The sequence below is a fragment of the Pararge aegeria genome, chromosome 6, assembly GCF_905163445.1.
Source record: "Pararge aegeria chromosome 6, ilParAegt1.1, whole genome shotgun sequence".
NCBI lineage: Eukaryota > Metazoa > Arthropoda > Insecta > Lepidoptera > Nymphalidae > Pararge > Pararge aegeria.
In genome coordinates, this window is record NC_053185.1 from 7394768 (window position 1) to 7638560 (window position 243793).

At 35.3% G+C, this 243793-nt stretch overlaps 1 protein-coding gene across 1 annotated transcript; it reads left to right on the top strand.

The window, feature by feature from the left end:
- The first annotated feature begins 121708 nt into the window (after window positions 1-121708).
- Window positions 121709-240015, top strand: LOC120624198 (ecdysone receptor-like). Its single transcript, XM_039890591.1, has 4 exons — window positions 121709-122105; window positions 160308-160352; window positions 207260-207529; window positions 239970-240015. Exons 3-4 carry the CDS (start codon window positions 207313-207315, stop codon window positions 239987-239989), a joined length of 237 nt encoding a protein of 78 aa, XP_039746525.1. The 5' UTR covers window positions 121709-122105; window positions 160308-160352; window positions 207260-207312; the 3' UTR covers window positions 239990-240015.
- The last annotated feature ends 3778 nt before the right edge of the window (window positions 240016-243793 follow it).

The following is a 243793-nucleotide window of genomic DNA, read 5'->3' on the forward strand; positions in this document are numbered from 1 at the left end:
GTGGGCCGGTAATGGGTTGATATGATGAATACTTAATAAATATATTTCCAAAATACACACATCGCTAGGCCTAGATTAGCCCCAAAGTAAGCGTAGCTAAGATATACATATATATGTAAGAGCTATGGGTCCTAAGATAACTGATGAATATATATAAATAACTAGCGTTCCCTCGCGACTCGACGCGACGTATAATTTAACCTTAAGAGATAGACATATATACATGTCCCGGACTTTTTTTTAACTTTTAAAGGGGAACGAACGACTGTGTTGTACATGACTTTATCGAAACTTTAACCGATTACGCAGCGCACGCAGCGACGGTCTTAATAGAAAAAAAAATTATGTTTTTGAACATTCGTATTTTGTGCTATGCACCGATTCCTCTTCCTATCGATAAATGGGCGATCAAACACTGAAACAATTTTTTAGTAGTTCCTGAGATTATCGCGTTCAAATAATCAGACAAACAAACTCTTCGGCTTTATATATTAGTATGAGATATATATAAATCGAGAGATCGCTATGTAGCGATAAGGCCGCCAAATTGTATACCTTTTGTTAAATTTTTACTGTTAATTTGTTATGTTTATGTGGTGTACAATAAAAGTGTATTAATTCATTCATTCATTCAAATCGCACCCAGACCCTGAAAAACATAAATATTCATCACACAAATATCTTCCAGTTGTGGTAATCGAACCCACAGCCTTGGACTTACAAAGCTTGTCCACTGCACCATTCGGCCATCCTAGCATTTTCATACCTTCCAAGCTATAGTTGAAAACAAGAGTACATAATTCCACACGTTTGCAAATATAAAATGTTGCAGTTCTGCTGACGTCACCGTGCAAGCTGAGGGTGCTTGCTCGATGGAGGGCCCTCGGAGCCCACAAAGCATTCAGGTCAATCAATGAGGGTTTATCTCGAGGCACGTTTTTTTTTTATTCTTCATCTCCTATCGTGCAGCGGTTTTTAGTATTCTTTCAATTAATATTCTCGCCTGTTTGCATTTTCAATGAAGAATTTGAAAGTGGATTTATGAAGGCTCTGTTTTTTTTTTCTATAGAGAGACAGAAGAGAGACAGAGAAGGTATTGTACTGAATTTCATCATTGTGGACAAATTTTACCTATTTGTGTCCGATTTGCATAAACTTTCCTAATACCTAATGTCGATAATACGTTTTCGAATAGGACCCATTAAAATTTATCTAACTATAAAAAATGCGCTAAAATAACAAAAAATATAAAAATCTGGCTACTTACTTTTTTTACTATATACATATGTGTGTGTTTAGTGTGTGTATTTGTATGGAAACATACTTAAATACTATTTAAGCCTAAATAAATAAATATAAATTGAAAAATAAAAAATCGACTGTAGAAGTGACCTTCTCTATAGTCGTAACTTTTGTCAGTTGTACGTATTCTAATTATTCTAGGTATCATCTATGAACCTTTTTAGGTATAAATCCCGACCCGGGACTCGAACCCAGGACCCCGTTACCGTAGTTGAACATGGTGACCACTAGATCAACGAGGCAGTGTGATAAAATAATGGATGCATATTCCTTCGTTATTTTATTTCTATTCTGACAGCCACTTGGCGCAGTGGGCAGCGACCCTGCTTTCTGCGTCCAAGGCCGTGGGTTCGATTCCCACAACTGGAGGTGTTTGTGTGATGAACATGAATATTTTTCAGTGTCTGGGTGTTTATCTGTATATTACACGTAATTATGTGTATTATATTCATAGAAATATTCATCAGCTATCTTAGTACTCATGACACAAGCTACGCTTTGGGACTAGATGGCGATGTGTGTATTGTCGTATTGTTTTTTTTTTTTGTATTTAAGACCCTTTAAACATACAGTATACCTATCAGTCGTCCGTCGGTCTGGACGCGTCTTAGCATGCAATGGATTACTAAAATACCTACTTGTTTAGGTACTTGTCGGCATAAATAATACAGTCAGTGCATCTGCATCCTATCATTAGTTAAACTTAAGATTATTATTTCAAGGTGATTCGCAAAGTTAATTATTATTTTAGGTGCAGGCAAAAACTTTGCATTACAAGTCATAAATATTGGCTTTTTTAGAGTACATACCTACTTATGAAACTACGGTCGCCAATCATACTGTTTCACTAGGATATGCCCGCTAGTTTCGGATGAAGACAGGGTTTATAGCTCATTCTCTCCCTTTATCTCATGGAAAATGGTCAGTAAAATGGTTGAAATAAAAATGGCGCACAACTTAACTCTACATCTTAGGTCTCAAGAGTTTCTTGGGATGAAAAGAGCTAAAGTAAAAAGGGATACAAATTCTTAATCAATCATCATCATCTCTTTCTCTCTTCTTCTTTATTTATTTATTCATAAGAAACAACTTAATTGTAACAACATTCAGAAAAAAAAATACAATAATCAATTATAGGTGTACAGCATTATCATTATTATCGCCGGTCAAATTAAAAAAAATGAGAACTAAAATAAGTATTAAATTGAAAACTATTAAAAATGATTATCTAGATATTAATTATACTATTATAGTAGATTGATAAGTAATATTATTAATATTTCATTCACATACAATTTTCTTTCTAAAACTTTCTAAGGTGGCGTGAAATATATCAATGTCAGGATTGGTCAGGTTGTTGTAACTATCTTTATTGCCTCCTTGTGGGGAAAGGCCTCCTGTCTCACAGGAGAGAGAGAATAAGAACTTAATCCTACCACGCAGCTCCAATAATATAGTGGTAATAAGTAGGACTGCCTAAACGAGCTTTCTGTAACACAGGAGTGTACACTGTCATTTCCCTAACTCCGAAATGGTTCTGTGAATTTCAGAAAAATTAAGCACTTAACAATTGATCGAACCTTTTCCCCTCTGCAGAGCATGCAAGGAGACGGAAGAAACACCGATACACGTAATGCTCCAATGCAATGGAGTAGCAGAACAACGCGCAGCACACCTTGGCTCCTCAGCAACACTCCATGAAGCACTCGGCGACCTGGGCGGCCTGCTAAGCTTCTGGAGTGAGCTCGGCTGGCTGGAGTGATCCAGCGGGGAACCGCATCAGTGGCCATACGTACAACGGACGGTCCCAGACCAACCAAGCAGAAAAAGCCCAGGAACAGAAGAAGAAGAAGAAGAATTGATCGAACCTAGTACCTATCGATTTCTAACACAAATCACGGTTTTGTTCCAGTCTGAAGGGAATCCAATTCCAGTCTGTTGCCAAATTGCAGTGGCGGTACTACCATACAAGCCGAAAAGCCGGGCTTGCGTTACAATAAATATCTCTTTTGAATTTTTCTCGACTATTCCGAAATTAAATTAACAGAATAATTAACACTTGATAGCAATGAGGATGTAAACAATGTATATACTCTTTGTAAGCACTACGTGACTCTGGCAGGTAGACTCTGTGGTAGCAACCGGCCTAAAGCGTTTGCTCAAATTCAAAACCCTAGGAACGCCACTGCCAAATTGGTGTAATTGCAGGCGCATGGGACTTAAAACCTATGCCTCAGCATGATGGACACAGAGCGGCAATTGGTGGGACGAGTTCCATGCATGCCCTGCTAAGAGTTGCTCTGTTTATAAGCGACGATTTTCCAACTAGGCTATAGTTTTCCACCTACCTGTGCCATTTGCTTAGTCAATTATTATGACGTAACAGTCCTTTAACCTGTAAAAGCACTTTCCAAAAATTATGGCGTTTTCAAAATGATAACATGGCAACCCTAGGTGAAACGAAGGTGACGTGATTAAAGAAACACGAAGGATTAACAACCTGTTGAGTGCGTCATGAAGTTTTATTTTCATTGCCCAAAAAAAACCTTATTGGTATTATCAAAAACGTATAAGGAGCTGCAATTTTGAGACAGTTACTTAATCTGTCTTCGAGACTTTAAGTTATGTACCTATTTAGGTATTTTGATTATGTATCAACAAATAAAGGACAATAAGCAAGTTTTTGTGTTTCTTTTTTTTATATAAATAACGAGGTTTACGCACGTTTGATTCTCTCATCTCAACTGAGGTTAAGTGATGATTGGCAGGTAAAATCATTCTGAAACGTCCGTTTTCTATATTCATTCTATCCGTAATCCGTGGATAAGTTGCTAAGCAAAGTTGTTATTTGTTACAAATTGTATGGATATTTTTTGCCAATAACAACGTTGCTAAGTAATAAATGCAACTATTACGGATGGATTGAATATTGAAAATGGACGTAAATGACGTTGATAGGTTTTGATACCTATTGCTGGTACCAATCCGGTTGCACACATATCTCTAATTTGGGCTTAATTGAAAATATGTACCATCCTTCCTTTTTTCAACCTTTTATGTTTCTTTTCTGCATATTTGTTACGCGATTACTCCGCCAATTACTCTACACCGATTTTGATGATTCTTTCTTTGTTTGGTAGGTATGAGAGGGAGTCCTTTTTTAATTTGGTAAAGATCTATTGGAGGGAACATGGTAAAATCGAGGGAACTGTTCAAATTTTTTCGAACACCTATATATTTGATTTAAGTTTTTTAAAATTTAACTTGAGCATTTTCTTTCGAGAAGTACCATTCAGTCACGTCAAACTGAAGAAGACCAAGGATAGCAACCGGAACTATACAATAATAAGTTTTACACTAATTGTGTTTATCATGGTATATAGTAGCTAGGTAAGCAATTTGTGCTCGTTACAATAGAGGAGCTGATGGTGAAGTGCCTGGAAAAAATCTCAATCATTCATCATCATCATCATCAAATCAAACGATTGACTCTTCTTCTCTTCTCGCCTTTGTAAAACAACTGAAAAGCAAGAAGGAATTATATTCTACATCATTGTTAGGTCGGTGCCAAGCACTTCATACATGCCCAAAAAAACACTGCCTTCCCTAAAATTTTTATATAAGTCGTATAGGAGAGGAATTTTCGCAGTTTTATGCAATTTTTCTTCTGCATGGTAAGGAACCTAGTGCACGCCACTGATGCCAAGTACAAGGTAGAAAATTACTACTATTTAAAAGTTGTTGTTTTACAAAGTCGGTTCTTTCTTCTCACCATTTTTTTTTCTTATATTTAGATAGCACTTTTTAATTATTGGTTGATGGGGATCCCTGATGTGTAGACTTCGGACCGGTAATCAAAGCATCCTGAAATTAGTTGCATGTAGGTTTCTGTAAGTCAATGCTGCGCTATTTAAGTGAGATATCAGTCAAGGGCTAACTTGTGGTGAAACAAAAAGTAAATAATCTCATAATACACACGGGTAGGTATACTCAATATGATTTACTCATACAAGAAGCGAGACGCAGCGTTAATCTCAACGCGTTCCGATTGATATGCAGTCTGGGCGCTTAACATAATCCTGTATGCGCCAGCGATCGGTACTTGGCCACTCGATACAACAGCGAAACTGAAATGTGAATGATAATCTAAAATTTTTCTACTTAATATTTTTCTATCGATATTTCATCTGTACAATTAGTAAAGTAGTTTTACAGTTTTATTTTACAAAAACTGCTAAAACGTCGAATTTATTACTCTGTCAAAGATGAAGTTATTTTGATAATGTTAAGATATCAAAAACAGTAGCTTTAGTAATTTTTTCATGCTGACAAACGTTACATCCACGTTAGCGTAAATCCGACGTTTAATTAAATGAGCACAAAGCGTCATCATATGAAAATTCCATATTATATAGACCATTGATACAATATGTAACTTTACTTCCACTGACAAAGACAGATTTACGATGGTTCGAAGTTAAGTTTGTCAAATTTATAACTTACACTAGGATCTGTATACCAAACGCAGTAAGCTTATAAGTAATAGAAACATATTAAATCACAAACATAATCCGTAATATTAAAAGACTATCTAAAACATACACCATTTTTTAATTAACACCAATATGCAGGTAAGTATAATAATGTTAGTTAGCAGGAGTTATGCTAATACATATTTATAAAATGCAATTGATATATCTGAACATTACAATAAATAGGACGGTACAGGAATAACCGTTTGTAGGACTACAAAATCCAAACTGCTGCAGGCTCAATACGAACGGTAGTCTTTTATTAAATAATCCTTAATACAATACCGAGGTTACTTATATTTTTCCAATACAACATTTACAACATTTTTGCATGCGGCCAACTGAATGGAAAAATATACCGCCTTCCCACCATTTTTCCAGCCGTCGTACCACCCGTTATTCGTTTAAGCCCGCGCCGAGCGCGCCGCTAGTCCAATGCCCACCCACGTGCCCACAGATAACGCACAATATCCATGGACGACAACACTAATGATGTCAAAAAGTGCTATACATTTTTTTTTTTCTTTGGCGTGGTGGAAAAGCTTTTTTGCTATCTCCGATCCTTGGGCAGGGTCGAAAAATTAGTGCTATACCTAAGTGACAGCAATGTCACGACTGTCATACCTGCCTACAGCTCCACAATGAATATCCAAGTAGAAATGATTTGTAGTCAAATCAGTAATCACAGTAGGTACAGGTGCGTTCATAATATCCACAATAGATACCTATGCGTCATGCTGTCTGCTATGGCTACTGAATTATGTTAGACGAAACATTAATAGTACTTATAATAAAATAACTAACCGATTTTAGATTTTATTCGGTAATCTTTAATCTCTGAATGATACGAGGTCAATAACTTTCGAAATTTCACTTTTTAATCTCAAATAATAAATATTGTATTATAACCTGTTCTGCTGAGAAGTAATCGAAATGATGATGGTGATAGATGTACACATATTGGTAATTCTATCAATAGCTAATGTGTATGATGGTGACATTGTAAATAAATATTTTTATTATTGTGCTGAATAGATACAATTTTAAACGAATATTTAATATTTATTTATTCTTTAAAATAATTGTTTTATAAATATTACCTAAAATAAACTATTTAAAACTAAATAAAATGTCTTCGAAACCACCGCTGCGAGGCACAGTTCCTAAGATGCTGGTAGCATTGCCCCTTTGGATGGCCAAACTAATTCGTTGGCCAAGGTAACTGCCCGCTCTAGGATCACCGGTAGACTCGATAACCCTTTTCGATAATTCTTTGAAAAGAGCTCTTGCCTCCGGACCCCACGGTCCCAAAGTCTCTACTCCAAAAGGCACAAAAATGAAGCTGCTATCCAGGTTTTCATATTTACGCCTCTTGGCCTGCTCGGCACTGGTAGCAGCCGCACAAATTAGTACTATTAAATTTCAGCCGCCTCATTATAATCGTATAAAATATTTCTATGGAACTTTAACAGTTTAGAGGTTTTTGCAAGGAATATTTTAGGCAGTAGGCAACTTAAATCTAAGAAAAAAGGGGGTTGATACTACACGTAATCGTCCCCCAAACCCAAATACTAGCCGAACACAACCACAATGAACAAACACAAACCTGGGCTTCCACATGCTTGGCGAATACGTCAGTATATTCCGGCCTTTTTGTTAATCTGAAACTGTTACCTACAAATCAGAGACGCAAGTACTTTTAGCTCAAAGAGGTCACGGCATACCCCATAGCAATTAAGTAGCTGAGTGAAAAGTGTTATGTTAAAAAACAAAGTTTCATACAGCTATCGATTGATATTGAGAAAACTCCATGGCTATCTTAAGTCGATAACTGATGTAACATTGCCAATTCAAGAATGCGACACGCGAGTTACGTATACAATAATTATTGCCGAATGTTCCATATATCACGTGGCAGCGATGCGTCCGCATCTTCGCTACTAGGTGTGTTTTTTCTCATTCAAACACAAAAAACCGAGAATAACAAACATTGTGTCACAGACACTGTGTTATACTTTTTGTACCGTATTTCTGTAGTCCCTATGCAGTTGGAATACGATCGTTCTGCCTGATATAGAGTCTATCATTGGGGATTTACCACGCAGTTAGCATTGGAAATTGATGAATTGATATTCCATGTGGACGTGCACACCGTCTTTATATCCGATTGGAGGAATCTAAACACTAGGTGCATGCACTAACACAAAGATGATTCATAATTTTTCTTTGTATGTTTTAATCATAAACTTACGCTACTAAATGCTGCCCTTTTGTTTATGGTGTAGAGTGCTTCTAGATAACGTTGAAAGAATGAATTACGAAGCAGTCGTTCGCTATACTCGATCCAGCAAAATTATCCCAAAAAAAGTCCACGTTATATGTAACGAAAATTTGAAATATTTTATTCTTAAATTTTATTCATAATTAATTCGTCTTTAATTATTAAAAATTTGAGATAATATCAAAAATATACTAAATACAGACATTACGAAACGTTAGACAGTTTTATGATTTATTTTTACAGATTTTTCATCGTAGTAGTGTAGGCAAAACGAAGTTGAAATTTTTTTTTTTTTATTCTACTGCAGGTTAGCACTTGACTGCAACCTCACCTGGTGGTAAGTGATGAACACTAACTGGCTTAGCGGCACGTGGTAGGGTGGTAACTCCTACCAGAAAAAACAACAATATATTAAATTTTGTTTGGCAAATTGACAATTACACGCAGCTGCACATGTTACGATCTTAAGCGGTTGACATAAACATTAGTGTTCATACACACGTTAAGGGGGTCAGCCAATTATGAATTCGTGTAACAAAAGGGGGAAGGGCCAAAGTTGTCAGTTGACTTAAAAACTATGAAATTCTTCTGACGTTATTTGTGAATGGCACTTTTATGCGTACAGACTTTTGCCCTATTCAGTAACCTTTCCAAAGGCTATGTACGAGACAGAATATATTATATATTCGAGATCCAACATGTTAGCCAATGTCAGAAATGTTTCTGGATAGGGATGAACGCTACGTGGTAAAGTACCCTCATAAACCATAGTATGATAATGAATAAGCCGCCTGCGCTTATTACGGTTATTTAACAAATCCCTTGCGATTCATTGGTTTTTCGTAGGTTAAAAAGCTTATGGTACTGTCCTTATTTTTGACTAACTATATGCCTAAACTCAAGTCGATTGGTTGCTTAGTCCAAGCGTGAACGAATGACAAATAAATAAACATATTTTCGCATTTAAAATAAGTATTAATAGGGATTTTCGCCTTCAAGTCAGGCTCAGGCTATTCGGGGCTCCAACATTTTCTCCTTACCAGTGGTACATTAGGTAATTACTTACCCAATAGACCATTTTGTGGCCGCGGTCCTCTTCAAACCAATTTTCATCAAACATAGCTTAGGACAGGGAGCTACGATGCCACAGCCACAAACACGCACACACACACAAATACGCACATACACACACACACACACGCACACACATGCACACAAACACACAATACACACACACACACACACACGTGTCGAGGCATAATAATTACATTTAAATGAACTTCATGACAGAAAAACCCTCAGAACAACATAGAGTTCTTCAATCAAACGTGCCAATCTTAAACTCTAAGGTCATCAGTTATTATTAATTTCCAATGTGTAACTTCAGCGTGGTAATGAATAATAAATAATTATTACAGATAAGGTACACGGCACACATCCTAAGGAACGAGTTAGCTCGTTAGCATCGGCCTACGTCCGAGAGTGGGAGATAAAATGCTAATGAGCAGTTGTAACTTGTAAATAAATGCGATGCTGCGCTTATCGGTGATGCATTTGAATTCAATATAACCTGCATAGAACCTGCTTTCGTTTGTGCTTTCAACTCCCTTCATCATGTGTTAACGTAATCATAACTGACACGTGTTTTCAAGTTAAAAAAATCTTTCTTCAAGTAGGCGCCTATGCCAATGGTTGACACTTTTTATGCGTACATTACATAAAAAATGGGTAGGTACGAGTAATATGGTATTGTGATGTTTGTGATAATTATATTTGTAACTTCAAACTAAAGCAACGAGGATTCAAAACTTGCCCTGCTCTAATAAAAAGCCTATAACCAACTTAACTGGGTGTTCTTTTTGTTAACACTCTTTCAAATTGCCATTTTTTTAAAAAGCAACCTGAGTAATGGAAATAACTAACACCCAAGCTTTTTTATCGTTTACTATAATAGAATAATAATAATATAATATATACACGGGATATTATATATTTTGTATATCCTTATTTGAATATATAAAAGAGAAACCCACTGACTCACCGACTATATACGAAATCTCGGGAAGTAAAAAATCTACAAACTTGAAATTTAAAAACTTTATTCCTATTAGGACGTAGATGTCAGTTAAGAAACGGTTTTGGGAAATTATTCCCCTAAAAGTACAAATGGGGGTTTGAAAGTAATATGCTTTTGAAGTTAGATACATGAGAATCGGTATTTAGGTTATCAGCTTTAAGTAATAATAATATGCATATAAATTTATTAGGAAATCCCCCGTTAATGGTGATAAAATAAGGGTTGACAGTTTTTGCTGTTTTTTAATATTAGATCCACAAACCTGAAATTTAGAAAATTGGTTTCTTTTAGAGGATTCAGTTTCTTAAAAGTCTTTAAAGTCAGTTTAAAGGAGTCATCAGTTCTAAAAATAAAATAGTAATAATATATATAAGATAAGTAAAAGAAAAATGAAATAGAAACTTTCCTGATATCCAAACGTAGACAGTTTGGATATCAGGAAAGTTTCTATTTCATTTTTTTTTTAAGTCTACAAACGTGAAACTCAGGACATCTATGGGTTTCATTTTAAGCATAGACATCGGTTAAGAAACTAATTTATCCAAATCTAATCCGAAAGGGGTAAACTTCTAATCCCAGTGTTTGGTTTGTGTTTTTGAATGAAAGTTACTTATGTTTTTGAAGTAAGAGACATCAATATTCATATGTAGGTTAATATTTGTAAAAAAATGGAGTTTTAAATGCTGTAACAGGCCCTGTTGAAGAAGGAAAAGAGAGGTATGACTTAGGATGGCAAAATTAGGAGACTGCAGCATATGGGATAAACACATTCTTTGAAACTTCCATCCAACGTACCGTACAGCCATCTACCGTATAAACTATTGAACTCTCTCTCTCTATGACAGATTACTGACGTAGAAACAGCAAGACTTGTTTACTTTGCGTACTTTCATAGTGTGATGTCTTACGGGATCTTATTATGGGGCAAAGCTGCTGATATTGAAACTATATTCATATTGCAGAAAAGAGCTGTGCGGTCAATATATAAACTTAAATCACGTGAATCCCTCCGTGAAAACTTTAAAGAAATAAGTATCCTTACGGTAGCCTCACAATATATTTATAACAATATAGTATTTGTAAGACAACATATTAGTCTTTATAAAAAAAAAGTGGATATAAACAGTCGACTTACAAGAAATGGTCATAAATTAGTGACATCTGCATATCGTCTGCGAAAGGTGCAGAAGTCATTTGTGGGACTGAGTATACGCTTTTATAATATGATTCCTAAGGTAATTTTGGACCTACCAATGCATAAGTTTAAAGAATGTGTTAAAACACATTTATTACAGCGAGGTTATTATACAATTGATGAATTTCTTAATAACAAGGTTGCTTGGAAGCATCCGGCTCCGCTTTCATCTCTCACAAGATAGAAAAATGAATTTTGAAATGTAAAATGTAAATTGTTAATGTTGGAAAAGAGCAACTGCTGAGTTTCTTGCCGGCTTCTTCTCGGTAGAATCTGCCTTCGGAACCGGTGGTAGAGTCACTACACACAGACAGACTTGACGTTTCAAAAGTGCTTATATTAGGCCTACTTGAAATAAATGAATTTAGATTTTTTTGAATTTCGAATATGGTCGTTCCTTCATCACTGAAGATCGTGGTCCTGGTAAGATCTCAACTTCGCGTTGGTAAACTGTCTCCATCGACTTCTGTTAGAGGCCATTTTTGCGATTTGATAGAAGCGGTCTGAATTTGATTTTTTAAGCTGGTCTGCCCATCTTGTTGGGGACCGGCCTCTAGGTCTTTTGCCTTCGGTTTTGCCCGTAACTATAATTTTTTCCAGGCTATCATTCCCCCGCCCCGAGAAATGGTAGATCGAGACTCAATAAACTCTTGAACTAATCTGAAGGAAATTGAAAATTGCCGGTAGATTTCTTTCAGGAGAGGGTATAGGTAACGCGGGAGATCATCTCAAGCTCCCGGGTAATCAGGAATTTTACACAAACGGAGTCACCCTAAAAAAACATATTAGTAGTGTGCACACACTACTAATATGTTTTTTTATATGCAGAGGTTTTTATCAGTATTTTTCAAAACTACGCTTAATAAATCAGATGTAGTATAGAGAGTTATAGAGAGTATGAATTTATTTCTGACTAACGTATTAATCATCGAACAGATTTTACGTGCTGGAAATTGGCGTAGGCGGTCCCGCAGATTTATTATCAATTCCAAATAAAATTTCATCGCAGATGAAGTCGCGGGTCACTGCTAGTACAATATACTTTAAAGACCTTCATTATAAATGCCTGTGATAGCCTTTCATTATTGTTTTTTAGTGGATGATGACATTTCAAGGGGAACCGACTGTCAAAATTTCAATTTTCTAGTCCACCGGCTTTTATATATCAGTTAGTCAAGACTTTGAATTTTAAATATAACGATGTTTTAATTATAAAGGTAAAATACATGATAAAAGTTGATTTGTAACTCAAAGACTGTTTGTTTGAACGTTATTACAAAGGCTAAAACACTTATCGAGCAACGCAATGAGGTAACAGGAAAATATATTGGTTCCTACATTTTGAATGACTCACTCTAGAAAAAGTTAGATCTAGAAAGCTCAATTTTATTTTAATTTTACTACAAGAAAGCACTTGGTTGTAATTAATTGCTGGTAAGTGATCATACAGATAGAAGATGAGTGGAAGAGAAACTAAGATGGTAACGGCTAACCTGTTAGGGATATGGCAGTTATTTTAAACCCTATATTGTTCGCGCTAGAGAAAGACAGCGAATTGATGTGTTCGAAATGTGGTGCTGGAGGCGAATGCTACGCATACCGTGGACTGCCGAGCGCACAAATGTATCAATTCTTTCACAACTTAAAATTAAAACAAGTCTTTCTACCATCTGCCTTCAGCGCATACTTAGTTATTTTGGACATATTACACGACGCGGAAACGACATTGAAAAGTTGATAGTGGTTGGAAATGTAGAAGGCAAACGTCCCCGTGGCAGATCTTCAACCCGGTGGACAGATCAACTAAGTGAAACTGGTGCCCGTACCTTCTATAAGGCAATACAAGTGGCCAAAGACAAGACACGATGGAGAGATATCATATATGACAAGATTACTCGCCATAGGAGTGATTGCGATCCTCAGTCATGAGGGACCGACTAAAGAGAGAGACCCCTACTCGGTGTCTACCCAACATCGTACCGGAACGACGGTAGCGGCACGTCTTCGTCGGTGGAACGGTAACTGGCTAAGGATGAAGAAAAGCACGGATAGCATAGACACGTACAAAAGGATGGATAGCATAGAGCCAAATAACTCTAATAGTATTTTTAAGATGCTTGCTATGCTAATTTTTGTCTTAGCATTTTCAATACTTAGTTGCTATTTCATTTCACTTTTTCTCAAAAACCTCTATTATAAACATACATTATCTTCTCTTCTTCAACTAGATGTTGACCACTGCCTGCATATTATTAAGCTCATGTCATTAAGCGTTGTTTTTGTCTGTACGTTTTGACGCCCGTTTAAGAGGAATGTGCTAATAAATCATTTTAATGTTCGTTTGTGCGTTAATGCGTTGGAACTGTGTACCAAATTACCTAAATATGAATACATTTATATAAATTGGATGTGAGTGCTAAAGTCGTCAACGTATTCATTTAAGTACACCACATTCTTATTGATTGTATCAAGCGGCCTTCTGTAGCCTATTTTATACATTTTCTGACAACCTCCGTGGCGCAGTGGGGAATTTATAATTTCAAAATTTTCTCTGGTTTTTCTGGTGGGTGGCTTCGGCGGTTGCTAGTTATAACCCAACCGACAAAACCGTGTCGCCAGGCAATACCGCGTAGAAACCATACGGATAGGTATTTCATACCAACAGGATAGCCTGCTACCATTTTAGACTGCATCATCACTTACCATCCAATACCAATTGAAATTGTATGCAAGGTCTAAATTGTAATGGATGTAAAAAGTTAATGTTTGAGTTATTAGGTTTTCGAGTATGAAATTGGGCTGATATGCGATTTAGTGTTCTGTTACGGTCTTAGACTGCATCATTACTTACCAACCGGTGAGATTGCAGTCAAGGGCTAACCTTTTAGTAGAATAAAAAAATAAAAAAGTATTCGTAACTGGTCCTTTAAAGGATAAATGTCGGGTTGTAAAAATGCGACTTTTGCCCATGTTATCGATACAAGGGGAATTTAACTTCTCTATTATCAAAAGTGCCTTATAAAGATATGTTTGAATAAACACATTTTTGACTTAGACTTCTACGATGCTACTCTAAATTACTAGGGTTAATAGGGTTTCGAGAAAAATTAAAAATGTACAAAAAAGAGGCACACAATACAGCACAATTGCTCGGAAAACACAGACACATACACTTTATTTTGAATAGAAATCGATGTGTTAGTTAAATTATTTTGAATTATTCAAAGTTTTATTTAATAGTTCACCATACCTATAAATTTGAGTTCAGAACAAAGCTATTAAAGCAAGTCTAATTTTCCCAGCAACGATGAATACTTATTTATATTCAATCAATAGATATATATAAATATACATCGTTGCAGATCAACGTATAAGATATTTGTTAGTTAAAGTTTTATTAATGTCCCGCCTCGCAACTCAGCTGGTTTATCTGCCAGATGAACCCTCGGCAAGTTAGGTGTCAAAAAGTTATTGTAAAACAAACCAAAAAGGTGAACGCATCCGCTAAAATACCACAGCGACTAGGAAGCTTTTAGACTCTTCGATGTTGATACGACATAAAACATCGGCTTTATCTTGCTTGACGACCAAGCTTCATCCATAGGTAGGTAGAAGGTACTATTGTTATAAACGCCAGAGTGTGTGTTTGTTGATTGATATGTTTTTTGTTTGGTATGCTACGCTATTCGTAACAACTACTTCTATCTGATATTTTAGAAATTCACGCCACGCATATTCGCTTTGCAATTATAAGTAATCCTAAAAGTTATTAACTACCTTTCTTTGCCATTATTTCAGATCTTTGGTACGCCTTACCTTTCAGATCCAGTTGACCCAAGTAAATAGAGAAAAATGTTCGTGGAAACTCTGGGTCGGGAGGATACTAGTGTGCAAATTGATAAAAAAGGTTTTACATTTGTAGATTTTGAATTAATTAATCGCGGTTGTTTCGAAGACATTTTAGATTTTATTCAGTTTTATTTTGGTACCTTGGTTATTTTAGGTTTATTTTTGTACCTATTAATGGATTGATTTCTAATGGAGATAAAAAAAAAACACTATTTGTGGGTAGTATAATGGGTAGCCATTGCCGGTCCACTACAGGACACGGAAAATGTGAATGTATAATATATTTACGGGTCACGGGTCTCCTCTCAGAATGAGTAGGGTTTAGGCCGTAGATGACTACTCTGGCCAAATGCGGTTTGGAGTCTACCAAACCGCACTTGGCCATTAGCGTAGTCACAGGTATTTGAGAACATTATGGAGATGAGGCGTGCAGGTGTCCTCACTATGCTTTCCTTCAGCGTTAAAGCAAGAAATAACTTGGTCACCCCGAAAGAGAGGCCGAAGTCCTAACCACCGCAGAAAATGATAGTTTTGTTTAAATCCAAAAGTTGAAACCGTTAAGTTTTGGATGTTTTTCCGGGATAAAAAGTAACTACTTTTGTGTATGATGCATGATAATGACACTTTGCATTTACAATACTGGCATGTATGTCGTCTGCTAGTTTATGTCGTTATCGTCTCATCAAAACGCCGTCGAGTGATCGCCAGACGGACAAATTATCTGGAATTTCTCGTCCACAGCACATGTGGAAATGGTTTTTAACTTTTGAGATTTGAATTTGCATATTGTGTTGGTATAAGATCTTGAGCTGTTGTGCTCAAGAATATAAATACGTTCTTGAAACGGACAGATATTATTATTGCGAAATATAATATGAGTTTCCTTAATTTTGTAGGCCCCTTACCTTGATATTAACATTTATGAAAGGATATTGAAATCTCGCGACCCGGTGATCGCGTGAAAACTTTCATTGAAACGAATTAAAAAGCTTTTTTTAATTAGTTTTATAAAAGGTAGCCCTTGAGAGTACTTCCTCGGAAGAGTGTAAAAAAAGTTCTACTACTAAGTACTAAAATAACTGTTTATTTATGTAACTAACTGTGCGTGTGTGCGTACAGTCAAGGGCTACCGTTTATTGAAACTAATTAAAAAAAAGTTTTCACGCGATCACCGAGTACTTAGTACCGTCATGCTTATTACTGACGCCAAGGAGAGCATTGCTGTGTTCCGAAGGGCTGAAGGGCTTGGTTGCTGGTGGAATAACAGGCACATGAGGCTTAACACCAACTACGTCTTAAGAGATGACAGTTTATTAATTATTACTTTAGAAAGGGAAAAAAAAACAACTTAAAACATTAAGTTTTATTTGACGCGCTTTAGGCATTTCGACAACGTTAAAAAACAGACGTTATATTTCAGAAGACCTCAAAATTAATTGACTTATCAGTATTCGGCCGTTCTACATTTTAAAAATATTTAAGCAACTTGATTGATGAAGATACTGCGGCGAAAAATAAGAAGACCCTAATGTCCAAAAAGCTTAAGGCGATAAGTTACTTGAAGTATCTTTTTGTTAATTTACAGGATTACTTGCTGGAGCTCAGTCCCTATTTTGATTGCGATGCTGAGCGTTTTTGAGAAGTCCCTTACAATAGGTATCTTATGCCCGTATTCACTAACGATAAACAAGGCAACGCGTAAGTAAGGAAGATTCCTAGGCATACATTTACCTTTCACCAATCGATGTTTTAGCAAATCATGTTATCTAACTTGTCTATGATTCTTGCCACAAGGTGTGGTTTTTTTGTGTTTGTATTATCATAGTTTTCATTTCTCGTATGCATTTAAGGTTATTAAAAAAAACGGAATTTTTATTTTTTTCATCTGTCAAGTGTCAGTTTATGAGTTCCCTAAACATCGGGAACTTGTTCATCGTCAACTTTAGATGGCGCCTAACGTCGTGAGTAATCATCTAGAGTTGGTAAAACGTTTTTTTTACTCTACACATCACCAAATCATTAGGCAACCGATTTAATAGTATCAAGCTCATTTATTGTGGAAGTTTTTAAGCGATGACGTCCCGCAGGTAATCAAACCACAGAGCACAGATAGTGTAGCAATATATATGGATGTTAGATATTGTAAGAATAGAAAATAATATTTAGTTTAAAAAGTAGCTATACATATACTTACATTTTAATCTTATTATGTAAGATATGAGCTCGGAATATCAAACAAGGAATGAGGAATTTAGGAAAATTAAAGTTACCGGCGAAGCTCAACGAGTTGCGAAGCTAAAGTGAGATTGGACGGGGCATCAAAGTAATATTTAAGTAGTTTTATTTAACGACCGATTTGATAACAAGATAAAAGGGAAACACTGGAGGAGAGATCCCCTTGGTGTACCTTCCTAGAAGAGAATACTTTCCTGAAAAGATGACATGAGGCAAGTGCCAGCCATCCCCAATTGACACAAACAGGGACCCGGGACCTTCCACTTATAATAACACCACAGCGCGCAGTTGCCCCACGGAAGTCGTAAAAAATTTTCATCGTACCAAATCGTTAAAATAGCATAGTTTAAAAATTCTTATGTAAAACTTGTGTTAAAGTTAAAGAGGTAGATAACTTTTGGGCTTAGGCACCTCTTTACCAGCTACTTCCATTTGACAAAAGCGTGCTGTTCGACTTGTTAAAAATCCCAAATTGACTTGCAGTTTGTAGTCCCTGGGGCACTGAAGTGATGTTTATTAGCGACCTTTGTGTGTTCTATCGACTCTTGAGAGTGTTATGAAGAGTAGTTTGCATTAATATCTCCTTCTCTGTTCTCTGACCGCACCTCTCGCAGAAATAAATTCCATCCTCATCATCTGGATGCCTAGTATTCTTCTACCATTCGCATTACTAGATCATTTCTGCCGTACACTTGCAAATGTAGAATCAGTCCCAAGTCGGATGTGTTCCCTCCAAAATACAATCTAGGGTTATTCAAGGGGCGGATAAACAAATAAATGCAACATATAAATGAAAAGCCATGGCAGCGCTTGTTAACGGCAACCTACACAAAGGTAATTTATCCCATACCTGAGCCCGCAGCGAACCTACTACTAGGCTTCAAAAACAGGTATCTTGTCTCTACCATATCTTACTCTCAGAGTAAAAAGAGTGGGTAAGAATGACCTTAACTACTTATTAATATCAAGTAGGTAGCAGCGGATTAGCCTAATATTTTAGGAATTCGGCTTTACTTTTCAAGCTGACATTCTTTCTCCCGAAAGTGAATTCACAGCTTCCGCTTTCCACACCGCCAGTAACTACTGATATTTTATTTCTTAAGCTCTTAAACTCTTCGCCATTAAATGTTCAACTAAATAGCTTTTTGTTGAACAATCTATTCTCATCCGTTAAATCCCTTGCCAACATTTACTATCGTTTTAGCTTCACCTTCGCCTAAAGTAATGCCCAAGTCAATGTAATTCAGGAGATACGCAAGTCCTAGGAGGACGATGTGGAGGTGGGTGGGGACTGGGGAGTGACTGAGGTGGAGTGGAGAGTACAGTGCAATTTCCAAGGTCAGGCGTCTCGAGGCCACTATACGCTGACGTGAATTTTTAGACAGAATGTATCTTTAATAACTAAAAACTGTTATATTAGATCTTTAAGATATCATACAAAAATATTAAGTACATCCTCATCCAAGTAAGGCGGTGTAAGAAGCGGTGTTAGCCCAGTGGATAGGATTTCGGCTTTTGGAGGCCGAGTTTGAATCCCAGAACGCAAACGCCGTGTGACGTTACGTTTTTTTTCGTTATGTGCGTTTTGAGTAATTAAAATATCACTTGCTTCAGCGGCGAAGGAAAATATCGTGAGGAAACCTGCGTGTTCTCCATAATGTTCTCAAAGATGTGTGAAGTCTAACAATCCGCACTGGGCCAGGGTAGGCTAAGGGTTACACCCTTCTATTATCGAAGGATACCCATGCCATGTAGTTGGTCGGTAATAAGTTGATATGATGATGTCGAAGTCCCACCCACTGGGCTATCACCGCTTCTTACATTACTTCTGCATAATAGGTACCTATAATTATAAATAACGTGGATATAAATAAATCAACTGCTCCTAAGCTAAGTAAAAATCTGTGTTTCAGGCGACAGTGCTCTCCGTATAAATATGGCTCGTTTAAACGAAATAAAAATACAATTTAAATAATGAAATAAAAGTTTTTTTTTTACTACAAGTATGCCTTTGACATTATGATGTAGGCAGTCCAAGATGGCAGCGGGCTAACTTGGTACGGTTTTGGCAGATATTAAACACATATTCCTAATTGGTTCTGGTATTGAAGCATTGCAGATATGGGTTCAAGTTTTTTGAAAATTTTAACTGTATATTTATTATTTAAGTATTTCGACAAAACGTTAGTAACAACGATGTTTTCCAGTAAATTATAAAATGCGTATTAAATTTACAGCTCCCTCGTCGCCTCTCATATAAATGACACCGACAAAGGCTCAACGCTACTAGGTTGTATAGAATTACAGGATTTTCGAGTCCATGATGAATATTCATATGCATAGTTACAATATTGTGTTTTAACTCGAACGTGACAAGAATTACAATGCCGTATACATAATTAGTTCTAAATAACTCGAATTGGGCATTGCAATTTTGCGTCCTCAGAATAAACTCTACATCAGGACTTCCCAACGTGGGCGCCGCAGCGCCCTGGGGCAAAGTGCAGAGATGCACCGTTAGGCGCTCCTTCGGTACATCCATAAAAATCAAGAAAATAACTTCGTTAGTAGTCTTTAGACAACGGTGTCACGACTGGATCCACACTTTGAAAAATTGTGTGTTGATCACCAAGCTTAGCAATCCTATTTATAAATAAATATACTACGACAATACACACATCGCCATCCAGTCCTAAAGTAAGCGTAGCGTGTTATGGGTACTAAGATGACTGATGAATAATTTTATAAATAATACTAGCCGTTTCCAGCCCGCTTCGCTGGGCGAATTGAAAAAGGAAATAAATTACATTTTATGTTTCATTTTTATTTATTTTTTTCATATTTTTATTATTCTTTTATTTTTGTATGAACATAAATAGGCCCCGCGGATAGAACTGTAAGCATCGATATTGTTTAGACTTACTCAAATTGCAAATTCCATCGATTTAGCCTGTATCTTTCATCCAGGTGATTTTTCTCACTAATATTCATTGTAACTTTCAATGTGCAATCATTATAACATTTCCGTGCCTTTCTTCCAAAAATTAATAATAATTGACATGAAGAAAAAAATTTGAAATGAGCATTGAAAGTTTAAGTTAAAGTCATTGCAAGTCTCATATGTGAAGTTGAAATCTGTCTAGGTTCTAGTGCGACGAATTTTCTGTTAACTAAAATTTTCTCCGTGACATCAATTTTTTATAGAAAATTAATTGTGCATGTTTTTTATGAATTCTATTGGAATAAGTAACTAATTTTCTTTTCCACATCTCATGTGCTTGGAAAATGCATTCATTTTAAACTGTTACATTTCCGCGATCCCGCAATAAAAGAATTCGTCGGTTATGTAGTCTGCAAAAGTAAAATGAATGTAAAATTCTTAGTCCGTTGATTGGATAGCTACATGTAAAGTTAAGTTTTTGAAACCTCTCCATGACTTTTTCTCCGCTGCCAAAAAGACGATTTTTGTAAGGAAATACACGAATATCCCTACATACACGAAGATCCCCACCAAATTTGGAGTCTGTAGAAGTTACAGGTTAGAAATAAAAATTTTAGATTTTAACACCCACCCCCGCAATTCCTGTCGGAAGTAGACTTTATTGAAATCCATTTTGAGATGTTCTTTATGTGAATAATAAAAGATTCCTACCATATGTAGAATTTTTAGAAGCTATATTTCGAAATTGAAATTTTTTATTGTTAACACCCACCCCCGCGAACCTTATTGGAGGTGATTCATTGTAAAATCCGCTCGAAGATCATTTTTATATTACATATAGAATACTCTCACTAAATTTGGAGTCTATAGGAGCTATCGCTTGGAAATTGAAAATTTTCATTGTTAACGCCCCCGCAATCTTCTTTGGGGTGGGATATCGTAAAATTTGTTCATAAATCATTTTTACATCACTTATAGAAAATTCCTACAAAATTTGGAGCTTGTAGGAGCTTTAGCTGGAAAATTAAAAATATTAATTGTTAATACCCACCCCCGCAACCCCCTGTGGGGTGAGCTATCGTAAAATTCGTTCATAGCCTATTTCTACACCTCTTACAGAAGATTCCTACCAAATTTGAAGTCTATAGGAGCTATAGTTTAAAAACGGGAATTGTTCATTGTTAACGCCCCCGCAATCCCCTTTGGGGAATGAATTTCTTAAAATCTATTCATAGCTGACCTCTACATAGCAAAAGTAATATTCCTACCAAGTTTCACGTTTCTAAGTCTTATGGTTCCCGAGATTTCGTGGTGAGTGACTATATAGATGGGAATTCTTCGATTATCATCGAAATTTTTAACTTTTTATCGGGCTTTTTTAAAATTTTCTTACATACAAAACTTTCTCCTGACAATTCTGAAGATAAAAAAAAGCCCAATTGGTCCAGCCGTTCTCCAATACCGTGAGTAGATTCTTAGCTGAATGTAAAAAACCATAATCCGTTTAATACACTCTGTTGAAATCCATGAAAACAAAAGAATCAAGAGAAAATGCTTATCTTTTGTTTTTATTAGCGGGATAAATGTTCATAAAAGTAAAACAGCAATAAAAAAATGAAGGAATGTTGGAATTCAAAAAATAGATAGCCATAAACCATCTAGGAAAAATTTCGCATCGAATGGTGGTAGTTTCATGTCGATACGATCATTGGTTTAGCCGTGATTGAGCCTCAAACGAAGACCATTTTCATTATATATATATATAGATACATAAATACTTATAAACTGAAAACAAGTACAAGTATGCGCAAACAAGGGTGGAATTCCCTCCTAACCTAAACGAACGGCAGCTCCGAGTTTTTGAATTGAATTTTGAATTTGAACTTCTCATGTGTAAGAGACCTATGCCCTGCAGGGGGCGGGTAATGGATTGATATGATGACGGTGATGATAGCTTGCATCCTGGAGATAGACATTGAATAACTATTTTAAGCCGGGGTAAACAAGCTGTTCCTACCAGATTCTCTAAAAACGTAATCAAACGCGGACGAAGTTGCAGGCATAATATTGTCATAATGTAAAGCAATTTTAGCAGATTACATAATACAATGCCTTTTGCCGTATTAATATTTTTATAAGTACTCTCATCACTAGTGTACAAACGCTAACCTGGCAGCCAGTTCTTCAGCCAATATGTGATAGTCAAATGTCGCCTTTAGAAGTGAGATTCATTCAACTAACACTGATTACTGGACCAAGTGATATTTTAGATGTAGATGTATAAAAGACAAATCAAGCCGATTAGGATTTTTTTTTTAAATTCACACTAATACTGACGCCCGCACCGCGTACGTCGGGTAGGCAAACTCACCTGTTTAGAAACGTTGCAGGCCTCCACTCCCCACCACCGCACACGTCACTGGCGATTAGGAAACTACTAAAAAGTATACACAGAAATTCCTGAACTGAAGTTTTGAACAGAACTTTGGGTCACGTACTGTATACGTACGTCAGTGGTTGACGTTTAAAGCTTCTCTAATCACCGGCGTTGATATCATTTATTACGAAACGAAATTCTAATTATCGTCACGTTCACTAAGCGTAATATTTTAAATTATTATAATATTCAAATTTGAATATTCAATTTGCGAGTCGTTGCTTACACTCGTGTTCTTCTCAAACAAGTTTCGTTAATCCTTTGATGGTATTATTTACACGTAAGGCGTCGACGGAGCTGCCAGCTTCAATATTAATCTTTAAAAGATTAAAGTAATCTGGATACCACATGATGCTCTGTGAATAATAGGATATGAATGAATACAAAGTGAGGTATTGCTCACACTTATGCGCCGAGGTAACTAAATATCAACTTTTTTTATTTGATTCGACTTAAAATTTGACTTTTCCGTTTACTTGTTGAAAACCATTAACTTTTACAAGCAATTGTGCTTTCTTTCGACTCTAGGTATAATCCCGGAAGGTCCTGAAGTATTCACGTCATACGGCGTTTGTTATTCAAGTAAGTGTGTCGCGGATGGCTTTAAACGGGAGACAAATTGAGCTATGATGCCCATGTGCCGATCGATGTGTCGCACATGGACCCAGATATATATTATGGTGATGATATAAGATACTTCTGGGTACAACTGCAAATAGCTCATGGTATGCATGGTTTAAGTCCAGCTGTCCCTTTAGAAGCTGAAAGTACAAATGAAAACTGCTTAAGTACGTCCCATATTCGTACAGTTCCGAGCAAGGACGTGTCCCTCAATTCGAATTTTTGGCCGGAGGGCAAAGTTATAATTTTTAGCCTGATGGCAGTTGATACGACAGCGACGCTATAGCGAAGTAGCGGCGCTATAAGAAGTCTAGCAGTCTCGCAATACTTCTTGAAGTACGCTACTAATATCTTTAATCTGTAATTCTTTTAAAGTATTTTATTTAGGACAGTATTTAATGGCTTTTTTTATATGGGGCTAACCAGTTGCCTAAAACTATTTTCTTAATTCTGTCCCTAAAACAATTAACATTACAATGAAATAAATATTATTTAACAAGAAAGAGCGTTCTATAGGGTGATGTTATTTTTAATTTGAATATGTCTTGTATTGTTTCTCATTTTTAATAATATCTTATGTTTTTTCATTATATAGGCCTAGATGGCTGAAACAAACAATAAAATATATAATACACAAAATATATTATATGTTTTACATAATATATACAAAGACTAATCGGTGTAATATTGCAGATAAATCACAACGTTAATAGGTCGCTTGCAAACTGTAATTTAAGCACTGGCTACTGAATAAGCTACAGCCTGAGTTTCAGTCTGTCACGGACCGTACAAAGCGCCGTGCGTGATTCCGTTCCCTAACCACGCCTCCCCTTTATAATCTGTTATTCATCCACGCATGTATTATCCGATACCGATAGCGGAGTTCAAGGTTGGTCGCGCTGAAAACATATCGTACCCTCTCGTGAGTCGTGCTGGTGTCCCAAGCTGGGGCTTTGCGCTTTTATCAATAAAAGAGCGCTCCTCACGCCGCCTGTCGGCCACCGCCAGTGTCCCAGGGCTCACACTGCGCATGCTCCGCACTCCCAACATAGCTGCATTTATTGTCTGTAACTCTTTCACCCTGCAATCAATTCCCAACAAAATAATCCGATTTTTTTGTTTTATTCGTGATAAACAACTCGTATCAGTAATTCTAGAACGCGGAATGACTTTAGCTTGGCCTGAACTGTACTTTCATCGCCGACCTGAGCGATCTCGCGAGCTTATTCCTGTCATGTTTGTTATTGAAATGCAAAAACTATTTTCGTCCTAAGTGTCGTTTACACTGGAGCTTTGATACGGTAAGTGACTGTGTTATCATGTTGTTTGTATGTCAAGTTATCTGGAGTGTTGTTGGTGGGCGAACGTGAGTTGTTACTTTCACTGAGCGTTGAAGAATGAGGTTACTCTTTAAATAAGCCACGATTTTTACCGCGTCGCTCTGCAATATGATACTCATCATCACATCTGCGCATGCCATGTTTAATATTTAAGCGAAATGCATCCACTGCAAGGCTATATTATTGTAATTAGATACTCATATCATTGATGGGCTTATGAAGAATGCAACTTGGAGAAGGATTAGCCTATAATCCTACTTACCTTATTTAGTACAACTTCGCGTTTATAGTGAACCATTAACGTCATCGTAGTTTTTGATTTTTTATCTAAAATCACAAATTATAATTAAAGATGCCCGAAATTTTGTTGGATACGTTAGTTTTTTATCATTATAATTCCATTCTATGCCAGTTAACTATACATTGCTTACTTGTGGAGTCGGACGCTTATTCTGTTCAAAGCACGGAATCTGTTTTGTAGACTACAGGAATAGCCTGTACACATAAACATACAAACACGCAACGGATACAAAATGTTCTACATTCATTTAATACCACTGAAACAACACTGGGGTTTGATAATTGAAGTGTGTGAGCTTTTAGCACAATTTGTTATTTTAATCCGTTATTAATTTTTCTGTCACTTTAGGCACAAAAACAAAACTAAATATTTTTTAAGTCAGATTACATATTTTTTGTTTCTCTCTACATAATATATTCGTAAGCTAGGGCTTGATATAATTCGATTGGCAAGTTTTGGCAATTTCATAATGCACAAATCCAACTAATAATATTAATGCGAATGTTTGTAAGTATGGATGGATGTTTGTTTTGATGGACTCACGGTGTGAATCTTATATGCAAAAATTACTGAACCGATTTAGCTGAAATTTGGGACGAAGGTTAATTCACTGGATTAATACATAGGCTACTTTGTATCCCGGAAAAAAGTAGGTACGGGATTTATGACAAACCAAAAAAACTAATCGACGAAACCGCGGACAACAGTAAGTAAGATATAGATATACCTATGTGTCTAATGATTTATTGCTACTTAATTTTGATGGCCATTTTGCGCAGTGGGCAGCGACCCTGCTTTCTGAGTCCAAGGCCGTAGGTTCGTTTCCCACAAATGGAAAACGTTTATATTTTAAATATTTTTATACTAAATCCGTATGGGCACGGTACATTATTTCAAATGTATCAAATACCTACAGTAACATGGATTACTATACATGGATGGTGTGTCAAACATTGCTTAATCTTCATAGAAAGGAAAAGATACTATACTTGAAAATATGAAAATAAAAGATTGCATATTTGTGCAATAGCAAATAATAAGTCAGGATTAATTTCTCAACGCTGGACGGATACCTCCTCTTTCATAAGAGACGAAATTTACCCCGATGTGGGATGGCGGGCTGAAGTACGGGATTATTATCACATTAGTGATTATCAACCAAACAAATTCCTGACTGTGGACTAGTGCTAAAAATTATTCACTTCACAATTTTGGATTCGATCCGATAATCGAACCAATCCTTTATCGAACAGACTGACAATACAATGTATTTGTTTACTAACGATTCCCCGGAACTTCGTACGCGTATCACTTACCCAAACACACTTTTGTCTGCTATTCCACAGAATTACTGACACATTGCTTCGCTAGCCTGCCTAAGATACTTAGTGTAAAATAGCATATAACCTTCTTGAACAATTGTGCTATTGAACGCAAAAATATTATTCATACGTATATACTAAATTTTTTCTTTCGTGTCTTATTATGCAAACAATCTATTAAAAACGTTATCAGTGGAAATCGGATATATCAGATCGTTTTGAAAATATTACAAAAAAATAAAAGAATATCTCTTTTCATTTTAATTATTTCAACACGTTTGCTTTTCTTCTATTTTTAAAACATACTTTACAATATAAAGTACCAGTAACGAAAAGAGTTCCGGAGAAAATAAACATACAAATAAACTCTTTTATTTGAACACATTGAGCTTCGCTATATTTTTAGTTTCTGATATAATTGGCATATCAATGTTTTGTATAAATCTTTACGATAATGGGCGTTGTAGAGCGTCATTCTAAGGATTCTAACAAGGCCAAACAGCGACGTGACCCTCAAAATCATCGCATAATCCTTTATTACATAAAGTACATCCAATTACAAAAGTGCGGAGGCCCGCTCAATCGCTTGCATAACCCAATATTTACCATCCTTTGTGCCACAACAGGAATGTCGTTCGTTTCGCGTATTGTGTGTATTATACGTAATTCTTTTGTATCCTGCCCGGTATTAAGGATCGTGAGAATGTAGGTTAAGTTCAGGGTCGCGGTATGCAATGTAATGACTGTTCGCAAAATGAGTTTTATTTTTAGCAAGGGTCCATACGAACCGGATCTGGTGTGAAATGAACCGCAAATAGTTAAATAACATTACGGCTTTCTACAAGCTTTTATTTTAACTTTAACTTTTGTGTTCTGTGTGTTTGGTTCCAACCTTACAAGTTGCAGAGTTGCCTAGAGTTAAGCACTCGTGAAGATAAGAACTTTATACTAATTAAAAAAATATTTGGTGGGTATGAACCGATATTTTGATGGATTTGAGTTCCCTTATGTTAGCAAATCTGCCGTTGTATGTACATTTGGTTAAGAATAAAAATGTATCTTCGTTCAGACTGGTCAAAATTATGCATAATCTGTGTTCGGTCAGATCAAAAGAGAAGGTCATATAAAATGGCGGGAAAATAAGAGGTACAGAGGAGTACAGACAAGAGTGTCACGGGAAGATTGAAGAAGTTACCTCTTTGTAGTGAATTAACAGTGGGATATAAGTTCAGATAGATTGATGTTTGAGTTTATAATGTGTCGTTGTACTTAGATACTTAAACGATTAAACGTTGTAAGATATGAATATGGGGTTTATTTTACTTATAACTCTTTCATTTATCATAATTTGATAAATGAAGTAAGTAAGTACCTAGTTGGAAGCACCTAGAGTGTCCGCTGGCTATTAATTATGCGAGGTAAGTAGCATTAAATGCCAGAGGATATAAATTCAGGAACCACACAAAGGTACTTGTATTAAATAAATAGGGCTTAATTTACATATTCCAAAAATAGACATATATTGACAGCTTTACTTGCGGCTTTGCATTATACATACACGATAATTGGGAATAATTTTCTCAAAATCTAATAAAATTGAAATAATAATAGTAGAAATCTTTTTATTCGAGAAAGTTTGGGCTCTTAATCTCTGAAAGTCTCTGAATATAATGCCATATCTTCGGTTTTTGGAATACTAAACGTATTTTTGTTGTATTGGCTTGATATCAAAAGATATCGCGTTGTAAGACTTGTTTTTAGTTTAGTTCGTTGACAATACACAGATAAATTAGATGAACATTTATGTTATTATTTTTTCTAACTGTATTTAGCTGTTTCCACTGGTTGAGGGGCCACAGCAATAATGTATATTTGTTGTATAGCCTCAATAAAACCAAAAATATGTTTTAATTCTTATTAATAGTCTCTGAAAGCAGCTAATTGAAAAATACAAATACAAATAGAAATTGGTGTCTTATATTCTATCGATAGTATCTTATATGGCTACTTGGAAGCAGGTAGCTCCGCTTTCATCTCTCACATGATACTAAAATTATTAAATTGTAAATTGCGTTGTGACAAAAAATGTAATTCGCCATTTTGTGGTGGTGACCATCTTGGATTTGAAATTTGTCATAGTAATATTCTACTATTCAAGAACCTTAGTTAAATACCCATACTGATGGAGTCGCATTAAAAAATATGTGTTCCGCCATTTTGTGGCGGCGGCCCCACACACACACACACACACACACACACACACACACACACACACACACACACACACACACATGCAACGACACGTCAAACCTATAACACCCTGTCTTTTTTGTGCGGGGTTTAAAAATACAATTTTTAAAACAAAACCCAGTTAACGCTAACAACAACAACAAGCCTTCATTGATTTTGAAGTTGAATATAATTCTATTCCTGACAATAGAATTTTAGTACCTTTGTATTAAATTTGATGTCTAGGTCGACCAAATATAATGACTACCACAAAGTAAGACACAAGTTTCTTAGATGAGATAAATATAGAGTTACTATGCTGATCGGCTTACACACGAGCTATACAAATTAAGTGGGTCTGGGAGACGAAACTTTTGTCGAAAAAGGCGGGTAACAGGCCCTCAAGTAAAAAAGAAAACACACTATAAAGCACGCACGCCTGCATCATCACTTCCTATCACGTGCATTTTTTGTAAAAGAGTTATTTCCTTCGTCTCGAGAAATAATAGTAATGTTGCAAGATATAATATTTGTATAAAACCCCTTAACTTTCAATATATTGTACTTTATTTTACTATTGAACTCCTTTCATTTGATACTCATATTGAGGGCGTTGTGACAAAAAATGTAATTCGCCATTTTGTGGTGGTGACCATCTTGGATTTGAAATTTGTCATAGTAATATTCTACTATTCAAGAACCTTAGTTTAATACCCATACTGATGGAGTCGCATTAAAAAATATGTGGGCGGTAAAAATACAATTTTTAAAACAAAACCCAGTTAACGCTAACAACAAAAAAAGAAGTTGTAAGAAGAACCTATAATTGTTTAAATTGATAATCTGTAAAAAAAAATAATTAGATACAAGAATTAAGAATAAAAATATGACTATCATGTACAGAGACAAATTAAATAATATAATAAATCAATATAGGTACCTACCTATATTTCTTTTTGTTAGTTCGTTACATAGTTCCCTAATTCTAAAAAAAAATTAGGAAAGGTGAAAGTCTGGCCAGCCTGAATGACGAAGCCTGGGCCTTCTTCTTAGAAGGTAATATCTTAAATATTGGTACTAATATGTATATAACATTTCAGTTGTTATCAAATTTTGTATTAACAAAATATATGTACTACTTTATACGCACTTAAAATTTAAGGTGCCTAAGAAAGCGGTTTATAAATTCAGCTGAATCTGCAAGGACTTAGGCATAATAAAACACTGTCGAAAATAATGCTAAGGCCAACTAAAATAACAATTGATTTTATGTGCTGACGCGTAGCTCGGCAAGGATACTTACTTCGATTTTAATCTTTATGTCGTTCTTAAAAACGCCGAACGTAAAAACGTGCATAAAAAAAACTAAATTATATTTTTATTTCTTTCGTATTTATTTTAAATAAGCGTAGACTACATAATAAGGTTAAGCTACTTTAAGCTACGAAAAAAGCGACTCTTAAAGTGATCGAATCCGAAATAAAGGAGTATGCGTAACCAGCATGCCGTAAAAGATTCTTAAGAAGAAGTGGCAATATGCAGGTTAGACGCTGGAATGCTGGATGCTGAAATGTAAGGAAGACGAAGTGTTGGTAATCTGGAACTTTACAAGAAACCAGCAGTGGACTTTCGTTCCATCGATGAGCAAGACCAATAAAATCAAATAGCCCTTAGCGTCTGGAGTATTGCTTACGTCTCTGAGCCGGTGCACCTCAATTCAAATTCCTTCCATTTGAACGTATAAAAAAGCGCCCAGTTCAACTTCTCAGGCAATTCCAAATTGACTTAAACCTTACTTCCTAGCAACTATGAGATGTTAGCTGCCGTTTATGTTCTATCATCTCAATATAGTGACGGTTGTGAAAAGTTGATTGCACTTTTACAGAAATAAGAACATACAGAAACCGTGTACAGCACTAATATTGAAATATCAAAAGCCACTCCACTTTAGTAATATTTATCGAACAGGCGGGTAGTCACTTGATACCATTTAGCAGGGGAAAGTAATAATTTTTCCTCTAAAGTTCTATACGTTAACTATAAAAGGGGACAACGGGAAAAAGTTTGTGATCTAGCCACATTCCGCGGGTGTGAAGTATTCCCTGTTTTTAGACAATACACTGTATGCGATAATGGCTGATGGAGTATTCTGTATATTCTTAATTCCGTGCCACCTACCTTATTATAAAGAATTAACCTTAAATAAAAAAAACCTTAAATAAACCTTATTATAAATAGAAGCCTTATCGATTTGTAGAACAGATCAAAAGGTTCATAAAGTCGTTCTCGTTGTTCCATAAAGAAATTTATTTCGTCCGCTGTAATTATCTTTGAAGCAAATATACGCAGAAGGACAGAAGGGCAAGATATATTTTTTGCGAAAAATCCATAGTGGAAAGCAAGCAGACGGATAATATGAAAATAAGATAGTTTATCGTAATCCGCAATCATCAAAGGAAGGTATAGGTAGTAAACATGAATATTCTAGTAGTCGTAGAGCATTTTGCGAGCTCGTCCAGAGAATTTCCACCACCATGCTGATTTCTGCCGCTAAGCAGCGTTGTTGCAATGCTGTGTTCCAGTCTGAAGGACTTTGTTGCTGGTGTAGTTACAGGCTCGATATCTACGCCCTAGCATCTACAATAGTTGATGAGCACAGTAAAAATACTGGACGTGTTCCTAGTTCCTAGCATGCCCTGCAAGTATCGCTCTGATTATATGTAGGCCATGGTTTTCTACTTAGGTATCAATAGGTAGGTTAATCTGCTTGATCCATCCATAATACCTAATTATAAAACATAAGATTTTGTGAACTGACTCAAGAAACGAATGGGAAATCTTCCTTAGTTACCTATTATTTGCAATCGTCATAAGTTTTTCACAAAGACTCGATCTGTCCAATTATCCTTCGGCATACACAAACATAGCACCTCATTGTTACCTTGTTACCAATTTGTTATTGTTTGCGGCTCAATGAACACGAAATCAAATAAGTAAATAAAGGAGCAAATTATATATTTCGTTAACAATGAGAAAACCTGCACAATGGTCTCCGAATTACCGATAACTTTGATTGAAATTCCCGTTTTCAAAGCTAGAAGTACAGACCGCTAAGGATTCTCTTTGTTGCCCGGATTATATTTTGCTCACCAATACTATTTTTGTTTTACTACAGCTGAGCATTTTACTGCATTTTACCAGCACGGCTAGTAGGGGCAGGAGACAAATATATCCGAGGAAAGGATACAAATTTATCTTCTCGCACAGCTTTATCCAGTCTCAGAGCACAAGTGGAAATAATATCCAAATAATATATGTGTTATAATAAACGGGGGTAGACTTCTCCTCTTCCATATTTCCTCGCTTTAGCAGGTGGACACGTTAATTATGTTCCTTGTCAGGGGATATAATCGGGGGATATAATTTTGTATCCTGCCTGTCCTAGCCCTGCTGGATTATGAAGTCTTAGATGGTAGCGGGCTAATCTATGTTACGGAATTGGCAGTTATCCATCGGTTAAAATACCCCCACGGTTCGGTTGCTAAGCGACATCGTACCGGAACGTTAAATAGGTTTTTCTTTGTTTGTAGGGTATGAGCCACATCCGAAGCCTTCCATTAGACTTTTAATTAGTTTTTGTTTATATCGAATTTGGTTTAACTTGAAATTTACAAAATCCTATATTGGAATCGGTAAGGCCTAAGCGCGTATCAATCGATACAGCAGTGACCTATGTGAATTCGATAGGACCGACTTTGAAAGTCCAAAATAATGCAACCTGTAGTGTAAGTAGAAACAATAAGTTTCTACTTATTGTCTGGTAGATTACGTAAAGGCGTCGGACCGAGCCATCAGCTCTAATACCTGATAATAATCTCTATATATAAAAAAATACTTATCTTTATATAAGAGTTAGGGTTCGTGAATTGAGCTAATTCGACATACCCGACCGACGACAACATTTGACGACAGTGGTGAGCGCTGTGGTTTTGAGGTCCCAGGTTCAATACCGGCAGGGGCGATTTTAGAATTTATAATTTCTAAATTTTTCTCTGATCATGTCTGGTGAAAGGATTCCGCCGTGACTAGTTACCACCATGCCGACAATTACGTGCGCCTTAGTGATTTAGCGTTCCGGTAGGTACGATGTCGCGCAGACATCAATTGGTTGTATCGATCCATTATAACTGCTATTTCCCTAACAGGTTAGCCCGTTACCATCTTAGACTACATCATCACATACCAGCAAATGAGATTGCAGAAACCCAACCCACATTGGAGCAGCAAAATCACTGGCATATTTATTTATATCATTACCACTATCTATCTAAGTTATTTATAGGCACAGAAACCACATAATAATTAAAATTCAGTTTAAGTTTTTTTTTTTTGTAATTTTATAATCTATATTTTAATTTTTAAGTGTGATATATCAATATCATATTTATTAATTTTTTAAAAATATTTTAATAAGTTTTTTTTTGTTCTAATGTAAAACCCAATATAGGTTTATTCATCCTGAACAAGTGAAAATAGCGTGAAGATGACATGAAAAAATTAATAAAATAATATTTCTAAAACAGCAAAGAACATACAATTACATTGAAATTATGTGTCAAATTAAAAAAAAATAAGAAGTTTGCCTATTAAAAGACCTTCGTAACATTTTATCCAACGCAGACTGTACCAAAGGTTTTATTGTGAGGTGCTTCTACCCAGTGTTTATGGGATAGTAAAACAATTATACAGGAGCTTAAACTGCAACATAAACTCGGATAAGACGGAATTACTGCTAGTCTACTGCCTGTAATGGTTCCGTAAATATGCGTTAGATGTCGCTAGTTTTAACACCACGTAGTTCTTACTTTAAAGGCATATTAGCGCCAGTAGTCACCACAACAGATTAGACAAGAGAAAGCCGGACTTGTGCACTGAGGATTCCGTGTCTTAGAAGATAACATTTAATTAATTATTTTTTAAATTTTAGTCAACCGTCGCGAAAACAAAAAAAAATAATAAGTAACTACTTACGCTTTCGTTTGGGAGGATAATTGTTATATCTATCTATTAACTCAGTCAGATTTGATGCCTTTATGCGGCATTATATATTTTTTTACATTATATGATAAACTAGCTTTTGCCTGCGTCTTCGCTCACGTTAAGTTCGACTTTTTATTTGGTAAATTTTAACTACAAAGTTTTAAAAAAAGTCTTGCTGCTAATAGAAAAATATGAACGCAAATTACTTAAAAAATCTGAAACTTTTATATAAATTTACAACCCTATTTGATGCCTTTGGAGTTGGAACTTTTAAAATCTAGAAACACTTATTTCTTTATTTTTAATGAAAAACCAAAACTTGTAACTTGTAAAATAAATTCATAAATGAAAGATTTTATACAAACTTCCATCCCCCTTTAACCCTCTTAGGGTTGGAATTTTCAAAAATCCTTTTTTTTAGCGAATGCCTACGTTGTAATAACTATCTGTGTGCAAAATTACAGCCCGATCCGTCAAGTGGTTAGAGCTGTGCGTTGATAAATCAGCCAGTCAGTCAGTCAGTCACCTTTGTCTTTTATATATATGATAAATAAAAATCTATTTTGTATGCAAATAAATCATTTTCATAGAATAACCTAGGTAATTAGCCTAGTAACTTGTTGGAATAGGTTAACTACGCGAACCACTACTCTATTACTATTTTTTAGAAGATTTTTGTATTTCCTATAGTAGTGTATAGTTGTATTGATTATAGATTGCAATTTTAGACTTCAAGCAGTTTCTGAGAAACAGTCTCCACACAGGACTCGCACCGGAACTTAAATGGCAGAATAAACGGGTAAAAATATAAACGAAATTGCTAGCGTCGCGTTTACTTGTCAACGTAGGTATAACTAAACTTATGAGCCTAATGCCAATCATATCATTATTTAGCTTACCTTGCATAAATGAATTATATTAAAAATAATTAATTTAAAAAATGCATTTTGCCATGAATAATTATTGTAATAACTAACTTTTAATGTAAAAAGGCAAACTTCGTAACGTATTTTGTTGAACTTTTAACAAGGTTATTTTAATTACGTACTTACATCTGTTATTATTCAATAGACACCTGATAATATATATAAGGGCTTTATTAATCTATCGTTTCGAGTTAGAGCCAATAAATTGGCGCGCCAATTAATTTCAGTGACAAATATCGGACAATAAGCTGATACTATCAATCTCTTGTTGGCCCCTAATTGGATCCTGGGAAGGGTTTGAGCGTTAAGGTGAAGGTCCACACAAAATAATTAATTGGTCCCTGATAGGTACTTTTTTGCCAACACGTGTCAATTATTGTTAGTGTAAACGTAATAACAGCGTCTGCGCGCGCGTGTTTATTTCTGTGTGTGTGGGTGTGTGTGTCTGTCTGTGGCATCGTATTTCCCGAACAGATGAACCTATTTAACTACCTATTTAATCTGTGACTGTCGAGTTACATTAATGAACAGGACTGATTAAATTTTATTTGTGTAATGCAATCGATTTGAATAACAACTGCTGCTCGTGCTTCAGCCACGACTTCGAACCAAAAACACACCAACCTTTTTGGAAGAAACCAAATAAATTGACAGTTGACAATGACTAACTGAAAGGCGAATAAGGAAATTTTTGATTTTGTTTTTTTTTTGTTTGAAAGGGGAATTAGTCCGGATTGTCCTTGGCTGATTTCTGATAAAGATCAGTCCTGTTACCTGTATGACAACTTTTGAAGTTATCATACTTATCCAAGATTTCATTTAATCGCGAATTACATTTTTTCACAACTTACTCAAAATGGGTATCTCGACTTTACCAGTAGAATACACTACGACAAATCCTGATTCAAATACTGATCCTAGATTTCCGCCACCAAGAAAAAGAGCATCAAATAAAAGAGCGTTAGTTGTAGAATAATGTACACTTAAATGAAACACATGGGCTTTTTAAATTGTACAGTAAAAGAATATTAAAAAAGAACTTGAATCGCAAATAGTACAATATAACAAATTTGTATTATAACGAGCGAATGCCCGCAACTTCATCTGCATAGTACTCCTGAGACTCTGACTAACGAAAACAGTGACCGTCTCCAATAAAGCATTAAAAACCACTCCACTTTAGTAGTGTTTCTCGAACAAGTGGTTAGTCACTTCATTATTTTTAGCAGATGACTGTAATTACTTTACCTCTAATGTTCTTAACGTTTGACATAAAATGGGGAAAGTAGGAAAAGTTTGTGAGCTAGCAACATTCCACGGGTGTGAAGTGAGATGTGTGCGGGCGTTTTCAGTGTTCTCGGACACAATTCACTGCATGCCATAAATGTTTGTGGGTTTCTGGAGCAAAGCTGGTTAATAGGAAAATACTATTGTGTTTTGTGGATATAACTAGAAAAATAAATATACAAAGTTTAATTATTATTTAAGCCATTTGGTGGAAATATTAAAAAAAAATTATTAATAAGAGTTATTAATTTAATAATTAGGAATATTTTTTTCAATTTTAATAGATATAACTTGAAAAAATACAGACTTTTATGTCCTCCACCTCCGTGGGGCTAGGCACAGGTAGGAGACAAAAATTATATCCCCCGAATATGTCCCCTGACAGGGGATATAATTAACGTGTCTACCTGCTAAAACACGGGAACATGTAATAGGAGAAGTTTACCCCCGTTTATTATTAAACATATATTATTTGGATATCATTTCCACTTGTGCGCCAGTGCTCTGAGAGTTGATAAAGGTGTGGGAGAAGATAGATTTATATCCTTTCCCCAGGGAGATAATTGTCTCCTGCCCAGGCTAGTCGTGCTGGGGTGCTTAAAAATATTTTATTATAATTACACATTTCTACGTTTAGCCGTGCCTCGTCTTATATTGGAAAGAAGGTTTTAGATATCTCTCTCTACACGCCTTCTCACCAGTAATATTGCTTGCTTTTGCTTTGCTTGCATACTGCAAATGAAATAATGGATACTTTATATTTACCGAGATAGATTCCAACGTTAATAGGACCCTAGTTTGCCGCGACTTATGTTAGTTTCGGTGTTTTAAGCATCCCTCGGAAATCGTATTCTATTACGAACTCATCAGAATCACTTCAACCGATTGAAGTCCACTGCTGGACATAGGTCTTTTGTAGGGAGTTCCAAAATCCACGGTCCTGGGCCGCTTGTTTCCAGAGGCTCCCAGCGACTCGTTTGATGTCGTCTGTCCACCTCGTTGGTGGCCGACCAACGCTTCGTTTACCTGTCACCATTCCAGCACCTTGAAACTACAACGTCCATCGTCCAAGCTATGCGCAAGGTCCTATTACGGTCTATAAAGTATAATTTATGTATATCTCGAATGCATTACATTTTGAAACATTCTCTGTATGCAGTTTTTTTTAATCATATTTAGTGAGAGATAGGGAGAACTATCTATATTCTTTATATTTAGCATTTTGTACAGTATGTCACTGTGTACAATGTATATAAGTGTTTCTAGGCTGTCAACATGTGCCATTGACCGTGCCGCTAATGTATTCCTTTCAAATTCAACACAATTGTGAGACAATATAATATAAAGACACAAAAACTGGAAGACAAAAAAGATTCATTTAAGAGAGTTGTCCTCTAATACGCCTTCAAGGTTAGGTTTTGTGTTATTGATACCTAAAATAATGCTAGCGTGCAAACGAACGAAGCATTGAACAGGAGTGATTTCGCTTCGTAATCAAAGCTTTATTATTCCATACTATTAATAAAGATTAAAATAGCTACGGTATTCTTCTACTAAATAGCATTCTCTTCTAAAGAAAAACGCTTGAGCACATTATGATGTAATGAAATTGTACCATTGTAAATCGCAAGCTATGTGATTGACGCGTCTTGCAATGCTACCCTGTGCCTATCAATCTTAGGTGTAGGTGATGAACCTCATATGCCTGTTATTCCACGGGCAAACCACACCCTTCAGACCGGAACACAGCATCGCAGCTTGGCGACAGCAATGCTGGTTTGCGGAAGAAATAAGCTTCTCGGTAGTACTTCTCCGGACAAGCGCTGTCACGAAAAGCTCCTCGCTTAGAACAATGAATAATACCTACCTTCATCGTTCTTAGGCCCTACCCCTTCTTTAGATCTGACAGCACTTTCCAAATGTCAGAGCGTATCCCAAAACTCTGCATAACTATTCCGACATTATGCTACTGTTATTAAAAGGGCCTATTTATTTATTTATACTCTTTATTTGTACACCGCTCAAAAAACGAGACAAAAAAAAAGAACAAACACATGAAGAATGAAGCAGGATACAAAAGGCGGCCTTATCGCTATCGGCCTATCGCTTAAGTAGCGATCTCTGCCAGGCAACCTTAGGATTAGGAAAACTAAAAAGAAAAACGAATAGGTGGGGTACACTATTTAGTACATACATACAAATATCTACACACTAATTCATAAACCAGACTACACAAATACAATAATTCTATTGATAAATATAAAAAATAAATATAGTAATACATATTTTAACATACCATTAATACTTAAATATGAGTTTGAGTGGATAAATAAATAATAATAGTCGTCTTTACTGAGCGAGATAATGAGCCTTAACAGCATTTTTAAATATGCCCAGTAACTTCGACTGTCTTATGTTCAATGGGAGTGCATTCCACTATTCAGTAGCCTGTGAGTGTAATATGAATAAAAACTACCTTAAAATCAAATCCACTCTAAAAAAAGACAAGTCCAACGTAACACAATATGAACGTGCGTCAAGCAAACCAATTACTTGTGAGTACAGGCGTAACTAAGCGAACGTCCTATATTCGTCCTTTTTCAAAAGGTAATTAATAAATACCATATTTGCACTTCGATGTACCTACTGAAAATACGCTCATAAATCAAATGCTTTAATTCAAATTAGTATCCGAGAACAAAGCAGGTTCATTTAGCTGCAAAAAATTGTAGTTCTTTTTTACTACATAATAGGGCTTCCAGAAAATATTCAACAAATTGTGAGCTTAACGTACGCCCGTGCATTTTGATTCCGTCTGCTTTAAATTCCTCTCTCAACGAGCGAGGAAAATGTTGCTTTGACACGTTTTTAAAGACCCAAGACTTGTAATTTAACATTACTTTGCTTGAGCGGTTTCGCTTGCGTTATTCAAATTTCTCAGCGAGAAAAATTCTTCAGTACCTACTTCTATTTTTGTTTGATTCCCTAGCAACATCTGATGTACCTAGGTGAAAGTTTAAAGTAAGTACTTTAATTTTTGACCTTTTTATATAAAGAGGGAGATTGGGTTGTTGATGATGAAGATTACTAGCAAATATATATATATAATAGGTTTTGGTGATAAGTCTTTTCGAGATATCTTTTATTTATTACTAGTTTTTGCCGCGTTTATTACGGTTTTTATAAATTCCGTGGGAACCGTCTGTTTTCCTAGGATAAAAAGTAGATACTTAGTCTATTCTACTCTCCGTCCTTACATCTAAATCTTCGTCAAAAATCGAGTTCATTGGCTGCTTAGTCAGGGCGTGAAGGACAAACAAACAAACGAAAAAAGTAACAAACGCACTTTTGCATATATACAACTAGCGGTTTCTCGCGACATATGCTGTCAAAGGCTTTCTTTGGAACAATTTTGTCGTACATTATTTTATCGGCTAAAAATCCCTGATTTTGTAAGATTATTAATTGGTGCTATGCTCCTTGGTCTTAGCGTGATGATATATAGCCAAAACCTTACTCGATAAAAGGGCTATCCAACAGTGAAGGAATTTTTCTTTTTGGACCAGTAGTTCCTGAGATTATCGCGCTCTAGTAAACAAACAAACTCTTTAGCTTTATCTATACTTATAATAAAACTGTAACTGGAATATTTCTGTACATTTAATATATTTTGAAAATTTTGATTGGGGGATGCTTTGTAATCGATACTGAGCCCTAAACCAATTTTTATTTAATTTTTGTCTGTCTGTCTGTCTGTCTGTCTGTCTGTCTGTCTGTCTGTTTGTCCAGGCATCACATGAAAACTACTTAACGGATTTAAATAAAATTTGATATACTGGTAGCTGGTATTCCGGGTCAACATATAGGATACTTTTTATCCCGATAAACAATAAGTTTCCTCCGGGAAACGGTATGAAAATTTTTATGAATTTTACTTTATAGCTCCGTTAAATTTGAACCGATTTTAAAATTTATTTGTTTATTTGAAAGTTTATACTAACAAGCATGTACTCTGTAATTTTAATGAAGATCTGATAAATATTGTTGGAGATAAATGACATAACTCTTCACAGATACTAGCAAGTCGCAAGGCATATGGCACAACGATTGAATGCATGCGTACCGTCCTATTTCTGTAAATTGGCTAAAATATAACGATGTTTTCTAAAGATGTCATGCCGACTTTTAAGTCAAAAAATAAAGCGGTCCGCCCGGCCGCGAATAACATAGTTTGGAAATAAAACATGACCTGGTAGCGTTGCAATTTGTTTTTAGGTTTTTTAGGATATTGAAACCTCTAATAACCGATTGGGTGCAGACGAAGTTGCGCGGGTCAGCTAGTATATTAATATAAGATTAGTAAGGATTCCATTACAAGTAAGCCCTTGACGGCAATCTCACCTGATGGTAAATGATTATGCAGTCTAAGATGGTAGTGGTCTAACTTGTTAGGAGTCTAACAGTTACATAAAACCTCTAGTCGGTATCTATGTGGCATGGTACACCTGTAATAATGCGGAATAGGTGCTTCAGAATTGGTGTAATTTTTATTCCAAAGATAAAACTGCTACTTACAAAATTCAAATTCAAATTCTAAATTCATTTATTTGAATTAGGCCTTGTATAAGCACTATTGAAACATCAAGTATTTCTGTTTGTAGTAAATCTACCACCGGTTTTGAAGGCAGCTTCTACCGAGAAGAAGTCGGGGTTTCAAAAAGCAGCACTTAGTTTTCCAATATACCTATTTGAAAACATTTTCTAACTTAATTTTTTTTTTTTTGTAAAAATTTAAATAATAACTAAATAATAAATTCAACAACTTCGATTAATAACGACTAAGACACCTTGAGGTTCTCGTTAACATATTTTTTATTTATTAATTAAATTCATACTATTAATGTCTTTAAATGGCGAATATTGTGCCCGTAATTGTATCTACTTAGTTAGTTAATTTAACCAGTTTTAACTTTTACGCGAGACCACGTAACGTGCTTTTTCTTCACAGAAGATCTGCCTGAAGGAAAAAGCTTTAGAGTTAAAGTCTTAAGGAAACATAAATTCGCAGGTTATTTCAGGGGCAATCAATTTTAATCCATATCTTAATTTCATATAAACGTTTCTTCGCGAAAGCCGCTACTGGTTCAAAAAGTCTTGCGAAAAATGGCTGACCTATTTACAAAATGGATTTATTGCCTATATAAAAGTAAGGATTGATTTACCGGCGCCGTTTCTTCGCGTTTTCATTACGGTACAGAAAATATTTTAATGAGGTTACAAGGCCTTTATGCCATCGTAAATATGGCTTAATGTATAGCATCCAGATTCGTTTTAATGTTTTTCGGAGGAAATTTAAACCATATGAAAAGCACAAAACTTTGCCTCTAAACAGCAGAAACGTACGCACGGTTTGTCTTTATTGAACTTTCATTAATCATCAAAATATTTCCTTGCTTCAGTTATTGAGCCTCTTTCAACGCCAATAATTCTCTCCGTCTCCAGTAGGTATTTATCAATTCCGCCGGCCAACATCTTGACTCGGTTCACTGAATATTCTTGATGGTCGAATGACCTACTTAGAATAGAATAAGAAAACATACTTTAATTAATCAAATCGTTAAAAGCGATGTTTTCTTCTGAAATGTATGAACGCTTGCAAATTGGTTTAAAACGCTAAAATCTAGGTCGCAATATTTAAAATTCCACGTATTCGTATAACTCACGAAGAAACAAAATAGCGTTGAACGTGAAGTCGGCCTCATACAAACCGGCGACAAACAAAAAGAAAATGTAACTTGTTTGCTAAGATGTTTTACGAGAGAATTTAAGGTTGTCTCAAAAAATCCAATGGTGCTATTACTTATGCGTTTGAAAACAGAAATAATAATAAGTGGGTTTGAAAATGGTTAACGCTCAAATCCCATTTGAATTTAAGTTTGATTTTACTAACTAATGTTTGTGTAGAGAATGAGAATGAGTTGTGAATTTGCGAAGAATACCATTGTTAGCATTGTTGACAGCCCTAAACTTGTGCAGTAGCGTTCATCAGTCATTGGCCTGGGCTTCCGGCTGTGTTTCATAGTTCAATGCCTCCCAGATTTGCGTCTCGTTGGCCGACCTTCAGAACATTAGGCGCATAGATGCTGTCCTTTAATAAGATCTCGAACCATTTTTTTATTCAATTGAGTTACTTGATTTACATTTCTGATCATGTTAAGGAGTTGAATTCTGGTAAGCATACCAAAGGCGCTTTGTACTAGATAGCTATTGACGTACAAAAGTCGTTACTTTCATACTAGATCCGTGTTCAAGCGTATTGTATGTCAGTTTATATTTCGGATTCTAACTTTTATTTGAGATTGAGTATTTTATTTTTTGCAACACAACCTAAATGCTTGGTTAAACAAAACCAGGCCTTATCACAACTGAACTAATTGTGAAGTTCAATACAATGATCCCTCGAACCACAAAAACAACAAACAACAAAACTCTATTGCTGTCCTGATTTTAACCATTAACACATATTATTATAAGCCATTTTTAACATTTTGTAAGATTTAAACCTAATCTCCTCAACCACTTGTACTTATAAGAGGAGCTCATGTTAAGCATACTTTGATATTTACGCTAATTGATTATGATAGTCTTTTGTTTATATAAACCGAGGCAGCAGAATGTGCTGTCTTCGCAGGGAGTAATCGATTTAGGTCAACATTACCGAAAGCGCAAACGTCAAATAGCTACATGCTGTAACCAACTCTAATAACTACCTAGTGATTAAGTTTTACATGATAACGATTTATTACATAACTGCATTCTTTCGTTTCGCCTGTTTTACATCACTGCATCAATTGTATAGCAATTTGTTATTATTCTAGCACAGTTTATAGAGGTACACTGCTTGGTACGGATTCTAAGTACACAACGTTTATTTTGCTACTTTTGTGGTTTCCTAATTAATGGTTCCCACGTCCTAGTGGGGGTTTTACCGAAATTGGAATACATGACTACTTTTAGGTCTGGAGTAATTCAGGCATCTTGAGACCGAACAAAAGTGCATATTGCCCGTTTTCATTTAACGTCTATCTAACGATCGTCTAGATCGAATGCCTAATGACTTGCGATGTCTGTAGAAAAAAAAAGTTTCACCGATTCTTAGGTGATAACTACTGGTCAAGGGTAGATGACCTTACCTTGACTGGGAAAATCCTTAAACTACTTATTTTTGCATTACCTGGTTCATCGTTAGTGAAAACGGGCTTATATTGCGCATAGTATATAGGTAACAATAATCAAAATTTCTTAGTATTAGATGAGAGTATAGAGATAATATTGCAAAGACTAATAAATAATCGGTAACCTTGTAATTTTAAGATATAATTCATGCACGCTGACATGATGGATCACGCTGTACTGACAAAGACATGCTAATTAAGAGAAAAAAAATGGCATACCGACGAAACAAATTTGCATACTAGTTACGATAGTACCTACTTTAAAAACGCTGAACAATCAATCGCTTTTGCTTAGTGCACCTATAGCAAACCTAATATAGGACTTGCTATTTGACATTCGAGAATGTTACGAGAATGTTGTGTAACTCTTTACAAATCTCTTAATTAATTAACATGCGTAAAAATTGTGTCCTGATTTTGAAAGAACAATTTAAAAAAGCTTGCACTTCTTTTTAACCCCCGTCTCATAAACTGTTATAAATTTGAAGCGTATGTGTGTGTGGCTGTCTGTGGCCTCATAGCGCCTGAATGGATGAACCGATTTTGATTTATTTGTTTTTGTTCGAAAGGTGAATTTTTAGAGAGTTTACTTAGCTATGTTTGATGAAAATTGGTCCAAGATGGCCGCCGTCACGTATTTCATATTTTTTCACTATCTATGTCATTTGATAGCCGTATATAGATATACGGCTATCACATGACAGTGCTAGACTAATATAATACTCAAACACTATGAAAAATTTCAAAGATGGCTGCCACAACATATTGGCGAATTACAATATTTTCACATCTCGCTCAATATGGGTATCAAATTGAAGGGCTTGACTATTAGAATAATAACACGATATTAAATCTCGGTAGGTTTTGGACTTGGGGGAGACTTGTCAATTTATTTTGGTTAGAGATTAGTACCTACATCGGAGTTGGCAACTACAGTGCATGCCTTAAACCGGCTACAAATATACCAGGTGTATTGATGACGTCAAGGACGGCGACTGGCTTCATAAAAGAAAAACTGGTCACTGGTGAGCAAAGTGTCTAGGCAAGGCTACTTGAGTAGAACAGATACTTTACGCCTCTGGGATATTACTAAATTATAAATAAATAAATATACTACAATACACACATCGCCACCTTGCCCCAAAGTAAGCGTAGCTTGTGTTATGGGTACTAAGATGTCTAAAATGATGTGAAATTTTTTATGAATAATATACATAAATATTTATAATATACTTATTAACACCCAGACACGTTCACCCTTGGACTCAGAAAGCAGGGTCGCTGACCACTGCGCCAATCGGCGTAAAGTAAGTGTAGCTTGTGTTATGGATACAAATATGGATTATAATCAATATACATCTATACTTATCCAATACCGATAAACACCCAGACACCGAAAAACATTCGGGTTCATCACACAAACATTTTTTAGTAGTGGTGATCAAACCCACGGCCCTGGACTCAGGAAGCAGGATCACTGCCCACTGCGCCAATCGGCCGTCTCCTCTTGCAACTCTAAAAGCATAATGGCAGGTTTTAGTCTTTATATTACTCGACATAACCGCTTAAATATTATCACAATAAATATTATTCAACACCATTCGAATAAATTAAGTAAATAAAAAAAAAAAAAGTGTTGTATCTGTGGAACACTTTCATTCGTTCATTTATTTCTTTCATAAGACTCGTACATGACCGGTTTTTGATGCAAAATAGGTACCTACATACTGTTTACTTTTAGGAAAACTGTAGTGCAAGCTTTATAACGTTTTAGCTAGCTAATGTGTATCTGTCTTTAACTATGTGTTATAAATATTATAGTAGTGGTTATAATGCAGTTTTATCAAGATAATACAGCTCAGTGCCTGATCTTTTAATGTAATGAATTTGTTGTTCAGCTTTTTAGTTGATATGCATCTATAGATAACAATTGTAATAAGAAAAAGGCAACATTGTATTATAATAAATTATATTAATTTGGATATATCTTCAATAACTTTCAATAAATCAGACCACATTCATTCACGACATATTATATAATAGACAATATTATTGTACAAATTCGATGATACACAGTAGATATGCAGACAGCCGACTCGGTTGTACCCACAGAATTTGGAACATACAGAAACCGTGTAGACGACTTATATCGAAGCATCAAGAAGTACTCCACTTTAGTAGTGTTTCTCAAACAGGCGGTTACTTCGTACCATTTAGCAGTTAACCGTAATGTCTTTACCTCTAATGTTCAAAACGTTTACCATAAAATGGGAAAATGGGATAAAGTGTGTGTTTTCACTGTTTTTGGACACATGCAATGTTCTTAGTTCTGTGGTTGTACCTATACCTATCCTATTCGTTTAGATAATCCCGTTAATAGTAGGTATATGTAAATTAACTTCTTACCTTTTTGCTCCGGTGAATGTTTTTTGCGGATAATAATACCCACTTGTTTCGAAGTGTCTGGCACTCCACTTCAACCTAGACGCTCGAATTACTCAAATGATGATGGATGATGCAGGCGAAAATTGACCTCTCTGCTTTCTGGCCCAATCCCAAGCGATTGGAGACACGGAAAAGTACCTAACAACCCACTCCCCAGCGCCACAGCTTCCGTTGCTACACAGTCCCAAATTTTAAATTTGCGAAGCCATCATCTTATTTACTCAGACGTGAATAAATTATTTTTTTATTGCACCGCTGCACCAGTCGCTGTCGATCATTGGTTTGACATTCAAACAGTCTAGCTAACTCATTGCACCGGCTTTTACGGCACCAAAACTAAACTATACCTTATCTGAACAACATACGTCTCAATTTCTTTTGTGTCGGTTTAAAATATTGCGTCCAGCAACCAACGCTTTCGGTTTATTACATCGCATACTTTACACCAAGGGCAAGGGTACACAGTTTGTTTTTATTTGTTGAGCGATTCTTCGAAACTCGAATCACAAATGTGGGTAATATGAATTCGCGGTCGAATCTATTGTTTCTGAACCATTACTTTTAATATTCGTCATCGTGCCTAAATCACAGAATTTTATAGGATTTGGTACAGAACTAAGATTTGTTTAATAAGTGTAGATGCGTTGCACGCGATATAAACTGGTATTTATTTAAATTTATTTTTAAACCTTTAATTTGTAAAACACTACAGGGAAAATAAAGGACGATTAGAGAGAAAACACAAAGACTGGAGTAGAAAACAAAAGGCGGCCTTATCGCTTAAAAGCGATCTCTGCCAGGCAACCTTAGGATTAGGACAAGAGCGAGAACAAATAGGTGGTGTAAAATTATTATACACCTACATTCAAATAACTACATACGAATACATAAACAAAATATACACAGATAAAATATATATATTTATATATAAAAAATAATTATAAAAATAATAAACTAAATGTTAATGTTAAAACAAGGTAATTACCCTTTATCCATATAGCCACCTAAAGTCCTATGGTGTCGTCACTTTACTTCACCATTTTGGAGATATTATCATATCAACTCATTATCGGCCCACTACAGGGCACGGATCTCCTCGCACAATGAGAAGGGTTTAAGGTTTCGTAGTCCACCACGAGAGAACATTTCGAGATCATTATGGAGAACTCTCAGGCATTCCTCACGATGTTTTCCTTCGCCGGTGAAGCATGTAATATTTTAATTTCTTAGAAAGCACATAACTTAGAAAAGTTAAGAGGTGCATTTTGATTTCGCTATGAATCGAACTTGGCCCCCAAAAGTGAAGTCGAAGTCCTACCCACTGGCTACCACCGCTACACAATTTGGAGATATATACCTTTACATTATGTCCATAGATGATGTACGAATTATTTTTCCTACAACTAAAAAGAGGAAGCCGATAATAGTTGCATTCAGGTTTACATAGACAGTTTATATTGGTTTTTTTTTATTGATCGTTTAAATAACTGAATTAATTAAAAAAATATATACTACGAAAATACACACATCGCCCCCTAGCCCCAAAGTAAGCGTAGCTTGTGTTATGGGTACTAAGATGACCGCTGAATATTTTTATTAACAACTAGCGTACCCAGCCCAGCGGGCTAGTATTGCTATATTTTATTTAAACAATAAATTTTACATCATAAAATTTTTAATTTAAATCTTATAATATATTAAATAATTTATTTCTCTCCGTACTCATTCTCTTCTATTCTCTTCTCGAGCGGGTGAAGATCATTATCTACAACCATGAATTCCCAACAATAGAATATTATCATAGTAAATAAAAGCAGTATTTGACAGTTTGACAGTTCAAAAATAGGAGTGCTCCGATCGTCACCAAACTTTACAGGATTACTCGCCAGATCAATCCGGAGATTCCCTAAAAGTTTCATTGAAATCGGTCCAGTCGTTTCGGAGCCTATAAGGAACATACCCACACACTTTCTCTTTTATATATATAGATATACATAAATAAATAGCAAAATAAATTTGTTTGTATGAATAGCTTATCACACAAACAAATTTTCCAGTAGTGGGAATCGAACCCACGGTCTTGGAATGAGAAAACAGGGTCGCTGAAATCTGCACCAATCGGCCGTCGCGTCGTAGCGTTTTTCATCATTGGGTTGGCCACGTGGCCGATGGAAATGATGTAGTCATATGAAAGTTCAATAAAATATGACATGTTAAAATCGAACATTGGTTAAAAAACCCATGCAAACGATCGATATTAAAAATATCTTTCTTAAAATTTTATTGCACAGCCAGAATGTATTCTTATTGCAATATCATCCCGACGCTTGCGCGCGGTGTATTAATTATGATTTTTATTGCTGATATAATAAATAATTTGTTCTTTTTCTTGTTGCAGGTCTAATCACTTTAGAGGTGAATCGAATAATTTATAGCTCAATCATAACGTAGAACTCGTATAAATAAGGTATAGTAAGAAAACGAAACTGCCATCAGCAATAAAACAAGTGTTCGATTTTTTTGTAAATAGTTCATATTAGTGTTAAAAGTGGAGAACGTGACGGCTGCCAAGAGAAACACCGGGTTTACCCCGGTCAATGAAAGGTGAGTTATTTTATTTATTCATGTAGTCCCTATTAAAATATAGTGGGTATAGTTACTCTCCTTATTCAAAATTCAAACTTAAAATTTCTTTATTCATGTAGGCCTATCTCAGGCTCTTATGAAGCGTCCATACATACGAGTATAATATCGCGCCCTGGTCTACGAAGAGCTCACAACAAACATAGCATTTTTTTTTTTGTGATCACCATCTCACAGTAAATTTATATTAAGCTATGAAGTTAGAGCAATTCACACCCAAGCTTTTTTATCGTTTGAGTAATCATTAAAGTTATAATAGGATTTTTCTGTAAGCTTACGTTTCATATGAACTTTGAACTTATTGAGAGACATCTCAAAGATAAGTAGTTACTACACTACCAATGATATGATATAGTATCGTGACTATTCGATTTTATCATTGCCATGTCAATCGAACACACGGTTTATTAGATTCAGAACTCCGTCAATCAAAATGTTGTTATCACCTTCCTCAGCATATGACCTTCTCTTTCATCTGAGATTAGAACTTAATGCGATCCCAACGTGGCTTCTTCGTTAAGATTTGCTTGGCTCTCCGATTGCCATGCTCTTTGAGGCGAAAGGATTGACAACGTCTATTTCCTTACTGCAGGCTGGTATTCAAGTTTTATGCCAGACTTTGACTCGAAACCAAGACCTCGTAATCCCCATAAAAATACAAGACCAACGAACAATTTGCCTTAGTTATATATTATGTCCTTATTAATTATTCGTTTGTTATTTATGCATTTATCTTTAAAGAAAGATTTTTTTTAATGTGAGTAAAAATGAACGAGTAAATGTAGTAGTAGTAGGTAGATAACACTAATTATTCGCACTACTGTAAGGTAGGTCAAAAAATAACTATTTTTTTATATAAAGTATTAATGTTTCGTTAAGTATATAAACAATACATATTTAGGAACATATACACAGATATATAATTAGTGTATAATTTAACATTACAGTTATTGTTGCTCTTAACAATTTGTTGTGAGAAACTCAAGATACTCGAATCACTATTCCGTAATGTTTTGTGAAAAAAAACAAGAATAGTATTTTAATTAAAGGAAATCCGCGGCGCGAGCTGGTCTGAGGTGTGATTAATTAGCTCCTTGCTCACGTAGGAGCTATCTCTGCTCATTATCTAGTCGGGGCAGGCACGATTTTGTAGATCTGACCGACGGAAAAAAGATATTTGCATATTAGTGGAGCTAGGCTTGTACGGCCGAGATAACTGCGGGAGGCGGGTGAAGCTTAAATTAATTATAAATACAGATTAACGACATTTAAAACTAGAATAAATAGATACCAGTTCTGTTTTATAATTGGATACATTTATTTTATAACCTGGATTTTGCTTGTAATTCACTTGAGGAAATTAAAAAATATTAAAATATTAAGCAGAATTTAAATATAAACTATTACCTAAAAATCTTTCAGTTTACTATATCGTAAGACAAATGTAATCCCTACTTAATATTATAAATGTCAATGTAAGTTTGTTTGTTACGCTTTCACGCAAAAACTACTTAACCGATCCTCATGAAACTTTGTACACATATTCTTGGAAGTGTTAGAAGTAAAATAGGATACTTTATTCCTACATTAAGCTCGGTTCCTTTGAGAGAGGGGATGAGTGTTTGACGATTTTACATGGTGTAAAATCGTCCGACTAATTATAACCGATTTAAATAATAATTTTTGTACTAAAGAGGATTATAATATGTGTTTAATTTTGCCCAAACTGTGGTTGGAGATAGAGGACAAAACTTCTCATCTGACAGTAGCAATCCCCTCATTTAAGGCTTAGCGATACTGAATACTTTAAATTTTTTAGATCTACAACTAAATTTAATGCCATCAAAAAACAAAATCAAACGCAGACGAGGTCGCGGGAAACAGCAAGTTAAAAATATTTTATTCTGATGTTTGAGTTAGTCTGTGATTGCAAAACATTATGCGAGAGTATGTGCTTATAAAAGTAATGGCCATTAACTTATAGGATCGCTTCTATAATTTATTGCTTCTATAAATGTGATGATGAATAGAATCCAAATGATAAGCTTATGTCACAATTAACCAAACGCGAATAATTAACACTAAGTGTTCGTAAACCTACTTCACACTTGTTAAAACTTAATACGCTATTGTATAGCTTATTTTATGAGCTAAAGCTGTTGTTCTTATTTCATACAGCTTTAATTATTTTTGCTATAACTCAGGTGGTAGTAAAAGTTTGTTAGAGTCATATGACCGTGATTGAACTTTAACAATATGTACTTAGCCTTATAATTGTCCTTCACGTGTAGTTTAGCATTATAATATTAGGTAGAAATTACAAACGAACCATTTTTTGTATGCAAATCTTGTTCACGGATGATGATTGAGCAGTTCCTTCTGCAAATATTTCATCATTGCTTGACGTTTTGTTGTTGGCATTGTCCAATATTTTGAACATTGAATCGAGGTTTTTATAATATTGGCATTGTATTTTCATAAAGATGAATGAAATTATTTTGAGTTCTGACCTCGATCTGACACATTTAACGGGTCATGAGGTGCATTTATGTTTCCTATTTGAGTTAAATTTAAATTTTCAACCGATTCGAAAATAGGAAGTTAAATGTAAACTGATTTTTAGTGTTCGGTGCCCAAAGGGTAAAACGGGACCCTATTACAAAGACACTGCTGTCCATTTGTCTGTCTGTCTGTCACTCTGTCACTAGGTTGTATATGTATGTTATATAGGTTGTAATGAACCAAGATAGAAAGACAGTTGAAATTTACACAGATGATGTATTTTGCCGCCATTATAAAAATTACTAAAAAACATATTCAAATAAATATTTAAGGAGAGCCCCATACAGCAGATATTATTTTTTTGCCATTTATATAAATAATAGCAGGGAACCCTTCTTTCGCGTCTTTTCTAGATTATATTTTGTTTATTTCAAATTGGTCTTTTACAATCTATTTAACTTCGGAAGGAGACAAACGACTTCTTTCAAATTTCTTTAATAATAAATAACATGAATAGGAAAATAAAAAATATGAAAATAGTAGACACAAAAAAAAAAATGTTTGGTCGATGTTATTAAACACAATATTTTCTTTTTTAGGGATTTAAATTTCGAACAATAATTTTTATTTCTCAAACTAGCTGTTTTGACCATGGGAACAGTTCATTTTCCCGGGCTAAGAAATATCTTATCTTCTATGTTGTGGAAACGGAAATATGCATAATATATCTAATATTATGTTTTGTTGAGATTGCTTTCCTTGCTTAGCCGTAGTCGTAAGGTCTTCTTAGCGTAGCCGTTGAGCTGAAAATTATTTAGTGTTAAAATAGACACACTTTCGCATTTTAAAATATTATTAGCTGCTTGTTAGCAGCTTAGCGTTCATTTTGAGGTTTTAAAATCTCTCAGGAACTCTTTATTTTCCTGGGATAAAATGTACTTATTAGTAAGAGATGATGCAGTCTAAGATGATAGCATGCTTACCTGTTGTAGGTATCGCAGTTATATTGAACCCTTAAGATATCGTTTCGGAACTCAAAAAGGCTTAGCACCACGTATGGTAATCATCCACAACCGAAGCATCCCACCAGACAAGAGAAAATTCTGAAATTATTAATTGCCCCTGCCGGAAATCAAACCCGGGACCTCCAATTTAAAACAAGCACACCGCTATACCAGGAACGACTTCGAAAATAGATGTCCTATTGCCGATAAAATTCAAGATCGGTTATACGTTTGAGCAACGAAGGTAACAAACAAACAGACACGCATTAAATTTAGTATGGATACTTCGATTTATTTACCGCTCACGTCAATAATATTGCAACAAATATTTGTTGTTGTTGCAATTTTACAGATGACTTGTTCATTAATATACTACAGTAATATAATTTATAACGACGCCTTAGTTTACAAGAACTGCATAAATTAAGGCGCAGCTGACAATAACATCAACCAAGGCCATATCTTAGTATTGAGTATCAATTAGGTGTGCTCAAATTGTACGTGAATGCTTCTCGCATCGTGCACTTGTGCAAAAATATAAATCTTCAGTACCATTTTTAACAGATTTCCTTCAAAAGGGTTATCAATTCGGATTTTTTTTTACGTATGTTTGAGCAGAACTCCGTCATTTATTTTTTAAGATTTGAGGTTAGATCATATTTTTTTGTGCGAAAGGATTTTGTTTCGTAATAGGGCCGAGAGATTTAAATTTCGTATAGTTTCGAACACAGACAGCGGAACTCTAAATAAAAAGACAGCAAAGCAACTGCGAATGCTGGTATCGCAATATGCACTGTTTACGTAATAACAAAAACATAACATCGACTCGTACACTCGAAAAGGTTATGCAGATGGATTCAGTATATCGGAGTAGGTACGCCACGTTTTCTATCAAGTATATTTTTTCGCGACTAGAAGCTAATTATTGAAGCTCAAAGTATTCAAGATTGATTTATAAACAAATTTATTTAGTTTTTGATTGGTAGTTAAGTATAACTTTTATATCAATAGTAGATTTTTTTTATGTTCAAATATTTCTACCTTGTCGAAATCATCGACGCTTACGCGATTTTTGATCTTTTACTTTAAGCAAAAAACGGGAGCTGATTGGGAAATATACTTATTGTTTAAATTAAAAGTTTTATCATATAAGCCAGGCAATGTAAGGTAGAGGATGCCGATTCATTTGCAGAAATAAGTGTAAAAATACATTATTGAAGTTTGCACCGATTTTGTGCCTATTCTCGAAATTTTTCATCTTTAAAAGATAACTCTACAATGAAAATTTAAATTAATTCTAGAGAATTATTTTTTATGGTCGCTTCCTATAGGCCTCAGAAGAAGGCTTAGAGTCACTCAGCGGGCGATGGAGAGAGCTATGCTGGGAGTATCCCTACGTAATCAAATCAGGAATGAGGAGATCCGTAGAAGAAGTAGAGCTACCAAAGTAGCTCACCGAGTCGCGAAGCTAAGTGGCAATAGGCGAGGCACATAGTTCGGAAGAAGATGGACGTCGGGGTCTTAAGGTGCTGGAATGGCGAACCCGCACCGGACATGTGTATCGTGGACCTCCCTACAAAAGGCCTATGTTCAGTGGACGTCACTCGGTATTAGTGATTATGATGATGATGGAACAAACCAAATTAAGCATCATGTCCATTGTGTATCATAGAATAACGCAAAGTAACGCATGCTTCTATAAAATATTTAAAAAATAAACTGTTATTGAATTCACTTCATTCAGAAGTAGACGTGCTCAAGTTCACATCCAATTCCCTGCAAGAATGCACACTGATCGCTCGTGAACATCGAACAATAACACAATATTGTTTACATTCTGCGCGGTCACCGTGCACTTCGCGCTCGACTTGACAGATAAATCTTGATTGGAATCAACAACGGATGATGAATCAATTGGAATGAAATTTTAATTTTACGTTATTTTATTTAACCTGAACATACCTGATACATTAATGCCCATTTTCACTTAACCTGGGCATCGCCTAAATCGATTGCCTGATTTACAAAGCTGAGGAGATGTTGTTTGACAAAGCTCGTCCGGAGCCGCGGCAGAAATAAGCATTGCGGTAGCACTTACTCAGTGGCGTGCATAGAGGTATACGGTACGCATATTATATAAATATTATTTGACGGCCGAGTGGCGCAGTGGGCAGCGACCATGCTTTCCGAGTCCAAGGCCGCGGGTTCGATTCCCACAACTGGAAAAAGTTTGTGTGATAAACATGAATGTTTTTCCGTGTCTGGGTGCTATGTATATTATACTAGCTGTTGCCCGCAACTTCGTCTGCGTTTGATTTTGCTTTTTGATGTGGCATTCAATTTAGTTGTAGTTCTAAAAAAAATTAAAGTATCGCTAAGCCTTAAATGAGGGGTTTGCTGCTGTCCGCTGAGGAGTTCTGTCCTCTATCGCCAACCACATACATCAGATCTACACAAAGTTTGGACAAAATTAAACACATATTACAACCTCAATAGTACAAAAATCATTATTTGAATCGGTTAAAATTCGTCGGAGTTATGGTGTAAAATCGTCAAAAACTTTCATACCCTCTCCCAAAGGAACCGACCTTAATGTCGGGATAAAAAGTATCCTATATTACTTCTAACACTTCCAAGAATATGTGTACAAAGTTTCATGAGGATCGGTTAAGTAGTTTTTGCGTAACATACAAACTTACATTGACATTTATAATATTAGTAGGGATAGGGATGTATTTATGTATATTACTCATAAAAATATTCAACAGTCATCTTAGTACCCATAACACAAGCTACACATACTTTGGGGCTAGATGGCGATGTGTGCATTATCGTAGTATATTTATTTATTATTTATTATATAAAATGTAGAAAATCTCTAGTACGAGTTATAAAAAACTTAAGGATATTCATTGTAAGAGTTATAAAAAGCCTACCCTTGAGTATTTATAACTGGTACTGGACATTTTCTTAATTTTGTATCGTCTGCATACGCTGTGCATACCCTCTATGCACGCCGCTGCACTTACTATCAGTAGCATTGTTGCAATGCTGTGTTATGTTTGGAAGAGCGTGGTTTTCCGGTGTATTACAGGATGAACCTGCATAGGATGATAAACTCAGGGCGGCATTGCAGGAGATGTTTCTTGCACGTCCTACGAAGTCTTGTTCTGTTTAAAGGCGATGATTTTTCACCCACCGTCACCTTTTTTTGGGTCATATGTTTGGTCTGACAATTATTACTACAAAAAATGTAACTAGATGTCAATCCACGAAATTTTACTCGCTTACGATGATAATGGACATGGTTCAGAGATGTAATAAGAACAAGGCCGTGCAGTTGACAATTCTCATTCGGGGATCGTCAACAAGATCTCGCTTCTTGACCTTGTTTCTGTGAAAGTAAAAACGAAATAGATAGGCTGAGAGCTTTTTGACAATATGCGAGTTTTAAAGCGTTCGAATTATAATTATTTTTAATGTCTTGTCACTTTTCCGGTCCTCAACTAAGCCTATCCAAAAAACCACATCAATCTAAAACGCAAATTTCGCGGATTTTGTAAGACAATTGCGGTTTTGCTTTTCTGGGATAAAAAGAAGCCTGTGAGCTATTCCAGACTATATTGTATGTCTCTGCCAAAATTCAGCTAAATCGGTTCTTTCGTTGTGGCGTTAAAGCGTAACAAACATCCATCCACCCATACATACATACATCTATTCATCTATACATCCATTCCCATATGCCTTGCTACTTGCTGTTATCAGTGAAGAGTTATGCCCTTTATCTTCGAGAATATTTATCAGATATTTCTTAAAATAAGACAATACATTCTTGATAATATACATTTTAAAATAAAAAAGAATTCTTAAAATCGGTTCAAATTTAACGAAGTTATGAAGTAAAATTGATAAAAAATTTCCCATTTCCCGGAGGAAACTTTGTTTATCGGGATAAAAAGAAGCCTATATGTAACCCAGACATTCAGCTACAACTATACCAAGTGGTATTTAAATCCGTTCAGTAGTTTTCACGTGATGCCCGGACAGACAGACAGACAGACAAATATTAAATAAAAATCTGATTTGGAGTCAGTGTCGATTATAAAGCATCCCCGGGTCAAAATTGATTAAATGTACAGAAATCTTCCACTTACAGTTTGATTATAAGTATAGATAAATGATCGAGTGTTCAACTGGATTAATGGGATCAGAATTCGTTTTTTTATTTGCCTGCTGTTTTTTTTTCTTCTGCTTAATGTTGAAGGTTTCATATTTTGTTCTGTGCAGTCAGTTCAAATTCGTTATGCACTTCTAAATTTTTTTTTTCAATTTTATTACTTTCGTAGTTTCATTACGTTTGTTTTTGTCACTAAGTACAGGAGTAAGAAAATAATGAAAATTAAAGTTTGCAATAGCTATTTCATTCCTTCCTACAACATTATCAACCTATTAGTGAGTCACAGTCCCCTTCTCTCATATGAAATAGAGATTGAGAGCACAGATCTACTACGCTGCTGTAATCGGTTCTTAACGGTAATTGTCCTACCTTACCATTTTAATTTCCTGTACGATTATTTATTTATGAGTGAAAAGCGCAATAGCCATTAGATTACTTGAGCAAACATTTTGCAATGCCAAAACTTCAATACCGGTAATATTATTTATGGCTTCTCAAACTTTGCCCAAAACAATTATTTACCGAGGTAGCCTTACTTTTTTCTGTATTTTTGGCAAAGCTGAAGACGAAACAGTTTGTATCGCGTTCTTTTTATACATTCCGCTGTAATCATTTGTTTTCCTGGGCTGAAAATGTCTATGTCCCTCTTCGTGTTGCATGCTAATACCTAATAAAATTTCGTGAGTGTCGACTTATTTTTTAGGTTAATCCATCCAATACAGGTAACAAACAAATAAATTAAGCATTTTATAGTATGGATATGCTATATAATATTAACGACAAACATCGAATCACTATGCAAGTGTGTAATCTGTTTTATTATACTCGTATAACTCGTAGGTATACCTACATAGTGGAGATAGTAACTAAACCAAACGTTTTCTAAGTCCGATAGGCAATATTATCCTTAAGCATCTTAATGGGTGCTTGGCGTAAAAGCTCAGCTGCGGTTTCTCTGATAGACCCTTTTACCGACCCGTTCGCCATTAAACTGCTGGCTTATTACAACTCAACACGAAACGAGGTGCTATGTAGATGGCATGAAAGGTCACGCTGACCCACATACGAATATCGAATAGAATTGCTACATACTCTATCATCAATCGATCTATGTATAGGCGTTTGGCTGACCGGGCGGCTGCATCCGAAATAGTTATCGTGCATCGTCGTGCGCGCTCGGAATAGATCGTTCGCCTTTTTCAATCTTGTAACACAAACAAAAAGGTCAGAAGCCGACGACCTAGTTTCCGAGCAGCGAATACAAAGGTCACCCAGACATCGGCCCGGGAAGCGCATGATAACGTTGGCAAGGCTGAGCGATGCACGCAAATGTTTGCTTTAGTATTACGCAACGCGAGTCTTCAACATGATCACGCGAATATAAAGAATGCACCTTTATTTAAATAGTAGAATTTTGTCTACCTTCTTGGCGAAATTGAGACCACTGTAGTCTTGTATCTTGGTCACCTTATGTTGGGGTAATGGAATAATAATCTAACGTAAGATGCTCTGCCAATTAGACGGCATTGCATACAACATATAACACGCATACACACACACACACACACACTCACAGATACACGTTACATATACTAAAGCTACTTTGATATTGCATGTTAAAGAAAGTATTTTGATTTCATTGTGACCGTGAAATACAGGTTTTTTTTAAACTTACTTCAGGAATCCCAATGCTGACGCATATTTTAACAATAAATTTCATTTCTTTAAATTGCAATCGTCATTTTATTTGTCAAATTGTTTTGTCACAGTGACTGGGACATTGGTGGCACTTATATTATTTACCATTTTCCATATACCATTTTATTACCATAAGTGAGAGCTCGACGTTCATTTCCTATCAGATTTAATTTGGGAATCTATAATACATATATGAATTTACTCTGGACTGGCCTGGTCAACCACAGCTAGTTCAACCATTGCTACCGGTTGGTAACCTACCAATAAATTGTACCAGCCGCCAAACCATTTAGACCCCAAAAAGGTAAGCCCGGTGCCATCATAGGCTGCATACTATCACCAGGTTTGATTGCATTTAGGAACTTACTTGTAGTGCAATAAAAAAATAATATAAGTTAATTAACGTCTCGTGTTTCGTGAGAATCGGTCGAAGATTTCAAGAACGCCTTTGAAGCTTAAACGGAATGGTCGAAACTGAACGCGTTCAATTTATGAACCAGTCTCACATTTTTTGTCAGTCTAAATTAACATACTAAAACAATCATCGCAATGTTTTTTTTTTTATTTTTGCTATCAAATTGGCGTTTGCAATAAGCTGCAGTGATGCAAATAAGTTTGAAAATAAATAAAAAATATTTGACAAAGGAATGTTTTGAATTCTATAATATTTTGACAAATATTTGACTTTGATATCCACGATTCAACAGTGACAGTATTTTTTGTACAGGTTATGTGGCGTATGCAGTTGCTTTTTCCCTTTCCTCAAATCGATTTTGTTTTTACTCAATGACACGGATCTGGATAAAATTTGGTTTAAAGTTAGATTTGAGTCTGAAATAGCACTTTTCATCCGAAAGATGTATGGTTCCCGTGGAATACATTTGTTATTGTTTTTCTCAGAGTAAGAGATGAGCAATCGAGGTGTTTTTCTGCTTAGGGGTTAGCTTAGGGGTCGTAAAATATCATAGGCGTGCACACAACTAGCAGTTAGTTATAAAAACAGCCGTTACTACAAAGCATTGTGCTTTTGCCATTTTAACAAGATTCAAGAATTAATTACACCAACCAATGGCATACGCTAAGGTTATTTTTTGACGCTACAATGAGTTCGGTGCATTGACCTTAAATTAAATTGACTTTAATAATAAATATTTGTTGCTAACAGACATGTCGAACATTGAGTCCTTTAGATCATAACAAGGTCGAGGTAGAACTTCGCAACAAACAACTCAGCGAGTAATAACTAAATAAAATGACATTTATTATGACATTTTGATGCAGCGATGTGCATTGTGGGCTCTAAGCTAGGCTGATGGTTTAGCTCCTGGATGAGGTAATTCATCTTTGTCATTATTAATGGTCTACTTGCAGAATGAGGAAGGCTTGGGCCGTTATCCCAGTGCGGATTGATAGAGTCCACAGGCATTTGTGAACATTATGGCGAAGTTTCAGGCGTCCTCAGGTCAGGTTTCCTCACAATCTATCATTTTATTGCATAAATTAAAAACGCAAATTCTGAAAAAAATAGATGTGCGTTCTAGGGGCAAATACAGTCCTCCCCTGGAACGGACACCGGGGGAAGACTAATTAGGTAATTACTTTTTCTAACTTGGCTTGTGGCTGGTAGGAGGCTGTGTTCTTGGTTTTTAGACATACTGGGTTAGCTTTGGAGCATGAGCTTGTCTCATACAATAATAGGGTATCGCCTCAATCTTTAAATGTCCCAATGCTAGTCACAGGCATTGTCTCTCATCGTAGAGAGGGATTTAGATCATTGATCAGGGATTTAGAACTACCCTGCTGCTTTATTGTGAGTTGGCAAGCTATAACGATTATCGTCCTGATAAGTGTGATATTAACCGAAGTTAGTATTACCGATAAGAATATTTTGTCTATCTGACCAAATAGTAACTTGGGTCTTGGTATCCACAATCCCTATCCCTATAACTATCCCTACTACCCTACTATCCCTATCCCTACTAATATTATAAATGCCAATGTAAGTTTGTTTGTTACGCTTTCACGCAAAAACTGCTTAACCGATCCTCATGAAACTTTGTACACATATTATCGAAAGTGTTAGAAGTAATATAAGATACTTTTTATCCCGACATTAAGCTCGGTTCCTCTTGGAGAGGGGATGAAAGTGTTTGACGATTTTACACAATAACTCCGACAAATTATAACCGGTTTAAATAATTATTTTTGTACTATAGAGGTTATAATATGTTTTTAATTTGCCCAAACTGTGGTTGGAGATAGAGGACAGAGCTACTCAGCGGACAGTAGCAAACCCCTCATTGAAGGCTTAGCGATACTGAATACTTAAGATTTTTTTAGAACTACAACTTAATTTAATGCCACATAAAAAAAACAAAATCAAACGCAGACGAAGTCGCGGGCATCAGCTAGTTATATTATAAATGAAAGGTTCATACATGTATGAAAATATGTAAATTATGTAATGTATAGCATTTGACGGTCGATTGGCGCGGTGGGCAGCGACGCTGCTTTCTGAGTCCAGCTGTGAGTTCGATTCCCACAACTGAATGTTTTTCAGTGTCTGGGTGTTTATTTGTATATCATGAGTATTTATGTATATTATTCTTTTTAATATTCATCAGTAGTACAAATTACACAAGTTAATACTTTGGGGCTATATGGCGATGTGTGTAGTGTCGAAGTATATATTTTTATATTGTATCTTCTTTGTCACCAATATATAGCTTATTCTCACCACTATAGTTACCTTTTTGAAATTACGTACAGACTTAAAACTTTTGCATCTAGGAAGTCATACGTAAGGTTTGAGAAAACACAATTTGTTAAACCAATTATTGTAAAATAATACATAGCACAAGTAATTAAAGGTTACACGAATAAATCCACAGCAATAGTTATCAATAAATATTTTATAGCATTGCATCCTCATATACCTATCAAATTCACAATAATTGCATAATGTTCCGAGGGCAATCATCTTAACGATTGACCTGAATAAACTGATTTATAGTTTCTAGCGAAGTGCGAACAATACGAGGCGAGTGTTTCTCGGTGAAAGTAATAATGCAGATGATTCTTGTTTTTATACGTCCATCTACCGCATACTATAGTGTTTTTATTTTGAAAGAATGTCGTAATTGTTATCAGCAAGCACGTTTATGGTACTGTCAGAAAAACTTTTCGAATCATGTTGAATTAATGAATGAAGGAATGAATGAATGAATGAATGAATAAATGAATGCATATACTTTTATTGCATAAAAATCATGTTAATTTGAAATTTCCTAATCAACATTTATTAATATACGTTTTCGTGTTTTTTTTTTATCCACTACAAGTTAGCCCTTGACTGCAATCCCACCTGGTGGTCAGTGATGATGCAGTCTAAGATGGTAGCGGGCTAACCTGTTAGGGAGTATAGTAATCCTACCCCTAATAGGTTTCTACGCGACATCGCACCGCAACACTAAATCGCTTAGCGGCACGTCTAAGTCGGTAGGGTGGTAACTAGCCATGGTTAAAGCCTCCCACCAGACCAGAGAAAATTCAGAAATTAAAAATTCAAAAATAGCCCCTGCTGGGAATCGAACCGGGGACCTTCTTCTTAAATTCACAGCGCTCACCGTTGCGCCAGGCAGGTCTTCGTTGCGTGTTTATGTAACAAATTCCAGATTAATGACGTTCCTAGGCAAATAAAACTGCTGACTATGGATTGATTTATCAATCGATAGATAATTTTCTAAGTATTTGGTGAGATGTCTAACTTTCGGACGGGGAAGCTGGGCTATATGTGATTTTTGGCTGGCTCCTTAAGAATACATCGGTGCCTGGTTCGGGATTGCATTTTTTTTTATTACACTACAAGTTAGCCCTTGTTTGCAATCTCACCTGGTGGTAACTGATGATGCAGTCTAAGATGATAGATTGCTAACCGGTTAGGAAGTATGGTAGCTAATCGGCTATGGTAGCTAAATCGATTAGCGACATGGAGAAATGGAGCGAGGGTAGAGACGCCATTCTAATCGTTTACGACCCAAACCAATTTGACGATTTTTTTATATTAGTAGGTAGATACTATCGTACCGTAACGACACATTAATTATCCAAAAAAATAGTTATTTGTTAATTGAACAAGTCAAGGCCCTTTCAAATGAATGAGTAGATACTTCATTATTATCATCTAAGTAAAGCCAATTCAAGATGTTTTTCTTTCTTGCACTGTCCGCATCTAGCATGGTTAAAGCTTTGATTGGCGTGATTGCTATATGATTGGATGGCATTGAAGATAAAATGAAATGATCGGTGCTTACTTTCATTGGCAATGTTTAAAGTTTTATAAGCATATTGAAGTTTGTTGTTGATTGGCATGGTTGAAGGAAGTTTTTTAAGGAGTATCTCTTAAAAAGGTTTGATTGACACCCTTCTCCGCGGTGTTACTCCACTCTTGTCTCCATTATTTCCTCTGTACACTTTTATATATGAATATATTTTTATTAATTATATAATATACTAGCGGACCCCAGCGCCATCTGTCGGGCTGATTTGTGCATCTAAACCATCCAGGGTGCCACCCAAAAGCTTACCAAAAAATTCACTGAAATCGGTCCAGCCGTTTAGGAGGAGTTCAGTGACATACACACGCACACAAGAAATATATATATAAAGATAATTAATTGGTTTTTAATATATTCTATATATTTTTCTGTTTTTTATTCCTACTTCCTTACTACAAGGTTGGCTGGTAGAAAATGCTTTAGCATTAGGTCCGCCTTTTGTAAACCGTTTTTTCGGTTTTGCAGTAAAGTGAATAAATATTGAAATAAGATACTGCGTACTGAATAGAAGTAAAATCAAACCTATTTTAAATATTATTGAAATGATTACAAAACTGTACAAAACAGAAGGCAATGCGATCGCTAATGAAGTTTACTTTTTAGCAGAGTTCAATTGTGTACCATTATCTATAAAAAAGATGTATGTAGAAAAATGCGTACTATATTACATGTAAAATATAAATAAATAAATTAATAAATAAATTTAAAAACTTAAAAAAAGTTACAATTAAAGCTACAAGGCTTCCAAACGCGCCCTAGTCTAAGAATAAGCCCACAACAAACTTAGCCGGTTGTTATTTTTTTAAGTTATCACCAGCTCACATTGTCATTTAAAACTATTAACGAAGTAACCTGGTTAAAGCAATAATTTACACCCAAGCATTTTTATCGTTGACGTAGTCCTTAAAACTATAATAGGACTTTTCTATATTTTTTATATTATAATGTGTACGTGTAAGTATATTTTATTTAATTTATCTAGTTTAGAGTCCACCAATCCGCACTGGGCCAGCGTGGTGGATTACGGCCTTAACCCTTTTTCATTGTAGGAGGAGGCCCGCGCTATGTAGTGGGCCGGTATTGGGTTGATGTGATGATGATGATCTAGTTTAGTAATTTATGTTTATCTAGTTTAGTATTGAAATATTATTTTGTGTATACCCTAACCTTTCTTCTTAACTTCATGTCCTTTCGTACTTGGTAGGTTGACTGGCAGGGATATTTTTTTAGCGATAAGGCCGCCTATTGTACATTTACTTTTCTTTCAATTGTGATTTTTATTGCTTTGTATACGGTGTAAAATAAAATGTAATTAATTTGATTTGATTTGACAGGTAAACACAAACAGACAGACGGACGGACAGTGGAGTTTAAGTACACTCCTCCTTATTTTTGCCGTTGCTTCATTAAGCTGTAGGTGGACAAAGGATCGAGTTTAAACTAGCCGTAAATAGAGCACGCAAGCAGGGAGGGACGCCCCAGTTCCCGTGACCTGGTCACTACAGCTGACCCCAACCTGTGCGGAGTGCAAATATTTATGCGTGTCATAACTGTTAGAGATTGAGTTTCAATATTTACTGATAACCGACCGATGACCTCCCTTGCGCAATGGTGAGTGCTGTGGAAAAGAGTTCGATTCCTGGCGGGGCATTTCAGACATTTATAATGCCTAAATTTTCGTTTTCTCGTTATTCGTCTAGTGGTAAGTATGTTAATATAAAGATCACGAGGTAATGGATTCGTATGCCAGGTCGGGCCAATAATTCTTAGATATTTTGTGTTTTCTGTTAAAGAAATTTTCAGTACCTGCCAGGAGTAAGGAAATGACCGCTGTAAACCCCCGTGCCTCTGGGGATTACGTTAAGCCTTCTGAGTTGTGACCATAGTCGCTAAAGCCCACCAGCTCACATTAAAGCAGCGTTGTAGTTCTATGCAGCAGTGAGGCGTTAATAAACAGCGGATGGTCTTACACTTGGACATATAAATTTATTTATTTTTTTAGGAAAACCAACAGCTAATAATTTTCATGTCCAAATTTCTACGTTGTGAGCTAAGTGAATGTTCAGCTAATTACAGGATTTCACAACGTTTACAAATAATTTCAACATTAATTACATTTTAAATATAACTGCATTACAAAATAAATATCTAAAAATACTACTAATTAATGAGGTTATAATGTTAAACAATTAAATAGAATTAATATAAAATGAAATTAAAATAAAATTAAAAACTATAAATAAAGTAACAACAGCCTTTCTAGTGGTAATAATATACTTGGTTGTGGGACAGACTTATCTTGTGGATCTATTGCAGGGTTTGTCAATTATTTTGTAGACAATGTGCCGAGCATATTTAAATTATAAATCCGCAGGGCGCAACATAAAGAAAACATTGATGGACATGGAAACACAATTATCTTAGTTTAACAATTTTACTAAAATTATAGGCATAATTAATTGTCATATCTATCGTAACAATAGCCTTATTCAAGTACAGATAACCAAACTACGGATGTCCTTATGTGTCCTAATTTGTATTCAAGTTTCCTGTTAAAAAACCCTGAGAGCAAGGCTGGAGCTAGGAGATTGGCTTTGCCCATACCCCCTCCTTCATAGGTCAAGCAATGTGATAATGAATAATAAAAATGTGGTAAATTTTTTTTGTTGCCCTTTATTAAACTGGGGACTTCCCATTTCTAAGACCTCAGTGCTCACCAATATGCCCGTGAGGTAGTAAACTTGATAATCACATTGCAATTATCGTAATAACCTAAATTTATTATACTCTCGCCGACTCTCTCTCTTGCCTAATAAGCCAATATGGGAATAGAGTCAGTAAATCAGAAATCATTGCAATTTTTACATTATCAATGTCATTCTATGTCAATTGACCCCCTACTGTTTTTTCTGTAATTAACATATAACTGCCATTTCTGATTTTGTGATCTAATTCTTTAAATGGCTCAACCGATTTCGATGATGATGCGATTTCGATTAATAAACAGATAGATGATTAAGCAAGAAATTTTTAAGGCTACGTGCCTAGAAAACAGTAAAACAGAATTTTACCTTGCACGAAGTTGCATGCAAATAATAGTTTCACTATAGTAATAATTAGTAATAAATACTATTAATATTTGTTATTTAGTAATAATTAAGAAGATAATATTTAGTAAAAACATTTATTAATAGTTAGGTTGCTGTGTGTTAGGATGAATGTTGCAAATGCATCACGATATTATTACTCATAAATTGTTGCTTGGCATAATAGTTTTGATTTATCCTCTACTGTTTTATCAAAAGCTGTCACATAATTCCTGTGGGACAATGAAAGTGTCCACAGTACGTTATAGAATGATGAAATACCTGGGCCCAGGGAATTATTATCATACGATGAAACATTATGGAAATATTTACGCAAATTTAATTGGTGGTGAATGGTGATGAAAAACTATCGGATAGATTTTGTGATTTTAATACAGAATAGATTTTCTATTGTAAGAGAGAGAGTGAGCTGCATACTCTAATCCAGCTTGGTGTATTCTACAGAGTGCTCTTGCAAGGGACTGGGATGGATAGCGCAAATTCTATTTTGAGTTTGAGAAATTTTGCAATATTTTGCATAGCGTACAACAGATAATTCGTCATCATGAGATTTAAAAAAAATACAGAAAAACACGAACTTAGGCGCGAGCAACGGAATATATGAAATTTCAAGATCATTACAAGAGTTTGAAGGGGTTGAAAATAGATTAATTTAATTGGAGCATGCACCTTTGATAACAAAATCAGAAATCTGATATGATGAAAAAAGGAAGTTTCTTTATCCCATATCGAGGAATCCCGAGCTCGAGCTCTCAGGCCATCAAGGTTCACGTAATAAACGTTTCGGCGTTAATTAATTTGAAGCGTCAAAGTGCCGGATGCCTATTCGATCTGTGACATTCATGGTCCAGTAGGCTCACTTCCGCTCCGCTGCACATCAGATTCGGATTTCCACCATAATTTGATATTCAATGCCAATTTGCATGAAACCGTGAACGAGGATATTTGGCTTAATCTTTTTTAGGATTCCGTACCCGAAGAGTAAACCGGTACAGTATTACTAAAACTTCGCTGTCCGTCTGTCTGTCTGTATGTCCGTCTGTCACCAGGCTGTATCTCAAGAAGCGAAATTAGAAAGTTAACATTTTTACAGATGATGTATTTGTGATGCCGTTATAACAACAAATATTAAAGACAGATTAAAATAAATATTTATGGGAGTCCCCATAGTTATAATGTTTTTTCCCGTTTTATAGATAATGGTACGGAACCCGGAACCGGCACGCACTAAGGCGTTTTTATTTAAATTAAATTTACTTACATTTTTAAAACACCCCAATCCACTGGCACACAGCCTACTGACTGTGGAAAGAACCAGACGTCTGAAGGGGGCAGAAGTGCTCGATTCTGTACAGACATGAGGACACTGGCCCTCATAACTGTCAAAGTCAATAAGAACTTCAAAAAATCTACTTATAGTCTATCGACAGATTGTAGATGACAATAAAAATAAAAAAATAAAATAAAAAAAATTACTTTAACCACAGCCAATAATCTCATTGCTGAACGTATGCTTTCCTTTCTCGTAGGGAAAAAAATTGTGACTTAGAGTGAAGAAGGGTCACGCTGCTCCATACAGTTTGGTTCTAACGTTTATTATGACATCAAACACCTTAACATACTCTCCGAGGCACGGGGATTTACACCGACATATTCCTAAGTCCAGGCTGGCACTGAAAATTCTTTAGCAGAAAAATCCCAATACCTTAAAAGTTTTGGCCCGTCACGGGATTTGAACCCGGAACCTAGAGATCCGTAGTGAAACATGCTAACCAATAGACCAACGAGGGAGTCTATTCCCTATTAGAATAGAATAGCATATAGAAAACATTATCGCAACAAAACACAGAAGAAAAAACACAAAGAAAACAGTAATAGTACTTAGTGTTAGGGTGCAAAGGCGGTCTTATCACTAACTGAGATACTTTAAAGGCAGCCCGAGGTGATATAAAGGCATACATACCTACTTTATTTACGTACTAGCTTCAAAAATACAGGACTAATATAATGTATAAACGTACGAGTATATACATTTATAATACACATATGCTATCATAAACTTGTGGAAGTTTATAGCATATGTGTAACACTTAGTATCAGTTTAAATTATTAGAATAAAAACCGAATACTTTTCTTTTCTAAAAGCAATATCCGGGTCGTATTAATTGTTCTTATCAGAACTAGCTTTTTATGTTATACCTTTTGTTCGATACTGCAATATCGACCTGAACGCTTCTTGCACATACTATGATGCCCTCACAACCGCATTTGGGTTGCATATAGGAGGGAGGGCCTGGGGGCTTTCTACTATCGCTTAGTTTTATACGACATACCTTAGTTTTTTAAGTCCCTGAAATAAGAATTATAATTCTCTAACATTGAAAACAGACATATTTAAAATAAAACGGTTTTTTGGTGTTGGGAGTAAGCCCACATCCTCTGGGTACGATTATTACAGATTCAGTTCAAATTGGGATTTTGTCAATATGCGGCTATTTATATTTAGACCAGTAGGGCTAGTATGCGCACTACGAGATAGTTATTTCTACGCGTTACTCGTTCGTAATACCGTTTTTTCGAACGCTGCTCATCCGAGTTGGATTCGGCGGTTCACCTCTTTCGCGAAATTGGACCTACCTAATGTTGTAATGAATAATTTGAAACCTAGTGGTGAACATGAATGACTTTCAGTGTCTGGGTGTTTATATGTATATTATTCATAAAAATATTTATGTTTTAGTAACTAGCGACGGCCGAAGTTTCCCAGCAGATCAGCGCCGAGAAAATTCTGATGGTAGCGGGCTAACCCGTTAGGAATATGGCAGTAACATTAAACCCATTCCCCATCATCGGTTTCTACGTGGCATCGTACCGGAACGCTAGATCATTTAGCAGCACCACTTTGGTAGGCCAGTGGGTAGAGAGACCAGAAATTTTAAATTACGAAATAGCCGAGAATCGAACCCGCCCGCGGCTAACTTAAAACAGCGCTCACCTCTGCGCCAGGAAGGTTATCAGTAAATACATCTTATCTTTTGTCTTATTTATTTAAAGTATTACCATCTGCCGGTCATTGTTTCCTTAGAATCAATTTGTTAGTAGAAAAAATCATACTAATAATGGTAATACTACATATATGTATATAACACTATAGGTACGCAGGTATAATGAATGTAACTTTATTTAATGCAAGTCTATAAACCTACATACATTTCATGTCAAAAATAACACGTTCCGCCATTTTGCGCTTTGCTGTAACCAAGTCCTTGGTAGAAAGACACATGAGTCACATTTCTATTTCTTAATTTTCTAAGAATACATTCAAAACTGCACTTGTATGACGCAGTAAACTAGTTAGGTCAACGACCTCTAGATAAACGTATATACTTATGACAAATGGAAGATATGTTCCTACGTACCTCATATTATGTAAATTTTGGTTATCACTTATAGCTATCTTTATCATTATATATAGGTTCGTACATTAATGCGTATGAATTTTGTAAGTAAAAACGAAGTGCAAAATGCGAGACGGGCTGACATTGAAATGACGTGAATTGATTACTTACTGCTAAGCTGTTCTTCAGATATAACATCATGTCATAAGGTAGGTGAGTATCGTCGCTTAAACTTGATCGTTAACCTTTGGGGGCTTAAAATACATTATTTTTACGTTCGGAAATTAGAACTCTATATTGGCCCGCAACTCTATCTTTTTGAGTGCGTTTGAAGCAATTTAATAGCGCTTGTTATAACGGTGAAAAAAACATTATCAGGAAACTTCATAGACACACAGTTCGCCATAAGGTTTTCAAAAGCGCGTGAAGTCTATTAATCCGTACTTGGCTAGTTTGGTGAACTACGGAATAAAACCTTTTCATTCCAAGATCAGACCCGTGCCTTTTTATGTGATTAAGGCACCGTAGTCGACCACGCTAGCCCAGTGCGGACTGGTTGACTCTACACACCTTTGTGGTGTATGGAGAACTCTCAGGCATGCAGGTTTCCTCACGATGTCTTCCTTCACCGTTGAAGCAAGTGATATTTTAATTGGGTTGATAATTATGAGAACTGTATCAACTTTTTAATAATGGTTGAGATGTCATCTTTCTGGGTAAGCCCGCTAATGATATTTTACTCCTGACCTTCACTAAAGTCTTCTTCTTCATGCATTTGACGATTGGCGCAGAGGGCAGCGACCCTGCTTTCTGAGTCAAAGGCCGTGGGTTCGATTCCCACAACTGGAAAATGTTTGGGTGATGAACAGGAATGTTTTTCAGTGTCTGGGTGTTTACATGTATTTTATAAGTATTTATGTATATTATTCATAAAAAAATATTCATCAGTCATCTTAGCACCCATAACACAAGCTACGCTTATGTGTGTATTGTCCTAGTATATTTATTTATTTATTATTTATTTATTTATTCGTGTATTTTTTTAATAGCTGGTTTATCGCCTGCGTTTGACGACTATCATTGGTGTTAGAAAGATGATGAGGTCTAGGTTGGAGCTTGCCTAGAAAATGCCTATCCACTGTTGCCTAGACGGCCACAGTTGCCGGGAGGGCGTTCCACATCCTAGCGGTACGTATCATAATTTACCCATCAAGCTTGTGTTTTCTGCTCAACATGCCACCCAATATTTATTTGGTCTGCCTTTAGAAACGTAACAGGACTACTAGAAGTGACAAGGCGATGGTGAAGTACCGAGAGAACTCTTCAACCATTAACGCCCCTTCGGCTTCTTGAAAAGCAATATTTTATAGAAGGTTATAAACAGTTGACGTAACCTCCTGACTCCTGAGTATAAAATATCAGACCTGAAGTAATCGCTGTAGGTATGTTAAAGGAGTTCATCTATCTGCTTAAAATATTAATAATCAATATTTAAGTAGATTGGCACATACGAACATATCTACTAAAATATCTTCATATGCCCATATACAAAGTCGTGTAGGCTCTGGTTACAGGTCTAGTTGGCGAAGAAAATTGTATGCACTTTCTCAGTTAAATTACTTTCGCTTATAAAGTTATGCTAATAAACTGGGATACCTGGAACCTGTTCGTGTAATATAATCTGTCCGTGCTACCGTACTGATCTGTGGTTACTAATTAATGGAATTTTAAGTTATGCGTCAATAACTCAGCGGTTAATATGAAAGTTGTTGGTCTCTGATTAATAATAAGTTCTGTAGAGCGCAAGTTTACATTGAACCGAGCGTCTATAAATGATTATGTAGACGTTGAATAGTAATGCTGGTTCTACGACAATCCTGGAAACGTTTTGTTTTCCTGGAATAAAAAGTTACCTATGTTACTCTCCAGCGTTTCAACTAACTCTATGCCTTCATCAAGTTGATTGATACCTTAGTTATTCAAGGCCTAAGGCAAACAAACACATTTTAGATCGCAAGCAGTCTACGTGACATTTGCGAAATTAACCTCAGCTGCAAGCAGAAGAAGAAGGAGCATTTTGACGACTTCCCTGGCGCAACGGAGAGCGCTGTGAATTTAAGTAGGAGGTCCCGGGTTCCAATCCTGGCATGGTATTATTCCCGGCTCTGGTCCGGTATAGTAGAGGGCTTTGGCCGTGGCTAGTTACCACCCTACCAGCTAAGCGATTTAGTGTTTCGGTACGATGTCACGTACAGACCGATTCGGTGTATGAATACCATACTTCCGAACAGGTTAGCCCGCTAACATCTTAGATTGCATCATCACTTACGGCGAGATAGCAGTCAAGGGCTAACTTGTAGTGTTTATTAATAAATAAAATAATAAACTGTCTAGATTAAATTCGATTCGCAAAGATTCTAATAAATTTGTTTTGTTATTTATGTAGGTTTGTTTGCTTTACGACAAATTTTTTTAAGAGAATTTTACTGAAAACTAATTTTATTCAATGTGGACCGCAACTGCAACATTTTAATGCATCAAATTAAAATCTAGCGTCAGAATAAAGTTTGGATGAGTTCTAAAATTTATACTGTCACAGTTGGCTTAGATATCTTTGTGCACGTTTCTTAATTATAGAACTTTCGCTCATGACGAAGTTACGCTAGTCGATGTTAGCTGCGGTAATATGATTAAAATCATAATCTACATTTATAGTAAAAAGTAGTGTTGCTAAAGTCTAGCTTTAAGCTAACACCTATATCGTCCTAAAGAGAGTTTCAGCGGAATTTTATTTACTTTGGCTTCAGCTGTGGCTAGTTACCACCCTACAGATAAAGCCTTCACGCCCAAGCCTCCACTAAGCGATTTAGCGTCCCGGATGTCGCATAGGAACTGACTAGGTGTAATGGTTAAATATAACTGCCATAGTGCCTAACCGATTAGCCCGCTACCATCTTAGACATTTGATGAGCTTGATTGAGATGAGCTTGCACACAAGGGCTAACCTTTAGTGAAATAAAAAAAGAAAACTAAAACTGTCTGTGAAGATATTTTTTATGCTAATTCCATTCTTGAAAATATTCTCCACAGAATTAGATACCATAGATATATATAGATAGATATAGATATACCATACCACGTTGAGACAGACGTAGGTAACTTTTGAGCGTGAATGGGAAATCATAAATTCCACGCACCTCACTCGTGGGCATCAGCCAGTAATATACAATATAGTATGTCGTGTCGTACAACCTATCTGAGGATGTTCCGGTTTGATTGAGAAGGAGAACCGTTTATTTACAATATCATTTTAATTGAGCTAGTTCAAGATAAACTCCATTTTCGGAACTCGACTTATAATGTAAATAATCTAAAAATTACTTTCTAGATTAAAGTAAGTTAAGTTATGCAGTTTATGCATTTTTTTTTATATAAATAAAAACAAATATAACTTAAACAGACTCTGTTTAAATTTAATTATTTAAAAAGATATGCAAAATTGATCGGAGTATATTAACTTTATTCTTACTTATTATTATTCATTTATTTGACGGCCGATTAGCGCTGTTGGCAGCGTGCTTTCTGAGGCCGTTGGTTCGATTCCCACATTGGAAAATATGTATATGTATATTTTAAGTATTTCTGTAAAAAATACTTATAATATGCATAATATTTAAAATTTTAATGAATAATATTGTAATGTTTTTGTTCATTAAAATATTAATAGTACCCAATACCCATAACACAAGCCACACTTACTTTAGGCCTAGATGGCGATGTGTGTATGGTCGTAGTCATTATTAATTTATTTATTCTTGTTTAGAAATGTACTTTTTATGTTCTTTTTGTGGTGGGCAATAAAAGTAGATTCATTCATTCATTCAATCATACTTTTTATTTGCCATTGCGTGATGCACATCAATGTTTTTTTAATGTATGTTTGTTTATCAGTATATTATAAGTATTTGTATATATTATTCATAAAAATATTGACCATCAGTCATCTAAGTACCCATATCACAACATACGCTATCTTTGGGGCTAGATGGCGAGGCGTATATTGTACACATATATTTAATTATTTACATTTATATTTCTTGGTAGATATATATATTTTTTATATATTTTTTTTTTAAACTGCATAATTTTTTACCACCAGGATTGCAATTAAGGGATAAACTGTAGTGAAATTAAAAGAATTCGTCAGTCACCTTCAATTTTTTTTTATTACCCACTCCTAATATCATCATTTAACACCTCGGTCTATAAACATAATTTAAATCCAGTTATATACGTAATAAGTATGTTGTAGGAAATGAGAATAATCAACGCGGAACCCTTGACGTCTGAAGATGAAACGCTTATTTATTTTTGTTCGCAATCGTTTTTTAATTAATGACGTCAGTGCTGCCTATAAAACTGGAGATTTGTTTCACTGCTTTTTATTGTATGACAATAACTTCTGCATGTATAAGTACCTACTCTTGGATTTGGCAGCATAACGATTATTCGATAGGTACCTATTCTTTTTAAAGGATTTTGTGGAGACTTTTAAGATGTTAGAAAATCGTCAACGAAAATACAAAAAACCATCACAATATTGTGTCTTGAGTGCCCAGTAGGTAGAAATTCCTTCTTGGCACTCTGGTATCGATGAAAAACTATTGTAATAAAGTAAACACAGACTTTTTAAGAAATACGCTGATATATAGTACTTCTGATAGGTGCTAAGGCGATACTACTAAGGTGAGTAAAGCGTTGGCCGAGAAGGAAAATAGAGAAGGGCTTATCCCTCAAAGAAAAACCAAGCATATCTCTCTCCATAGCATATTGTCCAATCAATATGTCCTATCCTACCCCACCTTAATTCCCAGTATGGTCTCAAGGTCTGCCTATCAACCCAAAGCTGAATTTATAGCCGTACACTCTTATAATGAGGTATCTTTATGACTGTACTATTATACTCATTGCATAGTGCCGCTTGCAGTGGATTATTTTAATGAACCCTCCTTTGTTCTCCCTGAAAAGGATTGTCGGAATAAGAAACTAGAACTTTCGCCGCTATTTTATTTCGTAATTGAATTGAATGGATGAGTGTGGCTTAAAAGGAATCCCCTGATATTAGACAAATAATATGCTTTTGTTTTATATTATGGCAATAGGAGTTGCACGGTTCTCGTTTATATACAGTATTTGCCCGAGAGTAGAAACTCTCTGGCAAATAGTGAATGATATGTTCTGAATAATATGTTTTCAAAGTTCAGAAGTAAATACAATTATTATGTTGTCAAGCGGCTATACGCAACTATGGAATAGACTCTTGACAGACTGTCTTCATAATATTACCGAAAACTAAATATTTTTTAAAACAGACTTCAATATATAAGTGCAGGTTATAAATTCATCTGCTTTTCTAACGTTATTCCATATTTCCGTACCACCTCAGGCCTCAGCTTATATTTAGAGAAGGAGGACAGATCTCCTCAACGGACAGTAGAAAATGCTATAAAATGACCCTTATAATGAGTGCGAAAACTCTGTCAAAATTTCTTATATTTTTTAACTACAATCAGAGGTATTCTCCAATACGTATTTTTAAATACTTTCTATTATTCCAGCTTTAGGTTGAAATGTATATCTGTATGCACATATATCAACCTTATTAAAAACATCATTACGGACACCTCCAAACTTTATGGATTGGCTAAAAACAGAGTCCTAAAATTATTTATTTACTTACTTAGCAAGTAGCTGAGGTTTCATGTATATTTTAGTATAGGCTATCTGGATGCTCTTTTATTTCACAGATGCCCTTTTCTTTTAAGCTAACACAAAAGCTACGAAGTTACCAAAGTAACCCATAAAAGCAAGGCGATAAGGACTGGGTTTACGTTTAAATAAACTGTAACCATGCTTACCTCCTGGGAGCTTCCGTATTTTGTCCTCAGCTAGTCTAATGAAATGAGATAAGCGTATACACATCCTGATTTCCCCTGCGAGAAATGGTAAATAATTTCGGTTGAACGGCTTTCTCAAGGATCGTAATAAGTGACTGATATGCGTAAATGTGATTTTGGTTTGATCCTTAATTACTTAATTCAAAACACGTGTAAGCTCATAAATCTATGTTTATAATAAAGTTGTAATGTATGTATTTTTTGTTTGAGCTCTGTAATTACATGTTAGAAGTAGAAAATATTTTAGTATTTAACATTACGCTTACGTTGCTGAGCCTAGTAAACGAAGTAGTAGCGATTTTGGGCTACGCAACGCAGTGGGTCGGGGTAAATCGGGTCCAATTCAGAAATGCCTTTGAATTTTATTTGGCATCATGCTATGAACCTTAGAAATTGAGCAAACTAATTTAAACCGCAGAGGTTGCGGAAACTTATCAAAAGTTTTACGAGAGAAGTTGCAGGGCATGGCTAGTATACATTAATAGTCAAGTAAGCAGTAAATCAGGACAAATTAAATACACATACCCAATTCTATATAATTACTTTTACTGTAACAGTCAGATTATTAAAGAAAATAATACTTAAAAGAAAGAAATATTAGTAATTTCTGCGACTTATACTTGTAATATGGAGGAGTTCTTTAATCAGCTTAGTTATCTAAAGAAATGCCGCTTTCACATAGGTATGGGTACTTATTTATTGTATGATACGCTTTTTAAATGGCTTGAGCAGGCTTCCCTTATAAGCTATTTAGTGAGTTATTAATAGATTTGTTTAACTTTATTGATATACCTAAGTAAGGTTCTATAACATCATACTTCATTCTTATGCTCACTATTATTACTGAATTCAGGAATTCAGTCCTTTTCCACCTTCTTGTATCTTTGCTTAGACGGACAGACAGCGAAGTCTTAAAATTAAAAATTCATAGTTTATTTATTTCAAGTAGGCCTACTTTATAATGACTTTTGATACGCCAAGTATGTCTGTTTGTAGTGACTCTACCACCGGTTCGGTTAGCGGGAAAGTTTGCGGTTTACCCTTTGGGTACTTTACAAATGCTATCCCCCTTACAATTAGGTGGTACTATTGATGGGTTAAGCTGCTGGTTTTTTTTTAACAAACGATACGAGAATGTGTAAGGTAATAATGTCTCATGAAAAGTTTTCTAATTTTTCTTGTCTTGTTTTTGTTTGCCAAGCTACGATTTCTACCGCCAAGCAGAATTTCTGTGTTTTGGCCTAAAGGACGTGGCTGCTGCCGATGTATTTACATTTGAGGCATAACACAGACCTATGTCTTAGGTGGATGGGAACAGAGTGGCACTTTATAGGACTTGTTCCTCGCGAAAGGTTGCTGTTTACAGCTAGCGATGGTTTCCCACTGAGCTCCAGGTGGTGCATCAGCATTTTCAGTTAATTATATAAAAAAATTCAAAACTAACTAAAGTTTTAATCAAATTAGATTATTTGAAAATATTGGTTAGAAGTAAAACATTCAACCCTCGTAACCATTATGGCTGGAGAGCTAACAATATAACTATAGATGTTGCCTGAAAGGTAATCCGCATTGTTTTCAGTTTTTATCTTGTGGCATCCATTAGAATTCCCGGGCTAGATGTTTATATTGGTAAATCTTCAGAATACAATTGGCTATACTATATATATAAATACGTGCCAAATTTCATCAAGATCGACGGTGCAGTGGTAAATCGGAACATGGCTATAAACAAACAAAAAAAACGCACACCCTCTCGCATTTATGATATGAATTACTGCATAATTTATTTACTATATAATAACTAAAAAAATGTCTTGCAAAATGTTTCTACATATCTTCTTCTAAGTAGCACTAGTTATATAACTTTTGCTTTCATTTCATTAGCATGAAGATGTTATTCAAGGCCAAAGCTTTGCAAGGATTTTGCCTGAGGGCGCTCGCTTTTCTTTACTGCAATGTAACCTCGAGAAGGAAAACTTATCCCCGCTGGCAATTGAAACGTCTTGCTGTGATAATGCAAGGAGCTACAAAGGACTTGAATTTTCATTTTATTACAGTTATGTGTTTTTAGAATGAAAGTTATATCTTGGTATATTAGCAACGTTCGGATAGACAAAACGATTCTAGTCTTGGGGTAAACTCTTTTTTTCTTTGTTGATGATGGCAGATCAGAATACAGTTGTAACCCCAACATTCCGCGGGTGTCGTACGAGGCGACTTAGGGAAGTTAACGGAAAATGGGCAGCAGCCTTCCTCTGTGTTATTACTACCATCTACTGCGACCACCAACTCGTCTGCTCAGCGTGGTGGTTAAGGACAACCCCCATTTATGTTTTAATTAGCAAGCCGTGATCAATTAATAATTAATAATAATTAATTTATGTATGTATTTCTCAGCTCTTGGCTGGTTTTAACTGCATTTACGGGCCTTAATCAAGTAAATGCAGTGTGTGTTGTGTTTTTATGTTAATCCTATGCTTTCGTCAACCTGCAAAAACTTTCTTACTTTTCTACATGTATTTACCTAAAATGGCAGCTTTTTGCAAACCGATGTAGAGAGATTCTTCCAGACCTATTATTTTTAATCTATGTAGAAGATTATTGGGAATAACCCCTGTGGTAGAGATAACGATAGGAACCACATACTTACACTGTCTTGTTTCCAGATTCTCGTAATTTCTTCTTTAATTTCAGTGTTTTTGCAAATTTTTTCACTTACTGTTTTCTGTATATTATGGGTATTAATATCTATGAGGTTAGTGGTTTTTCTTAATTTATCCTGTAACCGTATACCGTACCGTACCTTATATCTGGTTATTATTATTATTATTATTGGAGCAACATGGTATATGCTTCAAAAACATCTCTATCTACTATTAAAGAGGACCTGCCCAGCAGTGGGAGTTTAATAGGTTGAGGATGATAGAAGATGATGAAACGAGATTAAAGAAATTTATTACCAGCGATATTGCAATATATTAAATTCCGCATGACAAGCCGACTCATTTCTGTGGTGTGAACAAGATGGCGAATAAATTGCGTTCACGCTGCAATTCTCCCTAACCATAATATTGAACACATCAATCATTGTCCGCAATTTGCCGTCTGCAATGAGTTGTTCAAATTAAAAAAAAATACGAAGGTACTAACTATTGCCCGTGACTTTGCCGGTTTTTAGTCCATTTGTTAAAAAATCCCACGAAAATTTTATTTTGGACTAAAATAGAACTTATGTCCGCTTTCAGGGCGTAAGAAATGCCGGAGCCAAATTTCGACCGAAAAAACGATTAATCCAATCTAAGCTTAACAAATTAATAGACATTAGGCCTTGATAATATGTACCTTTGTGTAGTAAGATTTTGAATAAAGGCAGACAATTTTCTAGTCTTATATTAAGAAACAGTGGATTCATGGTGGGTAGTGCAGGGCGTATTGGATAGAAGCAGGCGTTACTTTGCAGAATTACAGGATATATTATGAAAATTAAGTTTAATTTCCTATACCTACTCCACGAAAAGCAGGAGAATCTGTATGGTGTAATTTATTACCTCAATCTTAATACTCCACACTAAACACATCTTCGGCAATGGAATAAGGACTTAAAGTCAATATCTCCTGAGGATGCTCCTGATGATTGAAGAAATTATGCAATTATTAATCCGCGAAAAACAGGATAATCTTTTTGGTACACCATACAGATTATCCTGCTTTTCGCGGAGTATAGGAAAATACACTTTTTTTTCCATAAGGGCGCCCGGTCCCAGTTACCGACCAAGGCTCTGGGCGGGGCACGATCACAAGTTTAAATTTTTTTATTAAGTCATTAATACTACACCTGTACACGTTGGCCCGTCCACTAGATACAGTCTAGGAAGTTGGTATATAATGTAACCATACCTACTTGTAGTTATTGGTAACTTAAGGTACTGAAAAACTTTTTCAATTCTTCTGCAGAGTAATACATACCACCCTTAAGATGGCACACCCCCAATCTCTAGTAGAGCTTCCTCGCTTATACACGTTCACTGGTCCACTACAGGGCACGGGTTTCATCTCAGAATGAAAAGAGTTTAGACCGTAGTCCATCGTCCATCGACCATGACGCTGGCCAAGGGCTGAATGGTAGACATCTCATGCGTTTGAGAACTCTCTGGCATGCCGGTTTCCTCACGTAGTTTTCCTCCACCGTTAAAGCAATTGATATTTTAATTTGCTTTTATAAAAAACCCTACCTACAATCTCCAGGCTATCTTCGTACTAGGCTGTTGAACATAATCTAAATACAAAACCAAAACTACGTCAAAGAGATCCTTTCTAAAGGGTTGGCAAATGGCAAGATTCGACGTAGTACCAATGCCATTTACTCCCTTCAGTGTTTATTCCCTCGAGAGGTCACCAGTATTCCAATGCTAAATTGCTATATGCCTTGCGGAGTTTCTTGTCAGCTCTTCTCGGTAGAATCGGCTTTCCGAACCTGTCTTAGAGTCACTACAAATACACTGACTTGACGTTTCAAAAGTATTTAATAATATATTAATAATAAACTCTTTATTTCAGACAAAGTCCATAGTAATACATTTTAAAATTACAAAATTAGAGAAAAGAAAAAGAAATAATTTACAATATAGAATTAAAAATGCAATACAAATTTCTTAAAATGGCGTGTCATAAATATTATAATAAAAAATTAAACAGACAAAATAAAAAAAAATATTACAATAAATAATGATAATACAATGATAATTATTATATAAAAAATTCAAAATTATTACTATTTGCTCCGTGTGTGTAACTCACCCAGTGCTTCCAGAACGGGCTATTTAGCTTTATAGTAAGTATGTAAAATGCTGTTGCTGCTTTCACGAATTCTGCTCATCAAAGATGCAGCTTCCTTCCTTATTATACCATAAAAGTCATCAACTAGAATTTTGAATCTTGAATTTCGAATAGAGCTAGCGAACCAAGTTGATGCCCTATACTTGTCATTGTGGACGATTATTTCGTTGACCCACTGTTCCGTTTACACTTCAGTTTCGGATGCACCGGATGCGATGTAATCTGTAACCGGGCAATGCGATGCGATGTTTTATTTCGAAACGCGATGCGTTAACGTTCTCTTTGATGTTATTCGATTATCATCTGACATTCGCTGAAAGGCGAACTTGACTAAATATATATTTGTTTTATTGTTGATATCCGTTAGTAATTACAGAGCTGTAGTTACGGATGGAATTCATGTCAGAGAAATTAGTTGATTTATTAGACTTATTTTATTACTAAGAGATTAAGTCACTCAAACTAATTGTTTTATTTAGTTATACGAATTCATGAGGTGTGACTTTGTCAGATTCAGATACATTTTTCAGTAGCTCGGTACTTAAGCTAATGGCTTGTAATTTGAAATGATAATGCTTTTTATGCGTGATGGGAAGTGATAAAATATTGCAAGAAAACATTTAAATAATTATTGTCTTTTTAAAATGTAATAAATAGCCTATAACAGTCCACTGCTGGACTCAGGCTGGTTGGTCCCCGTGCAGACGGGTTGGTTAACGAAGTAAGTTTTTGGTAGAACCACCGTTGACTTTTGAGTGCACGACTAATTAACATTGCGCCACAATAATATAAATTAAAACAAATTTCGTTACTTAGGAGAAGCTGATTTATAAATTTTATATTTCCCTTCAAAAGTCGATTAAAAGTAAATCCTTCGATTTGAGCGTAATTGTCTTTCCTTTTACTTGCCTCAAGAAAATGTTTTAATATTAAAATATAACTATGCTTGATATCTAGACGTACGTAAGCAATGATTTATTACTCTTTCCATAAAACATGAATCTTCTCACCTTGCACATCAAAACCATTACGCGTGTACATAAAAATTACAAACTTAATTATCACTAGCGAACCTTACGCCAGTTAATTATGGCGCAAAACTAATTACTAGATGTAAATAAAAAAAAACCGTAAATAAGAAAACCGAGTAAACCGGCCTAATGGGTGCGAGGTATGCAGGAAAGGAAGGTGCGAACACAGGAATCGCAGGAATAAATCAGAACAAGAATCGTGCGCGGAATTACGTGATCCTGCCACTGTGGGTTATACGAGTACATTCGCATTTTTATGTTGTATGCAAATTTCACCCACTTGTTTCGTTATTATCTGCTCAAAATTTAGGTTTTCTCTTTTTTGCCCCATTTTAGATGAAAGTAAAAAGTTTAATAATCAATGTCTATTTAATTGAAAATTTATTCGATATCATTAGTGATAACCTCTGTATAAAGATGTGGCAGATAAGTTTGTGTCATATAGGTTAGTTTTTATTTAGGTAAGGGAACTCGAAGATAATAAACCGCCAGTACTCTTCTCGGCAAATCATAGCAGCAAATTTCAATAAAATAAATGGTTGATGTTATATTGGTGTGTAGCTAATATAAATCAGTTATATGTAGGAAGCAGGCACACGATTTGTTATTTAAAAGGCCAAATGCACTAACACATATCTCAAAAGGTTTTAAAATATAAATAGACGTAGTCATTTAGATCCATTTTGTAATGAAACCTAACGATCTGTTTTCACGGAAAAAAATCTATGGCTACCTCCAGCATTAACATGTTAAATTTCAACCGTATCGGCTTAGCTGTAAAACCGTGCATACGTTACAGAAGCTATTTTTTTAATCCCGTGGAAAATTTTTGGCCTGGATAAAATGCATTTTATATATTAGTTTCATCTAAAATATTTACCAATGTGCCAAATTTCATGGAGACTGAGCGCAGTGGTAGAGAGCATAGCAAACAAATAGACCCTGGTTTATGTTTGGGTACGGATAATTTTCCAGTAATGCATACAAGTATCTAATAAAATACCAATCAAAGTATTTTTTTATTAAAATAAATAAATAACTTTTTACGTCGTCCTTTTTTTATCCAACAGAATCATTTTCTAGTTTTTTAATTTATTTATTTCGTTTTACATAGTTTATTTTAGGTTATACACATTAAAACTTAATTATAATTATATAACTTCCGTGCTTAGTCGTTTATAGCTAGCTGCCTACGATAATGACCATTCCTTTTCTAGTAGCTTTTGCTATAATTCAGTATCTTTCACTTTTAATTATCATTCAAACAACCTTTAAGACGAAGAGAAATGAGGTACAAACTCGAAGTTATTTAATTTGCTAATGAGTCATAAACATAAAACTTGTGACTTATTGAATTAAAACGTTATTTATTGTAAAGTTGAACTAAATTAGTTATTCACCAACATTCATGTTATATCAAAGCGCATAGCAGTCTGAAGGCGGAATATTATTATCTTTTAGATTAATAGGAAGGTGGAATATTATTATAATTTAGATTAAACTCAATTAAGCGTATTTATAGTCAGACAATCGTTGACGTTTATGTCTTAGAAGAGGCATCGTTTTCTAGACTGAATAAACCAATACTTACACCAGCGACAGATACGGTATGATATAGATAATTGATTCTTTATATTCAGAATCGTTGATTTTTTATATTCAGAATGCTAGAGGATCACGATATCGTAAACCGTACTGTGACTATTTTCAGTTACGTCAAAAGTTGACGGCCGATGGGTGCAGTGGGCAGCGACCCTGCTTTCTGAGTCCAAGGCCGTGGGTTCGATTCCCACAACTCGACAATATTTGTGTGATGAACATGAATGTTTTTCAGTGTCTGGGTGTTTATCTATATATTGTAAGTATTTATGTATAATATACATCGTATATTTCATAAATATACATTGTATATTATTCATAAAAAATATTCATCAGTTATCTTAGTACCCATAACACAAGCTACGCTTACTTTGGGACTAGATGGCGATGTGTGTATAGTCGTAGTATATTTATTTAATTATTTTATTTAAAAGTTCGATATTGCATTTTTGTATCAAGACATCCATGGTACCTAGCCGGAGTTCAGAATTTTAGTTGGCCAACTTCATGTCTTGGAGAGCCGTTCAGGTGCCATAGCCAGTTAATATTACTAATTATCGTTCAAGTCCACTTACCTCAATGGTACAGTACCTATATAGGGTCTTTTACATGTATTAAAGAGGAGACTTGTGCCCTGTGAGACATAAATAAGGCTTATGACGCATCAAACACTTTACTGAAGGAGCGCACTGAGTCGATGCTGTAAATACTCTCTCCTATGAGAGAGAAAATCTATATCCATCTTGATAGGCTGAACATGATGACACATAAAACTAGTTATAGTAATGATTGCCAGATCAAGCAGATGCCCCAAATGACGGTGAGCGGAGAAGCATCGTTTATGCACAGAACAACACTGCGCAGGTCATGCAAGAAAAATGTCCTACAAAGTGAAACCCTGATGTCCATCAATTTGAGCACGTAGGTAATAAAACTGTCTTCGTAGTCTAAAGATCCGCTGGCACACCAAGTATTTCTTCATACCAGAAAACGTAGATCTTCTCTAAGCAAAATCGTTGATATAATAGATAAATATGTGTAATTGCTCTTGACAGAAAAATAGCGAAAAACCTTTGTTTAGCAGTGTCAGAGTCTGCCCATTGGTTTTACGTCCTTCCAAGTGAAGATAAAAAAACTTTCCGAGGCTAAGAAGCGAGCACCGATAGTGTTATATTTTAAATAATGTTCCTTTTGTTAAATTAATTAATTATTTATGTTTGTTTATACTTCCCGATAATTAAAGCCTTGTCAATGGTTGCCAATTCTCAAATCCTCAATTGGAAGTTTAAGACACGGTCGTAATTTACATAATGTTGACGACTCTCGTTAATTTATCATGGGTTTTGTACAAAATATTTAGGCAGCGATTACCGGTCGTTGATTCCTCCCTCACAAATGAGTGCCACTTCCAACCTCGAATCTCCTGAGTTTTCTATGAGAATTTCATCGTTAAAAAACAAACCAATTTATATTCAAACTTCTTTGTTTCAGATACAGTGTTATTCTGACGATATCAACAACATCCTCCGACGGATTTGCTTTGATAAACGGTAAGTTACTCGTACTTGCGTAGCGTAAGGCATTTTATTTGGGATGTGTATTTGGTGTCATACGAGGCGACTAAGGGTATATGTACGGGAGCTATGGTGATACGCTCGACCGTAACAATAGGAAGATCTTCCTCCGAGCTGGTGATCGTGCTCGGGGACCGAGATCGAGAAGTTGTATATATAGTTAATTTTTGTGAACACTTCGCTAGCGCGATGCAGGATTTTTGTAGCGCCATCTAGTTCGGTAATGTGGAGACCGCTACAAATATAACGCGGCCTGCAGCAGCGGCCTCTTTCAGTTGAAACTAGTACCATCCAAAACGATCACCAACCCGTGTACCCAGCGCGATGATTATGGCAAACCTACCCGTTGTGAAATGCCTTAATTTCAGCAGTGGACTTACATAGGCTACTGATGATAGAATGTCCATACAACTTACCAACTTGCCAAGGTAAGAAAAAAATGCAATTTGTATCTATCATTGACAATTTTTGTATGAAGTGCATCCGTATCTCAAAATGTATTAACCTACGTAATATGTACAGATCTCAAAACATTCGAGTTTCGACATAATGTCAATGACATGTACAATTTGTGATGGCGTTTTCGCTAATGAATTAATGATTCATCAACATTCTGTGTAGACCGCCGGTTATGATGTTGCCGCTGATTAGGTCTTTTTCATAATTGTTTTTTTAAATGAAATCTTTTATAGTTATATATAAAGTTGAAGAGTTTGTTGTTTACTTGAACGCGATGATCTCAGGAACTAATGGCACATCCACACGGTCCTGGAGCCCATAGTAGTTCATGTGCTACTCAATGTTCCATTTTTTTTTAGATGAATTAAAAATAAAAAATCAATCAAAATAATTAAATTATATCGTTTTTAGAAGTACTGATGAAGATTTAGGGGATAGGAAATGAGCCTCCTCATCAAGCATCAGGAAAGGTGTGTAAATTAATAACTTCCATTGTAAAAACCTCATCACGTGAGGAAGGGGGGTTTAACAGATTTCACGTATTTTTTTTTTAGGATAAGTGAGAATGACTCATTCTACTAGCCGGTTTTTCAACGTATTTTTAAAATAAACCCAACGTTATCAAAAACATTAACTTATTTAGATTAAAAGTATGCATTTTAAAACTCACGTGATAAGGGGTGAAACAAAATCTCACGACATCTCTTGAGGGGGCCAAAAATCTGTCGAAGATCTCCAAAATCTCCTCACGTAATCAATTGATGCCCCAAATTACTCGCAGCAAATACAACAGTTAGAGAAACGGACGAATTATACAGGTAGAAAATAACAAGTAGATACCTACTCATATCATGTAGCAGTATGTTGTTTATTTATATAAAATCCTTATAACTATTAGTGTGTAATTGTTCGTAAGTATGTAAATAATAATAATACACCCCACCAATCGGTTTCCCTTGGTTTTCCTAATCCTAAGGTTGCCTGGAAGAGATCGCTACTAAGCGATAAGGCCGCCCTTTGTATCCTACTTTTTAAGTTTATTTTTGTTGTGTTCATTGTTTTTTTTACTATTTGTGGTGTACAAATAAAGTGTATAAATAAAAAAAAAATAACATCAACACTTGTTAACACTTTTTTTTAATGCAACTAGAAACCTTTTCTTCGAACCATGCCTATGATAATCAATCATAACCGATTTAAACTTGGAAAACAGTCATTAGATCGTATTTAAATCAGCATCAATGTTTTTTTGTTCGCGCTCATGTATATTTAAGTAGGGCAAAAAATTCAAACATTTTTTACACCGTTGTTGGTTATGCCGACATTAAATCCACAAAAAGCAGAGGACGTATGACGTTTTTATTTATAGCTTGGGAGAAAATACGTTACGGCCCTAGTAAAAGATTTATCGGTGCGCGTTACACTTTATGAAGTCGGCTTTACTTCGTCGAGGGCGGCGCAAGGGCGGTGAATGTCAGACGGTCGATTCTCCCGTTCGTTCTTTACTTGTCTAATTGCTTACTAATAGCCAGTGCAAACTGTGAAAGAATGAGTTTATCGATGTTTTTTTTTTTTGCGAGATCCGTGTTTATTATGGTCTCGGCGGAATCATATTTTAGTTTTCCTCATTCATAATTGTTTCCAAATAAAAAAGAGTTCGTTCGGTACATCTTAATAAAAATTTGGGTATATTTTTTTTAATACTTTAAATACGTTGGAGATTGACGCAGAGCTTACATCTTTTAAAAAAAGAAGATTACTTAATTAATACATCTTATATCCAGTACATTTTATATGTTATGTTAATACCTATCAGGTCGTCATATTACAAGGATAACTAGATATTTTCATTTACCATTATTTTATTATATTTTCTGTACTTGTACGATTTAAAACACGCAATAGAAGCTGACACGTGCAAAGTGCGGTCGTTATACAAAATCTCACACTCGCAAAAGTAAAGAGGCCAGCGTAATAATTGACACCGACACTTTGTGGCGGGGTGCAAGCCGCGGGGGAGGGGAAGCGTCAAGGTCGCCGGTGACGTAACCCGCCCGTGGCCATTGACCCCCAAAAAACAGTGATGGCCGACCGTCGATGATGACTTGTCGCCACATTACCTATTTACTTATTTGTCAACGCATTTGTTTGCGCTATATTTTGCACGGTGTTACTTTGGAGGCCACAATTTAAATAGTAGGCATTGAGTTTTATTAATAGAGACAGCACAGCTCATTACTGTTTTCAATCTAGATAGTGCTCAGATTCTTAGGCACTCAGATAAATGATGATGATGATAACTCTTGAGTACGTACATACTTGTGATTGCTTAAAACGAAAACACATTCAAAAGCATTTCACATATTTTTTTTTTTACTTAATGTCTTATGAAAATTAAGCTTAATTTGCTATACTCCGTCAAAAGCAGGAGAATCTGTATGGTGAAATTTATAATTTCTTCAATCCTTTGCGTTGACTTTACACATAATCTGTGGCATGTATTCTGGACATGGGATACTTTTTATTCTGTGAAAATTAACTGTTCCTGCGGGTCTTTAAAAAGTCGAAATAAACGCGAAGGAAGAGCCAGGAAACAGATAGTAGGTCCATATTGCACATCCCTTCTCATAGAGAAAAGGTCTGTGTCCATTTTGACAGTAGGTACAATTAACAGCCCATCCGTTTTTATTACATGTATAGGACAGATTAAAGTTAAACAAAGCGTAATTGCCAACACTTAAGTGTGATATCCCCCTCTAATTAAGTACATAGCCGTAATAGGGTTGAACTCTTTTATTGTAGAAACACATCAGACGAAGTAAAAACATAAAATGTGATAGTGAAAATAAAGAATAGACAGTACGCAAAGTTTTAAAAAGAAATTCAACACTTCCCTGACGATAACAATTATAGCCAGTTTTATTCAACGAATTAATTTTGTATGTGTGAAATCTCCTGGTGACCCCCACAGTATTTCAATCATTGTTTATGATCCTGGTAGAACTAGCAATCGCCAACCCTACCAGTGCCTACCATACTAATAAAGAAGTCAAAGTGAAAATGAAGAAATTATCGTAATTTCACATTTCGCTGAGCCAGATAATAACAGCTTGCTGCCCAAGTACACGCCTTTAATCACAATTATGTAATTAAACTTTAAATTATTCTGTTATTAAGTTAGCTACGAATGAATTTTAGATTTACACGTACGTAACTATGTATCAAACAAAAATCCGACTGTTATATATGTTATATCTAGTGCACGACGTTTTGGAATTTCTGTAACCCTCATAACTTAGTACCCTTTACAAATAAGATTGTAGAAGCGCAGCATACCTTGTGTTTGTTTTTTGTAAATAAAAAGCGAAGATTTAGAGTATGAGCGTTAGCGTGTTAGTTACAAAGTTAGATGGTACAGCGATAAGTCAAGATGGCGTTATACAATTCAAAGTTGTTAGTTGCGTCCACGTATTTTGCGTAAAACCGTACGTGGACCAGCCAGCCCACGACGTCATTTATTGCGTTCCTTTACTGCCGTATGCTTAGACACCTTGGCTACCCAGTATCACTCCCTGAAGCACTTAGCGACCTGGGCGGCCTGCTAAGCTTCTGGAGTGAGGGAGCCCTACCAGTGGCACTACGTACAACGGAAGGTTCCGGCCGACCAAGTGCGGAGACAAGCCCAGAGAAAGAAGAACCAGAAATAAAATTGTCCTAATGCTTTTACAGGTTTTTTCTCTCGTGTAATAAAACCCATATAAGCCAGAAAACTAAATTATCTAGGTTCAGATTAAAAGTATCATACGCCGTCTCATAATAATCATCATCATATCAACCTTTCACCAGCCCAAATTCAAATTCAAATTCAAATTCATTTATTTCAAGTAGGCCTACTTTATAAGCACTTTTGAAACGTCAAGTATGTATGTTTGCGGAAAACAGATTCTACCGAAAAGAGCCGGCAAGAAACTCAGTAGTTGCTCTTTTCCAACACCAACATTTACAATCATTTTTCTATCTTGCGGGACATGAGAGCGAAGCTGGCTGCTTCCAACCTACCGTGTTATTGAGGAATTCATCAAATGTATAGTAAGTACCACTACGCGGCACGGGTCACTTCCTACAGTGAGAAGGGTTTATAGGCCATAGTCCAACACAATAGGCCACTGATAATTGGTATACTACACATGCCTTTGAAAACATATGGGGAACTCTAAGATATGCAGGTTTCCTCACGATGTTTTTGAAGCAACTTACGTTTTGAAGCAAGTGATATTTTAATTCCTTAAAGCGCACATAACTTAGATACGTTCGAGGTTTGTCCTGTATTCTTACTCAGCCCCCTGAAAGTGGATCTGAAGTTCAAACCACTAAGATATCTCTAGGATGTGCAAAAATATCAGTTAATAAAATAGGAAGGATGCAATTTTTTTTATAGACCTTTAGTTTTAAGACCAATTGTTTTTAAATAGTCTCTAACACCAGAAAACACCAACGGGTGGAAAGGATAATAGTAATACGGGCCCATTCATAAGTCGACATGCGGGCTTAAAGCCCACCCAAATCGTCTACTTCACAAACCCTACTCCAACACTTTAATACTAAGTTAAAGCCATAGAACGAAGAACATACAGAAACAATGTATACGACTAATATTGAATCATCAAAAACTACTCCACTTTAGTAGTTTTTCTAGAACAGACGGTTAGTCACTTAATTCCATTTAGTAGTTGACAGTAATTATGTTACCTTTGATGTTTCAAACGTTTACAATAAAAGTAAAAATGGGAAAAGCTAGAGAGCTAGAAACATTCTGCGGGTGTGAAGTGAGACGTGCGCGGGGCGTTTTCACTGTTTTTGGAGGCTGGCTTTAGTGGCTGAATGAGGGTTCTTAATTATATTATGTATGTTCTACTATATATAATGTATGTTCTTAATTCTATGGTTAAAGCTTTAAATACATCCAAATATAATATTGCCTCTATTCTAGTACTTAGTATGTTTAACTACGGATCACGAGATCCCCGGTTCCAATCCCAGGTGGGGAAAATACACCGTACCTAAATATTTTTTTAGGTACTGTGAGATAGATGACAATAGACTAGTTTCATAAGATTGTGCCAATATTCTATGTATTTAAAAAATAAGATTTTTTTTTAAATTTATATGATTTTCACCTGTGATGTTAAACACAAGCAGGTATTGTGTTAATTTTAAATTCTTTTGTAAATTAACTAAACTAAGTACTAACAGGTTGAAATTTTTGAACTATTAATTTAATTTAAGTCGACTGAGAACATTTCATAAATTTATGTAATACTAGCAGTCAATCGGTTACTGTGATTCAATAACTTACGCTTTCATATATAGATATGCAACGATGTGTATAAATTTAAAGATAATCTATTGACTATTTTTAGGGCTCTGTACCCAAGAGTTAAAACAGTACACTTACAGTACACTATTCCTAAGACTCCGCTGTCCGTCCGTCTGTCGTCTGTCTGTCTGTCTGGCCGTCTTTCACCAAACTGTATCTCATGAACCGTGATAGTTAGACAATGGAAATTTTTACAGATGATGTATAATATCTGTGGCAGCTATAAAAATAATTACCAAAAAACAGACTAAAATAAATATTAAAGGACATAAGTTTTTTGCCATTTTTATAGATAATACGGGACCCTTTTTGCGCAAGTCTGACTCGCACTTGGCCGGCTTTTCTAGATTGGCGGACACAAACGTTGTACGGTAGCTGAATTTTAATCAATTTATATTTGTATGGCGTTTATTTAGACTGTTAACATTGTTCTGCATAACGAACGTGTTTGTCTATAATCTTAACATAAATAATTGGTTATAACAATTCTTCTTTCCTTGTAACGTTCATGCAAATCATTACCACCTTTCTACATATTCGTATTTAAACAGGATGCGCACGTAGGTACTTCTCTACGCGCCGCACGGCCTGCGCAGGATTTTATTACCTACATATTTTACATCATGCCTGAGTAAAATTCCATTCTGGCCGGCAATAAAACCCGGCCATTGTTTGCACTGCACTTTTGTCACCTTGGTCGTGAGTTCTTGGGCGAATCACTTCAGGTGATTCTGTACACTTGATTAATCTCCCTCGTTTTAAATCTCACAATAGAAACTCATTAAGCTCCGGACTTGGAGAACTTTTTTATCCTATTTTGTTTCATATTTCTTTCGCAACACTCGTGCCCGCTATTTGTAGAAGCTCGAAACGTTTATTGAAATATTTCTACGGATTCGTTGCTTTTTATAGCGTCCTAAAATTACATTTTCCCACATTCTATATTTTCGTAGCTATAATAAATAAACAAATATACTACGATAATACACATATCGCCATCTAGCCTCAAAGTAAGCGTAGCTTATGTAATAGGTACTAAGATGACTAATAAATATTTTTTAATGAATAATATACATAAATACTTGTATTATACATATAAACACCCAGACTCTGAAAGATATTCATGTTCATCACATAAACATTTTCCACATATGGAATCAAACCTACGGCATTAGACACAGAAAGCAGGGTCGCAGCCCACTGCGCCAATCGGCCGTCAAATTAATAATACAATTGTAATATTGTACATTTGACGACCTTCCTGGCAAAGCGTTGACAGCTGTGCCAGGGACAAATTCATAATTTCTGAATTTTCTGTGGTCTGGGACCACCATACCGACAAAGACGTGCGGCCAAACCATTTATCGTTCCGGTACGATTTCGCGTAGAAACCAACCGGTATGGGTTTGATATAACTGCCGTACCTCCCTAACAGGTTAGCCCGCTATCATCTTAGACTACAGTCAAATTGTAAAGGAAAAAAAAAAATTATCTTTTCTGCTGTTGCACGCCATTTTTATAATTATTATCTTAACTTTTAATCCTATCTTAATAAGTTTGTGAAGGTCCTGGTTGATTTGATGGCAGTAGTTCTCAAATAAGTTAAAGAGTTCTGTTCAGACCTTGGCTAATATCGGGAACATGCAAGTCATTAACTTTACTGCCAGTCGCCTTTTCAAGTACGACTAGCGGTGGGATCAATTTAATACTTGGTAAAGTTCAGACTGGGGAGTACTTAGCAATTTCTTCGTGTAGCATGATTCAGGAAAGTTTCAAGTTACAAACGTCGCTTCAATCAAAAATATTAATTTTGACCAATAACGGCGATCGTATTACTGAAAGTTGATATTAAAATTGAGCTTTCCTTAATTTAGTACCGACCGATTGAAACAGTGTTGTGTTCTTCGCAATTTACACAGTAATCTTAAACCTAATCATAATACGTTTATTACTTAAACTGTGTACATAAAACGTCATAACAGATATAAATAGTTACAGTGTGCCATTTAATTTGCCAATAGTATATAGGGACACAATATAGATTTTGTTTTTTTCGGAAATTAGCTAAACTATATTGAAATACCAATCAGAGTATAAGAACTTAATGTAAGCATATAAGTACCGGTTTACCATAACATATCAAGACCTTAAAGTACTTATGCCGACCTCCCTGACCTCCGGGACCTCCCACTTATAAGACTACAGCGTTAACCAAAGTATCAGCAGTCTTATAAGTCGGAGGTTCCTTGTCCGATTCCCGGCAGGGTTGGGGAATTTAAAATGTCTTAACTTTTGGGTTTATATTACTGCCTTACCCTTAACAGGTTTTCCCGCCACAATCTTAGACTGCATCATCACTTACCACCAGGTGAAATTGCAGTCAAGGGCAAACTTAAAGTTGAGTAAAAAATTAGAGACAGAACAATATGAGAAGAAGCCAGCGACATACTCTTTTACGACCACGCAACTTCATTTGTTCTAACTTGTGCAAGTCCACTGAGGATTTTTTTTCACAAAGTATTAGTTAATTCTGCGGTAAGTTAAGCAAGAGGTTGATGGAGGGCAAATTGGAGGGCGTAGAGGCAGAGGAGGACCTAGGGGTCGGTGGTATAAAATAGAATAGAAAAACTTTATTGCAACACAACACAATAGGAAAAATACAAGAAAAACAGTAATAGTACTTAGTGCTAGGGTGCAAAGGCGGCCTTATCATTAAAAGTGATCTTTTAAAGGCAACCTGAGCGTACGAAGCCGATAAAAAAGTGGAAAGTGGATGGTGCATAAAGTATGTTACAAAACAAATAAAATAAACTTACATGATTATTTTTGTAGTTAATACGTTAATGTAGTATGTATATACTACATTAACGTATTAACTACGAAAATACCGATATAAATTTATATATACTATAATATATATTTATGCTATTATAAACTTACATTATACTCAATTACATAGATGAGTAAAGTGATGTGTAATAAGTGATGCACTAGAGAGGGGCGTGAGGGTTCTGGGAGTTCGGAGTGGGAAGAAAGCTGCCTTTGACCGGCTCCGATGAAGAAATTTGTTTGACCAAGCCAAGGCCCAGCCAGGGCTTAGGCAAATCTAAATTCAGTTACTACGGGCGGAATCTGAGCTCCAGGCTTGCGAATATTGATATCTTATTAACCATAATATCATGATACTCACCCATCAATCATATCGGCTCGGTTACTTCGGTATAATTTATGTGACTCAAATACGCGTGTTACACAGTAATTTGAAATGTTTTTCTTTCAGATAATTTTGTTTAATATTTCTAGATATTATTTATAGGTAATCATATACGAGAACGCTGTATGGATAAGTTTAGGTTTCCCCCTCACAAAACCGCGTTCTTTAACAAAAGTGTCTGTGTGATGGCTATACAAATATATAATAAGTTACCAAAGATCGTAAGGGAAAATAATTTAATTAATTTTAAAAAAGAGTGTTTTAAATTTTTAGTTAACAACACATTTTATAATATTAATGAATTTTATAATTAGTTTAAATATGACATTTAATGTACTAGTTCTAAATAATTAACTTTAGTCTGTAAAATATAAAACCTACACTGTAATTGTTGCACGCCCAAAGAGGCAATATACATTGGGACTTCATACTTATAATTCTATCCAACCTGACCTGTAATATGCAATAAATGAATTTGAATTTGAATTTGAATTTGAATTTGCAACTCGTTTAATTACCTGGCTACCAGTAGCCTTTCTATTTTTCTTTGTCAGCAGTATCATACGCCTCATGAGAGCAGGTAATATTATCATTAACAGTCTATAGCAGTCCACTGGTGCACTAAAGGCCTCACCCATAATCAACTCTTAGAGGCGGGTTGGAGATCGCAATATATAGTAGTAGTAGCAAAGAGGACGCTGCTGCCCATTTTCAGTTATATTCAGGTAGTAGTAACCACATGGCCCATGAGAATAATATAGTGAGTCCATGGCAACGAATGGGTACGGTGGAGGGATGTTCGCGACGCCTCCAATGTCCGGCTCGGCTTTGCTTGCGCCCTGATACTCACTACGCATTTGGCAGTATTTTCTCCCACCCGGCCTTAGCCCCACTCTTAACATGGATTGGCTCTAACCATCGGATTACCACTGACAAGGCCTTCTATCAGGACACACAAACAGCCAATAGCGTCTTCGCTGGCGAATACGAGGTCTTTTGTCTGATGTGGACTCACACCCAGCCTAGGAGGCGTGTGGACTAATGACCGTCCGAGGCATCATCATTCTAATCGCCGCCTTAACCGAGGTTCGGCCTCACATGAGGCGTTCTTTGGCCAATGATCCCTGTACTTCTTTATTGTGCTCTAATGATCCAACTTATTCCTGGCAGAACCTTATTCCGAGGCTTCCCTGCGTTATGCTGTTGACACCCATAAGGTCATTTATGTACTATCCGAAAAAAAGAAAACAGTATTTACTTATTATTTGATGTTTGCAAGATTGCCCTATCTAATACCTACTGTCTTATAATCAGATGAAGTCTTATAACATTACTAGTTACTAAAAAGCAGTACTTATTTGCCAGTGAATAAACATTGGGTAATTAGGTAGATCATTATAGTAGAAATACAAGGTTCTTTTAAATAAAACTTTAGATAGTAGAATAATTGCAGTTGTGTAAGCGTCCAAACTGAATTTAAAAATGCATTTTTATAGGCCCTTAAATTGGGTTAGCCATACGTAAAATTTACATAACATATATTTAACTAGGAGTAACACTGGGGGTCGCAGTTCGTTGAAATGCTTGCATGCATGTGAGAATATTTCTTTTATTATACAAATCAACTGAAGCGGATAGCAAGTCGCATTTACTGTAAGTTTTAATGACCTTAAAAGGTAGAAAGTCCCGGATTAGATTCCTGGTTAAATTAATAATGTGGAAATAATAAATGGCTGGAAATAATAGATTCGCGGCCAACTTTGTAACAAATTGTTTTTTTTTAAGTCATGATCATGTCTAAGATGGTAACAAGCTGCAGCCAAATTGCCTCCCACCAGACAAGACCAGAAATCGTCCAAAACTCTGTATCCATCTTTAGATACCCAAAAATCGATAATTATAAATAATCTTAGTAAGATTCAATTTTATCAATAAGGTAATTTCATAAACCTTCACTCCTGTAGTAAATCACTTATCTGCATCGATCCAGAAAAATCTTTCAAAGGTACTTACCTTACTCGGAGTTGGTACCAGATACCCAATGTGTGGACAGCAGCGTGACAGCACATCCCTATCCGTCTAATGACACCCCGGGAAACTAATGAGGCAGATGATCATGATTGTAGTTAGTGTTGCCCAAATTCAGTCTTGGTCTTGCAGTCTTGGTCTTGTTCTTGCGTTTTTGCAAGACCAAGACCAAGAACAAGACCGCGTATTTTTAGCAAGACCAAGACCAAGACTGACCGTGCAAGACTTGAGCAAGAACAAGACATAGCCTGCAAGACTCTTGCGTCTTGCAGCTAGGACTTAGCGCTATTTCACGGAGTAGTTAGGTGTAACAGTTCGGTGTATAGGTAGGTAGGTACGCTTAGGAATTCTATGAGACGCAAAAAACTATATCAAAGAATATGAAAAACTGGACCTATGCGCATTACGACTAATACCATAAACATAGCGAATAAAAAAATATCTATTAAAATCAAACTGAGTGCATGCATAGTTATGTTTTAACCATCGGCACTTTGATAATGCGGCATCAAAGGTTTTGTACTTACTTCTCAAAGAAATTTGCCGCTTTTCGGAAGTACATGGTTATGATACACGCGCCGGCGGCTTCTTTTGAAATCTAAAACAATCGTTGCCGCCGCGCCGAAATCATAACATTTGACACTATTCATGCAAAATAATTTCGAATTTTAAGAGTACCTACAGGTGTTCCAAAGAATAAATAAGTTTCAGATTGGTGATTTTAGATTGGTGGAGGACGCATGAGACAGAGTATCCGATTTTATCGAAAATGGCCCGTGATTTTCTCTCAATACCTGCAACTTCAGTACCTGCTGAGAGGTTATTTTCTAAAGCATCATTAGTAATTAGAAAACATAGAAATAGGTTAAGTGATGAGTCAGCCAGATGGTTACTTTGTATTAATTCTTGGTCAAAAGAATTGATATAAAGTATCATAACCTAATGATAAAGCTGTTGATTTGTGTTGTATTTTATTTTTTATTCAAATAAATGATAAATCGTACTCTTTTATTAAGATTTCTTATAAGTTGAGGGTTCAATCTCTTTCTAGACAGATAAGTATTGTTCTTTAAAATACAGTCAAGTTATTGTAATTAATTTGTTTTTTTACATGTTTTAGCAAATGTAAGCTTATAAATCATAAATGTTTATTAAGAAACAGTTACTTCCATGGAAAACGACATATAGGTCAGTTGATTTTTCGAATTTCTTATCAAATCTTCAGTTATTTATTAATCTGCTTGATCTTTACTATGGCTATGTTAATTCAAGCTCACAATGTTCCAATTCTAATACGTTTTTCTAAGATTTAAAGTAAACTTTAATAAATAGTAATAGACTAATAGGTAATTGCAAGACTTGCAAGACTCTTGCTGCAAGACCAAGACCAAGACCAAGACTGGGAGCGCAAGACCAAGACCAAGACCAAGACCAGGTGTATTGGCGCAAGACCAAGACCAAGACTGGCTAAGTCTCGTCTTGTTCTTGCATTTGGGCAACACTAATTGTAGTTAATGAAACATCGTTCCATAAAATCTTCTTCTTCTAGTGCCATCTCCTATCAGGGGTTGGCAACCTTTGGTGCTAACTGAACTTTATTCACAGCTGCTCTTGACTAACTACTAACTATCAGTGATTTGGTACGCATTTTAAACCACTGGCGTAGATTGTTAAGGCAGGAAATTGGCCTACACTTGCCCTTTATCTTGCCTTGTATAATGAGTTGGAGCAGATCGTACTTTCGATTGCGCATTGTACCAGATATTCTAGTTTTCTACTGGCACACTTTTAGTATCTCTGAGGACTGCTTCTATGGCGAACATGGTCTCTCCAAGGAATTTGTAGGATCCGCCTTCAGCATGTTGCTCATGAAATGAGTGTCTAGGCTTCTACTCCATATAATAATAATTTTGACGGCCGATTGGCGCAGCTTGCAGCAACTTTGCTTTCTGAGCCCAGGGCCGTGGGTTCGATTCCCACAACTGGAAATTTTTTGTGTGATGAGCATGAATGTTTGTCAGTGTCTGAGTGTTTATATGTATATTCTAAGTATTTATGTATATTATTCATAAAAATATTCATCAGTCGTCTTAGTACCCATAACACAAGCTACGCTTACTTCTGGGCTAGATGGCGGTGTGTGTATTGTCGTAGTAAAAAAATAAATGTAGCGTATATATAACAACACATGTCTCATTTAATATACATTACCAATTATATTAATTAACGCAAAGGTAAGCATTTATATGCTAGATTCTGTAATAACTGGGAATGTCGCTAACGAAACAATAATTGCCTGCCAGCACTCAGACTCATCTGTTCGCGGCATGTCTCAACTCTCTGCCAGTCAAGCCAGGCACCATTAGGCTTAAATTTTCATTACTCCATTGATTCCAAGGATCTGTGGCAGTCGCAAATTTATTGCACCATTACTCAGTCCGGGGCCTAATTGATTACTTTGTTTACTTCATGGGCGGGTTTCTACGGGCAGTTTTGTTTTATTAACGCATAGAACGCTCCGGCTTAGGCATTTAAAATCGACTACAGAATTTTCTAATTAGGCAGCCTCTTCAGTCAGTTGTTTTTTACATCGTTTATTTTACTGATTGCATTGTACAACACTCTAGGTATTGTATACCTACTAACTACCAACTGTATTTAGAGAGGAAACTTTCCAAAAACGCTTGTATAGCCTAACTAGGGGACCCTCGCGACTTCGTCCGCATATGAGTCAATCGAGAAGCTAGAATAGATGTTAAGCTAACATCGTAATCATCGTGGCTAACCCATATACCTATTATTATTTTACGTAGTATACTGAGTTATTAAGTTGTCATTATTTTAGTTGACACATACATACGTACATTCATACATCCACCCTCACAAACTTTCGCATTTATAATGCCTTGCTACTTGCTGTTATTTGTCAAGAGTTATATCCTTTATCTCCGACAATATTTATTAGATCTTCATTAAAATTAGACACTACATGTTTTATAGTATACACTTTAAAATAAAAAAATAATTATTAAAATCCTGCCTGATTACTCGCCTGGATTGACCTGGTGAGTAATCTTGTAAAGTTACGTGACGATCGGAGCACTCCTATTTTTGAACTGTCAAACTGTCAAATACAGTTTTTATTTACTATGATGATATGATATTGTTGGGTGTACATAATGATCTTCACCCGCTCGAGAAGAGAATGAATACGGAGAGAAATAAATGATTTAATATATTATGAGACTTAAATTAAAAATTTAATTATGTAAGTTTATTGTTTAAATAAAATAAAGTAAAATCTAGCCCGGCGAAGCGGGCTGGGTACGCTAGTTATAAATATATTGCGAAGGACATATAGCAAAGGACCAGTGGCGTGCACTGGGTTTCTTACCAGGGTATGCATACACCAGGAAAATTGCATAAAACGGCACAAATTCTCCTCCCATACGAGTTATATATCAATGTTAGGGTATGCAGTGCTTTAGTGCATGTATGGAGTGCACGGCACTGCAAAGGACCATCCATGATCCATACCATCTGCTCGCATGTGCAGGATATTTTGATGTGATGTAAACATAAACTAAGTGGCAGGCATACACGATTTAATCTCCATCGATCGTATTTTATTATTCTGTTCGACACAGCCGTTATCGGTTTATCCTCAAGTATTTGATTTTCGAAAACAAAGCCAATGTCCAAAAAATAAAACATTTATTGCTAAATGTTGCCACCGCATAAGTATGGCGGATTTTTTCAGTCAAGTCACATACAATAAGCTGTTAAAATAGTAAATGCACGTACTAGATGACCGATAAAGGGGTCGTGGACGAACAAAAATAATATGAGCTAAGACCTCAATGCCGAAGGTTTCAATAGATCCTATTGTATATTGTTGGTTTGTTTGTCACAAAGAGAACTGCATAGTCTTTGCCTTTTGCATACTCTGGTTTACTTGCTGCTGGAGATGTCCTGTGATTGGTCTATAGCACATTTTACACATCATCAATACATTCCGAGCCTTATAATATAACACTGCATGGACATATTTTCTTTTCTCACGCGATAAGAAGGTGCATTTAAGGCTTAACAATAAATGTGTAAACGTAGTTTTATTTATTTACTTACATAACTTAATTTATATGTATTTTTTCTTTTTTCAATATTTAATTATATTATATGTACGTCTATTTATTTTCGAATAAATATGTATATATAATTGCACTATCCCGCTCTCTTGCAGCTTTTCCTTCTGCCAGAGGTTGCCTGTAAGAGATTGCTTGCAGCAATAAGGCCGCCTTTACATGCCTACAATTTTTGTTCCGTTGCTTATTCTGTATTTTATGTATATTTCGATGTTTGTGTGCAATAAAGTATTTCTTCTTCTTCTTCTTCTTAATTTATCATTACATAAGAGAATATAACAGGGAACGGGATACAGCGTTCTACTACCATCTTCTGCCAACCCGCCCAGCGTGGTTATTATTAGCAAACCCGTTAACAGAGGACTATAGTCCAGCAGTGGACTTTTGTAGGCACTGTTTGTTTGTTTGTTTTAAGTCTTTATTGCACACACACATTTTATATAAATTAAACACAAATACAGAAGAAACTTAAAAAAAAAAATAGAGCGTGCAAAGTCGGTCTTATCACTAAAGCGATCTCTTCCAGAAGACCTTTGACGTTAGGGAAAAAGGAACGAAGGAACGCACTGTTGTTGATGATGATGATGTTACAAAATATTTTCTACTACAAGTTAGCCCTTGACTGCAATCTTGACACGGTAGTTTACTACTAATCACTTTTCAAGCCGTAAAGTTCCGGAACGCAAAATTGAATTGCATCAGGATAACTAGCGACGGCCGAAGGCTTCCGGACAAATGTGGGTTGGAAGGCTATATTACTTCAATTCTAATTAATTATGTGTTTGTTTATAATAAATAACTAGTGGACCCTGATCTGAAACAATGACACTTAATATTGAGAGCACTTAATGAATAACAATGTAAATATCATACGCATATTATAATGCACTCTACAAGTAAGTTTTAGTCCATAGTGTAGTAAGTAGTATAGAATAAGTAAGTTATTTTAGAATTTATACAATCGGGAGTAAATATTGGATAGAAGCAGGCGTTACTTTGCTGAAATCCATAATATATTATGAAAATTAAGCTTAATTTGCTATACTCCGCGAACAGCAGAAGAATCTGTATAGTGAATTTTATAATTTCTTCAATCCGTATACTCCACACCAAACAGATCCTCGGTAATGTACCCTTTATTTATTTATTTATTTATTTATTTGGGTTCACAAACAACATCACAGTATCACATTACACAATGGTATCCATAGTACAAATATTTACTTACTGCGGCGTCAACTGCGTAAACCACATATTACAAGAAATATTTGTTAATGGGGCTTATTCAAAAGCTAATAAAACATTATTGTTGCAACATTTTCTACAAAAATACAAACAAAAAAAAATATAAGAAGGAGATCTGTAATATTATTTATGAATATCCTGTGATCGCAAAACTTTGCCTGTAACAATAATTGATTACCACCCGGAATACTAGTATATAAATTTAATTTAAAATTAAATTTCGATAGGATAGAAATAGACTATTTTAAACGATCTATAACCGCCTTCTTAAAGGCGCCTATTCGCGTAGAAAAAATGTCTATATTATTAAAGTTCTCGTTATATGATTGTGTCATTCTAAATAATGGAGAACGCTTGCCTGCATTGGTGCGACACATAGTAGTAGCAAAAAGCTGATGCATTCGATTCTTTCGTATTGGAGTTCTAAATGGTAAGTTAAGGTAATACAGTCATATTTATTATGACACAAGTCATATAAGAGCATCGCTTCCAGTTGTTTTCGTCTAGACTTAAGGTCAAGTCGGTTATACTTTTTAAGCAGTTGGTCATACGAGAGGTAACTCTTAGTACGTTTGTAATGCAATCTGCGTAAAAATTTTTTTTGTACAGTCTCAAGGCTCTTATTATATTTGTCATAATAAGGGTTCCAGATACAAACGGCGTATTCTATTTGTGAACGTACTAATGTCTTATACAGGTGTATATACGTTGTGGCTCGTTTAAAATTATTACTAGCTCTCATTATAAAACCGTACATTTTATAAGCTTTATTTATAATATTTATGACATGTGAATCTAGGTGTAGTTTACTGTCCAAGGTTATTCCTAGGTCTTTAATTAAATCAACTTTTTCCAGACTAACTCCACAAAGCAAATACGTAAAATTGATACTAATATTTTTTTTAGTAAAAGTTATATGTTTACATTTGTTCAGGCTTAAATTTAATTTATTGTCTGTACAATATGCTGTGAATCTATTAAGATCGGCTTGAAGAAGGCTATGATCCTCTGTCATTTCAATAGTTTTAAATATTTTAAGGTCATCTGCGTAAAGGAGTATTTTACTGTTTTTGAAACATTTATGTATATCATTTATAAATATAATGAATAAAAGAGGCCCAAGAATAGACCCTGGTGGAACACCAGAAGTTATCACAGCCGTCTTCGAGACATGACCATTAACAAAAAATTTCTGACTGCGATTTCTTACGTACGATCTGAACCATCGCCACAGATCACCACGTATACCGTTATAGGCCAACTTTTCCAATAAGCGTTTATGATCCACCCTATCGAAGGCTTTTTGGAAGTCTGTATAAATGGTATCTGTCTGTTTATTATTATCTAAATTTTCAAATAATTGTGTTGTAAACACAAGAAGGTTAGTAACTGTGGAACGTTTTTGTACAAATCCATGTTGTTGTGGAATAATGATATTGTGTAGTATAGGATAAATTGAATCATGTACAATTCGTTCAAAAAGTTTAGACAGCACAGGTAATATAGAAATCGGTCGGTAGTTTTCTACATTCCTTTTTGATCCCCCCTTATCTACGGGCACTATACGTGCTATTTTCCATTTTTTTGCACGTTTCGCTCCGAAACCGGAACATCCTCAGGAGATGACCTTACAATGAATAATTGATTAACAATGAATAATTGTTTTAACAATGAATAATTGTTTTAACAATTGTTTTAACAATTATTCATAAAGTAAAATAAAAAGTAAATTATAGCAAATTAAGCTTAATTTACATAATCGGGAGAAAAGTTAAATTTTACTGTGTAATAGACTGAATTTCTTACTTCAGAGATTGCCTGACTAATATCGAACCCATTCGGGGCCCTGGCGGCTTGCTCACGCACTAAGCTCATGACTCAGAGCCCTGAATGGGTTGAGCAATCTCCTACGCAAGCACACAGTAAAAATAAATTGGTTATTATGAAGACTTAGGGCTTATAGAACACTTACATAATTTATGACACCGGACAAAGTCGCACGAAAATTCTAGTAAGCTAATGTTAAATGTATAGATTCCAAATGCCGCTAACGATTGGTCTAGAGGGCGACGACCGACCTTGCTTTCGAAATTAACGTAATTCAGTTGGAATTATACCAGTTGGTCACGCACACTGTTGGTCCAACGTAGGATTACATAAAATATACATTGCTTGAAAACGTTTCGTCCAGCGATTCCTAAAGAGGAAGTCGCAGAGCAGATACCTGCCATAAAAACCATAAGTATAGATGGTTTAACTAAACCAATCATTCGTTTTTTTATCTCACTCAATTACTCAATTATAAAACTATTGAGTCCTATCGATAATTCCGTAAGGTTAAAAAGATATCTTAAATAATATTAGCATTATACGTTTAAGCCCAAACTTTGTTGATTCCGTAGTAGGAAGGTAGCTCAAGACTTTGCTGGGCGTCAGAGGTATATTGTTTAACTACTAGAGTCTACATTCCCTTTTTATAAACTAGATTCCATTAATATCCAACGTGATAAAAGACCTTAAAAAAACGATTTCAAAAACTCTCTAGAGTACCTACCTCTTTAAATCGTATATCAGTACTTTCGATTAGTGTCATAATGAAGTTATATTGTAGCACTCCTTTCTCTTACGATTAAAAATAAAGAAGTACCTACGTGTTAACCTAAGAGGAAATAAGGGGAAGAGTTCGGTCAATAATGACTTTTATTTGTTTTGACTTTGCCTGTGTGACACATTGGCACCACGGCAAAATTTCTTAATCACACGAAATAACAAAAATCCTACGCAGACGAAGTTGCCAGCATCCACTAGTTTAAAATAAATTGCTAATGGCTGAAATTGTAATCGAATAAAAAGTTCATATACCAGTTTATGACTCCAACCACTATTATTATAAATTTTCTTTTGCTTGTTTTGGCTTTCCTCTGGTTGAGTCTTGTATTAACACTCAGAAAATGAAATACATATAATTAACACTCAGATAATGTATTTCTTTTCATAAGAAAGTAGGCTCAGCTTCAAGATAGTTGGCTTTCTTGACGCTGAGCTTACTTCAAGTTGCTAGAAATTGAAGCAAAAAAAAAGCAGCATTATGAAATTACCTGTTTAAAGAGTTTACTGAATATACGTAAATAATATAATTTCTGCAATTTCTGAATATCCTGCTCATTGTATGAAAAAAATATTACTCGCACAACACTATGTTTTTAGGGGTTCGTATACAAATCAAAACCTCTTTCTATCTTTTAATAAAAATAGCAGTGGATAGCGGTAATAATGTCCAGTTAGATGTCACTCCTACGAGCGAGTCCAAGTACAATACGATGAAGTCATAGATGCAGTTTTATGATGTGATTATTTTGTGGGTGCAGTGATGCCACTTGTAGCTCGGGCTCAAATTGGCGAACCAGACGGCGCGTCGGATGTTGCAATTGTCACCCACAGTCAACCGCACCCAAACATTACTAATCGCCTCTTGGATTGCTTCAGGTTAAACTAATCTACTGTTGTTATGCTACTTTTTACGTGACAACCTGGGACAGATGAAAAGTAAACGTTATAAAGAATATCTCCTTATTATTAGTTTAGACAACAAGTTTTCAGTCTCGTCAACCAAGCAAAGTTTACTTGGTTACTATGGTCAAGTAAGTAAGTAAACTATTCATATTCATATTTTTTTTTATAACATGCATTTTTAGAATTGATGGTAATAATAATTTCAGTACTTCTAGATTTTACACACCATTCTGTAAAATTATCGCTTATACCCACGTATATTAGTTTAGAAAGATTTGAAGATACTTCTTCACTACTTTAAATGATTTCTTCAAAGCAGAATCTATATCTAGGGTAAAGCGCGTTCCATCCAAAGCTGATTGAAAAAATTATGTAATTTCTCAAAGTTCTTTATTTTACTTTATCGCTATGAAACGCAATGGTATAAAGAAAGTCAGTTAATTTTTGATCTGCTTTAGGCTACGTCAGTACTTTCCATCTTTAAATCTTTATTTTTAAGTAAGACTTTTAAAAGCAGCTCTCGTGTCAGTGAAGTTTCTTTTTAAATTTAAACTTACATAATCTAACCAAGCCCTAACTGTTATCTAAATCTGCTCCATGTTCTTATCTTCTCTTTCTCTTCTTCTTCTTAGTCGTTTCAGTCTTGACAGATTGGTCGTGGCCGTCACCTGGGTGTTGTGGCTCGCTTGACAATACTTCGCCACTCTTCTCTAACGGTTGCCTTTCTTGCGCATTCATGTAGAGGAGCCTCGATTGTAGTCTTCACTTGGTCCGTCCATCTCATTGGTGATCTTCCGCGTGCTCTGGTACCTTCTACTTTACCTTGAACCACTAGTCGCTCAATGGACACGTCATTACGCCTGGACACGTGACCGAAGATCTAAGAATTCGCACTTGAACTGCAGAAGAACTGCAGAAGAACTGCGCTGCTTGATGCTGAGTTCGTCAAGAATTGATTCATTAGTATGGAACATGTTCCAGGTCACTCCCAACATTCTCCTCCAGCACCACATCTCAAGAGCATCTATTCTTTTCTTCTCAGTCTCCCTCAGGGTCCACGTCTCCGAAGCGTAGAAATATATGGGGAATATCAGTGCTGTAACTAGCCGGATCTTTGTGGCTTTCGTTATATTACGATTCCTCCATATCCTTTGCAACTTGTCCATAGCCGATCTAGACATTGCCATTCGTCTCTTGATCTCGTCAATGCAGCCACCATTATTGGAGATCTGCGCACCTAAATAGATGCACGATTGAACTACATCACAGATCGCAATTTGTGTTACTTCCGGCGTGTTGTTGTTACTTCCGGCGTCGACAATCATCATTTTGGTCTTAGCGCGGTTTCTCTTAATACCTATTAAATAATAATCTAATTTGTGCAATTTTTTTTTCATCCGACTACAATACCATATCGCTGATGTTTCCATTTACTAAATCAATATTAAATTAATAAAAGTGGCAAAAACCTTAAAAAGGTAAATTAATCCTTACGTTCCTTGTATATCATGGTATCCCGCAAGGTAACGCCTACTTCTATTCAAACCTTCCAAAGTTGTTGAATATGAAAGAAAATTTATATCAGTGGTAGGTTAAAAATATCGTGTGACGATGATGGCTTGTTTCATGTACGCAAATAGCATGCGGTAACCACTGCAAACGGCTCACGTCCGCAAACCACTTATTTGATCATGTCTAGGTACAATGAAACAGTCCTAGTTATTTGCACCTAAGATTCTTATTAAATTAGAAATAAAGATCATACTGCGAATCTAATATGAATTGTGAATGTGAAACACTTACAACTTTTTTCCCATGGAGTTTAGGAATAAATTATTACTCTTCTGTAAATTATTACTCGTGATCATTTTCAACGTTGCCGGGTTATAGCAACAAGCACACATTGACAATATTAATAATGTTACAAAAATTGAGGATAGAATTTCTGAAAGGTTTTTCGATGAGTTGCAAAAAAGATCCACAGTTAAAAAGTTTTTGTAGTCTCAGTATTTTTGCACAATGCAACAGCAATGTTCTTATTTGCGATGTTCTAACTAAATGTTTGAAAAAGATTTAGGAAAAATAATCGTAATTAAATAGCTAAGCAAGCTGGAGTGCGTGTCTTGGTAGTAACGTGAAAAGAGGAAAAAAAATCTACTTAATAAAAGTGCCAAAATGCACATTCGCAAGCCTTGAATGAAGCGTTACATTCAACGAACTTTTTGTTGAACTATATAATTATGTATTGGCATGTAGCCTTGAGCTGTGCGGGCGTACGACCTCGTTTCCATCGTAGATCACATTATTCCGGTACGTCACTGAAATATTGCTCGACCATTGATATTTACTTCAACCTTCGTTATTACAATCATGAATAGTTACATTTATGACTTCACCTGACACTGTGAATGACGATAGGAACAATTGCAACGCTTTGGCCATTCATCATGCGGAATTGCTATCAGGATGCAAATTATGCCATTATAATTTTTAACTCAGACCTCTATTTGGAATCGAGCTCAATTAATTTTACTACGATTAAAACCTACCCAGGATCAGGTTTTGGTAATGTACTCAAAATTTTGTAAAAGAAAAATATGGGTTCCTGAAATTTAAGCGTTATGAACTAATATTAGACTTTTTGATTTTTACAGTAATTTTTTTTTGTGCAGTAAAAATATTTTAATTCATTCATACATTCATTTTAGAGATTTCCTAAATAGTAATATTAAAGATACTGTTACAAGACATCAAACAGCCAACAAGCTGGTGATGGAATACAAGGCAAAATGTACGCATTTCCTTGGAAAAGTGTGTACCAGTACGCCATAGAGGATCATAACGCTTATAGATATAGTTTTGCACTTGACAGCCACGTGCAGGAAAGGAAGCTACGGGTCACGCGAATAAGCAGGATATTCGCCCTACAACGGTCGCTGACTCCGACTCTAACCTTGAGATATGAACGCCTATTATGCTAATATAAGATCGATTCGCCGAAATGTTTCTAGGATTCTCCGTTGTTGCAGGTCAGTTGCAGCGTATGGGTTACGTTCAAGGATATATCTTACGTTACTCATTATAATAGCAAAAAATCTCATCTAGCTCCAAATATATTAATGGGTTAGGATTGGACCTATCTATTACATGATGTAGGAGGAATTACAAAGTTTGCAGCCTGAGATGTTATCAAAGAGATATTTTCACGTTTTCCACACATAAATAACATCCATTGAGTAAATAATCTTCTTATAATAATAGAGGATGTTTATAGTATTCTTAAAATGAAATATAATGGTAGTAAAATATTTTTTTTACAATCTAGGGTTATTCAAGGGGCGGATAAATAAATTCCTTAAAAGCAGGCAACGCATCGGTGGCTCCTCTGGTGCTGCAGATGTTTATAGGCTGCAGTGATCACTTAACATCAGGCTACCCATTTGCTCGTTTGCCCAATACTATTAAAAAAAAAATACTTCTTTGCTGGAATAAGTATTATGGAACAATCTAAAAAACACTGGCACGTATAACAAACCCACAGTTGTCTTATTATAATTTACTACTAATGAGATGTCAGTAGGTAAGAATAAATTTTGAAGAATTTATAGGATATAAACAAGATAGTTGTATCCTCTCTACTTGAGCATTTATTGGCAATTACGCGCTGCAATTAGCTACGTAGAGTTAGTGCACTGATCAGTTGCTGCCTATTCGCTCTTCGTCTAATAAAGATTTATATTAGCTTCAAACATAAAATCACGCATAGATATATTAGTAGACGGCGGAATGGCGCAGTGGGTAGCGACCCTGCTTTCTGAGCCCAAGCCCGTGGGTTCGATTCCCACAACTGGAAAATGTTTCTATGATGAACATCAGCGTCTGGATCTGGATGTTTATCTGTATTTTATAAGTATTTATGTATATTACTAGTTGTACCCTGCCACGCCTCGCTGTAGCACATTTTTATGAAATGGTTGAGAAATGAGAAGCAAAACAAAGAATAAATAAATGTGAAGGAGAGGGAGATTTGAATTTCAGCACATGCTTTTTTTTTTAGTATTTAGACAAGTGCTCGACTGCAATCACACCTGATGGTAAGTGATGATGCAGCCTAAGATGAAGAGCGCTTGCCTAGAAGATGCCTATTCACTCTTGATGTGAAGGTACCCAGACGAGATATCGGGGAAGACGGAAGACGGAAGATGGGAGGGCATTCCAGGCCTTTGCTGTGCGGATCAGAAAGGAACAAGCAAAACGCTTCGTACGTGTTGATCGCTACAATGTACAATGTGGAAGTAATAAAAATTCAAAATACTTTTTATGTATTTTAAACCCGTAATTGTCATCCACAAAAAAAACACCACACGTACACTAAATTCATTATCTTTAAAATTAAGAAAATTACTTAGAAGATAAATCTTTTGATCTCACACTCGGATTAAGAAAACACCCAAAGCGTGTGAAAAATTTGGCCTCCAAAATCTCCCAACCACTGCAACCAGTAACCGAATAATTTATGAGATTTTTGTACAAATGAAAAGGAGCGAATCGCGTAAAAATTGCTCCTTTGATAAAACAGCGGGGCAACAAGACTAAATTATCTTGAACTAGCTGTTGCCCGCGACTTCGTCCGCTTTTGTTTTTGTTTTTCGAAAGACTTTATGTATTTAGGATAGCTAAGCCTGGTGTAAAATCGTCAAACACTTTCGTCCCCTCTCCCAAGAGAACTGAGCTTAATTTCGGAATAAAAGCCTATTCTACTTACTTCTAATACCTTCAGGAATATGTGTACAAAATTTCGTGACGATCTGTTTAGTAGTTTTTGCGTGAAAGCGTAACAAACAAACTTACATTCACATTTACAATATTAGTAGGGAAGTAGGGATAGGGATGTCACACGAATAAATCTTGGTTTTTTTTTCGTTTGTGTGGATAACAGCAGAATCATCACCAGGTGACCAGATAAGTGTAAACCATCGTTCAAATTGGATACATGTAGCAATAATCCAACATTGCCTCTCATTAAGCTCAGTATCCTGCTTCACAGGTTTCGCTACTAGTTCTTCTATAAATAGTGTTACGTCAACAATATTGAAACAACTCATTCCACTATTTCCACAAACTGATAATGTAGCTAATGTTGTAGTAAGTAAGGCCCATTTTTCGAATTAAACAGGCTGTTGTGATACGTCGTTTGTTTTATAAAATTCAATGTGCACAGTGGCCCAGTCGCAAGTGGTGGAATGAAATTCGTAGACTGCTTGCACTTTCAATAAGTCTCGCTTTATAACTTGATTCATTATTGGCTCTCTCTGTATAACTTCTACAACTTTATAACAGCTCAGTTTTGTTTTAAACTCGTTTTCTTTTTGTCAGTAGAATTTCTGCTGAGAAGGAATTAAGTTTATTATTAGTATTTTATTTTATTCTATCCGATGGTTCTTAACTTATTCTGTACAAACAAACTAAATTTTACATTAACCTTTCACCCATTTATTATCTCAGGTATGAGTCGTGTTCTTTAACAGATTTAGTTGCATATTGTATGTTCTAAATTAGTGGCTATTTACATTTACTTGAAAACAGTAGCCATGCATTAGGGTATCGAAAAAAGAACCTCTACAAAAGATTACAACCTTTGGATAGTACTATTATCAGGTAGTCAAATTGATTCCGTTAGATGTTTATGGGAAATAATTTGATAAAATTGCCTTCATTTCTCGGAAATTTAATCCTGCCGGTGTCTTTAATATTCCTATCGTATATCGATAAGTAATTTTAAAATTCATATTTAGTTTTTGAACAAATTGAAAATTATGCCCACTTACTTAGGGCATAATTTTTAATAAGTAGTGGATAATTTCATCTTTTTATTAGTAAAGTTAAATTTATTTCAATACATTCCGTTTGTATGCTTTTTTATGTTCATCAAGTCTAAGAAATATACAAAATAAACAAAAAATAATTTTAACAAACACAATTTCGTGACTCGTCAAAGATAATATGTAAAAATCTTTTAGTACATCATATAAATATGATGTATTAAAAGATTTTTAATACTATTTCGTAATAAAGTTACAAATAGTAATAACGCTATTTTTTTACTTAACAGTAATTAATTTTAAGGAATGCATATTTAAAAGGTGTATAATTTTATAATGATTTTTTTGTTAAGGTCTACTATTTTGCACATACAATTTTCTTATCTGCCTGCTGTTTTATGCCTAACTAATATAATTCATATTTAAATATAATATTTACAGTAAGTGTATTGCAAATATTGTGCATCGATATATAAATTTGAAATCGGTACTATTTAATTTAACTTGATTGAATTATCTGTTTATGAATGAATCCATATATTTGTGACATTTTCAACCGACTTCAAAAAGGAGGAGGTTCTCGAACCGATTGGTATTTTTTTTTCTGTTCCTTTCTATATAGTATATTATAACTAAGGCAGTCATATAACATCTAATAAACGTGACTTACAAGGAGTTTATAAAAACAATATAAAACTTTTAATGGTAACGATAAATAAGATCGTTTTACAGTGTCGCATAAATTATAATCTGCAACAACACAGCACAGTAGCGGCCTCTTTGCAGCGCCATAAAGCCACTCTGCGTAACGATGTCTCAGTTTAACCTCTAGCAAGAACGAAAGCGATTAAATAACAAACACGTTTTAATTTTATAAAACGATTACGTCGTTCAAGGGGACTAAAAAATTAATGATTCGTAATCCTGTTAGCGTATAAAATCGATTGAAATTGTCACTTGTAAATCGATTTCAGTAAGTAAAACGCTAACTGTCATTGATGCGTTTTCAACTTTATTTTAAATGAGATAGCAATAAAAAGTGTTTTTTTTTAAACTATTGCTTAAAAAAATATAAAATACTAACATTCTCAAAAAAAGATAGTCAGTAATAGTTTTTCTTTAAAATTTAGATAAATTCTCGTATAGAAACAAGTTTTTTTTATACGAGCTTTCCTGAAGAAAAATAAAAATAAAAATTAACTTTGAAATATGCTGAAAGAAAAATAAATGAATAGTAAAAGGAGACAAGAAATGGTTACCTACACTAATAGAACCACGTAGAAATGAGTTCTGAACTAATCTTTGGAATTTCATTAACAGAAACCGATGCTAACAAATTTGCACAATGCTCCCTATCAGAACACACAATCAACCTATGCGCAGCGTCTTCGCCGGCGAAGACGAGGTCCCCGACTTCTAACGTCATCCGGACATGGGCTCGCACCACGTTCTCGGAAGCGTGCGGTTTAATCACCGTCCGTAACCCTTTCACTCCAATCGTCGCCTGAGCCGAGGTTCGGCCTCACATGAGGCGCCCTCAGGCCGACGATCCCTTCGCTTCTTCGAGCCCTAGGGTTCCAACTCTTCCTGGCAGAGCCCCATTCCGAAGCTCGCCAACAAGCGCGCGTTACGCTGTTAAAATCATTAGGGTTAATCAGCTACACACAATCAGGAAAAAAAAAAATAACTAATTTGCATGATAATTTATTTTGTCAAGTTAATTTTTTTTTTTATTTTAATTCGTCCCAGTTTGGTTAACTAAAAACTTCAATATAGGTTTTATTGATCGCACAGCTGAAACTTCCAGTTTAAACCGCTATATTGTATGGTAAATGTTTACAATGTTGTATTCAATTTCGAGGCAGACACAGATGTTCAATTGACCAGTAATCCTGTTGCATTAAACACAATAAAAAAAAAACATAATATATCCTTGAATCGCATACACTTCACAATGAAACCTTGTCCTGATGAACTAAACAATTCTCTGTTGTCTTACTGTTTGAAAAGTGCTATTAAATACCATTTTGTTTTGCAAAAGAGGCAAGCCAATAAAATACATATCGTGCATTCGCGCACAAGTGCAACGTGAATGAATAGCTCTTTGTTTCGTACACCACTTATGCTCGAATGTATTTTAAATCGCTATGCTAATTTGATTGTAACCAGTCTTAAAATATTTGTTGTTGCTTAGGCTTTAATTGTGGGTGCATTTTGTTGCTTAAATTATGGTCTAAAAATCATCAGCTTAAAACACTGAACTAAAAATTCTCATAATGAGTTTTCAGTTTAAAAAAGGTTTTTTTGTTTCCGTGGGCTTAGTTTACAAATCCCTAAATAGACCTTATGTGGATAGTCCTCTCCAGATGTATATATTAGTATATGTATTTGTAAGAACATTCATTTATGTTTTACGATTTTGATAAGACTTGATTTCCTGATAGACCCAAAAATTATGATTTGTGGGGTTTTACGACAATACATTTTCAATCAGAATCGACTCCCGGTGCGGAATTAGGAAATTGACTTTAGCACTTAAATCCTTCGTCATTACCTTTACATTTGTTAATAATGGTTGAAACTCGCCAACCCGCACTTAAGCAGCTTTGGGGATTTTAGTTCAGTTAGGAGGCTTATTATTTTACTTTTGAAGTGAAAATTCTTTATCGGCGTTGGAAAAAAATATACCGTCACATTTTTCGGCTGCGCCAACAATGATAGTAATAATTTTATTACAATTAATGAAATGCTGTAATAATCTTAGTAGTGACAAGGTAAAATGAAATATTTGTATTCGTTGTATTCATGTCTATGATAATAAAAGCCTTATGTTAAACTTTATCTAATTTAACTTTATTTAACCAATTTCTGTAAAGTTGCATATGGTAGATCATTTTTCGGAAAAATAAGGCCATATAAAAAGTTTATCTTCTTACTTGTGTACACTACTACACACGCACAAATTTTTATTTTTATTTCTCCTAAATCCAAAGCTTGTGTAGCTTGAGTTGGCATGATGTTGACAATTTGATTGAACAATGAAAAAACAATGTTGTTGACAATTTACAATGAACGAAAAATAATTAAAAAAGTTTCATAAGCGAAAAGGTCTAAAACTGTATTTTGGGCGCAACGATCGGTCTGAATCCCGTTACAATACAGAGATTAAATTTAACGAAAAGAAGCTGGAGTAGCCGGACTGCATTCCGTGCGTTGTTTTTTCTATCCGATTACGTCAGGATCGTTAGCCCATCGAGTTTTTACTTTTAATCAGGTCAAAAATTTGGGTTGAACTTACTATAGACGTTTGTTCAACTCTCTAGGTCATGTTTGCGTTTGCTATCTCGCTCACGCATACGCAATGGCCGATTTGGCAGAGAAAACTAACATGGCAATCGATGTAGCACAACGTGAATCGCTTTTCTTGTTCTGTAGGTAGACCTAATTGTGTTAATGATATTTTTAATGTATCATTTTAAAGATATACTTAGTTTGCTTTAGAACATATTATATTCGGAAGTAGGTATCTAGATGGTTAATGTTATTTGGGTAGTTGGAGAATGAATAACACACGAGAGTAACGTAAATAACAGTTGAAGAGGTTATATTATCGATGAGGATTACTATTATATCATAAAAAGAGCGAAAAATTTGTTAAGAAACCGATTTCAAAGATGAGTTCGGGGCTATACATTTTGGTAAAAGTCTGTACTGATAAACTATCTTATCTAATCTTATATTGCATCAAAAGGTTTAGTCATCATCAAACAACTTTCTTGAGCTGTAAATGCAAAATGCGCATATCCTTTGATCAACTTAAAAAATTAACAATATCTGAGCAATCGGAGTACCAACATAAATTAGGTAATTACCTCTATAGACTGTCCCGAAGAAATTTTTGTCTACATTTCATTAAAATAAAATTTGCGATGTGTGACAGTTACCCAGCTATTTTAATTTGATATCATAAAATACTTCAATGATTCCAATGTTTTGTGGATTAAAATCAAAGCAAACGATATCGCATAGCGTACATTACTAGTGAAATACTTGCATCTAAACAAGCAATAGGAAATGCTAGAATCTCCCTCGCACACTGACCCAATGGACGAATAGGAATGGTCTAAAAAGGAAATCCTACTTGCGCCCGCAACAGATATGAGTCCCGCGTTCTACAGCCATTTCAATTATACTCCGCTGTATATAATTATCTATCCATACCAATATTATAAATGCAAAAGTGGGTCTAGTTGTTGAATAAAAATTTTCAGATATGAATTTTTTTATGTGTATACTAATTTGTCTATATATTAATTCGTGAAGCAAAAATTGTGTACGCCCTTTTACTAAAATTGTGCGGAAGGGGGGTATGAAATTACCCACACTTATCCTACTCATATTATAAATGTGAATGTGTGATTGTTTGTTACTTAATCACGCGAAAACGGCTGAACGGATTTGGATGAAGTTTGGTAGCCTTTGAAATGGAAACTACACTTCATCCCGATTCACTAAGTAGTTCCCGAAGGAACATTGATAATTGTTTACGAGCTAAGTTGCGGGCAGACAGCGATGCTATGGAAAAGGACATATACTTTCTATACCGATGTCTGAAATAGTGCCCGCGGTAAGTTTAAAAATTGTTAACGAGAGCGCGGGACTAAAAAACCTTAATCCAAGCAAAGGCGGGTATCAGCTAGTAGTGTAAATAGAGAGGAAGTGCTGAATGCTATTTATTGGTTAATTATCCTTAAAATACAGTCACCAAAAAAAAACACATTGGCGAATGTTCAAATTTATAATTTAAATTAAATAATGGTTGAATTTCATCCGCCTTGTGGTCGAAAATCAAGTGGTCAAACCTTTTTTTGTAAGTCGGTTAACAAATCAATGTAAAAATTTGGCTACTTATATCATTTGGGAGTAATCATATAGACACTATGAAACTAAATTCATGTATACATTTTCTCAAATAAAGTATATCAAATACGTAAGCTTTCTGTTAAAACTAGTAATAACGACTAAGACACCATGAGCATCGCATCGTACGAGTCTCATACTAGCCTTTGGTGTATCGAAAATGCACCCATATTTATATCAAAATACCCACCGATACAGTGTCATGAACATGCTAGGTAGGCTGTGATTCGAAAATAATTTAAATTAATTAAATTATAAGCGCATTATTAAATTGCTAATCAATTTCATAAAATAACTGGCACACATCAAGTTATAGTTATCAAAAGTTTAATTATTTAACCACTTTTAAAAATACATTTACGATAGTCAGTACAATTTTTTAGTACGCTGCCGCGCGTAGTTAAGCAAAAAATGGATTGATTAAATCATTAATCCAAACTTGCATCGTCTACAACGATTAGCCAAAAGTTCGGTGGTAATGTTATAAAAACGACGAACAATGATTCCAAGTAACGCGAAGCAAGTTTATGATCAACGTTGTTATTCCTTTCAAGTTCCGATACATTGTCATCGAAGCCAACCTCCTTTAGAGGTGTGACCGTAATTATTATATTACTATAATTATATTTAAATATTATTAAAATCATCTATACTTTAGCTGTTGGATTTGTGATCTTGATAATTAGTACTATAACTAAGAACTGGACCGAAAATATCAATTTAAAAATCATGAGGCGAGTTTCAATAACTTTAATTATATAATCTATTCTGTGCCTAAATGTTCTAAAAAACCAGTATTCCAAAAATAAACTAGTATCTTATATAACAGGAGATGACTCTATAATTTTATCTAACTTTTTATTCGACAAATTAAGAATTATTTGTGTCGTAAAATTTACAGTTATGTGAGTTGTTTAAACTTTACAAAATTCAAAATTCAAATTAAAAAAATTCAAAATTCATTTATTTCAAGTAGGCCTAGTTTATAAGCACTTTAGAAACGTCGAGTCATTCTGTTTGTAGCGACTCTACCACCGGTTCGGAAGGCAGATTCCACTGAGAAGAGCCGGCAAGAAACTCAGCAGATTGCACTTTTCCAACATCAATTTATAGTTTAACAATCTTTAGAATTGTTCTGTTTTGTGAGAGATGAGAGCGGAGTGGCAATATAGTATAAAAGCATGTACCCATCCCCACAATAACAAAATATATATATTTTGACGTCACGTCAATATTATAAATGTGCAAGTGTCTTTTTTTTGTTTTTTGGCGAAGAGTTTCATAGGCTACTTTTTATTCCAGAAAAACAAACGATTCCCAAGGGATTTTTAAAAATACCGTAAAAACAACTTAAGAAGAACGCGGACAGCAGCTAGTAACATCATAAAATAACACGTTTGATGTGGATAAGTCTTTACACGTACAAATTGAACTTACGAACACAATCGCTTCATCCCAAAAAAAATAAGCATTTCAGCATTACAACACCCGCAGCTAAATAAATATAGAGGCATAAATCAAACACCTTTGTAATTATACAAACGGAGGTGCGTTTTTATTTATGCGTATTGATTTATATGAGATTAACAATTCAGTTTGGGTGGAGCGTGGGAGTGACGTAGGTGAGGGTTGACTGTAAAGGCAAGGCCGCCGTGACCTCTGGAGGTGTTAATTGCTAAGCGCTGCAAAAAGAGACGGTAGCTGGAAAATAAAACATCTGATGCTAACCGCGTATTTCATACTGCATCGTTTTGGAAGTTTGGTGAACGATATAATAAAGTGTTTTAAAAAAAATAGGAAGAGCTTTGCAATTCATTTTAATTTTACTTACTATGCCATGCGGGTTAGTGGTTCAATGATATAAGCGCCGCTAACATCACACGCCATTAACCGTGTTAATATCGGGATCAGCCAAAGATTGTTCATTTATACGCTAAACAAAACGTTTAGTGGCAAAAGAAATGTAGATTAAACACTTTATAATTACTTTTTTTATTATAATTGTATGTCGGTGGAACCGCGTGTAACACCTAGTTGATTTTGTTATCTTGTTAGTCCCTTATTAAGCAAACTGGTCAAAGGATTGAATCTTACCAAACCCTTCAAATATATCCCCGTCCTCACTCCATATATGTAAACTTTAATTATTATTAAAATATTCGTTGCGTTTATCGGATCAAATATTCAGATTTAGTATTTATAACTCAGTCCCTAAAAGGTAGTTAATGATCAGGTTTATGAAATATCAAATTAAGTTTTCTGGGATGGTCATTGACCGTACCGATATACCTAATATTAATGAATAACGCTTGTCCATATGCCACTTAAAGCAGTGAGATATAATTACGATTGAAAATTATAGGGGTATAGACCCTTTATAACGAGTAGAATTTTGATTAGTATCGAGATTGAGATTAGTATCGAGTTGTTAATTGTGATAGGCAATTGTATAACAAGTGCATTTCATCGTTAAAGTATATCCAACATGATTAATATTTAAGGCGTCTATAAAATGGGTTTTGTGACCCATGTGATTTTAAGGATAATAGTAATTAAAATAATTAAAAGTGTTAGTTGATAAGTTTTGTACCTTTTTTATATATCAAATCAACGCCTATTGTAATGCATCTAATAACAAGTATTCCTGCAAAAAGATAGGTATTCCACACATACCTATTTTTGCTATTTAACCTTCATTTTACTTTCATTTTGCAATTTTTACATTAATTTGTCTTATTTAACTTTCAGTAATAATTCGAATGAAAACAACGAATGGAAATTGGAGAGCTAGCTCATCCATCATATTCTGCTGGAAGGTGTCTTCAATTTACCTTTTTAATATTAGAAATGAATTTTAAAAGCATGAGTAGAAAAAATTTTGCTTCCTATCTATCTATTTTGTTCAGGATAATTATTAATACGATAGGCCTAAACTTTATTTTGGAGGTCGACAAATATTTTATGAATAATTTATTTCGAGTTCTAGTAAGTTCGAACAAAGTCAACGAAATAACGTTGACTTATTCAGAAGTTTTGAGCTGGTTATAGCCTGTTTGTAGTCAGTTATGACGGTTTGTTGTCGCGGTTACGGTCTAGCAAAATGCGAAAATGCTTGCCTGCAAAAAGACCTAAACGTTTATGTGGCATTGTCCGGCTTTAGAAGTTTTCATGCCCATCAAGCCCTTTGTCCCGTCGGCGGACTTTCACGTAGCTGAAGCCTCATAATAAACCGGTGTGGGCCCATTCAAATGCAAGACCAAAGTTATCTACGTAGACCACACCCATACCTTTTCTTCTCCTTTTTAGGTTGAGAGAAACAAAGCCATAAGAATGGCAACATTTTAATATTGGCCCACTGAAAAAAAATTGTTACCATTTTTTAAACCATAAAAGATAAACTTAATCCATACTCAGGGATAGAGAGGGATAGATATAAATGTTTTTATTTATTTTATAATAAAGAAGTTTGAAACATTACGCCCGAATGTATTAATATTTTTTTGTACTCACCGTATTTATTAATTTTAAACCAAAAAATATCAGATAGTCTTGTTTGTTGGTTTACCTATTTTTCGTAGTAACATTGCAACGGATTAATATGTATGTTGCATAGACCTATATTGTGAGAGATTAAAATATTTATAGAATTTACTGGTTAAAAAAAACACATGGAATACTATGGAATATTTAAAGCCAGCAAAGCATTGTTGGCTACTCTGGTGCTGCAGATGTTCATGGGCGTCGGTTATCACTTAAAATCAGGCCCTACTTACTCATTTGCCAGCTACTTATATGTAGAAAAGAAAAACAAAGAGTGCAAGTCTGTGAGAGTGTATTTTTATGAATTTTGGTCATTTATATATCCCAGATTGTTTCGGAAAGCCTATTAATTTTATAAATGTAAAATCGAACGTGCTGGGACACACGAAGCAATTGTGGCATTTAAAACATTAGTTAGAAGTTAGTATAGTGGATACAGTATAGGCGATAAAGAACATTCTACATGATGATGTGATACGCGGACGAAGCCTTAAACAAAACTAGTAATGTGTAATGCTAAATTAAGGATTTAATGCGTGCAAAAGTTGCAGCTGTATGCGCGTGCGCATGGCGTGAAGTTCCAAGTCATCTAATTAGCGTCAAACACTGATGGTCGGAGCAAGCGTGGACATTTTATGTCCCCTTTCTTTAACGAGCGTGAAACTGTTTTGATATCTTACATTTTTTTAAATGTGCTGTTGGCATCGTTTTTTTAGACAAGAATACGTATAAAGTGCAACATGTAATTAAAAAATTATAAAAAAAACTGTTATCACAACAGATTCAAATTAAAATTGGATCTAAAAATGACTTATTTATACATTTTACGTACATTTAGGATCATAATCTAAGAAAAGAATCTGCAACATAAAAATTATTAAGTGTGAACATCTTCCAAATCTGATGAAAATTGGTATTACGTGTATGTTATATCTGCACATTATTGTACTTCTCTCTTAAGAGTGAGAGGTTTAGAGCTATGTAAAAACTGGACACTCCGAATCCGAATACCTATATATTATACTGCTTATTAAATGACAACAAAATGGCCAAAACTCTTTAAATATTACAATTTTTATTGCGTGATTTCGAGTCCTCTCAATGTTCGCTTGACTTTTCCCCTAAGTGTTTCTGGCAATGATCCGGGCGCCGGCGGAAGTGCAGATTGGCATCCCGGGCGACCACCTCTGAGGAACAAAAACGACGTTTGCATCGCACTGCATCCCGTTGTGTCCTGTTTAGAATAATTGCAGCGAGTTATGAGAAATTATTTACAATAATAAAAGTGTTTATGTGAGAACTTAAAATCAAGTAACATAATTTTTTTTTAATAAGAAACCGACCAGAAAGCTTTTGTGTGACCCCCAAATGGTCAAACTATGCATTTACTACGACTGTTTAGGGACGAAATTAAAATTAGTACTACTTTTAATTATTACTAATAGTGGTGTATTACTTGTCGTTCTGCTATTACAAACTTTTTTCGATAATACTGCATTTTTAGAAGCTATTCTGCTCAACAAGTCGAATTAAATCACCAATTTATTTGAGACAAATTTAATCTTACTGAACCTATGTAGATATCCATCAAAAACTTGTATTCCAAGTGACCTGTTTTTTGTAGAAGTACCAATAAAAAACACAGAGAAGAAGGCAAATTTTGTCAGACTTAAATTAGAGGCATATAGGGAAATTTATATTCCATTCATAAGAAATAGTTAAGGAATAAAAACCGTCAAAAAATGTTATTTGTTTATTGCCTAAAGTAGTCGTATTTACGTTGAGTCTTTTTTAATTAGATTCTCATTATTCAGAATGTCTTATTCACGTCAATTTGGCAAAGAAAACGTGAGTGTTTGGAAGTTTTGTTAATTAAGAATCTCAAGTCGCTCAATATGAGAATAATTTTGTTGTTTCCCAGCGTTGATGTGGCGTGACGCCCGCGGCACTCCGTATCGCTTTTCATACGTCATTTCAATGTCACTCTAACTACTATAATCCAAAAATAAAAGTGTATTTTTGCAACTCGAAGCACTTTAGAGAAAATTTCAAATTCTTGAGACAAATGTTGTTTGTCAATTATAGCTGGGAGCAGTTTTTGATCTCAAGAGATATATGGATACAAGTTTGATAATAAAATGTGACTGCTAAGGTGAAGGCACATCTTAACGTCATCTTCAAAAGTTTTTTAGTCGTTCTACAGAAAATTTTGTTCCATCTGTCTTGTGAATTTTTTAATTTACAACTAATATGTCTTCCATTTTATTCATTTTAACATTTTCTTATTTTTTTTATTTATGCCATTTCAATTTTATGATTGGACTAAATCAATTTTGAATAGGGTAGAAATGAATTCTAGATTCCAGTTATTTATGGGTGAGCATATAAATGAATCGAATAACATAAGAAGCACGAGGCAGAATATGTAGTTTGATTCCCGGTTGAGATTTTTTATTGATGAATTTACCAATCCGAAATTAGGAAATCAGCATTGTTTATTCTGTCGATAAGCACTTTAAAGTTGAACCACTGATTTTCGGTTATTGGAACTATATGACTATATAAGAATTATCGTAAATTCCATTTGGAAGGTATAAAATAAGCTTATATAATGCCTGTGTACAGGTGATGAACAGGGTGAATATTTATATATATTTTTCATTATATTCTTCGTCCGACACGGATAGCATCGGCAGGAGACAATTATATCCCCGGGGAAAGGATAAAAATGTATTTTCTCTCACAGCTTTATCAACTCTCAGAGCACAAACTGGTACAAGTGGAAATAACATCCAAATAATATATGTCCAATAAATAATAAATATGGGTAAACTTTTCTTATTCTTTATTCCGGAGGCTTAGCAGGAGGACGCGTAAATTATATATCCCATGTCAGGAGTTATAATCGGGGGACATAATTTTTGAGCTAAGCTGAGCTAAACCATCTGTATCTATCTCTCACGTCTTGTTTATAGGAACTTAAATTTGTGCAAACATCAAAGGGACTTTGCGTGAGTTGAGCAATGCAACTTCAATAGTTGGTGACGTGATCAAATTATCTCATTCAAGATTCTAGTGAGATTTTAGTGAGCGCAGTGCGTGACGCCGTCGTACGTGCTCTGACAACCTTGAGCGTGTTTCGCATTATAGTCGAGTAGATACGATACGCGGCTAGTTCTCGACGCTCAGCGCTGACGCCCTCACTACGCCCGCTATTATTAAACGAGTTCATTGGAACATCTATTTGCGCAATTTGTAGCATCGCACCTAAAGCATTCCGATGACCTTACTCTGCCTCCGCGCATGCATTTATTGGTTGTTAATTTGTTTTACATTTTGAAATTTAAATTTTAATTGAGCTCTGGTGATTTCATTTCCATTAAAATTCAATTTCTATTTGTATACGTTTTATTCTTTTTTTGGCTATAATGTGGGTATTAAGCAATCTTAGTCCAGGCTAATTCTAATTTCTTTAATTACTTAATTAATTTCTCCTAAACTCAGTTGTTTTTCCTTTCTTAACATTTAAGGACCAGATTTAGGTAATTCAATGAAGTTATTTTGAAGCAAACAAAAACTTGTTAACGAAGAATAGGTAATAGTCGGACGTGGACTAGGAGGCGCCATAAGGGAGTGCGCTTTGCGCATGCGCTGTGATTTTACACGCGGTGTTCATTCACTGCGCAACAAATCCTTACGAGATGTCGAACAACGTACCTCGTTTCGGTAAATATTCAGTCTATTGGTCGCCGTTGTTTCGTCGGACATCGAGATTTTAAAGTCAAATTGGGAATGAAATTTTAAAATATTATTATCGGTAAATGCGTTCGGCGAGGCGCGATCGCAGCGCGCCGCGGCGGAGACGAGCGGGCGGCGAGGCCCCGCGCCTCCCGGCCGCCGGCCGCCGCCCGCCGGCCGCGCCGCGGTGCGCGTGTGGTGGTGAAGCGAGGCTCGACGCAGCGCGCCCGTCAGTCGGCGGCAGCGAGTCACGCGCGTCGTCTCGTTGAGCTCTCTCCGCACTGTCGCTGCACTTCTACCCGCACACCTGCTATCGTTCAGGCTTCGTCGGCTCTCACGCTCTCGAGCGTGGAGGTCGCTTCGACCTCGCCACTCGGTTTCGGTTCTCGGCGATTTCACCTCGCGGCACAACTCACCCGCGTTCTCCACTGCAGCGATTGCCGCGGTTCTCGAAGCGTGTTGTGATACATGCTGTGACTCTGGCGGACCTGGCGCCGTGACAGTGAACTCGTGATTTTACCTGGTGCGGATGTGCAGTGATGGATTAATGAGACAGAAGCGCGAGTGAACGCGCGAAACGACGGGTCCTCTTTTCCTGGTGGGGTGCGATAGCGGATCGTCAAAATTGAGCCCAAACTGTATCTAGGTTGGTATCATTTAATCAAGAAAGCCGGTGCGGTGAGAGCGCTGGCTGCTGGCAGAGCGTTCGCTGAATATTTATAGCCTGCAAGTAGGAAAGTGTCGTCGGTTGGTGGAAGGCGGCCGGGCCCATACCGCGTGCCACGCCGTGGTGTGCCCGTGCCCGCATGCCGGCACGCTCAGCTGATCAGCCCACATTAGTCCCATAAAACATTTATATTTCGTCACAGTTGATGCAGCGGCTAACTATGCGCCGTGACATTTGATTGATGTATTTAGTTCAATGCTTGTGTAACGTTAAATCATTTTAAAGTCTGCTTGTTATTCATGAATTATTATTGTTTCTCCGAAATTCTTCTTTTAAATCTATGTGATGCTACGCTTAAATTACACCAAATTTGAGAGCACCAACACAATGAAGATTGGATAACCTATTTGAAATGTCTGTCATAATAAGCACTGATAACGTCGTTGCAGCATTAATTTGCTATTTAATTGGAACTAGAGACACAGCTAGAGATAGATAGATTGCTATATATACTAAAGTACTTAGATATACCTATATCCTTTGTGTAAATTCGCTTTTAATAGATACGAAAGTAGAGCAATATACATATCTAGGGTTAGGCAATAGTTATTAAAAACTTTGTTTTAGTTAAAGAAGGGACCTACGGAGTTTACACTTGATAGATTAAGAAGAAAGACTTTAATTTGATATCTTCAAGTAATTGCACCTACAGAGTTTACTATTGGCCTCACCCTTGTTTTCTATCTCAGAAAATCTTCAACAGATACTCATAAAACCTAAACGGGGCCAACCAGACGGTAAACCTTTACAAAGAAGAAGATAAAGAAAATGTTTTCTTTTTTATTTCTTAGTCGAGTAAATGAAATATTACTTTTGTGTTTTTGCTTTTACATTATTACAGTTAATTAACATAACCTCATTTATTCATATGCGATACCTAAACATTTACGAAAAGGAATTAAGTATTATAAAAAAGCTGATGATGGACGTTGATAGAAACCTACTTTAATTATTTTATTTTCTTTATGTGAATTACCTTCGAAGCTATTTATTTGATAGTCGATAGTTCATAGCTGACTCAGGTCAACAACATGCAACTGTAAACAGCTTAACGTTAGCTGCTGTGCAAATTGAATTAGATTCCCTCAAGTCCAATAAACTAGTAATAGAAATAATGCGTCCATTGCATAACAGGTTTGCTATGCTCATAGTGATGCCTTTATTTCCTATATTCTCCTAGTTGGGAAAGAAATCATCTGTGTTAACTTCTACTGAAAGCAATTTCACGGTTATGTCTGACCGTTCTATTAATCTATACCGTTCTATTAAATAATATCCGTCGATTAATTCAATTGTTTGAAATTAAAATTCTTTTAATATTATGAAAATACAAATTATAATACATTGTTGGCTTCACTAAAATAAACAAGTATAACTCTAGTTTAATATTGTATTTCTTGAATTTTGACCTCTATTTTTTACCTTTTCATTATAGCTATAAAAACGATACGCCACTTTTTATACAAGCAGCTATTTATACTTGCTAATAAGTATTTAAAATTTAAAGAAATGTCTAAACCTTTACTTGATCAAGTATCTGGTTCACAATATATTTTATTTAGTTATTCTACTGTTAAGTATTTATGCATGAGAATAATATTATCTCTTACTATATTTTATGTGATTAGGATAAATTGTTTAGCATGGATGCTGTTCTAAATTAGCTGCGTAAATATTTTGGCTTTTACTTTCAAACGTATATATTGATATGTTTGCCCGTGTTAGCTCGCGATACTTTCACCATTTGCAAAATGTAGATGTAGCTATAATATTATAATTAGTATACAAGTCTCTCACTTTTACAGTAGATAATATTTGCAGATTTATTCAAAACATAAATTACGATAAAGATATTTCTATAGAGCTTTTTTAGATTACTATTGATTGTAATTAATAATCCAAACAGACACTAAATAATAGTAGTTATAAGTACAAAACAAACATTAGTGCACAACTGTTCACATCAATACCTTGAAAGACAACCAGATGTTCGATAATCATAATTGTCCCATTAAATAACCTTTCATAAAAAATAACAAAGATATAATCAGCCTTAAAGGTTCATCGTGAATAAAAAGCTGATACTTTTTGTTCATCAAAATTTTACTTTTCATAGAATTATCGTATGTTAACATAATGTGCCTAGCCTATTGGTTAGGACTTTGGCTTCATTTTCGAGGAGTTCGAATCCCAACACCCACCACTAACTTTTCTTAAGTTATATGCGCTTTAAGCAATTCATATATCACTAATCGCTGAGAGTTCTCCATAATGTTCTCAAAGGTGTGTCGAGTGCACTAATCCGCACTGTACCATCGTTGTGGACTATGGCCTAAATCCTTCTCATTTTGGGAGAAGACCCGTGCCCTGTAGTGGGCTGGTAATGGGTTCGAACATAATAGGATTATATACTACCTAAAACCAACATTCGAAAATCATACACCAAATGATGGCAGGCTTAAAGGAAATTTAAAAAACCATTTTCATCGAGTCGCAACATCAATAAAAAAATTCTATGGAATGTGACTGGGCGTGACGACTTCGTACTTGCTTACCATTGACGAACTCACAACGAGCTCAATTGCTGTTTTCTTGCTTTAACAAGTGGTAAATTATAATGTATGCAATGATATAACCATTGGCTTTGAGTCAATGATTTATTTATCGGCATTAAACTTAATGCGCCCAGTAAGTAATAAGTATTTTAACCCTGAGGCACAGTCTTTTAAATTCAAAGCACGCGGAAACCTTTTCAAGGTACTTATTCCAATGTAACCCTATAACAAAATAAGAAATTTTGTTATAGGGTTACAAATGTTTTAAAATTTTACTTTATACGGATTATATTTGAGAACTCTCTTAAACAACTACTGACTGACATCCCACACGCTTACATGCAATGTTTTTTTTCTTCTTATTTTCATGTGTTGTACCCTTTTAATCTTCATCGTTGCTTTACTACACCTTAATAAAGCGATTCTTACGTAATCTACTCTCCAAACTTCTTAAAGTGCTGAACCCTCAAAAGAGATACATTTCCATACAATGTTCAGTGTTCAGAAACTTACTAATAATTCTAGATCCTTCAATAAATAATGAATTAATCAGTCTTATGTAGCAGAAATGGTGTCCGGTTTCAGATTTAAACTGAAAGTTATCTATTAAGTGCTTATAAATATTGAATGTTACTTATTTAATGCTTTATCTCTAAGCAAACTAACGAAAATAGTCTCAAAATTCATGAGTAAAAAATTATTTTTACTTAAACTTTTAAAAATAACAAAACAGTATATTTCAGATCGAAGCGTTAAGATATGAAATAAAGCAAAAGTCTTTATGTCATTTTAATTTGCGAGAATTAGATCTATGTATTTTTCCATGCCGAAATTTCTCATAAGTCATAACTGCAAAAGCTTAATTAAATTATGTAAACATGGACAAATAATAGACTATAAAAAAAATAGTACCGTAATAGCCATGCAAATATGCATCAAATGTCTGCAATGTAAAATTTACGACTGTATTTGTACAGGTAGGAAATAAAGACTAAGCGAGAAACTGACGAAATGCTTGAATTGTACATGAATAATTCATCTATCGTTCGTTAAACAACATCTAAATTTTGCAATACATTTTTCCTATAATGGCCGTGCATTATACAGAGTGTTTTGTGTGAATCACACTTTATAAAAGAAATTATATTTCGGACAGCCGAGAAGAGGCAGGTTATCCAGTTCGAATTAGTTATTACGTTGGCCGTGATTCAAAGAATAGAAAAAAATGTGCCAATTTTTAGAATGAGGGCAAGGTTGTGCCCTCGTTTTGCATATGGGTACCATCGGATGAGCGAGTAAATCCGTCTGTATCATGTAACTCGATACACCGTAAAAATTTAAGGCATTGATAAGCTTCATTTCAAATATTTCAGCTTAATAATAAAACAAATGACAGCCAATAAATTTATCATTACCTAATTAATATTTTTCATCATTATTATAAACATAGTTCTAGTTATAGTATATGTGTTTTTGATGTCACCTATTATCATTTGCTCCAAATTGTAACCGTAATGAAGAATAAACAACATCAATAAACTCTGTGTAGGTATTTTATAGTTAATGTAAAAAATGAGAAATTTATACGTTTCACGTCCATACGTTGAGATACTTATCTGTCGCTAAATCTATCTCTACAACATCTAGCAGGTTTTAAGGTTAGTCCACGAAAGAAGCTGTGAACGTTTTCTTCATTAGTATCAATGGCTTCATCAGTCCAGTCAACGTCTAATGACGTAAGCGAGCGCTTTAATTTCCTCCTCGATTTGGTATTCAATCATAACCGGTTGTCCTTTAGAGAACATAAAGTAGGTATCTACTTGCCAACAAACTTAATTCTAAATCTCAAGTGTATTGCACCGACATTCATTATCACTTTAGGCGTAATGTCGGTTGTTCGTTGCTTATGTCAACAGAGACGCGATTGCAGGTGCCTTAGCGCGCGCGGTCATTTACCCCGGCTGACACTGATATTTGGCTACCATACACACCCATACGTTTATAAGAAGATAACGGTCTCGCGCCGAATGTTGCCGGTCCGGGAACCGGGACGTGTCACGATGGTGAATTTTGGTTTTGTACTGTCTAGTCACTTGATACCTACTAGCAGTGAATAACTAGCTAAAAAACTAGCTAACATTTTTTCCACCGTAATCCTTTACATGTACTTCTTTGTAGGGGACTGTTATAAACTTGGTCGGTCCAGAATCTATGACCAATCCAGATTCAGCATTAGACTTGCTTCATTCATCATTGATGTAAATTAAGTACCTATGCAAAATTGTAGTCAATAGTATACCAGCTAGTTTTTGAAAATTGAATCATAAATTTCTAGTCGAAAATAGGTCAATATATCTGAATGAAGTTCAAATGAAAAAGAATTAAAACTCATTTGTTGCAATTGTTCTATGTCTTTAAAATATTTGCGAACTGGTCAATAATAGAATACGAAATTAAAATATTATGTGTATATTAAAGCTTGTATAAATACCAGGTATTCTTTAGACAAAGGTTGTCACAGAATTCATTGTATAGGTGAGTTCCACTGACCTCAATAAATCGGATTATTTATTAATTTTCTACTTTGCGCTGCCCGTCAAGCTATCAAGTTCTTCAAAATCAAGTGCTGTCATAAACCATATGTAATAAATATACTTGAATTACTATTCCCGGGATAATCATAAACTGAACGCAGTAGTTCAAAAGTTCGAACTATTAATGTGGAAAGATCTGACATAAAAAATATTAGAAAATAAATGTTATGGGTTGGTAATGTACTCATCCTAAAAGTCAGTTTGTTTTTTCAGTCAGTCAGTCACATGTTTTACTAATAAATCTTTATTGAAAAAAGAAGTAGAATCCAATCTTATCCAATAAGATCAGATTTAAACGTTGACTCAAAACTGGTAGTACAGGTTCCGATTTGGTTCCAGCGTGCTTGCGACAAATGTTCAGTCCGGTTCGATTTGATATCACAAGAAAAGTACTATTGCTTTTGCATTACTGGTTGAAGTGTAACATGGACGAATGTGCAATGCAATTTATTTCAACGATGATTAATTTTGAATAAGTATTGTAAATTACTTAGAAATAGTTAATTACCTAGATGGGATACTTAACATTTTCAATACTGTAAAAAAAATATTTGATACTACTTGATAATTGTCGCTTGGACTGAGGACTTACTGAGATATTTAGACAGTAACGGGAAAACCAACCTTAACTGAATTTGTCGACTAGATACTCCAGCCGTAAAAGACAGAAAGAGTCCAGCTGAATTATTATTAGAAATAATAAGTTGTTCGGTGTTAGGATGGTTACTGTCATAAACCTGTGGTTCAAAATATCAGAGATAACTATTATGGAATCATTTCCCGAATTGAACCAAGATATCAACCTAATTAAGAATGGTTTTAACTCAGTTTGGGCAAATTTTTCAGGGTCTTGAATTTATAAAGTAACTAATTTAAAACAGATATTTTGAATTTTGAAGCAAATAAGTCCCAAGCTACACATCTTTATTTGAGTTCTAACTTCTGGTAATAAAAAGTGTAAATTTTAATTTAATAACACCGCGCTTCATAATACGCACATTTTCAAGTCTCTAGTTATCTGAATACTCCATTATAAAGAATCTACCTACAAAATTAATCAACAATCTAATCCATCTTTAGCATATGGACAGATGATTTTGATTGTTGCTATCATTTTTTATTCATTTATACAATTTATTTGTACACCACAAAAAAATGGACAGTACATGAGGAAACTTAAGAAGCAGGTTACAATAGGCATTTTACTACTCTCTAAATGATAGCACTACTGCATTCTGAAGATTTTGGATTGCATTGAGAATACTGCGAGCGCTAATCACAGTAAAATAATCAGATCCCGAATTCCGCTTACAAAAACTAGAACCAGCCCGCGGTCAATCACACGGGGTTAAAATCCGGGCCCGCCGGTAAAAAACCGGGCGCGCGTCCAGACCTTACACGAGCGGGACGCAAAAGTGGGACATCGTGCGGGTTATTTCGGTGCCTGAATTGGGGCAGCCCGTTAACTTCGGGGTTTGCGAGCCGTGACGATAAAAACAAACAGTTAAATATAATATTTAAATGAGCAATTTTTAAAGTCAGTTTTTGATAGCGCGATAACATTGGCGATAGGGAATTACTAATTGTTAATAAGTTACCATTACATTTTAAAGGTATTCAAAGATAAATACTAGACACTATTTATAGAAATTGAACTATACACACAAGCTACATGAAATTTGGATATTGGATGAAAGCAGGCGTTACTTTGCGGAATTCCATGACATATTAAGCTTAGCTTAATTAAGCTTAATTTGCTGAGCCTGAGGATGCTCTGGTTTCGTAGCGAAACGTGCGTAGAGGGTACATTGCCGAAGATCGGTTTGGTGTGGAGTATAAGCATTGAAGAAATTATAAATTACAGCATAAAGATTCTCCTGCTTTTCACGGAATATAGCAAATTAAGCTTAACTTTCATAATATACATGATTTTTTTTTACCGATTTCAGACATCATTAGTTGACTCTTAAATTATAAAAATACGTTACAACTGTCTGTGTCTTCCGTAATTTTTAAAGTTTTTAAGAAAACTAATTTTAAAATTTATTTTATACCTTTGGCATTTAGGGATAAAAATACCTGACCACAAAATAATTGTACAGACCAACTAAGAGCTTTCGACTTATCCATTTTTTATTGGTTTAAATAAGCATCTAGGTAGATTTGCGACTAAGTTAGGAGCACTTTATATTTCCTGATTCAATTAACTCTGTGTAAGTATCTATAATATTACTGCCCAGAAATGTTTGCAAGTTATCTTTGTGAAATATCCTCATAAGTATCGTGCGAATGTGAAAATTGTCGTTCGTCATCTGGTTTGCCGGGTTTCTTGCGAAACGCGGGCACGACTGACTTGCGCAAAAACACATTCAATTGGACTCAAGCATATATTGTTTATTATCAATATTTTTATTAATGAAATTTAAATAACCCAGGTTGGCCACCTAACGCTATGTTTTAAGCGAAACATAGCGTATAATAAATTAATTTAAAACATACTTTAACAAAAGCTATTCCGACATATTCTGCATTGTTTGTAAGACGTACAAAAAACAATATTCATTACTTTATGTAATGATCCCGAGAAAAATAAAGAGCATGTATTTGATTTAGGGTTTTGAAATATTACCGTCATAACAAAATGTGGCAGATACTCGTATAAGGAAGACTAGCTGTGACCCGTAGTATCGAAAAATATAACCTGTAAAAAATAGGATTACTCACAGACAGAAATTAAATTTAGCAATTTAATAGTGAGCGGTAATATTGGAGCATTAAACTTAATAAGAAGTTTCAGATATTACTGTTTGTTTGTATGTGGAGGACATTATGAACTGTTTAAAATATATAGAGAAGCTGAGATACAAATCTATTGACTGAGTTTCTCTATTCGACTTTTCAACTCTTCTTCTCGTATCTCTCTATTGTTTAATGTCATCAGTCAATTTTAAACTTTTCTTTACGAATAGTTTTCTAGACAAGACTTCTTTTGCCTTTGCCCCTTTTTTACTGCAATATTTTCCATCGTGATGGTTTGGTTGGCAGCAAAATTGCATAAAATAGCAAAAATAGTCCTCCTAGACGAGCTATATTTAAATTTTAGGGTAAGCAGTGTTTTTCCACATGTATGAACTGCACGCCACTGTTTCTAAGCAGTAAGTATCGTATATATCCTAGCGAGTCGTAAAAAATGGCCTCGTTATAAAATATTACGCAGCTTGATGGTTCTATCCAACTCAGTGATAGATTTTGTGGCGAGGTACGGTAGATACCTTAGCTATCCAACATATGCAGAGCATTCTTCGATATATCCACATCTTGAGGGCTTCGATGTTTTTTTGCAGGGCTTAGTCAATAGTCCTGAACTGATCAAATCCACGCCAGACAACAAGTATCTTTTCCTTGTTACGTTAAGTATGTAAGCTATATAATATAACGAACTTGTGCTATCTACATACCTGTGCAGCGATAAAATATTAACAGACTAGCGATTTCAGTTCAGTTACGTCACGTCAGTATCCGGAAGAGCTAAACCTAATGCTTGATTGACGGCCTCGGTGTCTAGACAGTAAATATACTCAGGTCGAACACAATTCAACATACTAACAAGTTGAACAAATGCACTTATTCAAGGTTTCAGGTTATTTTAAATCTTTGCCACTTCTGCCTTAACCTTTACTTCGTTAAAATTAAAACTAAAACGCACATGTCAAGCAGTGGACTCTTGTGAACCGATGATGATGATGAAACCCCTCTCTAAACGTAAAAGTTAAAGCTCGGTGATTAATTAATACGCGGGAACTACATATGCTTACAGGAACTTAATATGTTCATACAAAAATAGTATAACTATTTGTTATACCCACTTTAATACAAGGAAAAGATTGAATGTTAAATGGTTATTGGTAACTAAATCTAAATCATTGTTTATCTCGCGCCCAATCGCAGCATTTGCAAAACAGAGCTACTCCCTTTAACTGTACACTACTTCATCGGTATCTTTCTACCATTTTTATCAATCAGCGCATATAGCGTCACTGCTACCATCTGTAGAAAAATCGCGAAAAATACCGATATCCGTTAAACAAAAGATGTTCATTAAAAAAAAATCGTCAACAAATTACCATTAGTATTCAGTTTAAACGTAGTTGTCGACTGGAACCTGACAAAATTATTCATAAATTTTTCTCGTCTCGGATTAAATTTTAGTTTTTTTTGCCCAGGTCACTGGTTGCGCGTGCGACTGTTTTTATGCATACAATATTATGATAATTTGATTATCTAACCACAGCAGTAGTTCTGAACCAGCCCATTATAGATATGAAATACACCACGTTATTACGGGTAATTTCGATTTAAGAACTTGGTTACGAAGACAATAATTTGAGTATGAGAAAAAAACATCATCCCACGTTTTAGAGACGTAATTATCACAGGATAGTAATTTGTGGAATATACTTTACGTTGTTAAAATGCATTTGTCAATTTAAGTTACTGAAAGTTTTTTTTTTGCTACCAGAGGCTGAAATCTCGCCTGGTGGTTTGAAATGGTAGTGAGCTAACCAATTAGAGGCATGGCAGTGATATAAGCATTAACCCTAATTGTTTTCTACGCGGCATCATTTCAGAACGCTTTACTCGCCGAGGCCTCGTAGGGTGGTAATATACCACAGCGAAATTCTCCCACCCAACCATACCAAAGAAAATTCAGAAATTCATGAAATTACAAATTGCCCCTGTCGGGGATCGAACCTCAGAACTCCCCTATATGACCACAGCGTTCACCACGACACCAGGAACTAGACAAGAGGACTAAATTATAAAGCAATAGTAACAAAAAAGTCGATAACCGACGCACTCGAACACACTTTCAAATCACACCATCTCAGTCCGTCCCAATGCATTCCACAACTCGCTCACCCACAGCAGCGGACCGGTCTTCGAGCATTGTACGAAACTTTATTAAACGCACAAGTTGTGTAGCCAGTAACTTGGTTTATGAGTGGAACTGGTCAAGGGATATTTTTCGAAGTAGGATTATACGAAGTGAGGTGCGGTCTCAAGGTGAATCGCCGCGGTCAACACACGCTCGATTCGATTGAATGCCTAGACCAAACATTGCCGCGTGCTCTAACTATAAATATGTAATACTGAGGCTTACCCTAAATTCGTTAAGCGACTTCAACTATTGTTTTGGTTGGATTTTCGGACAATGGAATTAGAACAACAGTTGCATCACTATTATTTACTTTAAATTAATTTATACAGACATTATGTTATATTCGGTGACCGCGGTAGTAGAGTCACTAATTTTAAATCCTACGAGGCTATTGGACTTAATGACTCTTAGTTATGAGTTGCCGGAATTGACATCGTCTAAGCAATTTACGGTAATAACGTGGGATACTTTAAGATATGAATTTATGAATACCAATACTCATGTGTTGGCTGTTCTACCATCCACGCTGTAGTATTTCCACATATATGTTTGGCAGATTTAATTCGGGTTAAAGATCCCATTAATAAACACTTTTTGCTGATCGGTTACCGTGACTCCGTTTCCTAAGCTCCGATTTAGCAATAAAAAGTAGCGTGAAAAACAAAGACAGCGCGTGGGTTTAGAATCTCAACGCTCGTAAAAATAATTTGCTCTAGGAGCCGGAACTCCATAAAATTTTAGTTTTTGATTGTATTTGAACAATATCTTAAATGAAAAATGAAATAGTGACTATTAATCAAACTAACTGATAAAATTCTCTTACGAACTGGTTCCATTACGATCGATTTATTCGATTTTCAATTTAGGGAGGAGTGTACTTAATCTTATTCCATTCTGTTGGAAGACAGCATTTTCCTGATATTGTCATTCTGTCCACTTAGGTCTGCTGTATAAGCTTGCTGATTGCTACCTTGCGTTGAGGTATTTTAAACACCACTGATAAAACTCGCATCTGCTTCATCTTTACCAGTGCCTGCAAAATAATTCAAAAAAACTTGCCCAAATCGGGCTTCCTTCTATTTACTGTTTGTTCACGAGTCAGGAGCATGACCCATGTCATCCAGGGGATGGATGTAGTTCTCAAAACCAGTATCCTATAGTGGTTGTCTTTGGTAATTTCATAAGTCCCCTGTCGTAACCAACTAATACTTTGCAAATTATGGAATTATTATGCTCTTCGATCAAACCCGTTCCAAACCAGTTCGCGAAGGGTTAATTTGAAAAGTTCTTTAGTGGTGTTACATTGATTGCGCTCGCACGTGCAGGCTTGTCAACGCGAATGAGCATTAGAGCTAAGCTTTTGTATATCTGACGGTATTCGTTTTTTAGTTCATTTAAAATCTAACCCTAAAGATCGATGTCAATGGAGCGGGCACAATGGTGGCCCCACGGCCGTTGACCGAGATAAAAAACGAGAAAGAGGAACCGGCGTTTAGAAATTTAAGAACTCGTGACTCGTATTTGCGCGGTTCCTTTTGCTCTTTTGAGCGTAAAGCGTAGGATTAACCTTATGTAAAAAGAAGCATGTGTGGAGTAATAATGGCTTAAGTTGATCATGATTGTGATTGCATGTGATATATGTTTGTGTAGAGTTTGTTAAGTTTAATTTAAATAATTTCAAAGAAAAAGGAGGTTTCAATTCAACTGTTATGGTTTGTCAATATTGTACGATCTTGTATCTGCTAATATTGTATTATTAACTCCTGGCGCCCTGTTAATTTTGAAAATAAGCAATTCTGCAGTTATTTAATAATATCGGTAACTAGCGACTTCGTCCGCATTTATTTTGCTCGATTAAGATTCCCGTAGGAATCATGTTGTCTCTAGTTTTTATTCAAAATCTCACCTAAATTAAATAAAGTTAACAGTATAAATAAATGATTTTATTTATACTGTTAACTTTTATCAACAGCTTTTCTGGGGCAAATATAAGCCTATATCAATCTCCAGTTTGCCAGCTACATGCCAAATTTAATCAAAGATTCAACAGTTAAAGAAGGTAACAAACAAATAAACAAACAGTGTCACTTTCGCATTTATAATATTAGTATAGATGTTTCCAAATCCTATTCTTGAACAAATATTATGGTTCTACAAAAGACAACATCTGAAGGGCGTCGGCGAATGTAACTGGAACGTATATACGAGTAAAGAGATGCCCGAGATAGATTAATCTCATTGCATTGTACGCATTGTAGATGCCATTATGCAAGTAATTCTTTATGGGAATTTAGTTTCTCGTAAGTATAGTAGATAGCAAACCATTAAAAGTTACTTATAAGTTTATTTAATTTCCTAATAAATATACTTTCAAAATAAAATATAGTTATAGGTAGAAGTTAGATGTCATAGCATTATTGAAGAAGAAGAAGAAGGAAAAGAAACAGTAAGGAGTATACAGTACACAAAGTAGACATGGAAAGGCGGCCTTATTGCTGCAAGTAATCACACACAGGCAACCTTTGTAGGTACACACAGCAAGAGAACGGGATAGTGCCAAGAGTGTCGATAGATATACGTAATATATAAAATATACATAATATATATAACAAACATAATATATATATAAGTAGAATTTAATACATAATTTAAAAGAAAGAAATATAAAGAATCTACTTCAAATTCCATCACTCAAAGAGAGGTATCGGTTTATTCTCCCAAGTGAAATCAATGAGGACTAAAAAGCTTAAGGTATTATTTATCAAGTGACGTAGCTATTACAGTTTTTTTAAATAATAATTGGTGGACCAGATGAGACCTGATGATAAGAAGAAACCTATAGGCTATAAACAGAGCAACACTTCGCAGAGTTGCGAGGGTATACACCCTGCAAAACGCCCCCCTGTGTCCCACAATTTGAGGTGTAGATGTTAAGCCTAATGTGTCTGTAATTACGATGGCAACCACGCTCTTTAGACTGAAACACCGCAATACATACTAGCCGTCAAAATGATGTGATCATAGTTTTTTTTTTATTCCACCACAAATCAGCCCTTGACTGGCAACCTCACCCGCTGGCAAGTGATAATGCAGTGTAAGATGATAACGGGGTAACCTGGGTAAGCCGGAAATCATGTAGGACTCTGTAATAACCGAACTAAAAACCACCATAACTTGACCAATTTGTTGGCTAGACGCCCAGGGAACCAGTTGTATACATACCGGGCGAGTTCTACAATCCCTACAAATTTTAGTTCTTAGTGTATATCCAGCAGAGGGGGTCAATCAGCTAGAATGATAATGGGGATACATCATAATGAGAGCCAGATTTAATGACGCATTATTCACAAGGTATATCACTATCAAGGCTCCAGTAGTAATATCATGTCACTGAATAAAGGCTACGCAAAAGTTAAGTGACTTATTGGTACTACCTAGCCACTCAATAACATATATTTAACCTTATTCATATCTGCTTGTTTTCAAGTTTAAGGTTATGGTAAACGAGGCGCATAATAATAAACGCCAAAAATTTTCCTCATCCTTAATCAGCGCACTCTTATCATTAGGGTCAATGAACTTTGCTTTAACTAAGGGCCATTCCACACGCAATGTATCCAGTTCAGCGACTATGCAATTGCGTAATTTTTCTAGTACGCTACTTCTAGAAAGTTGCCATGCGATTAAAAGAAACCTTGTAACAAAATAATATGATGTATGAAGCTACAAAAGTGTCGGGGGTTAGCGCTTTTAAGCTTATTTTTAAGGTGGGTAAATTATTAAATGTTTATATCTACATTCTACATGGTTTCGCGAATCTGTTATAAATACGAAGGACGTGAGGGATACCAGCGATAACGCTATTCCAACGAACTTGTAAAATCATGAAGTCATGAATATCAGCTGTTTATTTTTTGTGTGTAGCTTATAGATTAGCGCGTAATAAAGTAGCATTTTAAATGATTATGCGTATTTTTTGCGTATTTTTACTGTTTAACCATTGTATATACAACCCAACCGACAATAGAAGTTAGGGATTCTCGTAAACTACAAATAGGTAGGTATACTATAAATATAGTAACGAGATTTTACTACTGGATCGACATGGTGCTCAAGAGCACTCGCTTCAGAACTTTTCTAGCGAGCTTCTCTGTGGTCCTAATACAAAATTTGTGGAGATTTTACAACTGTCAGTCGCAATTCATGACTTGGCAAAACCTGAGGTTTAATGTGAGAATGGCAATGGTTTCTAATGAGATTACTTTTCCATAGACCCCACACAAGTTTGACACACGACATGAAATGATTCACAAGAACTAACAAAATACAAGGGACACATAACCGTGGAATTTTCCACAAAATAATTATTTAATTATTATTGAAATAAAGAAATCATTTTCTTAACGAATTTTCGAAACCAAAAATATTACCTCCGTTTTATAAAGTTTTTCGATACAAATGGTGGATAAAGTTCTCATATCTATATTCTGTTTGTCCTACCTGAGTATACACTCGCTGAGTCTGTAAAAAGCCGTGGTCCACAGCTTCAGATATTTGCGGAAATTAGATGGGTGGAATGTGTAAAAGAAGATACTTCACTTACTTTAGTTTTGAGTTTCCGAATATAGTCCATTATCTCACTTGCCGTTATTTGACTTTGAATTTTAATCCAATACACATGTAAAAAGGTGCTAAAAGTCAGTTGATAATGGGTCGTAGACCAGGTGACCGACAGATAAAGTCAAGAAGAACAAAATTTTACAGAATTCAAATAAATCAAGGAAAACATTAAAACAAAAAGGTTTCTAACAATTTAGTGAATCTGTTAATATTACATGAATTTGCCGATTTTCAAATGGGAAAATTCGACGATTTAGGATAAAGTAACGAATTTAATAACAAATTACAGATTTAATGGGCTCTAATAAATTATACCGATTTTGCATTTTGATTCTCGAGACCACGAGTAACGAGTGATGAACGAACATCCATCACAGGCAGTCGCTGTCACGGCCCGCAACTCGGGGCCGTGTAAACGACACATGATGCTTAATATTTTTAATTTATTACACGAATAACGAGGTCAAATTGCTGTGATAGGCCGCAATCTACGCTCTTTAATATTAGTACATCCATATGTATAGATTGGTTTAGGTGGTTTCGCGATGATGTTCTTCTATCTTTATGGTTTTGACGGGATTTCTGGTCTCTGGTTTTATATAGGAGCAGTACAAGTCTGTAGTTCGTTTTACCATTCTTTTCCTAGGTTAAGTAAACGATCTGCTCTGTATGTATTAAGATCTTCTGATAGTCGCTAACCGGGAGCCACTTAGACGCTTTTGACAAAAAGTGATTATATAATAATACCAGCGTGGCGTGGTCCACCCCCGTGTCTCGAAAATCCATGCTAATCAATTTTTAAAGCTAGCCAACATGCAGTCTTTTAGTTGTAGTAGAGCTCGTTTGGGAAAGTACTCCCGCCATGTTTATTCTGCCGACAAGCATGGCTGTGCTCCGGTCTGAAAGGCGTGGTTGCTGGTAACAACAGGCACATGAGCCTTAACGCCATGCCCTGCGAAGCTTTACACTGTTTAAAGGCTAGGTTTTTCTATTTGCCCTCTAGTAGTATGTTTTTCTATTTGTCCGTCATTAATTACTTTAACAAAAACATATGTTGGTGGTGCTCTAATATCCTCTGTCCTATGAGAGTAGACCAGTGCCTAGCTATGTTTCATTAAAAGTCTCAGGATAATGATACAGTCGGCGCCATCGAATTATGAGCATAAAACTGATAATTCGACCAACACGCACAGTATATACGCTATTAAAAAAAAATAATGGCTACACTTTTTGTTGGCTTCTATACACTCACTAACCCACTCCTTATGCTTGTTGGACTTGTATCAATACTTACCATCAGGTAAGAACGTAGTCAGGCGCAAAACCTGTCCCCACTAAAAAACGTCTTAAAAATCTTTGCGTTCACTTCACATTCCACAGACTGGATTGCTCACAGATACCTATAACGTATTCGTACAGTCATTTTTAAACGTCGAAACATCGATGTCCATTTATTCGATACCTGATCGAGATATCCTTAAGGGCGTTACACCCGAAGGAATCGTGATTCGATTCGTGTCCTAGTAAAATCGAATTCAACGAGAATTTTTGTAGCGTTGTTTTAAGACTTACTAACTGCGTATCTTGATTTATATTGTAGACTACTAATTATCAGCTAGACAATTTTATCGTTGGTTTCACAGTCATATTTGTCAGTATCCTGATTTAAAAATACCGATCAGATAACAGTATAGTGATGATGTACGATCACATAAATAAAATTGAAGTTTGTGTTCTGTTAATGAGTTCGAAATTACTGTCTCTTATAACGCTCATAATAAGATTACATAACGAACATATATTTTTTATTCTTTGTGAGGACTGATCATTAAAATTATTAAACCAATTTTGGCTGCCTGCACTTTTAAAGGAGTAAGCCGTAGATGTCCTTTTTGCTACTTTCCTTTTCCTTACCGGAAAACTTATATGTCACATGATATTAATCCCAAAACGTATATACTGCATATCAATGTCTTGTTGGAGCAATTGAGTGGACTAGGAAGGCATACGAAACGAAACTATAAAATGACAGCTGCCATACTAGATCTGCCACCCATATAAACAGAAGCCGTAGTAGGTATAATTTTTTATACCGACTTATTATTTTATGTTTAAAACACAAAGTTCTTTACAAGTAATTAAAAAATTAAGACAAAAACAAAAAAGAGTCGAGAATTGATATCAGAATATTTTACACATCGAAAATTGTTCGAATATTAAACCGCGGGCAATCTTACCCTGAATATCTTTGCTCCTCACCGCTGGGTCAAACGCACCCTAAGACGACCTATTTTTACAGCTTGGAATAGAATAGTTTTATTCGCTGTCCTACTTTAAGGGTTGTATAGTATTCGAAATGGAGACCTACAGGCATAGGTCGAATTGCGCAAGCGCATTGACAATGGGCGACGGAGTCGTTTTGCCGGCCTACTTGCCCATTGTAGCGGCAGATGTGAAATCCGGCCAAGGTGATGTGATTGTAGATTATGGCTTTTAAATCAGGAACTATTCAATTTATACTACAAATATTATAAATTTCAAAGTTTGGATTTAATCGCGACAGAACGGCTGAATGAATCTGGATGAAATTGAGCACAGACATAGATTAGGTATACTCTGTAAAAGAGCATAGGAAGAAAATTGTACGGTTATCATGTGAAATATTTGATTCTGGTTTACAAGTTTGGAGAATTTAAAGAGTTGTGTTCATGTTCTGTTTTGCATAGTGGTAGTTCAGGGGTCTTAAAATAGCTTAAAAATTTCCACGCAAAAGAAGTCACGGGCAACAAGTGTGCCATATTTTTAACAGCCGTTTCAATTTCAAAGTTTAAGCTCTTATATTTGACATTAATATAGGATCCTTCAAAGAACAGTTTTTGATTAATTTAAATTCTGCCTTTTTGTTGCCTATCAACGTTATTAACAGGATGATCGCTTAATTTTTCTTATTAAAAGAACACGCTTTTTTCACAGCACAGCTTCGCTCTTTCGCATCACTAAGTTGCCTGGCACATCCTTTGTCATTAGGAAGATGCATTAGTTTTGAAGTTACAATTTACTGTAACTTACGCGGCATAGTCTCAAACTATTGTAGATCTTTATCAGTTCTTAATAATGTTATAGTATGAAAAATATTCGTTGAGCTAAATAAAAAAATTATAGGATACATCTACCTATTATCTAACTTGGAAACAGAACAGGTTATTTTAATGTGGTGGTTAAAACCAGTCCTTTTTTGTGAACTTGCAAATTTATTATCTTTGTAAAAGACTTGGTATTTTACCTATCTGTGAAACGTTTAGATATATTAACTGTAGAGATAAATCATTGTGTATATAATAAATTGTGTTTTTGTGTAAATTTTTTCGTATTCCTCAAAAACTAAGATTACCATTCAAAGGTATTTTTAATTCCACTACATTTAAACCCTAGACCGCGATCTCTTTACCGTATACGTACGAAACTGTTTTCTCTGATATTACAGAGGGGGGGCTTGAACACCTTTACCATGTTGATGGCATTATATTGCAGAAATTATATTAAATACAAACGTACGTTTGACGAATATTACAAATCAGTCTTTATCTTAATCTTTGGTCTTTCGAACTTACGTTTTACTGAGACGAAATGGCGTGCACCCAGTAGTAAAAATTTAAAATTGACATAAACATATAGCAGCACCAGAAAATACCCAAGGATGGTAAACGAATAACCTTACAAATATTGACAAAACACTTACTACGCTAAATTGATATTTTTCTTACGTAACACAATAGTGACGTGAGCCCTCTCCCATGTAGTTGTGGCCAGAGTGACGGTGGTGAACATGGTAATACAAGATTGACGGCGAATGTAAAAGTTGGTATTTGTCACAGGAGTATTCACTTTGCCTTGTGTGTTAACTTTACCCGGCCTCCCAGTACATTTTTTTTTATATAAAATGAAATAATGTCTAAATACTTTGTGCTTTCTGAAATAGTGTTTACATCATCTAGTCCAGTAAACCAGTTATTCATAGAAATTAGTGCCTACATGAGTATCTTTTTATTACAAAGTTAAAGAGCCACCGCACACTAGACAAACGGTGGCTAAGTGAACGCCACTAGTTGGAAAAAACAGACATTAGATGCAGTTACCCTTAAATAAATTTTCATTTTATATATTCAACAAGAGTTGGACGCGTATGAAAACACTCGTGATTTTTGAACATGAACTATAAAATAGAGACGGAAAACTGACTAATGCTACGTCACTAATCGAAAGAAGCTCCCGCACACTGGGCCATGCTTTATAAGCGGCCACGAGTCGTCGCCACTGGTGTCCTAGTGTGCGGCAGCGCTAAAATAATACTGAATTAGTAGTCGAAAGTGGAACAGACACGTGTAAACGTCCATCTAGCAACCGACTGGATATAGTAGACACCGGAGTATCGATCGCTGGTGGGCCACCGCCTTCGTTACCGCTAAAAATACTAAAACCAAATCATATCTGTATAAATCGCATACATTGCTCGCTGCAGAAACAACCTACGGCAGAACATCTAACAAAACCCGCCTTGGAAATAACTTCAAAGCAACTTTGTATAAAGTCTGGGTCGCTGTTACATAACACCATCGGTCACTATTCTCTATACGTCACATCATCAACACTGCACACTCCCACACCAACACACTAGTAAAGGTCGGGCTACTCTAAGCACTCACACAAGCGCACTATTTCGCGTGACTGATTATTATTATTTATACATGTTTAATATATTTTAGTTTGTGTAGCGGAAGTACTTTTTAATAGAAAATGCTTATAAAACCATGGTAGGTAATTCGCCTTTTAGATTAATTCGTCAATCGATATTTGAATAAATTTGCGGAAACTATGGAAATACTTTTTGCAAAATTAAAGAAGCATCGTATTCATCGACAATATTTTTTAACGGGCTAAGCAGTTAGCCCATCTGATCGTTATCGGAAAACCATCACCTATGAAAAGAGCAACACTTTGCAGGGCATGTATTGAACATATACCTACTAAAACTAGTAGCTACAAAAGAACTATTAAAAAGCTCTTCAAGCTAATTTAGTCTAGTCAACATGTGCCTTTTAGGTCTAAGTTTTTAGCTCGCCTCGGAAAATTATGATCGAGATGTCATTCGATTCGTCATCGCATTTAGAAACTTTTCGAAAAATTTGAAGCTTTGATTGCAAAAATTACAAAAGTTATAAACAATTTAGTAAAAAAAAAAGGGTGGTTTTGTTTTTTGCGAATATCTCAAAAAGTATTCAAAATTTTCGAAATTTGAAAAAAGATCCATAAAGAGGAAGAAATTTCCTAAAAAAAAGTCCTACCTCCCAGAACTCTAGGACCAATATTTATAATTTTTCTAGAGGGTTGAAAATACGGCCGAAAACGGCAACTCTCGCTTGCGTAAGCTCCGCCCACTTTGGACCTTTAATGAATAAATATTATTTAAACTTACTAAATATGAAAATTAAGAAATGAAAAAATTCAGACACCTATAGGATAGATCAATGAACAATAATCCAGCGATCAAAAATTTTTATCGCGATTTTTCAATTAATTATCCATTAATTAATTAACAATTTTTTGTAGCACGAACATCAACATTGAAAGTACGATAATTGTTAAACTATTAACCTGGGATTTTTTTCCTTTTATGGAGCTATCATACAAAGGCTATAGGATCGGAAAAGATTCCCGTTGGAAAAATTAAAAAATTGTAAATTTTCATTTTGTTATTAACTATTTACTTAAGTTAAAAATTATCAACCTCGTTTAAACATTGAAAAAAATATTTTTTTTATAATAATGCTATTGGTCCGTTTTCTTATGATCATAAGCTACTTTAAAATGATTTTTAATAATTTTTATCCCATATTGTTTAAAAAATTGTTATAAACAAATGCGTTGTTTATAAAAAAATCATAAATTTTTTTTTGATAACATAATCTTTGATGGAAATTATGATTTTTAAAAAAAAACCGTTCCTTTAAAACATTTTTTTATTGCTTAAAAACGCATTTTTTAATTAACTATTTTTTTTAACCACTTGTTATGAAAATTAAGGAACGTTTTTTTTTTTTAAAATCATAATTTCCATCATATACTTAACTAAATGAATAATAACTTTTTAATATCATTTTCACGAATAAACCCTCCCCCTGTCTGAGTTACGTGCCCGTATAAACTACCTCATAACTTGCCGGCGCATATATTTATAAATCTATTTGAGCTTAAATGCGAAACGTACTCGCGACGAGACAAACTCCATTTAGTATTTGCTATAGGTACGATTTGCCTATAGACTACAAGCTATATATGACCATTTGCGCTCATTCGGTTTTTGCAGGCCATTTATTAGGGTTTGCTCGTTTCACTTTTTTTTAAACTAAAGAATTTTGTACTCAAAATAAAGAATTTTGAAAACCGAATTCAATCGTACGCTTCAGAATAATATGTGGTTTTGACGTCTGATTTTGTTTATTTCAAAAATATATTTATGATTCTGTACAGTGTACACAAAGTTGTGTAGGTCGTGAGAAAGTCGTGTACGTGTGACCAGTAAGCTAATATATTTGTTGCTATGTGCAATGTATACCATCTTGTCTCATCATAAACTTGTTTGTTGTTAGCGTTTGAGATAAACGGTTGTATCGACGCTTACTGCGTTTATAAAGATTTTGGAAAGGTACAAAAAAAGACACAAGCCATACAAAAGTAGCACAAATACTAGAAATTTGATTATTCCAAACGCAGTCTATATGCCTTTAACTATAAAAGCAAGCAAAAAAAAACGTTAACAAAACTAATTAACTATTGAAATGCGTATGATCAAGTGTGTGAATTTATATTATTAATAAATTGTTTTAATATTACCTAGTGATCTGTGACCTTGAATGTAAATACAGCTGATGTTTGGTTTTCATCGTACTTATATGCCAACTTGGTAGACTTATATTGCACGACTCATGATGCGAAGCATCAGAGTGCTTTAAGATCGAAAAATTTTTTTCGCCTCATTTCGGCGGCTGTTTTTATTATTATAGCCTTGTTCACGGAATCAAGATATTTTGCATACTATTGTCGAGATAATTTAATGGAGATTAATTCCATACTTTTAAAAAATTGATTTACTGCAATAGAATTGGAAAAAAACACCAAAACAGGTCAAAAAAATTTTCTGTCCGTCATGTGTGAAACCCGAAAACACACTAACTTGTGAAAAAATCCATTATGTGAATTAAATTTAAAAAAAAAAAATCTAATCCACGATTGTAGGTCACTGAATGCGAATGATTAATTAATTCAGTGTAGTTTAATTGCAATTAATAAAAAACGAAAACTGCAAGACTGTATATCTATATATATCCATGTAAAATTAACATGGATGGTGATATATCTATATCTATAGATATTATGTACATTTTATTCCACCAGGGGCGCCTGTGCATCACTTTCCTAGTACAGCTGTTTTAAATTTTTTTTTTTTTTTCTTTTTATTTTGCACGACTCATGTGTTTTTTTTTCGTTATTTATTGACAAATAATTGGATAGCTATTTTATTAATGAGTCGTGCACTTTTGGATTTTCCAAATTTTTTTTTTTTTTTTTATAAGTACTATAATGCTTCATTGGTACGTACGTTGGAAAGGGATTCCAACAAAGTATAATGATTAAGGTAGATTACATACGTTAGATAGTCCTTGGTATGGATAATGCTTTAAGTAAATCAAGTCCGATTATGATTAGAAACTAATATGATTGTTCCAAGATTCTGTAGACAGTTAATACCACTGTCTGAGTGGGAACTATACCCTTAAAAATGTAAACAATTATTAAATAGAAAATATTCACTATAATGCAATCAGAGAGTGTATAAAGGCATTTATTAGCTCACAAATATGTTCTCATATCCCCCATTTCGTGAAATCAGGAATTCGAGGAATTCTTTGGAATGTTTGATGGAAATATGCGGAAATTTAACTTCGTTAAAGCATTTACAGATGTGCCAACAGATCCTATCATACTTAAATAAGTATATCAGAGTCTGGCCGACTTAGCTCGAACGACCAATATTCTGGATAAAAAGAAACAAATGCTAGTAATGTGACACTGAAAGTATGAACTACTTTCAAACTTAAAAATGAAATTGTTAAATTAGAGGAACTACGAGTAAGTTGGTAGTAAATGTCACTTAAAAGTTCGCAGCCCACTTTAGTGTATTAATGTCACATTGTTAAAAACCAGGGAGGACTTTAGAGCTGAGACCCACCACGCTGCTCTAATGTGGCCGGACGGGTTCTAATTGTTATGATCATATTTTTTTTTTCGATAAGTGCTAGCCATTGGTGGGGTCCGCTTTTCGGCACATTCTAGACCACTTTGCCCATTAGCTACTTTCTTTAAAATTTTTCAGTCTAGTTGGTCTCAGATATGCAATCAAAGACTGCCGCGAGTTCAGATTAACAGTGGCTGTACCCTTACTGGTGCTCTTGGCTAATAGCAGAACCTAAAAATTTATTGACCGGACCTGTGAATCGAACCTGTAGGAACATGCTAACCAGTAGACCAACGACGCTGTTTAACCCAACCACGTGGCCGGCCATTTGAATGTAGCTCATGGAAATTGGCACGTCTGAGGACCCAAGTAGATATTGATTTGGGGTGTTCGCCGGAAGCAGCGGCGAGGGGAGCGGGGCTGGTTTGCGGCAGAGGCGCGGCTAGCCGTTTGGGCGGGCGGTGCGTACCGCGTGCGATCCGGCCGGGGTCAAGGGCGGGCCCATTCAACTCCGAACACGTGCCCAAAGTAAATATAGTACTCGTACCACCCGTTACGCTGCCGTAATATGCTCGCTAAATTAAATCATCGGCCCCCTCTAGACTCTTGTTACTCACCCTTGAATGTTTGTTTAAGAAAATCTTAAACTTAAGACGGGAATTTAGGTTCTTATCACACAGCTATGTAATTACAATAATGATTATTACTTATATTTTAAATACATTTAAAAGAAAATCTATTTAATGAAAAACCAGATGACTGTCAGAACTAAAACACGACTGAAACTTTATACAAGAAAAGTTAAGTTTTAGTTATTTTAATATTTATTTGTTATTAACTAAATAATCTTTTAGTTACATATGTCGTTTTAAGTGAGTCCGGTAGCTTGCCTCGAACTTTCAGCTACCTGTTTCTGTAACGCAAACCAACCAATACACGGATATGAAAAAAAAAACACTTAACGCAATTTCCACTCTATACTGGGTTATTTGACGTAAATAAGTCAACTTGACTAGCTTGACTCGATCTTTCAGCAACCTGTTTCTGTAACGCAAACCAACCAATACACGGATATGTAAAAAAAACACTTTACGCAATTTCCACTCTATACTGGGTTGTTTGACGTAAATAAGTCAACCTCTTTGGAGAATATTTGGAAATTGAAGTGAAACTTACTTAGAAAGTTTATTTTAGTTTTTGTGCTTAGAACAATGTGTTTCGTAGGTAGGTATGTAAACTTGTAAAATACTTGTAAATAGATTCGTCTATTCATTGCCATTTCACAACTAGCGGATGTCAGCCACCTCGTTTGCGTCCAGTTTTGTTACCCCGTAAGAGCCCAGTAAATTAGGCAAAAGTAAAAATAAATATATTCTTTATATCTTTTTTTTTAATAATAATAATAATAATAATAAATCTTTATTTGGAACAGTTACAATGGCACTTAAAATACTAGCAAGGGTGGCACTGCAATAGTTAAAACTGTGCTGCATGTACCACCGCCCACCAAAATATTAGTTTTGTGGGTTCACTTCAAAAATACATTACCTTTGTAATCTAACATTTTACCCTTACGGGTGGAATTTTTAAAAACGCTGTCACAAGTACCTTCCTTATTTTTAACCGAAAGCCTAATTACCCGTTTTTATAGACATAACTACAAAAATATATTGATAAATAAAGATTCTACATACAAACGTTTAAGTAGGTATTCTCTATTTACAAAAAACTGCGAAAGACTACGTAATTATTCTATTCCCTCATAATTGCAAATTCAGGTTTACCCGTTAAGGCCGCAGGTTGTTTATAATCATTATCATCATTATATCAACATATTACCGGCCCGCTATAGGGCACGGGCCTCCTCCCACATTATTGAGTTTAGGCCGTAGTCCACCACGCCGGCCCAGTGCGGATTGGTGGAGTCCACATGTCCTTGATAACTCTCAGGCATGCAGGTTTATTGACGACTTTTTCACCACTTTTGAGACACATATTTATACATGGTTGGTTGTCTGTCAGTCAGGACAATGCCGTTAATAGTTATTAATGACGATGACTAAGCTATATGATTATTGTAAGTAAATGTAATCAGAGATCTAGCATAAGGTAAACGAACTGTACTCAACAATTCATTCTCACTAAAACAGCGTTCGCCAACATGTCTGCTTCAAGGTTTACCGAGATCTATTACTTGTTTATTTTGAAACACCGCAACTTGGTACTGAATATTATTACTATTTATTAAATTAACATCTGCGAACTGTATTTTAACCGGTCCCTACAATTAAAGAACAAGATCAGTTCGTTTTCGTTTTGTAGAGTTTTGCTTGTTTTGTATTCCAGTAGGTACAAGTTGGCCCTTAACTGCAATGTCACCTGGTAACGAAGTAACGATGCAATTAAAATGGTAGCGGGTAACCTGTTATTGGTTTGGAACGATGGCTGGAGCCTCCTACCAGAACAGTTCAGGGAAAAATTGAATTTATAAATTCCCAAATTGGCGCTGCTGGGAATCGAAGCCGGGGCTTATAGTCTTATAATCCCTTATAGTCTTATAGTCCATTGCGCCTGGGAAGTCGACAAAGGAGTCTTTGTTTGGCACACGTATATATTTCACTACGATCTCATTAAATTCAAATTCAAATTCAAATTCAAAATTTCTTTATTCATGTAGGCTTATCATAGGCACTTATGAAGCGTTCATACATATTTGTTTACATAATTGTAAGGGGATGGTGATAACTTCGTTCGCCAACTTAAATCTAAAGCTACGAGGGTTCCAAACGCGCCCTGGTCTAAGAAGAGCCCACAACAAACTTAGCCGGGTAAAACAAACTTAGCCGGTATAATTATTTCATATGTGCTGAAAGCCAGCCAGAAACTGAAAGCTTTTTTAATGTAGCTAGATGCTGTATAGGTTGTCAAACAATATATGCTCAAAACTACTAAAAATAGTTATAACATAATCAAAAAAAATCACTTCGATTAGTAATAAAGCTGCCTTTGCACCCTAGCACTATTTCCTATTTCCATGTGTCGTTTCGTTTTGTTGCAATAAAGTTTTCTTTTATTCCATTTTATTCTAAAAGCTGGTGTCACTGAAACATTTATGGCAATTTATTTTCTACTCCATAGACATACGGTTTTCAAATGTCGTAAGAACTTTTTATTGTTCTGAAATAAAAAGTAGCCTATGATTACTATACTAATTCTTTGCCAATAGTCCAGTTGTTTGAAAGCTTAGTTAGGGCGCTAGGTAAGGACTAACAAACATAGAAATAAACAAACTAGCAAAAAACAAACAGACGCATGTGTTATAATAGGTATTAGTATGGATTCGATCAATCAGTAACTACTTAGTCGAATTTTTAACTCCAGCTTTACATAGTGTTTAATTACAAAGGTCACTGACAATTTTATCATCAAACATCCAAAGGAGTATTACCAATCCCTTTATAGCCATTGAGCTCCTATAATCTCGTTGAAAATTGCCCAACATAAAATTTACAATATTTCGAAACGAGCTCGAGAATTTCGCTTCTATTCAATAGAATTTTTCATTATTAAACGCAAACAGATCTTAAGGAATTTAATAATGGAGAAATTTGATCAAACAATAGTTCCTGTTTGAGCTTTTACATCGTAAAAATACAAAACATTTATCTTAGAGCTACAACAACACGAAAATATTTATCTTATCTTTTAAAATAAGGATACCTATTTCACTAGGTAAAGTACCTATAATTATGTTTATCTATATGTATATAAATACAGCTTATGTATGCTATTGTTAGCAATACTCAAAAATAAATCTAAATAGTCTTTCTATTCAACTTAATAGATAGATATGATCGATTTGATAACTTTATATCTCATGTTGCATTACTGAGAGAGTCATTTAATAAAATATAAAATCCATTGCATACTTAACTAATTATTCCCAGACCCCTCAATTATTAAATATTATATTTCTATCATAAAATAATAATAGATGCATGTAAATTCTACAAAATAAAATAAAATATATGCTTAAGAAGAAGACATTTTTAAGTACCATAGCGACTAAGCAAACTTCAATCAAATTTGATGTCCAGACTTTTGTTCTGACTTTGGAAATTAGTCAGCGAATCATGCGAATATGGGAACATTGCTTTGTTAGAAGCGAACACAATATCCCTATAGTCTCACTTATAATTGCCATGTAGTCTTTATGTCTGACAAAATGTAGTGAGGTGGGCCGGGCCTATGGTCTAGATCCTTCTCAACTATGAGCTCAAAGGTTATTGCCTAGCCGATAAACATAAATAGAATGATAGTGATGAATGTAACAATTTGTATGAACGCATAAATAAGGCGTGTTTTGCAAAAGCGGTAACTGGGCGGTTGACAGATAGCATCGCACGCATTGTACGCAACGCGCTCAGTAAAAAAAAAGCCCTGGAACAAGAGCAAAACTGTCGCGGAATTATGGAGCTAGCAACGCGTTCAAAGGGCCCCTTATCCGTGTTCTCGTATAATCATAAACATAGAAAACGCACAAAAGCCTCTCGCGTCGCGTCGCTGTCAGATAAAGTTGTTGCATTTCTTTTGCTAGACGTGCTGAGGAGTGAAGAGTGCGGGAGGCGCGTGCGAGAGAGACAGCCGGCGCGCCGATCGTTAGCCCTGATCTTCAGCGCGCCACAAACACACAGCCCGACCGAGAGCGAAATTGCAGCGAGAATGCACCTAGCTGTGTTATTACCGCGACGGCCGTGCTGGAAAACGGCCTTCTTCCTCCCACTTTTCAGCGGAAAATCGACCTAAACACAGCTGTCCAAGCGCTATATTTCCAGCGATGTTCTAGTGAAACCGGTTATTTTCTCTGAACAAGCAATTGTGGACGTTGTCGTTGCGACATAAGTTCCGTTGGCGCGATGCATTGCTGGAACGCGCCGGGCCTGTATATTTAGCCTGCATTACGGCCGACTCGTAGTGGGTGTATTAGGTCGGTCGCACGCACTGCTGAACTAGTCGGAGGGCTTCCTATTATCGATTTATGTTGCTGTAGGACGGCCATGCCGCGCGTTTTTGCACTTTTTCCGACGACTTCTTCGTTTTTCAAAGCGACGCGCAGCGCTCGATTTCTCTTTCACAGGAAACTTCAAGTGAAACTTGTAGACGGAAAATATGATGCTTTCACTTCATGTATTAATTCCGATCGCGCTTGGAAGTCTTTGATGCGTTCCATATAGCGGATGCGCACATCTGCTCTTGTAAACAATTGAACGATGAACAGCATATGGTAGGATTTATTAATACTGCAACTACATTGTATTCACGTTGTATACTAAACCTAAATCAAGTTGATAGCCTACTACACTTTAAATATGTACCTACTTATTTCATAATCCATCATGTTGTTATTAATAAGTGACACTAATAGATTGTGATTACAAAAAATCAACTTAGTTTGTTGTTAACTTTTGCAGTGCGTGTTTTGAACCCTCTCAGCTTTAATAAAGATAATACTATTTGTCAACGCCAATGATAGCAACACGATTAAGCTGATAGTGTGGACCAACTATGTTTGTGACTAGAAAGTGTGAATAGTGCCTAATTCTATTATTCTATATTGTTTATGATAGAATGTTTAAATACCAAAATTTTAATTAAATTCGTTGACTCCGCTGCAAGATTTGTTCGTTTATGAACACCTGCTGATGGGGTTCTTGTGTGCTTGTTCAAATTACCAACACTATTTAAAATCACTTCAAAAGTTCTTGCGTGTTGTATTTGAGAAAAGAATTTCGTATGATGAGTACTACTTATCCATATTGCTGCAAGACCTCGAGTTTTTTAATTTTTTGATTAGGTATGAAGCTTTACCTTCTTGCTACCGTTTCACAGTTATATATTATTTAGTTGTGTCGATTAAAACCATTATAGGATGATGTTGTTCAAAGATTTCTATCCAACGAATGTAATTCCACCGGTAATTACAACAATAGCATTACGCAACCGCATAGTATTCATATGTAACAAATGGAAGAACGAAATACTTCAAGATTTAAGGCCGCAATACACATGCGTGCAGGTGGCATAACCATTGTACTGGCACATGACATGCGGTTACTGGTAGCCTGCATACTAACTTCTAAAATCTCCTCATGAAGTCACGTGCAAAATTTACTAACTCCTCATTGAAAGTGTCTAAAAAAGCGACTGAACTCTAATATAAATCAAGCTGTTAACACAATAGATTTCATTAAAGTTTTTTTCACTGTTAAGTTAGCTTACCATCTTGTAGCATGCCAGATAGCATGTTGCATAGACACTATTAGAGCAAGCAACTCTACTCGTATTCTAGTAGCAAATAAATAATCGCTCTAAAAATATAATTTTTTTAGCGGAACGCAAACGTAAATATCTTCTTATGTCTCAAGGGATGTCCAATCTGCGAGGCATCGTAAAGATCTGTCCCGTTCCATGGACATTTCCGATAAGCTTAACTTATTCAGTTCATCGTAAACACCCTTCCGGCTTCCGTTTTCCCGACTACCACCGATCCACCATAGGCTGAATCTGAATCTTTATTTACCATTAACTGTAATTACAGCCAAGTTCTAGCCTATAAATTAAAAAAAAACATATTTTTCTACACATTCTTGTATTGTTTTAATCAAACATTGAAATGACTACAAGAATGACTACTAGAATACTTGGTGGTAGGCTTGTATCTCGCATGATTTTGTGCGCGATACAAGCATGTGTATTACGAGCCTAATAGCACCACGTCTGGAAATCTAGGGCCGGGAGAGGCTTGCGGTTACGCCCACACACGCAACGCCGCGATCACTCTTAACCACAAAAGCCAGGTATGGGAACAAATAGTGGAAATGTACTTTCGAATGGATATGAACCCATTTTATGTCTCGTGCGCAATATTCTCGTGCATTATGGCTTTCTTACCATAAATATTATGTCGTGTTATAGTTTGTACTATGTCTGTTTACTCTAGTTATACAAATGCATGACTTACCTCATTGGCATTAATAATGTACGTCTGATGAAGATATTTTAGTAGTTATAGCATAATATTAAATACTAAGTTTATAATACTTTAAATAAATGCGGATGAATTTGATACACCAAATTATATTTCAAGTTTCATGTCTTAAGTTTTGAAAAGTGTTCTTCAAATTCGTTTTATTCGTGAAAGACATATAAATAAAATTAAAACCATTTATTTCATCGATTTCATACCACAATTTACGTTTTTGTGCAGCGTCTCTTCAACTCGAATGATTGCCATTGCATTCTGGATCCTAAAGGTCAACAAAACCTTATTTAATTTTTATTTACAATTTCTTATAGTTAGCTTTGATTCTTCTTTTATATGTTAGTAGGACTACATCTGTGTCAGAAAACTCCGCTTACGAAATAAACGTGAAAATTATAAACACTAATTAAGTACACTCAAAGTTTAGTTTCAAATTATCATATAAAAAAGAGTTAATATTAATGCGGTATGTTTGTTGTCGTGTAGGTATGTGTGTGTGTGTCTGTGTGGGTGTGGGTGTGGGTGCGGGTGTGCGTGTGTGTGTGTATGCGTCAGTGAGTAAAAATTTGACAACTGGTGAGGGTAATAGCAAGAATTCACGCGGTAAGTCGAGCAGTCATATAGACTGGGTCTTATACACGGTTACGGGGGCGTTCTTACTACACCCTAGTCGTTAAACCCTAACTGCAACAACCCGGTCTGACTGAAGGTCCTTAGGATTTACGTCTAAGAACCCTCTAATAAAATGTATGTTTAACAGTCCGCCGCCTAGTACCTGGCTAATTTTCTCCCTGTAATGACTCCTCTACAACTACAGCGTGAACGACGTGCATTGGTACATTAACAAAAAGGAATGGGAGTGGCTTCTATTCACACAGTTCAATGCCGTCCTTCTTGACAATAACATGCTAAAGTTCTCGTCACAACTTAATAACAAGTAAGTCTGTTGTCACTACACACTCGTGATTATTTCCCAAAGTATGGGCTTGAGACCTGCAATTGTGGTTTGTCTTGACTACCTACTCAGTAATAAAAATAACTACCTTGTGTATTTAATAACGCCTTTGTATAACCTATAAAAATATATTTGCATCTTAGTATGTTACGCTTTAAAGACCTGTTATAAACCTTAAGTACACAATGTTATGTTTTGTTTTTTTATGTCTCAGTTTTAATTGGTCAAATAATTTAAACGTTATCGTTTTTTTAATATATATTTGAAACCGTACCGTAAGATATGTCCCTTTAATATTCCCGAATCTTTGTTCATACTCATAAGAACACGGAAATATGCCACACTATCTTAATCAATACAAATAAAACATTAAAGGTTTATTGAAGAGAAAACCATTTCTGCCAGATTTAAATTTTTTTATATCTCAAAGAGCAATGCAAATGTTTGTATAGGTATAGCCTGGCTTAAATACGCAACTTGTATAGGTACTTGCCATTAGTTAAAACTGTTATATTTTTGACATTAGAAATATATGTATTAAACGCAATTCAATTAATTGTGTAAGCACTAGCAAAATACTTAAAATTTTACTAGCCATGAATTAGCTGCTCTCCCGGTTTCGCAATTTGTAACCCTTGATTCACCGTATTTAAGTCTACCTATCACTTATCTATTTTCTTATAATAATTATCGAGTTTAACTATTAAACCTCTAAAAATGCTCGCATTTATTATATTAGTATGGATATTATTATTCCCCTTTCCTTTTAGGCGTTTCCCTCTAGGCGTGTTAGCGTTTTAGCTAAGCGTCCTAAGCGTGGTGGTTATATCCACTCCAAAAAGGCACAAAAATAGGCCAAAGAATGGTCATTTGAACAACCTTTCGTGTTTCAGTCCACCCTAAACAATTGAGTGCAATGAAGAAGAAGAAGAAGAAACGTTTATTGCACGTATAACATACAGGAAAAGAAACAGTAAGGATTATGCACACAATGTAGACATGCAAAGGCGGCCTTATTGCAGCAATCAATCTCTTACAGGCAACCTTTGTAGATAGGACTTACAGCAAGAGAACGGGATAGTGCCAAGAACTGAGAAGCATTGAGTGCAATGAACCTATATTCATAAAAACAATAAAAGAATAATGGTAAAGAATGCAACTATTCCGTCTTTTCTCTTTATTCTCAGCACAAGTACACTAGTATACAACCGCACGCCCTTGCTTAGTAGCTATATCCTAGCGGGGTTTCGCTCGGAAACATGGCGTCCAATTTCCAAGTACAGTGAAATGCATCGCTAAATATAGGCCGTCGGGAAGCGAAGCACCTAGTTGTGCGTGGTCAGGAACCGTTCCCCCCTCTCCCGCCTCCCTCAGTCACCCCCCAGTCGCATACAGGGTTGCCTGCTCGAGGTCGCGCGTATATAGGTACTTCATACATACTAATTTTATGGTTTTAATTTATTAACTTTCAATTACGCGGGCGCGGTTAGTAATAAAATAAAGATGTAACTTAGCCTGGAGCCTGGAGTAATACATTTCGACGGAGTTTTTATTTGCAGCATTTTCATATTTTTTTTCTTTCATGGTGTATGGGATACGATTGAATAGGTCTAAAGACATCCTACTACTTTTACTAATACCTTCTATCATGGAACTATGTATTGAATATATTTTATCCCGAAAACCCTTTTTTATTATAACAAGTAGTTCCTAATTCTTAAAAAAACTAAAAAAGTGTTTTCTGTTCATTCTTCTTTCGTACATACGGAATTATAAAATTAAGATAAGATGTAAGCAGTTTTCCACGGGAACTATTTGTGGGATCGGTATAGAAATCACACAGGTGACATGCATACCAAATTTCAAAGCTGCCTTCCCGCGGCTTTGTTTGTAAACAATTTTCAATTTTCCCTCGGGAACTACTTAAGGAATCGGGATAAAAGTTAGCTTATGTTCTTTTCCACGTCAATGGCTACATGCATTCCAAATTTGATCCAAATCCGTTCAGCCGTTTTTACGTGATTAGGTAACAAACATCCACACTTTCACATTCATAATATTAGTTGGATGAATAAATAAATTATTAATATTTCTGCACATTATCCACCAATACAGCATGTTTTGCTGTGCATCCTCCCACACTCACGATTTATGCGTTCCTATTTTCAGTAGACAGCAAATGACTTTAATCCGATACTGTCCGCGATACTTTTAACCACACTGACTCGATAACTAAACTCCAAGCAATTATGTTGCAATATTACTGCGACTGAGTTATTTATTTACGAACGCCGCAGTCGACCGGACGTTAGTGATTATTTGCATACTCCTTTGTATCTATTTGTGTCGGTGTCCAGTGCCAGGCTTTAGATCCAAATCGCATTAGTTATAAGGCATTTGTGGGGATTATCGCTAAACTACATTTAATCTAAATTAAGTGGCTTACGAAGGTCGTTCTTTAGTTAACTTGTTTTGTATTTGGGCTTCAGCCATAGAAAACAGAAAAAAAATTAAAGGCGATCAAACTCTTGAATGATGGGAACAGCGGTAATCATGATATCAACCACCTACCGGCCCACCACAGAGCATGGGTGTCCTCCCAAAATGAGAAGTCCGGATTGGTCGACTCCACAAGCCTTTGAAACGATTATAGAGACATATAATTATATATATACGACATATACTACGACAATACACACATCGCCATCTAGCCCCAAAGTAAGCGTAGCTAGTTTTATGGGTACTAAGATGACTGATGAATATTTTTACGAATAGGTAATATACATAAAATACTTATAATATACATATAAACATCCAGACACTGGAAAACATTCATGTTTATCACACAAACATTTTCCAGTTGTGGGAATCGAACCCACAGCCTTGGACTCGGAAAGCAGGGTCGCTGCCCACTGCGCTAATAGGCCGTCAAAACGTTTACTCACAATGTTTTCCTTCACCGTAGTGATATTTTCATTACTTAAAAAACGCACATACGAGTAACTTAGAAAAGTGAGGTGCGTGCTGGTGGAGCCGAAGTCCTAACCACTGGGCTATCATCCAGCGGTTATATAATTAGATAACGGTGACATATTAATAATTGGTACGTACACACTATCCATAATATATTAATTACATTAATTTATACAAAGTCAATTGTAACCTTCTAATGGTTCGCCACGACCTAAGATCTCGCACTATTACGGAAATAAATTTCAAGGAACGTCCTAGGTTTTTATTCCTATTTTTTTTTTAAATACAAGATATCATTAAAATTATATATTACATACGTAAGAAACATTTTCGTATTAAGTAGTTTTTGAGATAGTCATCGGTACAAAATACCTTTAAAAACCACCTATTTTGATAGTCGATCAATTATAAACGTAGATTAATTTTGATGTTAAATATATAAACGTAAAGAATGCTTAAAAAATGCTTTCAAATGCTAGATAGTTAAAAATTAACTCTAAGTTTTCGATAATCGCTAAATCTTTTGTGGTAACGTATATATGACAGCCCTTATTTTCTTACATATACTAAAGGAAACCTTAATATACATAAGAGACTGCGCGTGCGTCGTTTTGCACATTTACTCATTCATAATCTGTAAACAATCCGTATATAGGACCTTAGAAATGCAAGGGATTGTAGTCTTTAATACGAATACAATAAGGCAAATTTTACAGTATTATAAGTCCATTTCAGGGTGGCGGATTAAAAAGTCTGGACGGTCAGTGGGGAAAACGAGACGCATATATTGCTTTAGGTCAGGAATTATAAACAACTGTAAACTAACTCATGAGTCACACGGCTGAAATTCTGATTTTATTGTTTTTCCCATGAGTCCATCTCATTATCTCTCTCTCTCACTTGTTATTAAAATCTTGGATATTTTTTAACAATCACTGCATCCACACTCATATTAAAAATGTGAAAATGTGTTTGTTTATTGGTTGGTAATCTAAATTCGACTCAACCAAATGCACCGATCTTGATGAAATCTGTCACATAAATATCTGTGCTGGCCTGTCCGGTTATAGTGTGTCTACCTTGTCTCCGAAAAATACTTTGGGACCTTTCTCTCTGGATTAAAAAAAACATTTGGTACCTATGCACGACATTAACAACAATTTGCAAAGTCAGAGCATTTTGGAAACGCAAACAAGCACGGTCGAAATCACATAAAACAGTTTGTGTATGAGATATACAGTAATCAGTATGCAATTAAAACATAATTTTTCGGAGTCGGTGAAATTAAATATAACTATATATCCTACATACTTTGTGCTAAAAAGGAAAAATAGTACCTACCAACGGTTGATGTACCTATGTATACATATATAATAGATGTAAAAATAAATGTTTAAATGTTGCCATTTAAACATTTATTTTTATTTATTTACTGCCAAATAATCTCATATGTCAACCTAGATATAAACCATTATTGAACGACTTAATATCAGGTCAAAATACCTATATACAAAGCTGGTTTAAACAAAAAAATAATGTTGCACTGCACACGAACACAACTTGTTATTACTTCTGATACGAAGATGAAGATGCAAAATGTTGCCTTGTTTTAAGATCTGATGGATCTTAAAACAAGGCAACATTTTGCATCCATAACCATTATACTCTTATACTAGGTATAGATTCGTGTTACGTTCTAAACACATGTAGATTCACGTGATGCTAAATATTAAACTGTTACTTCGCGACACATTGCACAATTATCGAAACAGATTGTAATAATACAAGTTACTGATAATATTCATGGAGGTAGAGTAAGGGTACATTGGAATTAGAAATTATTCGGATTTCAGAAATCATAATAATAGTAAAACATTTTTATTTGAGCCATTTGCCTACAATCATTAAACTTTCTAGCCCTGACTTCAAAACTCGGAGACCCGTATCTTTTAAATCAGGTCCTACCCTTATAATTTCATATTATAGATCTATTAAACGTGGTCCAAAAAAATATAGATGATTCATTAAATGTTAACAAAAACGTAACCCAACCGAGTTGTAAAGAACAAAACGAGGTCGCGAGCCCACGCGCACACATGAACTTATATGTGTGCATGAAATATTAACAGACCTGACAACACACACATACGAAACAAAATAATATTATATGTTCCTAAGACCATTAGCATGCCGTGGCAATATGGCTACAGGCTATCCAATAAACTATCCGATAGAATACTAGATCGGTATGTTAGTTTTCGATACAGTTCAAACTTAAATGGTTTAATATGTATTTATTAAATACTAGCCGTTTCCCGCGGCTTTTTCCGCTTACAAATGATTAATGTTTAACTCAAATTCAAAATTCATTTATTTCAAGTATGCCTACTTTATTAGCCCTTATGAAACGTCAAGCCAATCTGTTTATAGTAACTCTTTCTAGTAGCAAGAAACTCAGCAGATTGCTCTTTTTCAACATCATTTTATAGTTTAACAATGCATAGATTTTTTCTAGGATGGCTAGACTCATTTGAGAAATGAGAGCGGAGAGGCCTGTTTCCAAGTAGCCTTGTCGTTTAAACGTTTTTTTTTCTGATAGAGACATTTTTTTATCCTATATTTCTCAACCTTAAAGTTTGTGTAAAAAACCAACTCTACAAGCTTGGTCTAAAGGTTTTTTAAATAATAAAAAAAAAAAAATTTTACTTTTAAAAATTTCTCTTTCTAAATATAATTACGTGAAGTGAAAACTTTGTTCGACGAAGAACAATTTAGTATCTACTCAGTTCGATTCCTAATATAGTAAAAGTGCACATGAATTAGAGCAGAAAACTAAAATTGATATATGTAATTTATCGTAATTATTATATTATTTTATTACTAAGCATATCGTTATTTTACTAAAGTTATAATTATAATTTATTATTTATAAATATTATAATTATTTGTTTATTATTGATCGGTCGAATTTTGAACACTGGGTGACCACAAGTATAGTATCTATAAGTTGTCGATAAATTGACCTCTTTTTTATTTGACTTAAAACTAGAAAAAAGCTGTTGTTGTAAAAAACCTACCCTAACTATTCTTATGAATAAAAACAATAATCAGTGGAAGAGATAGTTGAGTAAAATCCTCAGTGACAAGACCCGGCGTTACACTAATTAAATTATATCAACACAACGCCAGTACCAGTATCTTGAAGCTCTACATATATAATATGTTGATTTCAATGATTGGGGTCAATATACAGTGGTGTAATATCACTGACACTAGGTTGCGTAAGAAAGTGTCGTTTACCCCGTGGCCTTCGCGCATATTTCATAGACCATCATTGACATCATTCGCAACGTTGTTTCATGTAATGAATAAGGTTTTTTAGTATTATATAATATATGTTGTTTTAGCCCCCGACGCTAAAACTTACGGGGGTTATAATTTTGCGTGTGTGTATGTGCGTGTGTCTCGTGACTTTGAATTTCCTGAATGATGAACCGATTTTGATTTGTTTTTTTTTGTTTTACACGCAAATTAGTCGGGAGTGTTCTTAGCTATATTTTATGAAAATCGCTCCAAGATGGCTGCCTTTTATATTTTTTCACATCTCTCTCAATATTGGGTATCATATGAAAATGCTAGAATACGGCAAACTATATTGGAAGTCGGGGTTTTTTTTAATTTTTAATTTCATAATGTTTACATACATTATTATTACGGGCAGTTATTTCTAACTCACAGGCACACACACACTCCAATTTAATTTTTCTACTACTATACATTTTTAGTTTCATTTTCAACTTTTATACTGTTTTGTATATTTTCTTAATATATATAAATCTCTTGTCACGATGTTTGTCCGCGATGGACTCCTAAACTACTTAACCGATTTTAAATTAAATTGGCACACCGTGAGCAGTCTTTTCCAACTTAAGAGATAGGATAGTTTAGATTTTTAATTATAGTCGCAATTTTATTTTATTGCAAATTATTTTTCTATAATTAATTGACAGTCACATGTTATATATATATAATACTACTATACTAATTTAAGGCTTAGCGATACTGAATGCTTTAAAAACAAAATCAAACGCAGACGAAGTCGCGGGCAACAGCTAGTATAATATATATTCATAATTTTAAATTGTTACAGATTACAACGCCGCCCCGCTGTTCGCCTCCGAAAACGCCTCCAGTGGTAAGAAACTGAATAATTATTAGTTAGTTATCTCACACGTGTGCTGAATTCATAATTTAGGTTGAAGCTGTAATTTTAGAAGGCCGAGATTTATCGTTTTTTCGTCAATTTGCTCAAAAATGATATTTATATAATTCACTTTAGGGTGCATTTATATGTTGGCGTAAATCAAAAATTCTCAAGCTTTATCAAAACAAACAAATATATAAGGCTCCAATCATAAAACGAAAACCAATCTCCGTCTTAAATATCGAGGTCAGCTGTGCTAACCTAAACGCATGAATTATGATATATTTCTCCCTCATATAACTACTATACCTAACTACATTTGTTTAACATTGTTTGAACTAGTTAAAACTTTAGGACTTATTATTGCCATCGCTTAAAGCAGTATTATTTTAATACTGTTTATGTTTATATCCTTTTCTCGTGTTGGGAGGAGATCCTTGCCCAGTAGTGGGCCGGTAATTATTGATATGATGATGGTGATGATTTGGTCAGACCTATAATATTTATCTTTAGCATGTCACGGTATGTAAATAAACTGCCATTTTGAAACAAAAATGCTTCAAGCGATGAAAGTAAGCCCTCTGTGGACCTAACCTGGGGGATATAACTAGTTAATTATCGTTCCCTGTAATCATCCCTAACAGCTGCACAACTATCATGGGCGGGAGACATTTTTCTCCAAGGGAAAGGACAAAATTTTATCTTCTACTGTAGGTTTATCAAATCTCTGTGCATCGGCGCACGTGTGGAAATAATATCTAAATAATACAAGTATAATAATAAACTGGGGTAAACTTCTCCTATCCCCTGCCGTGCTTTACAGGTGTATAGGTAATTTTAACCGTTTTTCAGGGGGTATAATGAGGGATATAATTTTTATCTCCAGCAGGGTTAGCACGGGCGGGAGATAAAAATTATATCCCCTGACATACACACGTTAATTATATATCCCTATAAATAATTAACGTGTCCACCTGCAAAATCACTGGAACATGGAATAGGAGAAGTTTATCCCCGTTTATAAATACACATATATTATTTGGATATTATTTCCACTTATGCGTCAGTGCTCTCAGAGCTGATAAAGCTGTGGGAGAAGATAAATTTATATCTTTTCCCCGGGGATATAATTGGCTCCTGCCGATGCTAGCCGACTATAACATTATATTACTTCATCAACATCGTCACCCGTCATACTGCATTTCCCGTCTGCTCTATTATAAAGATTTGCACAAGAGCTGATAAGGCGTGATTGCACGATTCCAATGCGCGGCTATAGGTTATTAACCCAATGAGATAAGGTATCGCGGCAGAGCGCGTCGCGGCCGTCCTACATACTTCCGACCGATATTATTAGTTGTAAGAAATTCAGTTTTAAGTATATTTGTTTCAACTTAGCTATCAAGGTCATTTGCACTTATCTTCATTATGGTAGACTTAAAGTATTTTTAAGCATTTAAGAGTATTAGAATTCTTTCAGATTTAAATTTAATGTTGGAAGACATAATGTAATTTTGAATCGAAAATTTTATATGAGAAATATAATTAATAAATAGATAGGTTATTGCCCCATCCATCTAAATAAAGTAAGTAAGAAAACCATCAAAATCTTAAAAGGCATATGAGTAGAATTACAAACAAACACATTTTATACAACAAATTGAAATGTTGAATTGGTATATAAAATTTAAAGGTACTATTTTTAGGTGCCTGCAGAAAAATAGATACGATCAATTTCGTTTGGTTTATTAATTTTTGTAAATCTGTACTGAGGCCTGCAAATAGGAAAGATCTATTACCTGATTGCTACTCTATCCAAAATTGCAATATGCCTTTACACTTTACTAAAATTTTATTAGAGTATTTTTACTTCGTGTTTAACAAAAGCCTTCGAAGTAGCTGGCAATCATTATTTTATCCGGCCAGTATAATTGTCACATACATATATAGAAATCGATGTATTAAAAAAAACCGTCAAGTTTTTAAATTAAGAAAAAAAATTACGAACTAAGGTTTCTCGTTATAATTTTGCTGTAAACTATGAGCGAATACCGATCATATTACCACTGTGTATTTAATTCATTATAAACGTAACTAACCATTTCTTAATGAAATAACTGGCATTAAAATAATTCCTCGATAGCCTTTCATAAGTTGATTGCAGACTACCGTAAGACACGCGAGAGTCAAAGGGCAAAAGCAGCCGCACATTGAAAATGTAAATGACGTCGCGTTTTTGCGTTGCGAATACGAGCCTTTATTTCTGCATTGTGCTTCAGTCCCCTTAGTATTGATGGATTTAAACGCTCTGAGAGTAATTTTCATGCATTGGGTACATGTTTAAATTCATAATAAAATAGACCTAATTCTCTTAAGCGCTCATAACGGAAACTTTATCAAATTTAAATCGCCAAAACAGAACGAAAACAGACTTTATCACAATTTTTTTTAAAATTGTGGATTTTAGCATTGTAATACAGGCCTGCACTGTATTACAATGCTGTGACGCAAATTTCATTTATTTGTAAATGAAAGTACTAACAGGTAGCAGTCTACCTGTCTCAAGAATTACTTGTATTTTATGAGACCGTGGAATGTGGAAATCCATACGACCTATGTTCAGCGCTGATCGTCCATCGGTTCAAATGCCGCTGATTGTTGAAGGATGTTACATCTCAATTATCTGACGACCCAATTATTAACGCCTACCTAGCCCTCCATGAGCGACGGGCAGTATATCAGCGTGTGTGCGGTCATTGCGGCAGTCTGCGCCCAACTGCCGCAAGATTAAGTGTAGTGTTGGTACTTGATAAATATGTGCATTGTGCAGTTGACCAACTGATTTAATTATACTGTGGCGTCGCCACTTACGCCGGCATTTCACGATGTCTGCGCATGCCCGAGAAATTATCAACTTCAACTGGTTTCCACCACGTGATCATTTACAACATATTTAACATATTAGACTTGGGACTGAGGCGGTTATTAAACGAAAGTCGGCGGTGTCATTAACCCCGTGGAAACGTATGTAATTCGTAATATAGACGTATGGAAATTACTTTCTCTTGTAAACTATGAATGGTGTCTGATTTCTAAATCTGCAATCAACTTACTATGTATTATGTACTAGCAGTAAGTTAATCACGCCATCGTTTGCGTATTTTTCTGTCTACCCGTTTTCCGGTGTACATAATTATAGTAATAGGTCTGTTGGATAATGCTCCGGAACCACTTCTTCTTACATAAATACATGTTGTTTTAAAAAGTATAAGATAAATAAAACAGTGTTATTAAAGTCTAACCTTGTTTTAAGGTGTAGATTCTCGCGCGAATTTGAAATAACCCATGACATTAATTTAATATGTTACTAACTCATGGTCCCATTTGTGCAATTTTTAAAACAATGCTTAATTTACAATCTAAAATGTCTAAAGCATGGCATCTTGTCATTGTTTGCGCTGTGATGCCATTTCTGAAACCAATCCCAAGACTGGCGGTCTACCGCGGTAACGATGCTGATAATAATATTCCTTGCAAAACTCTACCTTCCAGAGACTATTAAATATTTAAAAACTGTGTTTGGCTTATACTACATAGTTGATTTCGAAAAAATTTTTTACTATCCTCAATAGAAGTAAGTATGAATTTGATTTAAGTGAAAAAAAAAAACAGCGAAACAACGTCATGTCCTAGATGCGTACCTACTCTATTTTATATCAGTCATTTTTTTAATTGATTAAAATTATAAAACCAAATAAATAAATTAAATTTTGATATTGACAAATAAAAAAACCCGAGGTTCTATTTGTTAAAAATATATACAAACCTTCCAAACATTCACTCATTGACATTTTACCCAAAACGCCACTAGCACTATATTTGAATCGCTAGATGGGTGCCCGAAATTCATAAACCACCAATCTAAACCAAAATCGACAGTTTACAGATTGAATTCAGTTGTTCTTATCTACAGGCAGGAGAAGGAAAAGGGTAGAACTACTAAATTTAATCGGCCATCCGGAGATTTTGTATTAGATTGTTTAGGTATTTATTATTTCGGAAGTTGTCAAGGTAAATAAGCGCTATATATATTTTGTATGATATAGGGAGTGTTTTGTGTCCAATGAGTGTAGGCTAGCGTCTTAAACGCATATGCTATCCTAATCTACAGGGAAGAGTAGGAAAAGGTTAGAACTACCATACTCAATCTGCCATCTGGAGATTTTCGAAAAGATTATCTATTAATTTCGGGTGTGTTCAACAAAGCTAAATAAGTATGGCCTCATCGATCTATGATTAAGAAGCTATCATTACGAGATCTTGGGTTCAATTCTCAGATCAAACAAAAATATTTTGGTTTTGGATTTGTTTTGACAAGAAATTCTCAGTACCTACCAACCTACCAGAAATATACTTTTAGTTAAGATATTAGCGCTGTCCATCCCCGTACCCTAAGAGTACGTTTAGCCATGATTCGGCTAAGCATGCCAAAAAAAAATAATCAAAAATCACATTTGTGAGGCTTTTTTTAGAGAATATTAAGTCACTAGGCGAGTGGATACATTTTTGGGAGCACGAAATAAATGATTGTTTTGCTTCAGATGAACATAGGCTAGTCTTAAACGAAAGCTCCGCATTTAAATCGGCCTTTACAACATAACCTACAAAGTCGGTCGTACCTATAACCCTTAATATAAGTGAACAATAAAATTCATAATATGCGCCTTGGAATCGAGATTTGACTTTGAAACCATCCAGGTGTGCTTCCAACGTTTGCTTTAAACGAACTATTAATGTTATAGGATTGTATATTGTGCTGGTAACACAAGAAATACTTTGAGAGCTTGTGAGAGTTAAAGTAAGGGCGTAGAAACATTTCCTTAAAAGTTGACTCAACTTTTGTTATTGACTTCGGTATATCTTCTTTCTTTACTTTTTGGGATTTTAGATGTCCCAAATAAACAATCGCCAATTTCACGTGGAATGGATGATTCACTACGACGACGACTTAAAATTCTTAATTGCTTTTCTTTGCTTCTTAATCTTATTTATCCAGTTGAAATCGTATGTGATATTTCTAAAAATTACGGCAGTGATACTGACTTTATAAGAATGGCGATAAGACATATTACCTGCATTGCAATTTGTAAATTACGATTGTTTGTAGCTTTATATTGGGGATTTTTCGATTAGATGTGAGTTCCTATCGTCGGCGTTTTTTAATCATCATCATCCTCGACTCGATCCTCTATTAATAACAACGCTTTAAAAATTACATAACAATGTTTTTAATAATACTAATACCCTTCATCGTCTTCATCAAAAATTCAACCAATTGACGTCCACTGCTGGACATAGGTCTTTTGTAGGGAGTTTCACAATAAATAAATAAATATACTACGACAATACACACATCGCCACCTAGCCCCAAAGTAAGCATAGCTTGTGTTATGGGTACTAAGATAACTGATGAATAAAAATATAGGAATAATAATAACATAAATACTTAGAATATACATATAAACACCCAGACACTGATAAACATTCATGCTCATCACACAAACATTTTCCAGTTGTGGGAATCGAACCCACGGCCTTGGACTCAGAAAGCAGGGTCGCTGCAAACTACGCCAATCGGCCGTCAAACAATCCACGGTCCCGGGCCGGTTGCCTCCAGCGGCTTCCAGCGACTCGCCTGATTTTGTCTGTCGACCTCATGGAGGCCGTCCCACGCTGCGTTTAGTGGTACGGGGTCGCCATTCGGGTACTATAGGACCCCAATGACCATCGGTTCTCCGAGCTATGTGTCCCGCCCCGCCCATTGTCACTTCAGCTTCGCGACTCGCTGATCTCCTCATTTCCGATCCGGTCGAGATATTCCTTAGTGCAAGTATATTATGTTGTAATTAAGACATATTTCTAAATTACCACATAATATACATGTTAAATTTTGTAACTCTAAGTACCTATGTCTACAGGCCCACAATCTTGTGCCTTCATCTGATGAAGAAGGTATCCACAATCTGTAGATTCAAATTAGCACGCCATCTAGTATAGGGTGATAATAAATAAACGGGTCGAAACAATGCATTTATCTAGATCATCGGCTCTCGGTCACGATGATATCGTATTGGTCGGTTTTCAAACGGGACGCTGAATAAAGATCGTATGTGTTATCAAATACATTGAAATTGATGCAAGCGAAACATGAAACTGCCTCAATGAAAACTGAATACTGTGTGTCGGATTGTTTTAACATGGTACCTTATGGATTTTATCTTGTTTTGGATTCTATATAAGTATAAGTATGACTTAGAAGGTATATAAGCGTGACTAGGTACTTGTAAATAGGTAAGGCTTCGGCGTCCCTTTAAATAATACTCGCTTGAACGGTGAAGGAAACCAGCTTGAGGTAATCTTTACGCCTGAGAGTTTGCCACAATGTTCTCTGGGGCATGTGGAGTCTGCGAATTCGCACACTTCACATGGCCACATGGCCAGCGTGGTGAACTATGGCTTACACCTATCTCATTGTGAGAGAAGACCCGTGCCCTGTAGGGGGACATTATGGGTTGATGATGATGATGCATGTATCCAGAGTATTAGGCTTGAACGATTGCAATAATTGTAGAGTCGTTTTCGAGTATCGAAAAACTGTAACGTCAAACAGACGTTTTAAAAATGTAAGCTTGCTTGCAATAAATTAAATTTGAATTTGCGCACTAGCGGAAGTGAAGTTAATGTCGCGTTTTTTGAGGGTTTCGGATAGCAAATTATTCTAAGTTTCTTCTATAATTAAAACTCTTCATTCCTTACTATTATGTCATCAATAGTATATAACTGTTCACAGCTGAACTAAGGACTTCTCCCAAGAAGATGGTTTGCCCATAACCACCACGGCAGAGTGGTTTGTGATCGCAGTAGACGGTACTAGTAGCACAGAAGACGATGTTGCGCGACCTCTGATGTGTAACCTTAGTTGTCTCGTACGACAAACGTGGGAAGATGTGGGGTGATGAACACTGTATTCTTCTACAATATGTACAAGTCTTATATAAAGCCACTTACTAGTTTACCATTATCAGCAAAAAAAGATGTCTCAGTTTATTCAGATGTGAAAGCTTAAAGTATACTTAGCTTTCTATTTCACTTACACCCAAGAAGATGTTTACCGTCGACGAGTTCAAGTTTTTGAAATACTTACAGGAAACTAGTTCACAAACTTTCTTCCATGTTTATTCTTTAACATGATTATGTAGTTCTTATAAGACCACTGTATCATGCAGCGGCGATAAGGTCCTGGCAAAGAAAATTCTGAAATTAGAATTTCCCAAATCGCCCCGGCTGGGGACCTCCCACGTCTTATATCACAGGGTCTGAAGGGTTGTCGTCGTTTTCTATACTAGTCGAATTTTGTCACGCTGTGACATATTCCGTCTAGCTCGAAATCAATGCTAATTAAATTAATTATGTCATTGCTGAAGTTGATCAATCGGCAATGGTTATTTTAAAGGCGAATAATATTTTAGTATACATTAAATTATTTTTTCTTAGCATAACATGAAACAATTATTTTCACCGTTCCAGGATTATATTTGAACAACAAATATACGAACAATGGATGGTTGTGTAACGATACAAATATAATATAAACAACTCTAAAACTGAAAAACAGGGTTGCCAACACTCAAAAACCACGGGAAGCTGTTAAAAAATACTTAAATAGCCTAACACTTACAATTTAAAAAAAATCTGTGGTACATAAATAGCTCTAGTTTTGTAATTTTATCATGATATTATCATGATATCATGAATTTTAGCTTTCTGGGAAAAACAGTACTATCAAACGGAGGGGCCAACCAATCATAAAAGCAAGTGTAAGTCTCCGTTTTTCTTTTTACTTATTTAAATAAAGAACAAATGAAATATTGTATTAATCATATATTTCTGAAAGAGAGCTAAAGTTTTTTTTTAAGCCGAAGGAGTTCAGCTTTTTGGTCACAAATTAAACTGTTGGTCTCTTAATTACTATGCTTGTGTGTCGTAAATTAATGTCGTTAATTATTTTCGATATAAGTTTATTTGTTGACATGATTGACAACCCTACCTTAGCTTACCTGTACCATTATTATTATTTCGTATCATATCGTGTTGGAACAATGCTACAATACATTTTATTATTAATATAAATAGAACGAGTACTCTGATTTTATCTGTGTAACGAATTAGGGACCACGAGCGGTTGACATTGTTCGTTTTTCATTCAACCAGTTATACACACAAGTTGTGGCATGAACTCCTACTCTATCCCTAGTCCATTAAAATCTGGCCTCTCTAATAGTTTTTATATATTACTAGCTGTTGCCCGCGACTTCGTCTGCGTTTGATTTTGTTTTTAAAGTATTCAGTATCGCTAAGCTTTAAATGAGTATAGTAGTATATATATAAAACATGTGACTGCCAATTAATTATTGCTTGATAAATCCTCATTAATCTGTGGTCGAAGTAATAGATAATGGCTACACTATGGATTTCCATCCTCCATTTTTTATATTTCCGCATCCTTATCTGCCCGCATCACGCCGCCAATTAGTTGCACACCTATATCCGCGGCAAACGCACGTCAATCTTCCGCTCAATAAAACCACATGGTCGGCCGGCCAAAGAACCTTATACTGGACGATTAATAGTATTTAAACCTACATCAGTGCTTTAGTGTTTAGTGATAACCTGTGAAACCTTGTGAAGTGACGAGAAATCAAGAGAACTGCATTACGACGAACTGTAAGTCCACGTGCAAATACTTTTCTGTCCAACCCTAGTTATCCCTTGTTCTATATCCTTTAAAGCCATAGTTTAAACATTAAAAAGGGGAAAAGAATCCAGCAAAACCTAAAATATACAGTCCACTAAATTCACAAAGAAAATAAATACCATTTTATGGTGATGATTCCCCGAAAGTAAAAATGGCGTCACCATAAAATTTGGTCACTTCGAGCCGATTTCATAAAAAATATTTGATCACTTCCATCGAATTTCATAAATTTTAGTCATTCGATCCGAAGATCGGCCGATTCGATTTAAATTCATAATTTTAGGATTTAAATTATCGTTAATCATTACATTCTATGACTTTAAAGTTCGGAATTATTATTAGTCTATGCAACTTAAAGTACGCCATATTGTAGGTATTCACTAGTTCAGTTTGTAAGTTTAATACCGCTAAGATATTGTCTACATAATAGATTTAACGTTTTGTTTACTAAGTAAAGAAGTACTAAGTATTTTATAATTATATATCTCTTTTCCGCACCGCTTGCTTAGTATTTCTATATAGTTTTACCCCGCTACTTAGTATTAAAAACGGATGAATCGTAGGTAAAGATATCTATTTCAAACGCATCATACCTACCAAACAATGCGCTCGGCCGCAGTCGTTTTTGTCGCTCGCTGCATTCAAGGTCACGCATGACCTCTAACTTGTTAATTGTTATACCTAGTTCTTTGCCCGGTTTAGTTTTTAAAATAGCATTATAACGCTTTTATTAACCGCTCGCGTCTATAAAGGGGTTGTGTGTTTATTATTATAAGACTGCAACTACTTTATATATTTTACGCATTTCTTGACGCATTTGCAAACACATATACACCTTTTTTATTATATTTTTATTGTTATAATTCGGTTTACTCCTTCAAAATGAATAAACCAGAGTCGGTTTCTTCACCAAGTCCATATAGCAAGGAAGAATGTAAGTTACGGTTGTTGGAAGGCAAACGGGACGTTATATTTGCTCGTATGCAAAGAATGTTTGACACCGCTATTCAAGTCGAATCGGACAGCAGTAAGCTGCCTTCTTTATTGTCTCAGGCTTCAAACATAGACACTTTACGCAAAGAGTTTGAGTTAAATTTAGATTTATTCAATGAGGCGCAGTTAATGTTGAATCCAAAGGCTATGATTAATTACCAATCGTGGACTTCATTTGAAGAAATGTTTTGCTATGTCAAACAAATAATGGAGCGTCACTCTAATGTTGATAATACGAGTTCAGAGAATGACAGCGCACGTCCTATCTCTAGTTTTCCTAAATTAAAATCCCATCTTCCGCCTATAGACTTAATGGAGTTTGACGGTCAGTTAACTAAATTTCCTTTGTTCTACCAGCAGTTTAAAAACATGATACATGATAATCCTAACTTAACCAATAATGAAAAGGTATTTTATTTAGTTGGTAGGTTAAAAGGGAAAGCCGCATCTGTATGTGCAGGATTGCCAGCCACCGCAGAAAATTATCCTATTATTTGGGAGGCGTTAATACAAAAATACGACGATCCGCGTTCGTTAGCCTGCGCTTATTTAAACCAATTATTGCAATTTAAACCGCTTGCTAGTACTAATGCTAATTCATTAGATAGCTTTATAAATACATTTAATTCTTCAGTAGAAGCTCTCAAACAATTAAAAATCGATCTTACTGATTTTATATTCTTTCACTTAGCCACGCTTAAATTAGATGCTGATACAGTTAAAATGTTTGAGATAATAAATCGCAAAAAACAAATTCCTACCTATAGGAGTCTTATAGAATTTGTGAAGGAACAGAATAAAGTAATGTCGCGCTCTCTTAATAAAGGATTAGAATTACCTCAAAATAGATATAAGGGGAATTCGATTCCGAAGCCTTCTACCAAAAGTTTTGTAAGTACAGAAACTGTAAATACTTTAAATAGTGCAGCTTGCAGTTTGTGTAAAATTGGTCAACACATACATCTTTATTCTTGCCCTGCATTTATGAAGTTGTCTCCGCATGAGCGGCATTTACATGTAAAAAATAATAACTTTTGTAACCGATGTTTATCGACTCATCATAAAACTTTAAACTGCTCTTCTCAGCGAAACTGTAAAAGGTGCTCATCGGCATCACATCATACTGAATTGCATTTTGAACGCAACAATTACAACGCTAAAGATTTATTACCTAAAACGTCCAAATCTAACATAGGTAAACCGCCCTCATCTCCTAACGCAATTAATTCGCCTCGCGTGTCATCAGTTATTACTGAGGCACCTTCGACAAGCTCCTCTAGTGAAAATACACTAAATAAAAATAATTTTATATCTCAGACCACAAATACCACTTTGGTATGTAACGTATCATATGATTGTTTAGAACGCGTCACAACAACCACTTTGTTAGGTACTGCGAAAATAAGAGTGTATGACAAAAATAATTGTGCACATCTTATAAGATGCCTAGTGGATCCCGCATCGCAAAGAGATTACGTTTCAATCAGTTGCTGTGAAAAATATTCGCTACCTATTAACTTTCAGAGTCGTTTTTCTGAAGTTCAAGGCATCGGCGGAGTATCGCAAAAAATAATTGGTGTTTCAGAATTTACGTTTAAATCTCGTTTTAATGACGCGAATGAATACTCAATACGCCCTCTTGTAGTTGAGCGAATCACTTCTCAACTGCCTGACTCTCATGTAGACATCACAGCCATTGATGGTCTTATTAAAAATTTACCTCTGGCTGATGATGATTTCGCAGAACCTGGTCCAATTGATATATTACTAGGGGTAAATGTGTATCGCAAAATAGCAATGGCTGATAAAATAAATGGTTATGAAAATATGCCTTCCGCATTTGAAACCTCTTTGGGTTATATAATTATGGGCGATGCACCTATTTTATCTAAACCTAATAATTCCCGCGCTTTGTGTTTTTTCACGAGTGAACCTTTAGATAAAATGTTAGAGAGATTTTGGACAATAGAAGAGCCTCCTTCCCGCAAATTCTTAAGTCCTGATGAACAAAGGTGTGAGGACATATATACGGCTTCCACTGTACGCCAACAGGACGGAGCATATTCGGTAGATCTTCCCTTTAAAGAAGATCCTAATTTATTAGGTGATTCGTATTTTACCGCAAAGAAGCGTTTTCTCAATCTGGAAAAACGATTCATTAGAGATCCCGAACTTCATATTAGATATAATGAAGTTATTAAGGATTACCTTGATAAGGGTATCCTCAAACGCTTACCACCTGATGAACCTGCTTCACCAGGTTATATCTTAGCGCATCATCCAGTGATACGCGAAGACAAGAGTACCAAGGTACGAATCGTACTAGATGGTTCTTGTCCCACTGATTATTCTCTTCTTAAAATAGAAGAACCCTCCGCAAATAGGAAATTATCTTTAAATGATATTTTGTATACTGGTTGCAATTTGCAAGCAGACATATTTAACATTCTTTTGAATGTCCGCATTTTCCGCATCGCATTTTTTGCTGACGTCCGACAAATGTATTTGTCTATATATGTCAATTCTCCGCACCGCAAATATCAACGCATTATTTATCGATCTTCACCAAAGGACCCACTTGAAATGTATGAATTTACTCGAGTGACCTTTGGTCTCCGCTCATCGCCCTTTTTGGCATTACGCACACTGCGCCAGCTGGCTAGTGACGAGCGCCAGCAATGGCCTCTCGCTGCATCAGTGGTTGAGAGAGACGTCTACATGGACGACCTAGCTTCTTCCGCCTCATCTCTAGATGAAGCGGTAAAGATAGCTCAAGAGTTGATACAACTGTTTAAGGCTGGTGGATTTGACTTAGTGAAATGGACCAGCAATTCGACTGAATTGCTCGGACACATTCCTTCATTTCACCGCCAATCTGAGTCGATCTCTCTTGACACTGATGACTCTTTTAAGATTCTTGGTCTTCATTGGCTTCCCGCATCTGATGAATTTATTTTTAGAGTTTCGCAACCGCAAGGTGATTGTACCAAAAGAGCTATACTTTCAGCTACCGCGCGTCTTTATGACGTTCTAGGTCTTGTTGGTCCAGTCATTTTATTCGCTAAATTACTCATAAAGGAGTTATGGCTTCTAAAAATAGGATGGGACGAGTGTCCCCCTCAACACATATGTGAAAGATGGCAAAATTATATAATTGAACTGCCTATTATTCAGAATCTTAAGTATCCTCGTCATGTTGGAATAGAAGACACTTCTGAAATTTATCTTCTCGCATTCTCTGACGCTAGTGAGCAAGCATTTGGCTCTGTTTTATACTTATACGTTAAAAACAGAAATCAAAGGCCTATAATTACACTTATTTGCTCTAAATCCCGCGTAGCACCGGTAAAACCAACGGTCACGCTAGCTAGGTTAGAGTTAAATGGAATAGTATTGCTTGCTCGACTTGTAAATTCAGTATATAATATATTGTCAACCCGCATCAAAATAAAGGAAGTACTCGCGTTTTCTGATTCAGAAGTCGCCCTTTGTTGGGCACTCTCTTCGCCACACAGGTTTAATACATATGTGGCTAACCGCATCTCTCAAATTCATACGCTATTGACATCAATTAAGGTGAACTTTTATCACATACCTGGTGTTCAAAACCCCGCGGACTGTGTGTCTCGTGGCCTTATGCCCACACAGTTTTCAAAACACGACCTTTGGTTTAAGGGTCCCCCATGGTTGTCTTTATCTTCAGAAGAGTGGCCCATAATAAAGTTTTCCTCTCATCAGGTTTCTTCATTACCTGAGGAGAAAACTACAACGCACTTAATAATATCGCACGATGAATATACAATTATAAAGCTTGGATCTAAATGTTCTTCTTGGACTAAATTTCTTCACGCCACGATTTATGTACTCAGATTCATGAAAAAACTTCCGCGCAGAGATATTATTACAGCTGAAGATATCAATGCAGCTGAATTACTGATAATTCGCACAATACAACGCTCAGTCTTTCAGACTGATATTGACAACATTAAAAATAATAAACCATGTTCGTCAAAATTACGAAAATTATTTCCTTTTGTTTCTGAGGACATTCTTCGGGTGGGTGGACGTCTTGCTTACTCGTCGTTAGATTACTCGCATAAACACCCAATTTTATTACCCAAGAAGGGACACATAATAGATCTGTTAATTGATCACTATCATCGTAATCATTCACACGCTGGCCCTCAATTGCTTCTGTCTATATTGAGACAAAAATATTGGATATTATCCGCTCGTTGTGTGGTACGTCAACGCATACATAAGTGCAATGCATGTTTTAGGCATAATCCTAAGCCTACATTTCCACTTATGTCTGACCTTCCTAAGTGTAGGATAGAGAAAAGTAAGGCATTCCTACACACAGGTGTAGATTACGCTGGACCTCTCTATATCACATTGACTAGGAAACGCGGCATACGTAGTCAGAAGGCATATATATGCCTATTTGTTTGTTTGGTTACAAAGGCGGTTCATATAGAGCTAGCCTCTGATCTGAGTTCCTCCGCCTTCTTAAATTGTTTTAAAAGATTCCAGGCCAGGAGAGGAAATTGCGAAGTCCTGTATTCAGACCAAGGGACCAATTTCGTTTCATCCAAGGCTTATTTGAATGAGTTACATACCTTTTTAAAGTCAGAAGATTATTATAAGGACTTTAGTTCCGAATTAGCTAAATATCGTATAGATTGGAAACTTAATGCACCAACTGCAAGCCATTTTGGAGGAGTCTGGGAGAGTAATATTAAAAGTGTTAAAACTCTACTTTTTCGCGTAATCGGCAATCAAATTCTGACATACGAGGAAATGCTTACTGTACTTAATGAAATTGAGGCTGTACTTAACAGTCGACCTCTGTATGTTTTAAGTTCAGATCCCTCTGAACCCTCCGCGCTAACGCCTTCGCATTTTCTTTCAACCGTACCTTTGGAATTCATTCCAGCTCCAGACGTAACTGGAGAACGCGCTGGTCTTTTGTCTAGATTTTCTTTATTGGATTCTCTGGTTCAGTCATTCTGGAAGAGATTCAGAACGGAATATCTGCACAATTTGCAAGTGCGTCAAAAGTGGAACACTCCCACGAATCCGCTTACAATAGGGACTGTTGTGATAGTTATTGTACAAAACGCACCGCCCTTACAGTGGCCACTTGGGGTCATTACTAAGGTGCTACCTGGCAAAGATGGAGTTGTCCGCGTAGTTCAAATAAAAACTAAGAACGGGACTTATATCCGGCCTATCGTTAAGTTATGTCCGCTGCCAACTCAATAATTTTCATCACTAGTTTTCATTTAATCTTATTATGTTTTAGTTAATTTATTTTATTTTTCTTTATGCATTACTCTTGTATAGTATACTTACAATATTAGGTCGTATTATAAGTTGCAATTATGTTTATATCCGTTTTATGAAGGGTTCCTTCATGTCCGGGGGGATGCTTGATAAATCCTCATTAATCTGTGGTCGAAGTAATAGATAATGGCTACACTATGGATTTCCATCCTCCATTTTTTATATTTCCGCATCCTTATCTGCCCGCATCACGCCGCCAATTAGTTGCACACCTATATCCGCGGCAAACGCACGTCAATCTTCCGCTCAATAAAACCACATGGTCGGCCGGCCAAAGAACCTTATACTGGACGATTAATAGTATTTAAACCTACATCAGTGCTTTAGTGTTTAGTGATAACCTGTGAAACCTTGTGAAGTGACGAGAAATCAAGAGAACTGCATTACGACGAACTGTAAGTCCACGTGCAAATACTTTTCTGTCCAACCCTAGTTATCCCTTGTTCTATATCCTTTAAAGCCATAGTTTAAACATTAAAAAGGGGAAAAGAATCCAGCAAAACCTAAAATATACAGTCCACTAAATTCACAAAGAAAATAAATACCATTTTATGGTGATGATTCCCCGAAAGTAAAAATGGCGTCACCAATTATAGACAAATAATTTGAAATAAAATAAAATTGCTACTATAATTAAAGATCTAAGCTATCCTACATCTTAAGTTGGACCAGACTGCTCACGGTGTACCAATTTAATTTTAAATCGGTTAAGTAGTTTAGGAGTCCATCGCGGACAAACATCGTGACAGGAGATTTATATATATTAAGATAGATTTAGAATATAGACATGCAACGATGCTCCAATGCGTATTGATGATAATAATCACATAGTGAATATAACCCAATTTCGTAACTCCGGGCTGGTTTTGCAAATTTCTGAGCAGAGATTTCCCTAACAATTTTCGAAAAAAAAAATTTTTTTTTTGTTTTTGGTCCGATAAACGTATTATTACTCGTTTTCATTATTTTATTACAAACTACCTAGTTATTATTATGTAGAAGAAAACTACTATCTTTGAAACTAACTAAATAAGGATTATTATGATTAAGAATAATTAAAATCAAAAACCATAAGGTCATTCTTATTCAAAACTAAAAACAATACGAAAAATAGATTTCAAAAACAGCAATAACGCGAGTTCCGCACATTAAATGCTGCTTCTATTTCATATTTAAAAACGGCAAGCTTCCTGGTTTTCACGGAGTTTACGAGATTAAGTTTAGCGTTCATTGTATTCAAAAATAAGGTAACAAAAAAAAACAAACACCAAAAAAAAGGAAACGGGAGCTCAAGTTGATTCAATATGAGAAATCCGCGTTAAGTTAAGTCGGAAAACATGGACGATTAAGGATATCTATCGATTTCGAACTCAATTTTTGACAGGGTTTTTTATTGCGGGGTTTTCGCAATCGTTGGCATGATTTCAGTGATCATCATCATCATAGTATCAAACCATTACCAGCCTACTACACGGGTCTCCACCCAAAAAGTGAAGGCGTTAAGGCCGTAGTCCACCACGTTGAATGGTGCGTATCGACACATATTTGAGAACATATGGAGAACTCTCAGGCATGCAGGTTCCCTAATGATGTTTTCCTTCACCGTTGCAACAAGTGATATTTTAATTGCTAAAAAACGCAAATAACTTAGAAAAGTTAGAGGCTTGGAAGCTGGGCTTCGACTTTCCCCGAAAATGAAGTCTAAGTCACACGCACTGGGTTATCACCGCTTCATAGTTATCACCGCTTCACAGACAAGAGGTTGTTTACCTCCAATAAGATAATAGGTGTTTATCTCGTATCAAGTTCGTAGTTAATGGATGTCTTTTGTATGGTTTTCTTTTTATATGACACCTACATTAAGTAAAATTATAGCTGTAAACGATATTATATTAACCATTAGTAGCCGAATTGCCAAGAAAAGCTGTTGTTTTTACGCCTCCGTAAAATAAATTTATATACAAAAAGACAGAGTTTTCATCCCACATTGTAAGATTACTATCAGGTTTTCTTATTATAATAATAAAATTTATGCATACATTATATATTAAAATCACTTATAATGTGCTTTATTTACTTTTAAACGAAACATATTATGACTTTTCTTGGATGGGTTCACCCCTTCTCGGCCACCTTTAGTTTGACCCAGATTTATCTATCTTTTCCTTATTCGATCAACTACTTTCCTACTGTCGTTATTATTTTGTCGCTCCGTCGCTTCATAGTTTGTCCTTTTCGCCTTCTCCGATAGGTCCTTTCCATTTCATCCCCTCCAGTATTAAGTTTTAGAATTATAATAACACATATGCCGTTAGATGCAAGCTCAGATGCAGATTCTTCCGGGTAAGTAAAATCGAAAGTGGTTACCGTACCGGTACCGGGCATAAACCGGTTCCAGAGCAGGGTTGAAGCGCAAAGCGCGCGCTTTGTCCGGAATTTGAATATTCTTGTTGAACTCCGTGAACTTGGTGACTTCCAAATCGTCCTTACAACCGATGGGCGTCCAAGCCATCAGGTATCTTTGAGATATCTCCAGAGATCTCTCCAAAGATCTCTCTGAGATACCAGTGGCCAGTGCCACTTGTTTATAGCGACTTCTCTTTATTCGCTTGATGTCGTCTTCTATCGAGTGGGAGTTGTAACAATGCCACGTTTTCCAGCACGGATTGCTACCCCAGTACCTTTGGGACCCAACGTCTTTGTTGCACTTCAGGTTCGCAACTTGTTGAGCTTTGTTGTTAGTTGTGGTAAATCTCAGATCTCCTCATTCCTGAGATAAGAAATGAAAAGATCCATGGAGCAGAACATTAACATTAAGGTTTTCAAAAAAGCATTTGGTAATTGGAGCTTTGAAATTTTTATAATGTCGAGGTAAATATTTGAGTTCATTAAACAGGTGTTGATATCATGTATTTGCTTATTTCACAGAACAGTTGCCATGAATTCGTTTAAAAAGGTGAACCAGTGGTGTTCCTAGCAAAAAGACACCATAAAGTACTAGATATCGTTTACCTTTATAGCGATATGTACCAAAAAAATTGTAATGTCTTCCAGTCTTCAAAATAGCAATATAATTTAGACTTTTTGTGTATGTGTCACTATGTACGTATATTAAAACGATTTTCATACAGAAGGTGTCAATTTATTAATTCGTCTTTATGGCAGGAGTGTCGTTGATCAATACATTTGTTGAAATACAACATGGCGACGGTTATTTTTTACTCTCATGGTGTGCACAGATGTAGCGTTAATTATACATTTTCGGTAAACATTAGAAATATATTATTGAAACAAAATGAATACTACTTAGAGATACACCAAACGCGTTTTATTACGTGAAATAACGATACAAGTACCACTTACTCGTATCTAGTAAACTGGATTTTCACCTATTACAAAATATCAGATTAACCAAAAAACGTTTCTTCCTTTCAGCTACTCTTGCGCCTTTTTTCTGGATTGCTTGGAAAAAGGGCGTGTATTTATTTGTACTACACTGACAAGTTACGGTAATATTATGAGTTTAACAAACAGCGTTGTTGTTATTGCCGATATCGTATTAATGGTTCATTCAGACATATCAGTTTCAGTAACCTATATAGCGACTAGTCAGCATCGATCACCAGTCAGGGACGCAGTTTAGTTAAGCACACATTAAAGGCTGTCCGAACACAGTCAACGTTATTTGCTCACAGTAGTTTTTTCTACAATTCTTCAATACACACACAATATTATTGACGATAGGTTTAAAATGTGTTATTTGTTTACCCTTTTGTATCAGAAACATCTAGAACATGCCGTCATGGCAGTGGTATGCATACAGTGCTCAGGTAATGCACTAAGCGAGCAGATGATACAAAATAAAAAAATCTCCAGTAATAGTTATAAAAAACTTAAGGAGCCATTATAAGAGTTATAAAAAGCCTACCCTAGATTTTATAACTCGTACTGGGGATTTTCTACACTTTATTTCATCTGCATACCCTCTGGATACTCTCTATGCACGCCACTGCGTGATAGGCACAAGTTCTGTTTGTGATATCCATATTTTAAAGTCACATTGTCTTACTCTTAGTGGCCTAATTCTGTGTACAAAATCTAGTTAAATCATTTTTTATTTCAAGTTAAACAAATAAGTGCACTGTTAGAGAGATTTTGTTTATTTGATATTGTCCGTTAAGAAGCTCCGTCCTCTACAGAATTCCATATAACTAGACCAAATTATTTTTCCATTTAATTTAAACCACCGATTACCCTTCTTCTTTTTCATACTCTTAGTCACTCTACTGCTTATAATCTTACCAGTCGCCGTAGTCATAATATTGTGACAATGTTTGTGGTACTTACCTCACGATCATTCTGACCATTGCTTCTGTTCGGGCAACTACTGATTATCCTTGAAAAGAAATGAACGCCAAAAAACATAATATAATCTGCTGCTTTTATAACTCTGTTCTAAGTTTGAACTAGATTTAACTGAAAACGTTGTTCTTCTATAAAGTAATAATTGACGTACAAGCAGATGGCCAATGCCTTTAAACAGAGTAACACTCCGCAGGCCATTTAAAGACCACGTCATACTAATTATTGCCACCCTGTGTCCGTCAAATTCAAATTCAAAATTCATTTATTTCAAGTAGGCCTAATATAAGCACTTTTGAAACGTCAAGTCTGTCTGTTTGTATTGACTCTACCACCGGTTCGGAAGGCAGATTCTACCGAGAATAAGCCGGCAAGAAACTCAGCAGTTGCTCTTATCCAACATCAAAAATTTACATTTTACATTTTAACATTCATTTTTCTATCTTGTGAGAGATGAAAGCGGAGCCGGATGCTTCCAAGCAACCTTGTCATTAAGAAATTCATCAATTGTATAATAACCTCGCTGTAATAAATGTGTTTTAACACATTCTTTAAACTTATGCATTAGTAGGTCCAAAATTTCCTTAGGAATCATATTATAAAAGCTTATAAGCGAAAACCTGATGCATATGTGTTAAGCCTCATGTGCCTGTAATAACATCGGCAACCAGTTCCTTCAGACTGAAACACAGCAATACTATAACACAGCATAAGCGTGGCGGTAATACTTACATACTAATACAAAGCCGACGAACTGCATGGTGACAGACGCACGGAAGCCGGGAACCCCTGACGCCGATATATCTGTACAGACCCTTAAGTAGCGAAATCGGTGAAGCGTGTCTCATATCTGTCGTTTAGTGTCGCAAGCGATATGTGAACTGGGCGGCGCGACGGCGGCGGCTCGTTGACCTAGAAATGAAAGTGCTGTTGAACAAATTAAGTAAAACACTTTGGACAGGTGCGTGCGTAAGAAAATCAGTGGATTAATTATTTATAATAACATTTTTTAATTATAATAAACAATATTTGAACGATAAGTAACAAATTTAACTTCTTTAGTGGTCTAATGGTTAATATGTTGCTGCTGATCTCTAGATCCTGAGTATATATACCGGGTTGGAGATTGTGCTTATTTTTCAAAGAATTATCAATATACCAGCTTGGAGTAAGTGAATTGGCTACGTTAAGGCATCGGTACCGGATATTTTCACTAACTTGACAATCTGACTCGTGCGCTACGCTTGCTCAATGACCTAACTAAAAGTAATTCGGAACTGGACATCTGTCACACCCCGCCGCTTCCGCTCCAAAAGCAAATTAAAATGTTATAAGAGAGTATAGGTAATCTAAGATATTAATTATATGTTTGAATGTTTTGTTTTATTATTATTTTGAATTTGAATTTTTGGTTATTGTTATTATTGCTTTTTTTTATTCGTAATGTTATATATAGCTTATTTTTATGTTTTAATTTAATTTGTCATTATTACTCGTTCATACATTCTTTTAATAGCCCCGGGGAGACGAATTGGGGAACTGTAATGTTTTCACGGGGTGTGTTGCTAAATAAATAAATAAATTAATACCTACTTACTTTTGACGCCGATTGGCGCAGTGGGTAGTGACCCTTCTTTCTGAGTCTAAGGCAGTCCCACAACTGGAAAATGTTGCTGTGATAAACATGAATGTTTTTCATCTTAGAACCCGCTTTGCATACGTTACGTGTGGCTAGATGGCGGTGTGTATATTGTCGCAGTATGTCTATTATGTAAGCCCACCGACCACTGGGGCAGCCTGGGGGGTATGTGATCTCAAACCGTTTTTTCTATGAGTGAGGAGGCCTTTCCCAGCTGTGGAAAGTTACGGATGACGATAAATCTGTCGGTCCCCAGTCCCTCGGTTATAAACCCCACCATTCCATATTTGGGCAGCTTTTTGATCAAAACCCTAAGTACCTCTTTCGTAGGAAAGAGAAGATAGAGAAGAAATAAGAATAGGATGATGAAATAAAATGTTGATTTATGAACGAGTCACATCCGCAGTGTGAACTCAGCCTTAGTTGGAAATCACTTCAAAGAAGTGTACCTAAGGCAGATATTACAGTATTTACAGACAGTCAACTCAACGAAATAGTTTTGCCTTTTACACGGAATTGTATGTACCCATTTACAAAGAATGTTCGAGCAATTAAACCGTGGCTATATAAAACTCCGTATTGATTGTAAACGAGATGTAGGTTTTAGGCTGTTAGGTCAAAGGTCACGAGTGAAGGGTGGGTTGGCTTATTTTAAACCAACTCAATCCGCCTAAGATGTAACTTTTCCAAAGTTTGTACAATGTACAACCATTGGACCACACTTATTGCTAACACAGGCGTTAAGAAATAAAACATTGTTTCGTTAAATTCTTCTAGAAGCAACGAAAGTAGGTTAACAATATCTGGTGGCTGAGTTTGACGTGAGCGCTGTGGCCTTATAAAGTGGGAGGTTCTGGGTTCGATGACCGGCAGGGCAGGAATTTATAACTCCTGTATTTTCGTTGGTCTGGTCTGGTGGGAGGTTTAGGCCATGGCTTGTTACTACCCTACCGACAAATACGTGCCAATAATTAATTGAGCATAGAAAGATGCCGCGTATAAACCGATTTGGGGTATGGATTTAATACATCTGCCATACCGCTAACCGGTTACCTCTTTACCATCTTTCAATGCGTCATCACAGACCACTAGCTAAAATTGCAGTCAAGAGTTAACTTGTGATGAAATAAAAAAATAAATAAAAAAAGGGTGAATACTGATTTGTCAATTATTAACTTGTGGTGGAATAAAAAAAAATGGGTGAATGGTGATTTAACTAGAAGGCTACTTAAGAAATCCGGATGCTACATCCAAGAAAATTATATCATTAGGCATTTGGCCCTTATCAAAAGAAAGCTTTGATGGGTTGTGCAGAACGTGTGCTGCTCTCGAGTATTAATATCATATTGCAAATAACACTATTCGTCTCTCGGCCCAGCAAGGCACGTATATCGATTGCAGCTCGGATGTAGGTTACAGAGGTCAAGGGTCACGGGTAGGTCACCTGCGATCTATCTGTGTGTAACAGGCGTAATATTGCATCTACCTGTCTCAGCTGTTATGGCTTTCACACACATATGCGAAATTTCAATCAAATATGTTGAGGTAGGTACCTTCATATAGGTATTATGTTTTCACCGAAGAGAATATTACTTTCAGTAGAGCTTATTGTGACAGCTCGTCCGGAGAAATACCTACTTCCTTTATGCTTATTTCTGCCGGCTTTGCTGTGTTCGAAGGGCGTGGTTGCCGGTAGGTATACCTAATTACACACAATGAGGCATAACACCTACGCCTCAGGTGGTTGGACAGAGGGGTGGACTTCATAGGACGTGTTTATTGCCACCTACCATCAGGTGGCATATATGCTCAACCCGTCAGATATGACTTTAGATTCACGAGACTTAGTTCAGTGCCGAACATCGATAGCCTATAGTGGTTAAATACTTCGCTCTCCCTTTCGGGGGGGCCGAGTTCTTTCCTCTAGCTTTTCGGAGTTATGTGCGTTTTAAATTTAAGGATTTAAATATCAATCATTTTTGGAAGGGAAACATCGTTAGGAACCCAGCATCCATAGAGTTAGTTTTCCATTAGGTTCTCAAGGGCGTGTGAAGTGTACCAACCTACACTTGGCCAGCGTGGTTGACTACGGCCTTAATTAACCCTTAACATTCTGAGAGAAGAACCTTGCCCCGTAGTTGCCGGTAATTGGCTGATGATGACGAGTTAAGTAAATAATCCCATTTATTTTATTAGTTAGGAAAATATACTGACTAAGGCAATACCGTGTCGATAGAACGATTTCAAAGAGAAAGAGTCATAAGACAGTCCTCAAATTCAAAAAAACACTGGGTTACATTTCAAATATTAATGTTACTTATTAAGAACAAACTGTCGCCTCCATTCTTCGTCCGCTTTTATGACTGTTTTTTAGAAATCCCATGGAAACCGTTTGTTTTTCTGGGATAAAAAGTAGCCTATGTTACTCTCCGTCCTATCAACTAACTCTGTGCCAAAATCAAGTTGATTGATTGTTTAGTTAGGGCGTAAAGAAAATACAAACAACCGCATATTTTCGCATTTATATTAGGAAGGATTTTGTTATGTACTGACTCACAAATTATAGACACGTTAAATACATAACTGGAACAGTATATTGGTAGAGCTAAACCTTTACTACGTGTAAAACATCGAAGTTGTGAGAAATCGAGAATGTTCCTCAGTAAGGTACTCAAATACCTCCATAATCTTAACCGCACGCTACAACAAAGTAATCAAGACAAAACAAACTGTTAAACACATTGTAATTTGTAAGCCGCCTAATGGGATACGGTCGTTGTTTAGCAACTTTATACAAAACGCCATTGTTTACACATATATTTAGAAAATCGTCTACACACGCTTCGTATCGTGATTATTTTGTGCAAAAACATCAATTAAATATTTGTAAAATGTGGTAGAAGAAGGGACAAATTCTAAACTCGGAAATTGATAGACTAATCTTCAAACGTTCTTTCGATGATGATTTAACAGCACATCCTCTTTTCAACCGAAAAGGGAAAAGTTTCAATCAATTCAACTGTATGTTTTTTTCCTGTATATTTGTGACTCGGTTACTCCGCCTTACTTTAGTACGTTGTACGTAAGATATTAATGGTCCCATATTAATCTTGGGATCATTTATTGCAGAAATCAAGGGAACTCTTCAAATTATGGGCACACCCATAGCAATTTGAGTATTTTCAAAGGAACTGGTGCATCTTCTTTCGAAAGCACCATGGATGGCCACTGGAACAATACAATAATTAGATTAATTAGTACAAGACAGGTTGCGTTTTGATTATGGTATTTGGCTGCTAAGCAATTTATGTTCGTCTCAATAAAAAATAACTCCTCAACCATAAATTCGCCGGCCCCGGGAAAAGCAATATCTTTTTAAATGAACGGTTGACATTTTGCTATTATAACTACGATAATTTCAAAAGTACCCATAAATAAGGATGTTTTTTTTTTTAACAAAATAAAAACGATGTTAATGTTAAATAACTAAGTTTATAGTATCTAACAAAGAAAGCACCTAGTAATTTTCTACATTTTAATTGGCACAGATTTAAAAATGTTGTAGAAAGGTTGTTTAACGAAGTCGGTTTTTTGACAATTTTTTTTATCGACATATGAACACAACTGATTGATGGATAGTGTCTTCTTCCTGGATATGAGAAAAGGGACAAGTATTTTAGAAGAAAATATAATTCATTGTAACTTGTTGCTGTGCGTGAGTTGTTGAGTGCAAAGAAAATGAGTAATTTGTTCGAAAACTAAAGAGATTGTAATGTCTTTAAGTTATTAAACTAAATATGTTTTACTATGAGCCTAAGTAATGAAGCTAGGTACCTCTGGACACAACCGTTCTCTGTCACGAGAGATGGAAATAAAAGACCTTATGATGCAACTACTGCTCCAATTTGGTTTGGCGGACTCGGTATTGATCTGCACCTATATTATCACGTGTTAATGATACCAATTACGCTTGCTGTACTTTCTTAGGTACAATGGAAAGGCATCGGTTACTCAATCAGACTTACTTAATTTATAGCATTGCTGAGCCAGTGTAGTCCTGGCCTCCCAACCTTATGACCAAGATTGCATGATTCTTATCAAATTAGAACAAATATAGTGGTTGGAACTTTATTATATTTTGGATGCTCTAGTACTGTATTCTGATGCACCCAATAATTCGAAATGAATAGAATGTACGTGCACAATATCAAAACGCACTGGTACATTAACATATTCTACATTACCATACATTACTTGCCTACTATAGTTTAAGACCACCGGCAAAGCCTTTGAAAACAATGTAATAAATCTTAGGGTTCACTATAAATTGGTATTGCAAAGTGAAACACGGCCAACAACAAACGACCTCCTATTTGCAATTATGTATTAGATGCAATAGTTGAATCTAAATTGGACGTGTAAACTGAAACAGCGTTGATACTTTCTCACGCTTTGAATGCACAAAGCCAATTTTCCACAACGGCAAAAATAACACGAATTCAATTAGGATGTGTTTTCTGTTTCGCGAAAGGGAATTTATGGGTGTAACGTAAATAGTGTTGGTGAGAGCCAATCAGCAGATGAGAGGAGCTCGGGTAGAACGGTACTGTAAACACATGCAGTCGGAAGGAACTTTTCACTTCACTCTGTTTGTGTAGACGGCTTGTATTGTTTGCTATGCTTTTCTATTGGCATAGGATTTTGTTTGTACATAATTAATAAAGTTATTTAGTGTCACAATAAGCGGTGATAGCGTAGTTGGTGGGACTTCGGCTTTACTTTCGAGTTGGAACGCACCTCTAACTTTTCTAGGTTATGTGCGTTCCATGAATATCTTGATTGAACGGTGAAGGAAAACATCGTGAGGAAACCTGCATGCCTGTTAGTTCTCCATAATGTTCTCAAAGACGTGTAAATGTATTTGATGTTTGATGGTGCCAAAATTAAGATTGTTAAGATATCATTTTTATTAACCCACTTGTATCTTCTGGAGAAAAGATTTTAAGGTCGGGGTGCGGTTTTTAAAGAACTTCCAATAAGGGTTACCGGGTCCTAATCTAGCCGGTACAACGTCGGAGTCTACTGGGGATCTTACAGCTAACTTGGCCATTGAATAATTTTTAAAATTTCATCTTCATTTATAAACCGTAATAAACGCGGACGACGAACACTGGAATCAGCTAGTATGAAAATAATTCCGGTTTTTATAGCCTATTGTGCTCAAGCTCGTAGGTTGACCACGCAAATTTCCTAGCAACGGACTGGTACCTAGTGAGATTTTCTCGAGCGAAAAATACCTAGCAGTTCTTGGCATCAGGAAATCGTACGCAATACCCTGTGAGCCGGTGTTAACATGTTAACCACTTGTCAAAAGCAGAAAAACCACGAGGCCAAAAACTAATTAAAAGTAAGCTTAAGTTCTCCTCAACATTCTAAACAAACCTTTCAAAGCCTCGGAGGTGTGGGACCTGCCGAACTTATGTTTATCTCCGCAAAAGTTTTATTCGTTAGTTAATTCATTATGGCGATATTATTTCCAAATATAATGGAACATTTCAATCTTTCCTTACGCTACGTCCGCCAGTCATAAAGTTATTTTGTATTCTTGAAATCATTAGTCGAATTTAATATTTATTTGCTTCCCGATTGCAATATTTGTTACATTACAAATTAAATATCACAAATGACTATTTGCTTAGCAGAAGAGTGGTGATACCATGTACAATAACAATGTTGTAAAGAATAATACGAGTGGGGAGACAGGGGTATTTATATTTTTCTTTTTTCGATGTGGTGACAAAAATATTGAGTATTTTAATTCAAAAGAGGTTTTAAATGAGTAATCATGTGTTTGGAAATATATTTCTACAATATTTTTTCCTGAATCTATAATCAATTAGTATTTATGACACTTTTTGTGGAAAGTTTCGCTTGTCACAACTTACCAAGTTTTTGGGGTAAGTTGTAACTAGTGTGGGACAAGTAGTAACTTCATATTTAAAATAAAGGTAACATTATTCACGACGGCCTTCCACTCTGTACTGGCTACGATTACGTTGTAGGCGGTATCTTAAAGAGCACGTTGAGTCCAAAATAAAACAAAATTTTTGGAACCGGCTGAGTTATTAAGCTGTTACTACTTGCCCCTGTTACAACAAGCCCCTGTCTCCCCTACTTAGATGTTTTTTGACGACCTCCGTGCGTGATGGAACGCTGTGGTTTTACAATTTGCAGGTCCCGGGTTCGATACCAAACGGGGCCAATTGGGATTTTTATAATCTCTGATTTTATCTGGTCTGGTATAGTAGGAGGCTTCGGCCGTGGCTAGTTACCCTAATACCTACAAAGAGATTCAGTGTCCCAGTACGATGCCCTGTGGAAAACCAGAGGTATAATGGTCTTTCATGCCTCTAATAGGTTAGCCCGCTACCATCTTAGACTGCATCATCTTCAACTCACCATCAATTAAGATCGCAGGCAAGGGCTAACATGTATAGCAGTTTTGGAGTTTTAAATGAGCTGACAAACAGACCTTGAGGTTAACGCATAAGAATACTTTTAATCCGGAGGGCAATTCCTGCCCGCCGTTGTTTAATTAACACAGAAATGTCGATGAAACAAAAGGTAGGAATTGCTTCGATATTTTAATTTCAGTAATAAGTCGGCTAAATGAGACCTTATGCCGACTAGGTATATTGTGAATTGCGGGCAGTACGGCTTCGATAGGCTGATAATCACAGAAGTATCCGTACTAGAAGGAATTACATTCAATATCTGACTTTTATTGGAGCTGAAACGGGAAGATGATTTGGCGAAAAACTTCGAATAGACTCCCTTTTTATACTCACAATAAGAAATCGAAGGAAATCAGATCATCAATCAACCGACGGACTTTTATTCACGAGCATCGGATTGTGAAATGAACGCCGAATATTTGGAAGTAATATAATGTAATATCCTGTAAATAGGTATGGTGGTAGATATTTATGTATAAATAAGTTCAGATATTACTACGATGAAAAATCCAAAATTCTTAGACTTTTATATGTTGTTACCTACCTCAGTTCCGTCATTTATAAGCCGGTTTAGATGACAATGAAGAGGATTTTATTGAGTTTCAATAGATATTATAATATTAGCTTCCCTTTCCAGTATCCAGTTCTCTCCCCGGCACACATCGCTAACCTTTCGGAGTTATGTGCGTTTATTTATTTCAGCAATTTAAAAGTACTTACTTTAACGTTTGAAGGAAATCTGCATACCTGAGAGTTCTCTATTATTTTCTCAATGGCGTGTAAAGTCTGCCAATTCGCACTTAGCCAGCCTGGTAGGCTATAACTTTCTAAACCCTTCTCATTCAGAGAGGACCCTGTAACTGGGTGATTAGCTAATGATGATGGTGATGACATATTATTATTGCCTGCTTACTTACAGATAATATTTAAACTTACGTATGTAACCGACTTAATCAACACATCGAGCGTCAAACTCTTGAATATTTGCGAGGATTTCCCAAGGTTATTAATCAAATACCGGCCTTATCCTAATGTATGTAATAAAGGACTTATTTCATGTTATTTGATTTCATTTAATTTCATTTATTAGGGACAACAGACAGTCATGCATAAAAAAAAATAGACTTAGCTAAAAATAAAATAGCAGTAGCACAAGAACCACATCATCAAATTACTAAACTTGTATTGAATAATTAGGGTTACACAAAATTTTAAAAAAAAGGTTATGTTATTATAAAAAAAAATCATCGCTTATAATGCAAGCTACTACTTAATACGACTTCCTATTTTTATTTTTTATATTCCAGATCCCTACCTACTTCTTTCATGAAGTAAATCGCGTGTTGCCAGTAAAAGAAAAGTAATCCAAAAGACTTTTCAATAGCTGAAAGACTTTTCAATAGCTGGTTAAATATATTCTGGTCAAACTTTAAAAATTGATCGTGAACATGACTGAAATATGAAAGTAACGAAATATTTAACTCTCCCATCATATTGTATAAGGGCGATATTTAATAAAATCAGATGCAAGTGGTTGAAGCGGTAACCCCTTAGGCGTCCCTTTCGTGGAGACTGAGTTGCATCCACGGCATGCACATCTTATCTTTCCAGAGTTATGTGCGTTTTTTATTTAAGGAATTTCAAATATCACTTGCTTCAACGGTGAAAAAAAACATCGCGAGACATAGAGGAAACCTGCATGCCTGGGAGTTCTCCATAACGTTCTATGTGTTTTAAGTCTACCAATTCCCACTTGGCCGGCGTGGTGGGCAAAACCTTAACCCCCCCTCTTTCTGTGAGGAGACCCGTGCCCTGTAGAGGCGTAGAGGGCGTTCTTGGTGTTATCTCTAACTAACTACTTAACTATAATCGCAAACTGTAACTCGCATGGGAGCAGCACTGTGGGTCACAGTATACAGCTCATGGGAAGCATGCAGTGACACTGACGTCTGTTTCACGCTTTTTATTCACCCAAAAAGTACAAATATATATACACAATATACACAAAGGTTATACATAAAGGTAGCTGGTGGAATATGGTAAGCGTGCGGTGATGATGAGGCTTTCCATTTCCACGATTTTTGTTCATAAAGAAGCTTCAGTTCAAAAAATCGCGTCCTAAATTATTCTTAACTATTTTGATTAATGTGCCCGACTAACCTGCATAGCCACTTCGAGCTATCTTATACCCTTGTAGGCGCAGTCGGGCCGAAACGAGGGCGACGGATCGATACCAGACTCAGACACAACAGGCTCGGCGACCGCGCACTGCGAGTCTATGCCTCGCGCCTTGCGCCTCGAGGCCTCGCAAACAAACATTGACTCATAATTGTTGAACTAAATTTTAACGAGACCACGAGCGCGTTTGATAATAATGCATTCGTTTTCTTAAGTTTTCTTTGGAAGTGCCGCGTGTTTTATTAAAATGACGAGTGTATGTGTTTCCTGCTCTCAACCAGCTGTTACAAAAGTGGATTTATGTTTTGTTTGAAATATTAAGGTATTGAGATAATTTACATAATGAGGTATATTCTTATTTTGTAATTTTTATTTTATAATGTTACATTGCGTTATATTGATGCGTATGAAGATGTGCAACTTTATGATAAATGCTAGTGTTGTGTTTATATCGAAAATATCTTGATCGTATTATTTGGAAATATAATTGACTACCTCCCTGGCACAGCGGTGAGCGCTGTGGTTTTAAATGGCAGCTCCAGGTTCGATCCGCGCCAGGAGCAAATTAGAAATTTATAATTTCAGAATTTTCAATGGTCTGGTCTGGTTTGTGGCTGGTAACCACCCTACCGACAAAGACGTTCCGCCAAGCGATTAAGCGATCCGGTACGGTAACGCGTGGAAAGGTATATCGGTTAAATATAACTGCCATATACCCAAAAAGAAAAAAAAATCGGGCTTACCTACTGATGAGGCACGGTTCATAAAATATTTTTTTTTTAAATATAACTAGTTGCGCCCCGCTGCGAGTGCTACCGATGAATAAATAGTTTAATTGCTTTGTTAGGGCGTGAATGAAAGACTGGATACTTGGTTAAAAATACGAATGTTCTTGTAAACCCCATGATGTTTTCCCAGGACACTGAGTAGCCTATGTTACTCTCCTTCAACTTACTCTTTGCCAAAAATCAAGGCGATTGGTTGTTTAGTTAGTCAGTTTAGTGAGGACAAACAAACAAACACGCTTTCGCAAATATAATAGTAGTATGGATAAAAGGATCGAAAAAAAATTTTAATGTGATTTTCTAATAAAGGGCAAACTTATTCTTTAGTTTTGCTTATATCAATATGACTAGTATAATTCAAATTAGATAACCAAAATTTAAACCTATGAGTTCTCTGGAGTATTATATGTATAGTTCATCCCAATTAACCTCCAAATGTTGCGATGTTAAGTGAAATGAATGGAAAATTATTAAAATATGATTTAGGATTGTATGCATGAATCCATTGCAATATATTTTTAGTGCACATTCACGTATCTTGAGAATAGCTTTATTGCACCTTTATGTGTAGTTTTTCCCATTACAGGAATCTGAACTCCTTTGTTCCTTCAATATTCATTGCTTTATGATATTTGCGTAGATAAGCAATAAAATATGAAATATTGTTATGACTTCCTTTAGTATTGAGATGGTGACTCTTGGTTTTAAATATTGTCCTCGAGATCTAGTCATTAAAACATACCAATGACATTTATGTTGACTGTAACTTATATCGATTGTTTTACGACTCAAAGTTCTTTGTTACGTGCGTTAACAAAGAACGTTTAGTAGTCTTAGAGCTCTTTCGAGGGACAGTTCAATACTGCCATGATTACTTCTGCCGCCAAGCAGAAATTTTAAAATCTATTATATCTATCTATTACTATAGAAAAGTTTTCTGTTATAGAATCGCTGTCATAAAAACGGTCATCCAGAGGTTTCTCAAGAATCTGTATAGAAGCAAATATGGAACCAAGTATATAAATATATCATAGATTGTAACTTGCGAAAAGCAATTCATGAGGTAATCATTAAGGTCAATTAGATTAATGTTGTTTACTCTGAACGGAATCGTCGAAGGCCCAAGTTAATACGGTTCTCATTGCTTTCAGACACGAGAATTGATCATTTACGAAATAATTTGTGAAGAATTGTAACATAAAGGTATAAGAAGTAGTAGAGCTTTTTGTGACAGAGCCGGGGATGTACTACCACCATGTTTATTTCTGCCGCTAAGCAGCATTGGCGCAATGCTTTGTTCCGGTCTCAAGAGCTTGGTTGCCAGTGTAATTACGGGCAAATGAGGTTTAACACCAACGCCTCGGGTTTATGACACAGGGCAATACTTTGCAGGATGTGTTCTTTGCATGACCTGTGAAGTATTGCCCTGTTTATAAATTCAAATTCATTTATTTCAAGTAGGAAGCACTTTTGAAACGTCAAGTATGTATGTTTGTGTGACTCTACCACCGGTTCGGAAAGCAGATTCTACCGAGAAGAGCCGGCAAGAAACTCAGTAGTTGCTCTTTTCAAACATCAACATTTACAATCATTTTGCTATCTTGCGGGAGATGAGAGCGAGGCTGGCTGCTTCCATTCTACCTTGTCATTGAGGAATTCAACAAATGTATAGTAACCTCGCTGTACTAGATGCGTTTTTACACATTTTTTAAATGTATGCATTGGTAGGTCAAGAATTTCCTTAGGAATCATGTTGTAAAAGTGTATACTCAACCCCCAAAGGAGTTCTGCACCTTTCGCAGACGATATGCAGATATCACTAATTTATGACCGTTTCTGGTAAGTCGATTGTTATAGGCGATCTGCTTGGTCCATCAATTAATAACTATAAAAAAAAAATGTTTTGTAAAACTAAAAGTCACCTTCAAGAATAACCAAATAACATTTTGTAAAGGTATTACTTAAGTAAAACCTGCTCAATTTAAAATAAAATCAACTACATTTGCAATTCTACATTTGCTCTAAATTTGCTGCTAGTTTCATAATATAAAAAAAACCAGCCTAGTGCGAGTCAGACTCGCACACGAAGGGTTTCGTATAATTCTAAATAAAAACCTATATAAAAACCTTAAAAAAATCGTGTCTGTTGGAGCAAGCCCCCCTTAATTTATTTTTTCTGTTTTTATTTGTTGTTACAGCGACAACAGAAATATATCATCTGAGAAAAATTAACTGGTGACAATCTAGCCTTTTACTGTTTGTGTACGAAAACCCTAAAAAACCGTAGGTACATAACTATAGTTGCACGAGACTTATTTATTCAAATGAGAAAAATAACACGAATACACCACATTTTACGGTGCAGAAAATTCGTCCGGATTCACGTTCCTTTATTATGGTTACCATTATACACTTTCATTTAGATAAGGGAATGCAAGTTTTGGCTCGCTGGTGTCGGAGATTGCACATTTGGATGCAAAACTCGACTTGCACCGGTGGCGTCAGACACCCAGAGCATCGAGCTTCATCTTATTCTGAATACAAACTTCCAAGTTAAAACATTCTGAATCAGCTTCCAAAACGAATATAGCAAAGTTATTTGTTAAAAGATCTTATAATATCTGGAAATGCAAAAAGTACAAGCTTTTAAGTTATACAAGCTAAGCATTTACTACATAAATAACGCTTAGAATGCGTTAAACAAATTATTTAGGTATCTACTGTTAGAAAAATTACAAATTTAAATCACAGCTACAGTAAAAAGTTAAAAAGTGTTTGACCACTTTTTTTTATTATTTAAGATAGGCCAGCGCTTGACGACAACCATGCTCGTTAGAAAGCAATGATGAGGTCTAGGTTGCAGCACGCTTGCCTAGAAAAAGCCTATTCATTCTTGCCTTGAAGGTACTCAAGTTATACGTGGCAGGAAACACAGTTACCGGGAGTGCGTTCCACATCCAAGCGGTAGGTACGTGACAGAAACGTGGATAAAAATGTTTCGTGCGTGTTGATGGAATATCAACCACATAAGGATGCCACCACTCACGGTGTCCCGCTGTTCTGTTGTGTGGAACTTATGGTTTAATGTAATTTAACATTAAACCTAAGATTACTAGGTGGTGGTAGCTTAGTGCTTAGAGCTTCCGACTCCCTTTCTCCGCACTGAGATCGTCCCTAGCCCGAATTTTTAAATTTTGATAGTTATTTGAGTTTTTAATAAAAACATCACTTGCCTAAAGGTGAAGAAAAACATCGTGAGGGTTTCCTCTGTATGCTTGAGATTTCTCTATAAAGTTTTGAAAGGCGTTTGAAGTCTACCAATCCGTCTTTGGCCAGCGTGGTGGACTACGGCCTTATCCCTTATTATTATCAGAGAGACCCTTCAGTAGACCGGTGATGGGTAAATTATAATGATGATGATTTGATTTCACAGCTATCATAGCCTGAAGTTGTGCCTTTTCATCCAAAGGCCACCGATACTGTTTTTGTAAAGATAATTTTCCCGTATCTTATAATCGCATTACTATTATTAATTCTATCAGTACTGTATTTTATGACTAAGATTTTATTAAAACTTGCAAATAATGATTTAAAAGTCCCTGACAATATGGAAGCGTGGGCTGCCATGTACTGCATTAGGCTGACAATTAAATTTTCACATAAACGCAACACCTCAGGTGTAGTAGGCGGTTGTTTACGACCACCATAAAGAAGATACAAAGGACACCATCAAGATAAGTCCTGGCAATTAACGATGAGTGCAGATTTAGTGCGCGTGAGCAATGCTTATCTTACTCATTACTTTTATGACTATTTATATTTGTTTATTCATATTATAATTGTTCATCCGCTATCCAATTGTATATTACATTTGGATTGTAATACCTTTGACGTACGAAAAGTACGAGTATATAGAAGCCGTGTTTTGGTTTATGTTCTCTTGTATTTATATTTTTGTGTTAGTTGTCAAAAGCCCAAAGTTTAAGTGGGTTGATAGGCACGCATTACCTGCTGCTTTGAGAAAGAATGGTTCACTCTTGAGCACGATAGACCGATAGTATAATCAAAGTAGCTGAAAGTGGATTATGAACGATAATGACCAAGAGAAAATCACTCAGTGGAGAAAGCCTGTGCCTGTGTAACATTTTTCAATAGCATTATCATCATGTCAACCAATGAACGTCCACTGCTGGATACAGGTATTTTCTAGTTAGTTCCAAAGTAAGTGGTAGAGACACTACAAACAGACTGACTTGACGTTTCAAAAGTGCTTATATTAGGCCTACTTTAAATAAATTAATTGAAATCTTATGCTGCTTAGGTACAGCGACTCCCTGCGACTCGCTTGATGTCATTTGCCCACCTCTTGGAGGCTCTACAAACGCTGCGTTCACCGGTGCAATGTCGCCATTCCAGCACATTGAAACCACCTTTTCAATAATATATAAGGTTGTTACAATATCGATAACAAATTACAACGCTCTGAATACTAGGACCCATTTAACAATAATAATAAACCAGTCGATTTGAAAACGTATCACTATAACGTTCGGAATTTTATTGTTAAGAACGTACAGCTGCATTGGAGAATACTGAAAGACAGGAAAATAGTGTTTAAAAATACTCTGAACACTCGTATGATTGTGAATACTGTTACATAAAATAAGAATAAAACTATTATACAAACAGTCCCAGATAGCGACGAAATTGGAACTTGTCTTTATGCGAGAAGTTTTGACATTCACGCTCTTATGAATTGAAGACTTTCCGAATGCAAGAATTGTTGCCCGCGACTTCGTTAGCATGGACATTTTAATGTGCATCTAATGCTTTATGTCGATCGATGCTCTGTGAAAAAGAAACACAAATCTTACACCGGGAACCGTACATTTTTCCGGAATGTAATGTTGTTTATGTCCTACTCCAGTCTATAAACTAATTTGCTAACTTAAATTAATCTCAAATTCTGTCCAATATTTAAATTTAAATTAATGTTTCATCTAAATTCAGCTAATTAAGCGGCCTTGAAACATCCATCCAAAGTTTACTAGATAATACTTGTGATTTAAAGTCTTTTTACAAGCTTCACCTGTATGTTTATTTGAATGTTTGAATTTCGTTCAATCTTTGCAGATATATCTAGGACCATTTAGCAAACAATATTTTTGATAGTTTGTATAATTTTATATAGTCAATAAGACAGGAATGATGTTAATTTTAATTTCCAACCATTATCTTCAACCGATTTCTCTAATATTAACAAATTTGATGGTGAATAGGTTACAGATTCATTTTGCCCTTTTAAATGACTGAAAAACACTTTTTTATAATTAAACTAAATTAAAGGTAGAATTAGTTTCGTTTTTCATTCCAAGCGTGTTTTTAGTTCGTTCTTAACTATTTATTTATTATCTCAAAATCCTGATGTTACACTTTTCACTTATACTTATACCTATAAATATATATAGGTTATAACCTACCTCAATTTTTCCCCCTTGGAAGAGGCACCATTTGGAACCAACAATTATTAGCCACTACGTATATCATCTGAGCTAAGATATACCCACAATTCACAATACCACAATATAACAGATACGACAAGTGGGGCCGAGTTTGCATATCAACACGCACCTCTAACTTTTCTAAGTTATGTGCGTTTTAAGTAATTAAAATATCACTTGCTTCAACGGTGAAGGAATACAACATGAGGAAAGCATGCCTGAAAGTTCTTCATAATGTTCTCAAAAGGTATGTGGAGTCCACCAATCCGCACTGAGCCAGCGTGGTGGACTACGGTCTTAACCTCTTCGCATTGTGGGAGGAGACCCGTGCCCCGTAGTGGGCCGGTAATGCGTTGATGTGATGACGAAGAGTATTCGAATTAATGCAGTTTGATATCTCAATGACAACTTCATTATTAAGGTACTCATTTTACAGTACTAAAATGGAACAATATGCAATCAAAAAATTGTGGTTTAAGATCTTTATTTCTCAAAAGAATTACAAAAAATTCGCTTAGTTGAGAAAACATTAAACTTAAAAATAAAACATGTTGTGAGCGTACACTATAGAAGGTACATATAAATCTATAAAGCATAACTTATTGCAGCTAAAAGAAACTGTTCGTACAATCGGGTAGTTTCACAAATATTACCGAGCAAAAACATACGACTTATGCAAAGATCATCGTTTACTGGAAACGATATATACTAAATTTTCATATGGAATCTCAAATCCTATAGAGATGATTAAGATTATGACTTTTCTTTTGCAAGATACCGTAAATGGTCAGTTCATATGACTCTTTCTTAATCATTTTGACATATGGTGTAGGTACTTTTAAATCACAATGCTACTATCGACATAGTAATCAGCTTAGGTTTAATCGTGTTATTACATATATATCTTTCGTAATAAATAACGAAGTCGTGTCTAGCTCGGAACTGGTTGCTATATTATGATTAAGTACTGCCATTTTGGTAAGCTATCTGATATCTCTAACAATCGAAGATACAAATGGTTAATGAGTTACACACCACTTATACTTTATTTATTTATTATATTATTTACTTTTTATCTATTTGTGCACACTAGTTTATGTATTGGCATGTAGTTATTTGCATGTATGTATTTTAATATTTGTACCACCAGCAGTCTATTCTCCTCTTCTTTTTTTTTCCTAATTCTAAGGTTGCCTGGCAGAGATCGCTATTAAGCGATAAGGCCGCCTTTTGTATTACTACTTCTTTCGATGTTTCTGTTTTTGTTATATTTTAAATGTTGTGGTATACGAATAAAGAGTTTAATAATAATTTGTATCTCTCATATCTTCATCATCAGCCTACAATTGTCCCACTATTGGGCACAGGCGTTCTCTCTTAAAGAAGACACGGTTTTAGAGCCACCACACCGCTCCAAGATGAGTTGGCGAGCTTTAACGTTTAAAATCAACTATATTATGTAGTGATAATAAAAACAACGCATAACGTGCTTACCAACGTAGTTGAACAAAACCAATTAGCTAACTCCGGACTGGTTTTAACCCCTGAAATCGAATCCAGGACCGCGCACTCAGTAGTTAGCCACTAGACAAAGGATGCAGTTATCCATATCATCTATGTAAAAATAAAAATCTGTGACTGTTATATTAAAAAAAAAAATCCAGTTTGCGGATACTAGTTTTCTGTAAAAACAGTTTTTTTATCAATATCTTTTTTTAAGCCATATTTAATGCCTTTTCCAGACATTTTATATTCTGTGCTCTTATTTGTTACAGTAGGTAAATACCTATCTACCTAAACTTTGAAACTTTGTTGCCATGTAATAGTTAACTATATATACTAGGACAGAAACATCAATTCAATGTCATTGATTTAATAATTCATATGTTACCAAGCTCACTGGTCAATGTACACATCCTTCCAGCACCTTTATATCATTGCATCTTTTTGATATTTACAATATTTTGCCAGGAAACTTCGTAAATAATCCTTTCCACACACTGCTTTCAATAAAAATATCTCTATTTTAGATAAAGTATTTCCAGGATTTCAGGAGCATATACTGTGAATGCGTCGATAAAATTGCGACGTGATTCCTTCGCTGAATTCTGCAATCTTTTCATCTCCTCTGGATCGTCTCTATAAGACGTAGTAAGTAAGCACATAGACTGTCGCCTGGTGGGAATATCTATGGTATTCACATTCTGAGCGAATCGAGAAATCGCATTATTACTGCATTCCCTCGAGCATATGAGAAAATATTGCTAGTTTTCGACGATATCTATAGATACTGTTCTTTCGAAAGGGTTCCAAGCATTATCACATATCCACTGCATAGTGTATTGAATATTTTAAAATTATTCAGCAAGATTACAGTCCTGTAGTGCAGACAATAAAACGAAAGTGATACTTGAAGTTAAGGCATCTACTAAATCCTTGAAATTTCTCCAGGGCGCTGCATACGTAATGCAAAGAGAGTCGCCGCGAATGTTATTTAACTTTTTTAATTTATTAAATGAAATTTGCTCTGGTCGGGTATGGATATAAAATGCGAAAGCGCTCACAGTAAATTAAAATTCTCGCATTTTTTGTGTTTCATTCTAGACTGTGCATATTCACGATGTTTTATGCAGTTTGTTACTGATATAACTGACGGTAGTAATTAAAATCATAATTGCAAAACAAAAAAATAAATACTATAACCATCGCATAGTGTTGATATATTATGTAAATAAGTTAATTATCAGGAGACTTACATCCCGTGGGAACGATAACAATTTGCTCGTCGCCACCCGAGGCCGGAATACACACGATGCTTTCAATAATTCATGAAGTCCGCGCGTCCGCTGTGCCGAACTATCTAATTACGGCAAACAGCACAATTGACTTATTCCCACCTCGCTCGGTTATCGAACTCACCTCTTAGGACCATTACGCGTTAGTATAATCATGATAACAAGGTCGTTAGTCCATCAATGACGCAATAAACCGGCGGCGACCTCGCCGAATATATCACGGGGCGTGCTAGGGTCGCGCCACTCGTAATTTCTATTTCCGCGTCGACAATTCCTAATCTTTGAGATACACAATACGTATTCACGAGCGTTTTATATAGATTGCATTCTTTCGAATGCAACGACGCGCCAAGCTGGCTGCAATGCATCAGCAATTCAAACGACTCTTGGGTGTACATTTACAACAATATTAATAAGAAATGTAAACCATAATCAATCTTCAAATGTCCATAAATTAAGAATACTAAAATTTGCACAATAAATTATCTATTTTAAACAGACTCTAAAGAAAGAAGGATGTAATTTATTTCGACAATACAGTGTATTTGAACCACATCGATTTTGGCTGATTTAATATTTTCTTATTACCGTCTGACGTCAAAAAATACACTTTTTTTACAATTAGAATTACATATACAATAATAAAATTATAATTAAATAAAATAATACATAAAGCTGATAAAAAGGCTTTCTATTGACAAAACATTTGCCGAAGAAATGCTTTTGTGTGTCCGATGTTTTTATTTGCATATAATTTATTTAAAAAAAAAAAAAGTATATATTGCATTGCAAAAGTATATATACAACATATATTTATTTAAATCCATTTAAAACAGTAAAATCTTCTTAGACTATTTATAAATTAATGTGTTGAACATGAGATGTTATGAGTGTGTTTGCTATGATTTTTGCAAATCGCTTGGGAACCGTTATTTTGGGATAAAAAGTAGTATTTTACGCTTCATTCTTTGAACGAATTCTTTGGCAAGAATCAAGTTGATTGGTTTCTTAGCTAAAGGCCTTAAAAACAAGAAGCAAACACACTTATGCATTTATTACGTTAAGGTAAGATTGAGGATACTTTTGGAAGTTACACTTTTAAAAAAATTAATATATATATTGCCATTTTATTAACACCGTGAATATTTTTATAGTTTTAATTATAAAAAAACGTAAAACGTAACTGGTCTCTTCGTTTGCACGCTACATATTTTACTCTAACATTATCGTAATGAGCTATAAAAGTTTATCGCAAGTCGTTTTAACACATCCTATCTGTTTGGTCCGAAAGCTTGATGGCATGAGGCGAGAACGTCGTCGTTGTTACGATGTGAGAGACGATCGGCGATTCCACACTAACTAAATGGAATGCTGTACGAGAAAATGTTCGTAATTCTAGAGGGATAGAGTTTTGAGGTAAAACGAAATCACATTTCACAAATGTTATCAGTAACGTGGCTCAGCTGGTTTTTGGTCTTTTTAATCTTTACTACGAACACGTTTACTTACTCTCTACTTGAATGTAATTCTAGCGAGGTAATTTATTTAAGAATAACTGTTGCCAGCAATATCGTCTGTTTTTATTTTGGTTTAACCTCTTTAGAATCATTGTGATTTGAAACTCGATGAAACTAAAATGCATCACGATAAAGAAACAAACTAATAAACTTATAGGATCTTTTTATGCATCGTATAAATATGCAGATGCATCGTACAAGTGCAGAGGATTTAAAAAAACAAATAATAATATTAGTATGGATAATTTGTATATATTTAAAAATCGTTTCATAAGTCTATTTTTTGATTTTTTTTAACCTAACTTGCTCAAACATCAAATAAAATGCATGATTTGTTGTTTCAAGTTAAACTTAGATTATAAATAGTATTGAAACGTCAAGTAAGTCTGTTTGAGGTGACTTTATCTCCGGTTCGGAAGGCATATTCTACCGAGAAGCCAGCGAGAAGTTCAGCAGATTGCTCTTATTCAAGAGAATCTTCAGAATTTTTCTATCTTGTGAGAGAGGAGAGCGAAGCGGCCTGTTTCTAAACAGCCTTGACGTTAAGAAAATCATCAATGTTGCAGTAACCACGATTTATTAAATGAAAAAAATATCAAATTATAATTTATACTTAATTAATTACTATGCAATAACATTGCGCTTGGAATGGTGTCGAGAATGTTGGATGCATTTACGCTTTTAGCTTGACTGAACAAAACGAGCAAAAAAATTAAATAAAAAAAAAATAAAAAAAAACAAACAAGGAAACTCATATTTTGTTATTAAAAAAAAAAGTCTTTTAACGCTAACATACACGAACTCTTCCCAAAAGGGTCTTCTCTCAGCATCTTTGTAGCCAGCGCTGGTCTTCTGTGATCTTCTGTGAAACAAAAGTGACTGCTGCGTTTCTGATACTTACCGCTAAGGTTTAGAACGCTCCTCCGGCATCGCTGTTATCGATTCATACAACTTGAATGACTTCAAGGCAAGAGTGCCTTATAGGCATTTTCTAGGCAAGACCAACTTAGACCGCATCATTGCTTTCCATCAGGCATGATAGTTGTCAAGCGCAAGTCTAAAAATTACTCTGTTCCCTAATTCAGAAATCATAAAGGCCTGGATCTCATTTATAGGAGAGCTTTTTATGATAGAGCTTATCCGGGGAAGTACCTACGTCTTGCTTATTTCTGTCACCAAGCAGAATTGCTGTGTTTTGACCTGAAAGTGGCGCATGAGGCTTAACGAACGAATTTAACCCAGGATGTTTTTTTATATTCCACTACAAGTTCATGTGATGATACAGTCTACAATGTTAGTGGGCTAACCAGTCAGAGAAAAGTCAATTATATTAAACCATTTATCCTGTTTTTACGTGAAGCTATAAATCGCTTGGCTGTACATCTTTATCGATAGGGTGGTAACTAGCTACATGGTCCTAACCTAACCTAACCTTATCATCCGTATATCCGATCGAGTCGGATGATGCTAACCACTAGGCAGTAGTTTTTTTTACGATTACGATAACAATTAAACGATGGTGTAACAACTATAGCGTAATATATCGAGTGTATAATTGTATATCACGCAACGGTTCAATCATTTCAAATTAATTGTAGAGCGATTGCAACTGACAGCTGTATACGATTTAAGCTTACTGGCCGACATTTATGTTCTATCGTTTTGTTTATTTGTAACCAAATGTTATTGTAGTTTAGTCAAAAATGTTATATAGCCGTAATCGATAGTACATATGGTCACGTGATGCAACGAAACGAGGAATATGTTGTGAAGAAAGCATTGCAACTACCCGAACATAGAGGTAGAGCTACGTGGTGGATTAGCCCGACGTAACTCATATTGGAGAAGAAACCAACCTGACTGATAGCCCAGGACATATTGTCCTGAAAAATAGGATGGCTGACGCCACCATAAGTGGGATAGAGCTAGGGAGAAAAAGAAGTCAAAAATGTTATATATTCGGCTGTCACTTTGGCGTCATCCAAATTTTCTTTTTTTTTATCCACCCCTCTTATAAGAGCAAAGCAAAAAGCAAATTGCCCTGAAAATGGAACCTAACCCGCGACATTTAACTAAAATCACAGCGCCCATCGCTGCGCCGGGAAGGTCATCAAAAATGTATCTAAATTCTAACCGAGAGTTGATGTAAATGAACTCACACAATTATCTCACTGCGCAGCGAGATTTGTCGTATTGACGGCCGCAGAGAGTCAATAGAAAGCTCGACATTGGGCCGGTATCGAAGTGGGTTGGTACGGCCGCAAGTAGGTGAGCGTGTCGAGGCCGTGACGTCAGGCGCTTTCTCTGCGCCCGCGTCCGTTGTGCAACGGCTAGCATTCGCGATGCGTTTTTTATTTATTTATTTACTTATCAAATAACATAAATCCATTCAAAGGAGACCGACCATCTGCCGTACATTGTTGGGTCCAGGACTTGATGAAGCGCTACAAGTTCTAAATTAATTCAAATTGTTAGATAAAAATATCAACTTTAGACTTCGTTAGTTTCAGTTTGATTGACAATTGCATGTTAAAGATGCGAACGGGTTCAAATCTATGATTTGAGGTTATGTTAGAGAATGTGTTATTTGAACAATACTTTTTGTAATTATCAATCTAATTAATAATAAAGTGAGGCCAATTTATCCGCGGACCAAATGTAAAAAAACAATTGACGGTTTGTGGATACTTTTAATTAGGGTAGGTTTTTTTTTTAATTTTTACGGAAGACTGAAATACGTTTACCCTTTTATTATCAATCTTCCGCTAGCTGCCGGGTGGATGGTGATGGATCCAGAAATAATAAAAAATTATATGTTAAAATTCGTCCCAATTTAGAGCGCCAAATTTGACATACCAGTGTCTCTGGAACAAATAATATAGTGTTATAAGTACCTAATTCAAATTTAGGTTTCTTGAACACTTGTATAACATGAGCATACCTTAATCCAGCGCTTTAAATATGGTGTTAATCAATTGGAGACAAAAACAAAGTGGCCACAGCATGTCCAGCTGTAAAAATAGAGATCTATGGCCAGGTGGCATCAAAGCTAACCGTCATCAGCTTGGCAACATGGCTAAAAGACTTAAGATCCGCATGCTGCAGCATCATATATTTTATATTGAGGAGAGAGAGAGGGAATAGAAAATGCACCTGTGCTTGCACCCAAACTTGTTCACTCCCGCGTAGTTTGGAAATCTCTCTGGAGAATGACCACTGTAACAGATATCGGTCAGGAAATCTATACTTGTTTGTGCTAAGACGACTGATTACAATTTTTTTTTATTGAATAAGGTAGCAGGGGTATTGTAGGGATACTGCTCCGATATCATGTTTCATATGTGTGATGAATGCAAACACCTCTGAAGTATTTATGAATTTTATGAGTTGCAGTCAAATTCTGCTATGAGTTGTGTGTATTGCAAAATTTATATTTTATATTCTGTCGTAAAATATTTAAGACAAAGTTTATTATTGCCCATAAAACAATGTAAACATGCATATCTAGCGCTCGACTGCACATGCGATTCGCTTACATAAACTGTTTTATATTATTTTGGTGCACAATCGAAATAAAATATGAACCATTTTTCATCGTGTTATTTTCTCATGCTTAATAGTTTCATAACGTGAAGCTTTGATATTATGAAATAGTTCAGTTTTTGGGTATTTCTGACGGCAATACTGCTATATCAGTTTTACTTACAACCTTACATACCTGTCAAATTGGGCTAGCATCAAAAACATTGGACGTTCACCTTTAGCCCACCATTAAACCCGGTTAACAGTGTATTATCGTAAAATCTTTTTTTGGTAGGAGCCTTAAACCCTTTTATCTTTAAAATATCGCGTCTATAAACATGAATATAGGCCTGACTTTAATTATTGCGGATATCCAGGATTAGGCCTCGATACCCCTTTGTATAGCCTGGCCGATCTCTTGCTAGATAAGTTCTCTCTTAGAATTTAACAGAAAATGCCCATGGATGTGGATTACATATTAACCTATTCTTTTTATTTAGATTTAAGTGATATTGCATTATATGTAATAATATGCATAATATATTTTTCTGTCCAAATTAAATTAAACAAAATACTTTTTTACTTACCCGGCAGTCTAACCAAGGCTATGCTCCTTAGTTTAACGATGGAGTGGAGTGTTTGAATAACATCTCAAACCAATAAATATCAATTTAAATCGATAGAATAAAACTTTAAATAAGAATAAAAATAATTCCATGCATTTTATTTTATGTTTTTACAACCTCGACTCACCATGCAATTGAGATTCAAGATTTCTCGTTATCGCGATCGGCAGCAGACGTGTTAACCTACTTCGTGACAAAGAGTGCTTATATGTTGTTGTGGTTTATTTACAAAAAAACCGTCCAAGGTCGCAATATACGAGCTTGTGTACTGTAGCATACAATAGCAAGTCGATAAAATTATTGTTGTTTTGAAATTTTAAGAGAAACTGCTTTAATATTTTCATTACTTGCTATAACGCTATTATGGGTTCAAGTCAGTGACATGTCATGTGACATCCCGTTGTACATTAAAAAGCATATGAACACATAGTTTTCATTTCTATCTTATTTTTTTTTTTTACTTTTACCTAAAAATTGATTTTTACTGAAACCCCTGTTATTTATTAGTTTTCTGAAAATTCTCTACACATTGACCTATAGCTATTCACAATTCCGAAGCGACCTGCGCTTCTCATGTTGCAAGAAGTATACAACCGCCACTGAAAATTCATTTGTTTTCAGACAATCGGCTTTCAACAACAGTGCATAGTCATGTCCTCAAATGCTTCGTAGCAAAGTATCAATATATAGTTGCATTAGATATGATACTTAACGAAATATTAGCAAAGTTAAACTGGTGCACCGTGCAAAATAAGATCCTATCATAAAGACGCACCTCTGGATTTTCCCATAAAGTCACACCACATATAAACACTCATTCCATTTAACACAAAACTTTCAGGGCGAAATGAACACTACAGGAGCATTCACTATAAAACCCTTAGTCCAACAATCATTTATAAAACATTTTAGTTCATATATATAAATCTAAACAGCACTTAACAATAATAAGAGTAGCTAAAGATTTATTGTTGACTTTATATTATGAATAATATACTCGTATGCACTAACACATATATAATGCAAACTTTATTATTAGGACACCTAAAACACGATACACAAATATAAAAAAGACAAGTTTTACAAAATTAAACAGAAAGAGACACAAAGATAAACTTAAATATGGTATCCGAAGACATCTGAATTTGCCGAAAGGAAAATATAAATAAAAACCTGGCAAGCTAAACAAGCAAGCCAACAGATAGTCAAAGTTGTCAATAAGTTTTTAAATAAACAATTGTATTCTCTCAAAAGCTAGAATGCAACTAAGTATAAGTTAATAATAACGAATGTGCAAAAAAGTGCAGGAAAAAGAAAAATGAAAATAAACACAATACAGCGTTACAATTGGGCGACCTTACGTACCTAACTGTTCTGCATAAAAGGACGTCAAAGGTTAAGCCCAAATTAAGTCGCAAGCCATACCTCAATGACGAGACGCCAAGTCGCTGACGGTTGCCGGATATCTTGCCATTTTTAATTTAAATTCCTTTAAAAATACGTGGAATCCAGCAATAATTTTTCATGCTACATACATTTAAAGCTACGTCGTAGGAACTCTCAAAGTTAAATGTATTGCGGACTATCGGTTGAAATACCTACCCTTCGTTTATTTGCAAGATCATTTGAAATAAGGCCCATTTTAATAAACGCGCTTGGCTGTAGTCAGGTTCATGCCATTTCATGGGTTTTAAAATCAGCCTTATTTTGATGATGATGTCACATGCCCATGTCCGCACCACATCATTTCTGTATGGCTGGCATCCAAGAAGGTGCGAGATTGTAATTTATTGGAGCTTATAATTTCAGTATCACGTTCACAAGGTACACTTTAATTAACTAAGTACGTGTCGTGTATATGAACCCAGCGTCCTTCAGGTCATGTTATCCACTAATCAACCTTTAGCTTAGAATGGCTTTTAATGTAGGTACCTACTTCACGATATCAAGAATATTATATTATGTAATATTTTAACTATTTCTTTTTTCTTATTAGATTTAAGACTTAAGATATTTTGATTTATTACGACAGCGTATTTTCAGGTTTTAACCTTTTTTCGCTTCTTCGTTCAGATATGGACAAAAAAATTGGTAAAACGTCAAATTTTGCGATAAATTGGAGACATCAGAAAATAGAACCACCACTTGCTTTAATAGTGTAGGAAATATTGTTAGGAAACCTTAATGCTTATGAAAATTAAGCTTAATTTGCTACACTCCGAAAAGCCGGAGAATCTGTATGGTGTCTGTATTTATTTATCATAACAAGATATAGTCTTTGAATGTGGTTTGCTTTGTCCGCAGAAGTGTGGAGCGCGAACGGCGGGGGTGGCGCGACAGCATGCGGTAGCAGCGGCATGGAGCTGAAACACGAGGTGGCGTACCGGGGCATACCGGGTCAGGTGAAGGCCGAGCCGGGCGTCAGCCACAACGGGCACCCGAACGGGCACGTGCGCGACTGGATGGCGGGTGGGGGTTCCCCGTCGCCGGCAGCGGCACCGCCTCAGCCCAACGGGTACTCGTCGCCGCTGTCCTCCGGCAGCTACGGCCCGTATAGCCCCAATGGGAAAATAGGTAAGTTTTTTTTATTATTATTTTAATAATAGACGGACATGCACATTTGCTTAGTCCCTCAATTGGCCCAACTGATGGTAAGCGGAACACGTTTCACGAATTGCCGCCCCGTGTCCATTAAGCCAAGGCGTAGGTGTTAAGCCTCATGCGCCTGTAACCAGCAACCACGTTTTTCAGACCGGAACACAGCAATGCAGCTTAGCGGCAGAAATAAGCATAGCGGTAGTAGGTAATTCCCCGTACGAGCTCTTACTAAGTTTAATTTTACACAAACAATCTAATAAAGAAGCGGTGAAGACGGTTTTATTAAATGTGTTGTATGCCAAAAATGGATCAATGCATGTTAAATGTATTGACAACAAATAAAACAATATAAGCCCACCTTTCAGAGGGACCGAGTTTTATCGACGACCTCTAACCCTCTCAGACCTCTTTTCAGAGTTATATACGTTTTACACAATTTTAATATTGCACACTGTAACAGTGTAGAAAAACATCAGGAAAATTTTGCAAGACAGAGTGTTCTCCATAACATTCTCAAAGGCGTTTCCGTAATTGGCTATCGTCGTGAACTACGGCCTTTTTTTTGACGAGCTGGAAAAGCTTTATGGCTACCTCCGGCCTTTTGGTGGACGGAGGTAAGGTGAAACGTGCCATATCAATAAACTGTTGTCAGTACACAGTTGTAGCTATACGATTACGACATTATTATTTAAAGTACCTTTACCTAATGAATATAAAATATCTTCCATCTTCCTATAAACAAAAGCTTGCTTGACTTATTGAAAAAGGCTTTGCTTATTGGATTGTTATGATATCTACAACTATCGTCTATAAGTTAGGAAACTTTATAGAATTAATATAAATGCGAAATGTTTATAGTGGACTCTATCGACTCAGTGAACAGGCGACATCAAATATAAAAACGTATATTTTATTTATAATAAACTGTATTATGTTTCAAATACGATTGAATAAATTCGCGACATTATATCATATGAAATAAATAAATGATTTCATAAAGTTACTCCACACGTTTTCTTTGAACTTGTACGGCGTAAACATTTATAATACAATAGCAAATAAATAATTTACCTTTCTAATTTGAAAAATCATAAAACCTTTTCATGCCTCGCAAAAAATTTCTTTGATAATTTCAAAGAAATCAACCTTCAAAGAAATAAGCTATAAATACCATTGATATTGGCAGGTTCATAATAGAGTAAATCGTATTTAAATAAAATAAATATTAATTCGTGTAAAAATAAACAGAAACACTTTAACAAAGAACTACTTCGTTTACAAATATCAAGTCTTTCCATCGACTTGGTACTTTTTAAGTTTTACGAAAACAAATAAATATATTGTATAAATCACAATCGAGGCTATGTATAAACAAATCATATGTACATTATCGGTTGGTAGCTTTATCCACATACATTATTAAGTAGAGTTCATTGAACCGGCTTTAAATCCATTAGAATGAATGAACACGCAATCTGACAATTAATAATCTACCTTCATGGCTCCATGTTACACAACATAAAAAATTCTAAACAAAAAATATAATTATTGCGAGTGTTTTTACAGATTTTTCAATACATTTGCACGTTAGTTGGCTCTTATTAAACCGTTACTAATATGTCAACAATGAGAATACAAACAATTTGTTGTCAAAACATTAATTTATTATTTAAAGGCAGAATGTGCCATAAAAAAACACTGCAACATGGCATACGTTGCAATATATTTTTTTTTTTATGCCACGTACTGTAAACACAAAAGTAGTGTTGCTGCATATAATCGAATGTTATTTTTATGAAGAATGTCTTTAGCTATATTCAAATCTGTAAAGTAACTTCTTTATGATCGGATACTTTACACTCGGTAAACTGGATATAAAATCCTCAACATATAATAATTTTATTCTGCATCATTCAAACAACAGGGTGCTCCATTACCCACTTTAGCCCACATACTGTTTACAAAAAGCGTTTCCTAAAAGCTTCCAGAGATCATCGGCGGAAGCTGTAGACGGTTACCTACCATTTATTAACAAACCCAATGATAAAAAGTGTTTCTTTCTATACATTTTCGTAGCAGTTAAGCTTTCTTTTTGAAGCGGCTATAGCGCATTGGGTAGGAGCTCTACTTCACTTTCGGGGAGCCGAGTTCGAATCCCAGCACGCACCTCTAACTTTTCTAAGTTATGTACGTTTTAAGTTATTAAAATATCACTTGCTTTAACGGTAAAGGAATACATCGTGAAGAAACCTGCATGCCTAAAATTCTTGATAATGTTCTCAAAGGTGTGTGGAGTCTACCAATCCGCACTGGGCCAGCGTGGTGGACTACGGCCTTCACCGCATCTCATTGTGGGAAGAGACCCGCGCGGTGATTACGTATCTCGCGACAGGCTTGCGACAGGCGTAACTCTTGCAATCACTGTTGTCAAACGTCACTTTTGTTTATTTATTGTATGGAAAAGTGAAGTTTGATAGCAGTGATCGCAAAATTTACGCCTGTCGCAAACCTGTCGCAACATACGTAATCACCCTGCCGTTCTCTGTAGTGTGCCGGTAATGGGTTGATGTGTACAATAAGATAGCTTTTTGTATCAGAGATCACCCTATTAAGTACTACCCAATATGCTTATTATTAAAAGAGGCACCAATGACGCGCGCCCTCCGCATCCTCAATGTCATATCAGAGCAATGTGATTTGTATTGTTGCGCTCTGAGTGAATTCACGAGGATCGCAATGTGGGTTATTGTTACCCGAATAGGTAATTAAATATTATAATGCTAAGAATATGTAAAAAAAAAAAAGCTACACTATCGCATTAGGTTTAAGTATTCTGTAATGATGATAGTGTTAGAATAAGAATATAAATAAATAAATAAATAAATAAATGTATTTGTATCTTTACATTTTGGTAGTTATGTATCAAAACTCTTGGCACTATCCCGTTCTCTTGCTGTAAGGGTCTACAAAGGTTGCCTGTAAAAGATTACTTGCAGCAATTAGGCCGCCTTTGCATGTCCACATTGTGTACTGTATACTCCTTACTGTTTCTTTTCCTGTATGTTATGCGTGCAATAAAGTCTTCTTCTTCTTCTTCTCTGTTTATAGGCGATGGTTTTCCACTAACAATCAGACGGTCCATCGGTTTGTCCGTCAATAATTAACATAAAAAAATCGCACGAAAGACATTTCCTTTAACAAAAAAAGCTAAGTTTGCAGTTAAGATTTTAATTATGCCCTTTGTAAGGCAAAGATTTAGGTCGCATTTACCTAGAACATAGCTGTTAACTCTTGCCTTGAAGTTGCTCAAGTTACACGTGGCAGGTAACTGGGACGACAGAAGGGAGTTAAACACTTCGGTCTCAAATAAGGAAAATTGATGAAAAATTTTTCTTTCACGCATCTGTGATTAAATTATTAAATATCTCTGTTCTTTGAAGAAGAGACTGTCAAAAAGGTGTAAATTGTAAAAAAATTGGTTGCCTGTAAAGTCGGTATACGGGCGAAAGTTTTACGTGACAACGACTTTGAGTGGTAAAATAATTTTAATGTGAATATTCATTCGTATAGTAGGAAGAAGGATGAAATAATAGTAACAATTTAATACATTTATTTATACAAAGAATTATATTTAAAACAGTAATTTATACAAAGAATCTCGCACTGAATTTCATATTAACAAAATTTTATTTTTACCTTTACACATACATACGTATTTATATACAAATATACATACAATAACTTGCAATACATTTGCGTACAATGAAACAGCGTTTACTACAAAGGGACGCGTGCCTTTCACTTTTTATGTCTGTCTCTCTCGCTCTTAGGCGGGCTAACCATGCCCGAGTGGAAGGGACGCGTGCCTCTCACTCGCTCTCATTGTGAGCGCATAACGTGAGCGGAGCGTAACGCAGTTTCTTGAAGTGTCACCCGGCAAACCAATTTATAAGACGTTGTCACGTCAAAAACTATCAGTGCAGCGTAAAATATGGATCTCATTTTTCACTTCGAGTATAGGAAAACTATGCCCCTCTGAAGCGTAGTTTTGAACTCAATCAGAAAAAAAAATCTTCTAATTTACTGGTGTTTGGCTTTGTAGAATCATTTGTAGATTTAAGCTTTGGCTAGTTTGGTGAGTTACCTGCTGGCAGTGGTTTTTGACCAGGATTGGCATAAACCAGGATTGCTCCCGTTTTTTCTTATATAAACATCCGAGTTATTTAAATTATTTTGTGAATGCTACTGCTAAATTTCACATCAAATTTCGCGTTTTAGTAGGATTTCATGAATAAATAAATAAATATAATAAGACGTTTGCCCGTTTTCACTTACAACGGATTTGGCAATACTAAGTAAGTAACGCCTAATCAAAAAATATTCCATGGCATAGTACATTTAGTTCTCACTAATCGATATTTACTATATCTATCTAGGCAACTCATAAATCCTAATTTCTCTACGGTTCTTGCCACAAGATGTCGTATTTTCTGTTTGTATTATCATATTTTTCACTTTACATATGGATTTGAGGTTATTATCGGTGTCGTAACTTTAGAAGGCGCCTAAATTCGTTAGACATCACATAAGAGTTTTTGAAACGTTTTTTTTTATTTTCTAAGAATCACAGAAATCCCATTAAGGCCATTTTTAGGTTTAGTGAAAACGGGCATTTAAAATTCAAATTCGAAATTTCTTCACATTTACTACGTTTACATAATTGTAAGGGGATGGTGATAACTTCATTCGCCAACTTAAACCTAAAGCTACGAGGGTTCCAAACGCGCCCTGCTCTAAGAAGAGCCCACAACAAACTTTAGAAATCATAACTTCTCGTCACTAACTAGCCTTGACCAAATAAAATGTATAGCCTTAAAATAATCTTTTAACAAGCAATGTAATAAGCCCATAATGTCAAAACCTCTCCAATATAGTTAAAAATAAAAAATCTGTTTGAGTTATCTTTTGTAGGAACATGGTGAGATTTTTTGTAAATAAATTCACTCACATATAAAGTTACACTAGGAAAACGAGCTGAACTAAAATTAAATTTATAACAAAAATTTTATAGTAAAAAAACCGACTTTGACTACTTTTGACAACTGAAATGAAAAAAAAAACATATCTTGCTACAACATTTATATTTTACAATAGTCATGGGCTTATCTGAACTGAATTAAAAAAAAAATACACTTAAATTATTTGATTTAAACCGAGACTCAGTATAGTATTTCTATTCTGTGAGTAAAGTACATAGTTCACTGTATTTTCTTGTTTATGAAACATTAATTAAATGAGCTGTGCTGTGCTGTGCTATTTTATTTGTGGTACTTGTATAAAATTACAGTGCTCAAATTTATTGTCTGGTGTCACGCCATTCAGTGGTTAATGCACAAAACGATGTTCAAAAACTATTTCTAAATTTATATCTCAGCGATTACAAATACTAATTTATTTTATTCAAACATTCGTTATACTGTACATAGTTAAGTATGTTTTTAAAAAAAGTTGTAAGCTTATATACACACATTTCATATTACTTTAACATAGTTAAAAGTGTTTAGAATTGGTAGCGCGTTATTTTTCTTTTACGAACGTGTCAACCAGAAATCTGAGCGCCGTATCTTGATGTATAAACCTCTGCATAGCAAATTATAATTACCAAAATACGTCAGCCTCAAACAATCAAACAATTTGGTAAGTAACCCAAATGTTTACTAACCTCTCTCGACCTGAATGACACCGCGCAGCCAAGGACGTATATTATGTTTTATTATCGCATTCCTAACAAAAAACAAATCTCTGGAATTATGAAACTAAAGCCCTCATTTGCCAAGCCCGCGTTCGCCGTTACGGCTCATGTTAATTTGGCCGGTTGCTTATCTTCGTTAAAGGTTTTTCCGTATCGCTATCGTGCCAAACCCGATAATGAGGGCAATGAACTAAGTAGCGTGATGTGCCGAGATAACACGGTGCTTATAATTTCTACTGAAAATGAATGCATTGGGACTTCAACTTGGCTATTTTGGTTTAATATCGCGACTTAAAATCAATTCGCGTGAAAGTGAATTATATTCGCAACAGAAAAAAAAACCTCGGTTTTTGAAACATTCTTAATTGGCTTAGACCAATAGGAGCATAACTATTGGTCTAAGCGTGATGATACCTAGCCTACAGTCTTGCTCGATAAATGGGCTGTCGAACACTGAATTTTTTTTTTTAAATCGGCTCAGTAGTTCCTGAGATCATCGCGTTCAAGTAAACAAACAATCTCGTCAGCTTTATATATTAGTAATAGGATAAGCTTCGTAAGGTAATTTTGGACCTACTAAAGCAAAAATGTTTTTATATCAGTAGTAATAACATAAAACTTTCACTTCTATACTGTGTGTTATTTAATCATAAAACTCCTTCTTATATTAAGGAGAAGTTTAAATTTCTTGGAGTGCAGTCCAAACTTGGATCGAGTCGTACGCTGACTTTGAGCATGCCGTTCCACAAAACGAAGTTTTATAAGCATTCGTTCACTGTCAAAGCTACTGAATTGTGGAATGCACTCCCATTGAACATAAGACAGTCAAAGTCACTTGGCATATTTAAAAATGCTGTTCAAGGGTCATTATCACGCTCAGTAAAGACGACTATTATTATTTATTTATGTACTCAAAGTCATATTTAAGTATTTATGGTATGTTAAAATATGTATTAGTATATTTATTTTTTATATTTATCAATAGTATTGTTGTATTTGTGTAGTCTGGTTTATGTATTTGTATGTATGTACTAAATAGTGTACCCCACCTATTCGTTTTTCTTTTTAGTTTTCCTAATCCTATCGTTGCCTGGCAGAGATCGCTACTTAGCGATAAGGCTGCCTTTTGTATCCTGCTACATTCTTCATGTGTTTGTTCTTTTTTTTGTCTCGTTTTTCTGAGTGGTGTACAAATATAAATAAATAAAAGTCAGACCAGGCAGTTGACCGGAACCCATCTGATGGTAAGTGGAATACTTGCCACCAGATGGGTTCTACATTGCCTATAAACAGAGCAACACTTCACACTGCATGCGCCTACGTCCTACATAATGCCGCCTAGTGTCGAAGATTTTAACCTGAGGCGAAGATTTTAAGCATGTTGCGCCAATTATTATACGGGCAACTACTCCCTTCAGACGAATACAGCAATGCCTGCACAACATACTTACAAATGTTACGGTAGTTTTATAAAGTGTTTGTTTCTTTGTTCGGTTTTGCACTCTATAATCTAAATTCGCGAATAACTCTGTCTGTTACTAGTTGTTAAACCAATGAACAGAAGAGTGGTAGAGGCGCTACAAACAGACAGACTTGAAGTTTCAAAGTGCTTATATTTAGGCCTACTTGAAATAAATTAATTTTGAAGTTAGATTTTTTTGATAAAATCCGGGAAGGATACAATGCACTGTACGCAATGAACCGAAAAAAAAATGGTGAGCGGAAAACAGTCGTATACAAACAAAAAAACTAATTGAATCGTACTCCAATCTTTGATTGATAAAAAAATACCCTAATTTAATAAAACAAACAATATTGGATAGAAGCAGGCGTTACTTTGCGGAAATCCATGATATATTATGAAAATTAAGCTTAATTTGCTAAACTCCGCGAAAAGCAGGAGAATCTGTATGGTGTAATTTATAATTTCTTCAATCCTTATACTCCACACCAAACAGATCTCGGGCAATAAACCCTCTACGCACGTTTCGCTCCGAAACCGGAGCATCCTCAGGAGATGTTGACTTGACAGTGAATAATTGTTAAGTCAAACAACACAACAACAACAACAACAACAACTTTTCGCGGAGTATAGCAAATTAAGCTTAATTTTCACAAAACAAACAATAACTAAATTATGTAATAAAAAAATTAAAACTCAATTCCAAGAACCAATTAAAGCAACTTGTCTCGAAATATTCGCCTCCCCGCTAAAAGCATCGTGTTGCGGCGCGTCCCTCATTAATTCCTCGTTAAGATTTATTTCATGACACAGCGACCGAGCTCTCAGCGAAATAAAGCACTGCTGATATTATCTTAATCTCCATTATCTATACTTAACCGCGCCAAAAAACTTCCATTGAGCTACAACAAAAAATATATGTATAAACAAGTTCTCCAATGGCACCGGATGCATAGATTTTGCTGTTGGTTTATTTCTTTACTTGTTTTATCGTCATCTGCAGGCTTTTAAAGTCCCACTACTGAACACTCTAATAGGAGATACGGTAAGAGCATAAACCCTCCTTTTACTACTATTATCACAAGTTAGTGATGATAACAGAGACAGGCATAGCGTGCTCACCGAGGCACGGAGTTCAAACTAAAGGACAAATTAATGTTTCTATCGTTTGAAAATCGAATCCAATATCTCCTATATACCGATGTAGAGTATAATTAAATTCAATTTGCCAACATGAACATTTTGGAATCGATTGAGTAATTATTTAATAACTTTGGGCGTCTGATAATAGTTGTCGTCTCAGATTAATGATTGGTCTAACTAAGATTTATTTTTGATTAACTCAGATTGATTATTTAAGTTCCATTAAGAAAGTGTTTTTTTTTTAATAAATATACTACTCGTGTCGTAGTATATTGCTGAGTGAATGCCGTCTAGTAGCCGTCAAAGTAAGCGGAGCTAGCGGAGTGTTATGGGTACTAAGATAACAATATTTTTATGAACATTATACATAAGGGCTTATAACATACAGATAATGTAGATTGTTTTTCAGTGTCTATGTGACACTGAAAAACACTCATGTTCGTCACGCAGACATTTTCCCACTTGTGGGACTCGAAACCACAGCCTTGAGCCAGAAAGCAGGGAGGCTGTCCATTGCGCCAAACGGTAGTCAAAATTTGCCAGCAGTGTTATCTATTTATAAAACTTTTTTGACCCTCGGGATCTTACCTTTTGGATTTGTAATAGCTACATCAGTTTTAATTTTAGCGAAAAATTACAACTTTCAATTTGTGTCTACATTTCATAACTCTATAAACATACCTGTCTCGCGTACAATAGCTTCGTTTATATATATATATATAGAAAGTTTGCAATGATAAAGTTTGCATTTTACATAATTGCGCAGCTAATCTAAATGTAAGCGCTTATCTATGAGTCCCATTAGCAATCTTAAATATTAATTTAATATGATTACAAGCAAACAACATTTGTTTAAAAGAAATGCAGCGATCAAAGAATTCTTATTTAATTTGCAATGCGACGTGGCGTGGGCTGCACCGGGACGCCGTATTTTAAATTGCACTAAAAATAACACTTTTATTCAAAGTCACAAGAACAGGAAATTACAATTTTTATGATTTTATTTTTAAAACCTTTATGACAATTTCGCAAACGCAGAAATGCGTAAAATTATGAATTTATCTTGCTCATAATAATATTGCACAGTTCTGATGGAGCTCAATGCAATTTAAAAAAACAGTAGCTGTTTTTATGATAGGTACAAATCCTTTTATTTTACTTGGCACCGACTTAATGTTGTAGAAAATATTTATTCTTGTTTTAAAAACTCGGTTCTCTTTTGTCAAAAAAAGTTTTTCACCTTTTTTTAGTGGGTATGCTTGCTATTGTAGCTAAGTTATAATAGTGAAATGTAACCTGCTTATAAACTTCAAAAAATATTGCTTTTCCGGGCGTTAATTGTTGAGGAGTTCTCCCGGCACTTCACCACAATCATCAGCTCCTTTCTTGTCACCAGCCTAAATTGCTTCCCCCTTATATACCATAAGCGCAAGCGCAACTAGTGTAATACTTATCATTGCATAAATTCGGTGGCCATGCTTTGTTTTCATCATCAGTTTGACGTGACTAAATGGTACATTCTCAAGTTACATTAAAAAAAATCTCAAATCGCTACAGGTGTTCCTATAGCATTTGAAGAGTTCCCTCGATTTTCCAATATACTCCCAATTGATCGTCACCAATTTAAAATGAGGTGTGACATACGAATCAAAAACAGATGTATTAAAGTCGGTGTATAATTGGTGCCTAATAAATAGGATGAATTCCATATGATGACCATGTTGTAATGTGAAAATTGAACAGCGTTTTATTCAATATTTGAATTGTTTGTTCAATAACGTACGTAACGACCTTAATACGTACAACATACTATACTTCTAAGGATATTGTAAAGATTTATAAGGCTACATCTAAACCTGGCTAAGTTTCTTGTCGGCTCTTCTTAGACCAGGGCGCGTTTGGAACCCTTATAGCTTTAGTTTTATGTAGATAACACCATCACTTACATTAGTGTCAACATGTCAAATGTATGAACGCTTTAAAATGTCCTGTGATAAGGTCTACATAAATAAAACATTTTTGAATTTGAATTTGAAACTATCTGATGCTATGTCGTTTGAAATCTATGTAGGTATGATCGATGTTTGAATAGATAGATTGATAAAAACGTACTTTCGCAACTCCCAGGCGCAGCGACCTCATTAAAGCATTGGTTCCAATTATTATCACATTAAAGATAGCAATCAATCAGCCTAGGTGGCTACTTAATTAAATAATAATCCACGTTCCAACCTTTCATTATTGATATGTCAATCAGACATTCAAGCTTTAAAGTAACTTCTTTATACGTAACATATATTAAAATCTGTGAATAATAAGCGTCAAAAATGAATTCATTAAAATGGCGTCAATCAATTAATGGAGACTAAAACACAACAAAACAACAGCCATATGACGTTTCGTGCCGAGATGAACAGTTTAATATGAGAACTACGTAAAAGGTCCAATTAGCTTCTACTTTGGATTGCGGAACTCAAATGACCAAACGACCTCCTTTACGACTGTGGTTTGAAGTGGGAGGTATGGACTGCTAAGGAAAACCTTCGGTCCGAGGTCCAGAGATCTGAATTGGAAATCGTTTCAGGCCAAAAAATACCAAAAATGTTACGCAGGCAGTTGTTATTGAAGACAACTTATTGACCAGTTTAGCAGAGTGCTTCCAAGTTTCGCAGTCATATAGTAGGACACTCTAAACGTCACTTTTAAATATCTTTATTTAAAAGGTTCTAAAGAGCACCTTAGAGCGTCAGACTGTGCGCAGCATAGCAAATGCTCCCTTTGCCTTCAGAAGTCTGTTTTCAATAACTTCCTCGGTGCCTCCCATAGGCGTAACTACAATACCCAAATAACAGAAACGATTAACGGATCTAAGAGTGTACCCGTCCAGTAACACAGGATCCCTTTCCTCTGAGGCTATGCTCCTGTACACACACAGTTACCCTTGTTGATTCTAAGACCTATCTTTAAAAAAAATATAATATTATTTTACCTTTAAATATATTAAATACGAAAAAATATATAGTATAAACTATACATCACAGAGTTCCCCCGGCTATTTATTTAAACATGTGGAGACATCAAATACACACTCAATGCACGTTTCACATTGCATTCGGAGCCTCTTCAAGAGATAGTTTAGTAGAGCTGACTGTAGCAGTTTTACTATACCTACAATATGCAGTGCTCTAGAAATTTAATATTATTAAAGATATTTAGTAAGCTGTTGAAAATTAGGCAACTAATAATAGTAATGAGACTTATGGTGATAGTCTAGTGGGTAAGGTTTCATCTTCCCTCTCGGAGGGACCGAGTTCTATACCCGGTACGTCTAACTTTGCTAAGTTTTGTGCATAAAATATTATGCTGCACCTGCACCTGAGAGTTTTCATAAATTTCTCAAAGGCGTGTGAAGTCTACCAATCCGCACTGGGTTGGCTTGGTGGACTACAGCCTAAACTAAACCCTACTTATTCTGAGAGGTGACCCGTGCCTTGAAATGGGTCAGTAATAGGTTGATAAGGATGATAATGAGTGGAATGAACTTGTTCCAAACACGGATGGAGAAATTTACGTGCCGTAGCTGTCAAATCTTCTTAGATAGAAACTCTGAAATCACACATTTTTATTAGATTAAACTGGGCAATTACGCCGCCAGTGTATTAGGTAACATGCCTATAAGGTTAACTTTGGAAGGCATTGCTTTTGTGTATTTAATTTTCCCTGTCTAAGTTATTGCACACAAGTTCAAAATATGAAAATTTATAATCATATATATCAAATACAAGACATTCACATTGGAAAACGTTACAAAAATCTACACCATTAGCAATAACCTATAAAATACTGCGCGACCGTGAGCTTAAAGATGGTTCCAGCGGGTAATAATATAAAACGTCTGTATTTCCACATTTATGTCCATCTGATCTGAGAGATTTAGTACTGTAGACGCACTGAGAATTTTAAAAGTTGTAGTAGCCTTAAACAAAGAAAGAGAGTGGAATCTGGAACAGTTTGTTGTGTTTGTTGGTGAGACAGAAATTACCTACTAGCATATTAAATCAATGGAAACTACGGTTAAGAAAAATTCTAAAAAGACACCTAGATATCCGTCATTATATTTTGATAAATTTGACAAAGATTAAGTACTCGATTTTTAAGCATAATTGGGAACTGATTAATTAAATATGACCCGTTTTTCACAGACAAACTAAATTAACATTACTAATATTTAAAGACCGACGGTTAATAAATCAAATGTTACTAATTTATTCAGTGTTCTCCGAGACCACAGACTTCTGGAACGAACGACTACTACTTTTAAAATAAAATAACAATATTAATGGTTAAATGTTTGATAACATCTTATTTACGGACTTGAATCGGTGGTATGTGACAGTTAGTGCAACTGACTGCTAGTTCATAATAAACAAGCCAATTCTTCCAATAAAGCAGCTCAATAAAAAGCAATAATGCAGGGAACTAGTGATATCATCAGCGAAGATTCACTTTGGTCTTAGATACACACAATAAGACTTGTGCATACAATTAGGTATTGGCTATGTAACTTGATTCATTTTGAGTATATTTGTTTTTGAGTAAGACATAGTACGAAATATATTTCGTCTAACGATACGGAACGAATATACTTATGTGACAAGGATAAAGAATTAAAGTCACCAAGATGTTGTATAGCTTGCCAACAGTCTCGCTGCGTTTGCGAACTATTTACCATTTTTAACCCCCGACGAAAAACGACGGGGTGTTATAAGTTTGATGTGTTTGTGTGTGGGTGTATCTGTCTTTTTCATCGTAGTTCCCGATTGGATAAACCGATTTTAAATTTGTTTTTTTTTGTTTGTTTGGTGAATTAGTTGGTAGTGTCCTTAGCTACGTTTGATAAAATCGGTCCAAGATGGCCATTGCCACAAAATGGCAGATTACATACTTTTCCACAACTCCCTTAATATCGTATCAAATTAAATTACTTTACTAGTAGAACTATATGTACGTAATTTATAGCATAGGTTGTTGATATTGCGAGTATGTAGGTAGGTACTATAATATAATCGTAAAAGACCTTACAATGGCAATGGTCAAAAATAATAAGTCAAAATACTGAGAAATACTGTTGAATCTGTTTGCCAAGTTGGCAAGACCACTCCATCGACATCGGATTGCATAAATTAAAACGCCCGTTATAGCTTTTGTGTCTTATTTTACGGCGCGAGAACACATTTCATAATGTCAACATTGTATCGGGACATTGAAACCGAAGCTAAACGAAGGATGGGCGAGTTATTTATCTATTATTTACATTAGGAAGCAGTCATAAAGTAAATATTAAAAGGAACATCGCAAGCATGAAGTCTCTAAACGACAAATATATTTTAATGGACAGGTTATTAATTCTAGTGAAATCTTAAAAATTAGATATCTAAGATCGCTAATTGTCTGTTTGAATAAGGGTGTAAATAGTACATTTCCAGCTTGAGCCTGCAGATATTGTACACACTTATACGGATCGTAAGTCAAAGATTGCGATAGCTGGCTATCGTATGCTTTCAGCTTCGATAGGATGTTAGGATGTGCTAATAAACCTACTTAAATTCGATCAGACTATTTTTGAGTGCCTCTTTGCAATTAACTTTCGTATAATCTGTGTTAAGACGCCGCTGCAATTAGCTATGTTAAGACGACTTCGTATACTTGAATATTCTTTCATATACGATGATATTTGTAAGCATTCTTAATGTGTAAAAACAAGTAGACATTATCTTATTAAATACATAAATGCAAAACATTTTTATACAAAATATGCACATATAGATATGGGTAAGGTTAGGTTAGACAATATGATGATGCACCAAAATACTGTAATAAATACTAAATTGTTAAAAACATGTAAGTATTTCAAACAACTTTTCATGTTGTCATTAATCTTAACAATTTAAATCAATAGCAATACCTTATAATTTAAATACGAAAATACGAAAGTTCAATCAATGCGGCAATACTTCCCCTTGCAGTAGATAAAATGCGAATCGATGCTGATATATGTGATTTTACCCTTTAGAAGTGCTACTCGAACTTCTGTAAAGCGAGAACTACTCAAGAAAAAAGCCTTGCAAAATAGAATTGCCTAAAAGATTATGCTTTCCCGTAGATTTCATAATGACTATTGTGTAGTGTGTATGGGTACAGAGGCCAAGGCCGGTGGTATAGTATGGTTTGAACCCGTGTGAACCCTAGTGAGGCAATATCGCCTATTTAGTTAGGGTTACCACTCATCTGTATTTCTCGAATATCGAAGCAAAGAAACGCTTTTGTGGATTTCCTGAAAGGAAATCAGTAGGTACTAATTGAAACATCTATTTTTACTTTTATAAATTAACGAATAATTTCGGCAGTGTTTTATCCATAATAAGATTTTTATTATACGTATTAAGTTTTTTTCAATGTAATGACGGTTTTTGCATCTTTACCATCTTGGAACATTGCTTTGCAAAAACCTTTTCTCATTGTTTTTACGATCACACAGTGGTAATAACTACGATCAGCGGCTTACTAATTTACCCCTAGGAACGGGGACAACGTAAATTACATCTAATTTTGGGCTGGCACTACGAATTTCTTACCCGAAAATTCTAATAGCCCTTTTGGCATATCTGGGAATCGTGTTATTGTGACTGAACCATTATTATGTTGTTAATAAGTTAACGTAATTCCAATTCCATATAATGCGACATAAAGCTGTTTTAGTGCAGATGCGGTGTAAGATCAGGCTTTAGAAGCGATGATCGAGTTCAAGGCTACAAGCCACCCGAGGTTTAACTTGTTCTTTAAGCGCTTACTTGCTTAACTTAATTTCAAGCACGCAGGAAAATGAAAAGTAATAATAAGACTACCTAACAGCGATGATAGCCTAGGTTATGACTACAGCTTCACTTTCGGGGGGCTGAGTTTGTATCCTACATGCCTGGGAGTTCTCCATAATGTTCTCAAAGGCATGTGAACTCCACCAATTAGCACTGGGCCAGCGTGACCAGGGCCCTGTAGTGGGTCGGTAATGGGTGTACGGGAGCTATGGTGATACGCTCGACCGTAACAATAGGAAGATCTTCCTCCGAGCGGGTGATCGTGCTCGGGGACCGAGGTCCGAACATTCATCTTTGGAAGTTGTATATATAGTAAATTTTTGTAAACACTTCGCGCGATGCAGGATTATTGTGGCGCCATCTAGTTCTGTAATGTGGAGACCGCTACATGGGTTTATATGATAATGTTGATGATGAACCCATACTTTCATTTTTGCATCTGTGTCCTGTTTTTTTAAATATCATGATGGGCAGCCTACCATCCTCACCGTACGGTCTAATCTACCGCTCGTTAGCGTTGATTACGCCCCTATAAAAAGGTTTATTGATATAATCTATAAGAATGATCAGTTTGTTAGTGGGCAGGGAATTTCTATTAATCAAACGTATTTTTTATACCATTACCGGTGGTCTTAACGATGTGCACTGCATCCTAAAAGCTATGTAACGTATTTTTCCGGAACCATAACTTTTCGCACTAACTCGAATAAAAACTTGTTTTGCAACTCCACTAGGTAGTTTCCTGTAATCTGGGATAGAAATACTACAGTAATTTATGTTATATGATCTAATATATTTTTTATTTGTATTAGCAAACTCGCCTAGCCTTATAGTAATTTCCAGAGCTATGTAAAAAAAATCGGCAAAGTACTGTAGGTAAGTGAACTGTCACTTGGTCGAACTATTAAAAAAACTCCGGCCGACATAGCCAGAACGATTCTGGTTCTTATGCTGTGGATACGTAGTTTTTGATGTGCACTATACAAAAATAAATAACCTAACTGTAAATCTCTGTCAAGACATATCAGAACTCTTAAGGTATCGGAACCTTGTAACCCGACCTCTAGCTGTGTTAATTTAAAATAATTACCCTGCTCCTATACCTGTCTTCAGACAACAACAGACAAAGCTTAAAACAGTTAAAAAGCACCATACCATACTTATTGCTTTTGATAAATTTTGCTATAAACTTTTAATATTTCAGAGCTGGATATTTAAAATACTGGATGTCAAGTATTTCTTTATTTTCAACCAAAGACTGGAAAAAGATTTTCATTCCCTATTTCACAAGCTTGGAGTAGTATTTCTAATCCACGTTTCATGGATACAACTTGAAAACTAGTAGTCAAAGTTCCTCCTCCTGTTGAAACCCCTCAGGAAAAAAAAATGCTTTCTTAGTAATCCATACTAAATAATATTCTCTCAAAAATTAAAATTCAGTCAAGCTTTCATAGTTAGAGTTTCGATGCTTTCGGATTTATGACATGCGTTAATCAGGTCAGTAGTAAAATTGCTTTTTGATCCGCTGATTCGCTCAAGTTGCGAGAAAGTAGCTTGTGCAACGCTCGAGCTACAAGATCAACGCTTAAGCAATTATGGGCTTCAGCGATCGATATAAAACGACTATCATACATAACGTGAGTTCAGCATAACTTACCGCGAAATAAACAAAGGCATTTGCATTATAAAGCCAAGTTTAAGTTATAGAAACGTCTGTGTGACTGGAATTCCTAGTGTGCAACAATGGACGTGCAGGTATGACCTTGTATGAGAAAAAGTACCTACCAGTATGAAACTATAATATTAAACTTAACTAATTGTAGAGGAGGCAGTACCATATTTCTCCACTAGTTAACGAACAGTTAACAGCTTTTTTAATTCTTTGTAGGATATTAGTTGGTTTGTGCGTGATAATTAAAGGATGTAAGAGGTCCGTTAAATAAAGGTAAGGAACCAATTGAATGTTTGAATAAATAGAAACTTTAAAATATAAAGATAGATCAAAATTTTTAAACGCAAGTCGATTCTCGTTTGAAGCAGTAACTTTGTTATATGATCTCGCGTCCTATTACGCCATATTCAAAACTATTAAACAAAATTACCAAAAACTGACTGCTGTCTGTAAATAAAACACTATTAATACCGAAGTCACATAAGTGTTATAAGTGAGTCTAAAACAATCTCCTTTACTTAATTGGATTAGTTCAAATTTCATTAATTTCAAGAAGGCTATATAAGCACTTTAAACGTCGGCATGGTTAATTCAAAATCCTCCAAAATCTTAGAACTTAAATCTGAAATTGTCAGTTGGTATACTATAATGAGGTTTGAATAGCACTGTTTAAGTTGGAAGGACCTAACAGCTTGTTAAGATGCAGATAAAGGAATAGCAGTTGTATGGCTAACCTAGACTCTTATTTAATAAATTTCCATCGTATGCCTGTTTTTTATATAAATGTAGGTTAAAAATCTATTGAATGTATAGAAGGGCTAATAAAATACAATCATAAGAACTTCACTCGCTACTTTTGTTGGATTTTCAATCCTACTAATATTATAAATGTGAAAGTGTAGATGTTTGTTACTCAATCACGGGTGAACGGATTGGGATGAAATTTGGCATGCATGTAGACTTTGATATAGAAAAGAACATACCTTTTAGCTACCTTTTATCCCGATTCCTTAAGTTCATTTCCCGTGGTAAGAATAAAAATTGTTAACGAGCGAAGCTGTAGACCCAATTCTGAAGTCCACGCAGACGAAGTCGCGGGCAGAAGCTAGTTATTTCATATACCGAGATTTGGCTATATTATTCTAGAAATTACCGAGATAATTTGGCCTATTTGAATAAATTTATGAATTGAAATTATATTTATGAATACATTACAATCTATTTTCAAACAATGAAAACGCCAGTACAGGTGTTTTGAATAGTCATATTTCTGGTTTATTTCTATATATTGTTTTAAGCCAGGTTAAAAATTGAAATATCTGAAAGCTATTTCTGTTCGGACAATGGCTTTTGAATATTTTATTAAAATAATAAATACCGACCATAGATGCCTGTCATACCGAATAAAAATGTTACATTTTTTTGAGGTTTATTGAAGTTTTAGAGAATAAAGACCGAAATACAAATATTTATGTTTTTCAATTAGTTTGTTTATTTATAGTTAAATCACAAATCACAATAAATTAAATCAAAAATTCTTAACCAAGTGGGCATTTAACAGGCGTTATCAAGCGTTCATACAGAAGTTTTCGCATTATGGGCCGGTATGGTTATCAACTTGGAACACCGTTTCCTAACCAATGACATCGATTGATTTGTGCTGTTGCATTATTACACTACCGGTTTCCAGTGACCTCGTCTTACAAATTTTCATCCCCTATTCTATGCCCGCCCGCTATTTGATTTTGTTAGACGTTCCAAATAATTATAAGTTGTAACCTTTCTTAAAAATCAGGGCTAACAGATGATAAAAGCCTTTTAAGATCCGACTAAATTTTCAGAGATTATAGCGTTTAAACAAACAATCAGCACTGTTCCAGCGTGGTGGACTACGGCCTAAAACCTTCTTATTGTAGGAGGAGACCCGACACTTTAGTGGACTGGTAATGAGTTGATATAATGATAATAAAACAAAAAATAAAACAAATTCTAGTTTAATTATTTATCAGTAAAGATATAACAAATTTGTTGAAGGTTACATATTTAATACGTTAATTTAAGCCAATATTAAATGAGAGAATCTACCAACGCACCGAAAGAAATTTCCTTTTATAGATTTTCTTGTAAACTTTTGAAAAATTGTCAATTAAAAAACGTTACCATAATCAGCAGAGTCGCACATGGAACCTCCTCTTTTTTTAATCAGTTAAAAATGCACACAAAAGGTTAATTTATTTTCGCGGCATTTGAACGGAAATGGCTGGCTCACTCTCGTTGTGCGGAGCGCGAATAATAGGGCGCACGCGCATGCTAACGACATGCCGTGCGCGGAATTGATGCGCGCGTCACGCCGTACCTACAAGTGGCTGACGATACTTTGTTGAAGTGTTACCAACTGTTTCCTTTACTATCAATACAATTTCTTTTTATATGAGATATGGTAGAAAATGCTTTAGCATTAAGTACTCCTTAAGCCGATTTATGGTTGTGCATAAGGGGAATATGTTTATCACATTTTAGTGGAATGTGACCGAAACGAGTTAGTAAGACTGTCTGTAGGCCTCGCTTTAATCTTGATTGGCGCATATTGGTTGTCTGTAACACTGTTTTGGGACATCATTTATCTACTAGCCAGTAAACTTTATGATATCTATAAAGTGGCCAAAGCGAAGCCAGTAGTGAAGATCTCTTAAGTAGCTCTAATAAAGGTGGCATGTTCAAAATTGAAAAAAACCTTCAATAAAAAATTAAATAAAAAATCGAGAAAAAATTTACTTCGGACGCCCGAAAGCTACTTTTGAAAACCTCTTCTATTATACTATCGCCTTACCTACCAACCCACGGATCAAGTGACTCTTCTCAGAATAAAAATGTCTTAGGCCGTGGTCCACCACGCTGACAAGCCGTCTATCTACCTAGTTCAGTGTTTTGTTACGCTGCGTTTTCCGGAGCGAGTTGCATTTGCATCTTAGTACGATTGGGAACACGACTCCGGCTTTGTTACTTTAGCTTCGTAACTCGTTCATCTATCAATGGCTAATTCTATACGGATCTCGTAATTTCTGATTCCCTAGATTAAGATATTCACAGCATAAATATTTCCATTACTCGATGTGTGATTTTAAGCTTTCTTATCAGAGATACAGTAAGAGGCCATTTTTCGGAGCGACAGTTATTTGTCTTCAGACATTTATATGTCCGTTTCGGTTTATGTATTATGTATCGAATTTAAATCATCATTACAATCACACAATGTAACAGACACCACTCCATTGGGATTTCGTGCATTGTTTCGCGGCAACAGAGCATGAAATTACTAACGCTTATCTCACTTTATCTATACGTACTCGTATTATAAATAAATCGTACGGAGTTTGAATCGAATGCATCAATGATAATGTTTTTTGTTCACGTTCTTTAACTGCATTGTTACTTATTATTTTATATCTTACAATTAGTAGGTAGGTATAAAATAGGCGATTTCTTGTAACTAACTAACAATATAAATAAAAAACGAATCCTTTTATACCCGATGACCCGGTTATAACATGGTGTCCCAACTTAATAATAGACTATGGACACTAGACAGACTAAACTATCTAATAAAAAATGGACTACAAAACTTAGTTTTCGGACTAGGAGTATTATTAAAACGAGTAAATATTGTTAGTTGTTGAAATTGACTGTCTTTAAAATAAAACACGTATTTGCTATTATTTATAAAGTTTAGCAAAGGTAACTAAATTTCATTACAAACGTTTAAGAATTCATCATTGTTCATGGGCCTCTAAATGTTGTTTAATTAAATTTAAATCCATTCCAGTTTATAAATGTTTCCAAATTAATTTGAAACGAGGTAAATATATTTTGTCGTCGCTGGAAAATTTGCGTTAATTATTCAACTTTCAGAATTTGCTTCTAAAGGTGAATTTATTTTAACTTAATAATTTTGTTAAACTTTGGCTCTTTTTTAAACTTTTAATCAGTATTTATATAAATACATATTACAAATAAGTAAAAATAGCGCCTGTTTATTATGTACAAAGAGAAATTCAGTATATTATCCTTTAAAAGTATATTTCATCTCTTTATTATGAACATGTGAAAAACCTTTTAAAGCTTTTTTAATCAAAGCTATTTTTTGTATAAAAATTAATTACAAGTTTAAAATACGAGTGTAGATAAAATATAATGGTAGGAAAAATGTATAAAGTTCTGATCAAGTATGGCTGCCGTAATCGAGTAGTTAGCGGCCCTCCCGGGCAATGTAGGGCGGGGGCAGGAGCGTTCCAATTCCATTCGTGACCTACCCCACGACCTATTTGTTTTACCAGCAACTGTGCGTTTGAATTGATTTCATATTGGATGTGTGAGATCCTATGGCAATCGTATGTAGGTATAGATTTTACGCGTGAGGCTTTTTTCTAATTCTTTGTACCGCCTTGTGCAGTAAGGATAAATCGTAATGAACTTGGACTGAACTCAGGAAATTGTACCAATATTATTTTATAGCAAATTACCGAACGAAATTATTGATATGTCTCTCAGTAAGTTTAAATTTTATATGGCTCTAACTTCTTAGCTAAATAATAATTACTGTGAGATGGTGATAGCAAAAAAAATATTGTTAGCTTTTCTTATACCAGGGCGTGTTCGGAGCTTTAGGATTAGTTGCTTTCATACATTAACACTTATGTTAGGTGATGGTGATAATAATATTCGTTAAATACTGTCTTGATAATGTCGGCATTTAATTTTTAATTCGATATTGTATATTAAATAATACTAATTGTTGTTTTAAATGTATATTATGGGCTTTGCCAATTTGAAATACAGAGATTATTATTATTATTTTTATTATTTACCAAGAGTTCAAAGGTGTTGTATCCCACTGAATAGTATCTTAGATATACCTCGTGACTCGTTGCCTTAACTGCACCATTGATCTAGGAATTCGCATAAACGCTTGGGTTCGATTCTCGTGTCGAGCTATATAAGTATTGGGTTTACATGTTTTATAAAATTCTTCACCATTACGGAGTTAGGAAATTGGCCATAGCCGTCTCAGTGTCACCGAAAATTATTTTATTGAAGGGCGCATCCTAAAAAACCTAATGGATATTTTGTAAACATCTACTTTTTTTTATTACAGGCATTAACGAATACGAAACGTTAGAACTTTGTTACAGATAAATAATTCACCCTACGGAAGCTATCAGCTGTTATCCTGCTGTCAACGCTCTCGCAACGCGCGGCGATTGAGCACTAATTAGACAAAACAAAAGTAATATATATTACTAATATTCTCGGCTGAGGTTAAAAAAACGAAACATTGAATAGTAGTCGTCTAGTAGTCTAAATACAACCAAAAGTAAGTAAGTAATTATTTATTTTTTTGCATAATTAAAAAAAAATGCATTCTGCACTCTTTTCTATAAAAACTACAAGTGTGGGAAATTTCATACTCCTACTTTGCTTCACTTATTAGTATATATATATAACGTCCTATTAACGATACAGAACAACAAAAAAATATGTTTGAATTAGAGAAATTCATGCTAAATACTAATTCAATCAAAAATGCTAATCTTTATAGTAGGTCTATTTTGCGTCAATGATATCGAATTATTCTATGCAATGTCCTACTTTTAAACGATTTCGTTCAGAAAGGAGGAGGTTTTTCGGCCAATTCGGTTGTTTTTAAGTATTTTCGGGCATAAATCCATTTACAGACGAACTTATTTTTTTGTTCGAAATGGGTTTGCTCCGAAATTATCCCATTTAAATTTAATATAGATCTGAGGAAGAATTCCGGAGACAGACGTCGGAACTCTTCAAAAAATCACAGCAAATCAACCGCGATTGCTCCTATAGCGTAAATATGCATTGTTTACCCAAACAAAGAAAATATCGTTACGCCTGTACCCTCGTAAAAATGTAATTACTTTTTAGTTGGTATACCAAACACTTCAAATCGGGTTTCTTTTTTGTTAAAAAATCTCGTGTAGAAACAACAAATCAGAATTTTGTAATATGCATAAAATTGTTAACAAGCGACTGGATATCTTATCCATAGTAGAACTTGAAAGTCCTAAACGCAGAATAAATTCTACCCCACCCTACTGTACTAATTTATGTACCGAAACATAAATAACAATATTCCGTGATTACAGTAATGAGCATCAAAATTTAAAGCAAAAGGGACCTTAAGTATTTACACCTAAAAATATAATAAAGACCGGAGCAATAACTCTGATTTACGGGCCATTTCAGGGAAACGATCTCTTCAAAGTAGCAACATTGTTTTATATAGTTTATTTCGAGAGATCTGAAAGGCCTTTTATGGGTCATTACGCACTATGAATTCTTAATGGTTAAGGTCAAACATTGCGGTTACGTAAAAATAAATTGTGGTAAATACAACGTGTTAATGAAAACCGAAATAAATCTTCACAGGATTTAAAGGTACATTATGTGCTGTCTCTGATAAATGATCTGGGAAACTAAAACGCTAATAGTTTTTGAGTAAAATACTGCCTTAGATTATACTGAAAGAATCATCATATGCAAAATTAAAATCAAATGACTCCTGTCACTAAATAAGGAACGCGTCGCGTAGGTACTATACGCGTGTCGGTCCTTTATCTTCTATTGATTTAATATTTTCAGAGGATGCCTTATGATATTTAGAAGGCCCTCTATAAGCGATAGAGTTGACATATTTTCTGCGAGATTTCCAGTGCGTACATCTGGGAATATGCACAATATTCATTTCATCAAGACATTCATAATATCGTTAGTTTGTTTTTATTCCACGCAGCAACTTATATAATATTCGCAGACATTATATAATAATAATAATAAATAAATAAATATACTACGACAATACACACATCGCCACCTAGCCCCAAAGTAAGCGTAGCTTGTGTTATGGGTACTAAGATAACTGATGAATATTTTTATGAATTATATATACATAAATACTTAGAAAATACATATAAACACCCAGACACTGAAACACACTTAATGCTCATCACACAAACATTTTCCAGTTGTGGGAATCGAACCCACGGCCTTGGACTCAGAAAGCAGAGTCGCTGCCCACTGCGCCAGTCGGCCGTCAATTTCCCTGTGGCCTAACGATCTAAAATCCGTACGTTTTATTTATTTTATTTATTAGGTTTACTTACAAACACTTACACTAATACAACCGTTTTTTAAATTTTAACTATTCTATTTAAGTGTAATGTTTTCTTAAAAGTTAACACAGCATATGAAAATATACATCATAACATGAAAACAAAAGGTATCGTGAATGAAAACAAATCAAGGTAACAGCAAATAAGGGTCAATTGGTCCATGATAAAAATATCTTATCTCTGAACTTATACAACTTATACGTTCGCAGTTTCATATCCTACCTGTTTAATTATTGCCATGTCCACTTTCCTCTGAGCGTTAATCCTTGACGCCTAGACGTAAAAGGTAATACTGTACGAAAGCCCAAATCCTCTTAAAGTGCTGGATGGACTATAATACCTTTGTAGCTAGCTTCGCTTAGGTACAAGTACGTTCATTTTATTATTAAATACTTTATAGTACTTTAATACTTGAACTCACAAGAAAATTGGAATTTCAACTGTATAAAAAAAATTTGGAAGATAATGTTTTTCGTACTCTCTATCACTCTCCCTCTGCGGTAGATAGTACCAATTTCGAAAGCAAAACAGTATTGATTAAAATGACGTTTAAAGCTATATGTTTTTACCTTGCGGAAACGTACTGTGCTTCACCGGGACATACTGTATTTATTTTATTTATTATAATTAAACTAAATACGTTTTAATCTCTAGCTTCTTCATAGTTTTTTTATGCAAACATCCAACCACTATTTTACCCATGTAGGGGTGAAGTTTCCAAATATCCTTTGTAACTGACATTTAACACCTATAAACTACCTAACCGCCAAATATTAGCTTTATACGAGTCGTAATTTTTGTTACCTTGTAATGAATCAGTCAGTCAGTACGTGACCTTTCGCTATATAAAGATCACAGAACGCTCGATCTTGTTATTAGTTTTAACCATTGTAACGGTAATTCCAGAGTTTCAAACTACTTTTCCACACAATGAAAAAAATGGATTCTAAGCATAGCTTCCCGTCCGTTTACACCAGCACCTGTGGGCTTTCTACCAATATACATAAAATTGAAAATTTTTATTTTTTTAGTTACGCACAAACTAGACATACCTTACTCTTCTAATATTTAAAATATAAATATTCCAACATCATTAATATAATCTGAACACTGGACACATGCCTCTCATATGAAAGACGGAGCTTCAACCTATTTCATATCGTAACGTGTAAATAGACTTTTATATTTATATCTATCTACATATACTTATAATCACAGAATTAAGAACATACAGAAGCCTCGTTCAGCCAATATTACTTGCAGTGCATTGTGTCCAAAAACAGTGAAAACGCCCTACGTACGCCTCACTTCACACCTGTAGAATGTTAGTAGCTCACAAACTTTTTCCATTTTACGGTAAACGTTTAGAACGATAGAGATAAAATAATTCCTGTTAAATGGTATGAAGTGAATAACCGGCTATTCGAGAAACACTACTAAAGTAGAGGTTGGTTTCAATATTATTCGTATACACAGTTTTTGTATGTTCTTAATTCTGTACTTATAATAATATATATGTATTTATAATAAAACTGTAACGGGTCAAATTCTATACATTGAAGATATCATGTATTTTGAAAATTTATTTGGAGCGCACTCTATAATTTACACTGAAGCCAAAAATTTAATTAGTTTTTCATTTCTTTCTGCCTGTCTAACTGTCTATCTGGCTGTATCTTGGCCGCGGGGAACTAGTTTAGTAAACTAACTTAATAAAAAGTTGAAACAAGAGAAAGTGGATGTTTTAATATAAACTAAATGCACGTGCTAGGTATACATAACTATAACGGTAGTGAAGTTAAGTAGGTCGTGGGGCAGGTCATGTATGGAAATAGGGCACGCGTGGCGTCGTCCTACTTATCCTGGGACGAGCTGCCAGCCGCATCTAATAAAACTTATCGAGTATGACATCGACTTTAAGGCAATCCCTAGATCTTAAAACATTTTACGAACATACGTATTCATATTAAATAAATTATACATTTTAAGAAAGATGAGTACCTACAGATCTTTAATAATTCAATGAGTGTAAAGGCTATGTAACCTTATTTAAGCTTTTTTTCTTTTTCCAAGGAAATTATTAATTAAAGGGACAAAAAAATTAACTATACTTCTGTAGGTAAAATATTTGCATTTTATAAATATTTTAATAAAAATGTAAAATCAGCCGTGGGCTGTTACTCAAAAATACCTTTAAAATTTTTTAATTTCCCAAAGACCAATGAGGATTAGCATATTAATCGTAATACGTTTCTTTCTACATTTACATTGAAATACAAGAAAGGGAAAAGAGCAAAGGAAGTAATAATCAACCCTTAAGAGGAAAATATACCCGAAACGATTAGAGCGAGAAACAGCGAGGACTGGAGATATGAAAAAAAGCCTCAAGATAGGTAAAACGGGAGGCAAAATACACGAGATGGAAAGATTTTAATAAAATGAAAGAAGGAGACTACTACCTGCATTAATAACGTGTAATAAAACAAAATAGGAGAACACCGAACACAAAGAAATATGTGATCGAGGCATGTAAAATTTCCATTGAAGATGCAAATATATGACGGGTAAAATATTGCTTTCATTTCATTTTACTAATCCAATCCAATTTATAAAAAGCTTATAAAAGCTTATAGGATCACATTATTTTTAAAAGATAATAATTTATTGCGAGATAAGATATATTAATTTTATTCATATAAACAGATCTCGTTCTGAGTTGAGATCGGACGGCACAGTAGTTTGTTCTATTTGCATTCTAACTCCATTAGTCTCCGTCCCATATTTGTGCTATTAGAGGAATTATTAATGTAGTGTTAGGTTTCAGTAAATGTATACTATGTTTTTTTATTATGTAAATGAAGTATAAATATCGGACGGCTGTGCGCAGGCGATGTTTATCTTAATCTGTAGCAACCATCAGAAGATTGTAGATGAATAAAGATTAGTATCTCTCTTCAGCTTTTACTAGGAAAATATTACCAACAAAATAAAGCAGCAAATTAATAAAATAACAATTATTAATATAGGAAATTGTGGCATCTGCTAAGGTGAAGAATACCCGGCTAAGTTCCAGCTTCTTCTTAGACCAGCTTATTTGGAATACTCGTAGTTTTGTAATATGGAAAATTAACACCATCATACAATGGAATATAACACTGCTCTACATTCTAATTACGAGAAATTTAATACTTTAAGGTCTAGGTAAAATTTTGAGTTGACCCGTGTTATTTATCATCAGGGTATAAGGAAAGTTTCGTACCTACTTTGACTTTGAGTTTCCCCTGCCATGGCCTTTTCAATGTCTATATGACTCTTGCTCCCGACTGAAGATTTTCGTTCTCATAAAACTAATTTTCTCATTACACCCAAGGTTATCAAAACTTTTAATCGAGCTGACCTCAGCCATAACGTAAATGTTAACGATGCTTTTACGGATAGTTAAATTTCTATTGTTAAAGACATCTACATAATTAAACTCGTTATATATTCTACTAACATAACAAGCGATCAGTCTTTTGAGACTGCTTCAGCTGAAAGCTGCAAATGGGTTTTGAATTTCCAGAGTGATATGCATTGTATAACAAATTGTTTATACGTGGTTTTTAGTATAATTCCTAATTTTCAGAGAGAAACACGTGCGTAACGAAGTGTTATTTTATTAATACTAGTAAACGCTAAAGGGCGATATTTATTTTCATTTTCAATTTTTTTTCACATCTCTTGGAGGAATGATTTAATTCTTTACCGCACTGCACTAATATGTAGAGGAAGGGATTTATTTGTTTTCTGTATGTATGTTTATCTGTTCGTCTGGAATTGCAAGGTCATTACATTTAGTAAAAAAAATAATATACCAATCATTGTAACTTGTTGTGATCATTAATTATTTGTTTCTTTTTAAAGTAAACATCTCCTGAGGATGCACCGGTGTCAAAGCAAAACGCGCGTATAGAGCGGAAAATCAGTTTGGTGTTGATCATAAATATTGGAAAATTTTAAATTGCACCGTACAGATTCTCCGTAGTAGAAGTAACCTATAGCAAATTAAGCTTAATGTTCATTGTACACACATATTAAACACATTAAAACACGACCTGACGACGATCAAAGTTATAACACTATCCGTTTAGCGTTACGTTTACAGGTATACAAAAATAAATCATTTAAAGGCGGTTAAATCTCCTATGTACAACAAGACATTACGTCAGTCCACTGAATGTTCTGGAACGCTGCAGGCGGGCGTTTCGTCCTTGAATACGGATTAGGCCCTCATGTGTATGGATGCAGTGCAGTCCTCGCTAGTGAAATGTTTATCTCTTAGTCCAAGATGAATTGGAACGTTTGTTGATTATTATCACAAACTACGACGTCAAACTTGACAGTGTCATGTTAGTTCAAGTGACGTCACAAAATACATTTCAGTTTTACGTCACATAGAGAAACAGAAAGGTGAATGCAAATTATGACATCATCCATGACGGTTACCGTATATAAAGGTGCTAAATCTTTCGTCGCTTTTATAAAATCGGTTTCCCTACTATACGATGTCTTACATATGTTTTGGAATTCATAAAAATATTTTATTTAAAAGAAATGGCTGCGCCGTAACTGTGTGTACATACGTACGTTTGGGCATTTTATTACATTATATAATTAGATTTATTTTAAATGTAGCATTACTTATTGTTCTGAATAAATTTGAAATTGTTTTGATACGAAGGCATGGCAAATACGCTTTTTAAATATCAAAAATACTACTTATAAAGATTAGGATATTCACCGTATTAAATACATTTATTTAAGGATAAAAAGCACTAATAGATCGGGTCCATACAATTTTGTAAGTATTTATATTCTATGCCTATTTTATTTTTTTATTAATTTAATCAAATGGACTATACTGGTATAAGAGATATGATTTCTGGAACTTTATTTAGATCTTCCAATTATAGTGTGTTTAGTCAGCACACACCGTTTGTGCAGTAGTGACATTTTTTTTCTGGCTTGCTTGAAATAAAATATAGTCTGCTACTTCTAGAAATGATAGCTTTCTAATGGGAAAAGCACTATGAAGATAAATTAAGCAGTTCAGAGTTTCTTCGGTTACAAAATAACAATTTAAATTTATAAATAAAAATTAAAAAAAATAATTAATAAATTATAAAATTAGTATAGAAACAAAGGAAGTGTATATGTATAGCGAATATTACACGTACAAGATACTGTGGTCTCATCTATTCAGCGTTTATATATTTTCACACGTTATCGAAGGTTTAGTCTTTACTTACACAGAATTTTCCGGAACACTGTTAGCGGACGCGTCGTCCTTGAATACGGATGAGGCCCTCATGTGTATTGATGCAGTGCAGTCCTGGCTAGTGAAAGCTACTGTCGACGTTTATCTTCATCTACACAATAGTTACTATCAAGATAAATCAGTTTTCGAGTTTATTTTTTAGAAATAATTGACGGAATATATAGTGGTAGTGAATGCATCAATATAATCTAATAAATTTATTTTATTCATATGTTTTGGATAAATACGAAACATTTTTAGCTTTAGAAGCATTTATTTCACAATGAGAAGGGTTTAGTCCGTAGACTAACTAGGTACCACGCTGCCCAAGTGCCTATTGGTAGACTTAACACGCCCATGGGAATGTTCTGAGGAACTCTCAGGCATGTAGGTTTTCTCTTATATTATACTAGCTGTGGCCCGCGACTTCGTCTGCGTTTGATTTTGTTTTTAAAGTATTCAGTATCGCTAAGCCTTAAATGAGTGTAGTAGTATATATATATATATATATAACATGTGACTGTCAATTAATTATAGACAAATAATTTGCAATAAAATAAAATTGCAACTATAATTAAAAATTGACCAGACAGCTCACGGTGTGCCAATTTAATTTAAAATCGGTTAAGTAGTTTAGGATTCCATCGCGGACAAACATCGTGACAGGAGATTTATATATATTAAGATTTAAATTACTCGAATTAAATTTAAAACGCACATAGCTCCAAAAATTAGTGGTGTGTGCCGGCGCTCGAACTGGGTCTCAACGAAATGAAAGCCGAAGCCTTGGTCACTAAGCTATCACCGCTTCTTAAATATATCATATGAATAATGATTGATATTTATATAATACAAGCTAAGAGATAACTTTTAAAGATTTCTTACTTTCCTTGTTAGAGAAAGCCGTAGTCGAAGATTATCTTGGCGTTAGATTATCGACACGACGACGTTCGCGATAAACTAGAGCAAGTTTTTGTTTGTATACAACTTGAAAGACTGTTTGCACTTATAACACGGCATTTAACATGATAATAGCAAAGTATACAGTCTTTACGCGTACAATAATAATGTCATTCAAAATACAAATAAAGTTTCAAGTAACGTGATTTATTTCCTGGTTCTTCTAGCTGATTTCCGTCACTTAGAAGAACACACAGAAGTAAAATGATAACGGACATAAATTTACATTGGGTTCGCAACGTATAACAGGCTCGCATCAAAAAGCACATTATTAAATTCACTTATTGGGCTAAACTTTGGATAACCATTGGATAGAAGCAGGCGTTACTTTGCGGAAATCCATGATATATTATCAAAATTAAGCTTAATTTGCTATACTCCGCGAAAAGCAGGAGAATCTGTGTGGTGTAATTTATAATTTCTTCAATCCTTATACCCCACACCAAACAGATCCTCGGCAATATACCCTCTACGCACGTTTCGCTCCGAAACCGGAGCATCATCAGGAGATGTTGACTTTACAATGAATAATTGTTAAGTGACTCACTTAACAATTATTCATTGTAAAGTCAACATCTCCTGATGATGCTCCGGTTTCGGAGCGAAACGTGCGTAGAGGGTATATTGCCGAGGATCTGTTTGGTGTGGGGTATAAGGATTGAAGAAATTATAAATTACACCACACAGATTCTCCTGCTTTTCGCGGAGTATAGCAAATTAAGCTTAATTTTGATAATATATTTGGATAACCAACCTAAGTAACTTCTGTGACAATGAATATACGTAATATACCGATTAACATCTCGTCTAATGAAATCCTGAGCTGAAAAGCTATAGTATATTTTGATATTAATGTCAATTCACAGATTTTGTGCTCATCAGAATGGTCAAGGTAATTGTTTGAAAGAAGTAATTAAACGTCTTATAATGGAGCCAGCTTCTTGAGCTTTTTAATTGTCTTTATTGAAAACTAGCTGTCCCGGCGAACTTCGCACCGTGAAAGGTTTTTTTGTTGATGAATTTGTTGCATTTTCATACTTATTATCCTATTCCGGTCTAAGAGGCATACAAAAATCAAATATCATAAAAATTGGTTCAGCCGTTCTCGAGTTAAAAATTGTGTAACTAACACAACTTTCTTTTATATACTCGTAGGTACATACATAGATATTGTTTTAATAAAAATAAAAAATACACTTTAAATAGTGGATCAATATTTTCCTTCCAACAAACGATGTCAATGACTGAAATTCCTACACGCTCGCCAAATTAATCACGATTAGGTCACGTTTAGAAGAAATGCCTGTAATTGTGCGCATCTGAATATTTACGAATTCAACCATTTTACATTATCATGGATTATCGAATCAAGTCATGGTAGCAATACCACCACATACATTATTGTACCAGGGCTTGTTTGCGGCGAAACAGTGGCGTGTATAGAGGGTATGCAGATGAAGAAAATATCCAGTACGAGTTGTAAATACTTAGGGGTAGGCTTTTTATAACTCTTACAATGCCTATCCTTAAGTTTTGTATAACTCGTCTCGAAGATTTTCTTCATTTTATATCATCTGCATACCCTGTGCATACCCTCTGCACGCCTCTGCAGCGAAGCAATGGCAAAACACGAGAGCTCCTAGATTAGAGCCACGACCATAGGAAACAGAAGGATCTGTACATCTGTTATAACAAAACTAAGCGAAACTTAGGTATTAGGTTTGTATTTAATTAGTTTAATTACTTTTCCAAAGCAGGTGCGGTACATACGCAAAAAACAATGATAGTATGCGGCCCATCTTAAGAATTGGAAAATGGTTAGACTCCTGTATCCGCACTGTGACTTCATAGACCAAAAGGTTAGAGATACAAGTTTTTATCTGTCTACAAATATGAAACTAGGTTTATAAACTTATTGCTATTCCTAAAACCGAGTTTTTGCGACCTATAAAAAAAATATAACTACTTTTTTAAATAAATTTCTTATAATGCGACGCCTCTATCGTTGTTTTATTTTTTCAACAATAAAATTTCTTAAAATAACTTTCTTGTTACAGGTAAGCGGAAACTTGAATAATCTGTCTGCTTTATTTCGAAGGTAAGTAAGACGACTTTTATTTCTAGGAAAAATAATAAAAAAGTTCTAGTTCGAATTTTGTGTTGAGATTGAAATGATTTCGAGGAATAAATTCCCAAGTTATCTACATTTATTTAGTCTAGCGTCAGTTCTCTGACCTCTATTATTATTATCACTATACACGCTTGCGTCGCTTGCTTCTTTATCTGGTCGGAGGCTTTGGCCGTGGTTAGTTACCATTCTGTCGGCAATGACGTGCCGCCAAGCAATTTCATGGAATATGAAGATTGAAGAGGATTTGTCTATGGCTATCGATATCACAAAACCATTTCATTGAACAGAATTTAATAAATAAACAAATTATATTATCAATGGAATAAATATTTTAGCTATACAACCATTTCCCGCTCCATGTTTAAAAAATGTTGTTTAGCACTCTCATTTTGCAAAGTAACAAACACTAATATTTAAACACCTGTCATTGAGACAAAGATCGACATACCTAAAGTGCTTATTTATTCAACAAATCACGCACATTGTAAAGACTAAAATAAAAAGAATTATATGTTTAATGATGTTTGTTAATGGCTGATAGAAGAAGAAAAAGTAGAAGATGTGATATGCAGACCCCCTAACATGTACTATGCCAAGAAACAGTTTTCTGACAATATTGTTAAACAATACCTACTATAAATTTAAAAAGTGAAAAGGACGGCGGCAACTTTTAGATCTCCCAATTTAGTTTCGCTTACCATTTGTTTATTATACGTGGTCGCTTAATATAAGCATCATAAGATGGCTAAAAGTGACTCAGCGGACCATCGAGAGAGACGTGATCAAATGAAATGAGGAGATCCGTAGAAGAACTAGAGATACTGACATATCGCGAAGCTGAAGTAGTTAGGCACATAATTCAAAAAAATTCAAAATTCAAAATTCATTTATTTCAAGTAGGCCTAATACAAGCACTTTTGAAACGTCAAGTCTGTCCGTGTGTAGTGACTCTACCACCGGTTCGGAAGGCAGATTCTACCGAGAAGAAGCCGGCAAGAAACTCAGCAGTTGCTCTTTTCCAACATCAAAAATTTACATTTTATATTTTAACATTCATTTTTCTATCTTGTGAGAGATGAAAGCGGAGCCGGATGCTTTCAAGCAACCTAGTCATTAAGAAACTCATCAATTGTATAATAACCTCGCTGTAATAAATGTGTTTTAACACATTCTTTAAACTTATGGATTGGTAGGTCCAAAATTAGCTTAGGAATCATATTATAAAAGCGTATACTCAATCCCACAAATGACTTCTGCACCTTTCGCAGACGATATGCAGATGTCACTAATTTATGACCATTTCTTGTAAGTCGACTGTTTATATCCACTTTTTGTTTATAAAGACTAATATGTTGTCTTACAAATACTATATTGTTATAAATGTATTGTGAGGCTACCGTAAGTATACCAATTTCTTTAAATTTTTCACGGAGGGATTCACGTGATTTAAGTTTATATATTGACCGTACAGCTCTTTTCTGCAATATGAATATAGTTTCAATATCAGCAGCTTTGCCCCATAATAAGATCCCGTAAGACATCACACTATGAAAGTACGCGAAGTAAACAAGTCTTGCTGTTTCTACGTCAGTAATCTGTCTAATTTTCCTGACGGCGTAGGCAGCCGAGCTTAGCTCGGCGAACCGATGGACGTTGAGGTCCCAAGGTGTTGGAATGGCGACCCCGCACCGTTAAAAGCAGCGTTGGTCAGCCCCCAACGAGGTGGACAGACGACATCAAACGAGTCACTGCAAGTCACTGGAAATAAGCAAGCCGAGAACCGTAGAATTTGGAAATCGGAGCAGTGGACGTCAATCATCAGTTTAGAGATTTGTAAACAACGCCATTAAAGTACAAACAAATTATGAAACGATTTCTCAATCTCGTAGTCGAGCGCACCGCCTACTTAACAAGAAATAAAACCGCACAAAGAGGGAAATGGAAATATTTATTACGTTAGAAAGTGCCGAGGTTAGTTTCCAACACGCCCTCCTGTTTAAATCTAGATATAATCTAGGTAGACACCTACTTAACATTTACACTTTCAACGTGTAAAAGCCACACGAATATAGTCGTACTAATTTGACCGATTGGCGCAGTGGGCAGCGACCCTGCTTTCTGAGCCAAGGCCGTGGGTTTGATTCCCACAACTGGACAATGTTTGTGTGATGAACATGAATGTTTTTCAGTGTCTGGATGTTTATCTATATATTATAAGTATTTTCGTATATTATTCATATAATTATTCAACAGTCATCTTAGTACCCATAACACAAGCAACGCTTACTTTGGGGCTAGATGGCGATGTGTGTATTGTCGTAGTTTATTTATTTATTTAATATTATAAATGCGAAAATGTGTTTGTTTGTTTGTTCCTTCCTTCACGTCCTAATTAAGAAACCATGATTTTCGGCATAGAGTTAGTTGAAAGGACGGAGAAATTACATAGGCTTATTTTTATACGACCAAGGTTGCTTGGAAGCATCCGGCTCCGCTTTCATCTCTCACAAGATAGAAAAATGAATGTTAAAATATAAAATGTAAATTTTTGATGTTGGAAAAGAGCAACTGCTGAGTTTCTTGCCAGCTTCTTCTCGGTAGAATCTGCCTTCCGAACCGGTGGTAGAGTCACTACACACGGACAGACTTGACGTTTCAAAAGTGCTTGTATTAGGCCTACTTGAAATAAATGAATTTTGAATTTTGAATTTATACCAGGGAAACAAACGGTTCCCATAGGATTCGTACAAATACGTTATTATGAACGAAGAACGCGGGAAACAGCTAGTATCTGATAACCTTTGTTTTTTATTCATTCTCATATAAAAAATGCAAAAGTTTATCTGTTTGTTTTTTTTATCAACAACAGCATACATTTAATTGAAATTTGGCACACCTAGGAATAAGCTTAAATATCTTAAAATTCGAGAATCTAGAAATCCTAGATAATGTAGTTAAAAATATAGGCTATGCTACATATTTACGACTTCACAGTTTAACAGATCTTTAATGGTAAAAGTCAAATTTTTTTTTCTAAACAAAGGCTGTTTCTTAGCGAAAGTTAAATATAAAACGAAATAAAAATGTGTTTTTTATATTATTATTACATTTTTTAAGTTCTAGTGTTAGTCTCCGGAGGCAAAGGATAACATAAAGCCTAAAAATAAAGATGAAGTCTTGTCCTTTAGGTATAAACAATGAAAAAAAAATTAAGTCTAATCAAAACCCCATTGATCTCTTGATAATTAAAATAGTATAGGAAGGACAATAAAATGATGGTAGTAGCATTTTAATGATAATGAACAATAGATACCAATTTGCCGGTCCGCCGCGGCGAGAGGGCGGGGTTGGTTGGTATGTCGCGAAACAAAAGCGCGTCGCACCCTCTATTGTGATGTGACATTTAGCCGTAGCATTTACTGAAATATATGAAAGAATAACCCTTCTGCATGATTTATACCATTATGAACACTATCCTCCACATCTTATGTGTACTTATATGTGTATATGTGTATGTGTATATTATTATTTATTTTTATTTGTACACAGCATTACAAAACAAGAACATGAAAATCTATGTAGAACACAAAAGGCGGCCTTATCGCTTATGAGCGATATAAATAAACAAGTCGATATAATTTTTCTGCGACATTCTCAAAACTAAAGTCTCATTGTTGAGCGCAGGCCTCTTCACTCATAAGATAAAGCGTTTAAGAGCATAAACACAACTGGTCTAACGGACTTTTACGA

What these genes read in the sequence shown, in the direction of transcription:
- LOC120624198 (XM_039890591.1), top strand. Translation starts at nt 207,313, where the DNA reads ATGGAGCTGAAACACGAGGTGGCGTACCGGGGCATACCGGGTCAGGTG. An exon ending in TAGCCCCAATGGGAAAATAG is followed by an intron (nt 207,530 to 239,969) that starts GTAAGTTTTTTT and finishes TTCTTGTTACAG; the next exon opens with GTAAGCGGAAACTTGAATAA.